Raw genomic sequence first — 243,793 nt, 5'->3', positions numbered from 1 at the left:
GAGAGTTAAGCTAATTCATACAAGCGTCTGCCTTAACCTTTACCAGGAGGTCGTCCCTGACTCCTAGAGGTCTTCCTCTAGGTATTTCCAGGACATGTTCCACACCGTAATGTAAAAACAAAAACAAATATAGAAACAAACCCGGCCTTCTTACTCAACTGCGTTTGCGCAGAGGGACTCATACCAGTGTCCTTCACCATTGTCAACCACCTACCACATAGTAGGTTCTCCAGCCGTGTTACCCTATTCTTAGAGTATTGTTCCCTGATACTAACTTTAGCTACTAAATTGTGGGAAACATTATAGTTCATCCAGGACGTTGCGGATGAATACTCGCTGCCACAACAGCGCAGCGCAGAGCCAGGAATCCTGACAGTGATGACCACTGGTTCCTTCGCCTTTTTCCTCCCTCTGGTCTACAGGATGTAAAGAACCTTGGAGTCACGAGCTCGCGGTAGTGGGCGCCGTCTGGGAGACCAGCAGGACGCTTAGAGAACTACATTTCCCAGCTGACTCCCGCGCGCGCCCCTACTGGTGCGCTAGGGGCGAGTGCACCGGGCGCTCGCTCCCTGCCGAGTGCTCGTCGCCCGGCTGAGCCTGTGCCAGGGTATGAGGTGGGAGGCGCTAGAAACCACTTAGCTACAGCCAACCGCCCAATGCAGCACTTGCTCGCTCCCCCCGCCAGCGGAAGCGCCCGCGGAACACAATGCAGCACTGAGGCAGCGCCGCGGTGGAGGCTGCAGCTCCTTGGCAGCTGCAGCATCGGCCCGGGCTGGGAGGGGGCGGCTGAGGGAAGCCAGAGGGCTCAGAGCTAGGAAGCAGGACCCAACTGCTCCGGCATGAGAAGCTGAGCGTCTCGGGCGCGGCGGGTTGACAGGAGCATCATGCAGGCGGCGGCGACTGCGTCCGTGCCCTTCTTGCTGCTCTGCGCCCTGGGAACCTGCCCCCCGGCGCTCTGCGGCCGGGCAGGTAAGTTCGCCACCCTCTGTAGCTTCGGGACGTACCATTTTCCGGGAATCTTTGGACCCTCAGGCTCATTGAAAAGGGGCACCCCCATTTCCCAAGTGCGCGGGGAGATTTTTTTTTTTTTTTTAATTTGGAAGGGTGCTGAGAAGCGGAGCAAAAATACATGTGTGGGGGCGCGCGGATGCATGAGAAGCCTTGGGTCAGATGCCTGTTTTTCTTCTGAGGAGGAATGGGGAGAATGGGAAAGGGGTACCCTGCTTTTGGGCCCCGATCCTGGATGCTCTCAGATGAGCTGGTCCAAGGCTCTCCAGCTGGTGCCTTTGCGTCCTTTCCAGATGGGGTCCGGGAGGGAGGAGGCGGTGGAATTTTCGTGAGCGAGAGATGTAGGACCACGGTAGGGACGAGTGCGGGTCAGGGTCTTTATTTTTGCCTTTTCTCTCCACTCTCTTCTGCCCCCCTTCCTGCCTGGAAGGAGACGCCTCTTTGACGGAGCTAGAAAGGAGGAACGAAAACCGCTTCCTGGAGCGCCAGAGCATCGTGCCACTGCGCCTCATCTACCGCTCAGGAGGCGAAGACGAAACTCAGCACGAAGAGCTCAACACACGGGTGCGGGGCGACCTCAGTGGCCGGCAGGTGAGAAGCGCGGTGCGGGAGGTGGTCCTTCGCGCGGCCTGGCTACCCTCGACCTCACGTTTGCTCTGTTGCCCTGGAGACGCGGTGACTTGGGTGAAATGAGCGCAGACCTAATGAGAGTCATGGGAAAAAAAGGGGAAATAGGGACCAAAAAAAAAAATAAATAAAATAACCAAAAGAAGCACTGCTGAGGGCTTCGCTTTGCTCCAGGGGAGTAGGGGAGTTTGGGCGGGATGCCTCCAGCAGTGCAGTAACCTGAGTGAAGGAGTGGGGAGGGAGTAGACCCTTTCATTCTAGTCAAGCAAAAACCATGGATAGGGAGGAGGTTATATATGGGCAGGTTTGCATCATCATTGTTGTTTTAATGCTGAAAGCTAAGACTTTATAACCCAAGGTTGGTACTATAGAAGAATGGGAGGGTGCGGCGCGGAGGCATTCCTAGGAAACACAAATTGTAAAAATAAGTTAAACTTAAGTTCTCTGATCACTTAGATTTGTGGACACCAAAGAGATTCACCTCTACTTTGTACAAAAGGGGTTGCCCCTGCCCCTTACTTCATCGGTAGCAGTTCTCTTGGTGTAATTAGGGATGTTTTTTTTTTTTTGAGCATATAAAAATTATTTTAATAACCCAGTTTATTATTGTATCTGTATTTAGATCAATATCGCATATTCACAGATATGTCTGAAAATTATTTTAAATCTACTAGCTAATTTTATTAAACATTTTGGGAGCCCTGTAAATAGTTTTTTGATTTATAGATATAAACCTGGCAGGCAGTTAACCCAAATGTAAGTACATATTAAGATAGAACTTATTCACATAGATGAAAAGAAGCAAAGGCAAGCTGAACATTTTCACATATCCTAAATATACTTACCAACGCTTTAAGATATATCTGGATGAAGTGATATTTATACTGACTTATCCATATGTGTTAAATATGTAAAATTATAAAAATATTATTTAAAATCTGTATTTGTAGTCAAATGCTTGATTCTGTTAAAATTTTGTCAATATAAGGCATTAATTTAAGGACTACTGTAATATCCATCAAAGTTAGATTATTGTAGTAGAAAACATAATATTCCAAGTCTTTAATGAAGGAGTCTATTTTCCTTATATTTTTGACTTGTTTCCGTTGGAAAACTGAAGGAGAAGAGAGCATAGTTTTCTAATCTTATTTTTCAAATAATTAAGAGTGTTTTCCTAAGGAAATATTCTTGCAATCTTTGATTATAAAGAATATCAATCACACATAAAACATAAAATAACATAATGAACCCCCAGTTTGAATGTCTAGCAACTGATGGCCAGTCTTGTTTTATCTCTACTCTCTCTACTTATTTTCTTCTCCTTCCTGTATTATTTTGAAGCAAATTGTATTTCATTTGAAATAAATTTCAGTAATACACCTCCAAAAGGTAAGACTTCTTTTAAAATGTAACCCTGACATTATCATATTTTAAAATATCAAGAATAATTTCTTATCACTATTGAACAACCAGCATTTCCAGAAAGCTTCAAATATCATATATGTATATGTACATATATACATATATATATTATACATATATAATGTTTGTCTGAACAAGGATCCAAATAATGCCTAGAAGCTGCTATTAGGTTTTTTTTTTTAAATGCCTCTTTTAACGTAAGTTTCCTCTCTCCATTTCTTTGGTGTTTTTTTTTATGATTTATTTATTAAAGACTTGAGGTCTTTCATCCTGTAGAGTTTCCCAGAGTCTGAATTTTGCTGAGATAGGGCAGTGCTTTAAAACAAATCACAGAGACTTTCTGGGAGAGGAAGGACAGAAGGAAGTAGAGATACAGAAAGATAAACCGCAGGATCGTATCTGGAAACTCTTGAGTCTTTACCTCATGCTGGCAATGCTGTCTTCAGTACCTTCTGACCTTCTGTGTCTTGGTGAAAGACCAACTCTTTGAAAAACACGCCAGTCCTTTTCTCACCATGCATAAGGCACCACTTCTGCAGTTTTTTGATTCATAGACCTGTCCACTGGGGGCAGAAAATACTTCCAGGCCCCTGCAGCTTTTACTTCCTACAGCAATAAATCTGAGAATTGAGAAGAATGACTAACTTTTGGTGAGGTGTGAATGAATTGGTAGAATTTTGGTTAAACATTGTGAACAGATTATGAATTCAAGTCAGAAGTGAAAGTTTGTGTTGTCATCAAAGTAATTATTACAAGTAATCATTACAAGAAATTGCCCCAGTGCGTGGCACATAGGCCTGCAGAGTATGTCTTGATGTCTGCATCACCTAGGGATCCACTGCAGTTCAGCATGGTCCTTAAACAACTGCTGGAAATCATTGTCAGCTAGTGCTGGATCTGGCATTTAGGATTGCAAAGACCTAGTTGGCATAGGCCAATTTTTACTACAATTAGGAAACGAAGACATTTTCTTGCACATCTGGCATTTCTGGTTTCCTAAGAGTTGTCACTGGACCTGAAAAAATAAGTTGGTTTTATATGGCTCTTGTTATTTCTTTGGTAATTAAATAGATAAAATTTACTGTACCTTAGGTATCCACAGATATTTTTAGTATTTTTTTGTGTTGCAGAGATAAAATTAGGATGACCTTTTTGTGAACTCACAAAGTTTATATTTGTCAATTCATTTATTTAAAAGACATTCATTTACATGCACTCCTGCTTTTCAGCAATTTCTGTGCAAGGACCTAGGGATTTAGAGTTAAAAGACCCAGTTCTAGCCTCTAAGGAGTTCATAGACAAGTGGGACGATGAATGAATGAATAAGCAATTCCTCTTTGCCCTTCCCCATGGTTTTCTGGAAGTAATCACATATGGCTGTGGAAGCAGAGAAGTTCCATTACTAACCCAGGAAAGCAGTCAGGGTGGGCTCTCTGGAGGAGGTACTGTCTGAACTGTGTTTTGAGAGTGAGTTAGGAATTGTCTACTTGAAAAGGAGAGAATGGGATGGCCAAATGCATGGAGAGCAAGGACATAGGCATGTGGGAGTCTGGACATGTCTTTGTAAACTGCAAATACTTAAGCCTTAAGGGACCAATGAGACAAAAGAAAAAAGCAGGGAATTGATGCTGCAGCACTTTCTTGACTTGCTGAGGAATGTGGACTTAGTCCTGAAGGCTGTCCAAGGATTTCAGTAAGAAGCATTAATTGGCTAGATTCATGTTACCGCAGGATGGTTCTGATAGTTAGAAATGAATACTTTTAATTTCTAAGAGTCAATGAATATGATTGTTCACTTTTACTCACTGGTAAATGCCAGTTCACATTATCATTAAGCTTCATAAGAACTTAATTACTAAATAAACTAAAAATACTGTGTAATGAGTTAATATCTGTAAAGCTGGGCATATAGTAAGTTAATGTTTGTAAAACTGGGCATATAGTAAATAGAACAATGCTGGGCATATAGTAAGTACTCTATGTTAAATAACATTAACTCCCACAGGCTGCTTGAGTACTATTTAGAAATTTTATGACATCACTGGAATGCAAAATGGTGTCCTAATTACAGGAGTGTAACATTCCCAGAAGTGAGTTACAAATTACCCAGATTTACATGACTGAGTGGAACTGAATTGTCCTGGAGAGAATAGACCTTATAGGTCATTTAAATTAGTTCAGGAATCATTTCTCACCTAATATGATCAAGCAGTTGACATATGTATTATTCAATGATTCATAAAACTCATAAGAACTATAACAGAATAAAACACCTTAATTTTGTTCTTAATGTGTCAGTGTTTCAGTTTTCAGCTCTAAATGGGAACACACAATTTTTATTTTGGAAGAAAGTTAATTTAAGTTCTGTTTAAACAATTTGATGAATGTGAAATAGTGATTTTGTTGATGAGTTCATCTTGTTAAAAATTTCCTTTTTGCATGGTCAGTTACTTTAATGCACATTTTATTTTTTATTCCAAGTGGGATGATTAGCTTATACTAAAAGCTTATTATGCCATAAAGTCCTAAAAATGGTAGTCAAAGATCACACTTGATTGTGGGTAACCTTGGTATCCTCAAAGTTGTCTACCTAGTTTGAAGTAATTTCATCTTGGAAGATAGCACTAGAATAAAATAATCAGTCTTTCTTTTGTCTTGAAAGTATTTATGGTGAAGGGATTGCATGTATTAGGTAAAAAGATAAAACTTTTTTTTTAAGCTGGCTACCTATTTGGGCAAGATATCACCTACTTAGTCTTACTGATGATTTGATATTGATATTCATAATCTTGCAATTGCTATTTTTTAGAATAACCACCTTAATGATTACTCATTTTTTGCCTGTCGAGCATCATAAGTTTATTGTAGCATCAAAGATAGGTTATTTGGTAATTTATTTTGTTGTGTGGTCACCTCATAAATTTTCCATAATTTGTTCTATATTCAGGGAGTATATTTCTCTACAAATAGCAGATGTTCTTTTTGTCAGTGAATTAGGTGGGCCACATTTTTTTCCACTCTCTCTTCCCCTACAAAGTGTCATAGCTTCTCAAGTAGTTGGTCAGGTGCCAAGGACATAGGTCTACAATTTATTAAGAGTTTTGAAAACCAGTAATGAGTGGAGAAAATGCAAGATGATAGCAAGATTGATAGTAGAAGGTGTGCTTTATTTTGTCTGAATATATTTATACATATACCTAAGTATGGATGAGCTGTACTTAAAATTGTGCTGTTTCACTTGGGAGCACTGAGTCAGCTTGACAGTAAATTGTCTGCAATACTGCTTCCCTGGTGGTAAAGGGATCCCAGGAATTGCAGCTTTGGGGGTATTTTGCAAAGATAGCACAGACATCTTTTTTTTTTTTTTTTTTAACTGTGTATTTGTTAACCTAAGTAGCTGGATATTGATTAAGGTTTGCTACCAATCAAAAGTTTATTATACCACCATAAATAGGACAGGAACATTTCACAGTACATTTCAGTTCCCCTACCAACCTTCTTTTACAAGAAAGTCAAAATCAAAATTATGCAGTTTCCTTTAAGTTCTTACTCAAATTTACATAACTAAGTGGAATTTAAGAGTCCTAGAGAAAAGAGACATTATAAATCATCTAACCTAATTTAGGAATTACTTCGTTTCTACTCTGTGAGATCCCAATTTGTGTACATATTTTTTGTTATCTTTGAAATTCTACCTACTAATTTTACTGTGCACAAAAGGAACCAATTTTCATCACTTCTTTCCTGCTATAATCAAAACTATGAGTGACTCTATATGAGCTTATGTGTTAATAAAATTTGTTCCTAGTTTTATTCACTTTCTCATATTGCAAAGAATGCCAATTTTAATAATTAGAGTCTGTTTTAGATGTACATGGAGAGAGTCTCTCTTTTTAATCTCGACACTCTGAGAACAGGAGTTGTAAGGTCAGTATTATTTAACAGTTCTCTGTTAGTCAGTTTTGCATCACTGTGACCAAAATGCCCAACAGAGAACAACTTAAAGGAGAAAAAGTTTATTTGGGCTCACAGTTTTAGTGGTTGAGTCCATGGTCAGCCTGCTCCATTGCTCTGGGCTAAGGAAAATTGCTCTTCTTCCTGGAAGGAGGTGGGAGAGTAAGTTATAATCCTTAAGGGTAAGCCCCCAGTGACCTAACTCCTCCAGCCACACCCCACCTGCCTACAGGTACCATCAAGTTCAGTAGTTCTTTCAAATTATTGATCTATACAGTGGATTAATTCACTGACTATGTTAATGTTCTCATAATCTAATCATTCCACCTCTGAACATTCCTGCATTAACACAGGAGCTTTCAGGGAAAACCTCATATCCAAACCATAGCAAATATCACGAGGCTAATTTAGGGCCACATTTATCATTAAGTCTCATGGAAAGCCCCAAAGAGAAAGAAGATGTTCATAGAAATGGGGTGGGGAAATAAAAGGAAGGGGAATAATGAGAAGGTAGAAGGAAAAGAAAATCAGGAAAAGAGAAAAATACATGTAATAGAATTTCTATATATGTTATGTTATACACTAAAATATTTAATATATAGTAATTTATGTGGTGGGACTTGATGTGCCAAATAGTCTTTTGATTTCTTGATGTACATTAACTTGTCCCATCCTCAAAAAAATCACTTTTGATAGGTTGATAACTTACCTGTGAAATCACAAAGCTGAGAAGGGATTTGAACTCAAGCACTGCATCTCCACTGCACTGGTTATATAATCAACCTCTATGCTAAACTGGCCTTGTGGTAGAGGGAACTGACAGTACTTCAGATGTCATTCAAGACATTTGGATGTCTTTGGCAATGGAAGCAGAGATTTCTTATATTTATTCCATTGGAACAACATATTTCTTGCAGTATTTGAAAAATATACATAATAATATATGTATATTAAAGTTTCATTAACTTTACACCTTTAACATATATGTATGTATAATAATATGTATGTGTGTGTATATATAAAAGTTGTATTATATATAAAATTGTATTTTCCATTTTTATTTTTGAGTTAGTAATACAAAATATAGAGTTATTTGACATTTAAAAGGTGAAAAATAACCTCTTGAAGGATGTGTTCTGCTTGTAAATACTTGATGGTTACATTCTTTCATTACAAATCAACATTTTTGGTATTCAGCAGTCAACACCAAAGTTACATATACTCTTTTGTGATCAAAGTTTCATAAACAGAAACTTTAAACGCTAAACAGGATCCACATTCATATATCCTTCATCAAAAGAAAAAGGTACAAAATATCTTTTGTGTCTTTATAGTGTTAGAAGCTGGAGAGTCCTGAATGTCAAATCATCCAGGTAATAGAGACACATAGTCAATAATGACAAAAAAAAAAGATAGGTTCTGTGACTCTCTAGTTAGATGTGTTTACTTTGGTAACAAAAGCACTAGAAAGAAAACAGGGAGAAAGAGTTGAAAAAATAAGAATTAACAATTAACATTTTTTGAACATTTACCAGGTACCAGACATTGTGTGAGTGATTTACATGTTTGTTTGTTTATTTGTTTTTGTGGTACTGGGGATTGAACCCAGGGCCTTGTGCTTGCAAGGCAAGCACTCTACCAACTGAGCTATCTCCCCAGCCCTGATGTACATGTATTATCTCTCATTATGAAATAGAAACTATTATATCCATTTTAAAAATGAGGAAACTGAGACTTAGAAGCTAATTAAGCTGCTCAAGACCATGAAGCTAGAAAATGGTAGAACTGGAAAAGGATTCTCAAAGAAAATGTTAGAAATCAACATCAAATAATCTTTTTATAAAATCTTTGCAACTTATTTAATATAAAATTTCTCATTCAGCTCTATGTTGGAACATACCTAATGTTATTTATTCAAGAAACTGTTGACCCTGCCCAGTCTCCGTGGCTAACTTGCAATTACATTACACATAATTAAAATAGAGTTCAACATGCTATATTTTAAGATATAAATATGTCATGTAGAACATGACTTTAGACTTCTTGCTGCTCTTTATGTCTGATTATGTCATTTGAATTCCTTTTAAGACAGAGATATGTTTTGTTTTTCCCAGCACAAGTTATTATATGTTACTTGATTTTGAAAATAAAACTAAAAATGCTGTACCATGATCCAGAAATATCAGTAGTTCTAACTGGAAAGAGAAGGAAAAAGGAATTTTCTCATTCTTCTTGCCCCCAGATCAATTTTGTTGTTTGTGTTGAAGAGATTTTTCAGGGTCATATGTATCAGCAAGGGTTAATGAAGACTTTTTTGTCTCCTTTTTAAAAATTAATTTTGTACCAGGGGACTTTAGCACTTAGCCAGAGTTGCCCTTTTGTTGCATTTTTTGTCCCAAGTAAAGATCATCAGATAACACTTTGAAGAGGAGAAATCAATGATGCTTTCCTTGAGGTAGGGCCTTGAGAGTGCTCCTTTTGCAATGGTTTTAAAATTACCTACCCAAGGCAGTAGAACTCCTAGTTGACAGTTTTGCTAGACTACGCACTCTGCTTTGCACTGCCTCCTGTCTCTAACCTTTACCTCTAAAGGGTCAATTTCTCTTCAGATTTTTTTTTTCCAGTTTACCTTTTAAATGGGCTTGTTTGAGAGAAGTTGCCTTCATATCCTCCAGTAGTGAGATTAGGTGTTGAGGCCAGGCTGATACAAGAATTTGCTATTCCTGGTCATAGCACAAGCTTTTCTTTAAGGAGTTTCTCTTGGATTAAATAGCAAGATGCTGCAGGGGGAACTGCAACTTGATAGAACCTGATCCTGCAGAATTTCCTTAAATTCCCTAGTGGTTTTTTAATGCATTTAGAATATTCAGTGTGGGGGTATGGAGGGAGGGGGGTCTATCCAGGCTCCCAGCTGTGGATCCTCAGCAGGCATAGGGCAGTCAAGGTTATGCCTCACCTGATGCATAACTCTAGGATATGCATCAGGATATGCATCTAGGATATCACTCTAGGATAGACTGGAGAGTGGGAAAGGATCATCAGAATCTGAGTAGGAGGAGTCTTTGGTCAGGGGCTCGGGGAAGACAAAGATCGGGAAAATCACAGATCAGTTAAAGAGAGAAGATGCTAGACCTGCTGTGCTGGGTCAATATAGTACCTCCTGGTTCAACTAGAGAGAGAGAGCTACCTGAAAGAGTCTGAGGGACTTTATGATTTTTAATCTCAACCATTTAGGTTTTAGTGGTTGGTTCCACTTTTGATCCACATTATGGGTTTTTAAAAGGAACCTTGTCTTTAGCCAGATTTGTTCTGATGGTCCCTGGGATTGCATTCATTCCCCCATGAATTTTAATTGTTTTGTTCAGAGGAAAGAAACATAATTATTCAGCATAATGATAAATTTGAAAATGCATCTGTTAAAAAAAAATTCCCAGGATTCTCATTTAGTGCTGCCTGAAGTTTTCTAGAACACCCATCCAAGTATTCCTAACTACTGCTAAGCTGCAAGTCATACCAAATTCATAATCTACAGGGGCCAGGGTGGGGGGGGGGAGTATCCAACTCAATAATTACAAATTTTCCAAACTGCAGTTTTTAAAGACTCTTCATTACTTCAACATACCTTTATTTAACAAATACCATATACCATTTAAAATAAACCTATTATTGCTCCTTTGATGTTTCCTTTCCTCCTTCCTTTTCCCTCTTACCTCCTCCATTGTCCTCCTTCTTCCTTTTTCTTTCTTTCTTCTTAATTTTCCTCCTTTTACTCCTCCTTCCTCTTCCTCTTCTTCTTGGTTGGTCTTATTAAAGGTCTGCAGGGTTGTGGGAGAGGGATTTAATGGGCCATTCTTCTCCCCCTTATGTAATTCAGATTCTAGACATTGTGCCTTTCCTCAGTTGGGAGATGAAGCCTAAAGGTCAGTTTTCTTACTCATGTCAGAGTTTTTGATTCTCTAAAAATCACACTAAATTTACATAAAATGAGCAATAGGCTTATTCTGAATGGCATGTGGTATTTGTTAAATGTATGATGAATGAATGAAAAGTTTTTGTAAATTGGAATTTGGAAAGATTTAATTATTGAGTTGTATATTTTTGGTATTAGTCTTTGTCACAGACTGAATTATTTTCAAGGTGACTTTCGTATAAGCGGCAGTTTAGCAGAGTTAGGAGTACTTCGATGTGTGTTCCAGAAAATCTGTAGATATTGTTTAATGAGAACACTGGAGAATTTTTAAAACAGATGCATTTTCATAGTTACCATTATGGTGAACACTTAAGCTATTGTTTCTTAAGAAAAGATTTTATTAACTTTGATAGAAATGTAAACATTATTGAAGATGATGAAAATTTTGACTCAGGACTAAAAAAATTATTCTTACACATGAACCATTCACTCAGCATAATAAAATATAACTAGAACACTGCTTTCTTTCCAAATTATTTCCTCATAAAGTGCCTTTTAAGATGGACAGATTCTGATTGTGGTAGGTAAGGGGAATTCAAGATGTATTCATTGCTGGCACTAAAGGTAGAACCATTTCTGAATGAGTAGGTAACTAGAGTTAAGACTATTTTAAACCACAGTGTACATTTTTTTTTTTTTTGATTTTCAGGATGCCTTAAGGTAAAAAGGGGGAAAAATACTGATGCTGAGATACTAAGAATTCTTATTTGATGTAATTTCTGAGATAAGTTGAGCACATTGTTCTAATAGCTCTTAATATGATCTTGCACAGACAATGTTCTCATGGGTAATGAAGAAAAGTACCATTAATTTGTAACTTAAATCAGCTTAATATGAAATCTACTTGAAATCACTGATGATGAGTTGTTTAAATATTCTGATTATGATATCTTGGGGTTTAGATTTGTAGAGTGTTGGGGTAAAATTATTTTAATTTAGTTGCATGGAAAAACATGGACTGAAATCCTGGCCCTTCATTTCATTTTTATTTCTTCCCAGCATTGAGTGCAGACAGCCTTATACACAACAAATGGTCAGCAAACAAATGTTGGCTGAATGGATTAGTTGATGCCCTGCCATGTGAAGGGCCCTGTTCATTTTTGTGCTCTCATATGCCTGTTGTTTTATTCGACTTTCCCTGGTTAGTTATTTCTTTACTTTGCTCTTTATATCCTCACCTCTCAGTCAGGCTGTGTCACTCTCTTGTAGTCCTTTTCCATTTGTCATTTTCCTGTGAACATGGCTTCTTATTTTCTCTGACCTTTGGTTTATTTTGTATTTTTCCCCCACTCTATTTCTGTCAAGTGTCTCTTTTTCTCTTAGCAACTGAAGTAAAAACAAGTCTCTGGAAGGTTATTTACATTCAGTGTTGGGAACCATCCCTGTTGTGTGTTGTTGGACTTAACTTATTTTGGAATTTGGAAAATGTGTTATAGTTCAACAAGCTTTCCATTTTACTACTTACCTTTAAATTGTATTTTGTATGGTTTTTCTTTTTCTGTTTGCTTTTTCTTTAATTTCCCTTGAGCCTCATTTATTTTCTTCATGGGTTATGGATTGAAGTGTCCATTCTGTTCCTCGCAGCTGAAGTAATCTCCTTTCTAAAATCTTTTTTTTTTTTTTTTTTTTAGTTCTCATTGCTCTCCTAATCCCCTGGGTTTAAGTTTTGAGTTATGTACCCAGTCCACCCTCCTCACTTGATGAGCATGACATGCTCAGAGTCTTCAATGGTGATTCATTGCTACAGGATAGTGATCCATTGCTCCACTGCTACAGGGTGCATATTTAGGATAAAGGAAGATGGGCACTTTTACACATAACTAAAAGTAGAACTTGTATCATAAGCTTGGGATAAAATTGTGCATGCTTATGTGTGTGTTAGGGGAGGGGTGTGGGGCAATTACAACATGAATGTTAGTAGATCATGACCCTATGACATAGACTGCAATCTTATGTTTGGTTATTCACATTCACCATTGTTTATTCACTTAGGATTGTGCCTGACCTACAGAGTGTATTCAGTAAATATTTATGGTCTGTTTTATTTCAACTTTCTGTCTCAAAGATGCAGAGAAAAAGTTTTCTGTAATCATTTATGTTGGTGATTTTATTTACTTTGGAGTTATTTCCCATAGAAATAAAGTTATAATACTTCTTTCCAAATGGAATATGTTGGGATGGGATGGAGAGAAGCATGATTCTCTTTCTACTTATGCCTAATCTCTGAACTCTTTGTTCCTCTTGCCCTCACATATTCCTGCTGGCCCAACAGAGTCACCCTGTCTTCAGTATGCCCAGGTTGTGTGGGATTCTTGGACTAGTGAGTGTCTGCACTGATGTAGCTGTCCCTCTTCTTGGAATCTGAGGCAGGGTTTATTAGGAAAGGCAGGGACGTGCTGATAAGAGGAGAGAGACTGACAGAGAAAGTGGCAGGAATTTAGACCTTGATTGGCATACTGACATTCCACTACCTAATGCTGCCTTTCTGTCTCCCAGCCACTTTACTCACTGTGACAAAATCATCCATGTCAGTTTATAGCCCCATCTCTCCTAACAAAAATAAATCCAAGATGTTTAACCTTTGTGTGTGACTTTATTCACCAGGCTTTGTCATTTGCTGCCTGGAGCTGCATTTTCTTTAAGACAATGATGTGTGTCTACTGAGAGAGTGACACATAGTGTTACTGATGGACCTGAATTCATATGACATATTCAGTCAATGATTTCCCTTAATATTTATTTCTCATTTTTTTAAACTATGATTTCGAACTAAAGACGACATCTTTTATTTTTTTCCACTGTAGCTAAGCCCCATATAGCCGTTGCCTAATATTTGTTTTATTTAAGTTTTTCTAATTTTTATTTCCCTTGTGTGGACTAACAAGTTAATGTAGAATATTTTTACTATATAGTATAAGTTAGTTATATAAGTCAATTATAATGGTATTTTATATTTTTATATATAAACGTATATAATAGATATTTATATTAGTTAAATATTTGTTAATTATAAAATTTACTTATAATATTGATGGTATAAGCTAATATAAAATCTTTTCTATTTTAAAAGATTTCTTAGGCAGTCATCCATATGGCACTCCAGGAAATTTCTATGCTTCTAAAAGATCTGTAAATGCTGATTTATATCTGAATGAAGCACCAGTAGAAGATAGTCATTTGAGTATGAGTACTTTTAAGTACATATATACCGTAGAATAAATAAGGGGCTGTTTTAAGATTAAAAGAAAGTAAGGACTTGTTTTGGGGAAGAGGCTCCACATCAAAAGATGAAGATCATGTAGCTGTTCAACAGCAAAGCACTCTGAAACAGTTTTCATGACTTTAGCAGACTTAGTGTAATCTCAGGAATAAAAAATTCATTTTACTATGTGTATTTAAAAAATAACTTTATTGAGATATAATTTGCATACCATAGATTTTACCCATTTGAAAATATCTACCATTCAAAGATTTTTGGTGTATTCAGAGATTGTGCAACAATCTCCACAATTTTAAAGCATTTTTATTACCTTATAAAGAAATCCCATAAATTCTTATAAAGAAATTTGTGTAAGCAAACACTAATCTACTTTTTTGTCTCTATAGATTTGCCTGTCTTTGAGATTTTATATAAATTGAACCATGCACTCTCTGATCTTTTGTAACTAGCTTCTTTAACTTAGCATAATACTTTCAAATTTCATCCATATTGTGGCTTGCATCAGTACTTCATTCCTTTTATTTGCTGAATAATATTCCATTATTTATAGGCATCTGGGTTCTTTCCTTTCTGTGACCATCGTTTATACTGCTGTTATAAATATTTCTGTAAAAGGTTTTGGGTGGATGTGTGGACAGACAGACAGACAGACACACACACACACACACACACAAAATAAAAATATGTGCCATGAAATGGATCTTACCATTTTTATATGCAGTATAATGCTTTTCATTCTACTCCATTCTATTTCATTTTCTAAAAAATCCTGACCGTGGTACATTAAAGTAATTTCAGAAGCCCTTCTATGAGAACCAATATTGCCTTCATCCAAAATGTACTTATGCAAACAATAATGATTTTAATATTGTTTTAAAAATAATACTTTGATGTATAATTCACATACCATAAAATTCACCCTTTTAACTGTGCAATCCAGTATTTTTAATATAGCTTTTAATAACACTTAACATTCATTCTCCATGCATTGCATTTCCCTGTTTGCCTTCCTCTTTTTATCATTGTGTTGTTGTTGGTGCCATTATAAACTAGTTGTGCACTTCGATTCATTTATTCAGCTTCTTATTAACATGACTCTGTGCCCGTGTTGGGTGTAGCCTTCCCCTCAGTGGAAGAACTTCCATTTTCTTGCAGTGGATTCTCATATTTAATAAATATTTTAACACTTAATCAATCAACCATGTGTTCCTAAATTTCCAACAGTTTTCAACAAGCATTCTTTGCAAAATCTGTTATTCCAAAGTTAATTGTTTGTATAATTTCTCCTTCTCAAGAAATAATTAGGTTAGAAGAAGTCCGTATGCTTCTATTTTAGCATCATATGTTCACAGCAGAAAGTGTTCAAGAAGAAAAAAGCCCAAGTGTAGATAGTATGTTAGTATTGTTGCTGCTTCTGATAGTGGGGCTTGTGTGTGTGTGTGTGTGTGTGTGTGTGCGAGCGCGCGCGTATGTGTAGAGGATTCATGAGACAGCCCTTCTCCATTATGCCTTTGGGTCAGTTTTAGTCCCACCTTGACGAGAGAAACAGCTATACTTTCTTGTGCACCTCTGGCCTTTGTGCAGTTGCGTATTTCAGTTATGTTCAAGCTATTAATCATGCCTTTTTATAGCTCCTGTTCTCTGCAGTGTGTTTTCACTAGAACTAGAGATTCTTGAATTCTCTTTCCGTCCTCCAGTTTGAATAATGAAGGAACTGAGGGGATTGGCAAATATTTAATAGACCTTGTTTCTTGTTCCTTTTCTTATGAGGTTGAAACTTGCCAGCTCTGTAATTAAAATTTTTCCTTTTTTTTTTTTTAAATAAATTTCAGGTTAAGACTGAAAAATTGTTTTGGTTAATACTGACAGTGTGTGTGTGTGTGTGTGTGTGTGTGTGTGTGTGTGTGTTTATGAGAGAGAGAGAGAGAGAAAGAGAGAGAGAGAGAGAGCAAGAAAATTATTTCCTGTGATTTGATTTGGCTCACTCCACAAATATTTGTTGAGGGCCTACTATGTGACAGGCATTATTCTGGGCTATTGGGATATGCATGAGTGAATTAAAAAACTCTTCTAGATCTATTTATTCTGTGGCCCATATTCTAGCAGATAAACAGAAACATATTAAATGATGAATTATATAGTGTGTTAGCAGGTATTTAGAACTAACAAAGAAAAAAATGCAGCATGTTGATGAGGATTAGGAGTTCAGGCAAGTATGAGGGCAGAGACTGTAAATTTTTTCCCCTCCAATACTGAGACTTGAATCCAAGGTCTCATACATGTGAGGCAAGCACTCTACCAGTGCACTATACCCCCAGACTTAGGTTGTAATCTTTAATAGGATAGTCCATTAGGCCTCAGAGAAGGTCACTTTGGGGAAAAGGCTTGTAGGAAGTAGGGAATGAGCCCTGCAGGTATCTGAGGAAGAGCATCCCAGGAAGAGAGAAAAACCAGTTGGATGACCCCAAGGCCAGACTGCATCAAGCACGATAACATTGTGACTACTCCAAAGACAATCAATGATAAAGGTCTTAGTGGAAACTGTACTTGAGGGTGAATATTGGAATCATCCACATCTCTAGCAGTATTTTTGGTTTCTTCTTGTACCTCAGAATATTGGCTTATTTCATCAAGGAAGACCATACAGATTTTCAATATGGTGTCTACATTTAATCCATGCTCCTCCTCTTCTCACAGTCTCACAATACACTTCTTTGGATCTTTCTTTGCAAGACAGTATTACTTTTGTATTTTTTAGTACGTACACGGTTATACATTACTCTTTTTGTGTGGTTGGTGGATATTTTTAGTACCAACCCACCATAAAGCTTACCAAGCAGCAGATACTTTCTGCTGTGCCTCAGAGATGAGAGGCACACCTCCAAACCATCTCTGAACATATCCTGTTTCGCAAATGGAGCAAATACGTCTAAATTACATTAAGACGGAGTTTTGTTAGCTAAGAGGAAAAATATGATGATGCAGCAACTGGAACAGAATACAATTTGGAGTTGAGAAACTGTCTCAAGAACTTATAAAACAGGCCCAACAATCATTGTTCAAAATGCTTTTGAGTAGATATTTGTTTCCTCACAAGCAGGAGGAAGAATGAATCATATAACTTCCTAAAGTTCAGAGTTCCATTCTTTTCCCTTTGTATTGGAGATAATGCATATTTCTTTTTAAAAATTTTTTTAAAAAAATTTTAGTTGTAGATGGACACAATACCTTTATTTTCTTTATTTATGTGGTGCTGAGGATCAAACCCAGTGCCTCACACATGCAAAGTAAGTGCACTACCACTGAGCTATGAGCCCAATCCCAATAATGCACATTTCAGGATATGTAGCCAAATGACTACCAAACTCACTAGAAAATGTTGGCTGAATAAAATTAACACAGGAATGAATGCAGGTCAGGAGTTTTTAAGGAGAATAAATGGATTCTTATAGGTATATGCTGATAAAGGTCGTACTCTAAATGACAATAATATTCTTACAACTACTAGAGAACTAACCAAGAAGCCAACAAAATAGTTTAATTGCTTGAAAGCAACCTTTATATATAGTCCTGATAACTACTTCCCATTTTTGAATAATTACTGTTTGCAAGGTAACTATTCTCATATTGTTATTAGATAACAGTTTAGAGTTGTTTTGAATTTATAAGTGACCACATACTATGTGCCAAGCAAGTTCCAATTATTGGGAAGACAGAGACACTTGGTACTGGGTTGAGGGTAGAAAGTGGTGTAGCTGAAAGACATGAACCTAAAGAGAGAGGGATAGAGGAATTGTCATCTGAAAGTGACCAGGGAAGCAAAAGCAATTCTGACTCCTGATTACAACAAGAAATTCTATTCCTACATGCTTTGACTTCTGCAGAATAACATTTCTAACATTTATGGAGCTAGACTGCTCTGTGTATGTTACATCTATTCAATCTTCATAGTAATCCTCAGAGGTTGGTACTCATGTTGCTATTTAATGAATACAGAAACTGAGGCACAGAGAACTTAAATAACTTGCTCAAGATCAGTTAGCTTAGGAAGAAATAGAGCTAGGATTGAAACTTAAGAAATTTGACTATAGAATCTGGCATTATAACCACTATCCTCTCCAGGTTTTCTTAAGTTACTATTCACAGTTTAAAACAGAGGGAAACCCTTTTGAACAAAACAGTTTAGCACTGGACTATCTTATTGCCTTGTACAATAAGAGCATGTCTTTCAGGACAAAATAAATCTGTGGGCAGGGACCTTATCTTCTACAGAGTCCACCTTGACTCTTGTGGAGTCCTGTGCACACAGCAGGGGTTCAGGCCTCTGGGAAGGCCAGAGAAGGACAAAGAGGACAACTTGGTGGCAATTTGCTGAGGATGCTGGTTTGGGGAACATTTGAGTTAGGAACCCTTGCCAGAAGGCAGCTTCCCAAAAACCCAGTGGGGGCGGTTCGGAGAGACTATCTGCACGCTTTTCAGAAGTGAATAGATATTCTTAGTAGGGGGGAGGGTTAATGAAGTAAATGAAAAGTGACCTCCATGAGATTTTATTCATTTGCCTCAAAGCAACAACTACTTTTAAAAAATCATAAAACATAGAAAGAACAACTGTGCTTGGCTTTTTTTCCTTTTTAAGGAAATCAAGATGTCTTATAGGAATTCTTTCTTTAACTCAGCATGTCAAAAACATGGAGGACTCATTAAACTGCCCTAATTTGCCTCCAGGAGAGGCAAGAACTAGAGTTTAGTTTATTTGTTTTTGTATTAAAATACATCAAGAGCACAGAGACCTGGGTCGCATATAGGGCAAACAGAAAACAGTATGCAAGCTCCTATGTGCATGCAGTTTTGTATAGGCTAAGTGAGTAAGCAGATGAAGAAAATGAGACTCTGATTTCCCTGGTGTTTCCAGAGCGCCACCATCCTGCCCTAAAGAATAATGACTCTTAGGATTTTATTTGTCTATTTTTTTCTGTTTTTGGCACTGTGGGACATCAAATTCCATCATCCTTTGATATAAAGTTTTTTCTGTTAAGAATTGAGTTTATGCTAATGCTAGTGAGGAAAACCATGGGGAGGATTTTGGTCATTTTTTTTTTTTAAATTTTTATTTTTTTGCTGGGGCAACTGAAAGACCTGACCAGAACAACTGTAAAGGAGGAAAGGCTTATTTAGGGGCTCACAGTTTCAGAGGTCTCAGTCCTTAAGTGGCTAGCTCCATTCCTCAGGGCTCAAAATCAGGCAGAACATCATGGCGGAAGAGTGTGGTAAAGGGAAACAGCTCACATGTTGATCAGACAGCAAAGAGAGAGAAACTCCACTTGCCAGATACAAAATATATACCCCAGAGCCTCACCCCTAATGTCCCACTTCCTCCAGCCACACCCTACCAACTTTCAGTTACTATTCATCTAATCCCTGTGGGAAGTAATTCACTGATTGGGTTAGGCTCTCACAACCCAATCATTTCTTCTCTGAACCTTCTTGCGTTGTCTCACACGTGAGCTTTTGGGGGACACCTCATATCCAAACCATAACAGTGAGACTAATCATTTTATTTCCTTTTTATATTCAAATATGAGGTCATAATGCTAAATAGAACTCTCTAAGATTATGGGATTTCCCCCTTGTCTGAAGATGTATTTCAGACCTAAGGGGAAGTCTGCATCTGATTTTGGTTTTACTTCACTGTATAAAATTAGCATGTTTTAGGTCTAATGATCAGTGAGGATCTCTATTCTACCTCCTTCATTTAGAGCATCAGTTATTCCTTCTATTTCTGGTTCTTCAGAGTTGGACTTACCACAACATTTGTTTGTTTTAAATAGTAATTATCTTCCTGGTTATGGTTGACTACAGGCTTTTCCTGCTATAATGTATGTGCCAGTGCACTGATACACACAAGCATTATTGGATGTACAATGGATAACATAACTTGATTTGTAGAGTTTTTCTGTGTCTCATAATAGCATCTCTTACTTTCAGAGATGTGAGAGTATTTTAAAAAAGCATTTCACTTTTCTAGTGTTTAGTGCTAAGATTTAGTTACAACTCCATATAACTATATATGGTGTGACCTGTTTCATGGTAGGGGCTAATAGCAACTAGTTCCCTTAAATAATGGAAATATAAGTAAAATTACTGTCTAGAATCTCCTTCATTATCTTTATCAAGCAGAATAACCTCATCATTTTGATACTACTTAAGAGTTTTTCCTTGTAAAATTTCTGAAAAATTGTTCTTATTTAAACTCTTTAGATTCAGGTTTTTGAAGGTAGAATCCCAGAAAAAGACTGTGTACCAGGTATGTGAAATGTGGTATACATAACAGAATTTTCTTTTTGGGTGTTTATTTTCTCTCCAACATGCATCATGGACAGATTCCTTCAATTTTCCTGTACTGTAAGAGCAAGGAATTATACTTCAAAGCACTTAGAGATGCCAGTTAGTAGTATGTAGAAACCCATTAATTAAAAACCTGGGGAGTGGGCAAATTTATGTTGTACTTCATTGTAACAGCTTCTCGCTATATTCTAACCTGTGGGTGCATTAAAAAAACAAAAAACAAAAAACAAAAAACATAACCTAAAAAACTCCTTGGTTTAAGACAAGGTTTTCTCTGAGCTGACTGGTAATCTGGTCCCCCTCCCCCCTTCTTGTGAATATCCTTCACGTTAGAGACCAGCTACAGTTTCTTCTTCTCTTAAGCAGAGGTTTTGCTCTTAGAATATTTTACTTAGATTATTTCTTGACTATGTTCTTGGAAAACTATTGCACAACTGAGATATGTTAGTCAAGAAAGAATGTGGTCCTTTTAAAGTTTGTTATATGTAAATGTAAAAGCAAAAAGTTCTAGAATTAGGGAGTTTTACTTTTTAATTCTAGGAGAGAAAAGGCCTTCTAACCCAATGTGAATTTTGTTTCTCAAAGAAAATGCTGTGGAATTCGTATGAACCTGCTGTTCATCATGGCATTTTGTTCGGTGGTATTTCTGATTTTTCTTTCTGTACATGCTTGGCATTGGCCCTTTAGTGGAAGTGAGCCTTCACTCACAAGACACCTCTGATATCTGTAAGCAAGATGAAATCAAGCAAGCAAAGAAAAATCCATTGACATAACAGGACTGGGTGAAATAAATCTTGATGTGAACAACTCACCATTCTTAATTTTATTCTTTGGACTTGGCCTATTTCCGATGTTGCCTTCAGGACAGATTGTGACCCAGCTGGCAGAGACAATTCTGATTCCCAAGTCTGCTTTAAAAATTGTATGATTTAGTGCTGAACTGAATAGTTACTCATTGGAGAGTGTGGTAGTTTAACCACTCATTTTCCCTCCTCTATTCTTTTTGCCTGTCTTTATTTAACTTTTAGTACTTCTATATTATTCCCTGCAACAAGATTTTATATATTCTTTTCACTGTAAACAAAAGTTTAAAAGTGTTTTTCTCACAGCATTGTATAATTGTGACTATTTTCAGCTCACATATGGGGACAAGATGAAGCATAGAAAGTTTTCATAACTCCACTCTAAATCAAATATCAAGTCATTAGCAGGGCTGGGAAGAGCTGTCAGTATGTTTCTCCTAGGTCTTTCCTGCACTAAGGAAGGGTATCAGTTTCCCAGGGCTGATTCATCTGAGGGATTTTTTTGTGTGTGCTGATTTCATTACATCCAAATGTTGGGGTTCTTTATGCTCAGATTTAATTACAACTCGATATAGCTATGTATTTTCCTGTTCTCAGGCCACTAAGTATCTTAAAGGTCTGCTTTGACTTTCAGGATTATGTGAGTAAGCATTTTCTTGCTCAGGCCTTAAATTGAAGTCCCAGTAATGGGCAGTTAATGGCCAAGATGATGGAGACACTGATTTATCAGAAGATAGCTGAAGCATAAATAGGTAATGAGGCTGCCTGACTTCCTGAATGGATATGAGAAAATAGGAGCTAGTGCCAGTGTTGGCATTCTCTTCCCACCTGTGGCTCGTTGGAGCAGGAGCATTGGCAGCCAGGGAATCACAGAATCTTGGGTTTAGTGCCCTCAGAACTGGAAATTTGGCAAGACAAATTCAGGGAATGTCTCTCAAGGACTCATCTTGTTCAAGGAAAGCACGTTTTTATAGTATTTGTGGCTTCACCTGGGTGTATCTTGGGGACTCAGATCTATACAACATAATAATCTTTGTCTTTGGGCAGTATGTCTCAAAACCAAGTCAATAGAGTTCGTTTACATCAATTATAAAATTTGTTTGCACTGACTGAAGTCAATTCCAAGAACTGAAACTTGGAGGATTAATTGGAGAGTGAGTTCCACTAAATGGGAATTCCATGAAAATTGGTCCTACTTTAGACTCACATGGTTATCTCTTTAAAGAATGCCATGGGAATTCCAATCTTTTGCTCTCTTTTTTGTTTAAAAAAAAATGAAAGTACATTGAGTCTCTCTCTGAGAGATACTATGCTAAGGTACTTATAGAGATGTTTCTGGAAACCTGTTGGTCCTCAATTAATGTATCTGGGAAATTCATCATATTAAATTACTTTTTCCTTCCTTTCTCTCACTACCTTTCCCCTCTCCCCTTTAACAAACAAACAAAAACAAACAAAAAATGAAACAAAGAAGAAGAAAAAAAGAAAACTGAAACTTTTTCCGTTTTGGTGAACTCGACAACAAATTTAGATAGTAAATTGTCAAAAGAATTGTCAACAGATTTCATTTGTAAGAAATATGAAGAATTCAGTAAGTAGATCAGCAGTTTTCAAAGTTAAAAACATTTTATAATAAAAGTGAAGGAGAGGGTCAGGAGCTATTGTTTACTGAACATCTACCATTGTAAAGACCTTTATGTCCATTTCCTATTTCTTTCAGGATAAAGAGTAAATTCTTTAGGTTCTTTTGGGATGGTTGTTTTTCAATCCATAGCCACACCTTTGAATCTCATGGGTGACTCTTATAAAAAAATCATTGATGCTTGGGATCCATTCCAGATTCCCCAAATGAACCAGAATCTCTAAATTGTGGGTACCTGAGGTAGTACATAAAAACATTATAAGCAAGTCCAACATGCAACCAGGATTGAGAACCACTGGTTTACAAGTTCTTTAATGTCTATAGTTCTAGTTTGATCACCCACAATAGATGCCTCTTTTATTTATTTATTTTTTGCCTCAGAAATCTAGCATTTCTTTTAATTTCCTGACTGAGCTAAGATGTTCCTTTTACCTGGAGTGCTTATCCCTGAAGTGTTAGTCTGAAGAGCGCCAACTCCTCCATCTCTAACCCTACAGTTGGAGGGCTGCTGTTGTATCTTGTACATATATACCTATATTGCACTTATGCATATTTTGTAATAATTTGTTAATCGCTTCCGTTTTTTGCTGTGAGCATCTTGGGTGCACAGACCTTGTCTTAACTTTTTCTGGTATCCCCAGGGCATGAGTGGATCTCTACAAAGGCAGAATGGACTTATTTGTAATGTATTTCTTATAGCAAATCTACAAAGTATATTATTGTTTTTGCTCTTCAGAATTAGCCCCAGATAATGCCACTTGTAAATGGAAGACCCAGAATTCAAACCCAATTTAGCTCTTTGAAGTTCATTCTTTAAAGACTGTGCTTTTGTTTTGTTTCATTTTGTTTTAAATGTCTTGCTGCCAGGCACTGTTCTGGTTTTTGTAATAGTAATGCAGATGGTTGAATTTTGAAGAATAGTTCAGCTAAAGATGCTGTTTAAATTAGATGCAATATATGGTAGAGATTATGAAAACTATTGCGGTGATTGAATTGACCAGATTTAGAGGGAAAAAAGGGAAGGTATTTAACAAAGAGTTATAGGTATAGAAAAGTAGATAAAAATCACTTATGTTTTTACATATGTCATGCTAATTTTTGTATTAGGTAGATGAGTTGGGTAGAATACTTTGTTAACAAATACCATTGTAATACAGTTCTTCACAAGATTAATCTTATATCTTAACTGACTAGGCAAGGGAAAACTATCTTGCTCATGTAGCCACAACAAATTCTAGCATGAGGAACAGTAGTCTGGTTATCAATCTCTTTTAGCTCTTTTGTCAGAAGTTCACTTAAGAAGGTGGGGTAATCACAGTGAGCCTATGATGATTTTTTTTTCTGATATAGAAGGGAAATATCGGTTCAAGTAATAACTTGCTATTAGTATTTTTTTCTATCAAATTGAAGATATTAAACTTCCAGGAATTACATTTGTATTTTTTAAAAACTAAGTTGTAACTTTCAAATGGCAAAGAAGTGTTTAGGAAACAGAGTAGCTAAAGATTCTGTTACATAATTACACACTTCTTTTCAATAATGTTTATTACTTTTACCATGTTGTATAATATCATTTGGTTGGTAATACTCCTACTGTGGTCATGTCTGTTGATTCTACTCGGGTTGGAGTTAAGAACCCAAATTACCTTGTCTTTTCCCTTGTGTCAAAGTTCTAATTTGATCATGAATGTTTTAGTCAACTTTGCTTTGACAAAAAAAACCGGTTATCAATAAGGAAGTTCTGACAAGTTTGTTTTTGCTCTCTGGGATATGAAGTTTGCCCCTGTTGGTTGACTCCAGAAGATGTAAGGAGAAAAGGACAAGTTGCCAAGAAGCTAAGTGCATAAGAGTTTAGGGGTTATATTAACTTCACATTTAAATTTCAGTTATTGCCATGAATAATAAACAGGTCTCAATCTGGGGAATGTATCAGGTTCTTCTGGTTCTAAGATTCTATGATTCATTTTTGAAATTAAAAATTAAAATTAACCTTATGTAATTACATTGATTTATTAAGAGCTCTTGCCATCTGGATAGTTATTTTATATTTTCCCCCCAAATTTTTTTTGCATATCTTCTGTAAAGGTCAGCCATACTTTACCATACCTATGTCATTTTTTTCCCTTAAAAAATGGATTTATGTGTGTGTGTGTGTGTGTGTGTGTGTGTGTGTGTTTTCCAGTACTGGGTATTGAAACCAGGGCCACACACATACTTGTCAAGTACTTTAGCAGTGAGTGATAACCCCCTAGACATTTTAAAATTTTATTTTGAGACAGGATCTTGCTAAGTTGTCCAGGCTAACGTTGAACTTGCAGTCCTCCTGCCTCAATTTCCCGAGCAACTACAATCACAGCTCTGCACCACCTCACCTGGCTCCATGCATATTTTTTTTACTGTAGTTCTGTTTCTAAGGTTGTAATCAGATGGGCCTTAGGACACATTCTGTGTCAGATGTGGTAATAGTATTGATTTTTTTTTCTGATGAAAGCAGTTCTAAAGAAGATTGTTTTTCATGTTTGGTTTTCCTTTCAATATCCCTTAAAAATACTGTTTAGAGCATTTTCATGGCTCAAGTGATGTTCCTATTATAATAAATGTTCACTAGAACTCAGTAAAACCTGCAAGCACCCCTGAGTCACAGATTGAAAGACAGGAGTTGCAGTCTGATGGAAGGGCCTGCCAGCAGACAAGATACCTGCTGTCACCATCTCTGTGCCCTTGGAAATGACTTTTGCCCACATTTACCTCAGTTTTCTTATTTGCAAAGTAGGGATGATATATTATATGTGCTCTAGGGATTTTCTTGATATCATTTTATGATACTGAAGTGTTTGATAGTTTAAAAAAATCACAAATCATTCCTATGTAATAATTTGAAGGAGTGCATTTCTACAAAATTCTACTTCCTGCATATCCCTGAGAGCCATTCCTATTTTGTGCTTGTGTGTGTGTGTGTGTGTGTGTGTGTGTGTGTGTGTATGTGGTGGGGGTAGTGGTGGAAGGAGCCATGGACTCCAGGGCCTTCTACGTGCTAACTGTGCTCTACCACTAAGCTACATCTCCTGTCCCCATCATTAATGCTTTTCAACATTTAACTTAAAGTTAGTAAGTATTAAAATTTTTCTTTGGTGCTTGGTGTGGTGGTGCATGTGTATAATACCAGTGACTCAGGAGGCTGAGGCAAGAGAATAGTAAGTACTGGGCAACTTAGTGAAACCCTGTCTGAAAATTAAAAAAAGGACTGGGGATACAGCTGGATTCAACCCTTAGTACTTTAAAAGTAAAAAAAAAAAAAAACAGAAAAAGAAGGAAAAATGGAATTTTTCTTTGGTAATATATGTTATCTTCCCTATTCCCCAAAGGAAAATCCTGATATTATATGAGTTCTTTCTTCTCAAACATTTTCTTTTCCTTTCAACTAAAAAGGCAAGGTTTAAGATTAACTTTCTGAAAGCCATCCTGATTCACTTTAGTGGTATTGAATCATAAGCTGGATTGTTCATATAGCAGAAAATTGGTATAATTCTTCTTAATTTATCATTTCTCCAGGTAACCTAAAGAAGTACCGTATTTCTTCTCTTTGGTTTACTTACAGACTGGACACATTGGAAAGTGTCTTGAACGTCAGGAAGTCCACACAGAATGCATGGAAACCGGGTTCTTGGTTGTTTTAGTGATCACTGAAAGTTAGATTTGGCTGGATATGGTGTGAATGTATCTCCCAAAGGTTTGTGTGCTGCAAGTGTGAGCCGCAGTGTGGCAGTGTCCAGGCGGCAGAACCCTTAAGTGGTGGGGCCTAGTGGAGGATGATTAGGTCATGGGGCCAGTGCCTTCAGGAGGGACTGATGTAGTTCTTGTGTGACCAAATCGATTTCCTAAGAGTGGACTATTATAAAGTGAGGCCACCCCATACACTGGACTACTTTTGCACATGGCTCATTCCTTTTTGCTTCTTCACCATATTTTGACAAAGCTGGGGGTGGGGGATGCTTTACCTAGATGGTATGCCATTTGAACTTGGCAGCCACCAGAATTATGAACCACCTAAATCTCTTATATTTACATATTGCCCAGTATTGAGTATTTTGTTATATCATCACAAATAAACTAATACTGCTGGTAAATCCTATGTTTGAGGTTTTTCTCTTGTAACACCACATGTATCAGTTTTACTGCCATTGGTGCCTTGTTTTTAACAAAGCTGTGGAGGAAAGTCATATTGAACATTGGTGCAATGAACTCTTTATTTCAGCTGTTTTTCTGAATTTTCAGGGACATTGCCTATGAGTTTGTATTAGTTTCCTATTGCTGCTATAACACATTACTAGAAACTTATGCCTTTCAATAATAAAAATTTATTGTCCTACAATTCTGGAACCCAGAAGCCTGAAACTAGCTTTATAAGGCTCAAATGGAAGTGTGGGCTATACTGTGCTCTTTTGGAGGGTCTGGAGGAGATTCATTCCTTGTCTCTAGTTTCTATAGGCTGCATACATTCCTTGACTTATCACCTCTTCCTTATTTCACTCTGATCTCTACTTCCATCATTACATCTTCTTCTTTGACTGTGACTTTCTTGCTTTTCTCTTACAAGGACCCATGTTAATGGATTGGGCCTACCCATATAACCAGGATAAGCTCTTCATTTTAAGGTACTTAACTAACATATTTTGCACAGTCCCTCTTGCCACATCATGACATATAACATGTTCATAGTTCTGGGAACCAGGGTGTGGGCACCTTGCAGGGCCATTGTTCTGTTCATCTCAGATCCCTTATAATCATTAAGGCTGCCCCCTGGAAGTCACCTCCTCAAAGAGGTCTTCTAGAACCACCTTAGATTCCATCTTTTCTGGTCACTCTTGACAATATTACCCTATTTTATTAAATATGATAATAGTGTATTTATCTTCTAATTTATTTATGATTTACTTGTTCACTTTCTATATCCCTCCACTAGAAGATAAGCTTCTGCTCTAGTAAGTAGAAACATGACCAGTCTTCTTTACCATCTTGTCCCCAAAATCTAAATAGTTTTCAGAAATTGGTAGACTCTCAGAAGTTTGTTGAATGAACCCATCCATATATAGTCTAAGGAAGCCTACTTTACAAGAAAACTATATTAACATGCCCCTGTTCCTTTTTCTATCAATAATGCAAGCATTTTTTTTAAACCAATGGCAGTTAAGCCAGCGATCAGTAGATTTTCTTTTGAATTTAAATATATGGATCTGTCTTTGGAACATGTTTGAGGTCCATAAAATAAAACACCAGATGTAAAATGGAGCTGGAAGAAAAATAAAATATAAAAATTTAAAAAACAGAGATCACTTGAAGCAAAATGGATGGAACTGGAGGACATTTTGTTAAGTGAAATAAAGCACAAACAGAAAGAAAAAAATTTCATATTCTGTCTCATATATGGAAGCTAAAAGTGTTAATTTTAAAGTAGAAAAGAATAGAATAGTACTTCCTAGAAGTTGGAAAGAGGAAGGGGACAATGGATAGAGAAATGGATTATAGATACCAAAATAGGTAGGAGGAATAGATTCTAGTGTTCCACAATACAGTAGTGTTAATATTAATTCATGAAATCTATTACAAGTTTTATTAAGAACTAGAAGAGAGAAACTCAAAGGTTCCCAACATAAAGAAATGGTAAGGAACTGGAGATATGATTTGATTAGTGCACATTTTATAAATATTTTGAAATAACACACTAAAACTCATGAACATGTATAATTATCACATGTTAGTTAAAAACAAGAAGTTGCCTGTGATCCCAGAGACATGGGAAGCTGAAGCAGGAAGATTGGAAGTTTGAGTCCAACCCCAGAAACTTAGCAAGACCATGTCCCAAAATGAAAAATCAAAAGTTCTGGAATGTAGCTTAGTGGTAAAGTATCCCTGGGTTCAATACCCAGGACCACAAATACAAAAAATTAAAATTAAAATAATAAAAAATAAAAAGAAGAAAGAGAACTAGACAGAATTAATAAATAACTTGCCAAAAAAGAATGTAATATTACCTTGATCTGAGCTGTAATTATGATGCCAAGATAAATAACTTGGGCTTTCTGCCCTCTTTACCACAGATTTACAGTGTTAGCATTTGTAATTCAGAGGAGACTGAGATAAGAACTATAATAATCATACAAGTTCCTAGAAGAATAAAGGAGAGAGAGATTCATTTTAATTGAGACATCACTTCTGGTAAGTAGAACTTTCCTCAGGCTGTTTCCAAAACATGATCCTTAGCACTTCAGAAAACCCAAAGAACATTTAGGCAGAAGGAACATTATCCCTTGACATGGCATTAAGAACAACCCTGACGGAAAGATGGTATTTCAGTATTCAGATAATTTACAACTAATTGATATATCCAGGTGATTGATAAAACAATCCTTAAATGGGTTGGCCAGTCAGGAAATACTAATTGAGTACCTGATGCTGGTCAGTACTGAAGCTGTGATGTGACCCTGACCTGAAGTGAGAAGGAGGAGGAGGGAAAGAGGTTGGGAAGACTTCATGGAAGAGAAGTATTATGGACTGAATTATGTCCCCTCAAAATTCATGTGTTGAAGATGTAACCCCCAATGTGATTTTATTTGGAGATAGAGCCTTCAAAAAGAGGTGGTTATAGTTACATGAGCTCATAAAGGTGGGGGTTCCTAGTCCAATAGGATTGATGTCCTTATGAGAAGAGGAAGTGACACCAGTCATGTATGTACACAGAAAAGCCCATGTGAATACACAGTGAGAAGAAAGCCATGTGCAAATCAAGGAAGAGACTTCAGGAGAAAACACATCTGTTGACACCTTGATCTTGAACTTCCAACCTCCACAACTGTGAAAAAGGCAATTTCTGTAGTTTAAGCCACCCAGTCTGTGGTATTTTGTTATGGTAGCTGCAGCAGATATTAGAAGGAACTTGACTTAAGTCCTGAAATGGGTAGGGCTGATTCTGGGAAACTACCTTGTTGAAGGGTTTGGTTCAGAAAAAGTCCTCTGCAAAAAAGTTAGAGGCAGAAGTCTGGTAGTTATCACCTTTCTGGTTTACATGTTCCTTATGCCTGCTGCATTTCAATCCTTTGGTTTACCTATAATGATTTTTCAGTAATTAAAGCACTTCTAACTAAACAAAAAACTAGTGAATAAACCATTGAAAACATTGGAATAAGTATAGCTTTTGACTTAAAGAAGAGAGAACTCAGTGTAGATGGATGTGAGAGGGTGCTTGGGAGCTTATGGGTCATTATGCCTGGGGTGAATAGGATAGGTAATTATGGAAAATCTTGAAATTCGGGGAGAAGAGATTTGTATTTGAGACAAACCTGGGGTTGGTTAGAGAGAATGAAGGAAGAGTGAGGAGTTAAGGTTGAATGGCTAATGATGCTAAGAAGTATTCAGAAGGCTCTTCATCTTTGGGGTTTATGAGAATGGGAATGTGTTAGCAACTGAGGTATTGCATTCTTCCACCCCAGTCTCTTCCAGAAGCTTTCAACAGAAAAAATTATCCTTTCTTTCCAAAAAATCTTCATCATTGTTAAGTAAACTCTCTTTGCTCATCTAATCCCATAGTTTACTGCAAAAGAAAACCCCAGGGATGGATTCTAGGCTGTGCCTTCCCTGTCGTACTGGTTCTCAGGAAGCAACCCCACCATCAGCCTCACATGCTACATACAGTTGTTATGATAATTTATCTTCCTAAAAATAATGTTTTGTTTTTTCTCCTTATAGAAGTTATACATGTTTATTTCAGAAAATTAGATGCTATAGAAACACATAAAAATTCCAGTAGTTCATAGTTCTGCTGTTTAAATAGAGCTTCTGTTAGTATTTGGGGAGTCAAACAGAATAGACGGTTTTGGCAGGGTGCCATGGTCTCTGTAATCCCAGCTACTTGGGGGACTGAGGCAGGATGATTGCAAATTTAAGGCCTCAGCAACTTGGTAAGGCCCTGTCTCAAATAAAAAGGTCTGAGGTATAGCTCAGTGGGAAATTGTTTGCTATCATGTGTGAGGCCCTGGGTTTGATCCCGAATGTGGGGGCAGGGGAGGGAAGAATAGATGGTTTTCCTTCATCAAATACATATTCACTGAATATGTATTCCATGAATACATGTGATCATTCAATGTATTATTATTATGTTATTGTTAAATGATTCGTTCTGGGAGTTTGTAGGATAACATAGGAAACTGATTAGTTTTAGCCAAGAAAATTTTAATTAGTGATGTTTTCATTAGATGTGCAGAGGTTCAAATTTGTTCTTAGGAAAATGTGGAAACCTTCGTGAAATTAGGTTTGGTAAATTTGATCTGAAATATTATTTCTAAAATATGTATTTGAGATATGGTAAAAGGTTCATAGAGGTTTAGATATCTTCCTTGTAAATAGACCATATCCACCCTATTACTTCACTCTTGAATTGAGCATGTTTCCATTTTTGAATGCACAAAGCTTAATTTTAGAGCAGGTAGTCATTCAATATAGATTAGGATTAATGAAGTAAAGTCTTCTTAGAAATGGAATGTTTAACCACTTAAGACAAAGCAGAAAAGTAGGGCACTTACCTTTCTTGATTGGGTGGTAGTTCACTTCATAATTGTGAATGCTTGTCTTCTAAGAAAGTGCAAATTTGGCTTTAACATGCTTTCCTTTATTCTCCATGTTGAACAGGTTCTCTCATTTGTGATATTATAAACCTTTTAGAAAAATCATAAGCAATGCTACTCATCTGATTGCTGTGACTGCCTAATAAGCACCTTTTATCTTTTTGATATTGCAGTTAACTCATGTTGACCAGGCAAGCTTCCAGGTTGATGCCTTTGGAACGTCATTCATTCTCGATGTCGTGTTAAACCAGTAAGTGTTTGTTGAGCTGCCCTCACTTGTGTGAGGAACACATTGAATCCGATTTCTTATCCTTCTGTGAAATTTTTTCTTACTGTATTTTAATTTCCTACACCAATTTAGTACTTCATTTAAAACTATTTTATCTATTGACAAGAAAGTAGAAATTCTGGCAAATAATAAGAAATAGATATGCGTTTGAAATTGCACAGCTGTAGCAGATTTAAGAATGTACACTGGAGGGCAAGAGTTATTTCAGTATTAAATAAGAATAGTGTGATCTGAGTTTCCTATGAATGACAGATATGAAAATAATACTTTGGGTTTTGAAATGTCTTTCTTAAGAACAGTAGAAAAAATAAAACTAAATTTTTTGACTAATGATTCAGATAATTAGCTACATGATAGGTGATACTAAATAATGCCTAGTGTTCATTAGATGCTTTGATACAGGGGCATGTTGGGGTTTAGAGTACTAGAAATATTCTGTATTTGCAGTATGATTTTAGAAATAGTCATTTGTGGGAGTCTCTCAACCACGTCCCGCATGGATGAGAAAAGAGTTCACTGCCAGAGGATGATGCTGGTTGTTTATCAGTTACCCAAAACTTATCTACTCAATAAAGACACAAGAGCCAATAATCCTTTTAAATGAGAGGGCGGTGTGACGGGTCTGGCCATACCAGCTCTGGCCTCTAACAACATGGGGTACCCCAATTCTCCTTTATTTTATAGTCATACAGGTAAAGGGGCCTGGAACAGGAGGGGCTTCTTCTGTGATGAACAGAATGAGGTGGAGTTAGGGGAGCCATTTTCTTAGGGGGATTATCACAGAAGCAGACAGGGAACCACTCCCACAGCGCCATATACCCCCTGGCAATCTGGAACAGACTTCCCTATCTGCCAGTTCAGGGAAGTCAGACCTCTGCCTTATGAGGCTTGACCTCGTGTGATTCTGCTAGATAAGGATGGCTTCCCACAGTCATTTATCTACTTTGAATTTCATATTGGAAGATGCCTTTTTTCCTCCCCTAGTAGTGGGGATTGAAACCAGGGACTTGCACATGTTAAGAAGTGCTCTAACACTGAGCTACATCCCCAGATCTGAAGGGGGGTTTGATAAGTCACTGAATTTAGTCTTTTTCACTTAGTTTTTAAAATTTTGCTCAATTTCCTATCAAAGGCAAATGGGGAGAGACCAGAGCTCTTCCAGGCTTGGAAACATTGGCCCACAGATTTGCTAGAAGCATCTATACAATAGCTCAGGAAGACAGTTTGCGGTCAGAAAATCAGACAGGTAGACTAAGAGAATTGGAGCCTAAGTTGTCTACAGTGGGGAACCAGCTGCATTGAAGATTGTCAGTTTAATTTTAAAATGGATGTACAATTTTTCTGAATAGCTGCTTGCGGCTGTTTAAATTTAAATTAATTAATTTAAATAAAATTAGCTAGGTGCAGTGACACATGCCTGTTGTTCCAGCTGCACAGGAAACCAAGGCAGGAGGAATATTGCTTGAGTCCTATGGGCAACCTTGCAAGATCCTGTCTTAATAAAGAAAAAAAATTAAAAATTGTGTTCTTTACTTGCATTAGCCTCAGTTCAAATGTTCAATAGCTATGTATGGCTAGTGGCTACCTTACAAGACATGATTCAGAGAGTCAGGTTCCTCAGGTGTTCCATTTCAATGACCGTCCCATCCGCCTTTAAATTCGTTATTCCTGTTGCATAGCCCTCTTGTTTTCTGGTTTCTGACTCAAAGGAACTCCTTGACTTTTTGTACTCAAGAGAGTGATATTCTTCATGTCCATTCTGCCCAAACTGCCTCACTTCCTTAGAGAAATCTTGGTCCAAAAACTCTCTGTTCTCAAGGAGAAACACATATGGCCATACTTATCAGAGCATGAAGCTTGGAATACTGAGGGTGAAGCAAAAATTTTTTTCCAGATATTGGCAGGAACTTGTATTGGACATTTTTTTTTCTTATTTCAATGCAAATTTGAAATTACCAGAAGTTCAGAGAATAAAATAATAGCATAAACGAAGTTTGTCTAGGTTGAGAAATATGTAATATGTTGCTTTTTTTTTTTTTTTTGGCCAGGAATCTATGTTAAACAAAAGTGGTAAGGAGATAGCTTTTTATTTTTTATTTTATAGTTTCAGTATCTGTCCTCATTGTGGTTCTATTTGTTTAGGAGCTTGAAGGTAAAAATTGAACATTATCTTTAAAAACATTTTCCCCCTCCTTATGAAGAAATTCTAATACTGTGGAACAAGTAGATTTTTTTTTAACTAGAAGAAAATTAAATAAGTCTCTGTATCACTGGATTTCAGTTGTAGAATGGATTCAATAATACTTATTTTTAGATTGGAATGAAAGGAAGAGTATTATTATATGATATTCCTTCAGAATGTTCAGTAAACAAGATTATTCATAACTAAATTATAATGGAGTTCAACCTTTGGTTGTAATCTCTACCAGAGGAAGATAAAAAATGTGAAAGCAAAAAAGTACAGCTGGTTCCTGTTTTGTTAGAATTATGAAGAAAAGGGTGGGAAGCAATTTTCCTTTATGGGGTCATAGTTGTGAAATTTCAGTCTTTAGGACAGATATATTAATAAACCCAAACATATGGCTTGGCCTGACCAAACTAGTCCTGAGGCTACCTTGGACCTTTCCAGAGGTCAGCTATGGGTGTTGTGCTTTATTGTGAAACATTCCTCAAGGGGAACAAAAAAGAACTCAGTAAAGACATTTAACTATAAAGTCTGAGGAATTCAGGCCAAGTCTTTTCCTGTAGATATCTCTCCTGTTTTTAAAAAATTCAGTAATTAAACTGCCCCAAACAATGAAAGAATAATTGAAAAATATTTCCCTTGATCCTTAAAAGTGACCCAACAAAAGCCACATGGACACCCCCCCACAAAGATGCACACCTTCCCATGGACTTTGGTGGTTATTTTATAATGCAAACATACAAGAAAACTATAAAGAAAGAGCTTATCATTTATAGCCTGTTTTTTTTTAAAGAAGAGATTGTGTTGTGTAGCTCTTGGATCTTGAGTAATCCAACTCACAAATTTTAACTGTATTTTACAGATTCTCACCCAATTATCTTATTTCATTTGCAACAATACAGTTTTTCTCTCACTCTGTAATCCTTATAGCAGGTTCCCAACCTCTTATTTCACAGTGAGGATGGAAAAACAACTAGAATAAGACATTGGCAGATGGGGCTGACCAGGCAGAATGGGAGATGTTGTGGAGACAGTGGGAGAGGTGGGAGAGAAGCTGGAACAAGGTCAAAGAACCCCCAATTTCTGTTCAAATGGGCAAGTTCAGGCTGGTCTCTCATTACAGAGAATCATTTGCCAATTAGTCACCTCTGCTTGCTTTCCACTGGGGCCTTGAATTTGTAGGGAAAGTAGGAATCGCAGTAGGAAAAGGGTATAAATTCAATTGGAATTGAAAACTAGCTCTGAGAGTCTCATTTACTTAAACATGCTATTTGCAGTGTGGTTGATGAAGATGATAAAAATAAGTGATGAGGATAAGGGTATAATTAAATGATGATGTTGTGTGATGATGATGAATAACAATAGATCTCTCACTGTTATTAATCTGTAACAGTATCTTGCTGTTCTACTACATTCATTATGGTGCATATTTATTCAAATGTACATTTACTACAAAATTATTGTGTAGAAGACAAATTCCTGTTGACTAGTTTGCGATCCTTATTTTCATTTTGTTTATATACATAAACACATGTATACCTATATACACACATATGCACATAATGTTTGTGCATATTTATACCCTTATGCATGTATACAGACATGTGTGCACACATGCACATATATACACATTCATTATGCTCCTACCTACTAAGTGCCTAGACCTTTTCTAGACCCTAAGCACTCAGAAACAAGAAAATGAGTTCCCCATTCTTAGGGAGCTTGCATTTGGAGTCAGAGTGACTATTAACATGTTAAGTAAGGTAATTTTGAGAGTGACAGCCTTGTTAATATAGTGCCTGGAGTGGGGATGAAGGTGCTATTCTAGCAGTGATTCTCAGGGATAGGCCGTCTCTAAGGAAGTGGCATTTGAACATAATGGACCCTTAGGTAGAGGAAATGGTCCTCGAGGCCCTGAGGCAGGAGCAAGCTTAGCATGTTTGAAAGTCAGAAAGATGGTTTAGGAAGGTGGAGGAGAGTGAGCCAAGAAGGTTATTAAATGAGGTGGGAAAAGTAGATAAGCCAAAATAGCTCAGCAACAGAAAGACTTGGGATGATGGTCTAAGCAGGGGCTATTGATTTCCCCACACTCTGTTACATTATTCACTCCTTCCCTTACTGGCTTATGATCATTTATTCATCAGATTCGGTTATTCTATATTTTAATGTTCTTTTCAAAGCAATCTCTTCTAAGGATCTATTCATTGATTTTGGGCCTGGTATCAACACACTATTTATTCATTACCGTACAATGTGTTTGAATAGCCGGTATGGAAAAACCTCTTGTTATTCACTTTCTTTTTTATACTTTTCAACATGAAAATCAAATTATCAGTATAATGCTAAGATAGCATCAATACAACAAATACTGTTCTTATAAGTATTAACTGACTATACTGAAAAAATTGTTTATAAATATAATGTTCTCAATTTGAAGTGTTGTCACCAAAATAAATAGCAGATGTTCATAATGAAAGATGCTACTGTGAAGTTTTCAGACTCAGATACTGATAATGGTTTTTTTAAATTAAATATATGGAATATCTAGAAAATAGGTTTAATTGGAACCTATGGACAATTTTATAATATTCATGAGCAACATTTTTTAAAGACATAGAAGGCTATTTTAATATAAATTTGGAGTTTTTAAAGTCATTTGCCTTTAATGCTTTTGATTGTAGCATGACCACAAACCAAAGATTCAAATAATTTCAAGTGACCATTGATATTATTTAGGCAAAAATTTTCATGCATCAACATTTTAATACTGTGTCCATCAAATTGTAATAACAAAACAATAATAGCATCAACAAAACCCACAACTATACACAAGATGTAGCCTGTTTTTATGAAAAGCATGTTGTATTACAGTACACCAAGTTTATATTCCACCATCAAGTATGGCTCTCTCTTTAGTTCAGTTTGTGATAGATCATTGAGAGGATCCTCAAATTCAACAGGCTCATCATAACCACTCAAAATATCCAGTGAGAGGTTGACCTGGAAATAAATGGAAGATGCTGAACCTCCTGTGCTATTGAGAATTCCATGTATCATTTACTGGAGAAAATAGACCCTGGATGTTCCCAGTATGGAGAAATTTTTGCTTGAGTTGAATTTTTTTTTTTCTGACAATTCAAGGGTATGACTGGGTGAAAGTTCATTTTTTTTTTTTCACACAAGAACAACCTTCTGAAAAAGATCACGACTTTGAAAAGGCCCACTTGCTGAGTCCAGTGGAATATTGTCCTTTATCAGAGAGCCACATCCTTTACCTTATCCTGCTCTGTTGACAGCATCTCGGCCCTTCCCCTTTGAAATTTTTTGGACTGTTGTAAACCTATTTTTAATTTGTAAAAAAGGGCATTTTTTTTTTTTTTACACTACTGAGTCTTTCTAACCAACACCATGGTGTATTTTTTAAAAATGTAAGATTTCTTTTATATCTTTCAGTAAAATTTAGTATTTTTGCTTTTATAGGCCCTGCACATTTTATGAAGAAAATTTTCCTGGAAGTTGTATTTGTTTTTGCTTCTATTGTGGATGTGACATTTTCCATCATATTTTGTGATTAGGTGTTGGTGTCATATAGGAAGCCACTTTTATTGTACCTTATTGAATGCTCTAAATATTGCTAATGGCTTTTCTTTGTTTCTCTTGGATTTGACAATGACATTATAGTCTGACAACAATGTGAATGGCAAATCATGAGAGTTCTTTTATTTTCAAAATGATACTTTTTACTACTATTTTCCCACCTTAATGCTTATTCTAAAAGTTTTTGAACTATATAATTTGGTGATAATAGTAATTTTGTCCTAGTTTTTTTAGAAACAGAGATATCTCTAGTATTCATCAGGGAGAATGTAGATTACTGGTTTGCAAGAGCGAGTCTTTATTATGTTAGTGCAGTATCCTGCATCTTGTTTATTAAGTTTTAAAGGAATGACTATTTGATTTTATTAAATGCCTTTCTGTTCAATTAAAGTGAGCCTATGAATTTTCTTATTTGATTGTTACTGTGATTTGTTATATCAGTGTTTTCCACTATTAAAAATTATTCTCAGCTGCAGAGAATAAACTCTACCATGTTGGATATCCTATATTTCGCTGGCCTCTTCACTTGTGACTTTAAAGTGGAGTCACACTTACTGTTTTTATCTAAATTATTATGGCACAAGATCCTTCTGGTCTTCCTGCTGTAAATTACTTTCATCCCCAAGTGTTTTCCTTAACTATTTTTGAGATTTGGTCTCTAGCCTTTTATCTTGCCATTGTATGTCTGCCACTGATAGATCCCCTGCAGAGACCATATGACAGTTGCTTTTCTGGGTACAGCTGCCCTTCACCAGTGATGACTGGTAACCTCTGCCACAGTGGTTACTTCAGGAACCTATGCACTCACACACACCCACAGGCCTTCTTGTGGAGGGGCAGTGTCCTCACTGGGAGAGCAGATCCTCTGTTCAGAGCCAGGTAGAGAAAAGGGTAAGCCCTTTCTTTTCTTCAATCAAGGCACTTTGCATCCTATCTCAGGGTGAAAAGGAATGGGGACATACATCCTCAGAAAGTGAAGATAGACTGTTACTCTCAGAGTTATGATCTGACTCCTGTAGCTTGACAGTACCTTTCCCAAAGCATGGCTTATTCAACTTTAAATCATAATACATGTGGCATGTCTGAAGTCCTGATTGCCAAATGTGTTTCCTTGTCAGAGTCTTCCATCATGAGGTGAAGAACAGATCCAATCACATAGCTCTCATGCTTAAGCTCTGGCTCCTTGTTTTCTTATCTAATGCTTAGAAAAGGACAGAGAGTAGTTTTCAGGAATAGGGAAAACTGACAAACAGCAAGCTTGTAGTGACACAACTCTGCAATTAACACCTTGAAGCAAGTGTAATTGATTTTCTGTACTGGTTTAAGCTTTCCCTAGGGTTTGGAGAACTCCCAGGGTATACCATAGAGACCTGTCCTGAAAAAAGTAAGGGATACTCGGTTGCAAATTTTAATTTCCATTGCAGAGTGCTGCAAAATATTGCATTTTAAGACTGTTTTTTAATTTTAAGATTCATTCTCTCCAGGTACTTTATTACTGTTAAAATAAATTTGCTGTTATATTATTTAGAATTTTTATATCTATAATCATAAATGAGATTAATACTATCTTTGTTTTACATCAAAAGTTAAAAAGATGTTTAAAATGAATTTTTTGTGTGTGTGTTTACAGACTGCTTCCTGAAACATTCTCTTGTGTAGTATGGAAATTTATATATCTAAGTGCACATGCATATTACACACACACATAAAAATTATATGTACTGTTTAAGCTGGTAACGTGAAAAAGACTAGCTCTTATGGTCAACATTCTATTCCTACTACCAAAAGAACCAAGACAAAAATGCTATTCTCACCAGATAATACTGTTGAGACCTAATATATTTATACATGTTTATATGTTTCAAATGTAAATATTTTACATGTGGATGTATATATGTAAAGGTTTAAACATCATTATTTCTATCCTGACCAGTCTAAGAAATTTTTAATAGTTTAATATTTGATAAATAGTTTTTTGATGGTTATTGATGCATTCAACTTTTCTACTTTTTCCTAAGCCAACCTGGGAAATTATATTTTTTCAAGCAATTGTCCACATCATGGAGAATTTCAGCCTTATTATCTGATAGAAAATAATTTCTAAAATTTATTCCATACCTGTTATATCTTCTTTCTTGATAGTGTTATTTTTTATGATTATCTTATTAAATATAACCTCAAATGTAACATACAGACTTTTGAGAACCTATTTATTGCATAAAATTGATAATTTTGATTTAAAAATTTTATTGAAGTATATTTCACGTTTTATAAAATTCACTCATTTCAAGTATACATTTCAATGATTTTTCATAATTTTACTAAGTGGTGCAATAATCATAATAAATCAGTTTTAAAACACTTCATTCCTCCAATAAGATTTCTTATCCCCCTTTACACTTAATCTCTAATCCTATCCCCAGCACAAGCAGTTACTAATTTACTCTCTGTCTAAGTTTGCCTTTTCTGGACATTTCTTTTAGAAGCAATATAATATATAACATCTTTCATATAATATATGTTCCTATGTCTATCTTCTTTCAGTTGGCACATATTTAAAATGTGGGCTGGGAACCGTGGCACATGCCTGTAATTCCAGTGGCTCATGAGGCTGAGGCAGGATTGCTAGTTCAAATCCAGCCTCAGCAAAAGTGGGGTACTAAGCAACTCAGTGATACCCTATCTCTAAATAAAATACAAAATAGGGCTGGGGATGTGACTCAGTGGCCAAGTGCCCCTAAGTTTAATCCCTGGCACCACAACCAACCCACTGGAAAATAAAAAAAAAAATAATAAAATTCCTCTGTGATGTGCATGGAAGGAAAGATATTGTACAAAACTGGAGTCAGTCCTTTCATAAGGATAGATGAGACCTGAGCAGGTTGGAGTCAAACTCCTGTACCTGAATGCTTATATTATTGGTTTAGTTAAGTGTTCTGCTTTCTGGTTAGTTTTTGAAAGTATAGCCTTATTACAGACACACACTCTTTCATTTGATTGTTTAATATGATCTGTAAATGTCCTTTAGCACTACCTGCTTTTTTTTTTTTTAAGGGAAATCTTAAGATTATAGCACACTTATGAACACATTATTTAAATTGTAAATAAAATAATTATTATTTAATATAATCAATACTATTTTTTAGTTTTCCAAGGAGAATACCAAGTAAAGTTGTTTTATGCTTGAAAAGATTGCTGTATATTTTTGTTACAGATTTATCAAATGAATCAAAAATATAATTTTCTAGATACAGTCAGTACTAGTAATTGTAGCAGTGAAACTTGTAATGCAATTAACTGTTTTTACATACTTATGTAGAAATTGTTTTCAGTTTTCACAATGATTAGGAGACATGTTAAAGATTAGACCATCAGAGGTCACTGCTATTTTTCTTTCAGGTGTCAAAGTATTGAATTTTGCTAAACTGTCTACTGGTGGTAGCAACATAGCTCAGCAACAGGGAACTTAATCAGCTACAGTGAATTGAATTCCCTGAACATTAATGTAATTTAAGTTTATGACAATGACTGTTAAGATATAGGGTATCTTGTTTTTATTAGATACCCAATCTTGTAAAATCTCTGTAAGGTAAAAGATCTAATTTGAGCAATTGGAAACATGTTCTCTAATAGCTGTATTTGTTTTATAGTAAAGACTTTGTTTTAAAGCGAGATATAAGATACATGTTTGTCCCCAGGTGATACAATCTGCGCAGAGCTGGCTTGTTGCTCTTTGTCTCTGAAATATTTTCCTTTTTATGGATATATCAATCTGTTACCACACACTGTGAATATATGTATATTCTCTCATACTTCACTTGTTGGCACATCTCAGCCAGTGAGAGCTGGTGTGGCAGATTGTACTGTACACCCTTGTCTCATGAGCACTAACTGTCACGATTCTCAGGCATGGAGTGTGACCATGTTATTCTCAGTTGACTCTTATTTTGTCCAAAATTGAACAGTTTTGACCTAAAAATGAGGTAGAAGTACTAATGCTAGATATACTGCAAAGAAGCAAAGGTTAATATCCTACTTATTAAAATGAGAGTTTTTCAAAGGTTCAAGACTCATCCTGGAAACTGGTAGAGGATGAAGGTCAATTTTAATTTCCTCTGAGGAAACAGCCATGGAATACATAGGATAACAATCCATGGAGAGCAAGAGGCAGTGCCATATTTTGAGGTTAGGAAGGGAGTCATACACATCATTGCTGCCTGGTGGCTTGGTTACAGTTGTGTGAATGGTAGCTAGGAGGAACTTTAGCGAAGTTACTCTTACAAAGCTATGGGATTTTGCAGAGAAACGCACTGTGATGCCCCTCTGTGAGGACTATGGTATAGCAGCCCCGTGCAGGGCCCATACAGTTAGTGCACTCTTATTTGCCTGGCCACATCCCTGGCACTCAAGGATGAAAAACTGGAAACTTGATCTGGGTTGTGGTTCAGTGGTAGAGCTCTTGCTGAGCATGCACTAGGTTTACTGGGTTTGATCCCCAGCACTGAAAAAAAGAAAGAAAGAAAAAGAGAAATAAATTTGTTTTAAGGTAGGTTACATATTAAGTTAATGTTTTATGAAAAGGTATTTGCATTTTAATACAAGTCATATTTGCATATTTTGTTTTAAGAAAATCTTATGGTAATTTTCTGCAATAATTGTTTCACCTTAACTTAGGTTTATCTAATTCAGAGATGTTGGAGAAGTGGAGCCTGTGGAAGTCCTGAGGCTATCCTTTTTAAAAATATTTTTAGTTGTAGATGGGCACAATACCTTTCTTTATTTTTTTGTTTATTTTTATATGGTGCTAAGGATCAATCCCAGGGCTTCACCTGTGCTAGGCAAGCTGTCTACCCTACCACTGAGTCACAACCCCAGCCCCCTGAGGCTATCCTTTGTCCTGCTCTTGTTTTTTTAGTTTGCCTTAGGTTCTTAGAGGGTCAGCAATGGCAGAAGCACCAGGTGAATCTCTTAAATTCAAAGACATATGCAGCCACTTCCTTTAGTCCTGATCTAGAGAGTTAGTTTCTCCACTTTATTCTTTTAAAAGAGAAAATATAGTCAAAGAAACAAAAACATGGAAGATGTCCCTAAAACAATGGTTTATTATGTTCTGTTTGCTCAAGGGAAGAAAGATTTGCAAGGAACAATTAATTCTACTGTTTGCATATGCATTTTTTTTTTTTTTTGGTCTAGTGCTAGGGATTGAGCTACATCCCCAGCCCTGCATATGCTTTATTGTCAGAGTCTAAAGTTAAAAAAAGTCAAGAATTATGCCTAATCAGAGATGTTTCCACATGTATTAAATTTGGTTCTATAAGGTGAAATATAAATGTAGGTTGTTTAACAAACTTACAATATGCTTTCATGCTTTCATTTATGATTGTGCTCTTCAATCAAAATATTATTTCTGGGCTGGGGAGATAGCTCAGCTGGTAGAGTGCTTGCCTCGCAAGCACAGGGCCGTGAGTTCGATCCCCAGTACCGCGAAAAAAAGAAAAAAGAAAAAATATTATTTCTGAGGCAGGTATGGTAGTATACACCTGCTTGGATGGGTGAGGTGATGGGAGACCTGAGTCTAGGAGTTTAAGACCAGTCTGGGCAATGTAGCAAGACCTGTCTCAAAAATGACAAAAGACAAAAAAAAAAAAAAAAAAAAAAAAAAAAAATCAACATTATTCCTTAGATGAAAACAATAGTTATGACAAATTTCCATGTATATAGAAGAGAAATAGAGGGAAAGTTTAAATAACTAATTTTTATTCTGACTCATTTTTGTTCATTGGTTAATAAAAGAAATAAAAAGGGGCTGGGGATATAGCTCAGTTGGTAGCGTGCTTGCCCCGTAAGCACAGGGCCCTGGGTTCAATCCCCAGCACTGCAAAAAGAAATAAAAAGAAAGGAAAACTGACATAAAGAATTAAATTTAAAGTAGGATCTATTATATATTCAGAGGTCAGTACAGATTGGTTCAGTCTTTCATATATTTTATATTTACAGCATTTTATAGTCATAGTTTTACTGATGACCCTAGTATACGCTAAGATCCTGAAATGTCTTTAGAAATAGTAACAAAAAACTAGACTATTTTGTGTATAGGTTTATTTTTATTATATTCATCTGTATTATTAATACCCTCCTATATCCTGATTGAGGGAAAATTAATAATGTTATGTTTTCTTTGATAATATTTTTAATAGTCAGAGATGATAATTTAAAAAAGTGAACTCTATTTTCCATTTAAATGTATTTGTGCTGGTTGCTGCTTAATGTGTGTGACTTAAAGCTTGAATGTATTAGAAGAGAATTTGCTTTATACTTCTTGCATTTATGTGCTCATTTGTCTGCTCATTCCCTCACCAATTCATCCACTGAGTGTTTATAAAGCACCCACCACATGCTGGACACTCCGTTAGGTGTTGAGGGCTTAGGTCACAGAAGACAAGGACTTTGTCCTCAAGTACATGACATCCTGGTCTGGGTAGATGCAAACAGTGATGGAACAGTGTGAAGGGGTGTAAGACAGTATGATGGAACTTTATTGAAAGGAAGTATCTCATTACTTATTGATAATTTTTCTGCAGATCCCAATTCTTTGCTAGTTTTACATTATGACTAAGATTCTTATTTATTTTAAATACTTTTAAGATATTGAATAGCCTAAATAACATATATGAATAATTTTAAGGAGAATGCCTATATAACTCTACCCAGGTCTAGGATAGTACCAGCATGCTCCTAGCCCAGTCTCTTTCCCATTCTGCTATTAGAAATAACCACCCTGATTTCTGTGATAATCACTTCAATGATTTTCTTTACGGTTTTATCATCTGTATTTTCATCACTAAACACAAAGGTACATTTCTCTCCCCTGAAAATTTAAAGGTGGAGTGGAGTTGCAGATTTTTATTTATCCAATATTTACATTCAAATGCAGAGATTATTCTTTGTGATGCTCAACTGTCCACAAGTTGACTAGTGGGAGCCTTTGGTTTCAGTGTCATTTTGATATGATCCATTAATCCTTAAGTGCTTCTTTGCTTTCTGGGACAGCAAGAGACATTTCTTGCTTTCTGGGAAAACCAGGTTGGCCTTTTCATTTATAATTGACTTCTAATTTCTTATGGCGACTGGTTTATAAACTGATCGTGGTCTTCATTTTGCTGTTTCAATTGTATATCATCATCTTCTCAAGTTCTTTCATGAGAAAGGCCAGATGACAGCTTACTATTTCTCATTGTTAATCAAATATTGAACTAACATGTATACTAACAAAAGCATTTCAGTTATTTGACTTTTGGGAAGATTGCCTTATACATATTAATTGAGTGGGTCTGTGATCTTAGATATAGCTCCTTTTAGAATGTCATTGTGGTGCCATAGGTGGGGATTGAGTTGCTGATCAACATTTAAAAAAAATTAGAATGCTTAGGGAACAAGTTCTTACTATCCCCAAGATTGAGATAGTCTTGAAACCCACTAGTGAAATACTTAATATCCTCACAACCATATGATATTTGATCAGAGATCCCTAAGCCCAAAGGCACTCTTGTCCATGTGAGGAAACATGTATGTCTGGTGATCTAAGTACAAGATGATAAAAAGCTGTAATTCTACTGATATTAACCTAGGGAATGATTGAACAATTTTTCCCAGTAAAGGACTTTAGATAAAGCTTCACAAAAAAATGGAATGTTTTTTTCCTGGATTTTAAGCTGTGTGGAATTTTGCTAGGGCAGTGGTTAACTAAATCAGAGGAAAGGGAACAATGATAAGGTGATAACTGTCCTGGGGCAGAGTTCATGAAGTTTAGGGATTTGGGGAGGGCTGGGAGACAAAGCTACCTTGTTATTGGAGTGAGACTGAGATCTTGATTGCCCTATTAAAGAAGGTGGACTTTACTTCATTGGTAATGGCAGAGTGTCAGTGTTTTTAAGTGAGTGAGTTTTAAAATCAGTAGTATTTCCAGAAGGATAACTATGATAGCAGTATGGAAGTTTGATTAATCATTAAAACAAATACCTGGTATGATCTGAACTCTTAATAAGCCTACTTCGATTAGTGTTTTTTAAGACACAGTTTAATTTCAGGTTTCCATAGGTAGTATTGCTTTTTAGATCTACCCTAAATACTTATTTTACTTATTTGTGTTATGAAATTGTTTTCCTATAGCACATTTTGATAATGTTTTGGTCTAAAAGGAACAGAAAAATCTGACTCAAAGAACCCTAAACAAAATGAGATTCCTGTCTCATGTAACTGTGACTCTAGACCCCAAGGGTAACTCCAGGTATGTTGCTTTGCCAGTCTTCTGTCCAGAAAAGATGAAAAGGCCACCACTTCCTCTGTCTCACTATAGAAACCAGGCACCTTTATATTAAAACTTTTGAAATCTTATTGGCCATAATTGAGTCAGTCCTCCTTCTGGAGCAACCTTTGGCAAAGGAAAAGGTACCTTCATGATTAGTTGCTGCTAATTGGGATTACCCTGTAACTGAGGGAAGTTTACATTTCTTGAAGTGGTATGGAAGAAGAAAGGATTTTGGACCTATCAGTTTCTGTTAGCTGACCATTCAGAGTTCTATAGCTTTGGAATGTGCAGGGGATGTTGGAGAGATAGATAACAAAGTATGATAAAGAGAATTTGAATAAAGGTGACCTTCAAAGAATGAATGGACTTTAGTGCTATTGTAATACTGCTGCTGAGTTCATTCTACAGGCTTGCTGAAATGAGAACCTCTATGTACTAAATATTCACCCTTTACATTTGATCTTAGAGGAACTCCCTTTAGGAACATTGAGTCACATGACAGTAAAACCGGGGTTTCTTATTGAATTGTAATTATTGATAATCCATGTACATCTTATTATTCATATCCACTGAGGTCCTAAAATAACTTGCTTTAACATTTTTTCATTTTAGTAACTTTTGCTGTAGATAATCAGGTTAGAAATATTAAATATCAGGTTGTCCAAGAATAGTTCTGGGCATATTGAAATTCAGCCCTCTGCTGACTAACTTTGGACACCCCCAGCCAATAGCTTTCCTCTGTGGTAAGTCAATAAGCCTCAAGCCATTCTCCCCCATGCTCAGCCCTTCCATCACTACACTGGGCATGTGCGTTCCTTCTGCCCATGCAGTGCAGTGTGGTCCCCAGAAACCTTGAGCTTGTTATCACCCATTCTCTGATAAATTAATCCATTATAATGTGCTGGCTGGTTCTAGCCCTCTTCTTTGTGTACATGACTTTTTAGAGATATTCTTGCCTCTTTTGGATAATTCAAAGGATTGACTATAAAACAGGATATTTTAAGACAGGTAGGAGGATAGGGTAGGATTTTGAGCACTGTGATAGCTCTTCAACTTTATCGTTAAAAAACATTATATAAACATAAAACTACCCCTGCTCGACGGATGATTTGAGCCCATGAACTCATGTTGACACCAGACTTCTCTGAGAGATCCTGGACACTCAAGCAATATTCATTTAGAGAAAGAACATAATCAAACTATTAATTAGCACCTAATGAAATTATTAATAATGTTAACCAAGAAAACTTCTATATTTTTGATGTAAACAACATACAAAAAATAACTACCCCCCCTTTTTTTTTTACAAAAACTATTTTGTAGTTTATATTCATTGAAGTCTGTTCCACAATTGTAAAAATGGTTGGTTGATTGTCATTCTTCAACCAGGTTGTCTGTGGAGATCTGGTATCGTTGTGGTCACTTGAGTTACCCTCTCCCATTGCTTTCTGCCTCTCTGGGTCTAATTTTTATGTGAGTGTAATTCATTAGCTCTTCTTTTTCAAATGTTATTTTTCTGTCTCTGCTTCTACCCTGACTCCACTACTAAAACTTGTAGTTCAGAGTCTAATAGACAACAAAACCTCAACAGAGATTACAGAAAATGCCAGTTTTCACTTTGCCATTTATCATATATGTATGTATGTATGTCTAGTACTGGGGATTGAACCCAAGGATGTTGTCCCACTTTTTTTTTTTTTAAATTATTTTTAATTTTGATACAGAGTCTTGCTACCTTGCCCAGGCTGGCCTCAAACTTGTGGTCCTCCTCCCTCAGCCTCCCAGGCACGTGCCACCACACCTGGCTTGTACCTGTATTTAAATATGTAAACACACAAACTTCCTGAAGTTTAGCCAGAGTAGTGAACAATGGCTTTGAAATAGTCCTTCCAGCAATGTTTTATTTTTTTCTTTAAAGACCTTTTATAATTAGTAACACATGGCTATGGATATGAATACAAGAGGATTTGACATAAATAGCAGATGTTGATATATCCCTCCCTCTATAAAAATTATCATGGGAATCACAGTGCTAGGATGGAATAATGGCCACAGTTCTGCCCCATGTACACCGTGGTTGCTACTGGGCAATGTTCAGAAGGTTTCTTTTTTTTGAAATCCAAAAGGGCACTTCTCACTGGCCAGATACTAGCTGCAAACCTGCCCCTCCAAAGGACATTTACTTTTTTGAATGAGTCATCCTAACCAAAGTTTTCATTGTTTCTTCCTCATTAGCTATGTTCCTACCTCAGTTGTCTCAACCATGTCTGCATATTAAAATTATCTGGGAGTTTAAAAAACAACCAGTACCTGGGTCCCATCCCAGACCAACTAGCGAAGTGTTTTCACAGTGTGATCCTTGGACCAGCAGTGTCATCTTGGGAAATTATTGGAAATATACATTCAAGGTCCTCACCTACACGTACTGAATCAGAATCATTGATGGATGGGACCGAGGAAATTATGTTTTAACCAACCTTCTGACTGATTCTGACTTATGCTTAAGTTTGAGAACCAGTGATCTAATGTTTTTTCCTCTTAACACTCCCATACTACAGTTTCTTCTCATTATCTGAATATAGTCCAGACCTCAACCCTATACCTATGTGCCACCCCTCCCCTTACATATATTCCATAGGAATGTTTTTGTTAAGGTTCGGTAATTAAAAACTGTTTTCACTCATATTCTAATAAAAATAATATCTTCTGGATAAATCTTGTTAAAAATCAAGACCATTTTTTTTCCTTTTTAAATCTGGCCATTGTGAATTAGATCAAAGAAAATTCCTACTGGGTCTTGTGTAGCTTCCTTTGAATTGAGGTGTTGTTCTCTTGAGCTAGAAAATGGTTGAATTATTCATTCAGTTGGTAACCAAGGGTTTATTTTGAAATAATAGGGGCATGGCCATGGTATCAAGTTATCATGAATTTTAGATCCAAGAATAGGTACAAATTTCCAGAATCTATAATATAAGAGGGGAAAGGAAGCAACACAACAGGAAACTCCAGGTAGCAGATTGTGCTGGTTGATTGGCTAATGTACTGTTTCCTGGATGTCCTAGTCATTTTTAACTGCTATAGGAAAAATACCATAGACTAGGTGACTTGAACAACAGAAATAAATTCCTCACAGTTCCAAAAGCTGGCAAGACCAAGGTCAATGTTCTGGCTTATTTAGTTCTGGGTAAGGGCCTTCTTCCTGATTTGCAAATGATAGCAACTCAAGTGTAGTTTATCACTGTGCTACATCCTCAGCCCCTTTTTATTTTTTATTTTAAGAGTACCTCACTAAATTGCTGATGCTGCCTTGAACTCATAATCCTCCTGCCTCAGCCTCCCAAGTCACAGGGATTATGGGTGTGTGCCACTGCATCTTATGTGGGTACTAATTCCAACCACTCTCATGACCTAAGCACAACCCAAGACTCCACTTCTTCACACCGTTGCATCGGAAGTTGGGATTTCATTTTGCAAATTGTGGGGGACACAAACATTCACTCTGTAACACTGAAGGAAATATTATTGGTACATGCAACCTCAAAGGATCAGTGCAAAGGTTTGTATGGAAAAAAAAAGTTCTGGGGTCACACAGGTATCCCGTTATAGATATTTTGTTGTGCCAGTTGTAGATATTTGATTAAATGGTACATGTATCCAACAGAGAGGCAATGTAGTTGGTGGTTACTTATAGACTTTGTAGCCAATCAACCTGGATTCAAAATCTATACCAATTACTAGTCGTGTGACTGTGGCAAATTAGTTAACTGGTCAGTGACTGGGTTTCTCCACGTGTAAAGTAGGGATAGTAACAGTACCTGTTTCATAGGGTACTCATCAGATGTAGTGGTTAATACATATGAAACACACAAAAAAAATTGTTCTGGGCTGGGAATAGAGCTCAGTTGGTAGAGTGCTTGCCTTATATATGTACAAGACCCTGGGTTCAATCTCCAGCACCACCAAAAAAAAAAAAAAAAAAAAAGAAAGAAAGAAAAAGAAAAATTGTTCTGAATTCTTTCTATGCAGTTCTGAAACCCCCAGAGCTCTGAAAACAAAGATCTTGTAAATTTGAAACAATATATTTGGTATTGAAAATGTCACTAGATGATACACATATTGGTTTTGTATTATTGCTGTATTAAGTTAGTCACTTAAATCATGTATTTTTCATCCCACTGTTTCCATGGGTCAGAATTCTGGGTACAAGCTATCTTGGCCACATTCTTTGCTTAGAGTCTCATGAGTCTAAATCAAGATGTATTCAAGATGTGTTCCTTTCTAAGCTGCTAGAAAATAATCTGCTTCTGCATGTTTTTAGATAGTTGACACAATTCCCTTCCTTGAGGTTATAGGACTGCGGTTTCTACTGCTTTGGTAATTGTTGGCCTTGGATTGTTCTTCTGAAGGTTGCCTGCATTTCCTGGTTAGTGGTGCCCTTCCTCCATCTTCAAAGGCAGCAGGGACTGACTGAGTCCCTCTCAGACTTTGAATCTCAGCCCTCCACTTCTGGCTCATTTCTCCTCTGCCATCTTCTCCCACCATCTCTCTCCCATGAACTCTTCTGCCTTCCTCTTCTGTTTTTAAGGACTCATGAGATTATATTTGGCTCACCCAGATAATCCAGGATAATCTCCCTATTTTAAAGTCAGCTCTTTAGTAGCCTTAATTCTGTGTGCAATGTTTCTTCATATAGTACCTGGATCAGTATTGAATAACCCAAGAATGGGAATCTTGGGGGACATCTTGAGATTTCTGTCTACTATGATACATTAGACTATTTGTATTCTTTATACTACTAAAGTATGATTGTCATGTGGTACAGAAATATTAGTATGTTTGATTGTAGTTGTTATCCTTCATTGTGCTGGGGGCATTAAGTAGCATGTGATATATGCACATGCTACCTTTCTAAAATTAAATAATTTCTAACTCCAAAATACATCTGGCCCCAAGGGTTGTTGAAGGGATTGTGGGCGTGTTATAAAAAGTTGCTGGTGAAAGATATTTTTGAGAGCATTTATATTTATATTTTAAAATACTGTGAAATGGTACATGTGTAGCTCTCACTATTTGAGATAAAGGATGTTAATTTGTTCTGCAGATTCAAATTTAGAAAACTAAAATGGACTTTTGGAGACAGATTCCTATTTTAAAGACTAAGAAAGGAAAGGATGAAGGTAACATTTATGAAACATTGTAAATTCACATTGCACACAGTAAAAATGGTGGGGGTATGTCATTAATTTAATCCTTATAACCAAATAAGCTGTTATTTTACCTATTGTCCTGGGGTCAAGAATTAGGGAGACTAATTCATTCAGGGTCATTAGGTAGAAATGACATTTGAACTTTGTACAGACTTCAGAGTCTACTTAATTCATTAAAGAATGGTGGCAGATCTGGGATTTAAACTCTAGTCTAAATCACCCAAGTAGCTGTTTTAATTATATAATTCTGTGTTTACAAATGTCTTTCAAATCATTTAAAGCATAAAAACTTCTTACAAGGGAAAATTATGATGCTTGGTCTGCTACCAAAATTAATTTTCAGTTTAATACTTTTCTATTGGATAAATCTTTACTAGAAATTATTTGCCATAAAATTTCATGTCTCAAAATGACAGTTTACTGATTTAATAGCCACTAATGAATCTTGGAAATAATAGTGTGTTAAAAATTTTTTTTTGGTACAGGGATTGAACCCAGAGCCACTCAACCAGTGAGCCACATCCCCAGCCCTTTTTATTTTTTTATTTTGAGACAGGACTGAGCTGCTTAGGGCCGTGCTAAATTGCTGAGGCTGGCTTTGAATTTATGATGCTCCTGCCTTAGCCTCCCAGACTGTTGGGATTATAGGTATGTGCCACCATGCCTGGCTATAATGCATTTTTTGATACTGAAGCATTTCATTAGATTCAGTGTTGTTGAGTAATGCCTTACTTTTCTTTAGATATCTAGTTGGTTATTCCTGTTATACAAAATATTCTCTTTTGAAAAATAAATAGCTCCCCTGCTGTTTTATGTTTAAACTCCTCCTCGCTGTTTTGGTCTCTGTTTTCTCTATGTAGTAAAGTGTTGACAGAAAGCAACAGTACAGAGAGATAAAAATATGCATCAATTAGAACGCAAATCACAGTGTGGTTTTCAAGCTAAGTATTTTAGTAAGGACATGAGAAACACAGCTGTAATAAGTGTCTGAATAGGAATTTCTTTTGAATTGTTGCTAAAATTGAATCTTATTTTCATTTTATATTTGTCAAAAGGGATCAAAAACTGGAAGAAGCATACATATGCAAGAGCATGCATCATTTTGAAAAATAAATGTGAAATGAAGATTAATGATTTTACTAATGTCTTCATTCTGTTCCTTTTATTTTGTTTTCATATCCACAAAGAAAATGGTCTAGTTTTGCATTATTCATTATGATACATTTTAAAAAGTCTTGGTTTTTAAGGACCAACTTTATGATCCAACAAAATATATTCCAGCTTACATGACTTTTTTTTTTTAACAAAAATTAGAAATGAAGCGTTGAGATATATGACTATACTGAAGATAACTTGAATATATGCTCATTTAGACTAAAGCTTAGGAAAGTTCATAACTTTTAGCAGGAATAAACACAATTTTAATGAACCATGATATGTCTGCAAATAAAGGAGTGGAAAGGCAGAAAAGATACCATGCCTTTGTTTCTACCCTGACCTTGAGGAAGGTGATTCTCTATCCCCTTCATTTGCTGTTTATCATTTGTTTTTGTTTTTGTTTTACAGACAGCATTCCAGGTGAGGCACTTGGATTGTTCTATCTTACAGTTGCTTCTATCTTTTAGAATCAGAATTGAGAATGGTTAGATTTTATGTGATAACTTCCAAAAAAGTCACTTAGAAATCTAATGCCTGACTGTCTTTTCAATCAAAAGGAATAGAAATACATTCAGAAAAATAATGCAGAAAAATTTTGGGTCAAGACAGCATGAAAGGCCGTGGAAACTCAAAAAAGTTAATACTTAGGAATAAATAATTCCCTCTTGTTTATATATCTAGTGTACCATTGTCTCTTTAGAGAGGAGACCAGAAACCCCATTGTAAAAAATATTTTTAGTTGTAGATGGACATAATACCTTTATTTTGTTTGTTCAGTTTTTTTTTTTTTTTTTTTTTTTTTTTTTTTAATGTGGCACTGGGGATCAAACCCATTGAGGCAAGCTCTCTACCACTGAGCCACAACCCCAGCCCCGAAACTCTAATTTTTGTCTGTGGTGTTCTCATTCCAAAATGGGAGGATGCGATTTTGAACTTTAATGCTAAATTGATGTATGGTACACTGTGTACTGCCACTTAAAAGCTTTATCTTTTTCTGATCAAGCTTATAGTATTGAATATAGGAATTATTTCCCCATAGTTTTTGACCTAATAATATCTATATTTCCCCTATTGACCTATAGGGTCTAGCCCTTGGGTGAAGAACTAGCAAGGTGCAATTGGTCATATTGGATATTTCTATAATGTATTTACAGAAAGGAAAAATTATGACAGAGCAGAGACTCAAAAGATGCAGGTTTGTGTTGTAGCTCTGTAACTTACTATTTATATAACCTTGGCTATGCTGTATAATCTCTCTAAGGGGGTCAGTTTTCTTGACATTCAAATGACAAATGTTCTTGTTTTATTTGACCTAGAAAAGTTTTTGTGAAAATGTAATGTTATTAACTTTGCCACTTGTGAAATATGATGTGTATCAGTTTTAGATGACAAAGTTTTAACATGAATTAGTAAAGGAAAGGATTTATTGACTTGTGAGTGAGATCCAAGGGGGTATTGCTTTTTAGTCTACAGTTCTCTGTTGCTTGACAGCTCTTAGTTCTGCTGTGCTGCATCTTTAGTTTCTAACACAGTGTATATACTTCATGTTCAGCCTTCATGTTCAGCCCAGTAGGGAAGATTGCCTGCCTCTGTCCTATTCTCTCAGTCTCCTCTTCAACCTGCTCTGATAGAGTCCACAGGCTCAGTATTGGTTCAGGCACTGTAACCAGGAAATATGATGTGGACATTGGTTGAAGGCAGTGTGGAGCTGGGTATGAACCCATCCTTCCCTGTCCAAGGAGCTGGGTGGGTAGGAGGGGTGAATTCCCCAAGGACCTTCAGGGCATACTTTACTAACATGGAGAATGTTCTGCCACGGGGTGGGAATTTAGCTCTGTTGCGAAGTTTGCTTAGCACATGCAAGGTCCTGGGTTTGAGCCTTAGCACTGAAGAAAAAATAAATTAAAATTAAAAAACAAATCAACCAGAGAATATTGTGCCATAAGAAAATCTTGCCACTGAACAAGATGCTGTTATTCTTTTCCTCTGTGAAGAAAATATTTAATGGCTTAAAAAGAAAGAAAAGAAATAATTGGTGGACATTCCTGGAAATCAAGAAAGAACCAAATTCCAAAGACAGATTTTATTTAATAAGCAAGAGTAGCGGGAAACCTCCAGAAATTTATCAAGGACAGATAAGTACAATGATGTATGTGAGGCAGAACCTTCTTCTTGACCATTTGAGAAGATTGTTTTCACTCCCTTTTAGATCCTGACCCAAGATATAATTCATTTTCAAGGAGGTTATTCTCAGGCCAAAGGAATAGGATTAGTAAAACGTCATCCTTGATGAAATAAGCAAATGTAATTTGTTAAGTGTGGGAACTTGTAGTTAGAACCAGCAATTCTTTATTAGCAATGTACATATTATTGCCAAAAAAGTAGCTCTACAAATTGTGAAAATGATTCTAATTTTCAGTGACTAAGCGGGGTCAGAATGAAAAGAGTTGAGCAGAGAAAATTATAAAACTCTAATAAAATTTTATTCAGGAAAGGCAGACAGCTGCAGAAGGCATGTTGTTGTTGCCCCTCAGGAGAACAGGGAGTCTTAGGAGATTTGGAACAAACAAACTTAAAAGGAATTAGAAAGGCAGAAAGTTAAAACAGTTCTAACCCAGGAAAGAAATTATCAATTTAAAATTGCCTTCTTGGTTCCAGTAACTTTATGTTCATTATCTCTTTAAAAAATTTTTTTTAGTTGTAGATGGAACACAGTACCTTTATTTTATTTATTTTTATATGGTGCTGAGAATCAAACCCAGTGTCTCACACATGCCAGTCGAGTGCTCCACCACTGAGCCACAAACCCAGCCCTCATTATCCCTTTTAAGCCTCAGGATAGTTCTGTTTTACAAGTGGGGAAACTCAGAGGAATTAAATAACTTGCTCAGGGTTCTACAGTTGAGAATCAAGTGAATTGGTGATGCTGCTGCCGTACCTCAGGTACTCTATGGAATTTCTTGGGAATTAGAGTGAACTTTATTCTTTGAGCTCTCCTCTCATATTTGATATATCCTGAGAATCACTTTTTAAATTATTTCAAAAGACAGTGTTACATGCTAGAGTTAAGTAAGATATTGTGAAATGTTTAGCTATTTCAAGTTTGGGAAACAAAGACAGATGATAGTCTCCCAGTGGAGAGTAAATTTGTTCCTTAAGAAAAGAATACTTTGAGTGTAAATGCAACTATTTTCAGAAAGCTTATAAAAAACTTGTCACTGTTTAAGGGCAACTGTTATTCTTTGAGAAGTTTTTAAATGTTCCTAAGAAAGTTTCTAAAGTCAGAGAAGTTTGGGGAAAGCTCTGCATTATGCCTGCCTCTTAGATTCATATCCAAGTGTATGAAACTGGGAAATTGCCCTTCTTGCACTGAGTCTCCTGTGAGTACTCACAAGTGAGCAGGGTTATTATTGACTGTTCACCCGTGGTGGACAGGCAGACACAGACCTGAGACTACAGAACAGTTAGGAGAGCCCAGAAAGATGCATAGACAGGCAGACATAGGCCTGAGACTGCAGAACAGTTAGGAGGGTCCAGAAAGATGTATGTTAGAAAAGAACTGAAAATCGCTATGTATCTTTAACCCTCTTAGCAGAAACTTTGACTTTTTTAGGTTCTTCAGGGGGATTTGAAGTCCTAGGCAGCTGACTTCTGTAACTGACTTCTGTGTCACCTGCATGGAGAGACCTCTTCCTGTAATGGAGACCTGAATTATCTCAGCATCTGTTAGTCTGTGAGCTTAGTGACAAATATCCACATGTTAAAGTTTCTGAGAACTCCTGAGGTAGAGAAATGTGCTCCAACCAGCATTCCCTACATTTTCTTGGTCATGTACTATCTTTTTCTTTTTTAAATTGGGGTGGGGTGGTGTGTGGTTAAAACATCTACTCACACCTTCTGTACCACATTTAGAGGAATGAAGGCCCAAGATGTGCCCTGGGTCAGACTCTAACCTTTGGGAAGTACTGAATCGAGAATGGTGGACTTGTCCCATGTAACTTAAAATAAAAGAACACAAAATCATAAAGTAAGGAAGATCCACAAAGTTCTAAATTTTAAATGATGAATGCACTTACCACCCATCATGCACTGTTCTAAGTACTTTAGTTGCATTAGTGTCTTCAAAATTCAAAACAATAAACTGAGGCACAGAGAGATTCAATAAATTGTGTAAGGCCACCCATGGAATATGCGATGGATCTAAGAGTCTGCTTGGGGCCAGAGTTTATGCTCTTAAGCAATACATGTTCTGCTTCTCAGATTAAGAACTTGGATACTCTTGAAAAAAATGATCTTTTTGAAAAGCTTTTTTGTTATTTTTTTGAACAGAGTGGTGGGAATTCTTATTTTTGTAGAGCCCTTGGCAGTGTAGTTTGACTTTTTATTGTATCCTCACCATTACTTTTGTATATTACAGAGACAGGATATTGCCTCAGCTGACTGCCAGGTTGGCATTGCATCTTGTTCTGCACGAAGGGGAAAAAAGTCAACATGTTCTGGGCAAATGTCACAGAAGAGAAAACCAGTCTGGGTGGGAAGGCCGAGACTGCATTTGGGTGGGTCATTCCCACATTCGATTAAAAGTCATCAACCAAGAGTGACAGTTCAAGGCTTTGGGGAGTGTGGGTGGTAGGCTCAATGGACTAACAATCTGATGTCAGCCAAAAGATTGTTGGTGACCAGGATGACAAGGAAATAGGACTTGGAGGAAAGAGATTGAGTAAAAAGGCAGCTCTTTAACTTCCTGCAACACAATTCAGTGCAAGACTGGAATCTGGGTGCAGGTCCTGGGGAGGAGAGAGCATTTGGGGCATTGCAGGGTTGGAGAAAACTGTGTGGATAAGCAGTTTTCTATCTTTATACAATTTGAATTTCAAGGCAGTAGAACAGTACTCTTTTTAGACCCATATTGTTCTTGTGGAGGTTCATCTTAGTACATTGATAGTCTCAGATCTTGATTCTGGGGCTGGGCTTGGGAGCTCATAGGGACCAGTAAGGACCTAGTATACACAGATGTTGAGGTGAGTGGGTAACAGGATCGGGCAGAGAGGGATGCTGAATCTGCCACGTGACCTTATTTGACTAATGTAGGCTTATCTTGGCATTTTACTAATATGATACAGGGTTGGCTTCACAGTTGGATGCAGGTTTTATAAGACCTGAGAGTTGTATAATTTTAAGGGTTCTTTTTAAGGAGAAAAAAACCTGCAAAAGTATAATTACGACTTTAAGAATGAATGTGAAAATTAGTATCAAGTAAGAAAAGAAATAATATTCTTAAAAAGTTGACAAAAAGCTAGTATTATAAAATTCAGAAATATGACATTTAAAAACTAATTACCCAACACACTAATTCTTCATTTTAATCTACATTTTGTGTAAACTCTTCTCTTGATGCAATGATTATTTTGAAATCTGTTTTCTATACAGAGAATATGGTCATAATTCAATCTTTCCCTGATCATTGTTGTTCGAAATTTATTTTTGATTATTGATAGTTTAGGGAAAGAAACCTTTCAGCTTTTCACCTTGTTATGCCTTGTAAATTTTGTTGAGTTATGGTCAAATTTGGTATAACCTTTATTATGATGACCTCTGAGATTTGATGGCATTTCTAGTTTGTGGGGGGGGGACAGTGACTGATCGTCAATATTCTGAATTAATGATCCTCATTAAGTGGTTTGTCCTCAGTGTCCTCATTTGATAGCATACTGTGATGATGTCAATTTCCATGACAAATCAGTACAAAATGTAGATCTTTTTCTAGTATGTTCTTGTGATTTACGTTCTCTTCATAATTAGATTGTTAAAAAAGCCACAGGACAATTCATTATTTTTATTACTTCTTGATGAATTGCTGCTTTTGGTACAGTCTGAAAAAAATCATATCTCTGGTTTCTAGATGTCAAAATAATTTCAGTTGGCTATGTGACTGTTCTTTATCACTTTTGTTTCAGATTTCATTAATTTTTATCTGAATTTTCTTTTAGGTTTTTAAAACAAATTTAAAAATGAGAAAAGAAAGTTCTTTGATATATATCTAAATCAGGTATCATAATTTTTTCGCTATTTTTATTGAAATGTCTTTCTAAATTATATTTAAAATGGTGTATTTAAACTTTATCAAATATGTAATTTTCATCAAACAAGATGAGTATAATGCATTTATATGGAGTGTATTTCTGACGGGAGAACACTTCAAATTTTGACCCAGCATTAATGGTAATGGAATCTTCTGCTTATTATTTTATACTTGAGGTGATTAGAAAAAAATTCTAGACTTGCTTTTATTTCAAACTTTTTATTTCCCTACCTATATCCTTCAGTGTCCGGCATCCTTGGACACATCACTATGGTGATAGTACTTTGGTCCTTACTTCCTTGTTGTGTTGACTGTTGAGTCAGCTGTGGGCTGGAGTATCCCTGGATGCCATCCCTACACTGCTAAGGCTAACAATAACAATACAGCTGCGCATGAGAAGTATATGAACCATGTATTTCCCTATATCTGATTCTTTGTCTTTATGCCTAAAATGCCCACAGCCAGCTGGGCGCAGTGGCACGTGCCTGTAATCCCCGTGGCTTGGGAGACTGAGTCAGGAGGACTGCAAGTTCAAAGACAGACTCAGCAATTTAGCAAGGTCCTCAGCAACTTAGTAAGACCTGTCTCAAGATAAAAAATAATGTGGACTAAGAATGTGGCTCAGTGGTTAAGCACTCCTGGATTTAATCCCTGGTGCAGAAAAAACAAAAAACAACAACACAAACACCCCCCAAAAATGGAAAACATGACCATAGCCGCCTCAGTGACTCTAGAGGCTGAGGCAGGAGGATAGTAAGTGGTCAGACTTGTTAACTTAGCGAGACCCTGTCTCAAAATAAAATATAAAAAAGGCTAGGGATTTAGCATAGTGGTAGAGAATGTGCCTAACATGTGCCAGGCTCTAGGTTCAATAGCCAGCACTGAAGAAAAAAAAGGAAAGAAAAAATATTAGCTATATCTGAGTATTACTCATTTTATCATTTACATAGCATTTACTATTTACATAGTATGTTTCTTAAAATCGAGTCACTTTTAAAATACTAAATAACTACTTTACCCTCCTAAGGAGTAACAACATCTGTGAAATCATAGGTTTGATATATTAATCACGTTTTTTTTCTGATGTATGTTGACGTGGTTCCCTAAATATTGGGATAATAAGTCTCCAAAATCATCTTGTGTTCAACTAGTGGCTTGTGTACCCAAGATAGAAAAGCACTGCTCTTAGCTAATGAGTAATATGTAACTCATGTAATCCTGATTTTTGTGAGTTCTCTCAATAAGTGCCTCGTTAAGCAGGAAAACATTTCCCAAGTAGGACAGGAGTAAACTTGAACTTTTTCTGACTCTGTATTGAGTGAAAATATAATGGACTGAACTGAGTGCTACTTCTTTCCTAGAAAAACTCACTTTCCTCTCAACTTCCCATCATGTACTCGTTTACAAGAACATATTATTGTATCATTCTTTAATTCTGCAAGTCAACTGAGAAAGTTTTCCTGGCAGGAGCATTACCAAGAAGTTATATGTTTTCTGGCTACCCTGGGCTCTCTAAGAATTTGCCACATCAAATCCAAAAGTTGTTTGAGAGCCTTCTGGCAGCAGGAGGTAAATAGGGCTTGAAATATTGCCAAGTTCTCATTCTATTGAGGTAAGTGGCATTCCAGGGATCCCCAAATGATGATCCTCAGACTGGCTGCCACAGAATCATTTGGGGAATTTTGGCAGAAATAATTCCCAGTCCAGATCTAGTAGGGAAGGAGCTGGGAATTTGCAGGTTTACAGTTTCCTCACCCTGAAGTCATTCTGACATGAGTCATGACGGTGACTGTGTTTGTGAATCATATACCATATTCTGATCCATGTAGTGATTATTGATCTAGGGTAGAACCTTATTTAAAATATAATATATGCTGTGACATTTTTTTGTCTTATTCTAAATAAAGTAACAGGATTTATTTTTTTAAAAAGAGACATATATTGTAGGTACTGAATATTATCATTTTTCTGAAGAAAATATAAAAAGAGGTCTGGGGTTGTAGCTCAGTGGTAGAGCACTTGCCTAGCATGTGTGAGGCACTGGGTTCAATCCTCAGACTGCATATAAATAAAATAAAGGTCCTTTGACAACTAAAAAAATATGTATTTAAAAAAGAAGATATAAAAAGAACTTTAAATACCATCTTGGACCAGTTAGGGGCTAAAGTTGGTTGAATTGATTTGAACTGAACTTAATGAACATTAATTGTGAAGCAGATAAATTTTATATTTCTTTTAGAAAGACGAGAAGAAAGTAGTAAAAATACCTAATAATTTTCCCATTTCATGCTATATTATAGCAAAATAAAACAACTGTGGATTCTGTCTCTGCCCATGTAGCTTGTCTGTCTCCCCGATTCCTGATGCCCTTATTGTACATTTGGAATCAATCATCACAGGCATGCATAGCTGCAAGCATTTGGTTTCAGGAAAGAGGTGCAGAGAAGTTAAGTGGTAAAAGAAATATGGTCGGCTCAAATAAAAAAGCTGCATTGATGAAACTGGAGGAGGAAATGAAATCAGACCTTCAACCATTGCATTTCATCATAGTACATTAAATGCCTTCTTACCAGAGTCAAGCAAAGCCCAGAAAACTCTGAAAGCTTGGCTTTGGATACCAGGCAGCTTGGATTTTTCTTCAAACACCCTGTTGCAGCAAATGGTGACGTTTAATATTCTCATGTTTTGTTCTTTTATAACTAATCTAAGAACCTGTCCTTCATTTTGCTAGAGTGAAATTTGTTGGGCAGAGCAGAAGCATTTATTGTGTTTCCCATTGAATTTTAATTTTTATCAAAGTTGTGTATGTACATTTTTAATAATTAAATAGTTGTGCACTTTTTCTTCCTAAGAGGTAGCTTTTAACTTTTTTTCTTTTTTTTTTTATTGTTTCCTCAATTATAAATAAACTGAGAAGGTACAATAGGCCTTGAAAATCTCCATTATGCTTTTCCTTAAAACTATTTCTCAAGTTATGTTCACTAATCATTTATTATCTTAATTAGCTGGCATGATTGTTAAAAATAAGAAGTTTTATTCAGATGTAAAGAAGAATGAAATTATGACATTTGCTGGTAAATGGGTGGAACTGGAGAATATCATGCTAAGTGAAATAAGCCAGACCCAGAAAGTCAAGGGTTGAGTGTTTTCTCTGATATGTGGAAGCTAGCCAAAATAAGGGGAAAAAAAGAGAAATCAAAAACCAAAAGCCAAATGTTTTCTTTGATATGTGGATCTTAATTCACAACAAGGAGGGGTGACTAGGGAAGAATAGAGGTACTTTAGATTAGGTAGAAGGGAGTGAAGGGAGAGGAGAGGGTAGAGGGGAGAGGGTATGGGAGTAGAATGAATCAGACATTATCACCTTATGTACATATATAACTACATGATTCTATATCATGTACAATCAGAAGAATGAGAAATTATACTGCAACTATATATGATGTATCAAATGCATTCTACTGTCATGTATAACTACTTAGAAAAAATTAAAAAAATAAAAAAATAAAAAAAGAAACCTCCAGTTGGGGGAGTGGATTCCATGAAAATAGAAGGGAGATTAGTGGGATAGAGGAGGGAGTCAAGGGGGAGGGCAGAGGACCTGGAATAAGGAGGAACAGTGAAATGAATATGAATTAACTTTCCTATGTACATATATGAATATACCACAGTGAATTTCACCTTTATGTGTATTCATAATGCAATAATTCTAAAAAAACTATAAGTCAATAAAAGAAAGATCACTAGAGTAGAGGAAAGGGAACAGGGGAGAGAGGAGAAGAGGGAAAGGGAACGTACTGAGCACTGAATTGGAGCAAATTACATTTCATGTTTGTATAATTATGTCAAAATGAACCCTAATATTATGTATAACTAATAAAATTAATAAGTAAGGAGTCCTGGGTTCCATAAGGACCTAGTAAGTGAGACTTGCTGGGGTCTGGAGCCTGGGCATCTGTGTTCTAAACAGCCTCTAAGTGATCCTTATGCAAATTAAAGTTTGAAAGTCACTTTCCTAAAGCCTCTTGATTTTTACCAGGAAATATCATATTTTGTAACTCGATTTGTCTTTATATCCATTTTTATGTTTCCTACCTAACAAAGATTACAGCTTTCACCAATGATATTAATGTAAGTAAGATCAAATAGTAAGTTCATTCCATCCAGAACAGTGAGAAATGACTCTTGAAACTGAAATCTGAGTCCTGAAAGTGCTTCTGGGACTTGAGTTATTGCTTCTGGTCCCTTTAGTAGAAAGATTAAAAAATTGTGACTTACTTTTGAATTATAATTAGGAATACTACAGTTTATTAAATTATATATTTTTCTTACACGAAAATCCATACTTTCTAAAAACAGTAATTTCCTGCTAATTGTAAAATTGTTGAATGATATTTGAAATTACTTTAAATTTCCTTTAGGTCAGAATATTTCCTACTAAGGTAGTACTTAGTAGGAAATAGATACTGTAGATACTGTATTCTGAAGTCTTTTTTTTTTTTTTTTTTTGGTGCTAGAGCTTGAGCTCAGCGCCTTTGCACTTTACCACCGAGTTTTATCCCCAGCTCTTTGAAGTAATCTTAAATGCTTATTTTCTCTGTTTAGTTATAGTACCAATTTGTTATATATGTAGATTTGTCTAAGTTTGTTTTTAAATAAGGCTGGCACTGTTTATTCTTAGATTTAATTTAATTTTTGAAATATATAAGACCTATGTGTCAAAACTGTGAACTATATAAAGTATATACTCAGAGAAGTTTCATTTACAGCTTTTCCTTCAATCCAGCTGCTACTTCCGCCTTATAAATAATCATTTTATAGATTTCTGTCTTTTTGTTGTTTCTTTTTACAAATGCATGCATATAGGTATATACTTTCTCATTTCTCCTCATTTTCTTTTGCACAAAACATGCAAAATACTTTTGCTCTGCATTTTCTGTTCACAAATATATCTTGGAGATCAAGGAGTTGCCTTACCAATTACCACTTTCTCCCTAACTCCCCGAAGATTGAGATGATGAGTTAGTAGTTTGTCTTGTTCTTAGGTTTCCTCTCTTGTTTCAGGTTTCTGGACTGAACCTTTTATTAACAAAAATTTGTTGTGCAAAGTCATTTTTTTTTTGACACCATGTTAATGAATAGAGCTTGAGAAGTCACACAGTGTATCTTATTTGTTTGTGTGCAAATGTGTACATAACTGACCCAAACAATGTTCATGTCCGATGGCTAAAAAGAAAACAATATACCTTCTTTTTGTCTTCTGAAAAGATCCAGGTAGCACCCAGATGCTGTTGTTTCATTTTAAGTGTCTTTTTCTGTTTTTTTTTTTTTTTCCTTACTTAAAATATTATTGAAGACTGTTGCAGAGAAGTGTCATTATTTGACTCCTCTGTGAGGACTTTTTATTTTGTAAGTTAATTAAATAAGGTGAACTAGATTCTTCCCTATCACTATTCTACCAAATTAGCATTTTTAAACTGACTAGTGCAGGAAAACAGAGAAGCCAAATCTAACTGAAGAAATGATTAGGATTTGCATAGAAATATAAAGCATCTGCTTTTTTTCCTTATTTGCAACATTCATTGACAATAAGGCACATTGTAAAGAAAGAAAGCAGTCTTTCCAAAGAAAGATTTTCCAGTTGAACTCACTCTCCAACACTCCCAAAGGTATGTTCACTTCCTGTTTTCCTGCCTGAGGCACACAAAGTTGGAATATGAAAACCTCTGGAGGCCAAATATATTTTAAATGGTTCTCAGTATGAATATTTGTTTCTTAGCAAAAAAAAAAATCTCTACATTTTACATAAAATTCATAGAAATTAAACTGCATGACTAATTTTCAAGAAATCATTAGATATAATGTTTACCTAAAGATTTAGACAAAAGTAGTCTCAATTCACATTCCTTTTGATGGATAGTTTACTAGCTCTGTGTGGTTTTGTTTATGTAAAACAGCTTAGGTTTAGTTATATTATCAAGATATGTATCTCATGGTTTATATTGTGATATATCATACCTAGTGATTTGTTTTCTAAAATCTATAAAAATACATACACTACTAAACCACAAAAGATTAGCTTCAAAAGTGTTCTGTTTTTATTTAGTGAAATAAACTCTCTGAAGCAGTTTAGTATTGACCTAGGAAGAAGGTCCACTAACCTATTCTTAATTTATCATGCTGATTTTGAAGTTTTTAAGGAAGTAAACTTGTTTACTTCTAAATATATTTTGTTCTTAAAAAGATTAATTATAAACTATGAAAGCAAATGTTGTCATCTTCCATTGTACAGATGAAAATGGAATATTAAATATTTCTGAACTTTTATAAGTGTTCACAAAAAATTGGTGAAAACCATCTCTTATATGGATAATCAGTTTTTTCTGGGGAATGCTAATGATTAATCAGAAATGGCTCTGCTAATACACCTGTGACTTACTGTAATTTTCATGAGCAATAATCACTCCAGGGCAACATATATTTTTCAAGATTTAAAATTTATTTATTTTGTATTCATATGGTACATAATTAAAGAATATAAAAAAGTGATTCAGCAAAGGCTCAGCAGAAAATAGATGACATTCAAAAGAGGATTATTATAGGAGATTTTGTGTATAACAAAGCCATTTATAAAAATATGGGGATAAGAACCCTACCACTAACACCAATACCCAGGAATAATCACTACAGCTTAATTAGAGATAAGAGGGAGTAAATACTGGAACTTAGAATATGAATGAGTTCTGCTGTTGGTTCAGTGGCCCTTGAGAGAAGTCACAGCCTTCTTTGGAGAGATACCCAACTCCAGGGACCTACAGCAAGGGAGCCAATTACTTTGTCTTCACTCATCTCCCTCTTCTTGATCTTATGTTCTATTTTCCACTGCCCAGTGTCTTAATGTGTTTCGTGTTATAACAAAGTACCTGAGACTGGGTAAGTTGTAAAGAAAAGAGGTTTAGTTATCCTGTCATTCTAGAGGTTCAAGAACAGGAGCTGGCATCGGCTTCTGGTGAGAGCCTAATGGCAGTAGCATCACCATGGCAGGAGCTTGTATGGAAGAGATCACTTACTGAGACAGGAAGCAAGAGACAAGGAAGGAGCCAGGCTGCTCGTTTAATAACATCCAGTTCTTGTGGAAACTGATGCACTTGTGTGAGACTCAACTCACTCTCGAGATCAGTATGAATTCCTTTGTGAGGACAATCATGACCCAGTCACCTCACACTTGCCCCACTTTTAAAGATCTTACCACCATTCAATACTGTCACATTGGGGACCAATCCACAACATGGGTTTTGGCAGTGACAAATTACTTCTTAACTATTCAACACTACCAGAAGCCAGAAAGCAGGAAATCCTTTGCTGTGAACCATAAAGGTCAGTGCCCTGGGGTATAGGGCAGGGTGGTAAATGGATCTTGATGGGCAAGTAAAACAGCATAAAAGACAGCTGAGAAGTCTCTTTCCTGCTCGGCACTTAGCCTCCTCCACAAAAGCAACCATCTTACCAAAACCTTCTGGAGATCTTAATCCACTCTTATTTTATAAATAAACTGAGGAGTGGGGATTATTTTTATAGACTTTTAAATTTGCCTAAAGCAACCTTGTTGCTGGGAAGGAGCCCCTGATGCATGCCAGAGATTTGCTGAGGGTTACTTAAGACAATGTGACACGTATCCTGTTCCTGTGTTCTTTGTGCTCTGTATGGTCCATTTTGGCTTTAAAAATACTAAATAGGTTAAGTTTTCATATTACTGCCTTGTGTTTCCTATTAGTAAATCTGGCTCAGAAATAAAAGATATATTGGCTCCAAAAATATTGGCTCCTTTCAGATAAGTGATTATAACATATTTTTTTCTTACATGAACTTTTTCAGTGGTTCTCAAGCACAGTTTCCTACCCTGCTGTCCATGGATGAACCCTGAATTTCAGGAATGATTGAAATTACATTCAGCATGTTAAATATGTATACATGTGCCTTTTCAGGAGTTGGGGGTCATGGCTTTCATCAAATTCTCATAGAAGTCTTTGAGTCATAAAAAACTTGGAAATGTTGGTATGAAGGAAGTTTAATTAAGTTGGAATTTCTTTTTCCTCTCATTACATATCTTTAATGGAACCTTTGCTTTCTTAGATTTCAGAAGGCTGGACAAAGTGATTGACTCCAGACATATTATAACACTGAAGTTCAAATAATCTCAATCATTTGAAAAATTCTGTAGTGTACTAGAACCATATGTGCTAAATGATTCTTGAAATATAAAATGGTGTGGTCTTGTCATGAAATCCCATTATAACCAGTTGATAAAGTGATTTATGTTCAATGGGAATATGTCAACTGAATGGAAACCAAGAGAAAAATATTTTGTTTGTGTGATAGAAGAGAAGATTGGGGTTAATGAAAAGATTGTATGTCATTTTTTTTCAACAGTGACTTGTCTAGAAATTTTATATTTTGTTGTTGAAATTTGTGATTTTTTTCCTATGTGGAAGTAGATTTGATAAACTAAGTATAATCATATTTAAGGTTTTTATTAACATTTTTATCATAAAATTATTATATTGTCATATTTTTTATTTCTACTTAAATACTTTGTCCTATGGCCAGATATTTTTCTGAGTAAGAAATCATAATTTCATGTTAAAAGTCATTAAGTTCAATATATGATATTCTAGCAGCACTTAAGGGAATTTTTTTCTTCTCTTTTTATAAGACACACACAAAACAAAAATAGTGTTTTTTCTGGAACTGAGGATTGAACCCAAGGGCACTTTACCACTGAGCTATATCCCCAATACTTTTGTTTTTTATTTGGAGACAGGGTGTCACAATTTGCTGAGGCTGGCCCTGAACCTGTGATTCTCCTGCTTTAGCCTCGCAGGTAGCTGGGATTACAGGCATGTGTCTCCACACCCAGCTCAATAATTATTGAAATGATTACTGGAGCAATATAATTTTTAGTGTACTTTATACAGCATTGTTAGGCTAGATTTTAGGAATCAACTCTTTAATTCATCATCTCCTCCCCCTCCTTTTCTCTCCCCCTCTATCCTTTTCTTCCTCCTCCTCTCTCTTTGATTTTAAGTATCTGAAACTTAATCTATCTTAAATGAAAGAAAAAAATTATTTATTTTGATTTAGGGAAATTAAACTCAGAGCAGTGGAGGTGGGGACCTGGCCTGGATGGTGGCACCCAGGGATTCGGTTACATCAGGTCTCTTCTTTATTTCTTCACTCTACTTGTATCTGAGTTGGCCTCATTCTCTTTTAATTTATTTTTTTCTTCAGGTGAAGAAAGACATTATGGTCATAGAAAGCATAAGACTTATCACTCTCTTGGCAGCAAACAATGTAGGAAGAGAACTTCTCTTTCATCACTTATGGATAAATAACGTTCAAGAGAGGAGAGGAGTTGGTTGGTCTGGTTTGGGTCACATGTCTGGTTTTTGGGCCAATTGCTACAGTCAGCAGCTCATCCTATTATTAGCAGTCCATTCATGAATTTCCCAAAGCAAGGGGAGGTTTGCGATTACCAGGGGGTAAGATTGCTGGGCTGGCCCATGTCCAACACAGTGTATTAATATGTACAGAAAATGCTGCTGCCAGATTAGTAGCTACAAAGCTGTCCTCTGGGCTCTGTAAGCCAAGAATTAAACTGCTTTTTCTATTTTAACTATAAAAAGCACAAAGTCTGGAAAAATATGAATCTGTTTGATTTCCATATGTTCTTAGTCTTCCTGTAAAAGAATTTAAAGTAGATAATACTTAAGTATAATCTTCACATAATCTTCAGCATTGTAGAAAGCTTTTAAGTTGCTGAGTACCTAGCAAAATTGAATATGAATGCAAATGAAAAATAAGAAGCATATTACATTTTATGCTTCTGACAAATTTGGAAATAATTCCTGCGTGGGCATTTTGAATACAATAGACCTTCTCTGCTTATTTTTCCATATAATCCTTTTTATTTTTCCTTTCAGAAATTGCTTAAAATGTTCATTAAAGAGTGAACATCACTGAGAGTGAAAATTGATGCAAGGTTTATTGTCTTTTCTGAAGTTCAGAAATCCTCTAGGGTGAAATATCTTTATTCTCATAACTCTTTTGTTGGGAAATACCCATCAAAATACATTCTTCTGTTGTCGCATTCTAATTAGGGCTGGAACAGACACTAAAAGAAATAAAGATGTAAAATACTTTTCACAATCCCAGTTTCAACATAGCAATTCTCTTTATCATCACACTTATTATCATTTATTTTGCTTTGTGATGCATTAACAAGATATTAGTAGAACAATCAGCTACATAAACAGTAGCACGGACCAAAGCCATGAGGAAGCTTCCTTACCATTCCTTTAATGTCTCACTAGAATAGATAATACTGTATCTCTGTCCTTTTCTTTGATGTAAAACCTGTGTAAACTGAGTCCATCCTTAGTACTTGTTGATTTTAATAACTTTTCATCCTTCTTTTCCACCCAAACCATAAGGAATCCATGAGTTAGTTAAAATGAAAAATTATCTTGATTTATTTTAGAGGATTATTTTGTAAAAAATGCTTGCAGTTTATAACAACAGAAATTAAAATAAGAAGCCTCCTATATGATCTTACCCTTCAAATAAGCAATTGACTTTCCCCTTTTTGTTTGTTTCTTTTCTTTTCCTGATGGAGATGTACACATTTTATGTCATTGTGAGCATAATGTAGTTAGAATTTGTATTCTGCCATTTCTAGTTAACATTGTTAGCATTTATATAAATATTTCCATATAGTCTGCATTCAATTTGGATTCATAAATTCTTTGTTTGCTAACAACTGTGTAAGTTGGCACATGTCTGTAATCCCAGCTACTCTGGAGGCTGAGGTAGGAGCATCACAAATTCAAGGCCATCCTGGGAAACTTAGACCCTGTCTCAAAAAAAAAAAAAACCAAAAAGGACGGAGGATCCTGCTCAGCAGTAGAGTCACCCTTTGATTCAATCAATAGTACAGGAAAAAAAAAATCATTTGGTTATGTTCTATAATTTATGAAGGAATTCCCCCTTTTTTGGACATTTATATTATTTTTGGTTTTAAACTTTGTAAATGATGCTATTGTGAATATATTCATGCATCAGAATCTCTTTTTTTTGGAGAATTCTTCAAGAAAAATTCTAAATAATGGAGTTATTGCATCAAAGATTAAAACCATTTTTCATAATCCAGTTTTACAGTAAATTTGAGCTATTTTTAAAATTTGGAAATATGTGACTACAACATTATAATGTGTTTGTTTTTCCTTAAAACTCACAAGAATGTAATTTTTATTCTTCGTGAAATCCTTTCCATGTGTTCTTCCAAATTACTTATTGTTAGTCTGTTCTCATGCAGGAAAAAAAATGAAAGACTAAATAAAGCCTAGATTCATTGTTAGATTTATTTGAAAGAAAGAGAACAGTAAGGAAACATTGATTTTTTTTCACCCTTTTTTTTTCTTTTTCTAATTTGCTTTGGGTCTGTCTTGATGTCTTTTATCCTTTTTCCCCCTGTGGAGATGAGCTTATTTCATGACAGTATCTATTTGATAGCCTTTAAGCCCAGCCCTGATCAGCAAATCATGATGATTTGATACCTTTCCCTTTACACAAAGCTTATATGGTTTACACTGCCCTCCTACTATAGATGTACATGCTCTCTGCCCTGGCAATTATTCATAAAACTAGATTTTCTTAATTTTATGTGTCCATAATATCATATATAGTCCTCTTTACAGCTTCCAGTGTGAAACCTTTTGTTAGTATCCAGAGAAGTGTAACTTTCAGAAAAGTAAATGTCAGACAGCTTGGAAAACCAAAGAAAAAGGGTGGGTTCTGAACTTGAACCTTGTAAGTAGATTTTTGTACCCCATGGACATTGTGACTAACTGGCATGAAAATACTGAGGAGTTGTAAGCTGCTTAATTAAAAGTCTTGGGAAATCGGATGACATTTGTATTTCTTTTCATATCTCTTAGACTTAGCTTGTTCCTGGCAAGTATGACTTTTAGCGTTCTCCACATCCTGTATATTTTACCCACTCTGTGGGAGATTCAGACAATGAAGGCACACATTCCATGAACACTTGGCTTACTTTGACTTAATTTGAAAGTTATTAAAAATTGGTTTATTCTATTGAAAAAATTTAACATATAACATAAATTTCTGGGTACATTACCTTGTAACTACAAGATAATCCCTAGGTGGCAACTCAGACTGAAGTTACCATTTATATGCACACTCTAAAAATAAGTCACATAAACAGGTGCATCATTGTTATTTATTCTGTGTAGTAATTGCACATACACATTTCTTGATCCAACTGGAGAGTTCCATAGTTTTCTAACACTGTGAATCTACAAAGTATTATGGCCATTATTATCAAATTTATGACAAAGAATTTTAAATGGGGAAAAAATTCCTATAGGGTTATTATAATATGGATCTGATTTTGTTTCCACACCTTTTCAGATATTGCAGAATTCAAGGACTAGAACAGATAATGGAATTATAGTTTAAATGTTTTGCATTCCTCATATGTGTGTGTGTTTTCTCTTTTAGAATGGTCACTGGTGATTGCTCTCAGGCATTTATCACCCATCTAAAGGAGGGTTTTGAAAAGAATGAACCACTTTTCATTTTCTTACCAGTGTTATCCTGCTGAATCTGCTTTTACTCATATTACAGTGATGTACCAGTTTTTAACTTTAAGAATCATCTTGTTTGTTTTTATTTTGTCTTTGGCTGCTCTGTAAGTACTGGAGAAGGCTGATTCTTCCATCCTCAAAACTCTTGGTATGAACTCATGCTTTTGCTCCTACTTCTTGATAGTCCTTCTTCACAGCCCTTCTCCTCTCAACATGGGCATAAGGAAGCCTGAGTCACTGCCCTTTTTACTCCCCACCCACCAGTTCTGCCTCTTGGTTTCCTCCCCACCTCCAGTTCCTGTTACACACCTCTACATAGACCAGGCCTTCAGTTATCACTTCACCATCAACATGTGCATTCTAAACGCATCCGTTTAAACCCCACCCGACAAACCTTCCAGATTTTCACTTGTCTACCCTACTTTTCTGTCATCCAAGTTTATTAAGTATCTGTTGTGAATGATGTGATAAAGATGAAAATCAATTTTGGTTAGGGTTTGTTTTCTCTTACAGGGTAACAAACTACTGAAAACGTAGTGACTTAAAATAACAAATTTATTATCTCAGTTTCTGTGAGTCAGGAATTTGTTTTCAGATTAGCTGGTTCCTCCACTCAGGGTGGAACAGAGGTGTCGCTGGGGAGGCAGTCACATCTCAGGTTTGAGGTTCTCTCCCAGGCTCATTCGATAGTTGGCAGAGCTCAGCATTTCTTGTGGCTGTGTGACTGAGGCCCATGTTTTCTTGCTAGCTGTTAGTTGGGGACCCCTCTAACCTCCTAGTGTCATTCTCAGGTCTTGCCCCATGGACCTTCCAGAGGCAGTTCATTAATATGGTGGTGACTTTTTCGTAGGCCAGTAGGAAAGTTTTTGCTCCTGCTCCTCACCTGATTAAGCTAGGCCCTCTAGAGGTTATCTACCTTTTTAGTAACTCAGATTCTATTCATAAGGGACCTTAATTACATCTGTAAAGTCCCTTTTCCTACAAGATGTAACTTAATCATGGGAGGGAATTCCATCATATTCAAGGTCCTACTCACATTGGAGGGGAAAGAAGTATGCAGGATGTATTCAGTGGGTGGGAATCTTGGGGGCTTTCTTAGAATTCTTTTTACCAGAGGACAGATGGAAGCAAGAGTGGTGATGAGTGCCATCTTATTTAAGTGATCACATTACATTAGTTGTAACATAGGTGGTGCCAGTAGTGCTAGTTTGGGGTTTTTATATTAGTCTGTATTTGTGAAAAATTATACTAATTATACATCCCTATGAACATATATATTCTAAAAACATATTTACAAAATATTTTACTACACATTTGTTTAACTCCAGTCCTTTTTTTTTTTTTTTTTTTTTTTTGGAGATAGAGTCTTGCAAAATTGTCAGGTCTGGCCTTGAACTTGCTATCCTCCTGTTTCACCTCCTAAATTACTGGGATTACAGGCATGAACTGTCATGCCCGGCCACTGATTATATCTTCAACTGATCTTTAATACTTTTTGGCAAGAATTTTCTACAGTTCAACCATACTTGAATGTGAAACTTAATATTTTTTTTGGTGGTGCTTGCTTGGGATTGAATGCAGGGCCTTGGGCATGCTAAGTGCATGCTCAACCACTGAGCTATATTTCTAGCCCCTGGAATTTAGATTATTTTTAGAAATACTATGGTTTTTTATTGAGAAATACATGCCATTTCTTTTTTATCTTATTTTTTATTGTAAAATTCTGAACAATTTTACCTGCTATTCCCTCCAATCTAGGTAAGGTTGAATATAAAGTGACTGATTTCATCTGCCTTGCCAGATAAGCACAGTTGCTTCTGGTGAATAATAAAATCATGGCTTTCATCCTTTTCATCCTTTGACCTTTGGAGGAGTATCATTCTTCTAAGTCGAGAGAGAGAGAGAGAGAGAGAGAGAGAGAGAGAGAGAGAGAGAGCGCTAGTCAAACCACATTTTGAAATGCCATCTTTCTTAGGAACAGATCCGTTAAGAAAAGACAAAAATGTAGGTATTTTATTTGAATAAACAGAATAGTGTTTCTGCTTTGAAGTCCTAAAATATATTCATAATAGCATCTGTTTCTCTATAAATATAGAGATTTGTTGTTAGTTATTTTCTGCTAGTGTTTCTAAAATTGGTGATAGAATTTTTCTTTGAGTCATTGTCTGTTTTGTATTCTTTGCTCTACTATCTAAAACATTTCACAAATCTAAGAGAAAAGTATTTTTTCAGAGGAGAACTTTCCCAATATTTTTCATTAATTTGGCGTAGATGAGGGTCTACTGTCAATTCTGATGGGTTATTTTAGTAGGCTGTAAAAAAAGATTCATTCTTATTTCCATCTTATAGAGGAGGAGATTCAACAATTTACACCATTTTTCTAAAGATAGTGTATTAGTTAGTAGGAAAAAAGAAGAAATGAAGTTAATTGATGAGGTATTTACTTGATGTGAAATTAACTACTGACACTTGAAGACTTAACTTTTCTTACCTGGAGCAGCTTATTGCTAGCGAGACTGTTTTGTGGAGCATTCTTTTATAAATGTGTTCCCAGATTGCTCTGCTATAAGCTGTCTGCCTTTGCAGTTGATCTAAAGGAGGTTAAATTGAAATTTGAAATTACTATCCTTGCCTCTACCCACATATACATTCAGTCCTCACTTTTTGATCGACTTAGCATTTTTGTTCTCTTAGGAAAAAATAAAAAGAGATTCATGGCTGGGTAATGATAGTATTCACCCTCCAATTCAAGTCTGTCTTGAACTTGTTGCAGTCAGGGTGACATTTCACCCTTCATTAAGGGAGCTTTGATGACAGACGTAAATCCATAAGGTAATGTCGTCTTCTTGAATGCCACTAAAAGTGCCTCTATCCTACACCCAGGTGTCCTAGTTATCTTGTCTGTTCTTTGATATTTCTTCCTGTCTCCTGGGCATACCAGATCAAAATTTGAATATATTAGTAGCTTTCTAAGAAAAGGCATATACCATAGCTGTAGAAGGAAATAAAATTTTTGCTTTTGGTAGCAAGGAGGTGAATGAGATAGATTTCCTTGCACAGTTGTCACTTTTCAAGGGGCTTAACCTGTTTTTTTTTTTCTATTCATGAACATATGATTAAAAAACATTCTAATATTCATGGTAAGGTTTATACCATTCCATATTTAGAAAATTTGTGCTTAGAAGTTGACATTCCTTTCCTTTTTGAATCTGTAAAAAAACTGACTAAAGATACAGGCAAAATATTTAAGAAAAGCATTTAAATTATTTCAGATACACCCATGCACATCCACACAAGTCCACATGTGGGTGGAAATTGTGAAGAAGTTTTCATCAATATGCATGCCATTTAAAAGTGCAAGAGATCCCAGGGAAAAGAATTTCCAACCTTAGCATCAGAGCTACTTCTTTTCGTCTATTTTTGTATGTATATTATATAAATAAAATATACTATTCTTCTCATTACTACACTATGGTCTACATTAAATCCAAATTTAATTTCTTTTTGAATTTAAAATAGGAGCTGGACCTGGTGGTGCACACCTGTAATCCCAATGACTCAGGAGTCTGCAGCAGAAAGATCAGACATTCCAGGATGGCCTCAGAAATTTAGTGAGGTTCTAAGCATCTTAGTGAGACCCAGTCTCAAAATAAAAAATGAAAAGGGCTGGGGATGGAACTCCGTGGTAAATTGTCTCTAGGTTCAATCCCCAGTACCAAAATAAATTAATTAATTAATTTAATTAATGAACTTAAAATAGGGAAACTAAATAATATTTGTTAAAAAGTAGTCTTTTAATGGTTTTCTAAAGTGGTGATATTATTGGCCTTTAGAACACACACTGCAGTTTTACTTTTAGTAAGCTATTAGCCATTCATTTATTTGAAGAAAGTGATTTAAAATTAACTTAGAAGTGAATCTTCCCTTTTGGTGAAAAGATACTGTGTTTACATATTATGCTTTGCTATGATGAGATGGCTTTTTTAAAGAATGCCAATGAATTAACATGTACTTCCTACTCTGTTAGATGTTCTCATCGTGATAATACATAGATAAATGGGTATGTAGAATTTTCTACCAAAATCTATCATGAGCTGGAGAAATTAATTTTATTTATGTATTTTTTCTACCAGGGATTGAACCCAGGGCTACTTAGCTACTAAGCCACATCCCCAGCACTTTTACTTTTTTAATTTTTTAATTTTATTTTGAGAGAGGGTCTCACTAGTTTGCTTATAGTCTTGCCAAGTTGCTGACAGTGACCTGCGATCCTCCTGCCTCATCTGGGATTATAGGCATGGAGCAGCACACCAGGCTGAGAAATTCATTTTAAACTCACATCATGGAGGCATTTTTGTCATGAATCTTCTTTGGTAATACTCTACCTACTACATTTAGGTATTTTTTTTTTTTTACGGTTGCCTCCCTCTGCACCCAGCTTTATTAAGATGTAATTGACAAAATAAACATAGTATTTATTTATGGTATACACCGTATTATTTTGACATATGTATGCATTGTGGAATTATTAAACCAAACTAATTAATATGTCCATCACCTGACATGCTTGTATTTTTTATGGTGAGAACTTTTAGCAGTTTTCAAGTATCTAATACACCATTAACCGTAGTAACCATGTTGTTCAATAGATCTCTAGAACTTGTTCCTCCAGTCTAAGTCAAATTTTGTAACCTTGAAAGAGTATCTCCCCATTTCCTGTTCCCAAACCCACCCTCAGGTGATTGCACGCAACCAGCATCCTACTCTGCCTTCTGTGAGTTTGACTTTTTTAGGTTCCACATGTAAGTAAGATCATTTGGTATTTGTCTTTCTATGCCTGACTTTTATCCTCTAGGTTCTTCCATTGCCAATGTCACAATTTTTCTTTTTCAGGACTGCATAGTGTTCTAGATATACCACATTTTCTTTATTTGTTCATCCATTGATGAACAACACTTAGCTTGATTTAGTTCTTTTTGTGAATAATACTGTAGTAAACATATTCGTACAGATAGTTTTTGATCTACTGATTTCATTTCCTTTCTACATGTACCCCAACTTGGGATTGCTAGATCATATATATGGTAGTTCCATTTTTAATTTTTGAGGAACCTCTATACCATTTTCCATAAGGAATGCATTAATTTACATTCCCCCTAATAGGGTACAAGGGTCCCCTTCTCCATATACTCTCCAACACTTTTTATCTTTTGTCTTTTTAATAATAATAGACTTTCTAAGGGTTGTGAAGTGATATTTCTTAGTAGTTTCAATTAGAATTTTCTCATGAGTAATGGTGTTGGATATTTTTTCATATGTTGTTGGCCATTTTTTGTTTTCTTTAGAAAAATGTCTACTTATAGCCTTTGCCTGTATTTAATTTGGGTCATTTTCTTGGTGTTGAGTTGTTTGAGTTCCTTATGTATTTTAGATATTAGCCCCTTGTGAGATGTATGGTTTGCAAATATTTTCTCCCATTTTGCAGGTTGTCTCATGATTGCTGATTGTTTCCTTTACTATGCAGAAATGATTTAGTTTGATCTAATCTTATTTGTTTATAGTTTTGGGTTCATGTACAAATAATCATTGCCCAAACCAATGACAGAAAACTTTTACTGTTTTCTTTTACAGCCCTTTTTATTTTTTATTTTGATAGGGTTTCACTAAGTTGCCCAGGCTAGTCTTTAAACTTATGATCCTTTTGCCTCAGCCTTCCAAGTAGCTGAAATTACAGACATGCGTCATTATACCTGGCTATTTCAGGCCAGTTTTTTTCTTCTTATTTTTTGTGGTGCTGGGCATTGAACCCAGGCCTCATACATGAAAGGCAAGTGCTCTACCACTGAGCTACATCCCCAGTCCTTTTTATTTTTTATTTTGACACAGGGTCTTACTAAGTTGCATAGGCCCTTGTGAATTTGCTGAGGTTAGCTTTGAACTTGCAATCTTCCTGCCTCAGCTCCCTGAGCCACTGGGATTACAGGCATGTGCTCAGTCCCAGGCTTGGATCATTTTTTAGTCATTGTGGTGATGGGGAATCTACCTTCTATAAAGATCATATCAGCTTATTCAAGATTAATCTGTGTTCCTATATTAATCTTTTAAAATGGTTATGATAGGTTAAAATATTTTTCTTTAATATTCTTTATTCTTTTCCACATTTTTATTGGTACATTACAGTTGCATATGTTTATGTTACATATTTGTACTTGCACATATATAACATGAAATTTGTATTATATATTTGTACATGCATGTATATAACAATAATTCGGTTAGTATCATTCCTCAGTACTTACCTACTTCATTCTTTGATTCTGAATAGTTGTCCATTTTTAGGCATTTTATAAAGTGTTTGTATACTCTTTCCATCTTCTATTGAAATGGTCACTTTTTACTTATTGAATTATAAGTACCCATTATACTTTTAGGATATTAAATATTTGATATACCACGTATTTTCTAGGTCTAAAAACACAGGAGAATATATAATAGGTGGTTTACAGATGTTATATCATAGTTCATGATTGAATAATATTTACTTCCAGATTTTATGGCTACCTTCTATATTCTGTAAATAATTCTCTCTTTTCTACTTATCTACAAGTATGTTATTTATCATTAACTAAGTTTTAGTGTTATATGTCAGAGAACTATTTAAATTTTGATGTAGCCAAACCCACAGTGATTTTTTTTCAGTTTTGATTTTGATTTTAGAGAGTTCTTTCTCATCAAATAAAGTCATTTAAAATTTTTGCTACTGCTTTTATGATTTTTAGTTTAAATAATGGATCATTTAACCCATTTAGAATTTCTATAGGTATTAGTAGACGGTAAGTCTATCCTTATTTTTTCAAATGGGAAAGGCCTTCACTGAACCTTTCATGGTAATACCAGGTTCCAAGTTCCTGGGAAATCCCATAACTTCTCTGAGACTCAGTTCTCTCACCTATAAAATCAGGAGTAAGAATTTTTCTCATCTCAGATTGAAGTTCATGTAGGGTGAATCCCACGTCCAGAGTCTAATGTCTTACCTCATCCATATTGAACTCTTCTACGTACACTCTTCCATGTGTCACTTGGATACAGAAGTTTGGGTTGTGTTATAGTTTAAATATGATGTAGCCCCCAAAGCTCCTGTGTTAATGCAGAAACATTCAGAGGTGAAAGGATTAGCTTATGAAAACTGTAACCTGATCACTTCATCCTCGTTTGAATGGACTGACAGACAAACTGTTTCCAGAGGGGCGGTGACTGGAGGAGGTGGGTCCCCCAGCACGGCGTGAGTCCTACAGGGGATCCTCTTCCCTGTGGCCCCTTCCTTCTATCCTCTTTCGGTCACACCCTTTGACCATAATGTTCTGCTCACCTTGGGCTCAGAGCAAAGCAGTTGGCCCACCACGGACCAAATCTCTGAAATTGTCCTCCCTCTAAGTTGTTCTTGTCAGGTATTTCGGTCATAGTGGTGCAAAGCTGATTAACACAAGGAGGAAAGGAACTGGTCTATCTTTACCTTGATCTAAGAAAATCTAAGGTTAGAATTGGTAAGTGGAACTTAAATGCTTTTTTTTTTTTAGCCACCAGATGTTATTTTAAACTGACTGATGAAAACCATCATTTTATATATAAATGGTTTTCATAACAGAAAGTTTAAAATATGAAATGCTTTCCAAATATCCATAGTGTTACTTTAAAGAAAGGAAGCTACAAGAAAAGGTCAATTCAGAAATAAAGCAAAATATAAATATAGATCATAGTTTTAATTTTGATTTTCTATTTAAAAGTTCTTATCTCAAAATGATTTTTTATTTTTAAGTACATAATTTAAATTTAAAAAATATAAAAAAATTAAACAAGAGAAATGTTCATAGTCTCAGAGATTTTAATAGATTAACCTACGAATAAAAAAGGAACTAAGTAAAGATTGTTTAATGGGTTGATGTTACAGTAATCCCCAACCTTATCCAGTTTTTTTTTTTTTTTTTTTTGTAATTTTAATTACCCATAATCAATTGCAGTCTGAAAATATTAAGTGGAAAGTTACAGAAATAAACAAATCATGAGTTTTAAATTGCACACCATTCTGCATAGCATGAGTACTGGTGTATATGTATATGTGACTGTATGGACATGGAATTCAGAGCTAGGGAAGACCATATCTGAATCTGGCTCTCCAATAGCCTGTCTTTCATTGTTATTTCTTAATAAACTTACAGAGTATTGGCCTTTGACTTGACCTTCCTTATATCATCATTTCCTATTGACCAATGAAAGGGTCTTAAAATTCTAAACCTGTTGTGCCCAATGGGAGTGAGTCCTGAGATAAAGTTGTTACCTTGTTCTTTTTGTTTTTGTTATAGTTTTTGTATTTTTACCTTTGCCTTGCATGAGATTGTTAAATATCCCCCCAAATTCAAAATATGAGTTTGGACTAGGTTTAACTTGCCAGACTGCTTCAAGTTCTCTGTTGACCTTATTTAACATATAACATTTATTGCAACTTTTTATGTTTTTGTTTCATTTATGAGTCATCATAGGCCATTATTGCCTGCCATTTGGGCTATCTCTACTACTCACTTTACATGTTCATTGGGAGGTAACTGAGTATCTATGAAGAAAACTAATACACACACACACACACATACACACACACACAATTTATTTATTTATTCTCTCCCTTTCTTTCTTTCCCTTTTTCATGATAGAGATTGAACCCAGGGCCTTGCATATGCTGAGCATGTGCTCTGCCACCGAGTCACACCCCCAGCTGCTATGACTCTATTTTTACACAGATGTTGACAGATTAAATACATCCTCCTGACTGGGTGCTGTGGTCCACACCATAATCCCAACTACTTGGTAGGCTAAGGCAGGAGAGTCAAAGTTTGTGGTCAGTCTCTGCAATTTTAGCAAGACCCTGTCTCAAAATTTTAAAAAGAGTGGGGATGCTGGGATGTATGTCACTGGTAGAAGGCCCCTGATTTCAATCCCCAGTTCCAGAAAAAAAAAAAAAAAAAAAAAAAACCAAAAAAACTTTTGACTTCTCTTTCCTCACTTGTCAGTATGTCTTAGAGATATGTCCACATCAATGCATATACCACTGTCTCATTCTTTTTAGGAATGCATAGTATGCCATTCACAGATTTTTTTTGTAATTTGCTAAATAGCCTTCGGTTGAATGTCAGTTAGGTTGTTTTTCAGTTTTTTATTATTACAAATGGTGCTCTGATAAATCATAAAACACTTCATTTGAATACATGGGATTGTATCTGTAAGATAAATTCTGGAAATGAAATTGCTGGCTCAAAGAGAATATACAGTTTACATTCTCACCAGAAACATGTTGAGAGTGCCTATTTTCTTACGCTCTGTATCTGTCACCTGTAACTTTGCTCTAGTTGTTTTACTAGAGGAGGACCCTGAGGGGGTCATGTTCTCCCATGCATCTCCTAATTTACATGTTCTCATACTATTGAAAAGTCCTGCATATCTGGCACCCTGTCCTATCACACTCTCCTCCTGCCAGTCTCTTCAAAACTCAGATCTACCATAAGTTTCTCTTAGAAATATCCTTGATCCATAATCATCCTTCTTCCTCAGAACTTCCTGGGTCAAGCTAGGTGCTCTTCTTTTTGTGTGTGTGAGATTCCTTTGTACATATAATGGATTTTCCTGCATGCTTCTGTTATGTTGCTGTCACTTTGAATTATCTTCATTGGTTCTTTGCTTGCACTTTTATGAAATGACCTGATCTCCGTGTCATGGACTATCCCATTTTCATCCCTTTGTCCAAACACCTTTCTTATAACGACACATGCTAGAGAACCAGTCAGTGTGTTTTTAGATGAATTGATACAAATTCATGTCAGAATTTTGAGAGTTAGATGGAATTTTCATGATTTTTTTTTGGGTGGGGTGGTACTGGGAATTGAACTCAGGGGCACTTGACCACTGAGCCACATCCCCAGCCCTGTTTTGTGTTGTATTTAGAGACAGGGTCTCACTGAATTGCTTAGCGCCTCACTTTTGCTGAGGCTGACTTTGAACTCATGATCCTCCTGCCTCAGTGTCTTGAGCTGCTGGGATTACAGGTGTGTGCCACCTCGTCTGGCTTTGTGATCATTTAATCCAAATTGTTCACTTCATTAGTGAAAAATGTATTTTAAATTTTATTATTCTAAATTCAAAAATATGTAGTTCATTATTTTTATTTCTATAAAGAAATAAAAAAGAGACTATGACTCTTTTCCCCCTGGGTTTAAATCAGTACCCCAATATTGTAGTCCTTGATTGATAGATTTGATTGATAGATTTTTGTTTTTTTGTACCAGGAATGGAACCCAGGGCCTATTGCATGCCAGGCAAGTGCTGTACCACTCATCTACATCTCCAACACTTTTTACTTTTTATATTGAGGCAGGTCTTACTGTGTTGCCCAGGCTGGCTTTGAACTTGTGATCCTCCTGCCTTAGCCTCCCAAGTAGCTGGAATTACAGGCTGTGCATTACCATAACTGGTTATATAGGGTCTTTATAAAGGAATATGCTGTTCAAACTCATTAAATATCAAAGACGTACTTTTTATTTCTTCTGTTCCTCCAATTAATGCAACCGTCCTCTGTCTTCAAGACCTTATTCCCAGGATCTCACCATGTTTGAAAACACTGATAAACAGGAAGCTAGAAAGCAAAAAAATCATGGTTTTTACTGATAAAACTGTTATTTGTGTTTTCTTGGTTCATTTCCACATGCTATGGTTATCTCTCCTTGAACCATGATAACCCAGTATCCTAGTCTCTAGCCTCTAACAACCACAAATGTTTATTTGCCCTTTGGGTTGCCTATTATCTAAGACTTTAACCGCTCTCATACCATTTCTCACAGCCCAGGAATCTGCACATAAAAAAAAAAAAACCCAGATGACTCTGAAGTATTTTGAGAAATATCCTTTTAGTCCTGTGCAATCCCTAGTTCTCACGTACATTTAGTTTCATTTCATTGCAATTTTTTAATATTTATGGAGTCCCTGTTAACACTTATAGTTTTGTACTTCTTGGTACATCTGCATAGAATATTCATAGGTACTTTCTTTGTCATCCTCTTAACTTAATAGGCTAGGACAGTGCTTAACTTTTATTAAAATATTCCTCCTCCATGCTTAATTCATTTGATACTGAATTCTAAAATTAGAGTGATAACTAGAAAGAGCCACAGGAAGAATAGATCAGTCATGGAGATATATCTTAGGTCCTTTTCATTTGGATGTTTGTATAGAGATTATTTTGTTTCAGAGTCTCTTCTTATTCCCCAATCACTGATCATGAAGCCTAACCATTATGTGTTGATTTCCTCTCTATGAAAACATAATTTGAAATTTATGGATGAAAAGCAGCAATGAAAACACTGTTTTTCCTTTTGCTGGGTTGGTTGCTGAATTTAGATTGAGAGGAAAACAATGGTTCATCAGATAATTGTGAAAAGAAGTGCCAAATACAAAGACCTTAGATAATCAATCCTCTGGAGTGTAGATATTCACAATTGATGTATGTGACACTTTCTCCCTTTTGTTCTTATCTTCTTTAGCATATTTTCAGATGCAAAAAGTTCAATCATTTTCCACAAGAAAATTACTCATAAAAGATTTTCCTAAAGCTAATATTGTAAAATTAAGAGAATAGGACAGAAAAGTGTATTTAACTTTTATGTTTGTAGTTTCTATGTGATTATTAACTCTTAGAATATAGAAACTGATTCTAAGTAGGTCATGTTGTCATGATCCTGATTCATTTTCTTTCCATTTAAGTTGGTTTAGGAGTGAATGTGAGGTACTGGGATATTTTAATCAGCTTTTAAAAACATGGCCAGCCAAGTGAGCTTGCCCACCCTCCTCTTATTTTTTTGTAGGGGGGATTGAACCCAGGATTTTGATCATGCTAGACAAATGCTCTGTGACCAATCTACATCCGCAGCCATAGGTGCCCCTTTACTGTTGTCACTCTAGGAAGGCATTGCATTTATGAGAATAACAGTTCCATTGCTCATATCAATGTTACATCTTTGGGGTTTGCGATCAATGTCTATAGCACATTTTCTGAACTGTTTTAGTGGTAGAATAACATCGGTTGGGTATGTTTGAGTTTTGGAAACAGCCAGAAAGTCATCCAGAATCATCTTTCTACTAGTATGAATGACTAGCCTGATTAATTATGGATTGAGAATCTCTAATCTGAGGTCTCTAACCTGTATTTGTTACTCACAAGATATGGTTAGGAAATATCGTGACTGGTTTTCTCATGTGTCATTTTGTCTCTGAAGGCAATTCCAAAGAAGAAATTTTAACAACATTTTGAGTAATTGCAATATCACTGGCATAAGTGAAGATGATCTCAAAATGACAGTGTGGAAATTGGCAACACTCAGCTGACTGTTCATTTCTGTTATAACATTTTACAAAAGCCTATTTCATTATTTATTGTAACATTCTGGTACTGTGAAGAAACAGATATTTTAGTGAAACCAAAATAAAATTGCTTGACTTGGTATACTTACCATTTGTTCATCAGTGTAATTATAAATTGACTGATATCAGCTAGAATTGAAAGATAGGTAAGGAAATGACAGTTAAGTGTCAAATGAAATGGGAGCGGGCAGAAGGGTCACCTTTTAAGGATTGCAGTTTTCAGACAAATGGTAAAATGTAATTTTCTTATCTTTCATGTTCGTATTACCTAGATTTTCCTGGATCAGGTTTAAGCCAATAATTTCCCATCGTAAAAAATATTCTTGTGATAGAAAAATTAAACACTTAAAATGAAGGCTGGGGTTGTAGCTCAGTGGTAGAGCTCTTGCCTAGCACAGGTAAGGCACTGGGTTCGATCCTCAGCACCACATTTATTTAAAAATAAATAAATAAATAAAATAAAGGTTAATTTAAAAAAAAAAGAATAACAAATCTTAAAAAAAAAAAAAAAAGTGACCTGGTATTTCTGATTAGGCATGGCAGACAGAACTCTTGTTTCTTTGATCCATTGTAATGACAGTGAGGGTACAGTCATCTCTCAAGAACCAATGAGGGTCATCAATAAAATTTCAGAAGCTCTAACAAGAATGGATAAGTAGTGAAGGACTTAACAGAATGGAAAAAACTGAGTCCTAATTTCAATGAGAAACTGTAAAAGAGTCTAGAAACAGAGAAACCATATACCTCGGAAAACTGGAATGTGATTTGAGGCTAAAAAGAAAAGCAGATTATATTAATTTTAAAAGATATAAACCCTAAAATTTGTTTTAAAATCGAAAAGCAGACAGTTGTAGTTGTTTTATTTTATTCTACATCTATAAACATATGGGAGGAGAGAGAAGTGCCAATACTACTTTTTTGGCATAGCAATTATTTATGCTTTACAGAAAGCAGAGATAACTGTTTAAATGTGATTAATAGGATAACAGATTATTAAGGAAACCAAACAGAATTATACTTTTTTTGTTTTAGAGGCTATGCTTTCTTTCAGAGTTACAGCACATTTTCATGTCTGGATTCTGGACAAGGATATGTTGTTGAAAATAATGCTGTGAAGCCTATTCTGTGACATATGTTAGTCCTTGCTCTCCTATGCTGTAAGGGAAGGGACATTTTCTTTTCATTGTGATGGATTTCCCCAGTAGTTGGAAGAACCTACAGTGTCAAAGCTAACTATTAGAATTCCACTAATCAGAAGCAAAGCAGCCTTGAAAAGCATAAAGCTTAAAATATGGAAATCAAAATGTCAGAAAGAGAATATTAATAAATAGCATATAGAACATGTAATGTGTTGCACCTGAGTTCGAAACTTCGTAAGGGGCAGTTAGAAGCCCCATTCTCTTCTGCGGTCTAGTGACCAGGGAAAATGCATGTCCATTCTCCTGGCAGGAGCAGGAGGATATCTGTTTGAAGAAACAACCTCCTCTGGATTGGGAATGTAGACAGCTCAGGGTGAGCGTTATGCTGAGAACAGGAGGATGTAACCATGTCTGCATATTGAATCAGGGGCCCATAACCCTTGACTCTCACTTGGTTCTCTGAATGTTGACATCAGTCTTGTACTATGCAACCAGGAGATAGGAAGCTTACTAACTGGGAAAAGTGATAATCTCCTGGTAAAGAATGCTCAGACACTGTCATTTGGATTTTCCTAATGACATTTCTGCCCCCTCTAGAGAGAACTGCCTATCACAACCCTGTTGCTCTTCACTTCACAGGCAGTGATTTGTGCTTCACTTTGAACAATGAGAGCAAAGGATTACCAGAGATTTAAGGAGAGCATCCACAAAAAAGAAAGAGGGAAGAGAAAATAGAAGAGAATTCAGTTGAAGGAAAGAAAAGGCAAGGAACAGAAGACAATCTTTAAACACCCGACCTATAATAATATATTCAGGGAGATAGTGAAACAAGGAAATGGTATTAAACATCCAGAGGAAAAAAAATTAGAAAAAATAGTATAAATAATAAAAAATCAGTAGAAGTTTTGAATGATATAATTGGAAGAAACAAGTCTCCCACAAAAATAGGACAAAAGATTAAGAAATGAGTCAGTGTGGTGCATTCCTATAATCCCAGGGACCTGGGAGGCTGGGTCAGGAGGATGGCAAATTCAAGAAATAGCGTGAGCAATTTAGTGAAACCTTGTCTCAAAAAATAAAAAAAAATTGGGGTTTTAGAGTACCAGTTCAATCTCAGTACCAGGGGGAAAATTAAGATAAGGAAACCAGGAGAGAAAAGATAAAACTTTGAGGATCAGTCTGGGAGATTAAGTATCTGAATAGTAAGAGTCTCAGGAAAACAGTAGAGAGAAAATTATCAAAGAAATAATAAAATTAATTATAACTGAAGAATATGAATTTTTAGATTGAAAGGGCCAATTGAATGCCCAGGGCAGTAAATAGAAGAAATTCCACACGAAAGCATACAACTATAAAGTTTTAGAATAGTGGAGAGAAAAGAGACAATCAGAAAAGTTTCTTTTTTTTTTTTTTAATATTTTTTTTAAAAACTTTATTTTCATTAACTTTGTTTCTTTTTAAAATTTTTTTCAGAAAAGTTTCTATAGAGAAAAAACAGATCACATTCGAAGGATCAGAATCAGAGTAGATCAGACTTTTCAGTAATACTAGAAGCAGCAGACAGTGGAGAAATACTATGTAAATCTTGCAGGATTTCTGTGCCTACAAATCCAAACCATCCATCAAGGTAAATGCTCAGCAACTGTATCTGCAAGTGCTAAAATAAATTAACATTGTGTATTCCTTATTTGGAAGATACCAGAGACTGAGCTCCAGCAAAACAAAAGGGAGAAGGTCCAGAAAGATGAAGATGTAGGATACACAAAACAGAATAACAGTGAAGAGTGCAGCAAAGGGAATTCCTAGGATCATGGTAAAGATAATTCCATTATGATAGCTGATCAACAAACCCAGAGATCAGTTAGCCCCTATGTGAGCAGGAGGATGGAAGCTAAGGGAAAAAAAAATTGATAGAGTATTTGCTGTATTTGCTCATATTGAAGAAAAATTATTTATAGAAAAATTTAGGGTTGATTATGTGGCCATATGTATGGCACCAAAAGAGAAGACTGTGGAAGCAGGAAAAAATACATGTGTTGGGGTTGGTTTTTGTGGTCAAGAGAATGAGCCTGGGATCAGGTTGTCTGAACTAGGATCCTGGCTCAGCCACTTACTAATACCTGCATTCCCTTGAGGAAGTTACTTTCACGTCTTTATGCTTCAGCTTCCTCATCTGTATGGAGATATTAACAAGACCTTCTTAACAAGATTGTTGTATAGATTAAAGGAATCATTGCATATAAAGCAGTTAATCAGTAGTATTGGTATTATTGATAATAGTAGTAATAGTAATAAGGGTTTAAAAATTTTAACCATGATTTTCATTATTTCTAGCAATTTTAAAATTGAAAAAAGAAGAATTAGAAGTATAGGCTTACTTCTTTTTGATAAATGTGGTTATAAATACTCCTAAGAAACTGTTTAAAATAAAGCAAAAAAATAAATGCCACCAAAGGTGACATTTATGCATACATGGGAGCATTTCCTTCTAGTTATTTTTTTTCCTTCACATTGTTTTATTCACATAATTGTTATATTCTCATTCTATAATTTCTGATTTTCTTTTTAAACATTAAGAAGCATTTTTCTGTTAATATGAGCCCTTGTTAAAGAGTTTTATTATCTTTATTATTTTCCACTAAATGGATGGAAAATAATTTTCTCAATGGCTTTGTGAAATGCATTTCAAAATTCATTTTTCTTATCAATGCAGTAATATTTATTATAGAAATTTTAGATAATGTGCAGAAGACAAGTAAGATTAATATAGCAGTAATTTTACTACCCAAAGATAAGCACTAGTATCATTTTAATGTATGCCTCTTTTTCATTCACATATATAGATTTTCCTTTCTTTTGCAAAATGTGGAACACTTTTTAAGAAGATATTATCTTTTAGTATCTTCTATTATATGTTAGTTTTAGCAGAATGTTGCATTGTAAATTCTTTGTATCTTATTTATTTATGTAATAACTTCTTTGATGTTGTTTCCAGAGTTTCTCTATGGTAATGTTTTATTGACAATCTTTATTGCTAAACATCTGTATGCATTCAAATTTATTTTATTAGGTTAGATTCTCAGACAGAATTTCAGTCTAAAAAGTATAAACTTACTTACTTTATATATATAGTCAAATTGCTCTCTGTGAAAGTTTTACAAAGCTATGATCACAGTGTCAGTAGATGCTTGTGATTCTTCAGTAGCTTTGTCAAAACTTGGTATTCTAATAATATTTCATTTGAAAATGTCGTAAGATATCTTCTACATTTATTTTCTTCATTAGATTCTTGGGTGCAAAAAATATTAGGAGTTTTGAGTTTTATACTAAATTTTGAAAGTTTCCTTTCTCAAAGGAAGGCAATAATTAACTATCATCAACAGCATATAATAATGCCTGTTAATCTGTATTCTTATTAATGATGGGACTGTTGTGTTCTTCGCCTAGATGATAAGGCAATCATTGACAGATAATAGATCTTAAGTATTGCAATAAACCAGCCATGATATCATGATGACTCAGGCCAAGTTGGTGGCAATGGAAATGGTTTTATTTTGAAAATATTTTGAAAACAGAGTGACAAAATTCTTTGATCTATTGGATATTGGATGTAGTAGAAATTGAAGAGTCAGTGATTACTCCATAGTTTTGGGCCAGGGCAATTGGAATGATGAGACAGTTGTTTATGGAAATGGGAAGACTGTAGGACCATCTTGTTTGTCAAGCAAGATCAGGAGTTCTAGTTTGTGAATATTAAGTATGATGTGCACATGTATGATAAGCAATAGAAGGTGTTGATTATATAGTTGGTTATGTGATTCTGGTGTTCAGAGAATTCTAATCTAGAGATATAAATCAGAAGATATCAGTATATAATATTATTTAAGAGGAAAACATTAGACAAAAGTCACCATGGGAGTAAGTGTGAAAAGAGAAGAAGAGGACCAAAGACTGAACCTTGGTTATACAGAGGCTGGGGAGATGGGAAGAAACCAGCAAAGGAGACTGAGAAGAAGCAGGAAGAGAAGAAGAAGAAAAATAAGTAGAGTGTGGAGCCTGGCAGGAAATTTAAAGAATCATTTGCAAGAGGCGATCAGCTGTGTCAAATGTAGTGTCAAGTAAGATTAGGACTAAGAATCCACATTGCATTTAACACAGAAGGGTAGGTGATTAGTAACCATTTTAAGAGCAGGTTTGGTGAAGTGATATGAAAATCTGATTAGATGGGTTCAAGAAAATAAGGGAAGTGAGAAAGGAAAGATATTGAGTATGAGCAGTTCTTTCTGGTAGTTTTGATTACTGAACAGAGGGAAATGAAGTAGTAATTGGATAGGAAAATGGTGTAAGGAGAATCATCTTGTTTTTCTGAATGGGAGAAATAATAATTTATATAGCTATAGGAAAGGGAGAATTTGATGATCAGGAGAAAGTGGAATTTCTGGTTCTTGTCTTTGGTAGGCAAGAAACAGATGGATATGATGCATGAGCAGGGTCTGGAAAGGGTTGGCTTTGGAGAATTACATGGATAGCTAACTCCTGGTAACAGGAGGGAAGACTGAGAATATGAGCGCAGATGCATGTAGGTAGAGAGATGTAGTAGTGGGAGTCTGTGGAATGTACTTTTGTTGTTGTTGTTGTTTTTTGTTTTCTCAGTGATCTAGGAAGCAAGTTCATCTTAAAATGAACGGGAGTGGATGGGTGGGTAGATGTTGAAAGCTTGAGGAGAGAGGAGAAGATACGGAATATGTTGAGACACAGTGGGAAGTGAATATCTGAATGAAATGGGATGTGATTGTCAGGCAACTTTATGGGACTACTCTAGTTTAGTCTCCATTAGGATAAAGTAACCATGGTTTGCCAGATGATATGCTACTCTTCAGCTTCATTCAGTTGCACTGAGCAGACATGGAGCAGATCACAGATTGTTTAAATCCAGATTGGTTTGGCTGGATGAGTATCACATGTTAGGTGATGGGTAAGGAGGTTTGCAAAGCAATGAATAGTAATTTAAGCTGAGTAAGGTAAGGGAGGAGACAGGAGGGAGGTCCTGTGAAATGGAAATATACTCAATGGAAATATACAGTGAAATGGAAGTATCCTCAATGATTTATGGGTTTTGTCAGGGTCAAAAGATTAAAATAGAGTGTTGAGGAGAAAGCTAGAATGAATGGATGGTCAAAAAATGGGAGACTGGAAATTAAGAATATGGTCGGTGAAAGGTTGACCATGGTGTTAGGTAGGTGAGAAAGAAAGGAGGTCATTGAATGAGATGAGGTGAAGGTGCAATGAAGCTAGAATTGAACAGGTCACTCAAGAAGATGTCAAAATCACCAGTAAGTGCAATAGGAATAGTGTTGCAGAGTGTGATCATAAATCAGGAACTAAAATTTTCAGGGAATAAAGGGAAGTGACTGGGAATTTGTGATTACCAGGATGGGTGATAGGTAGTGTAATCTGATGACACGGGATACAAAGTGGGAGAATTTTTAGTGGAACAAAGGAAAATAGCACAACATAGCAATAAGAAGAAAGATGGGTACATCTTCTGCCATTAGACTCCCCTTAGAGAAGCCCCCTTAAGTGGGGGCTGCAGATGTAACAGTATCTGCAAAGTAAAGTTGATTCTCAGAGTAAGATGATGAAGCAGATACTCAAAGAAAATATTGGAAATAAGGGATTTTGCTAATGGTCATATGTGAGTTCTTAAAAAGCATTATCAAAGGGTATCTGGAAGTTCTGAATTGTGGGAGAAGGGGACAGGGCTGGAGATGAGGGGTGACTTGGGAGTCAAGCTTTTTACAGTGACAGGCATAAATTAAGATAAAGGCCCGGATTAGATTAGTCTTGACATTCTAAAGCAGATCAACATGATGAGGCTGTGAGTGTTGGTGGTGGTAGGTGATAGGTGCTCTCTCGCTAGGAACAGGCGGAATTTGGGACTCCCACTTGATTTCTGCTCCAGGGGTCATGCTGGTGGGTGTGGGAAGCAGTTTTACTTTGAGCACATAGCTGTTCTTGATTTCTGGTGATGGAATTTGATCAACAGTTACGGTCTTGCTCCCAGAATATGAATGTGAAGAGGAAGGAGAAAAAAGAAAGATGTAAAGATGCTTAGTAGTCAGTAAACAATCTATAGAGAAAACTTGAGGCTAGCTCTGTCTTGCTGAGTCCAATTTTTAAGTAATTAAAATTATAAAATTTGGACTCTTCAGCGAATACAATTTATTTCAACAACATCCCCAAAGTTCAACATGTTTTAAACACCAAAATATCCTATTCCTAGGATACCCATAGGGAAATCTAAGTCAATTTTTGAAGCAAGTTCATCAGTTTTCTTCTTTGAAAGTTAATCCTTGATTTAGCTGTGGTGGAAAGGAGCATGTCCCCCTCGGTTGAGAATCTACCTTGCATTTCACCAGGGCTCCATTCAAGTGCTTTGCTGTCTTATGTTCCATGGTTTCTTTGTCTTTCAAAGTGGTAATGAGTCAGAATGATCAGAATATGCCAACCCACAACTGTATGTTAATAGAATTTTACCAGACTCTTTGTAAACTGTTAATTTGATTATACTTTCATGTCCGGATGACATTGTTTAAAAATATCAGAGTAAAGCTAGGAGATTCTGGTTTGTAAGGTTTGGAGGTGCCCAAGCTTTTTATTTTTAATCTTGTGATTCTGCTGCAAAGCCAGGCTTGGAAACTTTTGCTTTATTGTAAATAAAGATCTTAGTAAGAGCTAAGATCTACCTTGGTTCTCATCTCAACTTTCACCTAAACACATTCACTCTAAGTGCCCAAGTTCTAACATACAGAAAGCTCCCTGACAAGTTTCATCAGATTGTGATTTACTCAGTAAAACATAACTAAAATAGCCTCACCTTTCAGCACAAGAGTGTACAAAAAAATCCTTTGTATGTGCATAACTAAGCAGAAAAGGAATTTTTATGTTTAGATTGGAAATCAATGAAATGAATTTTTCATCCAAAAAGTAGATTGTGGGTAAGCTTTTAATTCTCTTTTGTCATTTCAATTTAATTTAGTTTAAACAAAATAGGAATTTTTAAATACCAGTTATTACATGTTGAGGGAATAGATAGCAGTTTTATCACAAACAAAGCTTAAGGATAGGTGATAAATATTCAGTGGTCTGAAAGTCCAGGCATTACTTTGCCAAAAGGATCTATCTGTAAGGTTAATTCTTGATTAGAGAGAGTAAGAAAATAAAAGAAGATGAATTGGTAATGAGTTGGGGGAGAGGTAAATAGAATGGAGAAGAGTATTTTCTTTAAAAAAACTTTCTAAACTAAAATGAAACTTTTATCTATCTATCTATCTATCGATCGATCGTAGTGGGGATTGAAACTAGGGGTGCTTTACCACTCAGCTGGTAAAGCCCTTTTCATTTTTCATTTTGAGACACACTCTCATTAAGTTGACCAGGCTGGTCTTGAGCTTATAATTTTCCTTCCTCAGCCCTTTGAATAGCTGGGATTATAGGCATGTGCCACCATGCGCAACAGAAGTTTGCATCTTTAAAGCTTGTATTTTAAGAGTTCTTTTCTTTGATAAGCTTTACATAACTGAAACACCTAATGAAATCTTTTATTATCATTGTGACCCATGACCTACGGGACTTTTCCTATTTTCACTGAATGGATATAATCATATTTGAAATTTTTATTTTTTTAAATTTATATTATCCCCAATAAATTACATTAAACATCTAGAGACTGCTCTAAGGAAAACATAGTGTTGATTTTGTGCAATAAAACAATCAGTGAATGTTAGAATAGGAAGGAAAGATCAGCCTATTGCCTCACAGTGTAATATTTTGCACAGTTTTGTGGGTTGACTGGGTAGGTACACTTCTAGCCATTTTAGTTGGTGCACTGTTATGTCTGGAAGATGCAAAGTGGCCTTCATCACATGCTTTGAAATTGTTGCCAGCATTCATTGGAAATTCAAGCGGGGCTGTCAGCAAGGGATTTGGTTCTCCTCCAAAAAAGCATGGATCTTTGTATGTGGTTGCTTAGACATTCTGACAGCCTGGTGGTTGGATTCAAAAAAGGAGAGTTCCAGATCTCAGATGTTACATAGTATCATTTCTGCCTCTTTGTGTGAGAGTCAGCTCAGGTTCAAAGGGAAGAGAAATGGTCTGCACTTTGCATGAGAAGAGTGACAAAGAATATGTAGCTGTCTTTAATCATCCGTAGTCCATCCTTTGGCCACAAATTATTCACATCTTTCACACATGCAGAATATACTGAATTCCTTCAAAGACCCCTGAAATATCTCATTTCTTTGTAGCATCAGGAGCAAACTTAAGGTTCAGGTTCCCATCATCAGAATCTGGTCCAAGTGTGAATAAGGCTATTGCATGGGGAAGGGTAGGGATGACTTTGGTATAGTACAGACCTTTGAAATGAAAAGGTAAGCTATCTATTCTAAACACACTCAAGATACAGGACAGAGAGGGTCAGGATGATTACAGGAGATAATCTTGTTCAAAAAGGGTGGAAATAGAAGCTGCCAAGTAGTTACTGGTTCATTTAAATTCTGATATTGAGACAGGTATGTCTTCAGTTACCCCTGCTTTGGGGAAAAGGAATGTACGTTGATTAAGGCTTTGTTCCTCTTCCTGGAAATGGTATTTTGTGGTTCTTGGCTCTATTCTCTGAGTTACAATTTATTTCCTTAAGAAACGTCCCAGGCTTCAAGTTAAGTAACTTTCTAGACTTGCTTTAATGACAATCAAAATTTGAACTGTCCATTTTGGTCCAATCTATTGGTGGATCCAGTGATATAATTCTCTTAAAAACTTGGCCAGTTTTGTGTGAATGTCATTTGCATTTACCCTATTAGTTAAAACTATCTGCAAGTCTTTTTGAGCTAGGTCCCTCTCTTTGTACTGTGAGTTAAAGTTCTGTGGGCTAATTCCCTCAAGAATTCCCTATAAGATTCTCAGGGGCCTTGGAGATGTAGCTCATTGGTAGAGCACTTGCCTAGCATGTGTGACACCCTGCGTTTAATTCCCAGAAACACACACACACAAGGTTCTTAGAAACCCTGTTGTCTTACTGAGTAGTTTAGGTCTTATGAATCTTAGAACCTCTTTTAGAAAGGTGATATATGGTCTAGGCAAAACAGCCTCTGTCTTCCCAAGGTCTTAGCAAAAGTTTATTCAGCCACATCCTTGACTTGATTTGTCACCTCGAGGTGATATTTTGTTGGTAGCACCTTGGATTTGATCTTAGCTCTGAGACTGTTTCTTTGAAAATTATTGGAAGATCAGGTGTTTTTTCGTTCACTCATTGGTTGCTTTCTTATGCATTTTATTGTGAATATTGTAAATGATATGTCGTCGTTAGTGCTTCACTTTAGAAGCACATGATTTTGGTTTGTTCCTTTACTGGTCATGTTCACTGTGATTGTTTGATTAAGGTGGTGCCCCCAAGTTTTCTTCACAGTCGAATTATTACTTAGGATACATTTTTTAATATAGATCTGAACACTGGGATTTGGCTAGCAGATTTGGTTATGCATCAAATATGTTGAGTTTGAGATGCCTGTTCAACATCCTAGTAGAGCCTGGCTCAGAAACAGGTGCAGGTAGATTGGAAAGGTAAGGCAGTGCTCATCTGTTCACATTTTCTCCATGAATATAGAAAAGTGAAGTCATCATTAGGGGTCAGTGATGCAGGATCCCTTTGGAGATTTGAGAGGAGAGATATTCAGAAGGGTCTTCTTAGAGTAAGAGACTAGAATATAATAGACTTATTGGCAATGTTGTACTGAGGGGTCTATTTATAACTAAATTGAACCTGTGATCACGCAGATGTTCTGTTTCTTGGAGTTAGATGTTGATTTATAGAAGAATTAAGTTTTACCACAGTTGATGTTTAGCCAAGTTAGTAAAATGGAAAGGGAGAGAGAGAGAGCATAAGGACACTCTGTATGACTGGGGGATTATCATTATGGATCATGGAATGTAAACTGGCTTATGTGGATAAGACAGGGGTGAATGGCAGTGAAAAAATGGTAGGTATTTGGTTATTGATAGTACTTATGCTCTGGTTTAATACCGTACCTACTTTATGATGTTCATTTTAGACATGGCAAATTATGTTCATAATTGTTAAATAACTTGACCAATGTTATATAGTAGTAAATGGCAGCTGTTAGATGGAAAAATCAAATATACTCCAAAACTTTTGTACTGTAATAGCTGCCTCGGATTCATGAGTGGCTGGATAGTCATTATTGTGATTGGTAATGTTTACATTGAATTTGTTTTGCTTATTCCAGGCTTCCCATGGCATGTAAATGAAAAGAAAGTGTTGGGAGGGGACTCAGAATATATTTTTAAATTATAAAACCATCTCTTCTTTTAGAAAATGAGTGGCCTTTGAATTTGATTGAAAATAGTTTTTATTTCTGTCTTTCAAAGGTCAAGAAGAAGCATTCATACACATAAGTATTGAATAAGTTGTTAGCATGGAATGAATTCTACCTTATCTATATACAGAGTGAAGTAAAACTTCCTCTATGCTAAGGAGAACTTCTGTTTGTTTCCACTTAAAATGATATGAGGAGCTCCTCAATAAATAATGGATGCTCTAAGAAAAAGAACAGCAGGTAGATTTGCTTATCTCTACTTCAGGAGACTTCAAGAGATTTACTTGTGTTTTCAGACTTGATTCAAGTAAGGAGGATTTTATGCTTCAGTAGAAGGAACAGTGGCATTTTTAAATAGGAGGTTTTTCAGCCTAATAATTAAAATAACAATACTTAGCATACTTTCACAATACTGCAAACAAACAAAACCAAAATTGCATGGGCTGTTTTTGGTTTAAATTACATGGAACATTTTCTAGCAATACTTGTAGATATAGAGGCTTGGTAGAAATAGCTGCATAATTCCCCAGCAGAATGTTTTTCTTTGCTGTAATTAAATTCCTTCAGTGACTCATGCTCTCTTAATGCCTAGATTTTATAATTCGAAGGAAAATGTTCCCTTGAAATTTGAAAACCTGGAAGACTTAAAAGTTGTTTATTTAAAAAATTATTATTGCTATTACTACTGCTACAACTGCTGTCCTCTGTGGAGTGTTTTGCTTAGGTGCTTTTGATTTCATTCATGCTAGCTTGATAATGGGAATTTAATTTTGTGACAGTGGTGGAGATAGGATTCCAGGGAAGTCCAACAGCAGGGATGGGCTGTTTTGGGTTTGTGGACTTTAGCTGCTGAGATTTGGGATTTTCACTCTGATATTCACTAGTGGTACAACTTGATTTCTCTCAACTCTCTGCTTATTTCTGTTTTTCTGCTTCTCTTTCTTTCATCAACTGAAGGATTGTTTGTTTGTTTGTTTGTTTTTCTTCATTTACTCTTTCAGATTCCCCAGAGAAGGAACCTGGCTGAGTGTGCTAATAAAAACTGCCTTCCTGAGGTAGTGTTTCTCTCTCACTTCTGGGGCTGTTGTTTCAGACTGGTAGCAAGGCCAGGGGACAGTCTTTTGCAAAAATTTGGCTGCCACCTCTTCTGTTTTGACTCTGGGCTTGGTTAGCAGGCTGCGATGAGGATGCTGGAGTAATTACTGATTTTCTTAGAGGCAGGTTTCTATTGTGCTGCTTCACTATTTTGTCAGAAGTCCTTGGAAATTTGCAAAATATGTGACATAACCATGAAAAAAGAAGAAGAAGAAAGACAGTTGTTGATTGGCTGTACAAAGCTATTCTCTCCACTACCCGCCTTTCCCCTAATACTGTTTGACTCTCTTGAGTAGTCATATAATATAATTCTTGCATAAGATACTAGAGAAGATGAATGCTAGGTGCTTTTTGTGAAGTGTTTACTCATTCTTTTAAAGAAATACAAGACTTTTTGTTTTTTAACCATGAGATATTTTTTTATCTTCATGAGATGTTTTGAATTTCAACAGCTATGTTAAGGTCATGAGAAGAGACAATTAAGAGAACAGGTCCACCTCCATACTGATTGATGACAGCAGAAAGTTGAACACACTCTTGATTGTATTAATTGGTGCTGAGCTACCACATGAACCAACCCTTGAAGTGCCTTTATTGGGAAATTTGCTTTGATGCAATGGTAACCTCCAAGTATGCTACCAGGAGAGCTCTCCCAGAGGTCAGGAGGCAGAAAACCTCCACAAACCAAACTGAGATCCTCAACTTGAACTTTGTTAAATCTACTTAAGCACAGTGGGAAATAAGAGGAAAAGGATGGGCATATCCTGTATTCAGCATAGGGTGCACTTGGGTGAGAAGGACCACGCCAGCTAATCCTAGAGTGTATAGTGTTCGTATATCCTGTTTCTCTGCTGTACTTGTCTTCCTCGCTGATAATTTGGTAATCAGCACCAGGAAGTTTGGGCAAGTCTCACAGATGGTAGGTGCCCTGAACTAGAGGCACCCAATTGCTGTATATGAAAGACACAGGGCAAGTGTGCCTGGTCAGCAGCTGTAGCATGCCAATTAACCTGACGAACACTCATGGGTTTGTGATTCTTGGACAGAGACCATATGGAACAAGAATGAATGTTAGCAGTTGTTCTTAACCAGAGTGCTTCTCTCAGTGTACATTTAGTTATGTCTGGAGACATTTTTATTGTCATGACTGGGGTGTGTTGGAGCTATACTGGTATCTAGTGTGTAAAAGCCACAATACTTCTACCCTAAATATAAATATACTGTAATACTAAATATACTGTAATGCTTAAGATAGCCTCCCAAGACAAAAAAATTATCTGTCCTAAAATGTCCATAGGGTTGAAATTGAGAAACTGTTGGGACTAATGACATGTTAACTAACTCAGGCTGACTCCTTCCTCCCTGGTGGGTGAGCAAGATCAAGCCCTCAAAGGCAGTTTCAAAAGTTAATGACGATAAATCGGACCACTGTCAGGGATTGGTTAACGACAGTTCTGCCAATGTGATCAGCTTGTGCTTTCCATATAGTCCTATGGGACTCTCGCCTGCGTGAACCCCCCCCCCCACTTGCTGACCTTTAAGCTGATTGGTTCCCCCTAGCCTCCACCCTACATAAAAGCTGTGTGACTTCCTCAATAAACGAGTTCCTGCTGTGACTGGTCTCCCTGACGAGTCTGATTGTCCTCTGCCCCTCCAGTTGGCCCTACCTATCCCGGTCTGGCCTTGTTGGGGAGTGTCCCCTTCCCTTGTCGCTGGTAGAGAAGAGCAAGGGGGCTTAAGACCCCGACAAGAAACCTTGGGTAGCACAAGTCAGTGACTGAACTAAGACCTCACGAATATTGATTGGGTATGCACATTTAGTATATCCCGAGTGTTAAATGTCTCTTGCTTATTTAGTATATCATAAACATTTATTACCTAGGTTTCTAATGGATGTATTAGTTTTCTCTTGAGCATCCATTCCTTTCTGTAAATGGATGATAAATATGAGGTTTTACTATGAAGTAATAACATATGAATTCTGCCCACATCTAACAAAATTTTGCTTACTAACTACTCATCTATACTTAAAATGTTTTAGAGGTTTTGTCTGTATTTTTTATAATCTTCAAATATATTCACCTAACAAATCAGAATATTTTCAAAGGCAAATTCACATTACACTTGACCTGGAATTTCTAACAAGATAATAAAGGTCTTTTTTGTTTTAGCCACTTTTAGTTATGTTTTCTGCAGCTTGCAGCTTAGAGCATCCTGGCTAATTCCCATATAAAGTTAATATGAAAGTGTATTCCAAAGACAAATGAAGCATGGACTTAGGCTATAATTATAGGTTTCCTAAATGGTAACATAAGCATCAGATTCTAGAACCTTATGGTGCCTGCATGAATGTAATGCATATTTGCACAATCTATTTTTATTTCAAGCAATTGTAGGTGTGGTGCTTATCATGATGGGCCTATGTGCTCAGATATTAACTGTTATGATGGTGATAATTTTGGCTGGGTAACCTACAAAGTATTTGAAAAAAGATTTTTTAGTTGGCTCAATATCTTTAAATGGAGTAGCATTATTAACTTCATATATTCTTTTTATTTATGGATGACAATTTTACTGCTTTCAAAAATTAAGACTTCTTAAGGAAATTATGTCTTGAGGTACCTCTTTTAAAAGGGAAATTTTTTCACATATAGAATTAAAGCATATTTAAGGTTATATGAATATTTAAATTTATATAAGAAGGTACTGTTTAGAAGAGACTTAAAGAAAAGAAAATTATTTTAAAATGCTTATAGTACATTCCTTTTCATTTCTTTTAATTTTCTCCTTCTTTTTGTGTGTGATGGAAGCCAGTAATTTGTCAGATAAAAATAACACACATAACTCATAAAGAAATGGTAAGCTACGGTTGTCAATTAAACTTTTTGATAAAAAGTTGAAGTTTGGAAAAAACAGGAATAAAATGTCTTTAAAATAAAGGTGTGCTGAAGCTGGATGTGGTGCACACTAATTATCCTAGCTACTCTGGACTGAGGCAGGAGAATCCCAGGTTCTAGGCCAGCCTGGGCAACTTAGCAAGACCCCAACTCAAAATGAAAAGGGTTAGCTCAGTGGCAGAGCACCCCTGGATTCAATCTCTAGTGCAGGGTGGAAAGGGAAGGCCTGCTCACAGGAGTTTCTTAGAATTACCTAGGCAATTTGCTGATGAGCAACTGGATGACAGGTGGTATTGTCAGTTCAACCTCCTCTCATTTTGGAAATACTGGGTTTGTTCTTTCTCTGTAGAGTTGACATTGTTTTAAAATATAGTTAAAGAATCGTTAAAGCAGATGTGCGTGAACTTGATCTCGAGTTTCAGAGACTTCAACTTCTCAGGATCCTCTTTAGTCATCCTTTCTTCTTGTCATTCCAGTGATTTGTTGTCCTCGGATTACATAGAGAGGCACATCGAACATGGAGGCAAGACTGTGCAAAGCAAAGTAAGTGAATTTTTCTACTTTGGAGGAAAATTTGATACTGCAATACACAAATGAACATAATTTCAATTTTCAGTGATACCTCTATTGTACAGTTTTGAGGTTTTAAAATATTTTGTAGTTTATTAAGAAAGTTTTCACCCTCTTGAAAAAAATTTAAACTTTCAATTATTAGAAAAAAAATTCTTAGCACACCATCAAATTATTGTGATTATATTTTGTGGGATTGAGGTAGTTGTAAGCAGCTATTTTTAGATTATGTCATAGAAAATACTTTCTGAAATTTGCTTTCAAGCTTAACTCTTAGTTCATGAGGTGAACTCTCAGATGCAGAATAGGTTCACGACTTTGCATTCATGTGTGCAAGACTTACCCCAAGTAAAGTGTAAAATCATTAGATCTTCTAGACATTTCAGGGAATTTAAACTACCTGAAGATGTATCTCAAGATACTGACTATAATAAGTAAACCCTGAAAACCTTGAAAGATAAGTAGAACCCTCTTCCAGAGTCAGAGAATGTGTTTTTCCCCAGTGTAATGATGGACTATGGTGTAATGTTAGGGTATGGGAGACTAACAGAACCCAAGTGTAGGGCTTCTGTTCAGTGTGAGTTTGGTCAAGTGTATGTTTCTTCTGAAGTGTTCAAGCATTCTCTTCTACATTATCTGATAATATGCCATTCGTTCATATTTCTTTTACCGATTACCAGTTTAAAACATTTAAGTAAAGTGTAAAGCAAAAAAATCACCTTAAACTCATCACTGACAGAGGGAATTTGTTTCCATTTCGTTGCATTTCCTTTTAGTGTTTTTTTGGTCTCACATATTTACATTTTTACATAGCGCCATACATATCTATAATATTATATCTTACTTGTTTTTTAGTAAACACTGTAACATATTATGAACATTTTCCTATGTTGTTTTCCCATAAAGCCTGTGTTCACCATTTTTCTGTTTACCTATATTACTATAGTAGTCTTTTATTCAAATTGAATTCTGTTCTTGATAACCAAAATAAATTACATTTTCCTATTTAAACAGTACCAGAAGAAAATTGAATTTTCAATTATTTGTATATGTTAAATAGAAATAATTTCTTTTCTTTTTATGGTGCTGGGGATTAGACTCAGGGCCTTGTACATGCCAGGCAAGCACTCTACCACTGAACTATATGCCCAACCCAAGAAAATTAGTATGGAAAATGTCAAATATACAGAAGTGAAATAATAATAATAATAATGATAATAATATAGTGAATGGCTCTCACATCCATCTTCCAGCATCAGCAGTTGTCAACATTACAATAATTTCGTGTATTTTAAAGCAAATTTCAGACATTACATTTCATTAGTAAATACATCTTTACCTGAAATGTTTGGAACCAGAGGTATTTAAAATTTCATAATGTTTTTGGACTTTGAAATATTTGCATAGATTTTTCCTGGTTGAGCATCTTTAACCCAAACTCCAAAATTAAAAATGCTCCAAAATATGAAACTTTTTGAGCTTTGTGTTGATGATCAAATATTTTTTGGATTTGGAGCATTTTGGTTGTGGATTTTCAGATGAGGTATGCTTAACCTGTATTATCAATACATTTCTAACCAATGCAAAATCAAAGTCTGCTTATTTTTTTTACAAGTGACCTAAGTGTAATAATTAGACTAGAAAGTTATTTCAGATTTAAGACTAATTGAATGGTTGATTTATATCACTGCCTTTCTGCAGAAAGAATATCAGATACTTCTAGGTAGGACATAGGATAATGGAGTTATTTTGCTTATATTTAGAAAAAAAAGTTACCTAGTTACCTAGAGTTAGAGTCTATGGTTCCTTTTCTTCTCACCTCTGTTTAATTGGCTTCACTTCTCTTGTTTGTTTGAAACTGTTTTTCTAAATGCAGAGTTACTTCTTGCTTTGTTAAAGAGGAGAGGACCCAGGCAGTTCCTTGTCCATTCCCATCTGTCTGTCAGGGGAGTGGTGGAATGCAAGTGTGAGCATGGAGGGGTGATCCAACAAACAGCTGTCTGCCTTCCTTGTAGTAATATCCTTTTTAGGAAACTCACACTTAATCAGCCAAGTGTACTCTGCTCGGGGGTTGTAAGGCTCCATGAATATACAGTATAACCCACAAAGCACTGACTTTCCTGCACAGTCTGCTGTTTTGCAGCGCGAGAATTGCATTTTCTTTGTTGATGGTTTTCTGCACCTTTTAGCCTATCAAACCAGGAAAATAGTAAATATGAACTTCATCCAAACCCTTGTGCCAGAGGATATTTCTCCCTTTAAGAAAACGACTTTGATTTCACCCATCACCTCCATGTGTTTCCAGTCCATTTAAAAATCTCACTCAAAATTCTCTCCTGGGTTTTTTTTCAGGAACCATATTGAAAGTGCTAAATCCTGCTCATAAAATCCAAAGTCAGTAGTCAATTACTTCCCTGCTGGTTCCCTCATGTCTTGCCCTCTGTTCTTAGTTCTCTGGGATGTTTCCTTTTTAATGGAATCTGATAGAGTTCTCTTTCTTTATTAATAACTCAGAATTCTCTAAAACTTTTCTTTCCACTATTATTATGAGTCAAGTAAAATAACATTTCATACTTTTTCTCTTTCCTTCTACTGCCTTTTAAAAAAGAAAGCCTTAATTTTTTTTTAACCATTTCTTTGCTTTCTGTAGTAGTTTGCTATGAATGTTGTAAAATAACAATAGGAATCTTTTATATCACAGTTCTGGAGGTTAGAAGTCTGAGATCAAGGTATCCAGGGTTGGTTCTTCTGAGTCCTCTGTCCTAGGCTTGTACATTGTCTTCTCCTATGTCTTTGTATGGTTCTGGGGGTTAGGACTTCAACATGGGAATTTGCAGGGGAATACAATCTAGCCCACAGAACCTCCCTCAAGAGACTTACAAATAAGTTTTTGTGGAATTATTTTTTTCTGCATTGTTGTTTGTTTTTTAGAGTTGGCATTTGTCTTAGGACTGAGGTGAAATGAAATGAAATGGAAAGCTTAATTCAGAATTCTTAAAAAATATTTTTAGTTGTAGATGGACACAATGCCTTTATTTTATTCGTTTATTTTTATGTGGTACTGAGGATCACACCCAGTGCCTCACAAGTGCTAGGCAAGTGCTCTGCCACTGAGCTACAACCCCAGCCCAAATTCAGAATTTTTTTTTTCTGTTGGTTGTCATGAATATGCTTCCTTGAGGAGGCAAAATTATAGTCAAAATCATTGTACCAGATTTAAACTGTGGCCAGAAACCAGTTCATTAAATGATTCTGCTCAAGGGCCACAGAATTTTTGTGAAAACTCAGATGCAGTGCATTTGATTTAAGGGTGTGAATGTGAATGTAGGGAAAGGAATATATTAGCATGAAAAATATGTGATAGTTGCTTTGGTGAATCTTTCAGATTATAGATTTGTTTTAAAAATCTTTTCAATTATAAAAATATAACATCAACACAGAAATTCATGTCAAACATCATATGGGTCGATTAATTAAAAGCAAGCGCCTTTACATCCTCTGTCCAGGTCAAGCTGTAGAGCTTGGTCAGCTCTTGCACATGCTGTTTCATACACCCAACCCACATTTCCTATGACACTTGCAAACACCAACCTGATTTTATGAGTATCTTTTCTGTACTTTTGTTTATAGTTTTATCACTGAAGTATGTATCCTTTTAGTTTAGTTTTGCCTGTTGAGTTTTTTAAATAAATTTTAAAATTTATCTTTCTCCTTTGTAATTTATTTGCTGAAGAAACCAGATTGTTTATCCTATATAGTTTTCCACAGTCTAGATTTTAGTGTTGATTCCACTTTTATATTTAGAGTACAATGAAATATATTTCAGTGATTGTTCCTTAACCCATGTCGTCCTATCATCCCAGATATCATATTTGCCAATGTCCTATTTATGGGATAGTTTATATATGTAAAAGATGCTATGTTGTCCCAGTGTCCTATTTAAAGGACAATCTGCATTGTCATTCTTAATGATAATAAAGAATATATAAGCTTTATATTATGATTTTCAGTCTATTTTAATGCACCCATGTCAATTTCACTGAAGTATTTGCAAAATTGAAAACTTAGGACTTAATGGATTAACAACAATTTGTATTATCTGCAGGGTCTTATGTTTCATTGAAGGCAGGTTTATCCTAGTCAGATAGGTATGCATAATACTGATTATAAAGTTTTATTAAAACTTTTATTTTTAAGAAAATAAAACACTGGAAAAAAAAACTTTTATTTTTAAAAAAATTTCCCCAAAGCTTACAAATATAATCTTTATACAGAAAAAAGATAGATACTGTTTGTTCCTTTATTAAGCATATTAATCTCACCTTTCATTTACATTTCATTTTTATTTTTAGTCAAAAAGTAAGTTCTAAATTTACCCTTTTATTTAGGGAGAACTGTTAAGTGGTTGATAAACACTTTAAAAAGAATTTTAAAATAAAGCTTTAACTAATCAGAATCCTTTGGGAATGCATTTTTTTCATTTTGATTGTAGAGAACTGTGGCTCTGGATTTATAAGACAAAGGAAACTGGAATTGGTGAACAGTGGCAACTGAGGCTAAGTCATGCAGTTTTCTGTTTTATATTTAGCTAGCTTTTATGTCTTGAAACTGAAAGCTGCCAGTATTCTGCTTATTTGAAAAATTTGAAATTTCCATTTATATAGGCTCAGTATTATAATACAAATAATAGTAATAAATAACATTTGTTGCTGAATGATGTGATAGGCACATGAATTTATCTGTATTCCAACCTCAAAACAACCCAAGATTATAAATATAACTATTATCCTACTTTACAAAAACAAGGGCATGGAGAAGTTACATAGCTTTCAGAAAGTAATGCAGTAAGTGGTGGAGCTGCATTTTGAATCTTAGATTATCTAACTCCAGAACTGACCCTTACATCATATTATCTACCATATATTCCATATTACACAAAATAGGATAGTCATAAAAGTTGAAATGTATTCTATTTGTTCTTTCTTCTTTCCTTTTTTTTTTCTTTGTTTCTTTTTTTCCAGTAATTAGGAATTAAACCTAGGTTCTGATACATTCTAGAAAGGTCCTCTACCATTGAGCTACATCCTGAGCCCTTTCAAAAAAATTCTTTTTTTTTAAGATAGGAAGATAGGTCTAGGTAGGTTCTGGAGGCTGGCCTGGAACTTATGATTCTTTTGCCTCAGCCTCCAGAGTATCTGAGATTACAGGTATGTGCCACCACTTGATATTTGTTCTTTTTATATACCCATCTCATTTTGGAGGTTCCTAGTAATTACTTCTCTATAGCCTTTAATCCTGAAACCAAAGTGGTAGTCTATTTAAAGACCCTTCAGGTATGTTTCTCAAATTCGATTACATTATTAGATAGTTTTTCTGTAAAGTCAGTTGCTTTGGGCAAAAATTATAAAAACAAGCTCCCATGCAAAACCTATTTTGTTGTTCACTGAATAAATATCTTGGGAAAATAACCTTAGTTTAAGAAGGCTGGGAGAGGAATGGTAAATTCTTTTTGTATGCTGGGAACATATATTGATGGGGAGGGAGCAGATTTTCTGAGGGTCAAAAAGTAAAAATGATGTCATTGTAAATACATGATTTATTATGTCCCAGTGAAAGATCATGACCAGTCATCAATATTATTAGTTCTGATAGTATTTTTGTTAAATTGTTGGATCTCTGATAATATCAAAAGTAATGACCACTGAGATCTATTTTTATTAGCTCGAATTATTTCTAAACTACTATATATGTACATTCCAACTTGTCACTGGAATAAGGGTATACCTTAAGGTCGGGTGTGTAGGGATACTCATTACAAAATACTGACTTTGGCTTGGTCATTTACTGATCACTCTATCATTTGATTGCAGCACACTCAGGAATCATTGTCTCAGAGTCTTAATTGTGTTCACAGAGGCAGTAGAAAGATGGATAAGAATCCAAGAGTGTGGGTCAAGGTTGAAATCTGGAAATGGGTTAAGGAATTGGAGAGAGTGCTGAGTGTTGGGGAGCAGGTGTCAGAAAATAAAGTGTCTACTTAAGGGGGAAAAAGGTTAGTGTGACTCCAGGGAACCTTTTGTTCTGATAAAATGTAGTGTAATTTACATTAAAATATTTTGAATTGAACTGAAATGGTCACTGTCATTTCTGGAAACAGAGTGATAGGGCAATTGATTTAGGAGCAAGGAGAAAGTGTGAGTTTTTCTACAGAAAGGTTTTTGTCCTGCTCTTCACATCTATCTTCCTTCCCTGGGGTTGCAGTGCCATGAAAGATTTTCTAACAGCACAATACCATCTCCCTGCCAGTTCCTTTGCTTCCAGCAGAATCTCTAAATTCCCTTTGAACTCATTTCCTAAGTCAGATTTCCAACTCATTTCTTCCTCCTTAAAAAAGTGATACCCTTTTAAAATCTTGCCTTCATGTTTTTGTTTTCTACAATAAATGTGCTGATGACAGAAAAAAAAAATACCAAAGAGGATGGATGTAAGAAATCACTTAGAAAACTTTTTAAATATGGTGACTGTCACCAACTTGGTAAGTTCCTGTGAACCTCAGTGCATTGATAGAAAATTTCTTGTCATCTCTAAATATACTCAAGATTTCTCTTGTCTCCTTTTCTAAATTTCTCTACAAGGAGCATAATTCCTAACACTCAAATAATTCAAAAAGTACACAATGTGTTAAAGAAATATGTTTCTTAATATGTCTTCTAAGTTGTTTTATGTGTTAAAAAGCACCACAAATAATTGTATGTTTGATATAATATTGTGGATGCCTTTTCAGTTGGTCATTTGTGATAGAATTTAGTTTATGTAAGATGTAGGTGAGGGACTGCATTCTACTTTTTTTTTTTTTTTTTTTTTTTTTTTTGCTTCAATTTAAAAAAAAAAGACCTTTACTTAACATATCCTTTTATGAGACAGATTTTTCTCAAATTCATTGCATATACATGAATAGTACAGAAATGCTTGAAATGTTTCTTTTTTGGCCAGAGGAGTACAAAATTAGCTATTAAACTGTCAAAGTTGTCTCATATATATTTATTACAGCAGAAAAGATGAACAGGAGAGTTAGTCTGCTTTTGTTTATCCTGGATAGAGAGTTTCCTTATTGATTCTCAAAACTACATTACCATATAGAATCTTTCTATAAAACAAGAAGAGTAAGTGATTAAGAAGGAAAGAAAAACCAGGCTTTGATGTGCAGTAAATTTTGCTGCGTACATTAGTACAGAGCCATCTATACCACTGCATCAGCAATCAGTCTTCTAAAGTAGAGACCTATCCTTTTTTCAAGTAGCATTTTAGTTTATCTTTTTGTTTTGGAGTCTGCCTTTGAGATGAAATGCAAGCAATAGCCACTATTGCCAAGTAATCTATACTAAGGCTTTTTCTGTCTCATTTTTCCTATTTTAATATATTTTTAGAACAACTCAGCAGCAGTATTTCTCTTCCAAGATGACTTTCTTATTTACAACTTTACCTTACATTTGAGAAGCATGCTTTCTGTCTTGAGCTCTCACTACAGTAGCTTTTCCAAGAGACTCTTGGATAATACTTAGTCACCTAGACAGGAGTTGAGTCACATGGCCTGGGAAGATGATTTTAGAAAGGAGTTTTTTTAAACAGATCTATTTATAGAAGTTGTCACTTAAGTTTCTAATTTTATCATCAAATTTCTAATCCAAGTTTCAAGCATTTTCCTTGGCTCCAGGGAAATGGGGAGGCCTCTATCCAAGTAAAGAAACTCAGTGATATGCATTTTAAGGCTGACTGATGGACAGAGTGTCAGTCTAAGACCCTTGGTTAGTCCTCGAAGGGTCTTCTGCTGCCATAGTAACAGATTTTTCTTTTAAACAGCTTTATTTAGATATATACATACCATAAACTGAGGTGGCTTTTGCTCTCCATTTTCTCAGTTAGGGAAACGTAGATTCTTTAACAGAGTGTGTACATAGAGTTGTTTAAGTGATCCCAAGTGATGAATGAACCAGTGAGAGGGATGTTTGGCAGATCTACATGTTTGAGTCAATTTTTTTTTCTTGCTGCACTTTCTGGGAGATTTAGGTTAAGTGCTCTCACCACTGAGCATGAACTCTGAGAGCAGAACCTTTATTGCAGGACAAAGGGGAACTTCAGGAGAAGGTGTTATAGACTGTGGTATGCACATCTGGGTACCTCACCTAGGTTCAATTTGTCAGGAGAGAAAACTTGAGATGGCATATCTATACACATGGTTTATTTTTACACTAATAAAATCATGTTAACCACTAAAGAACAAGTTTTAAAATTAGATGACTTGGAAAAATTTCTTCTCAAGTTCATTTTTTAAACAGTTTAACCATGACTTAATGCCTGTAGATCAGTTAATAAAACTAGAATGATTTTAAAAATATGTATTTGTCAACATATCTTCTTCATATGAACATTTGCTTATTAGCTGTAGCTAGACTAGCTCTAAGTTTTATTATATTTTAATTACTTTATTAGCCCCTATTGCCATAAAATGATTTTTTAAAGAACTTCAGCATATAAAGATCCTACATGAAGGAGATATAGGCTTTCTTAAATATATATATATATATGTATATATACACACACATATACACACATATATACACATACATATATATATGCACACACACAAAGTAGGCTTAATTTTATGGTAATTTAATATGAAATTATTAAATTAAAATTTGAGGATGGTAGAATAATTCAATTTCAGGATCTTCTTATTTAGAGATGATTCTGTATTTGCAAATAGGGTTAGCACAGAAAACCTTATCCTTTGTGTCCTGTGGGTTTAAGCTGCTGTTCATTTTTAAATACTTTCATTTAAAATAGTGAATTGTAACATAAGGATGACATGGTTTCCTCTGTTACTAGTGTAAGAGCCATGATATTTTCATAGAAGTGTTTTAAATCCCGAACAAAAGTATAACTAGAAAAACCGTATTTTATAGTTAGTATATGAGAGTCCCAGGGAGAGTCATAATTGCCACACAGTGCTGTCCTTTCTTTTGCTATCTATTAACACAGGCTCTGTGACTAAGTCTTACTTTAGGGGCACATAATTGCTGTTCTGCTGGTGGTTTAACCCTACTTGCTTGGAAGAGTTAACTTCTTCTTACAAATTCAAACCCATTTTCTTTCTTTAAGGCATATTTTTTTCCATGAATGAAAGACTCATCTTAATGGTAATAAAAAGAATGTAATGACTTGGTATAGTTCTGAAATATATCATTCCTGAAGTTTTGTATTTTTACAAATTGATAAATATTATATCCCCATAGTGCTTATTTTTACTACTAGTGATTTCCCATTTGACACACTCTGGACCTCCTAGAATCATATGATTTCCTGATGGGATCAAGATCAATAACTGGACTGAAGAATAATAAAAGTACTCAGTAGTTGTAATAATAACAAACACACATAAGGTGCTTACTATGTGCTGGGCACTACTCTAAGAGTTTCACCTAAGTTAAATTGCTTAAGCCCCCAGAATACCAATGTTAACCTCATTTTGCAGATGAGGACACTGAGACACAGAAAGTTGAACTAAGTAGTCCAAAGGATTTGAGACGAGGAAGTTGATGCTAGAATTTGTTCTGTTATCCACTATAGTCTACCTATGTAAAAAAATTATAATAGCAGAGGAATTAGGATGCCAGTATTTTAACAACAGTACTTACATATTGCCATTTGCAATTACATCGCCTTTAGCAGTTGTTTTTAGTAAGCCATAATTTGAAGATGTGATTGGTTTAGGTGAGTCTCAATTATTCCAGTATAAAATTTCCATTATTACAAAGAGGATCAAATGCCTTCTAAAAATGCTATGCTTTTTTCAATCATTTACTATTGGGTTTATTTTTAGTCCTTTGTTCTCCTTGGGAATTGGATTGTGTATTGTGCATTACAGGGGAGCTCCATGGCTTCTAAACTATTACTGTTTGAAATATGTTGCTCTCTTGCACATGGCAAACACATGGCTCAATTCTTATGCCTATCTGATGCCTATATACATACATTTATCTGCATCTGGAGAAAATGTGTAGTTTTATGGGCAAGAGTAACTAAGCCAAAAGGTGTAATCATTCTGCCAGAAAACTGAAAGATATTTGGTTGTATCCTTGCCAAGGTGCTTTAAAATGCCCATCCCCCTCCTCCTGTTCCCTTCCATCCCCTCCCTTGTCTTTCTCAATACTCTCTTCCCCAACACAGGAAGGGAATGCAAGAACTACACAAATCTAATAAACAAACTGAGAAAATGTTTGTTTCCTCCTCACATGTAGCATTAGTTATTCTAGGTATGTCTCCTAACTTTACTTTTTGTCCATCACTTGGCATCTGCAAATTTAGTCTCCCTGATGAGCTTGATGGTGTGTGTATTTTCCCCCTGGCAGGCTCAGGCAGACATATGCTCCTCTGCCATCTTGTAATCAGTGTGGTTTCAGGAAGATCTCAGATTTCATTATTTAATTCTTTTTGCATTATAGGAAAAAAAATTCTTTGGGGATTAAGTAAATTTTGCTTTCTCTTGGGACTGAAGCAAGGTTGCTTGAGGTCCATCATCATGTATAATGCATCAGCTGCCTTAATGGCATTGTAAAGATTGCAAGTGGTCTTAACTCTATAGCCTTCAGAAAATATATTGGCCCATTACCAGTTGATACAGGTCAGGCATCCTAGTGCTAGGAGTAAGGAAAAATGAGAAGTGACAGCTGCTGTCAGCATGGGTTCTGTTTCTGAGCTCTGTAACCTATTGAATAGAAAGGCCCTTTATTTTCTTTCTGGTATAAGATTTTTTTTACCCCCAATTAAGTTTAAAAGTTATTTCATCTGTTAATATTCAAGATGTTATCCATAGAATTAAAAGGCATTTTCAGCTACAAATTCTTTAAAAAATCAAAGCAGTACTAATGGTATTTCTATGTAAAGAACTAATTATTTTTATAATAGAATATGTTTTCTGTTGTAATTCTAATGATAAAATCAGCCTTTTCATTATATAATGTCTTTGCAAGTCTACTACTGCAATTTCTTTTTAAAATCATAGTGAACTGTTAGAGTAATTACAATTGAACAGCAAGTTGCAGTGTTGTTTTTGGTAAGTTTTAACTGCTATGAAACAAACAAAAAAATCATAACTTATTCCCTTGGTGTTATCCTAAACTACAGTTATCTTCTTGTTTATTGATAAAAACTCTTGCTTTCCAGTAAATAAGTGGCTACTATAAAAATAAGAACAAGTAATAAAGGCCAGAGAATAAGTATCCTTGGCATTGAGTGGTTTGAGTGTTTATAGCCATTTTATGTGTGGGATGGTAATTGATCAGGACTGCACTTGACATTTTATTATAGCAGTCTTTTCTTTATACCTATGAAGTAGAAAAGGAGGTAGATGCAGGTGAACTTGATTATCTCCATAGGAAACCCCTAAAAACTCAGGCATGTGGAGTTTAAGTTTCTAGAAAGCTGTCATTAGGGATTTGTGGCAGAATAAAAACAAGCCTATATTCTCAGATACATTATTTGTGTTTTCAACCCTCATTCATTCAGGAAAGATGATTTGAATGCTTGTCATGGGTCAGGCATAGGGATACAGGTTCTAAGAATAGATGGTGCAAATTTTGCTGTCGTGAAACTTGGCTATTAGGAGTAGCAGACATAGTACAAATAGTTGCCAAAAAGTCTTATAAATTACAGAAATAATAAGTGCCCAAAAGAGAAATTTGATGGAAAACCTGACCTATTCTGGTTGATGGAAAACCTGACCAATTCTGGTTGGCCAGAGAAGTTACTCCTGTCCCCTGGTGCTGGGAATTGTACACACTCAGCACATACTCTATTGCTGAGCTACATACACCTGTTCCCAAGACATTCTTGATGAAATAATATTAACTTTGACATTTGAAAGGTAAGTAATTGGCAGGTGAAAATGGGAGTGGAACTAGCATGTGTAAAGACCCAAAGTCCTTAATGCTGGATCTTGGTGCATGAGAACAACAGAAAGAAACCAGAGAGGTGGAGAGTCAGAGGTGGATCAAGTGGCATACAGGGGAAAGGTTAAAAGTAGGAGTGCAGTGGTACAACCTGAAGAATTAAGACTGATAACGCCTTGTGGACTTCACCCATTGGCTCTCTTCTTTATTTTCTCTTGTCTCAATAGTCTGGAAATATGGAAATGTGTCTGTAACTGTGTGTGGAAGGTAGAGAGTTTGCTTGGTGGTTCTGAGAGGGGTCATAGATGTTCCACATAGCAGTTACAGCTTTGGGCTGAATATGTGCCATCTCCTTGAGACTGTGCTACTTTACTCATTGAGATAAAATTTAAAAAGGGCTTCTTGAGAAGCATTAACAGATGGGACCAGTCACTTCTTTTGCTTCTCAGTGTAGGGCAGATCTATAGTTTGGAGGCAATAAAGCTTAGATCTAGACCAAAAATATCATTAGGGCTCAATGGACCTAAACTCAGTCCTAAATTTGCTAGTTCATGTTTGTGTGGTCTTAATTTATTTATTCCTCTGTGCTTCAGTTTCCTCTTCTGTTAAGGAAACAAAACACAGAGCCAGGAACTTGGGTGTGGGAAGTGCTCCATAAATATCAGTTCTGATACTTTAGTGAGGTAAAGTGGTAACTTGCAAAGAATTTCTGGCCAAGTCTTTGGTGGCTTCTGCCAGTTTTTACTGCTAACTTCTGAATTTGCTCATGGCATAGGGGATATGTCAGCATCATCAATAGCTGTCCCTCACTCTCCACTTCTTAACAATACAGTCTTCTGTGTCCTTAGTCTATAAATTGCATAAGACGTTACTCCAAGAGCTTATACTATATGCATACTCAGTATTTAGCATGATGTGTAATAAATATCTGTTGAATGAAACAATGTTTAAATGCTAAATATAAAAAATATACAATAAATATCTAATGAATGAAAAAAGTAAGCAAATGAATGAATTCGAGCATTAGGAAGTTGGGTAATTTCTCCTGTTCACCCAACAATGTGTCAATGTGTGTGGGGTGTCTTGGAGAACATATTATTTCCCTTGCTATAAAGATGTGCAGTGATTTTAAACAGGAAAAATAAAAACCAGATAGTGATCCTTATGCTCACTTGACACAAAATTATCTTCTGTATGGAGGTTCATGTTTATGTTTCTTTCCTTCATAAGTTACTTTAGAGCCACTTTAAAATCAATGTTAATTCAAGTAATAAAGTATCAGCAATTTACCTTTGATAAAAGTTTTTATAATTCTGATATATTTTAAACATATAAAAATTATATAAATGTCAAAAAGATATCCATGTGTAGATTTAACATATGTTAGTATTTTGCTATATTTGCTTCCTTTCTCCTTTTCTTTGTTTTCTTTTGGTGCTAAGCATACACACTTCTAACTAAGCTACAACCTCAACCCAGGCTTCAAATCCTTTGATGGTTTTTAAAGTTGACTACTGAATCAACCTGTGTCATTTCTATTTTTTTTATGCCTTAACTCTTTATTTTATCAATCTTGTTAAACTTCATTTATTAAATAAAAAATTTTCAAAGAACTATCTCTTTCTTTACTATTGTTTATAGTAATTTCTTTTCTTACATTGTAATTTCCTTTTTTTTTTTAACTTAAACATTTTCTTCTCTGTTGTTCTTTGGGGAACTCGTTGAATTTAATCTCTAACTTATTACCAATGTTCTTTCTTTTTCTTTTTAAAAATCATTCTTTTCTATAAAGATTTAAGAGTGTAAAATTTGGTCTTAAGTACTGTTTTAACACCATCCAAGAAATTCATAGATTTTTTTCATTGTTCAGGTATATATATTCCATAATTTATACTACCACTTTTTTGTGATTCATAAATTCTTTAGATTTTTAGAAATAATTTAATAGTCAATTTTTTTCACATTTAACTTTTAAATATTTTCCAAACCTATAAATGTCTTTTGTAATTGGTTTTAAATTTTATCTCTTTATGATAAATGCAGTCTACAAGATATTGAATCTTTTGAAGTTGTCCTGGTACTTAAGGAAAAAAAAAGTTGATTTTTTTTTTTAAATATAGCTGGCAAATCATGGAACCTGAAGGGACCCTGTTTCTACTTCCTCCTTCATTTTATAGGAAAAAAAGCCAGAAATGGTGAATGATCAGTTTATGCTCATAGAAATAGGTACTGAAAACAACCCCAGCACTTTATTTGATATACTTAGCATTATTTGTTAAAAATCAGATATAACCTTAAACACCTATTTACCTTTCCCAAGGGACATTGTTTTAGTTAACTTTTCCATCACTGTGATCAGAATACTCGACAAGAACACCTTAGAGGAGGAAAAGTGTATTTGGGGCTCATGATTTCAGAGGTGGCAGACCATGATCAGCCAGTTTCATAGCTCTGGATCAGAGGTGACAGGGTATAGCAAAGAAAAGCAGCTCAGGACATGACAGCCTGCAAGCAGAGAGAGGGAGCTCAGCTCACCAGGGACAAAATATAAACCCCATAGGCATGTCCTCAGTGACTTATTTTCTCCAACCACCCCTACCTATTACTGCACAGATAATCCATATCAGTGGGTTGATCTACTGATCAGTTTATGGCTTTCATAATCTAAACATTTTATTTCTGAACATTCTTGCATGGTCTCACAGGAGCTTTTGGGGGACACCTCATATCTAAACCAAAACAGACATTGAGAACTTCCTCTTTAGTAAGCTAACCCTTTGTACCTTTAAATCAGTCCTGGACTAATCCAGAATCATTTAGGGAGGGGTAAAAATGATTACTGAAGGTCGTGTGGACTTCTTAGGCATAGAGTATAATTCTCAAGGTGCAGGTGAAAAGAAAAATGTTATAACAGACTCTACTTTTGGCCATTAAAATGTCTCTTTATTCTTTCTTCATAAAAGGAGTGAATGGAAGGATGATAGAATAGAAATGAAATTAAAAGAGAATAATTTTATGGCAAAAATGGAGGAAAAACAATTTGCTTTTTATTGCCCCTTAACTCAGACCCTCATATAGTTTTCTTTTTTTTTTTTAAGTAAGAAAACAACAGAAATATTCTTTTCTGATAGATCTTATTCTTATTCTTATTCTTATTCTTCCTTTATTTTAAGGCTGCCAGATATGTTTCTTTGGTCTGTGTGGGCAGTTATTTTTTGGCCAATTAAATTTCTTCCTGTTAATATTCAAACATCAACTACAGAAAAAGATTTTAGGTAATATATATCCCTTATGCTAAAAAAGTCCACATAGAGCAACACATTTAAATTTTATTATTTGTAAAATGGTACAATGATGTAGTGGTTTCCTGGAAAGAGTTATAATTTCATGAGTTTATAATTATGTAGTCACTGTATGTGGTCCACATTGATTTTCCATTCTCCTAATTTAGAACTGCATCTCAGAGAACTTGGTAAGTACTCTCTGCATTACAGTAATTTGTTGCTGAGGAGCACTTTGTGGGAACCTAAAATTTTTCAGTAGCCTGATAAGACATTTGTTACACGAGTGGGTGTGTAATGATTACCTGACAGCTGAAAAATAATTTCTCTTGACTTATTCTGTGGTTAAAAATAAGCAATTTGGGAAGTTCTGTTTTACTTAGTAATAGAATGGAAGATCTGGTTTGCCATACTATTTGTATAAAAATAAGGATGTTTATTTTAAAATGAAGTTATGGGAAACTAAATTGGTTGGCTAAAAATGATTAAGATGCAGGTTAATCATGTTAGATGTCCTAATAGGCACCTTCAGTTTATACCTCTGAGCCAAACTTCTCAGAAGGAAAATCTTGAATTATGAATATAAAAATTTGCTTAGCCATGCTTAAAGAGATGAGAAGTTGTTCTAGGTTGAATAGTATCCCCATAAAATTCATGTCTTAGACCTTTATTTTTCTTAGACCAGTATCTTAACAAAACAATTTTGGGGGATCAATACAGGATTGCCAGTCTTTTTATTTTGCCATAAGTGGAAACACCCTTCTCAAGACATACAAATATTATTTACTTTTGCTGCCAGTTAAAAATAAATGAATGTGAAGCTAATGTAATATGGTACCCTAAATTATTTCATGGCACAGAAAGAGGAAATTAGTGGAAAAACCAATGAAATCTAAATATTCAGAATTTAATATAATGTACCAATGTCAGTTTCTTGGTTTTTGACAAATGTACTAAGGCAATATAAGGTGTTAACAACAGCAAAAACTGGGCATCTTTGCAAAGTTTCTGTTTATATAAGATTCTAAAAAGTTATAAAATAATTCTAAAATTTAAAAGAAGAAAAAATTGGATATTTTAAAAATAATCAAAGATAAGAAACTAATCTTAGAGCAAAGGGCAGATTTTTAAAGCTTAAGTATATTTAGCTTTAAAATTAACTATGTCCTAATTATTTTTCTCATTTTGGCATGAATTGGTAAAGATTTTGACATGTTTCAGTATATAGAACATGGATTGTTGGCATTTGAGAACTGTGATGTGACAACTTTATATAAATTTACTTTACTATAAAATGAGATAAGATTGTCCATCTCTCTACTTTGCTTACAAAGCTAGTGTTATCAAATACTCTTATTTTCTGTCCCTGAGCAGATGTTTAGGGTTTGGCTTTGATTTTCATGAATGTAGCACTAAAAGACAAACATCCTTGGAAACCTTCGGTTTCTGGCAAACCAGGATGATTGATGACTAGCCCCTTTAATTCAGACCAAAGCATCAAGTGTGATATCGTTTGACCAACACCTACAAAAGGTAGCTCTGTTCTTCCTGGCTTTGCATAGGGCAAAATTCTTACATATTCTTATCTTACCTTCCATTTTGTGTCTCTCAAAGTCAACTGGTTTGGAGGAAACAAAAGGAGTGAAAAATTGTGGTGTTGAAACAAAGTATCTGTTTAGGAACTAGTGCAGGATTTCACTGAGCTCACCATGAGGAGCTTCAGAATTAGAGGCAGATGTAGTATAAAGCAATGGTTCCTAAACTTTAGAGCCCACTGAAATCACCTAAACTGCAGACTGAAACAGGTGTCAAGCCACATCCCCAGAGCACCTGAGTCTAGGGTGAGGCTTGAGAACATGGGTTTCTTACAAACTGATGCTGATATAATCAGGTGTGAAACCATTTATGAAGAGTTCTGACTCTGTGTCAGGATTGCCTGGGTGGCTGGGAGCATTCCTGATCTGTATTTTCTCATTTGTATAATGGGAGAATTAATTAATATCCACCTCACTAATCATCGTGAAATAGTGTCTATATCACCAAGCATAGTGCCCAGGCTGTGGCAACATTTTTATTCTCTGAAAGATCTTCTGATATCCCCTGCATGAGGGTGGTTTGACATTGAATATTCTAGGTTAACAATTCCAAATTAATTTTTTACCTGTGGAAATTTTTGCAACTATAGAAACAAAACAAAACAAAACAAAACAAAACCCAAAACCTGAGGCTCTACCTACCTCCTTGGAGATTCTGATCCAGCAGGTCTGAGAGAAGGCCTGGGAATCAGTTGGTTTACAAAACCCACTACAGTGATTCTGAGAGTCAGTTTTGGGAGCCATTGTTTTGAATAGTATTTCTCTCCTGCAGGATTCTCAGTCATTACATTGTATTGAACCATCTGGAATATTTAAAGAATTGCTGAGGTCTGCATCCCATTCATTTCCCATATCACATCTAGATTATAATAGACTTGGTTTGGAGTGTGACCTGGGTATTTTAAAAGCACTGAGATTGAGAACCATCTCTCTAATGTAATCACAGAGCAAGAAAAACACGGAAAATATGTATTTAGGGATCTCACCTTTGAGTTGCCCAAATGAACTCTGGGCAAGAGGTTTATAAACTGCATTATAAATCAGTGCCTTGAATTGTTACTCTTAACCGAAGAAGAGAATCATAGCTCAAAGGACACTGTAGATCCCTCTTTCAGGAAATAGTGCTGACTGTGTCCTTACCCATTTACATAGAAAGTTGCGGTGTATGTAATTTTGTTATTCCATAGGATCCCCTGAATTCCCCAATGAGGCACCTTGGGTAGATTTTATGCCCATTATATTGATGAGGTATTATCTTAGATCCAGGATGTGTTTCTAAAAACACATTTGGGAAACTAAAATCTACTTAATCAAATAAGACAGAAACAGGAATGCAGGTAGAAAAAGATGCAGTGCAGATTAAAAAAATAAGAATAAGAAAATCCAGAGAAGGAAGGAAGTAATTCATGAGGAGGAGGGAGTCTGACAAAATGTTTTGGAGGAGGTGGCCCTGGCCTCTCTTGGAGTTGAAAAAGTCAGGTTTCCTTTGCTGATCTAGAGGGAGGGCAAAAGACTGACCTTGATGCTGTGTTTCGATTGTTTCTTTTTATTGTGTCTACATCATGTTATAACTCAGGCTGAGTAACTTTCTTTGTGTTATCTGCATGTCTTATTTATAATCAATTCTGTTTCGTTTTTGTAATATTGCCGGTTGTCTAATAAAAATGTGGTATGTTTTTGACTCTTGCAAATAAATGATTATTTTTATTTCCTTAGGATAAAAATTGCAACAAGGTTTTTTCCCACTGGGAAGATAAACTAATAAACACATAAACACAAACTATCTTATAATTAATTTTTATGGAGGCAAATATTCTTTTATAACTACCTAATTAGCTGAAAATAAACATCTGTAATGTTATGACTGTGTTATTACATCAAGGAGTATGAAGAAAGTTTCAAGGACAATGGATTTATTTCTGGAACAAAGAGACAATAAGGAATAAAACTTTGACTGGCAGCAGGATAAAGAGCCCAACTCTATCAGAATATACTGGCTTTTTTCTTTTCCTACAACATCTGTCTTATATTACTGTATATAATACCTGCTTCCATAAAGCATCTGGTTCCCCAGAAGTCACTTGAAAATATGGAGAAAGTTCATAATTGATAAGATTTGAGTAAGTTGGCTTAAGTCAGCAGTCTTTATTGAAATATATAGTTTTTAATAAAATGCAGTTTATTATTTTCAATTGCAATGCATATTTTTATGTACAAGAAATACAATTGTATTTGTCTTTAAATACTATTGAAATTTAATATGTACCTGTTCTTCAACCTTTGACATCCACATTTAGTAATCTTACATAGAGACTGACAGAAGTATGTGTATATAAAGGGAGTATTTCTGCTCTTCACCTTGTATACTCTAAATTCTTAGAATTCTTGTTACAAGTGTGTGTCATTTAAAACTGAGAGGAGGGGCCAGGGTTGTGGCTCAGTGGTAGAGTGCTCACTCACCTAGCACTCATGAGGCCCTGGGTTCAATCCTCAGCACCATATAATAAAATAAAGGTATTATGTCCACCTACAACTAAAAAATACATATAAAAAAAGATAAACTTTAGCAGTGTTTAAAAAAAAAAAAAACTGATAGGAACTGGGGATTTAGCCCAATGGTAGAGCCCTTGCCTAGCATCTGTGAGTCCTTGGGTTCGGTTTCCAGCACTGCAGTAACTAAATAAATAATAGATAATTATTATTTAAAAAATGAGTAAATGTATATAATAATTTATTTTAATAATTTAATAATAGATACATAAATTAAAGAAACCCTTTAACATTAAAATCTCTATCGTGGACTAAAAAATATTTCCTGAAATGTTAAAGGAAAAAAAGCCTCATTACTTCTTATTTTAAATAATTACTGATTCATGGTGATTTAATGTTTGAAAAATATAACCCAAAAATGAATATCCCCTGCTGTTTAGAAGAAATAAATATACCACCAATTAGGAGAGCTTCAAAATTTGAATGATAGTAACCAAACTGAGGACGGTGTTTATGCTTTTCTTGAAGTGTCATGGAAACATTTGATAATGACTCAACCATATTGAGCTCCTCTGCACTTGCCTTGTTAGGCTTTTGTGCAGATGGGTCCCGATCATATGCTGTTGTTGGATTGACTCCTATTTTTCTGAATCAGAAATTAGTGCATGATTGTTTTCCATTATCTAATCAAATGAATTCCTTGTCCTTTTTATGATGTAATATGACATGTTTCTCAGAGATGGTATTTTAAAGAAGCCATCAGTAATTTTTAAAACATTCCTGGTAGGCTTTGCTACTGATCTGTTTCCCCCACATAACAATGACTGCCGATGTCCATTGTTTCCTAACCTGGTACCTCTTTCTTTTCATTGTTTCTACTTTCTTCTTTTGTTTCTCTTATGTTTATGTGTTACTGTTCACTGTGAATCTTATACTTCTGAGAGAGAAACTCTGGTTGAGTTAGTCAGTGTCCAGCCTAGGGAGACACTTTTAAACAGAGTCCTCTCTCTGTCCAGGTCACTCCACAACTATTAATCTCCCATGTCTGGCTAGAGTGTTGATTTCTTGTCAGATCAGATGTGTTCATAAAATCGGGGTCATCTGAAACAATGCCCTCTGATGCACCAACAGAAGATATTTAAACTTCTGTAAATTTACCCCCATTCCTACTGAAAGAAAGCTTGTTGAATTTGCATCACATAACCCAACTCATAATTGGTGTTAGGCAAGTCATACAGGCTTTGCCTTCACCCAAAGTTCACATCCCTACTTGTCAACTTTGCAGGTTTAACTTGATTTTAAGAGATTGTCACCTCCAGGCTGGAGTAAGGATTACAATATTTCATTGTAGGATTGATTGAGGATTTAATGTGATTGTGGATATAAATTTAGTAGAACAGTAGTTGACATGTAGTAGTTACAATGGCAATAAATATTTATTGAATGCCTACCAGGGACCAAGCATTATTCTAAATCCTTTATGCCTATTAGCTTATTATTAATCCTCACAATAACCCTATGAGATAATTATCCCCATTTGACAGAGGAGTGCAGAGACACAGTAGCTTCCGTAACTTGCTTTGAGATCACACAATTTATTAGGTGAAGGAGTCGAGTTTGTATTGTCAACACTTAACACCACACCACTCTTCTCATATGGTCAATGCCTTCTCTCCTCACGTCAAGACTCATGTCGCTCTCAAGTCCCTATGACCTTCTAGGGGTCATCATTGTCTGACCTATATGTGAAACACCATCCTGTTTTCTCTATCATATCCAACCACATTCCTCGGTTCATGATGCTCAGTGCTCCTCTGGGCTTTTGGAGGTATCAGAGGGCATTGTGTACCATTTAATCTGCCCTCCACTCCCTCCTCAAAGCTGAGACTCACCAACTCTTACAGGATTATCTCATGAGCAACATCAGTCTCAGGCTAGGCTATTTTTCTTGGAATTCTGATAAAGAAAATGTCTTCAGACCTGTTACATCTTCATTTTTTTTTTTTTCCTGTTGTCTCCCCTCTGCTTACCAAGCACTGAATATTTGAAGTAGGATTAGCACTTAAACCAGATTAAAGTAGGTAACATTTATTTGCCCCCTTAAACTACCCATTCTGTCAGTCCTTCCTCTTTTTATTTTTTTCTTATCTCAATGAGTCAATTTAATTATATAAACTTTCAATTACTGGAGAAATAGTTTAGTAGTAGAATGGGAAAGGTCATTTAAAGCAGAGCTTCTCAAAATTAAATGTGCATGTGAATCACATTTGGATGAAGAATCTGGGATTCTGCATTTCTAAGAAGATTCTGATGATGTCAATGCTGCTGGTCTTTGAACCACAGGTAGAGTGGCAAGTATTTAAAAGCAACATTGTAAGATGGCAGAGGATTTAACCTCTTTTCCAGGCACATTTAATCTAAACAAATGAATCTTAATAGAATTTAATATGACTCTCTGCTAGAAGAGACTTCACCTTTCAAAGCCTGCTGCTAGATTGCTTAACAGTAAAGCCATTCCTGGTTTTAGAAAAGAATAATATAAACTTGTATATCTGACAGTCAAGTTTTTTTTCTAATATTTTAATTACTAGCACATGTTAATTCTTTCTGACATTTTCATATATGCACACAACATTCTTTGATCATGTCTACCCTCCCTATTATGCTCTTTTATTCTCCTATCACCTGACCCCCTTCCTCTTTCCTCATGATCCACCTTCTACTTTAATGTCATCTTTTTTCCCCTCTAGATTCTACATATAAGAGAAAATATGTGACACTTTTCTTTCTGAGTCTGGCTTATTTCACATAGCAGTCATCTTCAGTTCTATTCATTTTCTTGAAATGACATGATTTTGTTCTTCTTCATGGATGAATAATACTCCACCTTTTTTTTTTTTTTAATCCATTCCTCCACTGATGGGCATCCAGACTGATTCCATAACTAGACTAGTGCTGTGATGAACATAGGTATCCAGATATCTCTCTTGTATGCTGACTTTAGTTCCTTCAGGTATATGCTAAGCAGTGGTAGAGCTGTATCATATAGTGATTCTAGTTTAGATTTTTTGAGGAACTCTGTGCTGATTTCCATAGTGGTTGTACTAGTTTACATTCCCACCAACAGTATCAAGGGTTCTTTTCCCACTGCCATCCCCAATGTCTTTACCAGCATTTGCTATTTTTTATTTTCTTGATAAAAGCCATTCTGACTGGGGTGAAACAGAATCTCAGTATAGTTTTGATTTGCATTTCCCTGATGGATAAAGACATTGAGTACTTTTTCACTTAATTTTGGCCTTTTGAACTTCTTTTGAGAAGTGTCTATTCAGATCATTTATTCACTTATTGATTGGATTACTTGTTCTTTTGGTGTTACATTTTTTTGAGTTATTTACATACTCTGGATAATTTCTGTCAGGTGAATAGCTGTCAAAGATTTTCTCCCATTCTTTAGGCTGTACCTTTACTCTGTTTTTTATTTCTTTTGCTGTGTAGAAGCTAATTAATTTGACATAATCCTATTTGTGAATTTTTGCTATTATTTTTGAAATGATAGTCCTGTTCAGGACATTATTGCCTATTTTTATATCTTGAAGTGTTTCTCTTCTGTTTCCTTCTATAGTTCCAAAGTTTCATTTCTTATGTTAACGTCTTTGACCCATTTTGAATTGATTTTTGTACTGGGTAAGAGGTAGGAATCTAGTTTCAATTCTCTGCTTGAAGATATCCAGTTTTTCTAGCACTATTTTTATTGAAAAGCTTTTTTTCCAACATAGGTTTTTGGCTCTTCTGTCACCAGTTATATGTAGAAGTGTGGGCTTATTCTTGGGTCCTCTATTCTATTCCATTGCTCTTTATGTCTTTTTTTTTTTTTTTTTAATGCCAGTACCATACTGTTTTTGTTATCATAGCTGATAGTATATTTTGAAATTGGGTTTGTTGATGCCTGCAGCATTGTTCTTTTTCTTCAGGATTGCTTTGGCTCTTTGGGGTCCTTTGTGCTTCTCTGTGAATTTTAGTGTTGCTTTTCTTGGTTTGGTGGAGAATGTCATTGGTATTTTGATGGGGATTACATTGAATCTGTAGATTGTTTTTAGTAGTATGACCTTTTTAACAATCTTAATCCTCCCAATTCATGAACATGGGATGTCTTTCCATTTTCTGGTGTCTTCTTTAATTTCTTTCTCCAATGTTTTACAATTTTCATTGTAGAGGTCTTTCACCTTCTTGGTTAGGCTTATTTCTAGGTATTTTATTTTATTTTCTTGAGGAAAATAAATAGGATTATTTTTCTGATTTCTTTCTCCATGTGTTTATTACGGTGTATAGAAAAGCTGATGATTTTTATATGTTGATTTTGTATTTTGCTACTTTACTGAATTTATTTTTCAGATATAAGAGATTTTGGTGGACTTTTTAGCATTTCCTAGGTATGGAATCATATCATCTGCAAATAGGGATAATAGGATTTCTTCCTTTTCTATTTGTTTCCCTTTATTTCTTTTTCTTGGCTGATTAAAGTTTCTAGTATTGTGTTGAGTAAGAGTGGTGAGAGTGGACACCCTTTCCTTGTTTCTGATTTTGAAGAAGTGCTTTCAATTTCTCCCCATTCACTATGATGTTGACAACGGTTTTTCATTTATAACCTTTATTTTGTTGAGATATGATCCTTCTATACCTAGTTTATTCAGAATTTTTATCATGAAGGGATATTGTGTTTTATTAAATGCTTTCTCTGCAGCTATTGAGATGACCATGTGACTTTTATCCTTGATTCTGTTTATATGATGAGTTACATTTACTGATTTGCAAGGTTGGTTGTTAAGCCAACCTTGAATCCCTGGCTTGAAGCCTGCTTGATCATGGTGTAGGATCTTTTTACTCTCCAGTTGAATTCGATTTGCAAATATTTTGTTGAGGATTTTGCATCTATATTCATCAAAAACGTTGGTATATGGTTTCTTTTGTCATGTGTGGCAGTCAAGTTGTGATATAAACATCATAAAAACAGGCATTTTCTCCATCTTTATGATTAATAACTCATATGATTTATAGTCTGTTTTACTTAGCTCCACACGAAAGCACTACTTTACTACTACTTGAGGTTGAATCTCTCATAACTCAAGAAATAAATGATGAAACTTACTCTGTTGCATGGGACATGTATGTATTTTAAGATCTCTTTCTTTGTTCTTCTGCTACCACATACATAAAAAGAAAATTAAGTCAACTTTTACTTCCCTCTCTTTGCATTTGAAGCCAATGAATGTTTATTAGGAATGTTTATTAATAATTCTGTTAGAAGTGGTTTGATAATGCTAATCTGTGCAGAACTTTATGCTACATGCAAGTGCAGTGTGAGCAGAAACCTACCACGAAATGATGCTGCTGACTCTGCTTGTCCTCTTTCTGTTTTCAGGGAGGAGAGCACTGTTACTACCAGGGCCACATCCGAGGAAATCCTGCCTCATTTGTTGCATTGTCTACCTGCCATGGACTTCAGTAAGTGTCCCCAAACTTACTTTTTGTTCATTCTTTCAACATTTTATTTTTATTTTTAAATAGAAGTTTCTATGTTCTATCAAGGAATAATTTTAAATTAGTGGTAATTCCAAGGGGATTTTAAAATTAAAGCAGAAGTCAGAGGTTTTGGTATTATAATATGATGCCCAATAGTGATAGATGTAACATTTTTCTGGTTTCATTCAAATTCCGACAGGAATGGTTTGGTAACTTTGATTTCTGTGGATGTTTAGCCCCTTGGTACCAGTTTTTCCCCTACTCCTCCTTAATATCAGTTTTTATATGTTCATGGAATAATAGAAATTCAGTAAATGGAAACTCTGGGCTTCTTGCATAAAGACAGAAGAAGGCAAGTGACCTCAAGGGCCCTTTTATTATTCTGCCAGAATTCCACCTACCTCATAGCTATTGTGGGAGGATCCATATATTCTCAGAGATCTCCAAAGAATGGAGTTCATCCTTCTTGCTTCCTTTCTCATAACCTCCATGATCACAGAGTGTTTTCTGATGTTTGACATGGGAATACATCTCTCTCCTCCATCCTGTCAGTAATGGTGATACACAGGTGGCCATCACTTAACTTGTTTCACAACATCTTGTAAACTAATGTGTCATTACTTGGCCTTCTATTTAAACTAAATCATCTTGTTTCTTTCTTGTTTGTTTTACCTTTTTTTGGTGCTGAACAAGTTAGTACTGTAATTTAGTGTTGTTAAATTTTTTTACTGGGAAACTTTAAAATATTTCCATTCTGCTGCCAAGTTAGAGATGTAGCTCTCTTGTCTCAAAAGCGGTTACTGAATGTTTTCTGTGTAGCAGCCACTAGGAATATTAAGGCAGTTGAAGCATGAATCCTGAGAGCTCAGTCTGGAGGGAAGGGCAAATCTAGCCCAGCTTCCTCTGTAGAATGTGAGAGGTTTATTTCTTCTGTTTGAGAGAAAACACCTGAAAAATGCAAGCTGAGAGTTGGCACTGAAGAAGAGGTAGAACTTGGGGGCACCAGAGTTATATCACCTTAGTAGGTGGAGTGGGCCTTGCAGCAGGGTTTGATGGAACCATCCAGGGACTGACACATCTGAAACCTAGAAAAGAGATTAATGAGAAAGTCTGGAGAATATAGCTAGTCTACCTAAGTGGCACCTCTGATTAAGCTCTGGGAGTAGTTAAAATTTAACAGGCAAAAAGGAGAGAGTATAAGAATAAGTTAAATAACCAGAAAAGGGAAACTGTGTGCCTGGGGACAAGGAAAACCTCCATTTTCTTATTATTTATTATGAATAAATTCATTTATTTAAAACATTCTTTGAATAGAGATTTTTATAAGCGTAGAATTCATGCTTAATTTCCGAGGGCCTAGGTTTTCTTATCAGGTAAAAGGAATGTTGAAGTCCTTTTCAGCATTAAAATTGTCATATCTGAGCATAGCTATCAGCTAGGAATAAGGTAGTTGAGCCCATCGACACTTGACAGCAAATGTATCTTGGAGGGAAGAGTGATATAAAAAATAAAACTTTTTCCTTCCTCTTAGACTCCCAATCCAAAGTTAAAATATGAGGACTATGCTCATTACTTGTTCTAATTTGCTTTCCAGTTTTCCAAATGGACACAATATTGTAAGAGAGGAGGTATTAGTGTCTTTAAGTATCTACTAGACATGGGACCCCAAGAACCATACCTACTGTAGTCATTGAAAGAAGTATGGAACAGCTGGGCGCTGTGGTGCACACCTGTAATCCCAGCAGTTTGGGAGGCTGAGGCAGAAGGATTGCAAATTTAAGGTCAGCCTCAGCAAATTGGCAAAACTCTAAACAACTTAGTGAGAACTTGTTACTAAAATGAAAGGGACTTGGATGTATCTCAGTGGTAGAGTGCCCCTGAATTCAGTCCCCAGTACCTCCCCCCCAAAAAAGCATGAAATAATAATTTTCAGGAAATGTTACAGTGACTCTGTATCAGGAGTAGAACCCAGATTCGTGCCTCAGTTATTTTAACTAAGTAAAATTTACTTCTACTTTTGGAAACTCTTACATTTAAAACTAAGCAAAACTGAACACAGAAAAGTCAGCTGTGTCTAGGGACACTGTCAGAATTGCGTAAAACCATGTTTGGGCTTGCTTAGATTTTTTTGAGCAGGTTGGATGAATAGACTGCTGTACCTTTTTGTTAATTACTAATTATTATTTCTCATCTTGATTTTACCTTCTGAACAAAAATTGCTCTCAGAAATATTTTGTTACTGAACATTAAATAGTACAAGTTGTCTTAATTACAGTGATTTAATCATGAAATATTTTGTACAACTCATCTTTTATAAATTACCAAGTGCATGTTGAAGTTTATTCATTTTTCTGATTTACTGCATTTAGTTAAAGAAGATAAAAAGGGAAATATCAGATTCATATGTCTTTTCCATAAGAAGCATGTAAGAACACATTTCTTTAAAAAAAAAATCAAAGGACTAATAGGTAATATTTTGATCCTAGTATGTTTGATGTTATGACAAAATCTTATAGTTTATTGCCCTCTTGTGGAAATTTGTAAGAATAACTGCTGTTTCCTTCCAAACTCCTATGATCCAGCCTTATAAAGTTTTAGCTCAATTTGCCTGTAATGACTTGGTCCTAGTTACAGGTTTTTATCAAGAACATACTGTTATGGACTCAATATACTTATTAGAATTTAGACTATTATAACAAAAAGGTGTCAATCCTCAAAGAAAATAAAACACATGTATCTTTGATTATTAAGGAATTAATAATGGCATATTGTCACAGATACACCAGTATCTTACAGTTAGTGTTAGGATCTGCTTTTCATACACTGTGTACATAATGTTTAGATCCAATAAAAAGAACCAGTTTTCCCATTGGATGTTAACCTAATGCAAGGGCAAATAACACCCAGTGCTATTTAAACAAAACAATCTGCTTGCTACTTAATCAGTGTTTCCATGTGAACTTTAGAAAATGGTGATAGTTTTATTTTCTGGATAGGTCTGACCGGTTCTCAGCAGGGGTCAAATATGGTCCACTACCATATTTGGTCTGCTGATTTGAAAGGATCCCCCTCTGCTTAGGCATAGATCTCCAGTATTATTTTACTAACTACATCTGTTTATCTTTAAATTTCAAATGCAATGTCATCCAAATTCAGAAAGTGCACTGTGGTTGAAAACTGTGCAGATGTGAGAATAGCCATCCCATGGATATATAAAATTTTAGGACATGTGGAAGATGTTATGGCAGGAATGAAAGAATTTGGATAGAAGCAGAACTGGAAGCCATTATAATTATAGCTCAGGGAAACCAACTGATTTTATTAAGGCTTCTATGGAAGACAAATACCATTCTGTCTAAGAGCCTGGCTGCCATGCAGTCATTTCTACCTCAAACTGAAGAATTACTGCAGGGAATCACAGTTTTGCTTCCTTCAAATACTTGAATGAGAAGGCAAGTTTCTTCAGTATCATAAGGGGTCTGATTTCAGTAAAAGGATCATGGTCTTCTAAAGGAGTGTCTATCAAAATCTCTCTGAGTGGAAGCGGAGGACATGTGTAGTTTAAAACACACCCCATAGGATTTCTCAGATGACAAAGAGCCACATCCAGAACCAAATCTCAGTTTTTGCTCTGCTCCTTATGCCCTGCTTCCTTGACCTTGTCCCATTGTGCTCTTCCTGTAGCCATTTTCATCTCATTAAATGACAGCTGCATCCAGGTGCCTTGGAGTCTTCTCTGACTTTTTCTTTTTGTACATTCCTTATCAAATCTATCAACAAATTCTGTTGGTTCTGTGTTCAAAATATATCCAGGCTGGGAGGATAGCTTGGTGGTAAAACATTTGCTTAACTTGTGCCGGGTCCTAGGTTCAATCTCCAGAACCAAAAAAGAAAAATAAAAAATAAGTAAATATATCCATAATTTGGTTGATTCTTACCACTTCTGTTATTACTGTCCTGATCTAAGCCATCATCTTCTTTCACCTGGATTTTGCACTAATCTCTGCTTCTGTCCTTGCAGTTCTAAATATTATTGTAACATGGCAGCTGTGATGATCATTTAAAACGGTGGAGATTGTGTTTCCCCTGCTTAGAAGCCTATAGAGGTTAACTCTTCTCCTCTTTTAGAGTAAAAGCCAAGACCTTAAAAAGGGCCTACCTAATATGGTTCCCACTAACCCTCTGATTTCATTTTATGGTACTCTCTCCCTCATCCACTCCAAGATTCTCCTACCTTGGACTTGCATTTGAAATGTTCTTTTACAAATATAGTTATGGATCAACCCTTTTTTTAGGTCTTTGCTGAAATGCCATCTTCTCTGTGAAGCCTTCTCTAACGCCCCATATAAATCAACAGTACTCTCTCTCTCTCTGGTCCCCCATACCCAGTCTTTTGGAACCACTTATTGCCCTTAACCTGCTTTATTTTACTCCTTAACATTTATCACCATCTAACATATATTTCCTTGTTTGTTGTATGTTTTTTATCTGTTCTCCATAGATTGTATGTCAGCACCAAGAGGATAGAGAATTCGTTTTTCTACTACTATATTCCAGCACCCAGAACAGTGCGTGGGTGCTCTGTAAACACATGTTGAGTGAATGCATGAATGAAGGTGGGCAGCAGATTGCAAATGGGCTGTTCCTGGGCCCATCTGCCTGGGCTTCATTCCTACCTGTACTCTTAATGGTTATATAATCTGGAGAAGTTATTTCATCTCTAGCTTTCAATTTCCTTATCTATAAAATGAGGGTAGACATTGTTTCTGCCTCATACATTTGTGGGAACAATTAAATGAGTGCAAATATTTAGCTCATGGCAAGTTGTTGATGTGTGTTAGTTCTTGTTAGTAGAACATCTTTCAGGTGTGTGGTAGGGAAGGCATTCTCAGCTTGGTCCTGACAGCCTGCAGCAGAATCTTCTGGGGTTTGTTTGAAATGTACCTTCCTGAATCCCAGCCTAGAAATCCGAGAAGGCTTCTAGATCTCCAGGTGGTCTTTCATATATTTAAAATTTTGGAATTATAAGGTAGAGGGAGGAGTACTGAACAACAACTAGAGAATGGCAATCCTGAGCACAGGGTGAGGTCAGGATTAGAGAACCCATCCTAGGGTGATTCAGAGGAAGTGGCCTTCTCCTCTCAGCAGTGTGTGTGTGTGTGTGGTGTGTGGTGTGTGGTTTACCTGGAATTGATGGATGGGTCTGGGAAATAGGCATTGAAAGTAACTGGTCCTTTGAATACTGCTAAGTTTTAAAATCATCTTGTTCTGAGATGAGAGTTAATAGCCATGCCTAATTATTTTCTTGTCCTTGGCAGTGGGATGTTCTATGATGGGAATCACACATATCTCATTGAGCCAGAGGAAAATGAGACCTCCCAAGTAAGTGCTCTGTTTGCAATCAAATGGAAATATTGATGTTGAGAGCTTTTTCCTCCCTTTTTTCCTAAATTTTATTTTCATAGTTTGTAGGGCTAGGATAATATACATAAACACATTTCTATTCTTTTAATTAAATATTAGAGAAGTCAAAACCACATGTTTTTAAAAAGTGTTATTTTGTCTCTCTTCTGTGTTGGAAATGCTTTCCCTGTGAGATGTTCTGAAGCCTCCATCTCCGACATAACATGCTTTGTTCTATCTTAGCTTGGTCTGCCTTAAAATACCATAGACTGAGTGGCAAAACCAGCATGATTTTTTTTTTCTTATATTTCTGGAGGTTGCACAGTCCAAGATCAGCAGGATTGTTGGCTATTTGGGTGGCGGAAGGATACTTTCTTGCTGTGTGCTCACATGGCAGAGAAAGAGAGAGAGAGAGAGGGAGAGAGAGAGAATGAATCTCTGATTGTCTCTTTCTCTCCTTGTAAGGTCATCAGTCACACTGGATTAGGGCCTCACCCTTCTGATCTCATTTAACCTTTATTATCTCCTCACAGGCTCTATCTCGAGATATAGTGATTACGGCAGCTCTAAAACTTCAACATGTGAATTGATGGTGGGTGGGGGGACATTTAGTTCATACAGATAAAATCCACAGATATGTTATTTTTAATTCATCCTTTCTTTTCTAGATTTAAAAAATTTCTCCATCATCCATTCCTAAAGCTCTATGCTAGTGGAGTTTAGAGAAACCCAGGACTTCTTAAATTTCCTCCCTTACTTTAGGGGAAATAGATTATAGATTAGAGCTGGGCATGTTGGTACACACATGTAATCCCAGCACCTGGGGAGGCTGAGGAAAGGAGGATTGCAAGTTCAAAGCCAGCTTTAGCAACTTAGGGAGGCCCTAAGCAATTTATTGAAACCCTGTCTCTAAATAAAATATATAAAAGGGCTGGGGACATGGCTCAGTGATAAGTGCCCCTGGGTTCAATCCCTGGTACCAAAAAAAAAAAAAAAAAAAAAAAAAGACTACAGCTTAAAGAGAAATATAATACACTTTCATTCTAGCTCTGTATACATATCAGTGTTCTTCCTGTACTGTGCAACATTGGTTAAACAGAGAAGCAGGTAATTTCAAACAATGCATATTGTTCTGTTACCATAAGTAATCTTGTTTGGAAACTATCCGTATTGTATATTATTGTCTGGACATGCACTACTGTCTCTCATGTGACTTCATTTCAAGTGTGATTTTTATTTAAAGGCAATATCGTGAAACTTGACTGTTTATGACATTCTCATTTTTTTTTCAATAATTGAATGAAGTCAGATGAAGTTACTTGAGTGTTCATTAATTTTTTCTAAAAAGAAGAATATGAGTTTTAAATCTCTTACTTCCTAGGAGAACTGTGTATTACACTTCAATTTTGGAGCAGGGTCTACTTTGGGAATCTCCTTGTATGATTCATCCTGCTGCCCATTACCAGAGAGATTTCTAACTCTGCAGCCTTTGTCTACCAAAGTTATCTGGCTCTCATAAGGAAGCAGAGATCTGTGAAAGGAACCAGTTGTAAAAAACATTAACCCATTTTCCCAGATGTCTTACTTTTCCTTAGGGGGATAGGTCCATTCATTTATTTTCCATTACTGAAAGCTTTTGCTTCTCTGTCTGTGAGGCATTTATAATTGGGTATAGCTCTGGTGCTAGGGGAATGCAGCTGTGAACTGCAGGGCTTGTGCAATGGCTCCTGGCCTCTTTAAACCCAGGGGAAATGTGTAGTCAAGCTATGGTTCTCTTAGGGTTCCGTCTATTTTTGCTTGAGGCTAGAGATATCTGGTTGTGCATGCTTAATCTCTATTGCTTGTGTCATTTCAGGAGGATTTCCATTTTCATTCGGTTTACAAATCCAGACTCTTTGAATTTCCCATGGATGATCTTCCATCTGGTATGTTACTCATAGAGTGACTTTTTTTTTTTAAAAGGACAACTTCAGTATTTCATTTACTACTCTAGAACTAATCTATACATGAAAGATTATTAATCATAATTGCTCATGACATTTTTAGAGGGAATGTCAAGTCACAACAAGAGGAAAAATAAAATGCAAACTGGCCTTGTATTTATAGTTAAGTTTGGAAAGATATGGCTCAAGCACTTTGAATAAAAACTGAAAATTTAAGACTCAAAATAAGGAACTAGAGAAGAAATAATATTAGAGTAAGAACTGGTCCACATAGATAAAATATGAAAAAAATTTGTGCTTGGTGAAATAATGATCTAGTAAACAGGAATGAACTCTGTTTTTAATTGGTTCCTTTAGTTATTTATGATAGTAAGAGTCCATTTTGATAAAATTATACATGCATGGAATATATCTTATTCTGATTAGGGCCCCAGTCTTATGGATATACAGTAGTGGGATTCATTGTGGTGTATTCATATATGTGCATAGGAAAGTTATGTCAGATTCTTCCTACATCTTTCCTATTTCTATCACCCCTCAAGGGATGAACTCATAATCATTTTCTCATTTCTTGTTTTCCTCTCTCTCTACTAACATTTTAAGAAGAAATCTATTATAGATTAATCTTTTATATTATTATGTACTATTTGTGAAATCACTGCTTCCTTCTCATGTAGGTTCTTTATTTATAGATTTGGTTTGAGAATTGTACACGAGTCTTCAGAGCAACCGCTCATACCTGGGCCTTATTAGTGGGGCCAAGGTCATGCAAGTGCAGCACATTTGGTTGTGCTGAATTCATCCATTTCCTCCCTCTGAAAACAGGGCACACAGACTATCTGGTAGAAAGATGCTCCCTCTTCTATTTAGTGAGCCCTGACCATTCTACTATTAATTACAATCTAAACTTTGCAACAGCTCCGTAAGATGAATGTTGTTCCTATTTAATAGATGAAGAAGAGACTTAAATACTTTGCCTTTTCCAGGGCCCCACTGCTCATAAGGGATAAGGTGGGACACTGGATAATGATACTAGTGATAATGTACCATGGGATAGAGTCATAAGACAAAATGGAAAAATTGCCAGCCCGAGAGCAAATTCCAAATTACTGCTTAGAAAGTCACTTAGAAGTTTATAATGCCTCTTCATTGGAAAATGAAATAAGTGTTTTCTAGTAACCTTCCTCTGAAATAAGTTTGTAACTCCTTGGCCTCCTACAGTTAGTTCCCCTAAAAAATAAATGAGTTCTTTTCCCTTCTCACTTATAGTCAAAAGGATATAAGATCCTATTTCACAAAATTCACTGTTTTGAAAAATTCACAAATGGACACACAGATGCTTTGATTTTACACAAACTCTTTAGACTATTCCTTCAGTGACCTTTATACCCACTACGAACAGAAAGTAAATCATGATTAGCTGTATGAGAATAAATCTACAATTTAATAGGTATTACTGGAAGCAATCATCATTAATTTTTAAAGTAATAAGAAAAGATTCCTTCTGAAGACTTGATTATAGACTTGCTATGGCACAGACTTAGAGTTTTTTAAAAACATTGTTCAGGATTCTTTTTTAGAAGAAACTTTGAAGGTGACTTTGCAGTTTTGCTGCTGTAATTGATTTTTAGATTTATTATTTGAAAATGCAAGTCTATCTCATTCAGTTTCTACTTTCTTTTCTCATCAGAGATTAGCACTGTGAATTTTAAAAGTGGTCTTTCAAGATTACTTATAATTTACATGGTAAATTGAAAAAAAATGACATAAATTAATGTCAAAACTGTGTTTTTTTGTGAAATAAGCTCTATTATATTTATGAGCTTTTGTGTTGTTTCTAGTTTTTAGCTATTACAAATAAGCAACTGTAACCATTCTTGTACAAGTCTTTTTTGTAGACATGTTTTTTGTTTTTTCCTAGAAAATACCTGGGAATGACATTGCTAGGTCATAAGATGTAGGTGTAGCTGTGTAACAGTGTTTTCAGTTTTTAGCGTGTATCATAAATGTGTGGAGGGCTGGGTAGACACAGACTGCAGGACTCACCTTGAGAGTTTTCAATTTAGTATGTTTTGGGTAGGTTTTGAGAATTTACATTTCAGGTGAAGCCCCCAGTTAATGCTGATTTTGTTGATCCTGGGATCCTACTTTGGGAACTACTGTTCTATGAGCAATTGCTAAACCTTTTTCAAAAGTGGTTATGCCATTTTATGCTCATATCAGCACTGTATGAGAGTTCTAATTGCTCCATATCTTGTCCAACATTGTGCTGTTGTTGTTTACTTTTTAGCCATTCTGGTGTGTGTAGTGGTATCTCACATTACTTGTATTTGCATTTTTCAGTGGAGTGGGGGTCTGGTCACATGTATATTCTTACTAGACATTAATAAGAATATTTGTCTTTTTATTGTTGGATTGTAGGAGTACTTAAAAATTCTCTACTTGGTCTTAATCAAAAGACCAATAAGTACATACATATTCTGGATATAAGGCCTTTGTCAGATTTATTTATGACTGTATTTTCCTAGTCTATAGCTTGTTTATTCACTTTCCTAATGCTGTTTTTTCATGAGCAGAAGTTTTGATTTTGATGAAACTCATCATCATTTTTATGATTATTGCTCTATTCTACAAAATTTTCTTCTGTCCTCAAATTTTCAAGATATTTTCCAACATTTTCTTCTAAAAACTGTATACTTTCATTTTTATATTCAGATCTGTGATCTTCTTCAAATTACTTTTTGTCCATGGTGAAAATAGGATTTGAGGTTTTGTTTTCTTTTGCTTTTCACATGAATATCTTATTATTCTAACACTATTTGTTGAAAAGAATTTCTTGTCTTCATTGATTTGAATTGCTTTGACATTTTTGTCAACCACTTAATATGAGTCTTTTCCTCGACTCTGTTCTATTTGGTTGCCTGTACTACACTTCCTTCTTACTATGACTTTATAGTGTATTTTGAAATCATGTAGCATACATCTGCAATTTTCTTCTTTTCAAATGTGTTTTGGGGCTTTTCTATGTTCTTTGCATTTCTATTCCAATTTTAGAACCAACTTCTCAATTTCTGTAACTCCTCTGGGATTCTTATTTAAATTGTATTTAATATATAGATTAATTATGGAAAAATAGACATCAGAATTGAGTCATCTAATCCATGGTCATAGGAGATCTCATGTTTTAAGGACATTAGCTGAGGGGATGTGGCTCAGTGGTGGAACACATGCTATGCTAGCATGCCTGAGATCCAGTGTTCAATCCCCAGCACCAAAATGAAACAGATCAAAACACAAATTCTCAACCCCACCCAGATCTTCTGACTCAATAAAAAAAATAATAATTCAGAACATTTTGTGTGTGTGTGTGTGTGGTGGGGGGGACCAGGGATTGAACTCAGCAGGGCTTAACCACTGAGTCACATCTTCAGCTCTTTTTTATTCTTTTGAGACAGGTGTCAGTAAGAGTTGTTTAGGGCCTTGCTAAATTTCAGAGGCTGTCTTTGAACTTGTGATCCTCCTGCCTCAGCCTTCTGTGTCGTTGGGATTCCAGGTGTGTTCCACCACTCCTACCTAGGACTTATGGAATTTCTCTTAGTTTCGGTCTTTTAGTACAGAGGTTGTATTAGTTATCTGTTGCTCTGTGACAAATTACTCTAAAACTTAGTGTCTTTAAGCAATAAATTACATTTATTATCTCACCATTTCTGAGAGTTAATGATCTAAATGTGGTTTAGTGGGTGCCTCTGGCCCACAATCTTTCATGGTTTATAGTGTAACCGTTAATTGGGGCAACAATTAGTTATGAAGTTTCACCTGGGAAGGATTCACTTCTAAGTTCTCATATGGTTTTTGGTAGGAATGTTGCATCTTTTTGAGGAATTGATCATTTTATTATTATGAAATATTCCTTGTTCTTCCTGATAATATTTATTGCCCTAAAATTATGTGATTTAATATTAATATTTCTAGCAGAGCTTTCCTGTGATTAAAGTATGCAAAGCATATCTTCTTCAGTACTTTACTTTAAAAGTGTCCCTCCTATATTCAATATGTAGCTAGCTAGGCTTTGCATTTTAAAACAATACAGTTTGATAATCTGAACTACTCAGCTGTAACATTTGATCTGTTTGCACTTAGTGTAATTATTGATTATGATTTGGTTTAATTCTGCTGCCTTGTTTTTCTGTGTCTTAGTTCATTGCGAAAGCACTTATTCCTCACCACATTTCTTATATACCCTACCCTGGCTAACATCTTCATAAGCAGCATGATGGGAGATTATTTGAAAATGAACTGATAATATCCAAAATCCTGATCTTCTTACTCTGATTTCATTTTTCATCTTTTCTGTCTCAGATTTCTGCAACCATGATTATCCCTCCCTTTTGATGGGATTGCTTTGCTACCTCATGAATATAAAAAATTTCAGAAAAAAATCAGAAATCAATTTTATTACTTATTGTCTACCAATTCAGTTAAGGTAATGAGAAAGAAATCTAGATAAATTCACTTAAATGAATCTTGGCCACAACTTTAGATAAAAAGATCTTTCATAATTCTTTTGATAAAATTGTGATTTTTAAAAAATAAATACAATTACTCATTATAGGATCAGAAAAAACATATTATATTTGGGGACAGTGTTGTGATTTCAGAGAACTTTTCAGTTTGTACAGACAGTACCCAAGAGTCATGATAATGGTTTACCTGTATGGTTTTATAGCATTCCTCCCATTAGATGCTCCACATCAGACTGCTACATGTTGTTCAGTCCACCATCAATGTTTTAGGAAATCTGTACCACAGGAGATGATTGCACTTTTCTATTACTTTGTAGGAAATTCTCCTTTATAAATAACCTAATGTTATATTCAGAGATGAATTTATGTCCATCAATAATTGATGTCTAATTCTGACCTGCAAGTTAAGAGAGGTTCAGATTTTCATATTTACTCCAAGGGCAAACAAAGCCTGGGTGAAAGAATGTGAATGAATTGGAAAAAATTGAAACCTTGGTGACCTATCATCATTTTTAAATAATCCATGAAATTATGAATGTGTGATTATTCTATTTGCTTCTTACTGTTTTTCTTCTTTGCTTTCTCTAGAATGGTAGTTTTGGAAGTGAAGGTCAAGTTGGCTATTTGAAGATTCTTGATAAAGAATATGATTGGCACTTATAGGAGAAATAGAAAAAATCAATATAAATTAGAATAGGAATGATGTTTGAGATTTTGTGAATTGTATTTTTTACTATATATTTATTTAGAACTAATATAACACAATTAGTTTAGTGGATTTAATGATCCACATAATCATTAAATGCAACATTAAAATTCATAAGGAGAAGCAAGAGAAACTTTGCTCTGTATTAAAGAAATTTAACAAATGTGCTGTTAAATTTAACTTACTTTTATTTCCTTTTAGAATTCCAACAAGTAAACATCACTCCACCAAAATTTATTTTGAAACCAAGACCAAAAAGGAGTAAACGGCAGGTATGTATTCATAGGCGTATGTCATGATATTTTAAAACTATCATTTTAGTCTGCATTAGGTCTTTGTGAGAGGGCAAGTACTAGTTCAGGTATTTTTCATTGTGAGGTAGGCAGTATAGGCGACAGATGTGTAGGAGGAGTCAAAACGGATCATAGTATTGTATAGTTTCAAAGGGGATTCAAAATAGTGGTGATAATATAGTTCTTCATCAGGTAAATGAGCTACAAGGTCCCGGCTGGCAACAATACAGGTTCTTTCTAACATGGGCCTCTTCCCTGCCCAGATGTGCACCACATCATGCAAGCTGCTTCTGTGGTATTCTTGTATTTATGCCTTTGAAGATAATCCCATAAGAGTGAACCTACCAGGTTCTGAAGCCCCAAAGCCCTTTTTTCTCTATTGAGCTACTTTGGATGCAGGATTAGGACATAAACTTTATGATTGCTTAACCAGATCTTAGACTGAGTAATATAATAACAGTTCATACAGTGCTTTAAACTGCATGAAGTAGGTACTATTATTCCCCTTTCACAGAAAAAGAAAAAAAAAATGATGGCTATGACGTGTAAAAATGACCCAGAATCACAGAGTTGGTAAATGATTTAGACAAAATAAGAACCCTGGCCATCAGAATCAAGATATCCACACACTGTGGGGGTGGTGGTGTGTGAATGTGTATATGTATGTGACATAAAACAACACAGGGTAAAGGAAATAGAGACCTATTAAGCAAGTTGAAGGAACTAGTTATCTTCCTTTTATTCTTCTATAATAAGTTATGTATATAGACAGATTCTTATGTATATAACATTTGCTAAATTTCATTGAATATTTTCCATGTGCCTGGCCCTATTGTAATAATTTATAACTGTTGTAACACATTTAATCCTTAAAACAACTTTATGAGGTAGGTGTTATTATTACCCCTATTTCACTGAAAAGCATAATGAAGCACAAGATGCTGAAGAAACTTGTCCAGGTCACCCAGTAGTGAAGTTGGGATTCTGACCTAGGAAGTTTGACCTCAGAGAGGTTCATAGAAACACATGTTCTTTGTGCTACCTCTCAGAAACCGTGCGTTCCATGCATTAGTACCACGAGCTTTATATATGTTGTGGAGATAGAGACACATACATCTTGAGAACCAGTTAGATGAAATAATTACCATCAAGATTTAAATTGAAACAGTATTTGTTTTCATGTATTATGAATTGAGAGTATACAGTACTGTTCTTTAAGAAGGTACCTTAAAGTTCTTCATAAACATCTAATATCTAGTCATTTGCTAAGTTAATAAACCTTTGATTTCTCTTATGGACCCATGAAGTTAAGGTGCTATCTAACTGTATAGCCAGTGTAGCAACTCTGTAACATAAAGAAATGTTGGGTCTTGTTGGTAAGTCTACTGTATTAACTAGTAAACCACATAGTTAGCAAATAAAAAATCCTATCATCCTGATAATCCATTTACAAAAAGACTTGTCTTACTCTTTGGTTTCCAAACTCAGAAATAAATCTGAGTGAATCTGGTGTTATAAGAGAATTCATAGCCAGGCTTGGGGGCACATGCCTGTAATCCCAGAGGCTTGGGAGGCTGAGGCAGGAGTATCGAAAGTTCAAGTCCAGCCTCAGCAAAAGCAATGTGCTAAGCAACTCAGTGAGACCCTGTCTCTAAATAATATACAAAATAGAGCTGGGGATGTGGCTCAGTGATCAAGTGCCCCTGAGTTCAATCCCCAGTGTCCCACCCCCCCAAAAAAGAGATTTCTTAAAAAGATTTTATGTTTAGATATCCATTTAGCAAGAGATGAAATCCATGTGGCAGCATATTTTTAGTTTGTTTTAGATGTAGCACTCAAAACAAACATACATGTATTGATTTAGGTTTGATTATATGTCCTCATCACAAAAATGGCCCTTAGCCAAATGAACAACAACAACAACAAAAAAATGTGTTGAAAAAAAATGGGTATTAAACTATGGCATAAGGGAAAAAGTTAATTTTCTAGGTCTCATTAAAGATTTTGTTACGGTTGAACTGCCAAGGGAATGTCCATCTTAGTGGCTCTTCCCTGCACCATTCATTGATCATGATTTTTGAAAGGAGAGAAAATTTGTTGTTGAGCAGAGAGATCCTGCTGTAATAGATAACCCAAGACTGCTCAAGAACTCTGCAAGCTATCCTGAGAAAATTCCTGTATCATTTGGGGGATCCCTTAAACCATATAGGAGACAGAGGCATGTCTTAGTCCCAGACTTGGAGATTATAAAGTAAATTATATCAAGAGAAATGCTCTTCATATGTTGCTGTTTCCATGATGTTCTGTTAATTGAAAATAACTTGATATAGAAGAGAGTGAAGTAAGTGGAAGCATAAAATATAAAATAGGTTCATATTAATTTTATATGCATAAATATTTCTAGAAGAAGCTGGTAACTCCTAGTACTGATTGTGGAAGAAAGTAGGAACTGGGTGATGGGGAAGTTTTATGCTAGGTCTTTTTCTACTTTGTTGACTTTTTGAGCCATGTAAATGTATTATTATTACCTACTCAAAAACTAAGAAAATTGATGAATTTTTTTTTTAAAAAAGGCTAAAGGCATAAAAAGGAAGTTTTTGTTCTGTTGATTTCTTCTGTATTTCCTAGTTTTTCAAAACTAAGTTTAAAAGGGCTTTCTTGGGTACTGTTTACTGCATTGCAGCTTCTTCGATATCCTCGTAATGTAGAAGAGGAAACCAAATACATCGAACTGATGATTGTGAATGATCATCTCATGGTAAGATCTGCTTTTGTCTATTTTAACTTGTCCATGCTTTGGGTAAAACTGGAGGGTGCAAAAGCTTGTTTAAGAGAAAGTTTAAAAAACCTATCAAGTTGTAACCCTAGAGGGTCTTTTGTTTTAGAATTTATTTGATTTCTTATTTTTATTGGTGCATTATAATTATACATGGTAGTGGGATTTATTATGCCACATTTGTGCTTGCACATAATAGAAGTTGATCAGTCTCATTCCCCAGTTCCTTCCCTTTCTCTCCCTTCTGCCCTTCTGATCAACTTGCTGTACTCGACAGATTTTGCTTCTATTAGTATTATAATTATTTTAATTAATGCATTATACTTACATATAAGTGAATTCATGGTGGTGTGTTTGTACATGGACACAGCATAGTTTGGTGGATTTCATTCCCCAGAACTTCTCCATACCCTCTCCACCTCTCTTCCTCTTGATCCCCTTCCTCTACTCTGTTGGTCCTGGAGGTTTTAGCCTAACCAAACATATTTGTTAACTAGCAGTCACCCACAAGTGGAAAATGCTCTCAGGTATAAGTAACTAGCAATAATTTTTGAGGTTCTAAAAATATTTCTGTAACCCACAATGTCAACTTTTTGAATTTGCTTGATTAATATAGGTACTGATATTTGAATCTCTAAAGTGACAAGTAAAGTAAGTGAGGCATCAATTGTGACATTTTAGTTTGCAGTATACAACTTTTTCATAATAAAAGAAAATCAATTTTTCTGTATCTGCCTTGCGATGCAGAAAAATCACATGGAGAAAGCACACATAGCGAGTCTGAGGAATCTGGCACTGGGAACTTGGCAAAGCTCCTTCTTGTTGAGTCACATTATTTCAGTATGTGTATTTAATTAATGAGCATATTGCAATATGGTGGCATTCTTAGCATAGCAGTAAATTATAATGCTGATTTTCCATGGAAATAGTTCTAAACTACAAATATTCAAAGTTGAATTTTACCTCATTTCAGGTACAAGTCTATTTTAATTTACTTTGAGGGAAAATTTGAGTTATATATGATTACATAAATATTAACATTCTTCTTTATTATTGTTGCTAAAAATAGTAAAATAATCCCGATTGAGTAATGTTCCCTTATTCAGGCTGGGTCTGTTTTCTTTCAACATATTTGAATTCAGCGAATGTTACTCTTCCCTCGGATTTTTATAAAGAAAGAATGAACTGCAAGATCATGCAATCTGAACATTTTAGATAGTTACAAATTCAGGTATCTATAGGTATCGGTGAACTGATACTACAAGTGACCCAGGCATAAGCAGCAGGGATGGGTGAGAGGGTAGCCATTGCTATGTGCGAGGGGACAGTTATCACCATGTGGGATTCATTAAATGAAGCCAGAAATCAGGTTTTACATGATATTTCCTGATTTGTAAAACATGATTGGGGGCAAAGGAAATATATATGTAATCTACTAGTATGTAAGCCATATTCTTGAAGCCTTTATCTTAGGGCATTCTTCTTACTGAAAAAGTCCTGTAGAACTTGTAAATTTTCATACTTGCAGCAGCGTTCACATCACTTTTTGTAGCCATATCCCTACTTAATTTGTAGACGGCTCTCATCTGTTTATTGGAATAACAGTCCTGGTCGGGGTAAAACCTGTGAAATGGATGCGGTGAGTAAATTTTTTACTTTCTCGTGGATGAGTAAATCGAGTTCTCAAGCTTTTAAGAGATTGGCTTCAGGTTACAGGGCAGATAAAGAACTAGGTCTCAGCTCTGACATTTGTTCCAGGAAGTCTTAGGGATCTTCTGTTACACCTTGTTTTCTCTGCAGAGGTGATTACTTCCAATGACTTTGAAAACCTATCACATTTTTCTTTTGTTTTCAGTTTAAAAAGCATCGCCTTTCTGTTGTGCATACTAACACCTATGCGAAATCTGTGGTGAACATGGCAGATTTAGTAAGTATCAGCATGATTTGCTCATACAGGATTCCTCATAGAAGGGATAATATGGCTCTCACCTTTTCACTGCTCTAGGGGCACTTTAGCCAAGGTGTCCTGAAAGTCCCTGGTGACCTGGCAGTGGAATTTATTGACTTTGATCTCTTTTTGGAAAGAGGAAGTGGTCAAAATTGCCCACAGACCTGAAATTCCGTCCTGTGTTTTTCACTCTGTGAAAGGCAAAGGATGAGTCATAGTCCCAGCAAAGAAGCTGTGTACTTCTCTCTATGGAGAAACTGGGCACTTTTCTTTCTTTTCTAGGTGCGGGTAGGGGAGTGGGGAGTGGGACAGGGACCAAGTTTCATCATGTTGCCCACGCTGGAATTCCTGGTCCCAAGTGACAATTCCACCTCAGCTTTGAGTGCTAAGCCCACAGGAGCTGCCCCCTAGCAGAGTTCAAGTTGTGCCTTTTCAGTGGTATCTGGTGCTTGGTGATAAAGCCACTGAGTCAGGTCACAGTACCTCCTTCCACATCATCCTGTGACAAGGCAGTGCCAGAGCCAGTACCTCCTCACAGGTTTAGACAAGGCCAGTCTGGTTGTTTGAAATTACTTCCTTGGAGTATCTGCATTGTTCTGTTTTTTTTTTTTTTTTTTTTTGCTAGGGGAACTCAAGAATGTCTAAGTTCTCTTGTCTAGGTTGCCAAAAACTGGACTCAGGGGGAACCTTGAATTGGATGCAAGGATTTGTCAGAAAGGGATTTTACATTTATTAAAAACTTTGTACTTTGGGTACTACTGGTAAATAATTCAGTTCTCTGTTATTCAAGTGAAATCCTTGCAAATTTGAAGAAAAATTATCAGTAACATTTTTTGACCTTTAAAACTTGAAGAGTTTTTATGAAAGAACTCTGTAGTCCTATTCATAAACCATTTGATTTTACTGCATGTATAGCTGGTGTGTTCATTTTGTTAATATACTAGATATATAAAGACCAACTTAAGACAAGGATAGTATTGGTTGCCATGGAAACCTGGGCGGCTGACAACAAGTTTGCCATATCTGAAAATCCATTGATCACCCTACGTGAGTTTATGAAATACAGAAGGGATTTTATCAAAGAGAAAAGTGATGCAGTTCACCTTTTTTCGTACGTAACTTTTGTAATCATTTCTTGCTTTTTTATGGTTCCGTGTTAAATGCTGTATTACTTGTGACTGAGATGTATTCTTTACAATTAGGATTGACATTGCAGTACACTTGGAAGAAGTTTCAAAGTATAGATTATTTGAATTATTGTGAAAATTTAAGTGATTTGATTTTGAGCTATTTTATCACTGCATGTCTGTTTCACAAATGTTAATGTTACCTCTGTTTTTGGTTCTAAGGTAAGAACTAAATTTCTGGAGTTTATTTTTATTTTTTCTCACTTCTATGTTCTTGTTTTGGTAATGTACATATTTGATGTAGTAGCAAAATACATATAGTAGCATTTTAAAAAAATCTAAAGTCTGAGCTGTTGAAGACAGCATTGGAAGTAAAATATATAGTTTTGGGGTAACAAATTTTTACATAATTTCAAATTTACAGAAAATTTGTAAAATTTGTAAGAGTACTACAAGGAAATTACACATGCTTATTACATAGATTCATCAATTATTTATATTTACCCCACTTATTTTGTGATTTTTTTTCTTTCTCCCTTCCTTCTATTCACAATTTTTTTTCCCTGAACTTTTTCAGAATAAGTTGGAAATGCTTAACCACTGGCCTTTTTTCCTAAATACTTCAGTGGGTATTGTCTAAGAATAAAGACATTCCTTTACCTAACTATAGTAAATTAATAAAACCAGGAAATTTAACATGGGCACAATAGTTTTATGTAATCTATAGTCTATATTCAAATTTCACCAAATGTCTCAATAATTCCTTTCTAGCTCATTTTTCCCATCCACCGTCCAGTCCAGTGTCACACATCATGTTTGATCACAGTATCCCTTTAGCTTCCTTTAATCTGAAAGATTTCCTCAGCCTTTCTCACTTCTGTAAAGTTTAGACCTGGTACTTTATAGACTGCTTCCATTGTGGGAATGTCTGATCTTTTCTCATTGAGATTGAAGTTATGTATTTTTGGCAGTAGAACTATAGCAGTGATTTTGTATCCTTCTCAGAGTATATCATATCAGCAATTCTTTTTCAATAGGTGTTCTTCAGTTGAAGATATTTATTGATCATGTGGGGCAACATCCCTCAGAAACCTTTTTCTTTGGTTCTGTATGTACAGTTTTTGCATTTCTTCCTTACTTCAGGAATATATAACAGAAATTTTGTATGCATTGAGAAAATATAGTATGTAGTGAATTAATAATGAGAGGTACTATGATGTTTGAACTGTGAGCAGTAAGCATTTTTCATTTCCTTTTCTGAAAGGGGAAGTCAATTTGAGAGTAGCCGGAGCGGGGCTGCTTATATTGGTGGGATTTGCTCGTTGCTGAAAGGAGGAGGCGTGAATGAAGTAGGTGTGAACATCTGTACAATACAAAGTGGTATGATGGCTGAAAATGTTTTCCTCGTATTTAAGAGATAATTTTTCAATGTTCCGTGGTAGATTGTTTTATTAGCAATCGACATGACCAGAGGATAGAATAGGCAAATAATGAATGATAATACCTGTTAATTCTGCTCCCATTCTACTTAGAATAACTTCCAGATCAAGCAGTTTACAGAATACAAGTACACAGAATTTTTACTTTAATCATGGTTGGAATTAAGACCCTATTTATCAATGAATGCTTTCCCAATGAATTGAGTAATTCCCTGAAGCATTGCCTAGCATCATAATTGAATATTTTCTTTTTTCCTCACTGACAAATTTTAGGAGAAAAAAAATAAAGGAGGATTTCCAAAGGGATGCTTTTATCCCCAGCACACACTAACTTGATGGAAATAATCTAGAAGAAAAATAACTGAAAGTTTGGAAGACTACATATTGAAAAAAAATATCCTCAGTTGTTCTTAAATTTATTTAAGCCAGAGCTCATCGCTACTTTCTGATACTATGTTTGTTTTCTAAAACTATTTTCTATTCTGGGGGAAGGGAACTTCAGGTGTCAAATGGACACTTAAAAACAAACAAGTTCCAAATAATTTTTATACATTTATTTTTTATTTTATGTTATTCAAAAGACTGACTTGATCATATGCAAGTACTAAATTTTTCAGTAACATTACTGGATGAAATTTGTACTGAGATAAAGTTTCCAAAGTCAAGAGTTGATGATTCTCAGACTTCTAGTCTTTCCTATGAGATTTAATCTAACAAGGATTTATTTCTTGCTGTTTCTTCCCTAATGCACATTCAGTACTAGGTACAAGGTGTTTAACCTCTGCTAAATAAATGCTTTGAAACTATTTTTAATTATATTGTGACATTTTTCTCTGAACCATTTGAAACCAGTTTGTATTTACATATCTTTTATTTTTGTTTTTGTTTTTCAGTTTGGGAAAACCGATTTAATGGCAGTTACACTTGCCCAGTCATTAGCCCATAATATTGGTATTATCTCAGACAAAAGAAAACTAGCAAGTGGTAAGTTTTAGTACATGTGTGGTTTAGTTATATTTAAAAGACTATTGATTACATATTTTATAGAATGAGATTGTTTGATTCAGTTGCTTTATCAAGAGTGTGTGGGTGGTAGTGTAAGAAATAAGCCAGGGCACAAAATATTGTTCTCAAAAGTAATGCAAGGGTATATTTACATTCTAGATGAAAACCTCTCCCTGTATAATAAACACTTAAAGTCATGTGATAATAAATTCACTGCTAAATTTAACCTAGTGAGCAAAATAAGCTCATTTTGGCATTTGGGATGCTCGAGTGGAGAATGCTAGCCATATAGTTTCAGACATAGTGTTTTGTTATTATTTATTTGAAACAACTCTAAATATGACTGTGGAATTAGAACTTCCTTGTCAGGATCAGATCTTGTGACATGAGTAGTAAAGTACAGACCTCGTAAAATATGCCAGATTTAGCAAGTAGGTAAAGTTACTTCACCATGAATGGTCAAATACTATGTATTTGTTGTAACAATTTGATTATAACTATATTCATTTTATTATTATAACTATGGTGGGAAACTTATAATACTAACTTCTGCCATTTGTAGAGTACTCATTATTTGCGAGATGATTGAAATCCATATTATCTACATCTATACTCAGTTTGCAAGGGAATCCTTCAAGATACCCATTTTTAGCTCTATTTGACAGGTGAAGTGACTGCATCTTAAAAGGATACTGTGTCCAGGACTACACATATGTTAGATGGAAAACCAAGGTTTTAAACCCAGGAGTTTGTGATTCTGAGGCGTTGCTGCTTAGCCAATATACGGTATTGCCTTTGACCAGAAATCTACCTGCAGAGACTTTTAAAAGTGGGCAAAGAGTTGGATGTGGTAGCACGTGACTATAATTTCAGTGACTTGGGAGGCTAAGGCAGGAGGATCACAAGTTCGAGGCTAGCCTCAGCAATTTAGCAAGACCCTAAGCAACTTACCAGACCCTGTCTCAAAATAAAACATTGAAAGGGTTTGGATATAACTTATTAGTAAAGCACCCCTGGGTTCAATCCCTAGTCAAAAAAAAAAAGGAAAAAAAAACCAAAAACTGGATATGAAATGGTAATAATTTCCCTAATAATGATCTGTGAAACTGGGATCCTAATTCCTCAAATTTTCTCACTATCTCATTGTTACTTGCTTTTCTTTCATTTAAGTCATTTAAAATGAATGGTTAAAAAATATGGTCTTTTGTTTAGCTATCAGAAATTTTTAAAGTAAAAACTATATAATCCTGATAATGTCAAAGTGTATTTTTGTTTGTGTGCATTACATAGAAAACCTCAAGTGTAACAATTAAAAAGCAGACATCACTTTTTAAAAATGTATTTTAAAGTAAAGTGAGGATGATGTTTGCTTTAAAAATAAAAATTACTTGAATACAGCTGCATTTACTTTATCAAAAGGCATGTGTATTTATTTTTTAGGTGAGTGCAAATGTGAGGACACGTGGTCCGGATGCATAATGGGAGACACGGGGTGAGCCACTTCTATTTGGAAACAACTCACTTTTCCTTTACCTGATGTGCTTTTGTCTTCTTAGGAATGTTACATTAAATAAATTAGTGCATGGATTATTGCCACAGGAATTTATGAGAAAAATCAGAAGTAAATATTTTTAATGGCCCTGTGTAGATGATATTTTCACAGAATAGTCCCTTATTTAAGAAAATAATTGATGTCAGTTAAGTTAGTAAACCTCAGAAACTTTGTTAGCCTTGAATCTAGGCTAGAAGTGTAATGAGAAAAAACTTTGTTCTCAATGCAGTTCCTTTTCTTTCATCTCCTCCAATTCCAGTTTAACAGGTTTTAAGTAAGTAGTGTGCTGATAAGTTCACTCTCAAAAACAAAAACAAGCTGGGTGCAGTGGCGAATGCCTGTAATCCCAGCGTCTCAGGAGGCTGAAGCAGGAGGATCCAAAGTTCAAAGTCAGCCTCAGCAAAAGGTAGTCTCTAAGCAACTCAGTGAGAACCAGTCTCTAAATAAAGTACAAAATAGGGCTGGGGATGTGACTCAGTGGTTGATGGTCCCTGAGTTCAATTCCTGGTACCCCATCCCCTGAACAAACAATCAAACAAAAACAAAAACGAGAAAGCAGAATGAACTTGTCACTTTCTCAGAATTTCATGGTGCACATAATCCCATGGCTGGTTTCAGGCCAGTACTGGTGGTTTCACAGTCTGACATCACTCAACAAGGAGTTGGGAAGAGAAGATTATAGTCACCTCTCTTCAGAAAGCTTTTAATTATTTTACTGTCTTACCTTCACTCACAATTACTCATCAATTGTTGTCTTTTATTCTTTCTAAATAAATTTTGCAACCATTCCATTTACAACCATTAAACTGTATTATAGTTTAATCATCACTGCCCTAACTTAAACTTTGGTCATCTTGTGTTTTTATTATACAAATAGCATTCCAAACATCAGGCTGTTTTCAGGCTTTCTCTCTCTCCCCATGTGAGCCCTACTTCCATCATCAGTAAAAAGGTATAAACAGTAAACCCATGTATCATCTGTTAAAAGAAAACCGAAACACTGCCTACCTGGTAAAGTTTCCTTGTGTCCCCCCTTATTGGTCTCCAGCCCTAGCCACCATCTTGAATTTGGTTCAAATTATTCACAGTTCCTTCTTTATACAATTATTGTGTATGTGTGTAAAACAGCATTGCTTCACATGTTTTCAGTTTATAAGAGGTATCATGCTGTATGTATTTTTCCGTGACTTACTTATTTTGATCAATATTAATGTTTATGAGATTGATCCATGCTGTTCATTAAATGCCATTATCTTGTTCAGAACTTTTATTGAGTCTCCATTGTCTAAAGAATAAAATTCAAATTTCTTATCATTATTTAGATGCCCACAATCTTTATTTATCCTCATTTGCAATTTTATTTTCTCCTACTATTGTGAATTATTTGCTTACCATAATTGTACATAGGTTTTCAGCTATTCTGATTTACTAACCATAACCTTTAAGGATTTTTAGCTTTTTAAAAATTTGCTTATAGTAATTGTACATGAACTTCCAACTTCTTTTGGTTTCCTGAATATGTTCTCTGTAATGTCTTTCATCTTTTTCTCTTTCTTACCACATTTTTAGCATCTGAAGTTTATTGTAATTTTAATGCCTGCATTATATTAATACTGTATATTCTTCTGCTTCCTCTCACCATTTAGTTACACATTTTTAAGGTATTACATTTCATACTAATTTATAGTTCATACCTCACACCATAATCCTTTGTACAAACTTGATTTTAAAAAATAAATATTTATTGATTAAATATGAATTTTGAATTATCAGGACATGAATGACAAAGCAAATAAATGATGGAGGCAATGTATATATAAACACATATTTAAAATATTTTTCAAAATTTCTTTGGACATTTTATTTAATAATCAGAAGAAGTGATATAGTTATAATTTTCCGACAATTACTAAATGTTACGCTAGAGGTTTCTGCTCTTTAAAAGCTATTTAATATCTTTTATCTGATTATTCTGGTTAATTATTAAATTTTTATAAAATTTTATTAAAATTTTTATAAAATTATTTTATAATTTTATTAAAATGATTAAAATTTTATAAAAATTTTAATAGGCAAATAGGCTATGTAGATTTGTAGGCAAATCTACATAGTACATAGTACAATTTATATAGTACTAGGTAGAATAAAATTGTGGCCAGGCATGGTGGTGCATGCCTATAATCCCAGCGGCTCCCAGGAGGCTGAGGCAGGAGGATCCTGAGTTTAAAGCTAGCCTCAGCAACTTAGCGAGGCCCTAAGTAACTCAGTGAAACCTGTCTCTAAATAAAATATAAAAAAGGGCTGGGGATGTTGCTCAGTGGTTAAGCACCTCTGAGTTCAATCCGTGGTACCCAAAAAAAAAAAAAAAAAAAAAAACTCAAATGATTTCCTTCAGATTTATATAATTCTCTCCATTGGCACTCTTCCTATATTAAGTAGCTGTAAGCAAGAGAAAAAGCCTTTATATAAAACATTATATGATATGATTCCATAAATTTGATTTATGCCAAATATCACCTAACAGTACTAATTATGGACACATGTTCCCATGGGTATATTCCCTCCCATTTTTGCTTTCTGAAGTTCCTCTGTATTTATAAATGTTGGGAACCATGGTTGAAATGAACACCATCAATTTCTATTTAAAGTTATAAAAACTAAAATTTTAAGAATGGTTGGATATAATAGATATGCAACCTCGTAAAACAAAAGTTTGAGGGTAGAGGCAGGGGAAAGACATATTTGCCTTCAAATGCATGAAGGTTTATGTTATAATGGTAGAGGAATTAATGTCTATTTGGTACAATTAAGAACATACAATGGTATGAAAGTTATAGAAAGCCATATGTGTCAAAATAAAGGGTAAGAGTAATTCATACACTTCCAATGTTCATATGAACAGTTTCCCTTTAGAGGAGTGATTTTCTAGTCACTTCCAAATTATGGGTGTGGACTGAGCTCCCCACTGTGGGGGGGTGGAGAGGAGGATGGGCTGGGATGTGGCAGCTGTAGGTGTCCTTGCAGGGCAGAGGTAGAAGTAGACTATGACTTCTAAGATTCCTAAGAGTTAAAGACTTTTTATTTTGGTAGTAGGGAGCCATCTCAGGTTTTGACCAGTTGAATGAAAAGGGAGCTTGAAGAAACCCTGTTTACATTTGAAAACTGTGGCAGAGATGCATAAGATGGATTATTGGGAAAGGTGATAAAAACTTAAGGGCAGGGATTGAAGAAAAGGAAGGAATATATGAAAGAAACTTTTTTTAAAATTTATTTTTATTGTAAACAAATGGGATACATGTTGTTTCTGTTCGTACATGGAGTAACAGCATACCATTTGCATAATCATACATTTACATAGGGTAATGATGTTTGAATCATTCTGTTATTTTTTCCTTACCCCCCACCCCTCCCACCCCTCTTTTCCCACTATACAGTCCCTCCTTCCTCCATTCTTGCACTCCTCCCACCCCTCCGTTATGTGTCATCATCTTCTTATCAGTGAGATCATTCGTCCTTTGGATTTTTGAGATTGGCTTATCACACTTAGCATGATGTTCTCCAATTTCATCCATTTACCTGCAAATGCCATAATTTTATTATTCTTTATAGCTGAGTAATATTCCATTGTATTTATACCACAGTTTCTTTATCCATTCATCAATTGAAGGACATCTAGGTTGGTTCCACAGTCTGGCTATTGTGAATTGAGCAGCTATGAACATTGATGTGGCTGTATCTCTGTTGTATGCTGATTTTAAGTCCTTCGAGTATAGGCTGAGGAGTGGGATAGCTGGGTCAAATGGTGGGTCCATTCCAAGTTTTCTAAGGAATCTCAACACTGCTTTCCAGAGTGACTGTACTAATTTGCAAGCCCACCAGCAATGTATGAGTGTTCCTTTTTCCCCACATCCTCTCCAACACCTATAGTTGCTTGTATTTTTGATAATCGCCATTCTAATTGGGGTGAGATGGAATCTTAGTGTAGTTTTGATTTGCATTTCTCTTATTACAAAAGATGGTGATCCTTTTTTCATATGTTTGTTGATTGCTTATAGTTCTTCTTCTGTGAAGCGTCTGTTCATATCCTTAGCCCATTTGTTGATTGGGTTACTTGTATTCTTGGTGTAGAGTTTTTTGAGTTCTTTATGTATTCTGGAAATTAGTGCTCTATCTGAAGTATGAGTGACAAAGTAATTCTCCCACTCTGTAGGCTCTCTCTTCACATTGCTGATAGTTTCCTTTGCTGAGAGAAAGCTAGTTTGAATCTATCCCAGTTATTGATTCTTGCTTTTATTTCTTGTGCTATGGGAATCCTGTTAAGGAAGTCTGATCCAAAGCCAAAAAGTTGAAGATTTGGACCTACTTTTTCTTCTATAAGATGCAGGGTCTCTGGTCTGATTTCAAGGTCCTTGATCCATTGTGAGTTGATTTTTGTGCAGGGTGAGAGATATGGATTTAGTTTCATTCTGCTGCATATGGATTTCCAGTTTTCCCAGCACTATTTGTTGAAGAGGCTATCTTTTCTCCATTGCATATTTTTGGCACCTTTGTCTAGTATGAGAAAATTGTATTTATTTGGGTTTGTGTCCGTATCCTCTATTCTGTACCATTGATCTTCCTGTCTATTTTGGTGCCGTTTTTGTTACTATTGCTTTGTAGTATAGTTGAAGTTCTGGAATTGCAATACCCCCTGTTTCATTCTTCCTTCTAAGTATTGCTTTAGCTATTCTGGGTTTTTTATTCTTCCAGATGAATTTCATGATTGCTTGCTCTATTTCTGTAAGGTATGTCATTGGGATTTTAATTGGAATTGCATTGAATCTGTATAGCACTTTTGGTAGTATGGCCATTTTGACAATATTAATTCTTCCTATCCAAGAACATGGAGATCTTTCCATCTTCTAAGATCTTCCTCAATTTCTTTCTTCAATGTTTTGTAGTTTTCATTGTAGAGATCTTTTGGTTAGATTGATTCCCAAGTATTTTATTTTTGGGGGGGCTATTGCAATTGGAGTTGTTTTCCTCATTTCCCTTTCAGCTGTTTCATCGCTTGTGTATAAAAATGCTTTAGATTTATGCATGTTGATTTTACAGCCTGCTATTTTGCTGAATTCATTGATGAGGTCTAGAAGTTTTCTGGAGGAGTGTTTTGGATCCTCTAAATATAGAATCATGTCATCAGCAAATAGTGACAGCTTAAGTTCCTCTTTTCCTATTTGTATCCCTTTAATTTCTTTAGTCTAATTGCTCTGGCTAGAGTTTCAAGGACAATGTTGAATAGAAGTGGTGAAAGAGGACATCTGTGTCTTGTTCCTGTTTTTAAAGGGAATGGTTTTAGTTTTTCTCCATTAAGAATGATGTTGGCCATGGGCTTAGCATAAATAGCCTTTACAATGTTCAGGTATGTTCCTATTATCCCTATTTTTTCTAGTGTTTTGAGCATGAAGGGGTGTTGTATTTTGTTGAACGCTTTTTCTGCGTCAATTGAAATAACCATATGATTCTTATCCTTAAGTCTATTGACATGATAGATTACGTTTATTGATTTACGGATGTTAAACCATCCTTGCATTCCAGGGATGAACCCCACTTGATCGTGGTGCATGATTTTCTTCATATGTTTTTGGATACGGTTTGCCACTATTTTGTTAAGGATCTTTGCATCTATATTCAAGGATATTGGTCTAAAATTTTCTTCCTTGATGTGTCTTTGCCTGGTTTTGGTATGAGGGTGATATTAGCTTCATAGAATGAGTTTGGGAGGGTTCCCTCCTTTTCTATTTCCTGGAATATTTTGTGAAGTATTGGAATGAGATCTTCTTTGAAGGTCTTATAGAACTCAGCTGAGAATCAGTCTGGTCCTGGGCTTTTCTTGGATGGTAGATTTTTAATGACTTCTTCTATTACATTGCTTGATATGATCTGTTTAAATTGTGTATGTCCACCTCGTTCAGTTTGGGAGGAGCATATGTCTCTAGAAATTTGTCAATGTCTTCAGTAGTTTCTATTTTGTTGGAATACAGATTTTCAAAGTAGCTTCTAATTATGTCATGTATCTCAGTGGTGTCTGTCGTGATATTTCCTTTTTCATCATGAATTTTAGTAATTTGAGTTTTCTCTCTCCTTCTCTTTGTTAGTGTGGCTAAGGGTTTGTCTATTTTGTTTACTTTCTCAAAGAACCAACTTTTTGTTTTGTCAATTTTTTGATTGTTTCTTTTGTTTCAGTTTCATTGATTTCATCTCTGATTTTAATTATTTCCTGTCTTCCACTACTTTTGCTGTTATTTCTTCTTCTTTTTCTAGGGCTTTGAGCTGTAATGTTAGGTCATTTAGTTGTTGACTTTTCAATTTTTTCTGGAATGCGCTCCATGCAATGAATTTTCCTCTTAGTACTGCTTTCATAGTGTCCCAGAGATTTTGATATGTTGTATCGTTGTTCTCATTGACCTCTAAGAATTTTTTTATCTCCTCCCTGATGTTTTTTGTTATCCATGTTTCATTCAATAGCATATTATTTAGTCTCCATGTGTTGGAGTAATTTCTCTTTTTTATTTTGTCATTGATTTCTATTCTCAGTTCATTATGATCTGATAGAACACAAGGCAGTATCTCTATTTTTTTGCATTTCCTAAGGGCTGCTTTGTGGCATAACATATGGTCTATTTTTGAGAAGGTTCCATGTGCTGCTGAGAAGAAAGTGAATCTGCTCGTTGATGGATGGAATATTCTATATATGTCTATTAAGTCTAGGTTATTGATTGTGTTATTGAGTTCTATGGTTTCTTTGGTTGGTTTTTGTTTGGAAGATCTATCTAGTAGTGTCAGTGGTGCATTAAAGTCACCCAGAATTATTGTGTTGTGTTCTATGTGATTACTGAAATTGAGAAGGATTTGTTTGATGTACAGGGATGCACCATTGTTTGAAAGAAACTTTTAAAATTAAGAATAAAATTTGTGTCATGTTAGGAAAAGGGCATGGACAGAAATAAAATAGATAACTTATACCCAAGACAGCTTTATTTGGATAGTTTGGCATGAAGTACTTTAAAAAAAATGAGTTTAGGCTAAATAAGCATCATAAATTCCATTGTAATTTATAATTATAAACATTAACCACTGTACTAGACAGAGGTATGGGTATAAATGGACACTGTCCTTGTAGGCTAGCAGGAGAGACTTTATAAAAACCATTCATTATTATCTTATTTGTTTTTTTCCACTTTGATAAAGATCAGAGTAAAACAGTTTTAGAGAAATACAGAAAATAAAATTCTTATAATTTTTTCTCCAATGATAACCATGTTGATATTAAAATACTAGTGTATTTTAACTCAGTATTCTTCTCTTTCCATTTTTATTGTTGTTTTATAAAAAATGGTTCCGTCTGGACATATAACGTTTATTCTTTTTTTTTTTTTTTTACTTAGCATTATATGGTTGGCATTTTTCTGAGTCTACCTGTTCTTTATTACTATGATTATTAATCATTTCATGGTATTCTGTCTTTTCCACATATCACAGTTCAGCTAGTAGTTCTCTTACTATTGAATATTTGGGTTATTTTTATGTTATGTGCTACCACAAACAATGCTACCATAAATATCTTTGTGTGTATATTCTTGTGCAAATTGCTAATTATTTCTTAAAAACTTCTGAAAAGCAGAATTACTAGATCTAAGGTTGTGCATGCTCATTTCCATGATTCTTAATGCTTAATACCATATGCATCGTTTCTATCCAAGTTTCTTTTTTCTCCTTACTCTTTATTACTTTTTTTTCTCATATGCATTTAAAAGAAAAACAATTAGGAACTTGAGGAAAAGTTGCAAGATGAATAACAAAGATCCTTTTGAATGAATATTATGTGTCTAGCTAATAGCTGTAACTTACCAACTTTGCCTATCACGTAGGATAAATTGTATTCAAAAGGTAATAAAATTGATAGTTAAAAAATAAAACACCAAAGAAATTAAAGGGATACGAATAGGAAAAGAAGAACTCAAACTATCCCTATTTGCTGATGATATGATTGTATACTTAGAGGAACCAGAAATTCCACCAGAAAACTTTTAGATCTCATAAGTGAATTCAGTAAAGTAACGGGATATAAGATCAATGCACATAAATCTAAGGCATTTTTATACATAAGTGATGAATCTTCAGAAAGAGAAATTAGGAAAACTACCCCATTCACAATAGCATCGAAAAAAATAAAATACTTGGGAATCAATCTCACAAAAGAGGTGAAAGACCTCTACAATGAGAACTACAGAACACTAAAGAAAGAAATTCAAGAAAACCTTAGAAGATGGAAAGATCTCCCATGTTCTTGGATAGGAAGAATTAATATTGTCAAAATGGCCATACTACCAAAAGTGCTATACAGATTCAATGCAATTCCAATTAAAATCCCAATGATGTACCTTACAGAAATAGAGCAAGCAATTATGAAATTCATCTGGAAGAATAAAAAACCCAGAATAGCTAAAGCAATCCTTGGCAGAAAGAGTGAAGCAGAGGGTATCGCAATACCAGATCTTCAACTCTACTACAAAGCAATAGTAACAAAAACGGCATGGTATTGGTACCAAAATAGAAAGGTGGATCAATGGTACAGAATAGAGGATACGGACACAAACCCAAATAAATACAATTTTCTCATACTAGACAAAGGGGCCAAAAATATGCAATGGAGAAAAGATAGCCTCTTCAACAAATGGTGCTGGGAGAATTGGAAATCCATATGCAACAGAATGAAACTAAACCCATATCTCTCACCATGCACGAAACTAAACTCAAAATGGATTAAGGATCTCGGAATCAGACCAGAGACCTTGCATCTTATAGAAGAAAATGTAGGTCCAGAGCTTCAACATGTCGGCTTAGGACCAGACTTCCTCAACAGGACTCCCATAGCACAAGAAATAAAAGCAAGAATTAATAATTGGGATAGATTCAAACTAAAAAGTTTTCTCTCAGCAGAGGAAACTATCAGCAATGCAAAGAAAGAGCCTACAGAGTGGGAGAAAATCTTTGCCAATCATACTTCAGATAGAGCACTAATCTCCAGAATCTATAAAGAACTCAAAAAACTCTACACCAAGAATGCAAATAATCCAATCGACAAATGGGCTAAGGAAATGAATAGACACTTCACAGAAGAAGATGTACAAGCAATCAACAAACATATGGAAAAATGTTCAACATCTCTAGTAATAAGAGAAATGCAAATCAAAACCACCCTAAGATTCCATCTCACCCCAATTAGAATGGCGATTATCAAGAATACAAGCAACAACAGGTGTTGGCGAGGATGTGGGGAGAAAGGTACACTCATACATTGCTGGTGGGGCTCCAAATTAGTGCAGCCACTCTGGAAAGCAGTGTGGAGACTCCTTAGAAACCTTGGAATGGAACCACCATTTGACCCAGCTATCCCACTCCTTGGCCTATACCCAAAGGACTTAAAATCAGCATATTACAGAGATACAGCCACATCAATGTTCATAGCTGCTCAGTTCACAATAGCCAGATTGTGGAACCAACCTAGATGTCCTTCAATTGACGAATGGATAAAGAAAATGTGGTATTTATATATACAATGGAATATTACTCAGCCATAAAGAATGATAAAATTATGGCATTTGCAGGCAAATGGATGAAACTGGAGAATATCATGCTAAGTGAGATAAGCCAATCTCAAAAAACCAAAGGATGAATGATATCGCTAATAAGTGGATTATGACACATAATGGGGGGTGGGAGGGGTTAGTGTTAGGCTTAGGGAGGGTGGCAAGAATGGAGGAAGGAAGGACTGTATAGAGGGAAAAGAGGGGTGGGAGGGGTGGGGGGGAAGGGAAAAAATAACAATGAATCAAAAAAAATAAATAAATAAAAAATAAAACAGACCTAAAATGTACTCCTGGATAGTCCCTTTAATTATAAATTTCCAATCTGTGCCCTCTTACCCTCAATCACCTTAGGGTACATTTCCCATGACAAGAATACCCTCCTATATAACTACAGCATAGCCAGTAAAATCATCTGAGTCATCTGAGTCTTAGCTCTCAGACTGGCCTGTATGTCATTAATGTCTTTTACAGTAAAAGGTTCAGAATAGGCATTACATTTACTTTTAGGTCTTTTTGACCTCCTTCAGTCAGCAGTGGTTCCTCAGTCTTTGACTTTCATGACCTAACACATTTATAGGTTATAGGTCAATTATTTTGTAGAGTTCTCTGTTGTTTGGGTCTGGCCCAGATTTAATATTTAGAACTCATTATGAAATAATTGTTTTCTAACTCTTTTATTTAAGCTGTAGGTGATACTATGTGTGTGTTTCATTTGATTGCATATGCAAGTAATGAATCATTATTACCATAGTCACCATTAGTGACCTAAATTAGTAGAATTTAGAAATCTACTGATTGAATAAAATTCTTACAGGTTGAATATGAATGTTGTACCTGAGTGGAATTTATTCTTTCATCTTAAAAAAATAATGTAAAATTTTAATAATGTTCAATTTTAAGACTAATAAACAAGGGATCCAGGTATTGATTTTCTTCTCTCCCACAGTTATTATCTTCCTAAAAAGTTCACCCAGTGTAACATTGAAGAGTATCATGACTTCCTGAACAGCGGAGGTGGCGCCTGTCTGTTCAACAAGCCTTCCAAGGTAATAATTGTGAGCGGAGATGTTAATTATTAATCTGTCTACAGGGTCATACACACCATTGTTTAGCCTTTAGGTCTATAAAAGAGAACTTTTCACTTTGGCCTATATGTACATATTCTAGATATGCTAAATGTCTGTCTACATATTCAAAATCAGCTTTAATATTAGGCATTTGGAGCTATTCTAATGGTAATAGCAGAAATGAATGAATTTTTTTGTTTTCTTTATCTTGTTTTGGTTTTTTATTCTATTTAATTATGCGTGTGTGTGTGTGTGTGTGTGTGTGTGTGTTGATGGTTGCGTGTACACTTCCATTCTATAATCTGAACACCTCAAAGACCTTTTCTTTTTTGTGGTTTGGGATTGAATCCAGGGGCATTGTACCACTGAGCTACATTCCCAGCCCTTCTTATTTTTTATTTTGTTTTCTTTTTTTGGATTTTTTTTTCAGTACTGAGGATTGAACCCACAGCATTGTATATGCTAGGAAAACACTTTACACTTTACCCAAACCCTTTTATTTTTTATTTTGAGAAAGAGTCTCACTTAGTTGCTAAGGCTGGTCTTGAACTTGTGATCCTCTTGCCTCAGTGTCCTGACTTGCGGGGATTACAGGCATGTGCCCCAATACCTAACACCTTTAATTAACTTTTGAATGAATATTATGACAGCTAATAGCTGTCACTTATCAACTTTGCCTATCACATAGGATAAATTGTATTCAAAAGGTAATAAAATTGATAGAGAGTTAAGAAATAAAACAGACCTAAAATATAAAATATAGTCCAAAAATTGCTTTAACATCTGGGGCAAATTATTATTGCTGTTCTCTGCAAAGCTATGTTAATAGTAGGAACTGTATTTTATATTGAATAGTTCAGTGGGTATATTAACTTTTGGGATACTTTTCTTGTTTATGAAATAACTTGGAGAAGAAGATGGATCCTCAGAACACTTTTGGACAGCTGATTAATTAGATGAACAGTTAATATTATTATTCCTGTTTAAAATAGTAAAGTTTCTGAGATGTTAAGTAGTTGGACCAAGATTTTATTTCATTTTATTTTGGTCCTGGGGATTGAACCCAGGGCCTCATACATGCCAGGCATGTGGGCTACCACTGAGCTATACTCCAGCCATGTGCTAAGATTTTAATACAGATGTTGTGACTCCAAATTCCTTGCTTCCTCACTGAAATGGAATTTCAGGGATCCATCAGGCTTAGTTCTAGTCAATGACTAGATCATCTTTTAGTTTAATGACTTTCTCCAGATTGTACTTGGTATGTATGTTATATATGTAAATATTTATAAAGTATATACACATATTAAATATGAAATGGAGTCAGGAGACACTTTTAAACTTACAAGTTGTAAAAATCATGCTTTCTAGTTTAGTTAAATAAATATATATTTGGGATGACTGGCAGGTATGCAGAGGTGTGGGTGTAGTGCTCAGGTCTCTTAAAGTCCTTGCTGTTGACTTTTCTATGTTTTAGTTCCCTTTTTGGTTTTCCTTCCACAGCTTCTCGACCCTCCTGAGTGTGGCAATGGCTTCATTGAAACTGGAGAAGAGTGTGACTGTGGGACCCCTACAGTAAGTCTCTGGTGGTTTTGAAGATGGTTTACATGTGACTCGGGTCCACACACGTTGAGACATAACAGAACAAGTGTTATGCCTAGAAATTTTATAGAATTTGTGGATAAAAGATTATGGTTGTGAGTTTTTACATTTATTTTAGGAGATATTCTGCTACTTTTTAGAAAACTATGACTTTTTTTTTTTTTGATGTTTTGCAAATGTTTATATTCCTTAGGAATGTGTCCTTGAAGGAGCAGAGTGTTGTAAGAAATGCACCTTGACTCAGGACTCTCAATGCAGTGATGGTCTCTGTTGTAAAAAGTGCAAGGTAATAAATGCTGCTTAATGATGAATGGACAGAAGGAAGGACCCATATGATTAAGTTGCTAAGGCTGGGTAAATCTCACCTACAAATAACAGTATCTCACACATAGTAAATGATGAAATGCCAGATGCTTACAGGATCCTCATAAAATCTCGTGAGGAGTAGTTAACATTTTCCCCTTCTAATCGTAGTTTTCCCAAGGTCTGACATGTAAGTCAGGGAGCTTGCTGAACCCTGTTCATTCTGAGGCTGTCCCCTCCATAGCCTCCCTGAGGAGCAGGCACGGTAAATGAAACTAGGTGTTACTGTCTTTGAATATGTCTACATTTCTTTGGAAAGTCAAGTAGGGATTTAATAGATCTTCCATTTCTTCTCCAACAATTTTGTGTATCTCCCCTCCTCCTCCTCCTTTTCTTCTTCCTTCTCTTCTTTTTCTTTTTCTTCTTCTCCCTCTTCTTCTCCCTCTTCTTCTTCCTCTTCCTCCTCCTCCTTTTTTAGTGGGGTGTGCACTAGGGATTGAGCCCAGTGGTGCTCTAACACTGAGCCACACCCTTTCTGTTTTTTATTTTTTAAGACAGGATCTCCCTAAGTTACCCAAGCTGTCCTTTAACTCATGATCCTCCCGCCTCATCCTCCAGATACCTGGGATTATAGACATGCGTCACCGCGCCCAGCTATATCTCTTGTGTTAGCTGTTGAAGGAGTGAAAGGAATACTTCAGACATGATAGTACCTTAAATATTTTATTGTACATGGAAATTGAGAATGCATCTTTACACGCTTTATCTGATTTCATCTTCCCAATACCATCCTCATCCCTATCTCTAATTATTTAATCCTTATAATCAAGACCCATAATTTGGGGTTCACTTTTCCCAAAGAAATGAAATACTTTTTTCTCATCTCATATTATATGTGATATAATATTCTACATTATTTCTGAGGTTTAATACCTGTTTCCAATTTGGACAGTTTTTGGAGCAGAGCACTTACACCATTGTTGTTATAGGTTCCCTATAAATATTTGTTGAACAAATGAATAAATATGCACAGCATTCTCTTTGTGATTATTTACTGATTGAATATCTTTAATGAGTTAAAGGATGGTGAGATATAAAGCTCTCAAAGTAAGTCTCTGCTGTGTGCCAGAGATTGTACTAAGTTCTTTTAATTTATATCACCTTACATCTGGATTTCTCTCTCTGGCACCATTGATATCCTTGGCTGGATAAATCTTTGTTTTGAGGGTGTGTCTTGTGCATTGCAAGATGTTTAACAGCATCCCAAGGTTCTACCCATTAGTTGCGAGAAGCAATCTTCCCAGGCGTGACAACTAAGAAAGTCTCCAGACATTACCAAATGTCCCCGTGGGGGCAAAATCACCTCTGGTTGAGACTGCTGTCTTAGATAATGCCCACAAGCACACTTTTGGGATACGCATTATTATCCTGATTTTTACAATTGAATGATCCAAGTTCCAAGAAGTTAGTCACGTTCACGGGCTCACTCAGCTAGTAGGGAAGGGATGTTCAGTCACATCCAGATCTGCTGGCAGCAGTTCCTGTTGTTTCCACTGCACTGCTGTGTCTTCTGGCAGCTTTTTAAGACAAGTATGGTACTGGCAGAGATCTCTGAAAGCAATCTCTAAAAAGGGAAGACTAAACCAAATGTGAAACAGACATTCTTTCATTTTGGCAACCACAACTGCTTGCTCTATCAGCTCTTCCAACTGCAATGACAAGGGATCCCGAATCACTTATTTTAATCCTTGATGTTTAATGTTTGCCCATCTGTCAAATAAGTGTAATTATACCTTTTATTTTGCTTTCACATACAGTATTAGACTCTTTGTGATATGATCATTACAAGGAACAAGTAGAGAAAATAAAATACCTAAAATATAATGACACAATTAATTACTGTCCTACAATATAATGTACTAGTCAAATGAAATCTTTTTTGCCACTTTCTCTACCTCAGAACCCCCTTCACCCTGCCCTGGCAAACCAGAGGTAGGATAGTGAATGGAGGAAGGGGAAATAGAGAATTAAGATGAGAAGTTGTATGTATCTTTATTTTTTCTACATCTATATATATGTGTGTGTGTGTATATATATATATATATATATATATATATATATATATATATATATATATATAATAATGTATAAGCCAAGGGTTGGCAAACATTTTCTATAAAGGGCTATACAATAAATAGATTTTCATAAAGCATCATAATTACTCAGCTCTGCCTTTGAAAGCAGTCATTGGAAATGCAGAAACAATATGTGTGGCTGTGTTCCAGTAAAACTTATTTGTAAGGATAGATAGTCAGCCAGTTTGGCCCTCAGGCCATAATTTGTGGACCTCTAAAGTAAGATATTTCTTGCTTACTTGGTTATTATTTCCCTTCTCCCTTTGTAAGCTCCAATACAGCATGGATTCTGGCTGATTTATTTACTGCTGTGTCCCAGCACTTAGAGCAAATCTTCCTTTACTCTGCTTTCTTTCCAAAGTTTCTTGGAAATTCTTGAATGTTTATACTCTCATCTAAACTGTACCTCGAAATCTGCTCATATTTCTGCTTTATATTCTAATTGGCTTGCCCCAATTTTAAGGAAGAAGAGAATCATACATGTAAAATTAAATTATTTTGCTTATTTCCTTGTTTTTATGGCCCACTTACACCCACTGAAATGCAGGTTCTTCCTGAGCAGAGTTCTTGTGTTTTGTTTTCTTTCTACTGAGTCTCCAGTGACGAGAACAGTGCCTGGCACATCCTTAGTGTTTAGTAAATCTTTGTTGAATGAAAACAAATTTTGTTTGACTCATCTAAAAATATCTTTTGAAATCCTGATTGGAGAAGGTGGGTTGCGCATGCTGTTGGAGCAGAGGAGACTCAAGTACCTGGAGGGTTCTGAATGGGGGAAGGAGGCGTGGCTTGCACAGAAGTCAGGGAAACCTGATAATGTGTATGTCTGTGTGAGCAAAGACAAAAGCACAGAAGGATCTAGCCCCAAATGTCAGTGTTTTAGAGAAGGAGAAGAGAGGCATTGTAGAGGGAAGGAAAGTATAGCTTTATATGTCTCTGCTTGGTTTTGTTACCATGAGTGTTCCTGCACTTTGTAAATCCAACAGGGTTAAACATTTATTGGCTCAAATCCATACTTAAAAGAAGTATTTCCAGTGATTGAAAACAAACAGATGAAACCAACCAACCAACAAAACCCAGAACTCCAGACTCCCATCCATAGGCACAATTAGTAGGAATATTAGGAAAGAGTAAATGACCAAGATTTAAATCTGTGTACAGTGAGGCACTGGAGAAGAAGGGAAGAGAAAGTTTGGGAGGATAGCCTTTGCCAGAAAATCGAACTTTTGTGATTCAGCCCCAAATGTAGCTTTTCCAATCTTGGCGGATAAGAGAGACTGCAAAAGAAGAAAAAAAAAGTTTTGTGATAAAGGTGTGAATAAGAATGATGGGTAAAACCTAAAAGCTCCTTGGCAAGAAGGACTATAAGAGCTTGGACTAGCTGAACATTCTTGTGGAGACATACCATCAAGCCCTGTCCTATTTTAGCACTTTAGCAAGATATTATGAAACGTATGTGTGATGAATATGGAAGTTACTTCAGATACAAGAAACTGTTGCTTAAAACTATTAAAATAGCATTTTGTTCAATAACTGCAGTTTTCACACACTATCACTTTAAAATAGCTAAAGGTATTCCTATCCAAACATTTCTCATTTTGCTTTTTTAAGATGATACCATGAGAGCTTTTGTGCCTTCTAGTCTTACACATCGATTTTTGTTCATTTTAGTTTCAGCCCATGGGGACTGTGTGCCGAGAAGCAGTGAACGATTGTGATATTTCTGAAACATGCTCAGGAAATTCAAGCCAGGTAATCTGCAAACCATCGTGGAAAAAGGAGCGGTATCTTTAGTGCACTTGGCCCTTAGGAGAAATGTACACAGACAAAATGCTCATGTGTCTTTCACATAACCTGTCACTTTCTTTTTGGTATTTTAGAAATTTTAGTTTTAGTAATTAAAACTTGAGTAGATGTTCAACATGATTTTGTCTTAATGTTAAACTCACCTAAGATTTTATGCATACCTTAAGTATTTTGTTTTTATACTAAGTATGGGATAAATGACATTTTCTTTTTATCTATCTAGTAAAGAAAAACAAAAGACCTCTCTTTAACTATCTGAAACAAGAGCCAGCTGACCCAGAGTGACTATAGAGCACTATCTTCTGAGAGGGGACCCTTTTCTCTTTCTTGCCTCTTAAGTATCTGAGATAGTTACATCACCTCCCATATTAATAGTTGTTCTTCAATTTAATAATGTTTATTTGTAGATAGACATGTTGGTGGAATTGCGATCTGTGATTCAGTTTCACAGATTTAAAAATGATCAGTTCACACTTCTTACAATAGTGCTGAACTATAAAAATGACCATGTAGTTTGAAACTGTGCAACAGTCTTAATGATCTATGAAAAATATAGTTATTCTGTGATCTTTAAAAAAAATGCTGTCAAACAAAAACTCTCTTACTGATAGTTTTAAATGAACAGGGAGATGAAAAATATTAACTGGTATTTATATAGCACACTATAAATTAAGACAAACATTGAGAAAGTATTGTATTTCTTTGTTCCAAACTCTTGAGGTATAGGTTGAACTGTGCTTGCTGGCTGCTTCTTGTGAACTTTACAATACTGAGTGAGCATTGTTCTGTGCCTTGCCATACTCCTTTCTAAGTTTGAATCTGCTTTTAATGTCTTATCCTCTGTGCTTTCAACGTCATGAAGTATCTCTGAGGGATGTGAAGCCATGCGTATGGAGTGTCTTGTCAGTGTCATTTCCTCTGCCCCATCTTCACCTGTTATGTTGTGCCCATTTCATTTGTGCCAGTGAGTTCCTTCACTAGTTCCTCAGGCTATCTATCTAGAATCTCCTGAGCAGAAGTCTCACCCTCCCCACAGTCAGGTTTTTTTTTTTTTTTTTCCTGTAATTCTGTTTGAATTAAATTTAAATTTTACTTCTAATGTCATTACTTTCATTTCTTGACTGCATTTTCATCTTTGTTGGCCAATTCCTCTTTTGATTACCCATTTTTGTAAATGTCACATGATATTACTAGAAGATAGAGACAACACAGCTACATACATTGCTGTCTGTGAGTTGAACAAGCAGATGGTTGGTGAAAATCACTGACAGACTTTAAAAGAAGGGAAAAGATGGGTCACAAATCATAATGGACATCTGTTACTTGCCTAGAGACCAGCTGACTGAGAGCTAATAGCAAAGTTTGTGCTTTATGTAGTTACTCACATTAATATACTCTGATAACTGAAATTGACACCATGTTGTGTGGGAGATTGATTGGGGGCCAGAACCAGAGACACTGAAATTCATGTATAGTTGAGTCAGGACTGCCCATATTTACTTTTTCTCCAGATAAAAATGTATCAATAGTTGTATACTTACATTAACCATTAAAAATTATTTATTTTAAAGGAATAATACAAAGAGATTAAAGATTTGTTTGTAAAAGTATTGTTCCATTCTTTCTAATCAGCAGGGTTTTCTAAGTTAACACCTAATGATGGAGAGGACTCAATGAATAATTAATTACCTCCTTGGCTCCTAGACAAAAAAGTATATTAGAGCATTTCAATTAAATAAACAGAAATTTTAAAAGAATCAAAAGTTTAAAAATGATGTCTGTACAAAGATACTCATTAGCATTAGTTTTAACTGTCTAAATTATTTGGAGATAACTATAAGTGATCATTGTACATTAGTTTAACAGAATACATTATATTCATTAAAGATGGTACCTATAAAAAAGTTCACTATGACATGAGGAAATTTGTATGACAAAAATAAAGCAAAGAAGCAAATAAAAAATATTATCTATAACTTTGACCATGCTTATGCTTAAAATCAGTTTTTGTAGAAAAAGGTAGAAATAAATTGTAGTCGAATATAAAAAATAGCCCTTTGAAGTGGTGGAATGTTATGCACTTCTCTCTTTTTTCTCCTTTTTTCACATTTCTCAATTTTTCCCGAATGACTATGTAATTACACATTTTTCTATCATTATAGAAATACATTTTAAAATTACTATCTGTTTATAATCTGACAAAAATGCTCTATAATTTTCTACAGTTGGTTCAAGGTGATATAGTGGATTAATTTTAAGATAATTTAATATTATTTTATTAATTTAAATATTAAATATAATATTTAAGACATGTCTTTTCTAACATTAATTCTAGAAGCAGACTTGTAGTTGGAAGTCATTGCCTGGCCTGAGGAGTCTGCATTGTTTCTCATGGCAGAAGAGAGGAAATGAGTTTTTGCCCTGTCTATGTGGGCATGCTCTTTGCTTTGTGCTCTTTCTTTTCTTGCTTTGACAAATAATGATCTGTATGAAACAGACGCTCTTAAATGTGTCATTCACTGAGCCTCTTTCAATCAGTTCTTTCCATTTGCTTCTGTGTAATCAACTACATTTTCCCGTTATAGATTCCCATTTTTAGGAGAAAGAGTACCTACTGATGGTTGTATTTCTTCTTATATTCTCTTATTCTTCTGTTTTTATATATAGATGGTTTCAAGGGACAAAACATATTATCAGATGTGATTTTTTAAAAATGCAAACACTGAAGTGATTAGCTCAGCCTGATATTTTGCTCTGATTTTGGTTCATAGTTTGTTCTCTTTTCCTAGTGTGCCCCTAATATTCATAAAATGGATGGATATTCATGTGATGGTACTCAGGTAGGTCATTTTCACTTTTATCTAAATTTTTTAGGTGGCACCAACATGAAAGAAATACTGAGATCTTGTCAAAAGAGGAAGATCAGTTTAAAAGTTTCATAATCAATTCTGAAGATAAAAGGGCTTTATAATATCTATCTGCTGTTTTCCCCAGTCCTATTTCCTTTTTCAGTTTTCTCTCAGTTTTCTGACATAAGCAGACATTGCATTGCTAATGGGTATTTGCTTTTCCATTTTAGGGAATTTGCTTTGGAGGAAGATGTAAAACCAGGGATAGACAATGCAAATATATCTGGGGACAAAGTAAGTAAACAGCATGGCTTGATAATTATTTTAAAAATATTTTATTGATGCATAATAATTATAAGTCAAGCATTTTTAAAGTAGGATATCAAGAAGACTTCATAGGGACATGGGTTGGGAGCAAATTTTTTTACTTTATGACTCGGGGATAGTCAAAACTATGGCAGGTGTTAATGTGGGCACTTTTCTGGAAATTAGAGAAAGACACCTACTTTGAGAAGACATGACTGCACACTTCCTGACTAGCTGGCAGTGCCTGTGGACGAGACAGAAGGTGCCTTTGCTGCCAGGCAGAGGAAGTGCATGCCAGGGCGCACAGCTTGGAGAATAGAACCGACCTTGATTTCAGCTCCTCAGTGGAGTGCCCATAAGCAAAACTTGTATAACCATATGGGTTGGCCATGGATTCTGGATAGGCCATCCTTGACTCAGAACCTTGGGGAAGTGCACCCATTGTCGTATTTCCTCTTGCATTTTCTTGTTTGTCTGCTTTTACATATAGTTGGTTTCATGGGACCAGGTGTATTATAAGATGTGATTTTTAAAATGAAAGCATTGAACATTTTGGCTAGAGTTGCTTCTTCGTTCTCAATTCTCTTTCTTAAGCTCTAGCTGGCTTTCCTAGTTATAGGTGACCTTCAGCTGAGATTGTTCTTATGTATTAGAAAGAAACATTAATCTCCTCAACATTTGTCGGTTCCAGAGGAAAATATATAACATTTATATTTGTCATATTATTTAAGTTATATTATATTTACATTTATATTTAAATGTTGTACATATTTTTTTTTCTAAAAGTATTACTGGCCTGTACTTTTAGAAGCAATTTTTGTTCTAAATTCTTTCAGAAGGCAATTTGCATTAGAAAAAAACTGTAAAAATAATGAGTTGTAATAGGTAGTAGCTATAGTTCTTTTAGGAGGGGAAGTGTACGCTCTTTCGAGTTACTAAAAGCATTGAGATGGGAAGAAATTTAGTCATGCAAGTTTACACTTCAAAGAAATATACTTTGTTTCCTTCATTTGAGCAAAAATAGTAGTTGACAGTAAGAAGTAGGAAAAGAAATTACCTATGTAATTATTTGTTGTTCAATATAGAAAGTTGAGTATCCCTTATCTGAAATTTTTGTTACCAGAAGTGTTTCAGATTTCAGATTTTTTCTGCTTTAGTAATATTTGCATATAGATAGTGAGATATCTAGGGGATGAGACCCAAGTCTAAACACAAATTTCATTTATGTTTCATATGCACCTTCTGCATATAACCCAAAGGTAGTTTTATGTACTATGTGCCTGTGTAGTATTATATAGTGTTTATATAACACATGCCTGTGTTTTGACTGTGACGTGTGACATGAGATCAGGTGTGAACTTTTCCACTTGTGGTGTCAAGTTGGCACTCAGAAAATTTCAGATTCTGGGGCAATTTGGGATGTAACCCAGTGCTAGACTACTTGCTCTTAGCATTTTAGATTTCAGATTTTTGAACTACGGATGTTCAACTTGTACTAATGAGTTCTCTTTTGATTAATTTTCAAGTAATTTTGCTCTAACTCAGATAACTCTATCAACCCATCCTTGCTTTAGAAAAGATAAAAACCTGAAAAAAATGCTGACATACTTTAAAATGTTAATTGACTTTCAGATTTTGTATGAATTCAGTCTCACCTAAAAGCAAACTGAGATTTTTTTTTTGATGACAGTTAACAATTAGTAAGCATGGTAGAAATTGGACTGCTGTTTTTGAATCTAATTATAGTGTATAACTATTTTAATAAAATTGACTTTTTGATGAATAACGTTTTCAGAGTGAGAAATTCATGCATTTTATTTGACAAGGAGATTACAGCATCAAGAATTTATTTAAGCAAACATTTGTTAGCATCATCCTCTATTAGTCTTGTCCTAAGGTTTATTCTTGCAGTCTATAGCCTAAATTCCATCAGATATCTAAAAATATTTGTTTCCCAAATTTCAAATGAGCAGTTATGAAAAATGCACCTAGCCAAGTAAGTCTAATATAGAAGAATTCTTGTAAGTCACAGGTACAATTTTTGATTTTGGCATTGATAACACTGAAGAGAGGAGTCCTTCACTTGCAGTTTTCCTTTACTGCAAACATTTTGAGCAGCTCACATATTGCCTCCTTCACTGACAGAAAATTCTGTTCTGCTTCAGAGGTGACAGCATCAGACAAATACTGCTATGAGAAACTGAACATCGAGGGGACCGAGAAGGGTAACTGTGGGAAAGACAAAGACACATGGATACAGTGCAACAAAAGGTGAGGTGGGCATATTAGCCCAGAGTTCATCCCTCAGTTAATTTTGAGCATAAGTTTTTGAGTGACAAGGATGTTCCAGTTTTCTGCATCCCACAAAGAATGCTCTTCCTACTCGCTTCAACTCTTCCCAGGGTTCCTGCATCACAAGGGCTCCCATGTCTTGACATGTACCCTGACCTTTCTCTCAAGGCCTAGGTCATTCTTTTTTTTTTTTTTTTTTGCGGTGCTGGGGATTGAACCCAGGGCCTTGTGCTGGCAAGGCAAGCACTCTACCAACTGAGCTATATCCCCAGCCCCCTAGGTTATTCTTGTTGCTCCTGCAGAACCTTCTCATCTAGAGGGCACCCCGGCCCCAGCATCTCACAAGCAGCAACAATTGAAGCTACCAGAATACGTACTCCATGCTTTCGAGCGATTAGCTAGTTCTGATCTTTGGTTCTGTTTTTTCCAAAGGTCACAAGTCTCACTGTCCTTTGTGTAGAAAAGTCTGAGGGATCCTTGACTCTGCTTTTCCTCTGCACATTGTCCAAATGCCAAATTGTGGCCATTCTTCCCTATCGCTCCTCTACATTTGCCTTTAATTCATCCCTTTTTTCTATTCCTATTGCCATTACCCCAACTAAGACCTAGATTAATCCTCAGCAGTCACAAGATTTTCTAATAGTTTTCTATGCCAGCAGTCTCTAGCATACTTCCATCAAAATAATCTTTCTCTGAATCCTTTTGATTATGTCAACTCTTTGTTCCATTTTACTAGTTCCACATAGTTAATTAACAGCAAGAATAGGACCCAACATTTACTGAGTGCACACTATGTGCTAAGCACTGTATGACACTCTGCATAAGCTATGGCATTTAATCTTTATGGCAGTCCTCTTATATGGATGAGGAAACTGAGGCAGTCATTTAAGTTGCCCAAGGTCATGTATGCAGGATGTAGTAGGAACAGACTTAGAATTCAGGAAGTCTGATTTTTAGAACTCTCTTAACCATTTTGCTGAATGTCATGCCATCTAATCTAATAAATAAAATGGAGCTGTACCTTCTCCATTATTTGCCCCAACCTACATTTTTTGTCTATTTTACTCCTTCAAAATCTAGAAAAACTTACTGTTTGTAATAGATACATTACATTATCCTACCTTCATACCTGTGTTTGTGCTATCCATTCCTCAGAATCAGTCTTTTTTTTTCTTTTAATTTAATTTATTTTTGTTTTGAGACAGGGTCTCATTAAAATGCCCAGGCTGGCCTTGAACTTGCAATCCTCCTACCTCGGCCTCCTGAGTCACAGGGATTACAGGTGTGCACAACCATGCCCAGCTCCTCAGAAGCAGTCTGAACACCTATACCATCACCAGTAAAATGTTCATCCATCCTCAAAGCCCAGTTGGAAAATACTTTCTTCATAAATTATTTCCTTTACAAGTAAATCATCTGTAACTAAATCATCTCCCTCTGGTCCTCTGAACTCTACCAGGACTATGTGCTATTCTTAAGGCCCTTTTCCCCAACTCCATGTTTTATAGTTGTTTATGTATGTGACTTATCTTCTCACCCAGAGTATAATTTCCTTAAGGATAAAGAACATGTCCAATATTCTTTATATATTTCAAATTACTAAGAAAGGTTAATATTCATAAATGAAACTTATGAAATCTCAAATGATTATCTCTTCTGTGTTGAAAATAACTTTTGTTTATTATAGCTACAGTAAAATGATGACATAATTTTAAAAGTTATTTTCAAAGAATGAATTAGACATATTGTTTATGTTGGTGATAAATATAGATTCTAATTTTTCTTTTTTATCTATTTGATAGTCTGATATTTCCATATTAGTCTTACTTGACTGCTAACAAATCTTTACAGATATTTACTAAAATATATTTTATTATTATCTCTACCAATAACTAAAATGTGTTAGATGTAAAGAATATATAAGATAGTATTTAATACTAGTGAAAATATTTTATAAGTTAAATTAGAATCATATGTGATAATAGGAGAACTACTGAACTATTTTATTTAATTAATTATTTTCCCAGTACTTAGAATTGAATCCAGGGTGCTCTCCCCTGAACTACATCCCCAGTCCTTTTTATTTTGTTTTTTTGAGACAGGGCCTCACTAAGTTGCCAAGGCTAGCCTCAAACTTGTAATCCTCCTGTCTTAGCCTCTGAAATATTTTAAAGATGAAGTGATGAGCATTCGTGGCTGGGAATCTGTAAACTATATGCAAAATATATAGCCTCTTCTTTGATTCTGGGAGATAGGTGGCAGAAATGTCTATATTTTAGAAGAATACTTATTAAATACTAAAGTACTAGTACTAGTTTATCATTTTGTAGTGATATGTTACAAAGAGATTCTAATGTGAAAGTCTATTTGATAGATAATTTTCCTTAAATACTTGAACTAAAGGGCAGTAAAGGAAACAATTGGAATTTTGATGTACCAATAAGAGTTTCAGAGAAGACACTTTTTAGAGCAGGAGGGAAACTAATTAGGGCTTATTTTATTTTGTTTGACATATGAGTAAGCAATATTGTTGGTGGAAAACAAATGCTAAATAAAATAAGATTATCATTCCAACTGTGCAAGGTTTGTTATATCTTTGGGGGAAGAAGTAAAGCAAATAATTGGTTCTCTCTCAACACAGGGATGTGCTTTGTGGTTACCTTTTGTGCACTAACATTGGCAATATCCCAAGACTTGGAGAACTCGATGGTGAAATCACATCCACTTTGGTTGTGCAGCAGGGAAGAACATTAAACTGCAGGTAACTCTCTAATCACTCCATGAGAACATTAGTCATCTTAACTTTCCAGGAATGCAGCTTAGGCCTATTTCTGTTTTCAGTTCACGTGCCTGTGAGTAAGCCAAATAGAATCTAATTCATAGAGGTGATAAGTAAATTCAAACAGAAAAGAGATAAAGGGAAGATAAGAATTAGTTGAATGTGTAATATTATGTGGTTGCTAGGGATGTGTTTAGTTGGTCAGTATAATCTTACAGGGTTTAGCTTGCATTTCTTTCTATTAAGGAAAGTGAATCATGACTTCTGGGTAAAATCAGTGCATTAAATATATACATCTGCTTTCGCTCCCTTCTGAATTCTCACTAAAATTCTCACTAAAATGGTCTTTTTTAGAGTTTATATGTCCTCTAGAAGGCAGAGAAAGGGAGAGGAGACAACAACAACACAATTTTGGAATGTATAAAGCAAATGGCTGTATGGCACATGACTTAGAAGAACTAAGAAAGCTGAATTTCTCAGTATTAGGGAAAACTGAGACCTCATCAAAGATACACTGTCACTTCCCAGAAGACTTAGAAATTGGCAGTAGCATCCACTTTTGGAAGAGGGAGAAAAGGAGTTTGGGAGAAGGGACTGAAATAAGATAGATGAATGATGCTCAAGAAATAGATACACTGATTATTTCTTCAACTCAGATAAAATGGAGATTATCCACCCTCCCATGGCAGAGTTGGGCTTTGTACTTTCAGAAAATAAAATACAAGGTTTCCAAGGTTCAGGACAACTGGGAATATTGATATCAGGATTGTGTGGAAGTGGTCCAACCTCAGTGATGCTCAACCCAAGTGCCCTAAATTTCCATTTATCTATTTGGTTCCCCAATTCAAATAGGAGCATACTATCAGACATAAGAAGAAAGTTCTCAACATGAAAAAATTGGGGGAAACAGAAAACTACCTATTAATATTTATGAGAGAAAAGAGATATCCCTCAACAAGGAAATAGGGTATTTCCTTTAAAAAAAAAAGGTGGGGGAATATTCAGAGAAGAAAAATGCTGTTGGAAATTAAAATATAAAAATATGATTGTGGAAATGAAACTCAGTAGTTTATATTATCTCCCTAAAAGTATGCAAAAAAGGCAAAAAGGGAACATACAGGGAGAACACACAAAATTAGAATAGAAATAATAAAGAACAGAGCACAGCAGGGAGGAAATTGTCAGTGAGTAACTCTAGAACTGAAAGGCTTAAATTTCCATTTTAACAGCCTCACTGGGTATCAGGTACAGTGGGTGTAATTAGAGGCACATCTAAACATATCCTTATGAAATTTTAGAATCTTGGGGTACAGAAAAGAACACCAGAAGTTTCCACAAAGGAGGAAATATTGAAGGCTTAAGACTTAAAATGGTTTAAGACTTACCAACAGGAACCCTGCGAGTCAGAAGACAATGGAGAATATTATTTACAAGTTAGAATTCTATAACAAAATATTAAATCTGGCATGAGAGAAGAAAATAACAATGTTTTTGGATTTGCAAATCTCTACAAAATGTACTATTCTACACTCTTTCTCAGAAAGCTACTAGAAATGGTGTTCCACCAAAATGCAGAAGTAAGGTAGTAGGTACAGGAAATAAAATGTTCGGAGAGACAAAGAGAGGGAGTGATGGAGATCCTCAAATTGATAGTTTTGGGAATCCTGGATTTACAGCTGTATGCCAGGTACATGGGGACACTCAGAACAGATAGGAACAGGTCAGAAACTCAAGGAGAGATTTCTCCAGGAAGGTCAGAAGCATCTTCTGTGGAGATTTTGACAGAGAGTCATCGGATTAGTTTTGAATTAATGATGGTAAATTCTTAGAAAAGTCAGCAAAGAAACTGCAAACAAGCGAAAAACACCAATCCAAGGAAAAATAAAAAGTAGTACAGGCAAAGAAATGATTTAATCTTGACAGTACTATATCATAAAACCTACTTATTAACAACTCAAATCTAGTAATAATGAACTTATTGGTCTTACATGGTAGCCAAGGCAAAATAGTAAAACTGTTTCAATTCAGGCCCATATATTTAAATCCTAACCTACATAAATGTATCTGAAAGAATTAAAAGATTCAATCTTTTTCTCCATTTTGATGTTGCACATGCTTGTACTACTTGGTTTTTATTAAATAATAAGTAGAAAATAGAAGGGATATACCAATTTTTAAAAAATTAAGTAAGTGGAAAATGAAGTAATATCACCATTTTTTTGAGTATATTGTCAAGATTAATGTGACTTAAAAGAACCCTATTTTCTTTTTTGCTTCCAATTTATTTTTAGTGGTGGACATGTTAAGCTTGAAGAAGATGTAGATCTTGGCTATGTGGAAGATGGGACACCCTGTGGTCCCCAAATGATGTGCTTGGAACACAGGTGTCTTCCTGTGGCTTCCTTCAACTTTAGTACTTGCTTAAGTGGTAAAGAAGGCACTGTTTGTTCAGGAAATGGAGTAAGTATTCAGGATCTTTGCAATGGGGAACTATTCATTTCTTTTATGTCACAGAAATAGACATGATCCTAAAATGCTTTTTCCATAATTATGGAAACATGATTCATGTTTATAGATGGTATATGAATACTCATTTGATTATAGGCATTTGAATACTTTTTGACATATAATCTGAGAGAATTTTATATCTTCTTTCTTATGTTAATGTGATCTCATATAATATAATGCCAACTTTTTTTTTTTTAATAACAAGTGAACTAAGAAATAAATTTTAATAAACCGGAATGGGATTTTATTTTAAGGGGAATAAGAAGGAGAGCTATGGGCACAATATTTAAGTACTGGTATGGTTTGGGCACTGACCTATCAGAACAGAACATAAGTAACTGCTGTGACTGCTCCTGTTAGTACCAACTAAGGATAAACCCTAAGTATAATGAAAGAATAACTTAGGGAAATGTTTCTCATAGATGACTAGAAAGAATAGTGTTTGAAAGACTTTTAATTCTGTTTTTTTCAGTTATGTATCAGTTAATGTAATTCCTATGTAAATAAGTTTATAGGTTAAGTATTTGCTCTTTATTAGTACCAACAGTTTGTCATTTTTAGGTAGGAATTCCTATGCTAACAAAAATTTTGGTTCTTTTTCTTTTAGCTTTTGCTCAATTCTTTGCTTGAACTGGTTGTATTATCTAGGTGAGGTAAAGGTTCCGTGTTGTAATTTTAAGTCTTTGGTCTTAGTCGTTCCCTGAGAGATATGCCAAGAATTTACTTAGGGGAATAATGCAACTATCAGTCTTTGGCAAAGGATAGGAATTCCTTTGGTGACAAAGAAAGGGAAGACATATAGTAAGTAGTTCTGCGGCTGTAAGGGAATCTGTTAAATCATCTTTCCTTAATTATGAAGAGGATTTTAGAAAAAAATACTTTTCGGAGGGGACAGTGGAAAAATAATGGAATTATTTTTGATCATCTGTGCTAATAAATTTTCATATCTTATTCATCTTAAAATTTTGGATACAAAATGCAGAGACCAGTTATATCTAAAAACCACTGGTTTAATGAATTAATAAACTAAGAGTGATAGACACAAGTAAATCAGATGGTAAATAACGTCCACATACTTAGAACAATAATGTATAATACAGAAATGATATATCCTGTATAATTTTACATTACAGTAACTCTCTATATATGACAAAAATTAAAATGGAGCACAGTAAATGTTCTTATATACCATATATCTCATAGTTCTGTATGTGGACTTGTAGTCAAATTGTTTTGAATCCCAGCTATGCTTCTCACTAGCTGGGTGACTTTGGGTAAATTACATAGCCTCTCTGTGGCTTGATTTCTTTCTCTAATAAAATGGGAATGATAATGATTCCTACTGTATAGGATTATTGTGAAGAACAGTGAATTAATACTTGTAAGGAACTTAAAACAGTGTCTGGGACATGGTGAGTACTCAATAGATGTCGACTGTGTCACTTATTATGATCACTGTTCACTGGTATTGCTGTTACTGTATCACTGGTACTGTCATATGATAAGGAAACTGATGCTTGGAGATGCAGGCGACCTGGTTAAGGACCCTTGGTAAGACAGTAGTGAAATGGGGACTCAGATTCAAGCCTTTTGACTTTTAAGCCTAAAATTTTTTTTCCTGCCCAATTGTTAATCTTCAGCTCCTAAAGGAGCTATTCTGTAGTTACATGTAGATGTGGACTAATATTGTCTTCTACAATATTAGCTTGGATAGGACAGAAATGCCCTTGCAGTGAAACCTGCCTCAGTTATACCTACTTAGCTTTCTTTCCTACTCCCCAATTCATCCACTTGATTTGAATAATAGAATCTAGATTAATAGAATTAATAGAATCTCTTTCTGAGATGAAAAAATGAAGAGAGATTATTTTCCTATAATTTAGTGGAGCTTGCTGTCATTTTTTCTGTGAATCTTTCTATTTTATTTGTGAGAGTTCTTAGTTCCTATGGCCCTGTGGCTGTTGGCTTCTGTGGCTTGGATTGACCTGACAGGGTTATAACCCTGTGAAGCTTTCTTCTCAGACCACCGCAAAATAAATACCAGGACTTCCTGCTTCTTTGTGGTCTTTATCTCATTCTGCTTCCTAAAAAGTTAATAAGATTTTGGCATAAAGAACCTTTCTTTGGAAGAAAAGCAAACCTTCATATTGGATAAATAAAAGATAATTGTGTTTTTTCTGAGTTTTTAAATTTCTCTCATAACATTTAAGTTAATAAAAGTCAAAACAATAATTTCATCGATTTTTTTCAGACATAGATTAATTTTTCTGCTGAAATTTATTGTGCCCTTTGGGCCAGCTATTAGTCTGAGTGAGAAATAAAGTAATTAGTAACAGGAAGAAAGTACTAATAATTTTTCAGTATCATCAGATTTGAAGCATTTTGTTATTAGTGATTAAAGTTTATTTTTCATGCTCTGTATCAGAGAGTTGATACTTACTCTAGCTTGATTTTGAATTTCAGGTGTGCAGTAATGACCTGAAGTGTGTCTGTGATACCCTCTGGACAGGTGCAGATTGCAGTACTTTGTTACTTCACAATGAAGGTCCAAAGACTAGCAACGGTAGATATTTAATTTGGTGTCATTATGTCTTCTTTATACACAAGAAAATAGAGAACTGCCCTTTGGTCATTTTTATTTGAGTCATTTTTATTATAACTCAAAAATAAATTATATATACATAATAATGTATTATAATATACAAGTGGGGTCCACCTTCTGAAACTGATCATTTTTATCAAATTATAATGATTTGCATGTAGAGTATTATTTTGTTTAATGACTTAGTCTCATCATGTCCTACTTCTGAGAGATTTTTCCAGTATTCCATTTACCTTAAGTTGTCAACAAACCCTAGAATTTCTTTTAAATTAAGAAATAATTTATAGTTTAAGGGGAGAATTTAATTAATTTAATTTAATTTAATTTAATTTTACTTATCTATTTTGGTACCAGGAGTTGAACCCAAAGGCACTTAATCACTGAGTCATATCACCAGCCCTTTTATATTTTTTATTTTGAGACAGGGTCTAAGTTATTCAGGACCTCTCTAAGGTGCTGAGGCTGGCCTTGAACTTGTGATCCTCCTACCTCAGCCTCCAGAGCCACTGGGATTACAGATGTGCACCTCTGTACCTGACAAGGGGAGAATTTTATATGTAGACACTTTATAAATCAGAAAAAGAAACAGTTGAATAATCTATTTTTAAAATTTTATTTTTAATTTTTTTTATAGAATCTCATCAACACTTAACACTTCTTCAATCTGAATTTGAAGTAGTAATATTGGCCAAAGTGTCTGAAAGGGTTCATTGGATCAGAAACAACAGGGGGCACATTTCTTAAAGCTGGGGTGGCTTATGTGGAAAAGTAGAACTTAAATGCAGACAGTTGTAAGAACTCATGTCTTGGAGGTAATGTCTTCTTTTAAACTATTTTATCATTTCATTATTGCATATTCTTTTGCAATACAATAATGCTCAAATCCTGAAGACTATTCACCTCCCAAGGATGAGAAACTAAAGAAACGTATTAATTCTTAGTCATCTAGACAGGTTGAAAATGTTAGCTGATGTGACTTTAACAAAGAAAGTCACAGAATGATTAAGATTTTAGGATCCTCAGACTTAGCAACAGTAAGTGGTAGGGTAGAGCTTGTTTACATAGTTAATGCAGAGGTGAGGATATTTATAAGTGCACAGGTTTAAGTGACTTACCAAAAGACATACCATTACTTAGCAATAATCAAGACTAGCATCTAAGTTTATTGATTCCTATTGAACCCTGAAAGAAAAGAAAGGGAGGACAGACATGCTAGGTCTTGGAATAAGAAAATCCCAGTGACCCAGAGGATGCTCTGGCATCTGCATCCACCCCTCTTACAGGGGACCAAGGCAGGTCAGAGCTGTTCACTCTCCTGTAATGCCCTAACACTGCTGTCCCATGTGACTCCTGAGGGCTCCCAGGCTGGAGACTGCTATTTCTGCCATGGGAAATTGAAATCTCCAGTTACCCTTGATCACTAACTTTGGTGTCTAGAGGAAAGTCTCAGGAACAGACAAGGAAAAGTCTGAGCTTCTGTGGATGAAAGCCCTACAATTAAACATGTGGTATAAATCATAATTAGTAGTGTGGGAGCCAGGCCTTGGATGGGCCTTTTCTGCCTTTGGTCACACTTACTGACTAAGGGTTGAATTCACTGCCATGATCCCTTCGGGGATTACATCTCAACCTGCCTGATGATGGGTGCTGAAATAATGCGTCCTTCAATCCTGAGTTTTGTCTGCCCTTCAATCTGCTCCCCTTTCCCTCTGCCCTCCTGATGCCACTGTGTCATGACACCAGTATCCAGCTGACCAGACCATTTTTCCCTTAGGTTTTTGTCCCCTAGGATGCCACAGCCATCGTTGTCCAACTGGGAACAACAAGCCAGTGCTTCTATCATCTGCACCTCAGAGCACTGATCACATAAATCTGTAGACATATTTTCTCCCTGAAGCTTATATTCACTTTGAAAGACAAAATTTCACATACATAACTTAGAGCAGTAAGGGCCTTGCATTAATTCTCAAAATGGAATAATTCAAGTAATAACATTTCTAGAATTTCTGAGAAAGAAATAAGGGTCAAAGGGAAAACAGATTTCTAAAAGGGTGCTTTCTTAGTATCATTCTTCTTCCATCTTTTAGTTTAATGTCATAATATTTTCCAGAAAAATACATGGGAAATGCACCTGTGCAACATGTACTTGGGCAAGAATTAAAAATAACAAAAATTTATTTTAAAGGAATTGATGTAGATTGCTGACTTATGGTTGATTTTTCTTTCCTTTGAAAAATGTTACTTTCTTTTAAACAAATAATGTTGTTAATGTGATGATTTCACATCTGGAGAATGAAGTTCTGAAGGAATTTTATCTCACCTATGTTTGTTTTTTCCTTCTAGGTGTTGCTGGCATCAATATCATAATAGGCATAATTGCTGGCACCATTTTAATGCTGGCCCTCATATTAGGAATAACCGCCTGGGGTTATAAGTAAGTGAAATGTCTAAGTATTTTTACGTAAAAATATACTTTTAAACATTTGGATTGAATGAAAATATCTAGAAGGTTTTATCTTCTTGGATAAATATACTTGCAGTGAAAAAACAGTCTGGCTTAACAATTAATGATAACCCTTGGCATGGTTAGAGGTAATAATGATTTTATCAGTTTTTAGATTTTGAGACAATTCCCTTCTGTTCTAAAAGTACTGAATATTTTTTTTCAAAATCACTGAAGTGAGTTAAAATCAACCTAAATTGTCTCTAATACAAAGGCTGTGTTTATTTTCTCTTTAATGACAGAGTTTTCTTTACTTAAACCATACTCAAAATCTAGGCAAGGCAGCCAATTAGAAAGCAGCACAATAATGACAGTTATTGAGGAACAGAAACAGCAGATCTGTTAGCCATGTATCACACTTAGATGAAACCCCTTGTCCTCAGAGCTATTCCGAAGGAGACACTACTTTTTGTCAAGTACATGAGTGTTTTGGGTGAAGAAAAGACTGTCATGTTATTTAATTTGTTAAAATGAAAGTCCCATGTTAAAAAATTAAAAACCTAATTCTTCCTTAAATTTCACAGTTTAACTTACATTTTTTTTAAAATTACATATAAATTTTAAAAAGTTAAAAGTTATATTGCTTTTGAATACTATTTGATACCCTTAAACATTTTGTTAAGTAAATGTCTTCAGGCAGTCTAACCCTATTTATGCATTTAATGTGTTCAGTTTCCTTTTTAAATACTTATGACATGAAAAATGTCTTTAATATGCAAGGAACTAATTTAAGTTCAGTAAGTTAAAACTTAAATATTGTCAACCTTTAATTCTTTTTAGTATTTCATCTTAAAGTCATATTCTTTCCATCTCTGATGCTGATGTTCTGTCCACCAGCCTTAGGTTCTTCTCCATTTGGAAGTCCTAGCACTTTGATTAGGCATTCTGGGCATTACCTCATTTCACAGCATATTTTTTTGGCATGAATTAAACTTGGATCAATATGTTGGGAATTAGAATATTTGGAATTTTAAAGTTACCCCATATTTTTCAATAGACTCATCTTTGTGGGTTGATATATATCAAACTTTCAGAGTAATACCTGGTCCACAGAAAGCATTATGTAATTGCTATGATTATTATCACCTGACATGGAGATGCATAATCAAATGAAAGGAAATATGTTTAAAAGAATACATGGTAATTGCTTGTGAGCTCCAAACCTTGAGAGAGTATCTTTGAAAAGGGAGAACAGTTACTTCACTGTCAGGATACATGTTGTATGCAGCAGGTATTAAAGGCAGAAAGATACTCCTGGAAGACTATTAACAAGTAGCCCAGAGAGCACAGGAAAGTGTAGCATGGCATGACACAGTAAAAGAGCACACAGCAGAGGAGGAAGCTCTACCCTGGTTAAATCTGCACTTAGCTCCACACCAATTCATAGCAGATGCTTATGAGCCTCTTTGATGTGCAGGTCATTTGGTATATTGCACATTTATATTTGTACACTCTGACTTCTGCAAAGCATTTTCAGTTGTAAAACTATGGGTCTGAAAGGAAAGCTTTTCTGTATATTCATTATTCAATATCCCCTTACAGTGCAGGTGGTAAGCTGCATCTTGGGGTCACACTATTTCCTCCACCTCCCTGTTGCAGGACTGGTGCAGTGATTGCCTTCACAAGCATTGCTCAGTGGTTTCATTGGGTCATACGAAAATAGAAAGGATAATTGATAGCTCAGAGGGTGTGATTTTCTGCCACCTACTGATGCAAGTGAATATTTCATTTTTTTTCCAATTTTGGAAAAATTTCCTGTTCAGAAAACCTGAAATTTGAACACTTTCCTATTGCTTGTAAAATTACCTGTGTTTATTTGTTGAAATAATCTACTTTTTGTTTGTTTCATTTGGGGTTTTACTCTTAAAATACACTTCTGAATATGTACATTTTGCAAGTTGATGAAGGAAAACAATAAATATTGTTTATATTGCAGTGTTCTCATAAATAATTTGAACCTAAATGATTAACACTTATAATGTTTCTAAATTCATTTGAATACGCTTAGAAATAGAATGAGAATTTGGAAATTTTAATAGCAGAATTAAACTAAGAAGTGTGTGATATTTCATGTATTCTCTTTGAAATTTAAGAGAAGATTTAGGGTTCAGGGGTTCATTTTTTCTTTTCTTAGTTCTGCTATTTAAACTTTCCACTCCTTCTTGCAGTCTTGGGGTGGGGTATAGCAGAAGTAGAAAATGAGAAATCCTCATCTGGACCTGTATGGCTCTAGTAGTAATCAGTTTGAGGGAATAAAAGCAAAATATGATGAATGGGAAGATACCAGGCTTATATTTCCCCCATCCAAAAGTTTCCAGAATGAAAACTAAAAACAAATTGGCACTTTTACCCTCCTGTTATGATCCTTATAATGTGGGTGGAATGGATCCATAGATGGAGGTGCCACAAAGGACATTCACATGGAGACATTATCCTTGATCTTAGAGGAACGAGTCCCAAATAACTCAGTCTTCAAAATATTCTAATTACATCAAGAGAGAAAGTTAACTGATATTGCACTACCACACCCTTCAGAAAAAAATTTTAGGTTTATTTTAGCATATGGCCAAATTAAAAAAGACTAAAAATTGAGTAGATATTTCCAATGTGATGCTTGAGTGAATAAGTAGTGATAACTATGGAGGTCCATAACAGCTGTGAATTAATTCACTTACTTATCATGCATGATGAAATAAAATGTTCTGGTGTGTATTTATATTTTCCTATTTGAAATTCTTAGGAACAGCTATAGTTGGGGGTTTGCATTCCAACAGGAATAAATTATGATTTTATTTCTATGAAAATACAATTTATGTGAGTAACTCAATTCATCAATTTTATTATTTAAATCAACATATATGTCTGGAAAACCTGTATTTAAAAACAGGATTAGAATTTTACTAAACATTAGAATATTACTAAGTGTTCAGTGTAGTACAATTGATGTTGTGGAAAGTTACCCCTTAAAGATTACAGCTTATTTATTCATTTTAAAATTGCAAACTATCTGACAAAATTGTCACCAGTCTGTTGGTGTGACCTTTCCTAATGACAAAGTGGAAATTTTATGTATATTCCCCATTTTAACTCTGCAATTCAGAATCTTCTAGCAAAGTCCTTTCGATGAATGCCAGAGCTTTTATGTTGAATGCTCTGTTAATGTGCTTCCATAGGTAACTAATTCTTGTGTTTTTCCCCTCTCTCTTCTTGTTCATGAAAAGAAACTATCGAGAACAGAGGTATGTGATGAGAATAATCTGAACATGTAACTGAAAGATTTAACCCCTGATTAGCATCATTGGAATTCATACATGCAATTATAAATCAAACTCACTTTATTTTTATTCTACATTGATCTTGATTTTTCATGATATTGAAAAATTTTAATTGTGTTATTTTTATCGTAATATATGTACAGAAATTAAATTTTTCCATCAATAACAGACTTCCTTCATGTTAAGTTGTCATGTTTGTTTACATTAGTTTATTGACTTTTCTTTATGTTTATGATACTTCTATTGCCTACTATCTGAGGGAATTTATTTTTCCTTTGTTACTGTTGATACATTAATAACTTCCATTCATAAATAACAAGTTTATTTGACCACAATGTAGCTATCAGGGGAATGTTCTGGCACTTGGTGAAAATGTTATTTGTGCATGAGAAAAAAAAAATTTGTACTGGTTCGGTGATCACACAGGTAGTTAAAGAAGGAATTTGCATAGGTGGAATCTCTGTCTCCTGTACTGTTTTAGAAAATAAAAATGCCCACAGAGAAAGATATTCAGCATAACTTTATAATCCATGCTTTGGTAACAGTATAAAAAGAGTAAAAGGCATTTGTGTTGTTCTATAAGAATTGTTGATTTTATCTAAATTGCCACACAGTATTGGGGCATACTATTTACTTTTCACATTTTAAAAGTTACTATTAGCTATAGATTGAAAAAATCAAAATGTTGTCCTGGAAATGAATAACTCAGACCAGGTCTTGTGTGTCATACAGTATTCAGTTTTGCATTCAAGGTATCTGTGCAAATTGCTACCTACATATCTTTTTCCTTTGTTCCATTACATGTCTGTAGCAGGTTAGTAATAAGGTATAATAAATGTGGCAGTACTTTTTTAGGTTCCAACCACAACTTTCATCTTTTCACAAATTGAAATTTTAAACTTTATTCTTCTGTTTCCTTCTACTTTGTAATCTAAAACCTCTATAGGACTTTACCCATAAATATCTATAGAATATCTGCAACTCTAAGGTATCCACAAGGTACCAGTTGAAATTCTGATCATTTAGCATAGGTTTAGGAAATATTGACTTTGCCCTGGAGTAACTAATACATCATTAATAAAAAAAAAAAAAAAGTGGAACTAAGACAAAATTGATTAAATTTTGAAAACAACTAGATTTCTTTGTGACATGTATTAAACTCTTCTTAAAAATATTTTTAGTTATAGATGGACATGATACTTGTATTTTATTTATATATTTTTATGTTGTGCTGGGGATTGAACCCAGTGCCTCACTTATACTAGGCAAGTGCTCTGCCACTGAGTTACCTCTCTTACCCCCTGTTTTAAACTCTTGTGTCTACAAGCACTTGAGTAGAGAAGGAGCCATTTAGACTTTTAGTTGGGTAGAAATTGATTAGTCATATCAGAAATCTAAGGTTGGTAGCTTTCTTCAGTGGAAGGCAGACTTTGGTTGATAAGATAGAGAATTTATGATTGAACTCTATTTCCATAGGAACTAAAGCAATAATGTAATACTATTGAATATATAAAAAGGAAAGCAAGATGTCTCAATTATGTAACAAGCAAAACCAAAAGAGTACTGTAAGATGTATTCTACCTAAGAATGCTATCCAGAATAAGGAAATTGCCCACACTTTATAAAAATGATTTGTTTAAAACTATGCACCAATTTTTTATTCTAACTCAACATATACATAGATACAATTTAAAACATTTCATAGTATGACTTTCCTGTATTTAATTTTCCCATCTCCTTGTGTTACTAAGTCATCATGTCATTGATATGACTACTCTTTTGGAATCTAGTACATGTTTTAAGAGTTGTCACATCTACAGTGGATATTTGTTTTATATATTTGATATATTCACCAAAACCATTTTTTTTGTCCTTTTCCATAACTAATGAATGTTAGACTTGTAAAATTATTCTCAAAATGGAGAATAACAGAATCGACTTAAATCAGGAAGTTGTAATATATAAGTATTTTTTGAAGGATTTTTCTTTCTGAAGATATATTAGGTTCTTTTTTTGTTTTGTTTAGTTTTGCAGTTCTAGGGATTGAACTTAGGGCCCATGCATGCTGGGTAAGTGCTGTACCACTGAGCTATACTTCTAGCCCTGACAGTACCTGTAATGATGGAGAAGGGGTCAGGCCAATGGAACAAAGCATGCATTAGGATATTTTCAGTCTTGTGAAATTATATGTAGACATTCAAATAAATATCTGCAAGTTCCAAAGGAGGACAAGAAGTAGAATTAAGAATTTTAGGTTGTTATTGTCTTAAATTAGGTTTTCCCTCGAGATTCTGTGGTGGGAGGAGCAATTGACAAGGAATTAAGAATCTAGTATGAGATGTTGAGAAATCACAAGTTTCCTCAACTCTAAAATAAAGTAGAGTTCTTTGTAATCTTTAAAGCATTATGGTAAAGAGAAGTTACCCGTGTGTGGTCTCTAAAGACTTTGTGTTTCTCTGATTTTAAATAAAAGAGGTGGATGTTGTTCTCAAAGAGGAAGGGAGCAGTCCTCAACCTGAATGAGGCCCACACTGAGCTGGTAAAGGGGTTGGTGAACACGCAGGCTTGCTTTGACACCAGATGCAAGATCTATAAAGTACAGTGTCTTACCATTTTCTTATCAAAAATGCCAAATTATGCACAACTTTCAAATTGTTTGAGAAGGCAGGCAAGTAATTCTGTAAATGAACCTGACAACCTGATAATTTTCCCTCCTGAGAATGTGTTCTCAAGGTTTTCAGTATATTAAGGTTTGTGTTGTCTGTTTACTCGCAAGCTTGACAAAAAGATGAAAAGCAAACTTATTTTCTTTCTTTTTGTTCACAAACTGCTTACTTAAAAAATAGAAGCCCTGTTCTAGGCCCAGAGGAGGCAGAACCCTACGCACATACAATCAGCTGAAACCTGTCAGTGTCATCTTATAAAGCGTAGAACCATGGAACCAAGGAGCATGCAGAAGCTCCTTTATTCTTTTTCTTCATAATTTCCAGGGGAAAAAAAACCTCCACATTTTTCGCTTGATGTTATTGTTTGTGTCATAGAATAATAACTTTAGAATTTAGCAGTTGTGTGGTTTGTGACAAGAATTATAAGTAGGTTTTAGTTTTCAGGCAGGTTTGCAAATAGAATAAGAAATATTAACCGAACTTAGATTTATAAAACATCCCTATTCAGCTGAAATTCTTTTCCTTTGTCTGAAATGAATATACATCACTATGATTGATGAAAAATAGAATATATTAAATCATTTTTCTGATCTGTGGTTTTACCTTAAGCAGTGTCCCCTTTCCCACCCCATTTCTTTCTTATTTTTTCTTTTACTTTTTCTCCTGTTTTAGGCACTTTATTTTCTGCTTATGGACTTCCTATCTTTTTTCCAAACCTTTCCTGGTTTCTTTTAATATTATTATCATTTCCTTGATATTTATACATCTGTCAGTGTGATTTGGTACACCTTGAACAATATTTCTTAAAATAGTAACAATAAGAGAGGCTCAGACACCAAGAAAACATTGGGAAGCATTTCTTTAAGCATTGAGTTAAGACTCATTTAAACTTTTTTCTTGATTTCTTTCATGTTGAGTAAGCATAAGGATTATCAAGATAAACATTAAAGATCAATGGAAGCTTTTAGGAAAGATCCGACTTCTCTTATAACAGGAGCACTAATTTGCTTAAAGACTTGGGATGATCCCAAAAATCTCCTTGAATGTTTAAATTTATAATGCTCATATGGCTAGATGATTTATGATTATAAACATATTATCTTCTGAAATAGAGTAAGAAGAGATAAATAATAATTAATAGTTTATATGAATCATCTCCTCCAAAGTCATTAAGTTATAGGCATTGGTCCTTGTGTTAGACGATTACCTTCAAAAAATGTTATTTAATGAGAAGCATCAATTCAAAAACAAAATGATATGAAAATGTGTGGAGAGGAAAAATAGGCAACCTGTAATTAACATAAGAAGGGCTGATCTTTGATGAAAAAGAAATTAATTACGTAGCATTTGTTTTGGTTATTGTTTACAAAGAAATCATGCACATGTTAAAATACTTGCATATAATAGGAGAAATATGAGGTGATTTTTCTATTATAAAACAGCACTAGCCAGGCCATCTACCATGATAATCACTTTCAAATTCAAATTTGAGGGAACATGAAAAATATTCAAAGTGTAAGAAGAAAGCCAAAAAAGCCAAAAAAGTTGTTTAAAAATGTTTTTTCGGGGGGTGGGTACCAGGGATTGAACTCAGGGGCACTCTACCACTGAGCCATGTTCCCAGCCCTGTTTTGTGTTTTATTTAGAGTCTCACTGAGTTATTTAGCACCTTGCTTTTGCTGAGGCTGACTTTGAAGTTGCAATCCTCCTGCCTTAGCTTCCTGGAGCCACTGGGATTATAGGCATGCACCACCAAACCCGGCTCAGTTTAAAATTTTAAGGGCATACTTTAGTTCATCTTTTTGATATTTTATAACAAATGATACAATGTTATTTTACTGATCATGGGGACCTAATATTCTCTATTCTCACTAATGCAAGAAGAAATAGGATTTTTTAAATGAATAATGAATATTTTAAAAAGATAAATTTCTGGACAATGAAAAATATTAAATATTATTCTTGAGTTTTTTTTTTTTTAACAAAATTTGAAACCTACCATTGACATTTACTGTATGAAAAAAGTTACATCCATTGCTTGTGGAATTTTCAGGAGAATGTGGAAAATTCGTTTCTATATGTTGGCGATTTTACAGGAAGGATAGATAAGAATCAGATGTGACCAGAATTGTTAAAGGAGGTGGTGCCCCAGAAGTATATTGAACTGAAATTCCCTTTCAACTTGACTGAAGCCCATGGTTTTTATGTTTATCATTTAGGATGTTTGTGCATTGTGTAAAAAATAACCATAACCACATGGAAGTTACATTGAAGTGGATGGTAAAACATTCTTAGTTAAAAGACAAAACAAAACTGGACTTCAATGTGGGAGGTAGTCCACCTGCACCTGCAGTATCAGCTCACTGCAGCCAGAAACCTGTAAAGAAAAGGTCATTTGGGGAAAGAAAGTAAAAGGGAAAGTTCAGTGTGGTTCTGAGCTCTTGTACAATAGCTTGTCTTTATTTAATTTGAATTTGTTGAGGCACATCTCAGCCTTACTAAGATCATCATTAAAGGTAATAGTGACAGAAGGAATATATTGGTCATCAGTATTATTATTGGACATATGCTGATGGAACATTCTATAGAAATATTTTTAACATTCTTATATGACACAGTAGGGAAGATTCTTCCTTGAGACAAAGTATAGAACTCTGATATTTTCAAGGACTTTTTTTTCTAAGTGTTGAAGGACTATGTTACTGATGTGGGATAAAACAGAAAATGACTCTGGAGATCAAAGATCTCTTTCATAGGAAAAGATATTGTTTTGTCATTACTATGAACACTATAAATATGAAGGCTTATGTATTTTCCCCATAAAATTAATGTTTCATAATAACCAGGAAAAAGCAAGGACAACTGTTATGAGCTGAAGTCACTTATAGAATTTAAAAATACTTTGGAGGAACCTATATGAAAAAATTATGGGTAGAATCAATCTTATAAACTAGTTAAGTGAGAATTCCTTTCTTTAGTTAAAATACAGAGAAGTAGCTTAAATCGTATAGTTAAAGTACATACATTTTATTTCTATTGAAAACTTTTTGAGATTTGTAGAGATGTGTTCACATATAGCATTGACATATTATGACATAGGCTGTTCAGTCATCAGAAAACAAATGATGGAATATTTTAAATATTTACAACAATATGGGAATCAATATAAACAAGAAGACATCTGAAAGTGGCATTTTGGGGTTGAAATTTAGCATCAGTAAGTAACCAAGCTTATCATGGTAACTAAGGAGAAACCAAACAGGAAAAGGAATTAGCAAATTTGTGCTTTTGTTGGAGATTTATTTAAGTGTAGCTCTGTTTAAAATTCTTAGTCTAGCACTAGTTTTTGCCACCTCCAGTGATAGCACTGGATGGACTAAGTCAGATTTGGGTGCAGTCATCTATTTGAGGGATGCACACTGGCAAATGATCAGATTAGCTACTGTGAGAGGGTTGACTGCAGGGGTGGGGTGGCTGTGTAAAGTTCCCTTAGGAGAAGTAATAAAAATCTGTGCCAAATTTGTGCCAATTTTAGTTTGTTCAGAGAGAGATGCGTGGGGTTAATATCAGTGCAGATGAAACAGGCTGTCTCTGTGGTTCTCCTACCACAGTGGAGATGGAGGACTGTCACTCTCTATGTACCTACAAATGTCCTTCCATAGTCTCCACAGAAATTCAGTTAACTGTTCAACCCTTTCTTCCTCCTACTAAATGATTTCTCTTCATGTATTCAAGTGTACAATTATAAAATTACCTTTTTGATTCAACTTTTGAATCTTCTTTTAAAATTTTTTCTTTTAAATGAACAATGAAGCTCCAAATTGAACATTAAATTCTAATAAGGATTTATATGGATTCAATTGTAGAATAGCTTAGAAATCAATCCTTTGAAAATTAAATCATTTTTGCATTCATTATATTATGTTTACAAATCATGAATAGTTTATTCATTATGGTGACAAAAAAAAAAAGAAAAAAAGAAAATCCAATTGCTTTGTCTAGTTAAGAACTGCCCTACTATGTATCCTTTAACATCAATTTTTTAAAAGACAAAACCTCAACTAACCTCTCCGAATATAAAGAAGTTGTAGCAGGAAAAACAAAAAAACAAAAACAAAAAACACAAAACCCTCATCTTCCCATGTTTTCCCTCTCAAAGTGTGGCTTTATTCATCCAACCTATAAAGCTTTTGGTGCTCCTATTTCTGACCCCAACAGTCAGAATGACTTTAATTTGTCACATTTATAAATAATCTTATGTGTTGTTATAGATTTGATTCATGTAGATCATTATCCCCACCTCTCTTTTTCCTGAAATAAGATTTGTATATGTCTGTGTTCATGTGTGTGTCTTGTTTTCTGACTCTGAAATGTTTATTATGCCTTAGACAGTCACCCCAGGGAGATTATGTAAAAAAGCCTGGAGATGGCGACTCTTTTTATAGCGACATTCCTCCTGGAGTCAGCACAAACTCAGCATCTAGTTCTAAGAAGAGGTCTGCTTTTCTGTCGCATTTTCAGATTTCTACCTGTTCCATCACACATTATTCCATTAGTCAGAACATTTCATTATTTTGCAGCAGGTTTGATTACTTCTTCCTTCTTTCTTGAATGTTGAAAAATAGTATCCTTTGTTCTTTGATTACTCTACTTCAAAATGCCATATGCTCAAAACCACTTAATCTACAGACCATCAGGCCACAAAATTGAAACAAAACAAAATAAAATAAACAAAGACTCTAAATCTGTTTGGAAACCTCAAGGTTTTTCAGTCTTGTTCTTATATAGCTTAAGAAACCGTGCATAGTACTTAATAATATTTTGAATGGTGAGCTTTATGTCATGTTTGGTAGTCAAAGAAAAAGGTTACTGTCATGCTTCAATAAAAGCAGTTAACATAAATTGGTAATATAAGTGCTGCATTGACTATTTTTTAATTTTATATATATATATCAAAGCTAAGCTCGCTGTGAAACAAAGATTGCTTCTCTGTGAATCATGTACTTGAATATTATGATTTTGCCTTTTTTGGAATGATTATTTGCAGATTTTATAACTTACACCTTAGTTGACAAATTAATTTAAGTATGCTTAATAATTGCCTGATTCTATAATAGTAGAGGTGGGATTTATTTATTATTTATGCCTTGAACTCTAATGATAATATTCCTATCCTAACATCTTAAGGTGTATGACACCACTTCAAATTCTGCATGCTTTATAATTGCTTGAAAATAAATGCATAGAAGAAACAAATAGTTGGAATGTTAGGAATGTTAGTAGGGAGTGAGACATCACCACATTGAAGGAAGCTAAAATATTCTTGTGGAAGAATTTCTTTAACTAAAGAAATGGAGGTAAGGGAAAGGAAAAAAAGTCTGGTAGCCCTACTCATGACTTCGAGCACATTTGTTGCTTTGCAGTGTGAGGATGAAATGGCTAATTTATTGAGAGGAAGCTGGTCTCTTCTGGTATTCTAGAGAGAGTGAATAATTTGCAAAAATTCTGCAGTGTGCTCAGTCTTTGTAAACATTGATCAGAAAGGAGAGTAGAAGGAGTTGGTAAACTCTATGTGGGAACTCTATGTGGAACTTTCCTGAGCATGAAGGATAGTTTTCACGTAGATGACACTTCAGAGCAAAAGAAGAAATGCTAGTTTTTGACCCACAGAAGGATGTTTTAAAATTTTTACTGTTTTAATTTACTGAGGGCTTGATGGCTAAGAAAAGAAGATGACAAACATCTACTTGAATTATCTCATTATATAAGTATTTTCTTGGTCAAATGCAAAATTTTATATAACATAGAAAAAATAGAGAAATCAGTGGGTTCCAGCAGAATTTCAGTTGTCCTTTCATACAAAATATGAATCATTCTCTAAGTAGCAAATCATGTTGAAAAAGTTCCAACCTAAAGCATTAATGTGTACCAGTTGTGCTGAGTTCCATGTTTTCACTCATTAGCAGAAGATACCTTTTAAAATAGATATTATTAGCAATTAACCAGAATGACACATGAAAAAGATTTTTAAGTATAGAATTATTTTTCAAATATCAAAAAAGAGCTTGAAATATCCATTTGAACTATTAGAAAATTTTCAGTGAGTTATTATTTTTAACCAGTTAAAAGCATATCCAACTGTTAGACATTTAAGTATATGTAATTTGTCAAAATTCTTTTGTTATGTGGTACAAGGTAGGCATGTAAATTTTCTTCCTGTAGATAATTCATTTAAAGATGGTAGGACACAATTAGTAGAAGAACTCAATGGTACATGGGCTTTATGAGAAAGAGTTCCATGGTAAACATCTGATTTCGGTTCAGTTATTGAACAATTAACTGAAATGTACTATACTTCTTCGGACTAGATTTGTGGAGAAAAATGCCAATTCTCAGAAAGTAATTTTATTATTTAAGAAAACTAAATATTACTTTGATAAAGGTTAACCAGGTTCAGTTAAGCAAATCTTAATGTAATCTCTTGGAAGTCCATGTTCGCATAATATTGGAATGGAATCCATTGCTTTACAATTAAGAAACATCTATGGTGGGACCCCATTATAAATGCTGTTGCTGGGGTTATGTAACTGAAATACACAGTGAATTTGTCATTTATGGTTGCTGTGTTCTGGGGCGGGTAAATTGGCTTACATTATGTCCTGATACTTTTCATTTATAGACTATTGTAATGGGGTTCCATTGTATTTGAATTTTCTTAAATTGAATGTTGTGTATTTCTGCCTTTTTCATGAAGACTTTCATGTTCTCGTCATTCTTTCATTTCAGATTTTTTTCTTGATTTATTTTACTTAATGCACAGTAATGCTAAGAAATTTTGCTTACTGATTTCAGAACATTCATTTGATACATTTTTGAACAATATGTAAATACTTTGAATTTCAGGTCAAATGGGCTCTCTCATTCTTGGAGTGAAAGGATTCCAGACACAAAACATATTTCAGATATCTGTGAAAATGGGCGACCTCGAAGTAACTCTTGGCAAGGTATAAGGACAACATTCTGAATTCATCTTCTAGACCCAGTCCAAGTTTTATATTCTGTGCTCCCTGGGCGTAAAGATATATACTTTCCTGTAAGCTCTTTAGCTCTTCTCCCAACAGAGAGGAAGGTATTTGGAATGAGAATCTAGTTTTGTTTTGTTTTCCATAGATGGAAATGATAGGATTTGTTAGCACCAGTGTACTGGACCCTTTGGGAAGGCTGTACTGTGTACAAAGCCCTGCCTTCTAGGGTGGTGCTGGTTTTGAATTACACCCATTTGAAATACTGTACAATGAGTGATGGAACAATCATTTATTTATTTGGAAATCTAGTTATAAACCATCTTTTTCAGGTAATGTGGGCGAAAACAGGAAGAAAATCAGAGGCAAACGATTTAGACCTCGTTCTAATTCAACTGAGTAAGTCTGAACCTCTAATGGAAAAAGGCACTTCAAGGTCCTTGGTGATTAGTATCAAATGTTAATTAAGCAGATCGTCAAAGAACAGTAAACCCTGCTTCTGGTCTTGGTTTTGTCTTTTAAATTCTTTTTGCCCTTTAAAAATTAACCATGGCTTTTCTCTTTTACATAGGCATCTCCGCAACTGTGCCCATACCAATATTCACTGCTAGTGGGGGGCTCGCCCTTGCTGTGGGCCTTTCCCTCCAGTCACTTGCCATTGTGGTGTCTTGGTTCCCTTTGAAGGGAATTTTGATAACATTCCTTTCTTCTCATCACCTGGGGTCCAGCCATTTCAGAGAGTCACCCTTCTTCTCCCCAATACTCACACAGCCTGGAAGCATCAGGGAAAAACTCCCACCAAACTAGAGCATGATGGTGCTTAGGTCTGAAACCACCGCTCTGAGGTCTTCATGGCTGAAATCTAAGCATTCTCTCAGACTAATGGAATCAGTTTCCTTTTAAATTTTTCTTCTGAGGACATTTAAAAGGGCATTTACCTAAACTTGCTCTTTAACTGAATCATTGTCATTAAATGCAACATTATGCATTTTTTAAATGATAGCCACATTTTTGTTTTTTTAGTGGAGTGGGGTTGGAAATTATATTTAAAGTCTTTTATAATGAAGTAAACACCATGCACTTTTTTGTTTGTTTTTCCATGTAAGAAAGTACAATCAAAACAAAGCTTCCTTAAGCCTTTATCTCCCTTCATGGAATGAGACACACGTTTACTATCCTTTTGGACCCACCTTGCTACTTGGTTTTAATTACTTGTGCTTTTTAAAGCCACCCAAATTTTTCCACTTATTTTTCACTGTAGTGGTAGTTATTATCCCCAGAATCTCTACTGCTTCTTCATGCCTTAATATTCAAAAAGTCTGAATAGCAGGTATTTGCTAACTGCTCATCAGAAACTTATGATAGCTTTTTCCATCATATACCCTGCCTTTTTCAGTCTAGGAATAATAACATTGCCTTGAAATTTGGACCTTCCACCTGAAATATATTGTCTTGTAAGTGACTTATCAAAGTTTACTGGAGGATCCTTAACCTTAGAAGCAATAGACAATTTCAGATGATACCATTGCATGGTCCAGAATGGCATCATAGAACTCCATCTTAAGTAACTAATCTGTTAGAGTTTATCTTCTGCATTCCCAAAGCGCTTGGATGCTTTAGGGCTCATTGTGGATAAACTCTTCTTGGAATGTTATTTGATTTGTTTTGCATGAGGCCACCTGGTAAGAGCTCCTTAGCTTCTCAGTTGCTCATAAAAATACAGATAAAATTGTAAAATATTCGATAAAACTTCCTCTGTATATTATTTAGTGTTCTAATGGTTTTTTCCTATAACAAGGCTTTGACAACTCCCTAGTTGGGACACAACTGTTCCATAGTATGTTAAAGCTATGAATTTAGTACCCAAAGAACATTTGGTGTTTAGCAATGTTCATACAATATTTCCTAGAGCAATCACTTATTTTTTTTTTAATTTTGTGTAAAATTTCCACCCACAACATGTGATGAAAATTATAAAACTACTGATAGTCTTTGAGAAATCTTGCTATGAGATAATTCAGTTATAATATTTAATAAGATGTCACAATAGAAACATACAGAGAAATATTAAGGATTCCCTCATATTTTTCAGCCTCTTCTACTTGTGGTTTCATGACTAATGTTAGTTAAATGGAGCCAAGTTAGTAATTACTATTCTCCTATATCTTCTCATATGGGAATTGTCTCTCTATATATACACACATTTATTGTACTTATTTAGAAATAAGGCTTCCTGGACTGGGTATGTAGCTCAGTGGTAGAGTGCTTATTTAGCATGCATGAGGACCTGGGTTTGATCCCTAGCATCACAAAAAGAAAAAAGGAATCCTGATACATAACCTCTCAAGAATAAGTCTGGCAAATTTTTTATGCTTTCCATATGTAATTAATCCCATTTGCTTCTGATATAGTAATGCCATTTGTGTGACCATAAAACAGCAGAATGACCCCAGGAAAACATCTTTTGTTTTATTTCTTCACATAAGAGGTATTTCAGGTGCATTATTTCAAAATTCCCTTTAGTTACTTTATCCTCCCAAAAGATGATGAAAAATTGGGACAGAAATTAGAACATGCACCACAAATATAAGCTTGGCTCATTAAAAAATAAAATGTCCTCATTTGTTATATTATTTTCCTACTCAAAGCTCTTGCATCTTCCTCACTGTTGTACATGATATAACATTTTTTTTTTTTGGCTTAGACTTTGTATTATATATTGTGTTTTTACAGGAGGGAGCCCCAAGCACCTGAGCCTGGGCACTCCCTCGCCCAGACAGTCCCATCCCAAGGCATAAGCCCAGGGGGCTCTGACAGCCCCCAGACAGGGAGTCTGGATCACAGGTCAGTCTCACCTGCCCCTTTACTCTGGGCTGCCACTTAGTCTCCCTCTAAGCCCCTTCCTTGGCTGAGAACAGGGTCATTTGATCTTTGGCAGAGCCCCCATGTCTGCTCGGAGGTGCTCCTGTCCAGCCAGCACCAGCTAAATTTCCTCTGCCTTTCCATCCTGGAGAACGTACTGAGCTCTCCTATCCCGTCTGATGCATTTTTTTTTTTTTTTGCATGTTGCGCTACAAGCCAAGTGAAAGCACGTAGGCAGGTTTATTGCAGTTTGATAAAATCCCATCACTGCAGCCACCATGACCTAGGGATGTTAGGAAGCCTACTGTGAAGGCACTTTCACAGGCAGGTCCCCAGAAGGACCAAACAATTTGGAGTTCTCTTCAGTGGCTCTGGTGACATGATCTCAGCCTTCTGAAATGCTCTCTGAAACAGAGGACGACGTCCATCAACTGCAAGACCAACCATGCGGTTGTAGCTTTCATGGAACCACCATAGTACCAGCCCTTTGAGTTTCTAAGGTTGTCAGTGAAAGGAACAAATGACTCCTCCAGAAGTGGCTGTCTGCCTGTGGGCGACTCAGTTTGCTGTGTGGCTATGTTTTACCTGATGACAGCTGCATGGGCTTTCTCTACAGTTTTCCCCAGGCCAGAGCATTCACAAGCCTTCATCAGTGGCTGCACTTGCTTTTTGACTTTTTCTTTTTGTTCAGAGTCTCGGTGTTAATCTTTATGCAAGTTTTCATTGGCTATCTCTGCAAAAAGTGCAAGTTGGCAATGGTTGTGGCTAAAGGCAAAGTTAGTGTGAGTTGCTCCTGAATCAGGAGACCTTATCTTAGCAAAAATGGTCTTACAGGTATAAAAATGCTGCAAAACCCTTCTCTCAGGAGGGAATCATGATGCTGTTTTGTGGAGCACCTTGGTTATAGCTAAAAATGAAAAAAAGCACTATGGAAGAATAACCTGATTTTTTAAAGTAACTGGAAATGTGATTTTGGTCTAAATATATTTACAAACAGCTCAAAAACTAAAGGTGGAGGAAAGAAGCAAATGTTAAATAAAAACAAACAGTGTGTTTTTTTAATTTCCCCTGGTTCGTTTCCACATAACTTAAGTTTTATAGAGCTCAGATCTTCATTGCCTATCGTATCTCTAGAAGTTACTTTTTAAAAGTGAAAACTCATTAAATCCTCCAAATTCTTACAATACTGAATGTATTAAATCTATATTATTTTACAAGGGCAAATTCTAAGGGGGTGTTTTTGCTTGGCCCCCAGGGTAAAAATAAAAGGAAACTCCAGGTGAAAATACAACTATGCCTCCAACTTTGCTGCCTTTAATGTTTGCATAATGATTCTGATGGAGTAATTGCCACATCCATCCTTCAGGGAAATTCTCACTATGGTCATTATTATTCTCTGGAAGTCATTCACACAATTTACCATCAGACACTTGGAAGGCAGCTCTGAAGGCCATTATCTTAATGGAACCATGGACACTTCAATCTGGAATGCACTGAGGAGGAAGGAACTTGTGGCCACAGCTAAATTACTAAACCCAGTTTCAAGATCATGGAGGCCTGTTTAGACCACACTTAAAGAACTTTGTGGGGCTCCAGGATCAGAAGAGTGGGGACCCTTTTGGCCCTTACAGAGCTGACTTGGGTGGGGGGGTCCTTTCTGTTGACTCCAGCTTGGGATCTGCTTCAGGGAGTAAGACAGTGGCCATATAAAAGCCTTCTTCTTATGTTGTAAAGAGAACTTTGCTCCTTTAAATTGTTTTGGGGGTTTATATGCTCAAATGCCAGGTTGAAATTGCAGCCGCCTGAATATTTTCAAAAAGCACCTTTATTATTTGAAAACCAAGGAGCTGCATGAGAGGTGGCCTGGGCAAAGCCTCTTGGAGGTGGGTGAATGGGGCTGCTGAAGTGCTGTGATCGAAAGCAAGCTTTACTTTGGGAAGCCACCGGAAAAAGGCTTTCCCAGAATTGTCAAGTACCTTCTCGAATGCCCTGAGCCTTGTAGCTGAGATTATTCTCATGCCATTGTACAGACTGCCTCATAACCACCCAGCATCTGTCCTGATTTATTTGCCATAGTCACTTGCATATGGAGGGTGAAGACCACTTGCTAAGCTTGTGCTGTGTATTTTCAGATTTTCTATCTTGTTCTGCTTTCTTTGTTCCTTCCATTGCTTTCTGCAGGTATTTAAACCCATGGTTCAAAAGAGACTATAATGTAGCTAAGTGGGTAGAAGATGTGAATAAAAACACTGAAGGACCATACTTTAGGTATTTTATAAATTAATTTTATATCCTTTTCAAACTCTCCCAGCACATACAAATACTGTAGTGTGACTGGCTCTCTATCTTGTATCTCCTAATACAAGTTCCTAGAGATGGAAAAGGGTCCTTGTTTATTTGCTGCCATTTGAAAGGGTTGCCGTTTAGTGCATGTCCCTATCACCATCTTGAGCTTTTAGTAGCTTTCTCTTCATTTTATGCTGTGTAGTTTTCTATGGGCATGAAACATACTTTCCACTAATAAAGAAGCACTATTAACCTCAACAATTTAATTTCCAGAACCTAGCAGTTTCATAATGCATTTTTTTCCTACTTACTGCCTAAGAGTGCATAGTGCATACGAAAACTCAAAGAAAAGCGTGAAAAGAAGCTAAGTGAAATGTAGTGGAATTTCACTGGAAGAAGAAACAATGATTTGATCTACCTGAAAAATCATTGAGATAATATGGACCACATGAGAGTATGTGGAATGAGTTTAGGTTTTCTTTGTTAATTTCAACCATTTGCTACCAGTCAAGGTGTGTCCTGAGAAGAGTGTTTTATGAATTCTCAAGAAAGCACCTGAGAAAATTTTTACGCAAATCAAAATGTCTTGACACAACAGATAGAAGAGAAAGCAGAGAGGAAACATGTTCTTGACTCACAAAAGAGAACATCCCTCCATTTTAGAAACTGGAATTTATTCAATTTGTTACCACTCTGTGTTACATCAGAGATCAGAGAAAATTTCCAAGAGCTCTTAATGGCATTCTTTTTGCTCTTTATAATAGCAAAATGGTTTCCTAGAGGTAAATGTCCACTCTGTATCTGACAGATTCATGGACAACTATGTGAAGAAGAAATTAGGCTCAGTTACCCTCTCCTTTGAGGACAAGTTAACAATGAGCTTTCATATTACTTATGGCCATGACTTGGGTCAGCACTGAACAAATATCAAAATATGTCTGAATATTTAACTCTCAGCACCCCTGTAAGGTGGACTTTCTCTTCCAGTGTACCATTTAGTTTAGTCTTGTATAGTTTGAGAAAATGATTAGACCTACCTGCATTCTAATTTGATCCATAACATTTGCATATATTCCAAGGAAAGCTTAACTCCTGCCTGCTCACAAAACTACGTCCTGCTTTTATACCCCATCCTTCCCTCCTGCCCTGTCTTCTGCTTGTCCCACACTTTCCCACACGGAACCTCATACACATACACTCACATTCAAACATCCCACCCTCACCTGTAGCTCCCAAGATGGCCAACGTCAGGAAGACAGGTAAGATGATTTTGAATGTTCTTGGGAATCTTGGCTCACCTGCAGTCCTATTTCTTCTTTCTATTTTACTCAGGCTTGTGGGCAGATTGTAATTTGTACCAGCCATGGAACCAAAACGTAACAACTTTGGTCCTAATATGGGTTAGGGCTTTTATTTCCAAATGGCCTTAGCATTTTGCATTTGTGAAATGGTACTCCGGAAGAGTCGATTCACCTCCCCTGGGTGAGCTGAGTAGTTTTTTTGTGACTCCAAGAGAAGAGTTCACATTTCTTAAAGTCAGCACCCAGGTCTGCCCAGAAGCTGCATGACTAAACGCAATTTGGATGGGGTAATGCTTTTGCACCCCTGGTTGCACGTGCAAAGCCACAAGGGCAAGTTTACAGCATTCCTTTATCTCCTATTTAACATGAGATATTGGTTCCTACAGTAGATAGTCCCATTAAGAATTCATTATTAAAAAATATGTATTTTTTGTTTAAAGGCTAAAAGTTCAGTGGACAGTTATGATTTAGCTTTCATTTTTGGATAAAGGTTATGTTGGTAAGACTTGAAAATCACAGAGTTTCTGTGAAAGTGGTGAAAAATTGAGATGACCTAGATCTTTAACACCACAATTCTAACATAACAAAGAATTTCATTCATTCCCCATCCAGGATAAGTCTCACACAGGAGGCCTAAAGTGCATCCACATCTTGGCTTATGCTTTGCCAACCCTATGCTTCAGCTCAGATCTGCTTTATCCAACAGCAGGTTATTCAGGATTACCTCTCCTACCAAACCAGCAATGAGGGCAAAGGTCACCTTCTTAATCACCCAGAGATGTCGGGTTTATGGCATTCTTATCAACATGCAGTGGGGACTTTGTGACTGCCTTAAACTGGTCCCGGTGCTATAGCCTAGCATTTAAAACAATATTCACTCACTAGGAAGGGCAAAGCAAATGAATGCCTATAGATTTTTGAGGGATCAGAGTGCCTCCACTGTGCTCCTTACCTGGTTCTCAGATGATAGTGGTTGCTGAAATTATCCTCAGCATGTATTTAGGGCATCAGAAGGAGCAAGTGAGACGAGGGCAAGAGTGTCATCTCACCAACCAAGATGCTGGCAGCAGTTGTGCTGGTGCTGGTGCTTTATAAGTTCTTAGAAGATATTCTTAACTTTGGAGAATTATCCAGCTGATTACTCACTTTATCAGTGGTTTTTGAATTCATTTCCATTATGAGAAATGTAGTGTTTCTGAAAATAAATGAACCACAATAACTATCTTATATCAAGTGCCCACTCTGTATCTTCATTTCTCATATCATACGTTGTAGACATTCTTATTCCCTTTTTGTGGGTGAAGGAAACTGAGGCACAAAGAATTACTGAAGGTAGCATGTCAGCCTGATAAGGGTCAAACCAGACATGGAGCCTGGCTGTATCTGACTCTTAAATCTATTCCCTCTTTATTTTATTGCCTTTACTTAAAAGTAGTAGGGTGGATACTGAGTGCATAAATCCTATCCAAGGACAATTAAATCCTTCTGGATCTGTATTATAAAATTTGCATATTATCCCAGTGTATAAGTAGCGGGCTTATGTCCTTGTCATGTGATTGGCCTGGATTTGGTCATCCTAGGGGGTAGAACTGAACTGAGAGTGCCTTACAGACCTGTGTATAAAAAAAACAACCCCAGGAAGTCTGATGTCGCTCAAAATGACAACACTCCATTGGCACATAAGCACAACCTTTACTGTGCAATTCTAACACATGCTCCCTGAGTTACTAGGATTTTAGAGTGTAGTAATGATAATGGCTAACATTTATCCAGAGACTGCTTTGTAAGTGAAAGAGCTGGTTTGGTGCCTGACTCTAAGTGAAAGCCAGACTGGAACTGAATGTCTTCCTTAGACCTTTCTGAGAAATCGTGTTCATTTTCCCTAAACTAATTTATCTCCCCTGTTCTCTACTCCTATTTTGACTCCTACTCTGGTTCTTTCCAATGCTCCTCCAGGACCTGTTTCCTCCCTCCTAAAACTGTCCTGCTTGGCATCTCTTTTTTCCTCTTAGGGTTCAGGAAAGGGTCAATTAGCTAGAGTGTTAATGTGAAAAATAGTATAGTGCAGTTTCCTTGGGGTTCTGGAGAATATCTCCTGGTCTTGTTTTCACTTTTTATTAACTTTGCCCATGGAAAGATATTTGAGAGGAGAACTGGACTTTAGCACCCCTTGGATATGAATAAGACTTGTCATTTGGATGCCTGACCAAGTCAAGCCTGATATGGCTGTGAAGCTAACAGCTCATGCTAGGTACACATACAAGGCAGTAGATTAAAAAGAGGACTTACATTGCATGATCCCTAATGGAAAGACTTGGTTATTTTCTTTTGTACTTGACTATCTTTCCTAAACTTGGGTTGTTTATACAGGTAATTATTAGGCTAAAAAGATGAACCCAGGTTAATAGCCTTCATTTTAGAAAGATGCATTTAAATATCTAAATGCAAAAGTTTGTCCTCATTTTGCATATACTGAATTTGTTTCCTAGAGATCATAGTTCTATTTAAAATATTTTACTGAAATTATAAAAAAAAATTCCCAAATTAGAAAACTACATAGTATTGTGCTGCTTTAATAGAACTTTAGAGGATTTGAAATATTAATACTCTTACACCCATCCACTCAGGAATAGAATGCATTAACATAAGAGAAGTCTAACAACTGCTTTGTCCTAGCAGTTAGTGCTAAGGTGTGGTCCTAGCCATTTTTCAAAAACAGAAGTAATATTAGGAATTATGGATTAAAAGTGAATGGAACCACTCTTGATCAATTCTTAAAATCAATTAAGGATGTTCACTTGGATCTCAAAGTTTACAAGGAAAATTATTTTCAAACGTTAGCTTGAATTTAACATTTTAAAAATGGAAATGAGTTTGAAAACTATGGCAGAACTGAATGTGAACTAATGCAATGTAGGCAGTAGACCTTGCCCCACCCAATGTGCACCTAATGCTACCCCACCATGCACCTGCTTGGTCTGAGTCAGTCATAGAACATGAGGTGCATCCTACTGAAATAAGTACTTGTGTTATGTTGTGACAGTGTAAGCAGTTTAGTGATGTGTGTCATTACCACCTTTCACCAGGAATTAAAGAATCATGAATGTGTGGTGGTAACATTTGCAAAGGGGGTAGTCATTGTAGTTATTACATCTGTTGTCCATCACTGTATTCTGAGGGGAGTTCTTTTACTCACTTCCCCCATCCCCACTCTTAAAGATAAGTTAGCAGCAGGTATGGGCTCATCTAGTGTGCCAGCGTAGTCACAAATATTACCACTGCACATACACAACTCAAACAAGTTCAGCATAGCACACCACTGCTTCCCTAGCAATGCTGTTTGAAGGGATGAATTAGACCATTTTTGTATGTTCTCATCAGACTTTGTTTGGCTGGAACTCTGCACTCCTTACTGCTTGCATGTTTACTAATTTATTATTAAAACCCCTGTATTTGCCTTTGTTTCTTCACAACTAACACACTGGCCTTTGAATGCATGAGTTTTTATGTAAATGAATATGTGACTTAGCAACTAATATATCATTGATAATGTGTTTTGAGATCTTAACTGAAATTATTGTACTTAGAAACATTTTTACATTAAGTGGTAAAAATAAGGCAGAATATTAATATGTTGTACACTTAATTTACCACTATGAGCTCTTAGAATAATTTTATCCCTTCTCCATATTATCTTTTTAATTATTCTATAGGAAGCTTCATTGTTGACTTTCTAGTTGAGAAGTATGATTTTATGTACTAACACTTAAATGGTTCATTGCAATCATGGAATTAGAAAGCTAAAATTCTAGCATTCCACTTTTGGGAATGACAGAGTCATCTTCCCAGTAGTTAAAGCTTTGGAGTAGGAACTTATTAAAGTAGAAGTCAGAGGGTTTGTTCTGAACCCACTTTTCAAATATTTGAAAATGATATTAAGCAATCGCCTGCTATTTATTTCATGTGTTCTCAATGTCTCAGGACTTTATCTCCTGCCAAGTCTCCCTCTTCATCTACTGGGTCTATTGCATCCAGCAGAAAGTACCCTTATCCAATGCCTCCACTTCCAGATGAGGAGAAGAAAGTGAACCGACAAAGTGCCAGGGTAGGTGGCAACATTTTTCCATACGCTTACCTAATCAGTCATTAGCACTTCTGTGTGAATTCACATTTTAAGAGAGTCATTTTTCCTCCTTTGTTCATGAGAAAATTAAATTTGATAGTTAGAAGATTTGGGGAGCTTTGGGGTTCAGATTTGTATTTCCTAATAAGTTTAAACTGCATTGGTATATGCTAGAGATATTTAGTGTTTATTAGTCATTATTATATACTTAACATTGTTTATTATTCCTTGTAGTTAATATAGTAAAACCTGGAACAGACAAAACCAAAGGATGTATTTTGCTGTATCAGTTTTCTAATATCCCTGGAAATGCCAGAGACCAAGTAAATTAGTCACCTTTCTATGCAAATTTGCTTACTCAGCCCTTCACTGGCTAACAACTCAGTAGAATGTTAGAAATAGGAACTCGTGACAGAAAATCAGATTACTGTCTTGAAGATGGGAGTAGAATTTGGATACAGGGAAAGGGACTTGAAAATCTGTAATATTAGCCAGACTCGTTGGCACATACCTATAATCCCAGTGACTAGGGAGGCTGAGGCAGGATGATCACAAATTTGAGGTCAGCCTCAGCAACTTAGTGAGATCCTGTCTCAAAATAAAAAATAAAAAGGACTGGGGATGTGGCTCAGTTGTAAAGCATCCCTGGGTTCAATCCCTAGTACTAAAAATAAAAAAAATTAAAAAAAAAAGAAAGAAAGGAAAAAAAAGTTCAGAATAATCTGTACTATTAGAAGAATATAGCATTGTATGACCAAATCTATTTATTTATTTATAGTGATACTGGGGATCAAACCCAGGGACTTAGTCATGCGTGGCAAGTGCTATACTACTTAGCTTGCTCCCAGCCCCCAAAAGGTCACATTTAAAAAAAAATATGGAGTTATTTATCCTATTCATAATAATATGATTCACAAGAAACTTTATTTAAATATTGAGTCCCTTTTTACATTTTAATCATATAACCCTGTCTTAAAACATTCCTGAAACCTTACCCATTATGTGAAATTTGAGATATCGTGCAGTTTAGGGAGGCAGGCCAACCCTCAGAGTTTTAAATTAAAGATACAACCAAAGAATAATTATCTTTATAGATTTCCAGACTGTTGTGGTCAGTTATACTACATTGTCAACTTTCTCAGAAATAATATTAGAAAAACATAAAATGAAGCTTTAAAAGCCTTGGCAGATTTATCTGCCAGTAAGTCTTAAGTTGCTAGATTTTTGGAGGTGGGGTCTACAAAGATGTTTCAGAGCCTCTTTGATCTTCAGCCTTAATTATGGGGTTCAGGGTAATTATGAATCAAATTTTAACCCAACCCAAAGTCAGTAAGAAAAAATAAATTGTTAAATGCTGGTTTGATCACTATAATAAAAAACTTTTGAAAAGAGCAGTGGTGTTAAGGTTAAAAAAAATGACCTCTGTGTGTTATTATCAAAGTGGTAAGCGAAAAGACAATGCAGATTGCCAGCACTCAACTCTCTAGCCTTCAGAAAGACTTGTTGATAGACAGCCATTTATGAAATGTGATACTGAAATCTAAGGCTGCTGTCATTCTTCCCCTCCTAAGAGAATTGTCTAAGCTCAGTACCCCATTTTCCCCCCTATTAAATCATCTCCTCCTCTGTTTTGCTCCAATCAAGCTAAGGACATCCTTCAGCTGTTGCGTGCCAGAGTGTGGGTTATTGGAGATGTTACCACATGAGAGCCCATGAAAATGACAGCTCCTCTGATTAATGGCTGGCCCAAGTCCCTTCCCTGGGCTGAGCAGGGTGACTATAAAGACTCCAGCTGCTGGAGAGTTGCATGGAAGGTTTGATTTATTCTTCCCACTGTGGATCAGCCACACCCTATGAATGCTGCAGAATAGGCTGCTCCTGTTGCTGGGCTGTCTTTGTGGGCTGTGGAGAATCAGATAAACAGATCTTCCTATCAGCAGCTCCTCTGGTACAGCCACACAAACCTGGAAAAAGTTGTGCCTATTACAAAAATGTCTTGGCAAGTCTTTGCTCCTTTCTCCTCACAGGGATAACCATGACTTCTAGGTTTTCTCAGCGTCGTTCATTTGTACCTCTCCTTTCTTATTTGTAATATTCATAACTATATGCAAAGAAACTTCAGCTCTCTGAGGCCAAAGTGTTGTCTTTTTACCACTACAGACCATTACTTGAGTCTCAATTCAGATCTTCTTTGCCTCAGACACCCCTGCCAGCCCATTTAACTCTCCTCCACCATTAGGTATCATCTGCTCCCAAAGATACTCATAGTTGAGAGATCCCTTTGGTTTCCAAAAACAAGAGGATGGGTGTCTTTTTAATGATAAGGGCATACAAAGTCAGTCTGAGATAGCACCAGAGACTTTGTCACAGTCCTGTGGTGTAAGCCAACATGGGTGTTCAGAACAAGATTTCCATGAGGACTTGAGGTAACCTATATTATATAGAAACATCTGCACAGTTACTTCCTTTCCATTCTTTCCCAGAAACCCATTGTGTATACCATAATGTGCCCCATGTATCCCGTAAAAATGGAATTTGGATGAAAATTGGGTGTAACTTATGTCATTGTGGTAATAGGTTTTTTAATAGTTGTATTGAAATCATATTGCCTGGAAATATGTTTCATCAGCTGGACATTTTTTAAATTGACCTTTCTTCTCTGGTGAACTGATTTACATTCATATTGGACAGTACTAAAATTGTTTGCAGTCATTAAGGCAGTTACTGAACATTGTAGAAATTAGATCTGATCAGGCTCAGTATACAGAACTGATAGCAGAAGCATAGAAAGGGAGAAGGTGAGGGAATTAAGGAAGGGACTTCCTGCCCTGCATGTATCCTTCTTCACTGAAGTATCGACTCCTCAGAGGACGATTCTTTTAGGAGGCAGTGATGAGATTGGAGAGCGTATGACCTGGTCCTATGACTGTGACCTGGAACAGTGATTCTTAATGGGTGATGGTAGTATTGATGGAATGTATTTCCCAGAGGTCAGTAGTTCTTAGTCTTGACTGTACATGGGAATCATCTGAAGAGCTTTAAAAAATATTCTCACCCTAAGTCCCATTCAGAGAGGTTGCAATGTAGTTGATCTGGTGTGCTGCCTGGGCAGTGGAAGTTTTAAATCTTTCCTAGATCAATGTAAAATATGACTGTAGATGAGAACACTGCTCTAGGTGACTGTATGAGAATCCTGCACAAATGTAGCTTAAAAATATTATCTTTACATTCCTTTATGCCTTTTGAGATACAATATTTATTCAAATTTTTGCGTAAAATTAAATGAAGATGTGAAGTTTTTTTTAAATTGAAAGGTGACATTCATTAAAAAGGTTGAGACACAGGCTTAGAGGAGAGAGCTAGAAGTTGAAGAGTTTATTTTGTCCATGCATTAGACTTTGCAAGAGTGTGTGTTCACAGTCGCGTAACTATGGATGGAATCACCAATCATCTCATTCTCGGAGCTCAGAATACCTCTGCTTCCTGCTCTTACAACATACAACTTTGCTGTTCTCTGTTTTGCAGCTATGGGAAACATCCATTTAAGATCAACTGTTTACATGTGACACATCAAAACTGTTTACTTCAACTTTTATAGAAGCCCAGCCTCACGGAATCACTGCAAATCTATCTGCTCTTCAGATGACACCAAGATCCTCTGAGATGCCACAGAGGAGAGGAAGCTATCTCACATCTGGATACCATTTTCTTTTTGTCATTGGCTTAGGATTTAACCAAACCATGAAAAGAACTACTGAAATGTTACACTATAACACGGAACAATAAGGGTACTGGTATGTTAATGGATAATCCGCATGACAGATATATGTAGAAATATCAATAAAATTAACTCACATGAACCCAAATGTAGCAAGTTTCCTAAGGGACAATAGTGGTTTCAGAACTTCACCTTCTGAAGCACATTTCATTGTATACAGTAATGCTATATGCATGAAGCTTCTGTTCATTGTTTTCCATATTTAAGGAAACAACATCCCATAATAGAAACTAGCATGCAGGGCTAAGGCATATAGGATTTTTCTGCAGGACTTAACAGCTTTGAGAGGCCAATATCCCATATGCTAACTTTAAACATGTATTTTTATTTTTGTTTTTTACTTTTCATATTTATATCAGCATTCAAGGACAATTGTACATATGTAAACATTTTTAAAATTAAAAAAGCAGCTGTTACACACAAGTGTATTTTGCCAAATGCCTAAAAAGAGTCAGTCACAATCACATCATCATTCACCATCCAATGGTCTTCAAAGAGTATAAGCAGATGGTGTAAATATAGTGGTCAATGCTGTAAATGTGTCTCTCCATAATTAATATTTGTCTAAAACATGTGATATCCCTTTAAACTGTGTGTAGTCTGGAGGCAGTTTTATTGAGTCATCAAGAGGACAAAATGCTCAGCAAATCTTCTGGCCTCCATAGCTTGCTGAAGCAGGAGTCCAGTAGTGCAGCAGCCTTGCTGCCTTGAGACTGCGCTGGTGGGCTGCTCTGTGGGCCTCCATCAGCCAGCCCATGTGCTTCTCTCTTAGGGGAACATGGTGCCTGCTGCAGCAGCTATTCTCGTCCTCTACCAGAGTATATCAGCCAGTCTCATCCTGGGGGCCAGTGAGCGCCCAGCAGTGTGTTCTGCTGAGGTTAAGCAAGTGAACCAAAGACAATCCAGACCACAAGCTGCTGGTGAACTGGTAGCTTCCATCTTGCCAATACTCTAACCCTTCTGTGTAGCCTGAAGTTTTTGTTCCTTGACAAAACTTTTCAGCCACCCTTATCTACAAAAGAATGACTTGTTTTAACAAAAACAAGTTTTATACTGTTTATTAAGGCTATTTGTCATCACTGGGCTGTGAGTCCCAACAGGTCCTTCTGCACTGACCCTGAAGCAAGATGATGATTTTGTCGTCTGAGCTGAGATGTCTCAACAGGGTATAAAGGGTTAAATGAAATCTGAAGCCACAAAGATGCAGCAACTGGGAAGTTATGCAAACAGTTGGCAGCAGAAAGAATCTGATGTTTTGAGCCCTAACATCTTTAATCCATAGAAAAATGAGAAATCTATGTTCAAAGCCCTCTTTTTAAACCAACATTTTGATAGCAGGTATAATGCCAGTCTGTCATTCCAAAAAAAAAAAAAAAAAAAAAAAAATAGATACTCTAGTGAGATCAGAAATTGATGGGATCAATCATGTGATCTTTTGTGAAGTGTACTTCTGATTTTCTCTTTTTTCCCCCTACTTTTTCTTGAGAAAAATGGAATTAGCTGACAGGATTTCAGGAATGCTTTCTAAATTTGATTTCTTATAGTAATGTTCATGGACAGAATCCATTTCATCTCCATATGTAATCATCCTAGTTGCCCAAACTTCAGGTTATCAGACTATATTTTATACTCAGCGTTTATGTCTTCTGTAGTAGACCTCTCTTCTGAAAGTCTTTGAAAATGTTTGAAAAGCAGTTTCATCATCCAGAATTATATATTTAATCATCTAAATTTGTGGAAAATAGCAGCTTCTTATGGCAGTAAGGGATGTGATTGTTGATACCTCATTAAAACAATCCATCAGACCAAGGCTGGTGTGAGTGGTGGGAAATGTTGTCACAGAGTTCTAGCCAAGGACAGAAGGGCAGACATTAAAAAATGTAGTAAATAAGGTAACTTGACTAAGATCACTTTAAATGTGCACTGAATGTTTTCTGGTATTGAGTATATAAAAGGCTAATGTTATAAGGTTTATTTTGACTATAAAAGAGTTTATAGATTTGAATGTAAGGTGCCTCATGTAAATATCCTTCCTAGTTATAGTTCCATAAGCCCTAATTTGAAAAAATCCACAAATGCCTAGTCAATTGCTTATCTATCTTTCTCACCTTCTCAATTATTTTTACTGAAAATTATTATTTCAAATGAAAATCATTATCACGTGCCTTTTGGGAGATATAGTTGTTCTATAGGTATATAGTTTGTAATCATCCTCGTTGGTATTATTAACCTTCTTATGAAACTGAGCGAAAAGTGATTTTGTTTGATTTGCAGAGATTATGATTTTAGAAATATAATAGCTTTAATGTTCTGTGCTGAATATCTATTCTATCTCCCATGCTTAAACATTCTTAGAACCATTTGTGGGATTCTTTGACAAATTTTAGCCTCAATGGATAGTTTCAAGAAGTATATGTACACTCATGGCTGGGGTTCTAGAGCATTACATCTAAATATGACTTTTCATTCACTGAAGTAGATAGAATGGATCCATGGCACCAAATAAAAGCACAGCAATTTTATCTTTTTAAATATTTATTTTGGAGAGAAACTTTGAGAATACTTAGCAATTTATATCGTGCAAGTAATGTTTGTATCCCCCAGTTCAATATGGGATCATTACTAAGCAGAAAAAATAATTTATTTGACCTTTACATCCCATTGTATGCCTTTCTCCTACTTTCTGAAGTTCTGTGCATAGGACTTCAGATTGACAACCCTACTGTTTGAGATGTTCCATTTATCCATCATCATCACAGTTCTGATATAAAAGAACTTTTAATCTCTCCACTAAGAGTCAACAGGGGAGTTGTGGGATGACAGGGACCCCTGAAAGAGTGGATTAGCCACATCCAGCACTTACTCCCTGCTGCACACACACAGTCCACCTTCCCTCCCTTCTTTCTCAGTACTGGGTATTGAACCCAGGGGTGCTCCACCACTGAGCTATGTCTCCTGCCCTTTATATTTTTAAATTTGAGACCGGGTCTCACTAAATTGTCCAGACTGGCTTCAAACTTGCTATCCTCTTGCTGCAGTCTACTGGGTCACTTGTATTATAGGCAGGCACCACCATACCTGGCCCAGCCACTTTCCTTAAATAGGAAGCAAAATCCTCCTCTGGAGGCACCAAGCTAGAAAATGGCCCCCTAGTCACATGCACTCTGTGGAAAGGAATAATTCTCCAACAGTGCATCACAATGAGGGCTCCCAGGTTTTGTACTGAAAATTGAACCCAGGGGCACTTTTACTATTGAGGCACATCCAGCTCTTTTTATTTTTAATTTTGAGACAGATCTCGCTAAGTTGTTTAGGGCCTTGCTGAGACTGGCCTTGAACATGTGATCCTCCTGCCTCAGCCTCCCAAGCCACTGGGATTATAGGCATGCAACATCATACCTAGTGAAGCTGTATTTTTAAAGAAGCTCAGCACCTCCATTAGGAATAACCTATCCTTAGAGTTGTTTCTTAAAAAATAATTGACTAGCCAGGTGCAGAGCCATGCACCTGTAATCACACCTATTCAGGAGGACGAGGCAGGAGTATTGCAAGTTTGAGACCAGCTTGGGCAATCTCAAAATAAAAAACAAAGGAGGGCGGGTGTAGCTCAGTAGTAGAGTGTCCTGAGTTTAAACCCCAGGTCTGCTCCCCCCACAAAATCCCTCCCAACTGACTGATACAGAAAATTTAGGATTAAAATTTCAAACCTATTTTTCAGTTTGATATTGGTGTATATTAAGTGACGCTACAGTTTCTCTTTTTCCCTTTTGCTTTCAAAACCTTTGAGAATTGTTTTTGTATATAAGGTCAGTCCAGCATAGAATTTCTGAATGTAAGATTGATACAGTTTCTAAAAGAATCTAGTGTGAAGATAAAATTAGATATTCTGTGCACTTCTAGGGAGAGGCCGTGTATGAATTCTGTAACAAGCTTACAATTCTCATTCTTTTCTGTTGAAATCTTTGGATATTTGCATCATTTATTCCTGCTCTAGATCTTTTTTGGACACTTTACCTGTTATCTTTTTTCCGATTTTTTTTTTATAGTTACCTTTGAGTCAGAGGAAATATGGTATTTCTGTTCAGTCATTTCAGTGTTTCAAAATCAAGTTTGAAGTTTGTTCATATATTTATGTCATCTATTTATTTCCTGTTGTTAGTGTTCTGTTTTAACCTTAAACATGCACGCCCCCCACACACAGTACTATATTTCCTTATGTTATTTAACGTGATAATAAATCCTTATCTAAAGAAAAGACTATTTTACTTATCTTACTTAAAGAAAAGGAAGGTTATTTATTGAGTGACTTGTGTGTGGGGGGAGTGGAGAACAAAGTTTGGAACTGTCAGGACTGAAGAGAGGCAAGACAGTTGCCCACACCCAATTTGGATGCTGCTGGTTGCTGCCAGTGGATGCCACCTAAGGGCATATTGTAATTATCATCTTTCAATTGGTAAGTTGGCATGAATTTTCCATGAAGCACTCTCCCAGTTGCAGCATATTGTCCACTTTTGATGCTCCTAATTATCTAGTTTTCCTTAGCTTTATATTTTCCTCTTAAATTGTCTCCTAAATACATTTCCCTCCTTAAATATATGGAGTTAAGATGAATTTCTCATTTTCTCTCTACTAGCTTAAAAGATATAAAAAGCCACATATCAATGGAATAGGGTTTAATTTCAAACTCAAATGTTTATATTCCTCCTCTGAGATACTTTCTGATTGGATAAGATCACTCTGATTTTGGATGCAGCAACTTTTCTGCAGGCACTGGAGAACTAAGCTTTCGTAAATATCTTTCCCTGGTTATTACATTGTGAGGCACCTGGTCTGCGATTGTGGAAATTGCCTGTGCAGGCGGCCCTCCCTGCCGTGTGTGGGTGGGAGCTGTTAAAGTGCACCTGCTGGTAACTGTTGGCATGTGCTCAGAGCATATGCTGTCGGGCAGGTGTTTTTACTTCCAAGAGGAGTCTTTCTACCACACCTGTAGGTGCAAAGATGGTTCAGATTTTAGAAAATGGAAGATACTGTTTCTGTTCACAATTTATTCATGGTTTTGTCAGAGTCCCCATCATGGAGCATCGTTGGTTTGTAAGCAGTACAACAAAATAAATATTCAAAAAGAAAAACCTGCCTAGTCAGTATTTCTGCCCCTTATATCTGTGACCTGACATAGTAAGCATCCTTACTATGGGATTTGGGGGATGCTTCCAGAATCTTTCTATTTCTGAAGTAGCTTCCCCTTTAGTAGCCGTGTAGCACTTTCCTCCTGATTAGCTTTCCCTGTCCTGGAAGCTAGTACTTTCATGTGGGAACTGAAAGGATATCAGGGGTGCAGAGTAGGGTGGGAGGCATTGCTAGTCTCCCTTTGACACATTGGCATGGATTTTGCAACTTGGGAAGTCACTGAGAGTTGGGTCCTAGGGTGTGAATTTCAAGATGGGGAGGAGATAAACAGTAGTAAGATTTAGGATATCATGGGACATTTATTTAGTCCTGGCATAGAAGCAGAATCGACATCCATTTGAAGAATCTGAAAGTAAAGCATGCAGAAAAGCTCTAACTAGTCTCAGGGCATGTGGTAGGGAAAGAGGTAATGGGAGCCTAAGGCAGATTTGTGTGCTTTGCAGCTTTAGGGCGTGGTGGCTCTGTAAGTGCTTCATGGCCAGTGGGGCGTCCCTGTTGCATTGTTTGTAGAACCTGCCACATTACAGAGAGGCACATTAAGGGCAGCAGGATTTTGGTCGGAGGCATCATCCTTTCATGTTCCCATGTACCCTTAGAATCAAAACCAGGTAAAATGTGTGTTCTGTTGTTTGTTTTTATGGTCCTGAAAATTGAACCTAGGGACACTTAACCAATGAGACACATCTCCAGTCCTTTTTATTTTTCATTTTGAGACCGCATCTCACCAAGTTGCTTAGGACCTCGCTAAATTGAGGCTGGCTTTGAACTTTCAATCCTCCTGCCTCAGCCTCCTGAGTTGCTGGCATTACAGTCGTGCGCCACCATGTCTGGCTCTGCGTGTTTTGTTTGGTTTCATTTTATAAAAAGGCATACAATGAGACTACACAATCTTGTTAAGATAAAGTGCATACAAACCATCAATCATAAAATTTTGAAGAAATGTTAATTTTCCCCATATTTGTGTGTGTGTGTACCTACACTAATCCACATTCACCTGAGGGCTTAGCCTTTTATTTTATGAAGTTTCAGTCTATGATTTGTTTTGATGGTTAAGCTCTAAAATAATTATCCCCAAATTTACAAATATAGCGGTGCTAAGTTATATCAGATAACACAATACAGAAAGTGCTGATACGAATTAATACTTAGTAATAAGACAAGAATTCCTGCTAAATTATACATGTGTATCACTGCCTAATTAGAAAGCCCACTTTTTTTTTTTTTCTAATCCAGCACAAAATCAAACTGTGATTCTACAACCAGTCTTTTTAATGGGTAAAAATGACCCAACACCTTTGTTTTGTACGGGGAACTTTTTTTCTTAACAATAACTGCAAAAGCTTAACAAAAGGATCTTTCAGAATAATTAAGCATGTGCTCCTTTTTAACTTATCGGAAGACTTGTCCCTCTCAACTAGAATTCCCAACAGACTTCTCTCAGAAGCTGGGTGTTCTATTTAATCAAAGCAGTTTATGTTAGCCAGTGTAGGTCTGTGCTAGTGTTTTCCACATCTGCCATCCTTGAGGGGTGATTCCATCTGCACATGACGGAAGCCACTCAGCAAGGAAGTGTTACTAGCAGCGCGTTTTCACTTTTGGTAACCAGGTATTTAAGTGTATATATTTAAATTTGCATCATTTTAACATTCTCTCTCTGCTACTCTGCACTTCAGGTTCTTAGGCTATTTTAAAAATAATTGGGTTTTGGCACACACCAACTGAAATGTATATGGCGACTGCTTTCCTGAGCAAGTGTGATTTGTTTTATGGCTGTTCAAGTTATAAAATTGTTCTTGCATTGTAGGTAAACAAAATCTTGCTGTTTTTAAAGGTCACTGTAACTTGAGGTTCAAATTTCTGACACAATTTTATTAGTATTCACTTCTGAAGCTAATAAGATACCAGTTTTCTATGTTACTCTCATTGTAACATCAATAAAGTGACTTTCAATAAAAGATTTATGTTATTTTGATGCACGACTCCCTTTAATCTCTATTTTATCCTCCCAGCCAGTTGCTCTTTCAGCTTAATCAGGGTATTGTTACTGGGTGGTTATTTTATTTTTTCTGTTCTGAACAGTCCCAGATGAGACCATTAACTTGTTAAGAAACAGAACAATCCTTTAGTAAAGCTTGTGTGCTCAAATTTGCTGAGCAGTTTCCTTTACTTCCCCACCTGCCTTGCTTCTTAAGCACTTTCCCTTGCCCTAATGAGGATTCACGTCTTGTACCTTATCCTATAGCCCAGGCAGTAGTGCTCACCTGTGCACATTCTAAAGCAGGGTCTTGGATGGGTTCAGTTTAGGTTCATGAGTTCATTGCCTAAAAATGGTTCCACCCTGGACTTTCGATCTTCTCTGGCACATCCATTTTAGTTACCTGTCACTACTCTGGCATTTGCAATTTCCTTGCCTTCAGCTCATAGTCTGTATAGGAAAAAGTAGTCAAGTCTGTGTTACAGTGTGAGAAAAATGGAAGGAAGTCATTGATGAAGGGCTTGTATGTTTATTATGAGATTTTAAAATTATGGTGATTACATAGAACTCCATTGCTTATATTTGAGGCATATAAGAATTCATTTAAATGAGCACTGAAACAGTAATGCACTCAGGTGCGTCAAAGCAAAGCCTAGCCCAGAGACAGCAGAAGTTTTAGCTAACATGCCATTTCAGGGGCTGGAATATCATGCTATAGTCTGAACTCCAACTTTGGGTCAACAGGAACTTGAGTTTCTCAAGTTTTAACTTAACGACTGCTTTGGTGCAAATCTATGCCAACTGTGTCCAGGAAGTACCAGACCTCTGGCAGCCACGCTTCTATGGAACTTTGTGAAATGTACTATGTGTACTTTGTAAATCATGAATCTTTTGAAGCATAAGATGGAAGCACACATTTCCAAAATAAAACACAATGCCAAGTTGGAGTGATTTGAGGAAATTATTTCTCCCACCATTCCAAGAATTCAAGTTTGAGTTCACAGCTTTACCCCACTCCCAACTATATGCTTTAATAGAAGATAAACAGACTGAGAAATAGTCTGTCTGCAATGGAAGTATACAAAGAAATGAAACACAGAACCCAACATAAAATGGAAAGAAGGTAGCAGAGATTCTTTTGTAATGAAGAGTGACCAGTAATTAAAGAAAGGGGATGGCTACCTCAAATCATCAAGGAGAAGGAAACTTTTTAACTCCAGAGACATACTGAAAAGGAAGCCCCATGCTTTCAGAAACAAACTGTACAAACAAAAGTAGAGGAGGTAAGAATTGTTTTGAAGTATCAATAATTAAAATTGAATAAATTGATATGAGAAACATGATTTATAATTGTTTAGCCCTCATCCAAAAGCAAATTCAGAACCATGATTGCTGTAGCACATCTTGGGACTCATCAAAGCAACAGAGTGGCTCAAATATGGCCTATGTCCTTGGGTCAGCAAGGGTGTTTTTTCCTGACTGCAAATGCTCACAAAGGAATTTACCTTCCCTTAAACTATGATCTCATCAGAAGATCATGGTGAGTTTAAGCCAAACAATAGGTACTGGAACTCTGAAGGACAGTCCCTAACTCTGGTCCTACACCCTTTGGCCCATTTCTGGGCAGCCCAGGCCCAAGAGAAACTTTGTGGCCACACAAAATATATCTGTAATAAAACCTAGACTTACCATGGAAGATAGAACAGGACCATCACACTCTGACATGTAATCTGGGCATAACTACTTGACATAAATATATAAACTAGGGATGAAGAATATTTATGAAATATATATTTTATCATTTAAAAAACACATTAGTGAAATGAGGCTAAAGATACTTAGGAAAATTTATTTTCATTAGTTGACAACTAATTGTTTACTTGATTGGTAATGCTCACATTGTGCCCTGAAGTAAGACAGATACACTGCCAGCAAGGAGGAAATATACTAGCATCATTTTTTTTTAATCAGTTAAGCTTTCTTGCAAAAAAAAAAAAAAAAAAAAAAAAAAAAAAAGAAAGGCAAAGGCAAGTCAGGCCAGTTTTAAATTTAAGAAACAGAAACGCTATTTCTGCTTGTTTTATCAACACACCTTTTCATGTTCAGAACTACCAAGAGGTAAGTGCTATCTCCTTCTCAAAGACAGGGAGACTAAGACCCTTGATGTTATCTAAAATGATCAAACCAGACAGTAAGAGGTGCAGCCAGTATTAGAATCCAGATGTTATTGAAAGCCCACAGTTTAAAAATATTGGTTGAATTCTATGTTTATATGTGTGTGTATACGTGTGTGTGTATTCAACATCTATTTACTAGAGAATATTCATCTTCTGATTTTAAAATGGAAGCATATATCTTATAGGAAATTTGGAAAATACTGAAATGTACAAAGAAAATTAAGGTTATCTAGCATCCCATTAGTTGAAAATAACGTAGTTAATATTTTCACATATTCCCTTAGTCTTTTTTCTATTAATTTTCTTTTTACATAGTTAAGCTTATAATATATAAGATTCTTAAGTATAGCTAACAAAGTTTTGAATGGATGATGACAAAGAGGGACTTGGTGACAGTATTTGCCACTCAAATTATCAATACATTCTAAAAAGGCAGAAAATAATCACTCAATGTTCCCTGTCCATTCAGAAGGCCATGAAAATATGTGTAAGTCTAAATCCTGTGCTGCTAAATTTCTAGTAAGGTGAACGCTAACAAGGATTACTATGTTTGTTTTTTGCATTCAAGGAGGTCTATATCATTTACATAAGAATCTTCCACACAAACCTTTCAACCACATTCTTCAGGAGAGGAAAGATAACAACTGTAGCCTGATTAAGTGTTTCAGATCTCACAATACAAAGTATATAATGTGCTCTAAACATTTTGCACCACTCAAATTTATAATAAAAGAGGTTTAGTAGGAAAATAAGGTATGAATGTTAATGGCTCAAGGAAGTTCTAGTTGGTATAACCGACTTGTTCTTATTAAGTTCCAAAGAATTTATTAGCAAAACTAAAAACAAAACTTCAGTTGTGTGTTAAGTGATAGACCTTTACAAAAGCTGTCAGGGGAAGTAGCCATGTAAGTTACACACATTACTGAAGGTAAAGAGTAAGCAAATGCAAACTCCAGGTGGAATGTTGATTGTCTTCTAGCAGCTTCCTCTTAAACAGTCATGACACACTGAATGAACTGAAAGAGAGAAAAGCCAGTGTTACACTACAGACCACAAAACACTTGGTACACCATAGCCTATTTTTCAGCAGTTTACATTTTATTTCTTCAACTTGGAATTAAGGGTTAACTCACACACATACACACAACCTCTAATATATGCATACGTGATGGATAGAAAGGTTCGTTTTTTTTTTAGGGGAACCTGTAATATAAAATTCAATGGGAGCCAGGTGTGGTGGTGAACACCTATAATCCCAGAAACTCAGGAGGCTGAGGCAGGAGGATCACATGTTCAAGACCAGTCTCAGTAACTTAGGCCCATTTCAAAAATAAAAGGACTAGCGATGTAGCTCAGTGGCAAAGCACCCCTGGGTTCAATCTCTAGTATAAAGGAAGGAAAAAGGAAAAAAGAAAAAGAAAAACCCAGTGGGGTTCTTACTTCTTACTGGTACAAGACATTACTTCAATTAATAAAGGATTATTTAAATCTGGATAATATTAAAGAGTCTACAAAAGGTCATGGTCAAAGGTATCTGCCCACAAATACAAATAATTAGAATTTATATTGTCATATCTTGTGGGAAGTTTAATGGAGCACTTTTAAACATTTTATTTCTTTAACATGTGCTTTATTAAAATAAAACCTAGATGCAAATAAAACCTGAGTTTAGAAGCACCAGAATATGTTATGAAATGTTGGTTTCCCCACCAAATACATAGAAATAGACTCTGCCCCCTCTATCAACTTTTTCTATGACTCTCTAACACTGGCAAGGCCCTGTGCACTGCTAGTCCATGCACCTGTTCTGCAAGGTCAAACTGATTATTCCTATTTTAGAGAAAAAGAAACTAATAATGAGGAAACATACAAATGTCTTAAATGTCCTCATTTGAGGTCAAAATCCATCCTTTTTCCATTCCCAGGTTGCCCTTGATCTCTAATGCAGGGACAGGACTATCAACTGAGAAGCTAAGGCACACTAAAGAGAACACACCCTTAAGTAGAAGAAAGAAGCGTTTTATATTTTCACATACACTATGCCTTTTCAAAGTGCACTGACAACAGTAGTAGCTTCTAGAAACATTTTAGAATATTCAGTGATTACAATGATTTCATTTCTCAGTGACTTTTTTTCTTTAAATCAATGGCTCGGCAAAAAAATGAAATAACTAAACATCTCCTAACTATTGTTATATACATCCAGTGAACGATATCAGAGAGGGCAGTTGGTTATTTCACACTGGCCCCATCCTACCTTATTTAGTATGGCTATTCAATAAAAACTTCCTTTAAATTGTTATTTAAACTGGCACCTGCTCTCTGTTCTCAACAAAGAACACAGTTGTGTGAAGTACAGCTTTGAGCTATTAAAGCTACTTCTCAGTGACTGAGAAAGTTTGCTTATGGAATCAGACACAATACCTGCATCATGTGTTTTGAGGACATTTCTGCCTGAAATCTTAATATACCCTAGTGAAACTGGTATTATTATAATGACATCCTTCTCTGTATTCAAAAAGTTTCAAAGCAATTAAGAAACCACATAAGTGACCCAGCTAAGCAATGCAACAGGCTAGACTTGAGCCCAGTTCTTTAAATACAAATCAAACAGAGTAGCCTATGGAGAAAACTAACAGTAAATGAAATTAATACATTTTCAGATGGTAACTCCTTCTGATCACTTAATCTCTGATTTCTCGGGTCTCTTTAAGATGTTCTTAAAATCTGTCTTCAAAAGGGATGCCTATTTTGTGTGCACTGTATACACCTACATAGCTATTAATTTACTGAGACTTACATCATCATATGAGAAATTCACCATGCCTTGCTGGCTAGTATCCCGTCTTCGAAAGCTGTCTGTAAAACAACAATAAAATTCATAGTTTTTCTTTAAACAGTTATTCTAAAATCAGAATCGTTAATTATTTTGGCATTGGGGTCACACTACAGTGACATTTAAATTGTACAGTCAACAAGAAAGGCCAAAGCAAAGAAGTCAATTATATGAATAGTAAAAGATTTTATATGCAACAACGTAATATCATAGGCAGAAGTTGGAGCTTTTTATTTTTTTAATTGTGGATCACGGCGGAAATACCTTTCCTCAAAATCAGTTTTAAAATCTGTGTAACTTCTAACATCTTTACTTAATTGTGATGAAAGTATAAAATTTCAAACTTAATAAAACGGACATTGTTGAAATAAGGAAATAGATGAATAGAGTCCTTAATATGAAAAATGGGCTATGATCAAATATCCCAATCATTTTAGTCCACCTAAGAATTTATTGTAATTTTCAAAAATCTCACATTCTAAAGAGAAATCACTCCTAATCACAGTCTGATTAAAAAATGCTCAGATTAGAGCTGAGGATGTAGCTCAGTTGTAGAGCACTTGTTTAGCATATACACTGTCCTGGGTTTGATACCCAGAATCACAAAAACAAAAAAGAAAAAAACGAATAGAAGATAAGCACAAATTAGCTGGTTATGTTTTGGAATATTTTAGTAAAACTTATTTAAGATTATTTTAATGGCAGATTACCCACTAACCAAAAAAATTCTGTAAAACAATATTAACATAGGAGGTATGTGTAAGAGCAATGTCAAAAATTTACTAAAGCAACTACTGATGCAAGAAAAAAAAACTGGGGAGAATAAAAGCTCAGAAGCACTGAGAAATGAAATGTCATAAGTCTGTGTTCTCATGGCTCCTGATGACCACATCACCTCCCAGAACACACCTGTGAGAGCCCTCAGCTTGACGCAGCAGGCAATGTAGTCATCGAAGGTGATCTTTCCATTGGTGCTGTATCGTTTTGCAATTGAATTCACAGTTTGGGGATTCAACCTAAATCCTGTAAGGCAGAAAAATCATCCAGCGCAAACATGTTAAAGGCTTGAAAGAGCAACCACTAAAAAATAATCAAGTACAATTTTTAAGACTGTGTTAGTGTGGCTAAGGGTTTGTCTATTTTTTTACTTTTCAAAGAACCAACTTTTTGTTTTATCAATTTTTTGAATTCTTTTGTTTCAATTTCATTGATTTCAGCTCTGATTTTAATTATTTCCTGTCTTCCTGCTCTATTTATGAACACATACAATTTCTAAGAAAATAGAAACTGTCTTCAAGTAGCACCTACTTTTAGGGAAAAAAAAACAAAACCCAAAAAACCCTACTTCTACCAGTGAATGGAGAGTTCCAGTTAGTCATACACACCCATGGTAGTTAGAGCCTTCTGCAATTCTTGAGGATCCACGGTTCCACTCCTATCGCTGTCAAAACTGATGAAGTGTTGTCTCCAGCCATTCAGTACAGCCCAGAGTTCTTTAAATTCATTGAACCCCATGGTGCCAGACCTGTCTCTCTGAACTGTAATCAAGGATCAGAGCTTCTTTATTTTATAACATTTTCTAACAATTAAATGAAAGAACGAGGATAAGGGGGAATTCAATGTTCTTTCCACTAAAATATTTTAAAGTTATTGTACATTTTTCTTGATATGATAAAATAAAAAGATTAGTGATAGCACACAAAGATATAATAGGAAGGATCTATGGAGAAAAAGTTCTTAGTAACTATTTTTACTATGGGAAAACTAAATGGTTTAAGTAAAGAGTAGTCTTGGTTCTGGAATTGGATACACTTCCTAGGTGCCCCAGGATATGCTGTCTACACTTCTGTCCTGCAGTCCTCCCTCAGACCTAAGGATTTCACTCTTGGAAGACGGGCTGGGATGGAAGGCACCTCATTTAAATGAGTCCAACACTTGGGATGTGTATGATCCCATCACTTGGGGGTTGGGTGTGGATCTTTCTGGCACTTGTCTCCACACTTGTTCTACTCTGACGATTCCTTGGATTACCGAACAATTGGCGTTCTGTTTACTAAACTTCCTTCCCATTTTCACACCAAATTATATCCTAAAAGCTAATTATTTCACTGAGCTTTTCAGTGGTTGTCACTTGGTGTATTAATTATTGTCATTCTGCAATGAATTCTTCCAGGAAGGAAATTTCTTGTCAAGAAATAATACTCTAGTCAACAATCAAGGTAAAGGATACATCCAGCATTGAAACCATAAGCCGACAGGTTTCCAGGTTAAAAGCTGTTAAGTCAAGAAAAGTACATACATATAAACACAATTGCAAAAATTCACAGTACATTGGATATCTTCACATTAAGTAGGAATATGATTATTTACTTTTTTATATGCTACTCAGTTTATGTGGAAGTAAATTATATTTCAAGTAGACTTTTGTGGATAAAAGGATTTCTTCTTCTAGAATACAAATTTTAACAATTAAAAAAAATCTTTTTAAAACATATGCACAAACTGTTAAATTTCCTTGCCTTTAAAACCATAATATAATATAGTGAGTCCAACAAACATAAGGAACCAAAATGTATTATATCCACCACAGTTGTGTGGGAAGGCAGGATGGCTTTGTTCCTGCTCATAAATGACTATAAATAGCTGGTTTTGCTATTTTTATGTATAATCATTTGTTTTTCTTTCTTTTCTCTATAATGTTAGACACTGAGCTGCAACCTCTTAGCTAAAATAATATATGACCTCTTTTCAGACACAATAAACTTATAAATGAAACCAAGTAACTGTGTTTGTTAAAACTGTTTAGATAAGAGTACTCTGCAGTAAGAGCCACTGACCCATGCAGTGGTGGCCACTGTTCAGAAAGCTTTTTAGTTTTACCTAAAAAGCAATTGCTTGAAAGCAATCTGAGGACATGTAATAGCTCATTTATGAAGCCAAACCAGAACATGCACAATGAGTGTGGCTACTTGGTAATCTAAGAATTATGAAGTTAAAAATAGAGAACCCTTTGTAGCTTATACTGCATTCATGGAAATCAATTACTTTTGAGGAAATATTGTGCAGGTACAAAGAAGTTGTATACCTAGAAGGCAGAAGTGACAAGTGTCAAGTGGGAAAAAATAGTATAAATTCTGCAAATTTAAGATGCACACAGAAGTAACCTTTTCCACAGCTCTTGTTAGCTTCTTATTTCCCCCTCTAACAAAACTGAAATTAGAATACAATTGGACTAACTTATAATTATCCTATCTCTAAACTGTACAAATTATAGTTTTTCATGTTTAATGCATTATTGTATTTGGCATATTCTCTCCTAGAAAAAAAAGACTGGCAACTATTTCTCTCTTGGTCTTTTAATATCCATTTGATTAACATATAATTATTTTAAAGTGAGAAAAGTGTCAACACTTTCTAAATTTCTTGGAAAGATCTTATGGATCCTTCATTCTGACTTTTAAACTGTGTGGAGGTATGAAATCTCTCTAGACCATTGATTCTCAGCTCTGGTGCCTATAAAAAGCACCTAGAAAATTTAAACAATCCTCAATATAGGCTGCATCAATATCTGAATCCCAGACACTGCTATGTTTTAGAGTTTCTCAGAGGATTCCAGTGGGCAGTCAGGTTGAGACCATACTCTACTCAAGTGTGATTCCCAGACCAGCCATATTAGTATTACTTGGGATCTTGTTGGGATTGCAGAATCTCCATGTACAGCTATGATGCACTAATAAAAAAAATGTGGGGAAAAAAAAGAACTGAAGAATCTCAACCCTTAATCAACAAAATATAATCAATAAAATAAGAATCTGAATTTTAACAAGATCCTCAAGAGAGATATATTCACATTAAAGCAGTTGGTCCAACCTGAACCCATATCATATGGAAACTTCTTAGAGGTGATAACCTGGACCAACATGACATAGAAACTTATTACAGGTGACACTTTTGCATCTTACCCTAGTCCTCCTGAGAAAAACCTCTAGGGTGGGGCCCAGCAATCTGGTTTTTGCAATTTTTCCAGGGGATGCTGAGGCTGCTAAAGTTTAAGAACCACTGCTCCAGATGGCTTGACAACCACAGGACAGAGCTCAGTATGTTTGGTTTACATCAAGGTTTCTGAGGGGCTAAAAGAAAGACAGCTTCTCTGCTTTCCAGTTTCATGAATGGTACCACCATCTACTCAAAGTTCACCCAAGACAGACACCTGGGAGTGTCCTCCATTCTCTTTTCCCTGATATTCAATCACCTTCTAAATAGCTTCAGGATCCATTTTCAGCTCCGTTGTCACTTCCTGGGTTTAGTAAGCCTTTCTGTAAATGGATGACTCCATGGAGACCCTAACATGTATCCCTGACTCCATTCAACTGAAGTCAGTAAAATACTGAAGTCAGTAGAAAAGCAAACAAGCAAACAAAAACAACTAATCTAGAAAGTACTTCTTTCGTTTAGGACCAGATTAAATGACAGAAATTCAAAAAGTTCTTCTTTCGTATTAATCTCCCAACCAGAAAATTGTAGGTCGCATAAAAGAAGGAACACTAACAATAAAAACATAAGTAGTTCAAAGAGAGTCAGATAGTAAATACGTCATGTCAAACAGTCAAAAATGTCATAATACATCCTCAGCTGTGAATTTTAGTTTGAGTAACTTTATTTTTTTTTGTTTATTTAAATTTTTATTTATTTTTATGTGGTTTGGGGGATCAAACCCAGTGCCTCACACATGCTAAGCAAGCGTTCTACCACTGAACCACAACCCTAGCCTCCAATTTGAGAATTTTTAATTCATAGCTTATTATGAAGCTAAGTCTTCATTTTGATGTTCTTTCTCAATTACCAACTGGAAAGAACTTGGCAGCTAATGCACTTGAACTAAGATGCAAATAAATTCTATCCTAGAAATTGGTCATGGTCAAGACTGGATTTGAAAACAAAGTACACAGTATGTATGCGGGATGATGAGAGGCCCCTGTCAGGATGCAGCACCTCTGCAATATTTCCCCATCTACTTCTTGCAGCAGAGAGCTGAAAAGGCAGGAAGTGGAGGTAAGCACAAAACTACAGGGCAGCAGAGCCAGTTTTTGAGGAACTAAGAAGGGAGAGAAGAACAACTAGTTAAGGAGTTCAGAAAGTAGAAAGGGTACTTTCCACTTGGCCTGAATACACTTTCTGAAATGGAAAAAGGAAAGACCTGGGAGATGTCACACAAGCATTCATCTGGCCAATAGCATGTCCAGGGTTCAGGAATGCAGGACCCACCACTCAAAGTCCTAAGTGCCACCAGGCATAAGACAAAGTAAGCTCTTGACAAATAATCAGCCATGACTATTAGCTCCTATCATTAATAATACCTGACCCAGCAGATTTCATTTCAGCACCTAAACTTGTCCTCTGTGAAGGAGGCCACCCAAACTGTCTCATAAGTCCCATAATAAGTAGAATGACTTATTGAACTGTTTCCAAATCAACATTTAGAAATACTCATCTTAATTTAGCTTTTGCAATTCTAAGCTTGGCTGAATCAGAAAATCTGTTTCCTTAAACAGTATAATTCATGTAATAGCTAATATATAAAGAACAAGAGGACTTTTAGAGAAACTTTAGAACTCATCAGTCAACTTACACTTGTATCCTCCAGCAATGCCCGATTGTGTCAGACATCTCTGCAATTCATCAGCATCTATTTGCCCATCCTTTTATAAAAAACAGGAAGAGGAATCACAATAGTAATTTGTATTTTCAAGTTCTTTGTTTACCTTCAGTATTCAATGCAGCAATACTAACAAACAAAAATGAGTAGTATCACACCCCCCTGCCTTTTTTTTAATAAAAAGAATTTTGGGTATTCTTTTCCTCTTCCTAATTCCAAACATAATTTAATGATGAAAGAGAGCCTGTGTTGGCAAATTCTTTTCTCTTAGTCAGAGCTAGGAAACTGCCCCAAGTAAGCATTTTAAAATAAAATTATTTATGGAGTTGTTCAAAAATCATTTTTATTTTTTTTTTTAGGGGGAAAGAGCAGGGTACACTGCAGACATCAGTAAATAAAAGGCCTGATTCAAACAGAAAGACTCTTTGATCACCTTATGATTTAGTGAATGGTTTTTGTAGAGCACAGTTATACCTAAACATAGAGGTTAGGCTCCCAGTACCTGCCCACTAGCTGCACTAGGTCAGAATTAGAGATATATGTAATTTTTAGGAATTTTAAAATAAAATACTTAAATCCTCAAGTTTTGAATATGACAGGTCACAAATTAGGAGCAAGAGCAATACTTTGATGATGAATATGCTGAATAAGGCCAGGACTGCTGAAAGCTAAGCAGGTGGGGTCACTTACACACTGGAGACTCCAGCAATCTAAGAATGTTAGTCTTGAGGCGTGCCCTGTCTTGTGGTTTCAAAGATACAGATCAATAAAAGATTAAGCAGATCCTCAAGGGGAAAAGTCTTGCAGTCTTAGACTCAATTTTCCATTCAAATTCTCAAAGTTGTATTCTTAGAGTGCTACTTTAAAAGGTGATCCATAATATGCTATAGCATTTTTCATGTTATGATTTTGCTATTTCTAGCTTCTGACCAAAACAAGACTAAGTTGAATTCTTAAGAATAAACAGCCCCTCTGGATGTGTCTAAGTTACACAGTGTATTTACTGTACTGAGTGACCCTGGAAGCTAGGTAAATGTTCTCCCTCAGGACAAACCACCATCTGTCATGCAAGTTGGGAATGCAGAGAAGTAGGTCTTGGGGAGCTGACCTGAATTCTTTCTATGGGTCAATAGGCCACAATACCTAATAAGGATGTGGAAGAGCTGACCTAGTGACAGCATTTGCATAAGAAAGAAAGTAAACTGTTCACAGGATTAACTTCCTGATACTGAGAGTAGTAACTTTCTTATTTAGAAGTTGGTGGGTTTTTACCATACATACTATTTTTTAAGGATAAGTAAACAATTAACAAATTCAACAGAAAGTATCCATTAGAATCTGGCTACATAATTACTAATACATGTCTTTAAGTTGTATAAACAGAGGTTTATGTACATCAGATCTTGAATTTCTTCTCTTGAAACCATCCTGGACTCACAACTCAGTTCTAAAGACATTTTTCTACCTTACAGATCTTCAAGTATACTTATAATCCCTATTCTGTTCAATCTTATCCTCATTCAGTCACAAGCTTAGTTTCAAATTCAACGAACTTAAATACAGGTACTGTTTTGTCCTAATTTGTTCTGAATATTCAGAATAAAGAACTAAAACAAGAAGCTAGAATCCCAGCTACTCAAAAACGCTGAGGTAGGATAGCAAGTTCCAGGCCAGCCTGGGCAATTCAGTCAGACCCTGTTTGTTTCAAAATAAAAAGGGCTGGGGATGTAGCTCAGTCACAGCATCTCTAGGTTCAATAACCAGTATTGCAAACACAAACAACTGTCCTTTCTGTCTTCCTTTGTACAGGCAAAGGGACTCATTTCCTGGGCAAAGTTCATTTTTGTGTCACTATATTAAAAGGTAACACAAATGCGAATCTGACAGGTCTTTAAAAATAAAAGTGAAAGCTAACCTGTCCAGCAACTGCAGCGAAGTATCCATATAGGGGATCTTGAGTTTGTCCGGGAAACGTAGGCCCTCCAGGAGCCCCTCCATACTGTGAAACAGGAAACACAAACGCATCATTCGCTACATCATGTTGTATTCTTTCACCACAGAGAGCGCTTTTGTGCAAAGCCAGGAAACTGCCTGCTTGCGCTTCACATGACTTACCTCCCCACCACCCAGCACACTCTAACTAGCAATCACCCCTTCTCTTTTTTCCACTCTCACCCTTTTACAACTTAAGGGCTGGTGACCTGGACCCAAACTGGTTTTCATGAAAGTGGTAGCTTGTATATATGAAGTCACTTTAAAAAGTCCTTTTAACCTGCAGGTTACAGAGATGAATATAACCTAGGCAAGGGCAGAGCTCGAAATTGTTTTCCTTTTGTTTATACGGCTTTTATGGTGTTTTAAAAGTGTTTTAAGTACTAGGTACGGCTAGAGTTGGTGCGACAGGTGTGGCCAAGGGAAGAGTAAGGTGTTCAGGACAGGCTGTCTCAGGCGGGGCAACGTCGTTTCGGAACCAGCTCCCAAGACGACGCGCATCCCTGACGCCTGGCTAGGCAGCCTTCCTCCAGGACTTTTACCCTAGCAAATTTTCCCTGACCTCTGTCCTCCTGCCATCCTTCCTCACACTTTCTTTTAAAGGGGTGAAGATAGATCTCGGGACCATTCTAGATCAAAATGGCTGTAGTTGCTTTGGGGGAAAACCGAGAGGGAGGAGGAGGAAGCCAACACCCAAACTGCACAATTTCATGCCGCGTATGCGAGAGTCACAGGGTGGGCTTCTTGGGTCCTATTCCACTCGCGCCTTGGGACCACGGGGCCACCCGGGAGTAGAAGGGCCCGGAGGATGGGTGAAGAGAGAGGCGGAACCGCAGGGGCCCGGCACAAGGCGAGGAGCGCACGGGGGAAGCCAGGGCAGCCGCCGTGGGATCCGCGCGGCAGCGCCCCCTCCCCGCGGGCCGCAGCGTTTCTAAGAACCGCCTCTTGGTGTACCCGGAGCCCAAGGGTCGCGCTGGGGCAAGCAGCACTTACCCCACCTGGGTAGTACCCGCCGCCGGCGCCAGGGTGCCCCGGGTACGCCATGGTGCAGACTGCGCCGCCGCCCAGTGCGCCCTGCCTCCCCGCCCAGCCGCGCCGAGCCGCCCCCGAGTGCACCACGCGGGCGGGCGGGGGACGCGCGCTGCAGCCGCCTCGGGCTCCCGGGGCTGCTCCCCGCCGGCGCTACCCGACCAGCGCGCTTCCGATTCTTTGCGGTTTTCTTGTCAAGGCTGTGCATAATCGAAGGTCCAGTGGTGACCTACGATCTTCGATGAAATTCACACAGGGGACTTTCTTCCCTTCGAAACTAATGGCACATTCCAACACCAGTGCAGCGCCCGGGGAATTCATTTTTCTCCCCTTCCTACTTGGCTCTTTTCTGGCACATTTGTTATTTTAAATAACGTTATTGGCCAGGGCAGACCCGCTATGAGCCGCATCATAGGGAAGGGCCTGAATGCTTTAGAGCAACTCTAAGGCTGGCGGATGGAGGGACGTTGAAAGATTAAGGAAGCGCCTTTGGAAAACAGGAATAAACTTCAGGAACTATGTGTGCAAGGAGGCACTTGGCTTGCGGTTACACATGTCATTGAACGACAATGGCGTCTTTGCCACAGGGATAAGTCATCGCCTGGTTAACCTGGGCGTAGCTCAGATGCGGACTAGGGAGGGCCGGAGTATTTTCTGGGGAGGGTGGCCTCACCCAGATCGTTCCTAGGAAAATGAAATATTTTCATCCAGAAAATGAATTATCTGGATGATTCAAGTAAAAACAATCCCTTTCCCCCAAACTGCTCAGCTACATTTTATACAAGAAAAGTTTAGAACAAACTAAGGGCACAGGGCGGCGGTGCAGTCGGTCTCAAGGCGAACCCTGGCTGGGTGGCGAGCAGGTTTTATCTAGGTGCGGCAAGCGCTGCCTGAGCAGACCTGACCTTAAGGAAGGTGAGAGATGGGTACTTCACCTGAGTTTTTCAGAAAAAGGTTTCTCTTTGCTTCACGCAGTTTTCTTTTCATCTGATTGGTCAGAGGCAAGACAGATTTAAGTTTTGTTTTGTTTATGTAATGTCATTAACTCAGAAAAATACTCACTTGTCCTTGTTAAGGACTAGATGATGTTTTTCTGATTTTGAGAACTGTGTTCATAAGAAAGACTCACAGAATTTGCCACGGAGGTTGAAAGACTGAAAAAGTCACCAACAGTTAAAGAGCACCTGCCCAGGGGAGGTAAGGTACTTATGATCGTGGTTCTGGGGATTCCTCCATTCCAAATTCCTACATTAAGTTCATTGTTTTCCTTTCATGTGTAACTTCCTTCTCAAGGCCTCTTTTTGGACAGACAAGCTCCAAAAATGAAAGCCCCAAATAGAAAAATTCTTATTGTCATTGTCTCTTAGTAAATAAACTTTGTGTTGCCTTTGCTATTTTTGAGTCAGGAAGTAGATTGTTGTTTTCAAGGTTAATTAGGTATTTTGAGCCCCTGGGCCTCTGTTTTGAAGCTTTAATCAACAAGATGATCAGGGTTCAACTCTTTCAATACTCAAGTTTGAAAGAAGTGTATAGCATGTAAAATATTTATAAGTAATGCAGAATTATTTTATAGATAAATGACTATTCTAATTGTTGTTTCGGTAGTCTAGACATCTTTCTACTTACCCATGCTGAAGAATTGAATTTGTGTGTGCGAGTGTGCTTGCGCACATGCATGTGGTACTGTGGCTTGAACCCAGGGCCAAGGCTTGGGGCCTTGTGCCTGTCAGGCAAATGCTCTACCCCTGATCTATACCCCCAGGCCAAGAACTGAATTTTAATGGAGTATAAATTCTCATGGTTACTGCCAACAAATTGGTTAAGCTGCTTCTGTTTATTTTCTGAAAAAAATCTGAGGCAGTCAATGACAACAGTGTGTGCATGTGTGTGTGTGTGTGTGTGTATACACATATATATGCATACATGTATATGTATTATGTATATATATATATATTTATTTTATGTGCTATACCATCTTCTAAGCATTTTACATATTTACTTAATCCTCATAAACCCCCATAAAATAGGTGTTGTTGTCATCCTCATTTTGAAGTTGAGGAACAGAGGAACTGAGAGAAGGTGACCAAGTGGAAGGAATACAGAGCTGAGCTTTGCTGCTAGGCTCTGACTCCAGAGTCTGTGCTCTACACCAGGGCAGCAAGCTTTTAAGGGTGCAAATACTAAGTATTTTAGGTCATGTCCTCTCTGTAGCAACTACTCTGCTGTTACAGCCCACAAGTATCTGGGGATGGTACATAAATGAAGAGTGTGGCTGTGTTCCAGTATAACTTTATTTATGTACACCAAGTTGAATTTCATATTGTTTTTACATGTGATGAAATCTTCATTTTTCTCAACCCATTTGAAAATATAAATATCATTCTTAACTTCCTGGTGTACAAAAAGAAAAGGTAAGTCAGATTTGGCCCTCAGGAAGTAGTTTGCCAACCACTGTAGGGAATCAGCTTATGGCTCAGGGGATATAGCACTTTAGCAAATGATTTGCTGACTTTTAAGATAAAGCCTATGAGTAGTGGTGCCTGAGTCACCCTGAGGAATGGTGCCCTCCCTGGGGTGCGGTCTTATGATTAGAGTGGCTGCTTTAGACCTCTTCCCCATTGTCCATGATCAAGAGGCCACTGTTTAACTCTGGCTTGTGTCTTACCCTATATGCAGTAGTAACCAGGGGGCATGCAATGACAAAACTGGATGCCAGGCTGTCTTTTAAATTCTTGTCCATGTAACATGGATTCCTTTATTCATAGACTGAGTATTATAGAAACTAAACAATTCAGAAAAGAATAAAGCCTCAATAGCAACTCTTAGAAAATAGAGGTATAGCTTTCTTTTATGGTTTTAGTATTCATTCCAATAGAGGACGTGGAGGTGGGGTGAAAGAAAAGTTAACTATACTAAGTTTCTGGTATGTGCCAAGTGGTATACTAGATGCTTCCTTATAACATTACACCTAAACCACCACACCCTCTAAAGAAGATGTAATTGTGTTTTATAGATGAGGAAACTGAGGCATAAGTAACTTTCCCAAGGTCACATGCCAGTTTTTGATTCCTGATCTGTAAGTCTAAAGTACAGGTGTTTTAAAATAAAAACAAGATACAAACACATTAAACAAAGCCTGCAATTCTTTCCCTTAATATACTGTTTCCTGAGAAATTAGGGCAAAGGAGAGACTATAGAAAAAGTCTTAAAGATAGATAACCCCTGCCTCAGGCAAGAAAACACAAATAATCAAAGAGGGATGCTTACTTCTGCTAGACTAAATATAGTCTAGAGAAAGAGTCTACTCTTCCATTGTGTCCATTTTAATTTTGAACCAAATAAAAACTCCAGTGGAATAAGAATTCATTTTTATCCCTATACCTCTAGTTTGTGAATCCTAGATGTGGACTTTGCAATCCAAGAGCCATTTAAAGACAGACCACTCCACTGTATATGTACAAAATTAGAAGAGGATTTTCTAACTGATGTGGACAGTCTGGGAAGCTAGAAGAGGATTTTCTAACTGATCTGGACAGTCTGGGAAGCTAGAATACAATTTGTTCTAATAATCTACTAAATCCTAGAAAAAGATGGCAGGAGTTAGGTAACCACTTCATTTTGATTGAGGTTTGTGGCAACAGCCTGACTTAGGGGAGAGAGCTATATTGTGTTTATAGTCAGGATGCATGAATCATAGTTTTTTGGGGAAGTCATTGTAATTACAGAAAACTTTGGTGCTCATCTACTTCAATCATGCTGTTTTACAGATTGAAAAAAAAAAAAAAAAAAAGAACCTGGGGGAAGGCAAATACTAGCCCAAGCTTTCCATCCGTATGATAAAAATATTTTATCCTTCCAAATTAAAGCTGTGACATTATCTGATTTTGCCTCTTAAAGAGTATTATGGTTTTAATCTTAAATATTCCCCAAAGGCCATGTGTTGAAGTCTTGGTCATAAACTGGTGGTGTTATGGGAAGTAGTGAATGTGGCTTAGAGTGATGAAGTTAGGTAATTGGGGACATGCCCCTGAAGGGATTATTGGAACCCTGCTCCCTCCACGCTCTCTTTCTTTGCTTCTTGGCCACCATGAAGTCAGTAGCTTTGTTCCACCATGCATTCGCTACCATGGTATATTGCTTTGCTATGGGAACAAAAATCTACAGAGCTAATCAACCATAGACTGAAACCTCTGAAACTGTGAGCCAAATAAACCTTTCTTTCTTATAAGTTGTTTATCTCAGGTGTTTTTTCACAGTGATGGAAAACTAACACAGATAGAATCTTATTCTTTTCTGGCATACCCTCTCCAATCCATTTCTGTACATGTTTTCAAGACAAAAGATAATATGGACACTCCCTTTGTCCCTGGAAAAAAGGTAATATAAGCATTGCCTATAATACCCAAGCAGAACTTCCTTATTCAGATAGGTGGTGAAAGAAATTATGTAGTTAAGTAACTGAACATGTTCCTTCATTTCCTGAAGCTGAATTAATTGCAGGTCTAATGTATCCAGGAGAAATAAACAATGATAGTTGTCAGATTAAGGTTTCAACTTTCTTTTAGTTCATGGCTATGGCACCTCATGACTTTTTAAAGACTTTTTAAAGACTTTTGCCTTAGAAACTCAGATCTCCAAGTATGACTGAGTGATAACCAAATCTTAAGATTTTTGGGAAAGAGTCTGAATACCAGGATATTTATTTGGGAATAAAAGACAGTTTTTTCCTCTTTTTGCCAAGAATAAGAGCCTGATTAACATGTAATTAGATAATTATTTCCAATAGATATTAACACTCCATTGCTGATGCTTTAATGTTTGCACATAAAGTGTTTAACACTTCCTAGCACATTGTAGGTGATAATGAACCATCAACCACAGTGCTCAATATAATTTTCTGTCATGATGGAAACAGTCTATATCTGTGCCATCCAGAAACTAATCATAGGTGCTATTGAGCACATGAATTGAGGCACTACAGTTTTTGTTTAATTAAATTGAAATATAAATTTAAATTCACATAGCCATGTGGCTAATGTCTTCCCTGCTGGTCAGTAGTAGAACACTTTCATTATGCTGGCTGCTTCCTCCCTGGATCTCAGAGAAAGCAAGCTCCCCCTATTTGCCTGGAGTTGGCAAGATGAACAAGATGAATTAGTTGTTAACAAAACATAACAGGGGTGGGTGAAATCATAAGCCTGTGGCTAATGCTCCCATGCTTCTGTTCCTACTGAAGAGGTTCCTACTAACCTATCCCTTAGTGAAGACACTTAGCTCGGATGGATGATTAGGATAAACCAGGAAACATATTTGGGAGGATATGCATGATATGCATATATAAGAAAATGTATGCCTATATTCATGGATTGTGTAATCACATTTATGAGTGTATGTGTCTGTGTGTCTGTCTATCTGCACCCAATAGAGTTGTCTGATAATGGCCATCTAGGGATGAGCCGCCTATCACTGGAGGATGGAGGTGATCAAACAGAAGCTGTTGGTGATATGAAAAGGCAGGTTTATACTTTGGGCAGGTGATTGGATGGGATACTGCTCTATACACAAAGTATTTTCTGATGGTCTTAACTTTATCTAGCTACACCAACCTAGATAACTCCAACTTTGTAGGATTAAGCAATTGAGGCTCTGCGGTTACAGCAGTAACCAGAGTACGGGATGATTGTCTTCTGTCATCAGATCTTTTCTTACCCTCACTCTATTGTCTTGGGACTCCTCTATTATTTTGCAGAAATCAGAAATTATTCTGATTTCTAAAACATGTTCTACTCTGGAAGATAAAAAAAAATCTTTCCCCAAAATTCTTGATCTCAGAAAATTGAATTTAAAGCAGTTACCTAAATTAATGGACACCTATGTAGCTCTATTACTATCAATTATAAGGGTTAATTTTAGGGTAGACAATTACTTTTTTGGTAAAAATGGTGTGAACAGGGAGGTCAAGGAACATAGGCAAGAACTAACTGCAATTAGCCTGAGGTTTACACTGATTCTCAAGCCTCTACAACTTTTGCATTCAAGTCCTACCCAAGCCTGGCCCTGCTTTAGCTTCTGAGATCAGACCAGCGGTTCATTTAGGGTGTGACAGCCACTTGAGCCTCTGCAACTTCTATCTTGCCGTCACCACGTGCAGGGCTAGTTAGAAAGGAAAATCTTGAATGCTGGAGCTGTGTTCCCAGGTGGAGAAGCTTCTGTGTTCAACTTCTGAGTTCCATGAGGATAACTGTTTCTAATGACACTGGACCAGTGTGGTGCAGTCAACTCTTAAAGAGGTCGTGTTCTAGAAGCTGCTTGTTATGGGCTCTGTTCTCCCATCAGAGTCACTTCCCAGGCAAGCCTTTATAGTCTCTTCAAAGCCCTCACTGCTCTTCTGAAGAAGGCTGGTCCTGGAGCAAGGCAGAGTGGGGTAGGAAGGACTCAGGGCGGATGTCCCTCCCATCCTGGTCCCCATCTCAGTCCCCTCATCCCACCAGTGCTGATGTCACAAGTTCTGCACAGAATCAGCAGTGCAGAGAGACCAGGTGGGGAGGGGTGGGAAGGGGGGTGCAGTCTCGATCCACTGGATTAGCATGGGCGGGGTGACTCGGGGGAGAAATGAAACCAGAAGTTCCAAATTACAGTTCTGGGAAGAAAGAATGACTGCTCAGGACTCCAAGGAACTCAGGTGGAGTAGGTATTTCTAGAAAGCCAAAGCTGTAAAGGTTTATGTAAGTCAGCTACATATAAATTGGGAATAAATTGGAATTTCTCTCTCTCTCTCTCTCTCTCTCTCTCTCTCTCTTTCTCTCTCTTTTTCCTAGCAGCACTGTGGTTCAAACTCAGGGTTCAAGCATGCTAGGCAAGTGTTTTACTACTGAGTCACAGTCCCTACTGGAAATTTCTTAGTTAAGAGTAAGGTATTTCTTGGGATGGGATGTAGCTCAGTGGTAGAACACTTGCCTAACCTGTGTGAGGCATTGGGTTCAAACCTCACCACCACATAAAAAAATAAAGTGTTGTGTCCACCTGCAACTAAAAACATTTTTAAAAAATAGAAAACACTTGCTTAGCATGTTTAAAGCCCTGGATTTGATCACCATAATTTTTTTTTTTTTGAAGAGGAAAGATTTTTTTTTTTAACTTCATCTATTTTTTTACCCCCAGAAAGTTATTTGCCTGTTTTCATATAGTGAAAAGTGATTGCTAACCTGAGGAAGAAACCTGGGTTAGTTGATTTCCATTTCTGTGTTTTGTCTGAGAAGCCACAAATTGTGATATTACCATTTTGGTAAACAAGGATCAGGTAAGCAAAAATTTAATGCTATGTTCAAAACAAGTTTACTACATGTCAAAAAGCAATCGTTTGTCAAATATCTAAGATTCTGTATAAAACAATCAATATATCTAAATCTAAAGCATATTATCAAAAGAACTATAGATATTTTAGGCTTAACTGCATTACATGCTGTGTTGAATTTGTTGAAATTATTGTTCTATGAAGGAAACTGTACTGTTTCCATTTTATTAAAATGGGGAGCAGGTGGATAACTTTAAATTAAATCTGATTTTCTAAGAGCAAAAGAGAATAAAGGGAGGCTTTTCTTTGGAAAATGAAAATAATTTGGGTGAACTGAATTCTTTTGGAAGCTTAAGATTCCATGAGCCTATACTAATATTCTCAGTGAAGAAACCTACTCACCATTTCTGTATTCCCTCTAAGGCTGAGAACATATTTTTCCATTTTTAAATAAATTAAATTTTGGCCACCCCCACAAAGCATTTAGAAAACATTTTTTATAAAAATAAACTTTACAGATATCCTCAGTCTGAAAAAAATGTCTTTAGAATTGTACAGATTAAGAACTTTTGATTGATAGAATTAGAACATCAGATTTTTATGGAACCTTATAACATTACATACATATCTTTTCCTTACCTGCATCTTGAGGTGAGGTCTTACAGCTAGAAACTAGTGATTTTTACAGGAATGTACCCTTGCAGTGTGGCCAAATGGGAGAATCAAGAAGTGTAAACTGTAATAGCAGATGAATTACATTAACCTTTAGATACTTGGCAATCAGTAACCAACTATAATCACTTCCAGCAGTTAGGCAGACTTCCCATAGGTGCCAGAAAGGCTTTCTACGAAATGTGCTTGCTTCAGGGTTCGAATGACTCTAGCTGAAGTGGGAGCCAATAGCAACAGCATTAAATATGCACACAAGTCAATGTTAGACAATCCTTTAGAATTTTTACCTTTACTTTTTTTTTTTGTTTTTTACTTTTACAAGAGTCTTCTGAAGTCTGTACATTGCACCAATGATGGGTGAGAGCTGGCTCATAGTGGCCAATGACAGCCAATTTTTAGGAATTTTGCCAGACTAATGTTAAATATGGTCAATGTTCTATTTAGTTATACATAATAACAGTAGAATGTACTTTGACATGCATACATACATGGAGCATAACTTCCCATTCTTGTGGTTGTACATGATGTGGAGTTACACTGACCGGGTATTCATATATGAACATAGGAAAGTTACTCCAATTCATTCTACTGTCTTTCCCATTCCCATTCCCCCTTCCTTCCCTTCATTCCCCTTTGTCTAATCCAATGAACTTCTGTTTTTCCCTCTTATCCCTTATTGTGAGTTAGCATTCACATATCTGAGAGAACATTTGGCCTTGGGTTTTGGGAGATTGGTTTATTTCACTTGGCATGATAGCCTCCAGTCCCATCCATTTACCAGCAAATGCCATAATTTCATTCTTCTTTAAGGCTGAGTAATATTCCTTTGTATATATGTACCACATTTTCTTTATCCATTCACCTGTTGAAGGGCACCTAGGTTGGTTCCATAGCTTAGCTATTGTGAATTAAGCTACTATAAACATTGATGTTGCCGAATCACTAGAGTATGTTGATTTTAAGTCCTTTGGGTATATGCTGAGGAGTGGGATAACTGGGTCAAAAGGTGGTTCCATTCCAGGTTTTCTAAGGAATCTCCATACTGCTTTCCAGAATCTTTGTACTAATTTGCAATCCCATTAGCAATGTATGAGTGCACTTTTCCCCCCACATCCTTGCCAACATTTATTGTTACCATTCTGACTGGAGTGAGATGAAGTTTCAGTGTAGTTTTAATTTGCATTTCTTTAATTGCTAGAGATGTTGAACATTTTTTCATATATTTTGACCATTTGTATTTCTTTTTCTGTGAAGTGTCTGTTCAGTTCCTTAACCCATTTATTGATTGGGTTATTGGGGATTTTTTGGAGTTAAGTTTTTTGAATTTTTTATATATCCTGGAGATTAATGCTCTATCTGAGGTGCAGTTGGCAAAGACTTTTTCCCATTCTGTGGGCTGTCTCTCCAGGTTCTTGATTGTTTTCTTTGCTGTGAAGAAGCATTCTAGTTTGATACCAACCCATTTATTGATTCTTGATTTTGCTTCTTGTGATAAGCTAAAATTTTAGGTATACTGAAAATCAGAGTAATAAATACTCAAAGCAAGTCACTTACTAATGATCTTGCTCCGTTCGTACTATGCAAAGTTGTGCTGCTGGACATTAATTCCAGCCCAGTCTCAGTCACAGCTTATTAGTAGCTTGAACTTGGAATGGTGGGAATATTTACACCATGGAAACAAATTTCCACTACAAGTGAAAAGATCATTTTTATTTTTTGTAGACTGCTCTAGACTTGGAATTGACATGTTGGAAAAGCTGTTAATAATGTAGATTATACTTGAAAGTGTGTCTGCAGCCACTCCAGTGTGCATGACATAGATAGTTGAGGAAATATTCTTCAAGATTTGAAATAACTTTGATTTATTAGAACCTTTTACTTGACTTTGTGAAAACCTAATTTCACCATAACTATGACAAATACAGTACCATTTGAGTTTAATTTTCAAATATGGTTGAGTTGAATGATTTCTAGGATTTTACAGATGATAATATAGAATCAAATAATACTCCAGTCCCTGCAAAAAGGTAAATTCAGAGTATGCGTGCAATCAGTAATCCTGAAATGGAAATAAGCTCAGTTTAACAAAAGTACTTTTTGACAATGAGAAAAAGTTTAACTACATCACATGTCAGATTAATTTCCTAATACATGTAGTGGGAAAGTGCTGGTGGATTGGGATGCAACTCCATTTTTATGGGGTGCTACTCCATTTTTTTGAGTCATGGTTAAATTTGAACCATAGGTTGACTATGGATACAAAAATGTTTTGCAATAAAAGCGTTCTGTGAGAATTAATTGGCTACATGAAATTAACAAGAAAAACTATTATGTATTTTATCATTTGTAAATTGTGTGCTACATACTTGTATTATTGACAGAGTATGTCCTTGCAATACATTTGTTGACATCCTAGCCCCCAGTGTTGTGGTGGGGTCTTTGGAAGATGATTAATCCTCATGCAAGGAATGGGTCCTAATTAGAATAAGATACATTCCTTGGTTGTATAATTATATCATAATGGATTCTACTGTCATGTATGGCTAAAGAACAACAACAACAAAAAAAATTAGTGCTCTTAGGCTCCAGAGAGCAGCCTGGTCATTCCTCCTGTAAGGACATAGTTATAAGGTACCATCTGTGAACCAAAATGTAGGCCCTGCTGGACACAGATTCTACTTTGATCTTGGACTTCCCAGCATCCAGATGGTGAGAAATAAATTTATGTTGCTTATAATCCACCCTAAAGGGCAGAAAAACATCATTTGAACTAAAGGACTTAGAAAATTATATCTGGGTATCAGGCTTTGGGTTTGATCTTGACTGGTAATCCAGGCAACATGTAGTGGGGTTTTCAAGCACAACTAGGTGTTGAGTGCTTTCACATGCTGCTTTCTATTCTCTGCCAAGTTCTGGAAGTAGCTATTACATGTCTTGAGGTCCCTTCCATTCTCTGTGACTATTCAAAGTTCATGCTTCATAGTTCAGCCTTCTTTGAAGATCCCTTGAGCTTCAAAATCACCATTATGCCCAATTTAAGCCCCTATCCCCAGGATGCAAAAGATCACTTATAGTTGTTAAAAATAAATTGGGTTAAAATATAAATGCTGCATGTTATGGTTTGGAGGTGAGGTGTCCCCCAAGAGCTCATGTGGGAGAGATGCAAGAAGGTTTAGTGGAGAAGTGATTGGGTTATGAGACCCTCAACCCAATCTGTGAATTAATCCCCTGATGGGATTAACTGAGTGGTAACTGAAAGTGGATAGATATGGCTGGAAGAGGTGGTCATTGAGGGCATGCCTTTGGGTATATATTTGTATCTGGTATTTGGAGTCTCTCTCTCTCTCTCTCTCTCTCTCTCTCTCTCTCTCTCTCTCTCTCTCTCTGCTTTCTGATCACCATGTGAGATGCTTCCCTCTGCCATACTTTTCCGCTGTGAAGTTCAGTCTCACCTGGAGCCCCGAGGAATGGAGCTGGCTATCTATGGGCTAAGACCTCTAAAACCATGAGCTCCCAAATAAGCTTTTCTTCTTCTAAAATTGTTTGGGTCAGGTCTTTTAGTCATAGCAGCAAAAAAGTTGACTGAGACACTGCAAGATGTTAATACCTTGCAATAGAATTTTTTTAACCAAAATTTTATCTTTAACAGTAGACTATCTGGGGGATTTAAAAAAATAAAGTAATACATGCTTATGAAAACTTATACCATATAAATACGAAAAGAAAAATCACCTATTACCCAGAGAATGCCATTGTTAATATTTTGATTTTTATCCTTTCAGATTGCTTTTAATTATTTAAAGAAAAACTGAAATGAATTAAATTTAACAAAGTTTACTTGAGTAAGAAATAGGTTGTAGAACTGGGCAGCTTTCCAGACCATAGTTGGTTCAGAAGGCCCCATCCCCACCCCCTCATATCTCAAAGTTGTATTTGTAGCCAGAGAAAAGGAAGTAATATACTTGAACAACCTAACTGGCTAAACAACTTAGAAAATACTGCATTTGCCTTAGATAGTCATAGTCTGATTACTTGGCATTCTGTGGTTGGCTGAAGCTAAACTACTGTGAATGACTGAGTCTCGGTTGCTTGGTTACAAGGTTATACTCTTAGGTTAGCTTATAATTTGTTTTCCTATCAAGTTGGGATAGAGTTCACTTTTATACAAAGATAACTTTGTGCTAAACTTTGTCCCCCAAGTGTGGAAGCTGGTTTAGACAAATTTTATTTCAGTTTAACACTGTGCATAAAAACAGTTCCATATATTATTTTAAAACTTGGTTTTCTTCAATTATATCACGTGAGCTTTCTTCATTAAATATTTCTAGTATGCACCATTTTGATAGCAGCAAGTGTTAAATTGTATGATCCTCCTACACTTTACCTAATTGATATTTTATTATCTAGATTGTTTCCGAGTTTTTATTATTATATAAATGCTGAAATAAAATCATAGTTAAAATTTTGCTCCCATCCTGTATTGCTGTCTTAGATATATTCTTAAAATGAGACTTATTGGATTAGGTTTTTAAATTATTGATATATATTGCATAAATTATAAACCAATTTATACTATCATCCATAGGCGATCATAATATTTAAATCTGTATTTAGGGAGGGGTATGATGATGTTCAATGATAAAATTGTGTATCTCTCCCTCTATAGACCAAGATTATAGACCGAGTTGTAAAAGGAAACTGAGTTTATGTGCATTATTTCTTTAATTTTCTTTATGTGTAATGTAGTATTTTTGCATTAGAAGTCTGGAGGAGTCTTGTTAATTAAAACCAATAAATAAAGTTTGTTACATTAACAAAACTCTACCATTCATTTAAAAGGGAAATGACAAACCAGAAAAAAATTGCAACATCTTAATGTGTTTGAATCATATATATATCTAATATATATAAAATATAAATCCATAAAATAGAGAAGCATTTTTGATAGGTTAATCCCACCCCTGTCTATTCTACACTTTGCTCTACCACCTCCTCATTTATAATCACACACACACACACACACAAAAAAAAAACTTTGTCCTCACCTACCCACATCTACCATCACCTTCAATCCAGTATCAACCTACATGCACACATGCACACCTGTCCTCACCCCCTCACCCACCCTCATGATCCTGCATTCCTCACCTCAAACCTTGCCCTTTTTCACCTTTACCCACAACCCACACACAATCATAAAAATGGGTTGAGGAACATGGATCCTGGATCCCGTGGTTGTCAGAGTGATAGATTCCCCAACCATTCCCAAAACCAACCATCCCATCCCCTTTTGCCTGGTATCAGAATAAGCACGACAATCAACGGAGTAAAAATGCACCATCCTATGTACAATGTGGGAAGGTGTTTGCAAGCTGTATCAAATGAGGAATTAAGAGTCAGAATATATAAAGAACTATTACAACTAAATAACAAAAGATTATATGATTTAAAAATGGGCAAAGAACTTGAATAGCCCTTTCTTCAAAGAATTTGTACAAATGGCCAAAACCAAAAGATGCTTAAAAATCCTAATTATGAAGAGAAATTCAAATCAAAATCACAATGAGATACACCTTACTTACACCTCTTAGGATGTTAAGATGGAAACTATCAAAACGACAAATAACTATTGGTGAAGATGTGGAGAAACTGGAACCTTGTGCCTTGCACTGTTGATGGGGATTGTAAAATATTTCAACCACTGTGGAAAACAGTGTAGAGATTCTCAAAAAACTTAAACTAGAATTACCATATGATCCAGGAATCCAACTACTGGGCATATATTCAAAAAGATTGAAAGTGGGATGAGGAAGACATCCCTGCTCACATGTTCACATATTCACAGTAGTCAAGATGCAGAGGTAACCCAGATGGACAGATTTTTTTTAAAAGGGGTATATACACACAATGGCATCTTAATCATCCATAAAAAGAAGGAATTCCTGTCATATGCTACACATGATTGACCTTGAGGACTGTGTGCTAAGTGGAATGAGCCAATCATGGAAAGGCAAATACTGCATGATTCCATTTATATGAAGTATCTAAACTAATCAAACTCATAGAAATAGAAAGTAGAATGGTGATTGCCTGGGGTGGGGACACATGGCATTGTTCTGTGGTCCAGAATTTTAGTCATGCAAGCTGAACAAGTTCTAGAGGGCTGTTGTGCAATAGCAGGCATATAGTTAATACTGTCGAAGTGTACAATTAAAAATTAGGAGCATAATACAGATTTAATGCAATTCCTATAAAGCTTCTGATGATGTTCTTCATAGAAATAGAAAATGCAGTCATGAAATTCATTTGGAAAAATAAGAGGCCAAGAATAGTCAAATCAAACCTCAACAAGAAAAGTGAAGCAGGAGGCATCACAATACCAGACCTTAAATTATACTACAGAGTCATAGTAACAAAAATGGCATTGTATTGGTACCAAAAAAGATATGAAAATCAAAGGTAGAGAATAGAAGACATAGAGACAAACCTACAAAAATAGTTATCTCATACTAGATAAAGGTGCCAGAAATATACATGGGAGAAAAGATAGCCTCTTCAACAAATGGTGCCGGGAAAACTGGAAATCCATATGTAATAAAATGAAATAAGATCCCCATCTCTCACCCTGCACAAAATTTAACTCTAAGTGGAACAAGGACCTAGGCAGAGACCCTGTACCTACTAGAAGAAAAAGTAGGCCCAAATCTCTATCACGTTGGAACTGACTCCCTCAACAAGACTCCTAAAGTGCAAGAAGTAAAATCAAGAATCAATAAATGGGTTGGTATCAAACTAAAATGCTCCTTCACAGCGAAGAAAACAATCAAGAACATGAAGAGAGAGCCCACAGAATGGGAAAAAATCTTTGCCAACTGCACCTCAGATAGAGCATTAATCTCCAGGATATATAAAGAACTCAAAAAACTTAACACCAAAAATACCAGTTAACTCAATTAATAAATAGGCTAAGGAATTAAACAGACACTTTGTAGAAGAAGAAATACAAATGGTCAACAATATATGAAAAAATGTTCAACATCTTTAGCAATTAAAGAAATGCAAATTAAAACTACACTGAGATTTCATCTCACTCCAGTCAGAATGGCAATTATCAAGAATACAAGCAACAATAAATGTTGGCAAGGATGTGGGGGAAAAGGTACACTCATACATTGCTGATGGGACTGCAAATTGGTACAAAGATTCTGGAAAGCAGTATGGAGATTCCTTAGAAAACTTGGAATGGAACCACCTTTTGACCCAGTTATCCCACTCCTCAGCATATACCCAAAGGACTTAAAATCAACATACTCTAGTGATTCGGCCACATCAATGTTTATAGTAGCTTAATTCACAATAGCTAAGCTATGGAACCAACCTAGGTGCCCCTCAACAGGTGAATGGATAAAGAAAATGTGGTACATATATACAAAGGAATATTACTCAGCCTTAAAGAAGAATGAAATTATGGCATTTGCTGGTAAATGGATGGGACTGGAGGCTATCATGCCAAGTGAAATAAACCAATCTCCCAAAACCCAAGGCCAAATGTTCTCTCAGATATGTGAATGCTAACTCACAATGAGGGGTAAGAGGGAAAAATAGAAGTTCATTGGATTAGACAAAGGGGAATGAAGGGAAGGACGGGGGAATGGGAATGGGAAAGATAGTAAAATGAATTGGAAGTAACTTTCCTATGTTCATATATGAATACCCGGTCAGTGTAACTCCACATCATGTACAACCACAGAATGGGAAGTTATGCTCCATGTATGTATGACATGTCAAAATACACTTCAATGTCATGTATATCTAAAAAGAACAAATAAAAAATGTCAAAAAATGAGGAGTGTAAATATAGGTTATGTGTTTTCACCACATTAAAATAAAAAAGAATGAACATGTCACTATTTCTGGTTATGGATGGATCAGCTGGGGGCATCTAGGAAGTCTTTGTTTACTCTTAAGAAAATGATTTAAGAAATGTCTAGAATTGTTAATATGTTTCACAGTCAAGCTAATACAACAGACTCACCGGAAACACAGCAGACCACTGACTTACTTCAGGGGAGTTGCCA

General features: G+C 35.8%; 2 protein-coding genes and 1 pseudogene across 16 annotated transcripts; 1 reads left to right on the top strand and 2 right to left on the bottom strand.

Moving 5' to 3' along the window:
• Positions 1-640: 640 nt before the first annotated feature.
• Adam22 (ADAM metallopeptidase domain 22) lies at positions 641-212,832 on the top strand. Of its 15 annotated transcripts, none has more exons than XM_047562709.1 (33): positions 641-969; positions 1,439-1,599; positions 31,783-31,859; positions 99,558-99,624; positions 124,388-124,470; positions 129,807-129,870; positions 131,747-131,816; positions 137,265-137,335; positions 140,040-140,114; positions 141,988-142,059; positions 143,025-143,191; positions 144,472-144,556; positions 145,540-145,630; positions 147,092-147,143; positions 157,782-157,881; positions 159,406-159,477; positions 159,698-159,790; positions 163,611-163,691; positions 166,535-166,585; positions 166,825-166,888; positions 169,066-169,171; positions 171,834-171,953; positions 174,263-174,431; positions 176,943-177,042; positions 179,425-179,515; positions 182,806-182,823; positions 189,914-190,021; positions 192,429-192,529; positions 192,880-192,946; positions 195,281-195,391; positions 198,925-198,954; positions 202,978-203,101; positions 206,645-212,832. In XM_047562709.1, exons 1-33 carry the CDS (start codon positions 885-887, stop codon positions 206,663-206,665), a joined length of 2,847 nt encoding a protein of 948 aa, XP_047418665.1. In that variant the 5' UTR covers positions 641-884; the 3' UTR covers positions 206,666-212,832. The 15 variants fall into 15 exon arrangements, with proteins under 15 accessions (XP_047418665.1, XP_047418662.1, XP_047418668.1 ...); XM_047562706.1 differs by having other exon boundaries at positions 189,914-190,108; XM_047562712.1 differs by lacking the exon at positions 189,914-190,021.
• LOC124990461 (proteasome maturation protein-like) lies at positions 36,949-48,365 on the bottom strand (annotated as a pseudogene).
• Positions 212,833-216,044: 3,212 nt separating the features above from the next.
• Sri (sorcin) lies at positions 216,045-227,848 on the bottom strand. Its single transcript, XM_047562722.1, has 8 exons — positions 227,714-227,848; positions 226,644-226,727; positions 224,702-224,771; positions 221,303-221,346; positions 220,458-220,605; positions 219,982-220,095; positions 219,037-219,095; positions 216,045-217,252 (listed from the first exon to the last, which is right to left on the bottom strand). Exons 1-8 carry the CDS (start codon positions 227,762-227,764, stop codon positions 217,226-217,228), a joined length of 597 nt encoding a protein of 198 aa, XP_047418678.1. The 5' UTR covers positions 227,765-227,848; the 3' UTR covers positions 216,045-217,225.
• Positions 227,849-243,793: the final 15,945 nt, after the last annotated feature.

The sequence above is a fragment of the Sciurus carolinensis genome, chromosome 8, assembly GCF_902686445.1.
Source record: "Sciurus carolinensis chromosome 8, mSciCar1.2, whole genome shotgun sequence".
Taxonomy (NCBI): Eukaryota; Metazoa; Chordata; class Mammalia; order Rodentia; family Sciuridae; genus Sciurus; species Sciurus carolinensis.
This window is presented reverse-complemented; position numbering and strand designations above follow the sequence as displayed.

Bases quoted from the DNA above. Each gene is read 5' to 3' on its own strand.
- Sri (XM_047562722.1), bottom strand. From the start codon at position 227,764: ATGGCGTACCCGGGGCACCCTGGCGCCGGCGGCGGGTACTACCCAGGT. The intron at 220,606-221,302 runs GTATCCTTTACC...ATTACAGTTCAG, and splicing joins TTATGGTTTCAATGCTGGAT to AGAGACAGGTCTGGCACCAT. The intron at 217,253-219,036 runs GTAAGTCTCAGT...TCTCTCTTTCAG, and splicing joins TGAATTTCTCATATGATGAT to TTCATTCAGTGTGTCATGAC.
- Adam22 (XM_047562706.1), top strand. From the start codon at position 885: ATGCAGGCGGCGGCGACTGCGTCCGTGCCCTTCTTGCTGCTCTGCGCC. The intron at 145,631-147,091 runs GTAAGTTTTAGT...TTTATTTTTTAG, and splicing joins CAAAAGAAAACTAGCAAGTG to GTGAGTGCAAATGTGAGGAC. The intron at 195,392-198,924 runs GTCAGTCTCACC...CCTCACCTGTAG, and splicing joins ACAGGGAGTCTGGATCACAG to CTCCCAAGATGGCCAACGTC.